Below are 287,467 nucleotides of genomic sequence, written 5' to 3' on the forward strand. Positions count from 1 at the left end.
CAAAGTGACCACAAGTAAAAGCTGAGAGTTCCTTTAATGAGCACTTATGAGGTTCCAGACACAGGCTGGGCTGCCTGAGGCCCAGGTGGAAAGGTGGCATAGAATGTGGGCTCCATTTCTTCCTGACACGTGACCCACTTTGATTCAGGAAGGGTGAGGCATATGCAGCACTGTGCAGCCCTATCTGAAGAGCACTCAGAGACAAAGGCCAGGGAGGAGAGGCCGTGGTGAGGGGCTTCACTCAAGCGACAGCAGGAAAGGACCCAGCAAGGAGACCAGAGCAGAAGAAAATGAGAGGACAGGTTGTAATCCCATCTGACATTCCCCCAGGGACCCCAAGATCTCTAAGCACAATTGGGAGGCTGAGATCCTGCCTTTGCCGTGGAAGTAATCAGCCACCAGCATTCAGACTAGTAATACTGCCGCTATCTTTTTGTACTTACATGCTGACGGTCCCAGGGCACTCAAATCACACACACATGTGGCCTGAACACCTGTGCAGGGAGATTCAAAGAAAGGGGGCCTTGTCTCAGGCACTTAGGACACAGCTCCCTGCAGGAAGGACAGGGTTTATATTTGACCAGGAAAACCAGCTCTAACCATACACAATAGCCCACGATCTAAGGTACAATGAATACCAAAGAAAGCAAGAAATTTGAAATTCAGAAAAGCTGAACGTCAGTGTGTGCTGAGAGCTCTGAGAAGGCATCTCAAAAAAACTGTGTTTGTTCTTCCCCTGAATATTTATTTGTGGAGCAGCTCCCAGGAGCGAGCCAGGCATTGCTCCCGTCTCTGGGAACCAGAGAGGAGTCGGGGTTGCCCTCAAGAGGCTCAGAGCCTTGCAGGGTAGCGGGCTGAGGCGCTGTGACAATCTCTCTGCAGGTCCATAAGGGAGGGAGCTGTGGGAGCACAGAAGGGGACTACTCATGCCACCCAGGCGGGAGGGAGGCACGAAGCCTTCTGGAGGCGACGACTGCTCCAAGCTTAAAGCAAAGGAGCAGCGCTAGTCCAGGCAGGGCGACAGAAGCAGCAAAGCCCCTGAGCTGTGATGGTTTGTCCATGGAAGGTCTGTGGAGTAGGAAGTAAAGGGGGGAGCCAGACCCCAAGGGTCTTTGGGCCCTGATAAGGCAGAAAGTATCAGAAATGCCAGTGGGACTCGTGGCTCTGGGGAAAAGAGAGAATGAATGAGGTTCTTCAGTCAGAGGAAGGAACCAAAGCATCAGGAGTGAGAAGGCTCATCCTGGCAGCCTCCGCCCGGCTGTCGCCTTCTCCTGGGCTCCTTCTCCTCCTCTGCTAAGCAGGAGCCACCCTGACCCTCCCCCTCCTCATCCCAGACACAAGGACCCAGTGAACTGCGGTCTGTAGAGTCCTGAGACTAGTTCCAAGCGCCGTACAAGCACTGGAGCAGCTCTGCTGTGAGCTCCCAGAGCCAACCCGGTACATCCCAGACAGCGGCCCACAGACAAACAACGAACCCGCTTAATAACCATGCACTCAGAATTGTATCCAAGGGTGCCCGGCTCCTCTTTTCTAGGTAGAAACCAAGTCTAGCGGATTTATTTTAAGTGAGAGTTACACAAGTCATCACCAAGTATGGATTTAAGCTTTAAGAATTAATGAAAGGGAAAAATTGTGAATGTGCCCAAACCACGATCCAAATGAAGCTTTGTCCTTGAACAATCATAATTTAGGACTGTCACCTGTGGGCCTGGTAATGAAAAGGAGACTTTATCCAATCCCTTCTCCAAATACTAAAAATTGATTTTTGACCAAGGTCAATCTAGTGTTCTGGATCATTAACTCCAGAGAATAAATCATTTTTCGATGCAGTAAAACTGGTTTCTGGGGGTTTGCTGTTTCAGGCGGCTGGTAATGCAGAACTGAGAGACTCTTTCAGCCTGAAGCAGCTCTGTGGAGGACAAAGGGGCCCCCCTTTTCTGATTCTATGGGTTTCCTTTCAGGCATCTGAATTCCAACTAGACCTGCGTGCTTTCAAAACAATCCCATTTTAGCCTTCTCCTCCGGAGGCCTGAATTCCAGCTTTTCCTTCAGGAATGCCCTCTGCCCATCCGCACTCTGGGTCACATCAGCAGCTGCTGACCCATGGGGCCCTGGTTGGACCAACCTGACTTGGACAGCGGGGCAGGAGAAAGTGGGTGTCCCCCAAGGCCGAGATCCGTGGCGCTCATTCAGAATCCGAATGAGCCATAAGCAAACTTCATTATTATCAGTAAGAAGTAGGAACTGTAAGACATTCAGGAAAAAATACATTCTTCTCCCTCAGGAGTGAGCACACGACGATATTCGCCTGATTCTTATTCTGGGTGACAAAGGTGTCTCTTCCCAGCACGGGGACAGGAAGCTAGCACTTTTCAAAGGATCAGCAAGTGACAGATGTAGTTCCAGGGCCAGCAGCACTTCTGGCTTCCCCTCAGCAGCCCGAGCTCCTCCTCTGTTCTCAGCCCACTATCCTGCCCCCTGCCTGTCAGGACAAGGAGTGGGGTGGGGGCGGGGGGTACTGTGTTCAGGCCTCAGGCAGGACTTTCCCCAAACCCTGCATCCTCGCCACCACAGGGGAGCGGAACGCCCTTGCATCTTACCCTCCTCTTCCCACCCAAAGGGCGGAACAACCCACATTTCCTACTCCTTAGAACTCTGAGTCTCCTGGTCCAGCCTTACAGTCAGATTCGACGCACAGAGAAAAACTGCTTTATCCTAAGGTAAGTCACGGGAGGAGGCATTTAAAAAACACTACCCTCTTTTCATTTAAATTGTCTTCAGTCATGTTCTTTTACTTGTAATGATCCTTAATGAGTATAGGACTGGACAAGACATTCCTGTTTGGACCTTTCCAAGGACAGCTTTTGGGGCCTCTGCCTTCTGAAAACACAAGGATTATGGGGGTGGGGGAGGATTAAGGGGAGTGGAGGGAGGGGTTCAACCTTTGATTCCATCTGTCCAGTGACCTCCAGGGCAGAGGGGTCCCTAAGCACAGAAAGGAGGGCCTCTGGGCTGGCCTGCTGCTCGATCCCTTCTCAGGTGAGTAGAAAAGTCAGGGGACCTGGCCCTCTGGGGTTGGCTGCACTTTGACACGTGAGCCTCTTTCCACTTCCTGCACCCTGATCCCTGGAGGGCAGGGTCTGTCCTAGATGTCAGGTGCCGGACCGAGACTGACACCTTTCCCACCTGCCCAGTCCTCCCTGTCTAGCTTTCACCCTGTTCCTCATGAGCCAAGCCACTCATTGTCATGGACTCTGCAGAGATCACAGCACTGGGCACCGCGTCCCTCCATGGCTGGGAGGAGAGCACCATCTGGCCAAGCAAGGCCTGAACCGCCCACAGTGAGAACTGGCTCTTTAGATACTGTCATTAGAAAGCTCACCCCTCCCACCACCTGAAGCCCCAGTTCACTGCCCAGGCCTGCTCACTCCACCCCCGGCTCTAGGGCCTCCCCTGGCCATGCCATCCCTGGTCACCGAGGCCTCAGCAAGCGCACACTGTCAGGATGCAGTGCTCCTGATTACCCTTAGATCCACGTAAATATCACTCCCCAACAGATCTAAAAGGACACCACCAAAAGCTTCTTGCCTTCATTCTGGCCTCAGCTATTTGTGGCTTGAGAACCCAGGAAGCAGCGTCCTCAGGTCCATCGGCACCACTGCCCACCCCCAGCCGTCAGTCACCCCCTGCAGGGGCTCTGCACTTCCTCTTGGTGGAATCACTGTGGCTGAGTAGGTAGAATCCACTTCTGCAAATCCCAGAGGCTTGCGCTGGGGGAGGGGAGAGGAGGGACACTGAATGAGCAGGGGTGCCCATCTAGGACAGCAGGGAGGGAGCTGCCGTTGTGGGAACACTGGGGTCCTGCACATTTGCTCCCTCGAGGCAAGCAAGGTCTGAGGCTGACTTCCCTGCAGACGCATCTCGCATCTCCATCTGGGATTGGAGTCTTTGATTGAGTTTAATATCTGGATTCAAAAATGCGTTACCATTTATAAAATCATCTTTAATAATTTCATACCACAATCTTCAAAATTTAATAAGCCCTCCAGAGATAATTAATAAAAACGTGACCTAACTTAAAAGTAAAAGGTAGTGGTAGAATATCTTCAGATATTAAAAGGCTGTTCCCAGGCATCCAGTCCTGTGATCCTTTTCCCACCTTTCTGGGAACCTTGGCTTTTTCCCAGCACTGCCCTCAGCAGGAGGAGGAGGGAGAGATTCAGACCAGAACAAAGAGTTAAATTCTCACCTTTGAGCTCAATTCCAAGAGCTGGGTGCTTAAAAGGGAACTGATTCTCCTTTGAATTTCAAAGGATGGATTTGAGCTGGATAATGTGGAACCACAGCTCTGAGAATGCAGCCTGGAGTTAAAGTCCCAGAGTGGAGGAGGTGAATGTGGGGAAGGAAACAGGAAAAGACAAAGAAGCCTCTCCCTGCTGAGATGGGGCTGGGGGTCAGCAACAGGATTTGGAAGTGGTGACACCAAGAATGGGACATTGCCTGCGTCCCTTTGAAGGGACTGAGAGAGCTGAGTTTTGTGGAGGGGAACCTGAAAGCAGAGGGTGGGAGACTGCCCCACTTCCTGCTGAAATTCTGGAATATTATCACCTAGATGCTTTACAGCAATGTGGGACCCCTAGAGAATAGAGCTGGTGGCACGGCATGTTTAGCTAACATATTTGTCAAGATTCTTGGTTTAAAACAAAGAAATCAATTCTGGCTAAATAATCAGAAAAGACATTTATCAGCTGGGTATCAGAGCGTCCCCAGAATGGACATAAGGGACATGGAACATGCAGCCTTGGTTGGGCAGTGGAGACCTCTGGCCTTTGGCCTCTGCCCTTGCAGATGCCACGGCTGAGTGTCTGAAGCTGGTGCAGCTCATGCTCTCTGCTGGCTGCATGAAGCTGGCCCATGTCCTTCTGTAGGTGATGCCATCATTCTTGCACTGCTGACCCTCTGAGACTCAGCCATGCCCACCCTTGTCCCCAGCCCACTCCTCACTCACTGGGAGGACCATGCCTCACCCCACAGTGACCTCTGGCAGGCACACTGTCTCAGAATCCCTGGATAATGTCTGCATCCCTCTCCAAGAGGTACAGAAATTGTTGTGGATTTTCTCTAGGCTCTGCGAGAGATGAGACAGGCTGGGGTAGGTGGGCAGAGGCTGACTCAGGCCCTCTCTGGTTCCAGAAAATATTTATCACTTTGGCTTTTCAAAATCCAAACATCTTTCCTATGTGGGGGAATCCCAAGACAGAAAGGAAGCAGCTCTACCTCTGAAGCCATGGAGTGGGAGAACAGGTGGCAGATACTCCCTCTCCCCACCTGCCAGCCCATGGGGTAGACATGTGACCTGAGTATGGCCAATCAGGCGCTACCACCAGGTCTTGGCTCCTGAGTGATGCAAGAGCTCAGGGTCAGGTAGCTGGTCTCCATGGCGGCAGAGATGGGATGAAGTCCAGCACTCTGGGGGCAGCAATGCCCCTGGTCAGGTGAACAGGGCTCAGCTGTCAGCCGTCCATGTCTATGAAGAGACAGCCCCGTGATGGTGTCTTGCTGCACCCTGCTGTACCCTTCTCAGTATTTGCCTGAGCCCTGTCCTGCAGCCTTGCTCCAAAGCCAGGACAACACAGAAACAGACACTAAGAACTTATTCCTCCCCAGAGGTGAGGACAGGAGGAGGGCAAAGGGTCAGTTCTGAATTTGGCTGAGTATTTAACCAAATCTACAATGTCTTAAACCAGAAGAAACTGCATTACTAAGATTAAAGTTAGTTGGTTGGTATGTGGTGAGAGGGGTGGTCCTGCCTTCATTGAAAATGAGGTCTCCTGAGTATGTTCGGTTCAGTGATATAAAAAATGAGATTGTTTTATGTCTGGTGTAGATAGTGAGATTAAGTGTAAAGAGCCTCCAAGCAGTGATCTAGAAAGAAATCACTGCATATCTGATCACAGTGGGTGGCCATGAGTGGGTCCAGGGGGAACAGGAACTCAGCCATGGGAGGGGACTGGCCCACAGGCCTGGAGCCCTGACACGGGAGCAGAAGGCATCACTTGCTGCTGATGGGAAACTGTCTCCCTTGGAAGACTTGGGGCATGGAGCCAGACCAACCCCTCTCTATTTTCTTGAGCGTTCCTGTCTTTTCCAACACCCTTGGAGTTTTCCCTTTTACCCAGAATTGCACTCTCTTCCCTGCCCTTGGATGATGCTGCCTTTGGCACTGTGCCCTGGACCACTGTCCTTAGTGCCCTGTATCACACCACTGCTGTACCCACCACCAACCCAGGGGCCAGGCATCTGCCCTGAAATGTGGGTCTCGCCTGCCTGGAGACTTGGTCAGACATGGGACACCATCTCAGGAGTGATAAAGGCAAGGAATGGAACTGATGAAGGAAAGACCACAGGACAATGACAGGAACCCCCATAGAGCCCAATGGGTGTCTCTGACTCAGGAAAGAGTGGGGGAACCTGGAAGTAGAAGAAAAGAGGGCCAAATGGCCTCCATGGACCCCTCACTAGACTCCCCACTCACCAGCAGACAGGAAAAGGGGAGGTGGGGCTGTGAACCAGATACCCTTCTACTTGAGAGATACATTTCCTGATGGTTCAGCAGAAGATGTGGCTCAGAAAGAAAGACAACTGGACCATCTAGCTAGAATTCAGGGGTGGAGATGATTTCAGTAGCTCTTAACTGATGTTCCCAAATCCCCAGGTGAACAGCACATGTCTGAGGACGAGGAGAGAGGGCAGGACAACAGTGTTCTCCCCACTCACAACCATACCCAACAGCCTGCTCCTCAATCCTGGGCAGACACCAGCAGCTGAAGGTGACAAGTGCAGTCCCTCTAACCACCCCATTGGAGCCCATGCCTGCCCTTCCATCATAAAGGAGCAAAACCTACTGTTGAGTGACAGTCTCCCCATTGCCTGAGAATTAGTGGTTAGGGCCCCCACTAAAAACACATCCTAGGGCTTCCCTGGTGGCGCAGTGGTTGAGAATCTGCCTGCCAATGCAGGGGAGACGGGTTCGAGCCCTTGTCTGGGAGGATCCCACATGCCGCAGAGCAACTAGGCCTGTGAGCCACAACTACTGAGCCTGCGCGTCTGGAGCCTGTGCTCCACAACAAGAGAGGCCGCGATAGGGAGAGGCCCGTACACTGCGATGAAGAGTGGCCCCCGCTCACCGCAACTAGAGAAAGCCCTCGCACAGAAACGAAGACCCAACACAGCAAAAATTAATTAATTAATTAATTAACTCCTACCCTCAACATATTCTTTAAAAAAAAACACACATCTTAGCTTCCAAGAAGGTGAGATGTAAATCAAGGCTGAGATTGAAGGTGTAAATTTGGATTAAATTTTAATAGCCAAAAGAGACCTGAAAGTTACAGAATCTTACCAAGATACTGTGAAGGATGGGAAAGAGATTCAACAGGGTGTGGATAAAAAAAATGACTGGGGAAAAATAAAACTGCTCATGTTTACACCCCTCTGGGTTGAGCATCCTCAACCAGCCAGTTACAGGGAGACTTCAGCTCAGTCACCCACCCCTTGAAGCTCCAGACAAGCTGGTGGAGAGAATTTGCTCCCATGTCATCATTTTCTTAGGGAACTGAAACCATATACACCTGGCCTTTCTTTTCCCATCTTCTGTGAAGGAGCAGGAGATGGAAAGAGGTGAGAAGAGAAAGAGAAGTCACATGATGTTGGGTTTAGTGCTTCCCATACATTATTTTCCTTATCCAGGCAACCCATTCAACAGGTAGCAAAACTGAGCCTCCAGGAAGTGAAGCAACGAGCCCAGGTGATCTTAAATTTACACGCAGTTGTGTCTGATGCAAGTCACACTCCTTCCTCTATGTGACAAATAGTATGAGATGACACCGTCCCTGCCTAAAAACAAACCACTTTCGTCTTTCTCCTATTTTCCCCAATTCATACCACTCTGCACAGGCCTCTTCCCCCTGTTCCCTCCCCCAGGGCCTGGCTTTATCATCATCAACGATGCATTTCCTGATATTTTCCTGGATATTGGGAATGACGCCAAACATCTGAGCCCCCCGCCCCCCTCCATGAGAAGGTGGCTGTGAAGACATGTTTTTCATGAATCACAATCCTGAACTCACTGGACGTTGCCTTTAGCACTTGAAAATATGCCAACTAAGAAGAAGGTGACGTTTCTTCCCTATAAAATGCCACTCTATTTTTACAGGTTCAGCTCCCCATGCTTGGTCAACCAGCCTGGATGCTGTGGGTCCCAGAGGGAATTTCTGCTAGGATTACTAGGTCAGACTAAAAACAGCTCATTTCTCTCCCCAGACTGCCTCCTGCCCAGTCTGCCAGGGCTCAGCTGATGGAGGAGCTGGGTTTTGTTCACTCATTCATCCCCTCAGTCATCCACTGGACCAGTCTTTGCTGAGCACGAGGTGGGGGGTAGGTAGTGAGCCCTGGAGCTCAGGCAGGGGAGATGCTGGAGAGAGTTGGCCAGCAGCCCACGGGGGCCACGGGGAGCTCTGAAGGCACAGCAGGAGGAGGCCAGACTCAAATCCAGGAGGCCAGGAAGGGCCTGAGGAGGTGGCACATCGACTGGGATTGGCTGGACTGATGTTTGCTGGCTAAGAAAGAGTCTGCGTGTGCCTGGTGCTTGAGGGGTGGTGGGAGTGAGACATGCACCGGGGTGGACTGGGTTCAAGGTCAAACGTGGTTTCTCCTGCTTCTGGAAAAGATGCAGTAACAGGGACTGGATTTAGCCTCCTGCCTTGAAACAACAACAAAAACATTAAATGTATGAAATAATGGTTTTCAAGATACTGGATCTCTGGCCATGAAGAACGGTGATCCTTGAGAGATGGGAAACCGACACGGTCAGCTTCCTGCCTTGAGAGAGCGTCAGGGGAGGCAGGGAGGGCCCACACAGGGTCCCGGGCTCCGTGAGTTGAGGAGACAGCAGTGAGAGTCCAGTGAGACCAAGGCGGCCGGAGTTCACAGGACACAGTGGGGATGAGGACAGAAAGACACACGGAGGGGAAACCCGGATATGTGTAGCCCATCCCCTCGGGTACCTAGCAGAGAGAGAGAGTGTGTGTGTGTGTGTGTGTGTGTGTGTGTGTGCGCGCGTGCACATGCGTGTAAACCACCTGAACCTTGCGTGGGAGACACCTTCAAGTATTAGAGTGATCAGCACCCAACAGGGCCAGAAATAGCATCCATTCCCACAGGCCAGACTGGAAAACCAAAATCATGAAATGTGGGTCCCACTGACAAGGGTCTCTGACTTCAACCCCAGGTGTGAAATCTTCATAAGCCCATCAGACACGAACCTGCCTCTCAGTGTCCTGTGGTGCTTCTGGGTGGGCGGGCGTCACACTCCTGTCTTCACTGTCCCCACCCAGTGGCGCTCCTCCTGGGCGGCCCTGGGCTCATGGCCCTGAAGTGGACCTCACCTGTCTTGGCTGAAGCTGCAGCTCCTGTGGCCACCCCACTGCAGACCTGTGATGCTTTCATTTCATTTCTAATCACTGCACTCACTGCAGTGTCCTGACATGTCAGCTTTGGATGTTCTCTTTCCCGGCCAGGGAGGACTAGTGTGTCTTTTCTTACAGCTCTTTCATTTGGCTCAGTTTTAGGTGATTTGACACCTCCTCTCCTTAGCAACTTGGAGGACCTTCTGGGGACTGGCCAGGAAGCAACAGATGTGATACTGATTGAAACACTGTCACTCCACACTGCCCCTGTACAGCGTTCACCCTCTTCCCCACAGTGCACACTGCCCAAAAGGCCATCAGGAGGAGAAAAGGGTGAGAAGAAGGGAGACAAGGACGAGGCGGAGGAGGAGAAGCATCAGATGCTTTGCCAGGCTCTGCCCCCTCCAGAAGGGGACTGCTGCCGCACTGCCACCCATGTGGCTGGCCTGGAAGACAGTGGAAAAGGGCAGTCCTTGCAGCTGCCAGAGCTTTAAGAGGTACAGCTATTGTGAGTCTGCCTGAAAGGTAACATGAAAGTGCACAAAAGTCCAGTTCACAGAGTCTTCAGAAACCACCAGCCATTTCTACTCACACTGCAGCATTGCCCTCAGATTTCCATTAATTTTTTTCCCCAACTGAAGCCAAGGAGAGTGTTCTGGTCATTGTCACTGGAGAACAAGCCCATAGACAATAGCTTAAAGTGTCTTCTGTTGCATGGAACACTTCAAGGACACAAAACATTAACTGTAGGAAATGAAATGAGGAAAGTGTACACAGAGGGAAGGAAGAGAAATAACTAACCGTTACTGAATACCTTCTCTCCAGACCTTTCATTATCTGACTAGACGCACCGAGTGTAACTTCAACAGTTCCAGCAGATCTCAGTAGTTATTAATAAGACAGTTCTCCAGGTACTGGGTGTGTTTGGCTCTTGTCTCCGGCACCTTGCATTGTCGATCTCCAGGTTAAACACATATTCCCCTGGTTGCCCTTCTCTGCTCCTTCCAGCTTGCTGACAACTGTAGCCCCAGTACTTTCACTGGATGGGTGCTAAGGGACTCCTCACGCTTCTCTTCACAAGTACACTTCTCTTTATTCAATGTGCTCTGCTCATCCTCATGGCTCCAGCACTTCACTCAAGTGTATTGGTTTATTTTATCTCATTTCTAACATTTCATTTTCATTTCTTCCATAGTTTCTCAGAATTCTTCCTTGTGGGAAAAGGAGTTTTTCACCACTTGAACTACTTAAGCCCTTGGGTAAGGAAACATTCTCAAAATACATGATATTATTTGATTAAACTCTCAGAAACATAGCATTGATATAAATGCTTATACATCCTCAATTTTTTTTAAGTAGAAGAAATTTATTAGTAACTAATAAATTAGTTTCAATTATTTTTGACATACTCAAACACAGGCTACCTCCACCTCATATCTTCAACTGTGTGTGTGTGTACACATATATATGATATTATGATATATATCAGTTTAATTGAGATATAATTCACATTGCATAAAATTCATCCCTTTAAAGAGTACTATTCAGTGGAGTTTAGTATATTCACAGTTGTGCAGACCCCTTATCAACAATATCTGCGTTAGAATATTCTCATCACCCCAAAAAAGAAACCCCATTCCCGTTAGCAGTCACTCCCCCTCAACCTCTAGTAAACACTAACCTATGCTCTGTTTCAATGGATTTGCCTGTTCTGAATACGCCATGCAAATGGAATCATATAATATATGGTCTTTTGTGACTGTATTCTGTTGCTTAGAATAACGTTTTCAAGGTTCATCTATGTTGCAGCATGTATCCATACTTCATTCTTTTCTATTGCTGAATAATATTCCATTTTAATAGATATACTACATTTTGTTTACCCATTCATCAACTGATGGACATTGGGTTGTTTCTGCTTTGGGGATGTTATGAATAATGCTGCTACAAACATTCACGTACAAGGTTTTGTGTGGACATGTTTTTATTTCTTTTGAGTATCTACAGTTGGCTCTCCATATCCATGGGATCCATACCTGTGGATTCAACCAACCACGGCTCAAAAATGTTTTTTTTAATTCCAGAAAGTTCCAAAAAGCAAAACTTGAATTTGCAGCACCCCAGGAACTATTTATGTAACACACTGTATTAGGTATTATAAGTAATCTAGAGATGACTTAAAGTATACAGGAGGATATGCATAGGTTATAAGCAAATACTACACCTTTTTATAAAAGCAACTTGAACATCTGAGGATTTTGGTATCTGCAGGAGTCCTGGAACCAATCCCCCGTGAATCTAGAGGGATGATTGTACATAGGAGTGGAACTCATGGGTCATATGGTAGCTCCATGTTTAACTTTTTGAGAAACTTCCGAAGTGTTTTCTAAAGTGGCTGCACCATTTTACATTCTCACGAGCAATATATGAGAGTTCCAATTCTTCCACATCCTCATGAACACTTGTTATTATTGGTCCTTTTGATTACAGCCATCCTAGTGGGTGAGAAGTAGCATTTCATTTCAGTTTTGATTTGCATTTCCTTAACTACTAATGGTATTGAGCATCTCTTCACGTGCTTATTGGCCATCTGCATATCTTCTTTGGAGAAATACCTATTAAAATATTTTACCCATTTTTTAATTGGGTTATCTTTTAACTATTAAGCTGTAAAAGTCCTTTTTATGTTCTGAATGCAAGTCCCTTATCAGAGATATGATTTGCATGTATTTTCTCCCATGCTGTGGGTTGTCTTTTCACTTTCTGGATAATGTGATTTGAAGCATAAAAGTTTTTAATTTCGATGAACTCTAATTTATCTATTTTCCTTTGTTGCTTGCGTACTATATCTAATAAACCATTGCCTGACCCAAGTTCATGAAGATTTACTCCTATGTTTTAATCTAAGAGTTTTGCAATTTCTCTTACATTTAGGTCTATAGTCTAATTTAATATGTATGTGGTGTGAAGTAGGGGGTTCAATTTTCATTTTTTGCATGTGGATATCCAGTTCTCTCAGAAATATTTGTTGAAAAGACTTTCCCCCATTGAATTGTTTTTTGTTTTGTTTTGTTTTTGTTTTTAGAAAATATCTTTTTTTTTTTGGCTGCATTGGGTCTTCGTTGTTGCATGGCTTTCTCTAGCTGCAGTGAGCAGGGGCTACTCTTCATTGCAGTGCATGGGCTTCTCATTGAGGTGGCTTCCCTTGTTGCAGAGCACGGGATCTAGGCGTGCAGGCTTCAGTAGTTGTGGCACACAGGCTCAGTAGTTGTGGCTCGCGGGCTGTAGAGCACAGGCTCAGTAGTTGTGGTGCACGGGTTTAGTTGCTCTGCAGCATGTGGGATCTTCCCGGACCAGGGCTCGAACCCATGTCCCCTGCAATGGCAGGTGGATTCTCAACCACTGAGCCACCAGGGAAGCCCTCCCCCATTGAATTGTTAAAAACACCTCCCTTATAGAGTTCTTAGTTGGAATCACTGAGCTAATTTGTTTTGTCTGGTAAAAAGTAGGCACTTGAAAAATATTAGCTGATATTATTAATTGCCAGGCTCTGTGATGAAAATACATAAATAAACAAGATGGCCTGCTTTTAAAGAGCTCTCCCTCTACTAGAAAAGACAGAAATGGACACAGATAAATTGCAAATATAATATGATCCATGACACAGAGGTTTACAGGTGAAAGCTGCTGTAGGAACACAGAGACTAGATCTTGGGAAAGTCAGGGAAGATTTCACAGAAAGAAAGAGGTGGAAGGACATTCCAGCTGGAGAGGACACCCTATGCAAAGTCAAAGAGTCATGGAATAGCAGCAGTGTTTTAGGAAAAGGAAAAATGTACAGTGTGGCTCCAGTTTTAGATCTAAAGAGAAGGATGGTGAGAGATGAGGAAGAAGGGGGAAGTAAAGGTCAGTAGATGGAGGGTCTTGTGAAAAGTTAGAAAATAATTCTGTTTGCAGTGAATAGCCCTCAAGGGAGAATCATGATCAGTGTTGTGCTTGAGGAAGATAGCTTGGACCTCTGGCAGCCCTGTGAAAGGTCTATGGGGGAGAAGTTAGTAGAAGGAAGGGGAAGAACAGAAGGGAATTGTTTCCATGTTAGGGTGGGTCCTCTACCAAGGTGGAAGAGAAATTCTGGGAAGTAGCACTTAAGGCCCCAAGCCCTCTTCTTCCAGAATCCTCAGCCACAAGGGCCCCAAATGGGATGCTACTCTTCTGCATAGATCCCTGACAGCCTTGGAGAGAAAGGCAAAAGAGAATAATCATTTATTAAGCACCTTCTGTATCCTAGGTACTCACTCTTGGAGGCATCATTTGCTTGTAAGGAAAAGAATCCAGTTGAGCTAACCCTAGCAAAATGGAGAATCTATTCGAAAATTCAGGTGAAGCTCACAGAATTAAAAGGGAGAAGATGCACCTTGGACAGCGTACCAATATTATAAACCTTGACAATTAAATTAATAAAAGGATAGAAAATCACCACTAGAACACCACAGTAATAAATGCTTATAAGCAAGACCCAATGATGCATGCTAAAAATTAGTGGGCAAATTTTCAGGAGAAACAAGGATATTTGCATAGCCTCAAAGTATCTCCACCAAACCATTGCTATGGTGGTTTTAACATATGTCCAGAAATTCTTTGGTACTCCTCCCTCTTGAATGTGGGCTGGACTTAGTGACTCAATTCCAAAGAGCAGACTATGAAAAGGCAGAAATAGCGACTTTACACTGGAGAAAACTGACAGACATCAACCTAACTGAGCAGTCAAGGTTAAATCACCAGTAATAAGTCATTTTGATGTCATGTACCCACCCCGATATGATATGACAGGAAGGGCACTGCTTCCTTCACTCTCTTGTATTCGTAGCAAGAAAACATAGGGAAAGGAACATAGAACTGCTGAAACCAATAGAAAAAGCCATTAGGATGACAGATTTAAACCCATATCAACAATTATATTAAAAATAAATAAGTTAAATATTCCTTAACTTATTAAAAGGTAAAGGTAATAAATAAAAGGTAAAGGTTATCATGGGGGAAAGGTTCTCATGGGGAAAGGTTATCATGGGGATTAAAAATCAATTACTAGGGGGCTTCCCTGGTGGTGCAGTGGTTGAGAGTCCGCCTGCCGATGCAGGGGACGCGGGTTCGTGCCCCGGTCCGGGAAGATCCCACATGCCGCGGAGTGGCTGGGCCTGTGAGCCATGACCGCTGAGCCTGCGTGTCCGGAGCCTGTGCTCTACAACGGGAGAGGCCACAACGGTGAGAGGCCCGCGTACAGCAAAAAAAAATCAGTTACTATATGCTTCTTGTAAGAGGCATACCCCCAATATATGGATACAGAAGGGATGAAAGTAAAAGATAGAAAAGAAAATGCACCATACAAACACTATCAGAAAGCTGATAGCTATAGTAATACCAGATAAAATAAACTTTAGGGACAACACATTATAAGTGGTAATGTGGGATATTTAATAATGATAAAAGAGTGAACAATCAGTAAAATTGGAAAAAGTCTAAAATTGTATGCACCTAATGGCATAGATTCAAAATACATAATTCAGGAATTGACAAACCTAAAGGCAAAAAAATTAAATGAATCCACAATTATAGTGGGAAAGGTTTTAATATACATCTCTTTATAACTGAAAGAGTAAGTAGACAAAAATCCAGAAAAAGAGAGTATTTAAACTTATGTAGCACAATTTAGCTAACTGACATATATAAAACACTATATCCCAAACTACATACACCATTATTTTCAAGGGCACATAGAAAATTTGCCAACATCAACCATATACTACTGTTCATAAAGCAAATATCAACAAATTTTAAGAGATTAAAATTTCATGGAGTATAACCTTTGACTATAATGGAAGTAAACTAGAAATGAGTAACAAAAATAACTAGAAATCTCTCAAATGTTTAGAAATTAAGCAGGGCACTTCTAAATAGTACCTAGTGAAAGAAAAAGTTACAATGGAAATTAGAAAATATTTGGAGCTGAATGGCAGTGAAACATGGCATGTCAAAATGTATGAAATTCAGTTAAAACTGTAAATAGAAGAAAATGTTTACTATTAAATGTACTCATGAGAAAGGATGAAGTGCCAAAAGACAAGGATCTAAACATCCATCTTAAGTTAGGAAAAGAATAGTAAATCAAGCTCAAAGTGAAAGAAAATAATAAAGAACAGAAATTAATAAAAAAGAAAATGTAGAACAGAGAAAATTCAAGGGAACCAAAGTTCAAAAACAAAGCTTGCTTCTTGAAAGTTTTAATAAAATTTATAAATCCCTAAGAAAACTAATCATGGGGGGCAAAGGGAAGGTACAAGAAATCAATATCAAGCATGAAAAAGGGAAATGACTACATATCTGCCAGGCATTAAAAAGAAAATAAGTAGAAATAATGAACAACCTTTGGACAATAAATTTAAATATTTAGGTGAAAAGGATAAATATCTAAGAAAACACCCCCAAAACAGGAAATATGAATTGTACTATGCATTTTAAAGAAATTAAATCCATAACTAAAAATATTCCCTCAAAGAAAACTTCAGGCCCAGACAGCTGCACTGGTGACCTCTTCCAAATATTTAAAGGGAAATAATGCCAGTCACACCCAAACTCTTCCAGAAAACAGCAAATAGGAAACACTTCCCTACATGTTGTTGTATGTAGCAAGTACAACCTTTCATTACAAAATCTGACAGCCTTTATAAGAAAGGAAATCACAAGTTAATCTCTCTTATAAACACAGAATCAAAATTCATACAAATCGCAGAGCAGCTGGGCCCGTGAGCCATGGTCGCTGAGCCTGCGTGTCCAGAGCCTGTGCTCTGCAACGGGAGAGGCCACAACGGTGAGAGGCCCGCGTACCGCAAAAATAAATAAATAAATAAATAAATACATTTAGCAAAGTCACTGGATACACGATCAACCCGCAAAAAGTAGTTGTAGTTTTACATTCCAATGAGCAAGTAGATAAGGAAATTTTAAAATACTCCAATTATAGTATGGTAAAAAATAAACCTGAAAATAAATTTAACAAAGAAGGTACAAGAACTCTAGTTTTCACAGAAAACTACAAAATACTGTGAGAAATTGAAGATCACCTAAATAAATAGAGGGCTATACCATATTCATGGACTCTACCAAAATTTCAGCAGGATTTTCTAATTCAGCTTGGAAGTTGGCAAGACAATTTTAAAATTTATATAGAAATGCAAAGGGCCAAGAAAAGTGAAGAATCTCTTGAAGAAGAACCAGATGGAATAATAAGAGCTACTCAGCGTAAAGACGTAGAAAGCCAAAATAATTAAGGCAGTAATTAAACTAATGGAACAGAATATGGAGTCCAGAAACAGGCAATCCAATATGACTCCTTGGTTTCTAACACAGGTAACTTTGTATAGCACAGGGAAAAATAATGTTCTTTTAATCAACCTGGTGTTGGGTCAATTCGATAAACATTTGGAAAAGTTGAATCTTGACCTCTATACCATCAACAAAAATTAAACATATGTGGATTGTACACTTAAATAAAAACATAAAACTTCTAGAAGATAATATGGAGAAATTTCTTCATTATCTTGGTGTAAAGATTCATTTCTTAAACAGGACCCAAAAGGCACTAACTTTAAAGGAAACAACTGCTAAGTTGAACCTGATTAAAATTGAGAACTCTTGTTCTCCAAAAGATACTATTAAGAGAATCAAAAACAGGTCAGAGGATGAGAGAATAACTTCTGCAATATACATATGTGAGTAACAACAGACTTGAATCTAGAATATGTAAAGATCTACTACAAGCAAATAAAAATAATACACCACAATAGAAAAATGGGAAAGACTCCTGAATGGGCACACAAAAGTATGGAAAAATGCCCAATAGACATATGGAAATGTATTCAATTTCATTAGTCATCAAGCAATTGTATATTAAAACCACAATGAAATATGATTTCACACCCACCAGAACAGCTAAACTTAAAGAGATGAGTAATACCAAGAACTGTCAAATATAGCAATTGGAACTCTCATATTTGTTTAAATAAATTATGATTCAACAGATCGACACAATGGAATACCACTCAGTTTTTTTAAAAGAATGTGGTATTTATATGTGCTTACATAGAAAGAACTCCAATGCATGTTTTTAAATGAAGAGTAAAAGGAAGAACAGTATATTACATCATATGTATTTTTAAAAGAAAGGATACAAACATGTATATATATTTACATGTATTAATATAATTACATAAACATTTTTGAGTTAAGAGCATATATCTGGGACCAGAGAGAGCTAGATGTGAAGACAACTTCTGACTCTTGTTAGCTCTGTGATCTTGTGCAAACTTCTTAATATCTCTGAGCCTCGGTTCTTTGTTAAATGGAAATAAAAATGGCAACTCCTTTATGGAGTTGCTCACATGATTAATGCACACAAGTGCTTAGCATAGTTCTAGGACACAGTAAATGCTCAATATATTCAGCTAAAATTATTTCATTTTACCATTATGGGCACATAATAGATTTTTTTTTTTTTTTTACTCAATAAATGAGCCTACATTCAGGGAACCTGGGGTTCCTAGCATAGCCTGTTGTGCTGAGGCTGTCCCCAGGCCTCTGCCAATTCTGTTTTGCTCCTCATAGAAGGTCTGGGGCTGTAGAGGGTCCCTCCCCACAGTCCTGCCTACTGCCTTGGGCCCAGGTCAATTCTGAGCTTCTGCCTGTCCCATTCTTAGCAGTGGCTGGGTCTGGCATCCTTCTAAGCATGCCCCCAGAACAGAGGACCACTACTGGCTTAATCACCAATCCTACCACCACCCAGAGGCACAGCCTCTTTGACCCTGATCCCCAGCCCCAGGTTCCCCGGCCCCAGCCCTAGCTGAGATGCAGAGGCAGACCAGAGGCCACCATCAGTCCCTTGTTTTCTATGGATGGATGGATGGCCTCTCCCAATTAGCCACATTCTCACTTCAGTCTCAGGCTAAGGTCATACTGGGGAAGAAAATAGACTGATTCACTGAAAATCAGTTTGCCAAAGCCAATCTGTAAATGACTGAGTAATAAATTTTTGAGAATTAATTTTTGTTTTAGTTTCATCATAGCTTTCTTGCAGCCATTTAACCACAGAGCAACCTGCCCAGGTCAACTGCATATGGAATCCTTGTATGTTTCACTGTTCAAAAGCTGTTATTTAACTGCAAACGGATAGACTTTCCCTTCATCTCATGGTTCCTAGCTTCTTTATTTTTAAGGATCTTTGCCTAACCCTTGCCTTTGCTTATGCGTCTTCTCTACATGTGCTTCTTGCTCTGACAGCAAAACATCTACAGCCACCACTCCTAAATGGGGTTGAGGGTTTGACAGTTTTCAGTGAACTGGTCATTCAGTGATTTAATGATTCAGCAAATTTATTTTCAGCAAATTAACTTTTGGTGAATTGGCTTTTGGCAAATTAGCCATTCAATAAGTTAGTTTTCATCAAATTGACCTAGTTCCATCAGCAATCTAAGTTCCCAAGTGATATTTTAGAGTAAAATGCCAACTGGTAGCGAAGAAAGAGTCACATTTTTCTTACACTGTAAGAGAACTAGGACTCACTAACTGTTAATCAGACTGCATGCCAATATGCGAGTATAAACACACAAACACACACACACAAATATGTTCTTAACAAAGCATGACAGATAGCCTCATCCAGCAGAGGGCAGACAGCAGAAGCAAGAAGAACTACAATTCTGCAGCCTGTGGAACAAAAACCGCATTCACAGAAAGATAAACAAAATGAAAGGCAGAGGACTTTGTACCAGATGAAGGAAAAAGATAAAACCCCAGAAAAGCAACTAAATGACGTGGAGATAGGCAACCTTCCAGAAAAAGAATTCAGAATAATGATAGTGAAGATGATCCAGGACCTCGGAAAAAGAATGGAGGCAAAGATCGAGAAGATGCAAGAAATGTTTAACAAAGATCTAGAAAAATTAAAGAACAAACAAGCAGAGATGAACAATAAATTAACTGAAATGAAAAATACACTAGAAGGAATCAACAGCAGAATAACTGAGGCAGAAGAACGGATAAGTGACCTGGAAGACAGAATGGTGGAATTCACTGCCATGGAACAGAATAAAGAAAAAAGAATGAAAAGAAATGAAGACAGCCTAAGAGACCTCTGGGACAACATTAAACGCAATAACATTTGCATTATAGGGGTCCCAGAAGGAGAAGAGAGAGAGAAAGGACCTGTGAAAATATTTGAAGACATTATAGTTGAAAACTTCCCTAACATGGGAAAGGAAATAGCCACCCAGGTCCAGGAAGCACAGAGAGTCCCATACAGGATAAACCCAAGGAGAAACACGCCAAGACACACAGTAATCAAATTGGCAAAAATTAAAGACAAAGAAAAATTACTGAAAGCAGCAAGGGAAAAACGACAAATAACACACAAGGGAACTCCCATAAGGTTAAGAGCTGATTTCTCAGCAGAAACTCTACAAGTCAGAAGGGAGTGGCATGACATATTTAAAGTGATGAAAGGGAAGAACCTACAGCCAAGATTACTCTACCCGGCAAGGATCTCATTCAGATTTGATGGAGAAATCAAAAGCTTTACTGACAAGCAAAAGCCAGGAGAATTCAGCACCACCAAACCAGCTCTACAACAAATGCTAAAGGAACTTCTCTAAGTGGGAAACACAAGAGAAGAAAAGGACCTACAAAAACAAACCCATAACAATTAAGAAAATGGTAACAGGAATATACATATCGATAATTACCTTAAACATGAATGGATTAAATGCTCCAACCAAAAGACACAGGCTTGTGTAATGGATACAAAAACAAGACCCATATATATGCTGTCTACAAAAGACCCACTTCAGACCCAGGGACACATACCGACTGCAAGTGAGCATATGGAAAAAGATATTCCATGCAAATGGAAATCAAAAGAAAGTGGAGTAGCAATACCCATATCAGATAAAATAGACTTTAAAGTAAAGAATGTTACAAGAGACAAGGAAGGACACTACATAATGATCAAGGGATCAATCCAAGAAAAAGATATAACAATTATAAATATATATGCACCCAACATAGGAGCACCTCAATACATAAGGCAACTGCTAACAGCTATAAAAGAGGAAATTGACAGTAACACAATAATAGTGGGGGACTTTAACACCTCACTTACACCAATGGACAGATCATCCAAACAGAAAATTAATAAGGAAACAAGCTTTAAATGACACAATAGACCAGTTAGATTTAATTGATATTTACAGGACAGCAGATTAAACTTTCTTATCAAGTGCCCGTGGACATTCTCCATGATAGATCACATCTTGGGTCACAAATCAAGCCTCAGTAAGTTTAAGAAAATTGAAATCATATCAAGCATATTTTCTGACCACAACGCTATGAGATTAGAAATCAATTACAGGGAAAATATGTAAAAAACACAAACACATAGAGGCTAAACAGTATGTTACTAAATAACCAAGAGATCACTGAAGAAATCAAAGAGGAAATCAAAAAATACCTAGAGACAATGACAATGAAAACACAATGATCCAAAACCTATGGGATGCAGCAAAAGCAGTTCTAAGAGGGAAGTTTATAGCAATACAAGCCTACCTCAAGAAACAACAAAAATCTCAAATAAACAATCTAACCTTACACCTAAAAGAACCAGAGAAAGAAGAAAAAACAAAACCCAAAGTTAGTAGAAGGAAAGAAATCATAAAGATCAGAGCAGAAATAAATGAAAGAGAAACAAAGAAAACAATAGCAAAGATCAATAAAACTAAAAGCTGGTTCTTTGAGAAGATAAACGAAATTGATAAACCTTTAGCCAGATTCATCAAGAAAAAGAGGGAGAGGACTCAAATCAATAAAGTTAGAAACGAAAAAGGAAAAGTTACAACAGACATTGCAGAAATACAAAGCATCCTAAGAGACTACTACAAGGAACACTATGCCAATAAAATGGACAACCTGGAAGAAATGGACAAATTCTCAGAAAGGTATAACCTTCCAAGACTGAACCAGGAAGAAATAGAAAATATGAACAGACCAATTACAAGTAATGAAATTGAAACTGTGATTAAAAATCTTCCAACAAACGAAAGTCCAGGACCAGATGGCTCCACAGGTGAATTCTATGAAATTCTATCACCTATTATTCTATCACCTATTTAGAGAAGAGCTAACACCCATCCTTCTCAAACTCTTCCAAAAAAATTGCAGAGGAAGGAACATTCCCAAACTCATTATATGAGGCCACCATAACCCTGATACCAAAACCAGACAAAGATACTGCAAAAAACGAAAATTAGAGACCAATTATCACTGATGAATAGAGATGCAAAAATCCTCAACAAAATACTAGCAAACAGAAGCCAACAACACATTAAAATGATCATACACCACAATCAAGTGGGATTTACCCCAGGGATTCAAGGATTCTTCAATATACAAAAATCAATCAATGTGATATACCATATTAACAAATTGAAGGATAAAAACCATATGATCATCTCAATAGATGCAGAAAAAGCTTTGGACAAAATTCAACACCCATTTATGATAAAAACTCTCCAGAAAGTGGGCATGGAGGGAACCTACCTCAACATAATAAAGGCCATATATGACAAACCCACAGCAAACATCATTCTCAATGGTGAAAAACTGAAAGCATTTCCTCTAAGATCAGAAACAAGACAAGATGTCCACTCTCACCACTATTATTCAACATAGTTTTGGAAGTCCTAGCCATGGCAATCACAGAAGAAAAAGAAATAAAAGGAATACAAATTGGAAAAGAAGAAGAAAAACTGTAACTGTTTGCAGATGCCATGATACTATACACAGAGAATCCTAAAGATGCCACCAGAAAACTACTAAAGCTAATCAATGAATCTGGTAAAGTTGCAGGATACAAAATTAATGCACACAAAGCTCTTGCATTCCTATACACTAACAATGAAAGATCGGAAAGAGAAATTAAGGAAACAATCCCATTCACTATTGCAACAAAAAGAATAAAATACCTAGGAATAAACCTACCTATGGAGGTAAAAGATCTGTACTCAGAAAAGTATAAGACACTGATGAAAGAAATCAAAGATGATGCAGACAGATGGAGAGATATACCATGTTCTTGGATTGGAAGAATCAATATTGTGAAAATGACTATACTACCCAATCTACAGATTCAATGCAATCTCTATGAAATTACCAGTGGCATTTTTTACAGAAATAGAACAAAAAAAAAAATCTTAAAATTTGTAAGGAGACACAAAAGACCCAGAATAGCTAAAGCAGTCTTGAGAGAAAGAAACGGAGCTGGAGGAATCAGACACCCTGACTTCAGACTATACTACAAAGCTACAGTAATCAAGACAACATGGTACTGGCCCAGAAACAGAAATACAGATCAATGGAACAGGATAGAAAGACCAGAGATAAACCCTCGCACCTATGGTCAACTAACCTGTAACAAAGGAGGCAAGGATATACAATGGAGAAAAGACAGCCTCTTCAATAAGTGGTGCTGGGAAAACTGGACAGCTACATGTAAAAGAATGAAATTAGAACACTCCCTAACACCATACACAAAAATAAACTCAAAATGGATTAGAGACCTAAATGTAAGACTGGACACTGTAAAACTCTTAGAGGAAAAAATAGGAAGAACACTCTTTGATATAAATCACAGCAAGATCTGTTTTGATCCACCTCCTAGAGTAATGGAAATAAAAACAAAAATAAACAAATAGGACCTAATGAAACTTAAAAGCTTTTGCAAAGCAAAGGAAACTACAAACAAGATGAAAAGACAACCCTCAGAATGGGAGAAAATATTTGCAAACGAATCAACAGACAAAGGATTAATCTCCAAAATATATAAACACCTCATGCAGCTCAATATTAACAAAACAAACAACCCAATCCAAAAATGGGCAGAAGACCTAAATAGACATTTCTCCAAAGAAGACATACAGATGGCCAAGAAGCACATGAAAAGCTGCTCAACACCACTAATTATTAGAGAAATGCAAATCAAAACTACAATGAGGTATCACCTCGCACCAGTTAGAATGGGCATCATCAGAAAACCTACAAACCACAAATGCTGGAGAGGGTGTGGAGAAAAGGGAACCCTCTTGCACTGTTGGTGGGAATGTAAATTGATACAGCCACTATGGAGAACAGTATAGAGGTTCCTTAAAAAACTAAAAATAGAATTACCATATGACCCAGCAATCCCACTACTGGGCATATACCCAGAGAAAACCATAATTCAAAGAGACACATGCACCCCAATGTTCACTGTGGCACTATTTACAATAGCCAGGTCATGGAAGCAACCTAAATGCCCATCGACAGAAGAATGGATAAAGAAGATGTGGTACATATATACAATGGAATATTAGTCAGCCATAAAAAGGAACGAAATTGGGTCATTTGTAGAGACGTGGATGGATCTAGAGATTGTCATACAGAGTAAAGTCAGTCAGAAAGAGGAAACAAATATTGTATATTAACGCATATATGTGGAACCTAGAAAAATGGTGCGTTGAACCAGTTTGCAGGGCAGAAATCGCGACACAGATGTAGAGAACAAACATGGACACCAAGGGGGGAAGTGGCAGGGGGTGGTGGTGATGGTGGGATGAATTGGGAGATTTTGATTGACATATATACACTAATATATGTATAAAATAGATAACTAAGAAGAACCTGATGTATAAGAAATAAATTAAATTAAATTAAAAAAAAAAACATATGCCATGCAGTTGCCACGTACAGCAGCCAGAGTCTATTTGAACTGATCCAGCAGCCCTCAAGAGAAAGGAGGTTAAGAAGATGGAATGAGGCCACTTGGCATGCTGCCATCTGGAAACAAGGGACTGTGGAAGCCTGAATACACTCAAGAGTTGGTTACTGAATAAGAGCAAGTTCAATGGCTTCACCCTAGACGAATGGGTCTGATGATTACAACAGGCAATGTATTATACATTGGGCCCTTAAAAGCACAGGCATCATCCTAAGTCATTCCATTAACTCTAGAAGGTAATTATTGTCAATTATCCCCACAACACAGATGAGAAAACCAAACAACAGAGAAGTGAAGTAACTGGTTCAATGTCACACAGTTCATGAGTGGCAGAACCAGGGTTTAAATCCCGAGCCCAAGCCCCTCTGCTTCTCTGGTAGTTGTCAAAGCTGGGTCTCAGCTAAGATGGAGCATTAGGAAAGACCGTATCCGGGCCACAATGCAACAGAGTGGAACAAAACCATAGCCCAGGAGTAGGAATAGGGGAGCACAAGGAAAAGAGAGGAGAGAGAAAAAGAGGAACTAAAACATGCTGAGCGCCTCCTCTGTGCTAAGAATTTGGCCAGCACTTTTCTCCCAATGGTCTTGACACTGAGGCAATGTCCCTGTTGCACCGAGAAGGAAAATGAGGTCCAGAGAAAACAGCCGAACTGCTCAGGGCTCACAGCTTTGAAGTGGTGGAGCCAGGCTTAGCATTCAAATAGGTCTGACTGTAAAGCCCACAGAAATTGGACTCAAAATTGGGGCTGAGTGGGCTGAGAAGGAAAGACGGAAAATGGGAAGATGGTCTGCATGTGAGCAGGCAAAGTCTGGTTCCAGCAGGAGGGCCATCTCTTTTCCCAGAGGCAATATTTGAAGAAAACTCAAGGCCAGAAAGCAATCACTTGGCTCTCAGAAGTGTTTCTGAATGAGAGGAAGGGTGTTCTGGATACAGCCCCTGCCCCTGGAGGCCACCAGGCACTCACAGCCCTTTTATAAGCCCCCTCCCGGCCGTCAAGCACAGAGTTCACCGTCCACCGAGCCATTTAATTTGGCAGGGCAAACACTGGTGATCAGTCAGAACGCTTATCAAATGTCAATTAGAGCTCTGCCGTAATTGATGTCTACTTAACAGCCTGTTCTCCGATGCCAATTAAATGCCTAAACAATCCATCCCATTTTATTGTACCAGCAAGACAGTGATTGTACATTTCTCAGTCAGTAACTTTGGAGTTAATTTTATCATGAGCCTTTCGGAATATGGAAACCCAGAGAGGACTCTTAGGCAGATATTTAATTGATACGCTGCTTTGATACTGCTAAAGTCTTTCTGATGTTCACTACCTTCCCCGGGAAATCAAATTATTCCTTTCTGTAAAGGTCAGACTCCACTCTTGGTATTGGTGCCATGCTTGGGTAAACACGTGTGACAGCAAGGAGCTGGGCAGGTGAGGAGGGAAGGGAGACAAGCACAGAGGGACTTGGCTTCCCTCCCTCCCTGCCCAGCCTGGATCTCTCTGGGAAGGGACTTGGGAACTGCCCGGGACTCAGCAGAATATGGGCTCTGGAGCAGCCAGGAGTGGGGATGTGTGCAAGGCTGAGTCTCGGGCCCTGCATGTAGAGGACATACTATGCATGTTTCTCAGTTTGGTTTGGAGAGGAACCTTACCACTCGGCTATCTGCATCCCATGGAACAGTACAATGGCTACATGGGAATCTGAGGCCAGATTCTGAATCTGTGGAGCAGCCAGAAGGCTGAGCAGAGCCCACCTGGCCTGTGAGAGGAAGTGGGTAAGGTGCACGTCCAGAGGTATGAGAGACAAGGCCTCAATCTGGGCCATGGGAAGATGTGCCAGTTACTCCAGTGCCTTTCAGCTCTACAGGCAAAGGACGAGCTCTTTCAGACCCATGGAAGGAGTGGGAGGTGAGCAGACATGACCACTGCAGGTAACCCCAGTTCTGGTCAGTGTGACTGTCAGTCAAGGAAAACTCTTGGCAAAGCCTGAGTGACATGGAGAAGGAAACAGGAGGGAGTGGAAGGGTATGGCTTCCTGTCTGTGTCTGTGGGGTGGCTTCCTGTCTGACGTGATGCAAGGACACAGGAGATCATGCAAGCAGTACAATGCCTGGCATGTGCAGTGTGTAAGCAGCCAGTAACTGGACACTCTCACTCCCTGTCTTTGTGGGCACTGTGGCCCTCCCGGTAGACGCCTCACCAGCTCCCCCTCCCCAGGCCCCATGGCGGGGTTCTCAGTCTTGGCTGCATGTCACACTCATCTGAGAGGTGAAGAACTACCTGTGCCCTGATATAGAATTAGAATTTCGGGGAATGGGGTCCAGGTTTTAATATGTGCTGGAAGCTATCACCACTCTCACCTCCACCCAAAGAGTCTAATATGCAGCTAGGTCTGAGGACCACTGACCTATGTCTGTGGTTTCCAGTGCAGCCTAAAACATTAGAATCACCTGGGGAGCTTTAAAAAAAAAAAGAATCCCAGCTTCTGGGCCCTACTCACAGGATCTGCTCATACATAGCTCCTCTGACAAGGGCGGGGTACCCCACCAGTCACCACCACTGAAGTCGCTGATGGGGACCTGTTATATAAATGAGCCAAAGATGGCCTCTGTGTGCTGGCCTCCACATTGTTTTATTTCTTCATTGCAAGCTAAGACCCCTTAGCTCAAAAGTCTGCCAATGCTAAATTCAAATTTTTACACATCCAATTATTGTTAATATAGTCCAAACAAGCACCTTTTAGCCATTTAGAGAATGACTGCTTTGCAGACCACTTCACCCAGCAGCTGTTACCTACTGACAGGATGGGGCTCTGCAGTCACAAGGCCCCAAGCTGCTAAGAGACCTCACCAGATACATAAGCCTCCCTCACTTCCCTTCTCTCCTGGGGAGTTCCCTTGCCCTCCTCCCCCTGAGTAGCAACCCTGAGCTGCCATGCCTTCTGGCCAGGCTCCTGCTACAATGGACTCCTTTCCCCCACACGCAACCCTGTCCGAGCATCACCCAACAAAGCTTACTGTGTGTTACTGCCTCTTGTGGTCATATCTTTTTCTTTAATCAGCCCCCCCAAACCCTCACACCCATACAGGACTGCAACCTCCTGAGAAGAAAGGGCAAGTGTGGACCCAGCGACCCACACCCATCAGGAGCAGTGGCCTTTCACGACAGGCCACGGAAGTGGGGATGGGCCCAAGACCCCTCTATTGAGAGGCGCTAGAGGTAAGGAACAATGCAGGCTGGTCCAGTGGGAACTGGAAATGCACTCTAGAAAACTCCCCCCGGGACCTGGAACTTATTTTCGTGCGTGGAGTGAAGCCAAGGTTTAACTGCTCTGGTTTTCCAAATATTCTGGCAGAGGTTGCAACACCATCAACTAGATAATCATTGTTCCGTTATTTTGATATGCCCTTTTTATTGTGACCAAAATTCTAATATTACTTGAATATATTTCTGCATTTTAATATCATCCATTAATATATCCATTTCTGGACCAGTACCATATTCTTTCAATTACTGTCCCTTTATGATAGGTTTTATTATATGAAGGAAGTTTAATTCGTGGAAATTTTTCATCTCAGGATTTTCTTGGCTGCTCTATGTTCATGACTTTAGATGAACTTTAAGAATAATTTGATTAAGTGTTTAAAAAATAAAATAAGACCCTGATGATATTTTAACTGAACTGCAATTCTATGTATAGACAAACTCAGGGAGAACTGCCATCTCTGGAGTGTTGGGTGTTCTGGTCTTTTCATTCATTTACTGAATAAATCATTAGTGAGGTCTCCTATGTGCCAGGTGTACTGAAGGTGCTGGGACACTGTCAGCTATGATCCCTGCCCTCTCAAAGCTTATTCTGAACTTTATTTACTTAAAGAATCATTCACACATAGATGAGAGTTGAACTGTGGCTGCAAGTGTGTCTTCGCTAATAAAGACATGATTAGGACTCAGGACTCCAGTCCCCACTTCTCCCAGGGTGAGTGCTGGAACACAGGGCCAGCCCTCACTATCTCCGTGGAACACCCAGGCGCTGCCCTCCCTCAAGTGTGTGTCCAAATGTAGAGAGCCTGGGAGCCTGCTGAATGACTCAGCACAGGAGCAAGATGGGAAAAAATTGGAAATAAAATGTCTAGATGTGAGCCTTGAGGATCGTTGCTAATGGGTTCACCTTGGGAAGAGGACTGAGAGCCTAGCTCATTTCTTACTGCCCCGAAGGACCTTAGGGAGGTCTTGGGAGGAACTGTTGTCAACTGTTGTCAGGAAGACCCAGAGACTCTTTGCTTTGTGGAGGGTGGAGTTGAAAAGGGTCACTGGACTGGGCAGCCTCCGTGACCCCTTCTTCTGGCCTTTGGAGGCTGTGATGTCCTCAGTCCTCACCGGGTGGGTCAGCTGCTCCTGCTAAGCCCCTTCCCCAGCTTCTCCTCCCCACCCCACTCCCCAAGAGCCTTTCTTTAAAGCACAGCCTTGGACCCTTGGCTCAAATCCCTTCTCAGCATCTCAACTTCCACCCTCCTGCCCTAACTGGCCATTGCTAACTTTCTGTTCACTCAGATTCTAGTCCAGGGAGACCCATCTCCTCCATCCCAGTCGTACAGTTGGGCTGGCTTCTCTGCTTCCCCTGGTTCACCTCCTCACTTTCCGGCAAACATTCGCCAGAGGCAGCCTGGGTCTGGCCCTGAGGGAGACGCAGGGATGCAGGGACACACTGATGGATAAGACATGGTGTGTACAGCAGACGAAGGAGTCAGCTCCAGGACACAGAGCGACAAACAAGCCACTAGGAAAACCGACAGCTCACAGAAGGGAAAATTTGAATGACCAACAAACATATGAAAAGAGGTTGAGGGCTTCCTTGGTGGCACAATGGTTATGAATCCACCTGGCCAATGCAGGAGACATGGGTTCTAGCCCTGGTCTGGGAAGATCCCACATGCCGTGGAGCAACTAAGCCTACACGCCACAACTACTGAGCCTGTGCTCTAGAGCTCTCGAGCCACAACTACTGAGCCCACACGCCTAGAGCCCATGCTCCACAACAAGAGAAGCCACCGCCATGAGAAGCCCATGCACCACAGTGAAGAGCAGCCCCGGTTCACCGCAACTAGAGAAAGCCTGCGCACAACAACAAAGACCCAGCACAGCCAAAAACAATAAATAAATAATTTTTTTTAAAAAAGAGAGAGAGAAAAGACAAAAGGTTGAGGTCATGGGGCAAGGAGAATGAAACAAAACTTCCTTCTCTTCTACGCAGAGGAACAAACATTGAAAAGTCTCCTAACAGTCAGTGTTGGTGAGGTTTGAGGGTATCTCAGAACTGAAATCCCTTGGGGGCATGTGAGCAGGTACAACACCCTGGTGAGAACTCAGTCAGAGTTTATTAAAGGTGAGGATGCATGGACTCTACATGCTTATGAGCCAACAATTCTACCACTGGGTTATCTTCTGATACTTTCCTGCCTGTGATCTCAGGAGACACACGCAAGAACATTCCCTGTAGCACGTTTATAACATTGAAAAATCAAAAACAGAGCCATTCATTGGGAGGAGAAAAAGGATAAGTAAACTACAGTTTATTCTTAAAATCAAAAGCCCTCCATTATGGTACAAATGAGCAAAACATATTTACATAAATCAACATGGATAATTCTCAAGAGCATAATGTTGAATAGAGATTCCATCCAACTGAGGAGCCTGGGAGCGGAAGGAAAGGGAACGGGGGAATTGGGGCTTTGGTGGTATTTTTTAATATCTATTTCTTCAAAGAGAAAGCTAAAACAAATGTGGCAAGCTGTTGTTATCTATCAAATCTGGGTTTTGAATACATATTTGTTATTTTCTGTAGTTTTCTAATGTTCCGTAATAAAAAATTTTAAAGAATATTTTATAACACAGTCCTTAAGGAACTTCCAGGCTCCTGGGGACATGAGACAAGAAGGCAGCTGTTAAAACCGATAAAGAAAAGAGCCAGCACAGAGAGCCTGAGCACAGACAAATGCCTGGGAAAACCTGGGGGACGCATCACAGAACAGGTGACACTATCTGGGTCCTGAGGGATACACAGGAGTTTTTCTAGCTGGACGGCAGGGGTAGCTGGGCACCTCAGGCACATGCACATGCAAAGCATAAGCATGGGACAATCACGATGCTTGGAGGACCTGGACTGGTCTGAGGAGGCTGTAGAGGGGGGCAGAGGCCTATCCAGGAAAGGTTCTGTCATCACACTCAGTATTCTGGCCTCATCCTGCGGGAGTGAGAACCACTGGAGTAGTGAAAGAGGAGTGGCATGCTGAGGTTTTGTGTTCCACAAAAATGTCTCAGACAGTAACGATTCCGGACGGAGAAAAGAAAAATGGGGACTCAAAATAAGGCATCAGCAATGCAGGCAGAAAAGGGGATGGACCTAAGAGGTATATGGGTGGGAATCCCATATTTGCGGGACCCATGCTGATTTGCCTTCCTAAAACATCCCAGTGGGCTCTGGGCTGGACCCTGCTTCATCCCGCCTGCCTCCCCGTCATCAAGCATTGTCAGTGAGAATGAATCACCAGACTCAGGCAAGGGTGCAGGACCATCATTTGGGGACCATGTGATTCAGGTGGAGTCCACGGCCCAGGCCTGGCCAACCGGAGCACTGCATTTCGACTGGCACGCTGGTTGTTTTAGGGATGGGCACACGGGCCAGAGTCAAAGGTAGGCAATGACACATTCCTGGATGCCCTAGAAAGGAACTGTCCCTCTTTCCCCAGAGCCTGCCAGGATGTGGCTGCACTGCCAGGGGCAAGGGTCTAACCACGACGGGGAGCCTGAGACAAGACCCAACATGGGAGAGAACAGAGTGCAAAGCAGGAAAAACGAGAAATGGCACTCTTATGGCGTCCTTTAAGCCCAAATCAAGCCACATCGAATCTCTTTTGCTTAAGTCAGTTTGGATCTAGTTTTCTGTCATCTACTTGAGTCAATCCCATGGCTTCACCCCTGGCCCAGCATGGAGTCAGCTGCCCTGTCTTCAATGTCAGGTCCCTTCCTTGGCCCCTTAGACTGTGGTCTGTCTCCTCCCAGGCCTGCTGGGGCCCAGGCCGACCACCTGAGGTTTGCATCCCGTAAGATCCCTGGGGTCATCCCCAGGAACACCTGCACTAGACCTAAAGGAGCAAATGCCTGATGTAAGAACAGAGCAATTGCTGGAAGGACTCTGGGGAGGGGGCTCAGAGGGCCACAAACACCCTCTTCTCCAGGAAACACAAAAGTCATACACTGCTTGTTCATCCTCCTTATTGAAGTGGGGCCTTCCACCTTGGCTACATTGCAACAGGCATATTTAACATCACCCCTTTCAATCTGTGACAGCCATTTCTGCATTCTTGTCATCGCCATTAACATAGAAAGAGCTCTATAATGACTCCCAGCCTTACTGAGCATCCTTTCCGTTTATCTCATTATAAATAAAACTATCTTGTTATTTGGGTAAACTAGAAAAAGAAACGTTCTGTGTCAGATGTCACGGGGCAACTGCTTCTTGTTATTTCATCATATCGAAAGGAGTTGGAGCGGCTGCTGAAAATCTGCTTCCATTTTTGAGTTTCAGAGAAGAAGCTTGGACATCAAACCCAGTGGATCCTATGGGGCCCCTGCGTTTTCTGACAACTCCCTGGTATTTTCTGTCTTTGCACAAAGCAATGCCCAGGAAGACATGAGATGGTGGGGAATGGGGAGGGGGTGGAGCTAGGGGAGATCCAGAGCTGGCCAGAAATTCCCCCAGTCACCCACCATGTCCAAGTGGGCAGCAACGGGGGGAAGGGGAGCCCGCAGTGATTGACCAAAGCCAGCTGTCAATGCCCCACTGGAAGCCTCCGGAGGCTTCTACCTACCCCATCAAACCAGAGGGTGGAACCTTGTGAAGCTGCCTCGCCTCCTCTTTCTCTGAGTTCTAATGGTGGACCTGCATGGGCTGTGGCCTGCCCTCCACACCTCGGCCCACTGCTCACATCATGGCTTTTCCTGGCTGGTGGCTGACTGCTGTGGACACCTGTGCTGGGCCCTCAGGTCCCTATTCGCAGTGCTTTATGCCTCTGGGGAAGGAAACCACTTCCTGGCGTGTAAACTCAGGGCAAATCAGGATCTTTACATCACAAAGCTGTACTTAAATTATGGGCGGACCAGAAATTCTGTAATGCTCGGAAACCCTGATTCACCGGATTCACCGGCGACAGTACCTGCTGTGGCATCAGAATGGAGACGGGACAATGGCCTTACCTCTACCCAACAGAGGAAAGACAAAATCAGAATCTACCCATAGGCAGCAACTGTTCCATAAGCAGAAGGCTTACAGGACTGGGAGACGACTACTAATGAGGCTGCAGTGTCAAGCCGTCTCGTCTGTAAAGTCTAGGAGGATCTCCATTCAGGGTGGCGTTGGGTGGGAAACCGGCCCCTCACCTTGTGCAGGCCATTTGCCTGAGCCCTGACCGGAGATCATGTCCTCTCCCCACCAAACATACACACACACACACACACACTCACACTCACACCACACATACACACCGTACATACCTCTCACACACCACACACACACACAATCTCACCACACACACGCACCATATGCACACACCATATATAACTCACTCATATCACATACTCACACCACATATGCACACCGTACACACACACCACACACACTACATGCACACCACTCATATACACACACCCCACATACACACCATACACACACACGCACACAACAAAAACTCCTCCCCCAGGAAAACCAATGGCAGTCTAGCTTGCACAATCTTCAAAATATTAGTGTCTCCATGAAGTCTTTTATATCATGGAATTGGGCTGTAACTCATTCAGACCTGACCCCAGAATGGCACTAATCGTTCAGCTTTGCTGGACAACCGCCACAAACACTCAGTGGCACATGACGGTCAGCACTTATTCTCATGCTTATGAGTGTGGCCCACTGAAGACCACCGGTTGAGGCTGGGCTCAGCAGGGCAGCCCTACTTTGCTGTGATCTCCCCACTATGGGCTGGCACCTGTTCTATATGCACTCATCCTGGGGCCCAGGAGGAAAGGGCAGCAGCCATGGGGGAAGCTGGCCACGTTCGATCCCCAGAGCCCAGGAGGGCAAAGCCAATCTGTCACGGACATCACAAAGCCCCGGGCACCCCTCACAGATGGACAAGGGATGGATCCCAGCTCTGTCACTGCTTCAGACTGAAGGGTTGGTTTCCCTTCAAAATATCATGTCGAAATCCTAATCCTCAACGAGACGGTATTTGGAGCTGGGGCCTCTGGGAAGTAGTTAAACCCTGTGGGTGAACCTCTTGTGAATGGGATTAATGCCCTTCAAACAGAGACCCCTCACCCCTCTGCCAAGTGAGGTTACAGTGTGAAGACAGCATTCAGTTAGGAAGTGGGCTCTCACCAGAACCCGACTAAGCTGGCACCCTGATCTCAAACTTCCAGCCTCCAGAACTGTGAGAAGTAAATTTCTGTTGTTTATAAGCCTATTCCATTGTGGCAGCCCAAATAGACAAAGACAGTCGCCCTGTGTTAACCCCCCTCCTCCAAAAGGAAAAACATGGCTGGACCTCCCCCAAAGCGGGGAAGGATGATGATCACCCTTGGGCTCTTCTACTTCTCCCCCCACTTTTTACTCATTCTCCAATTTTCTCTCTTCTACACCATCCTGTTCTACTGCAGAGTCGGGTGGGCGGGGACTGTGGCCAAGAGGGCAGCGTGCCTGTGGGGCTCCCTCTGGGCTTCGGCTCGGCCTCCTTGGAACACTGGCAGTTTCTTGCCGGACTTGCCTCTGCCCTACCGTCCTCCATGGAGCCCTGTGGGGTCACGTGGAAAACCTGGGCTTGGAGTTAGGAGGGTCTGGGTTTGACCATACCCGCTCACCCTGCCTGGCAGCTGACACGGGCAACAACACTCATAGTCGCTGAGCTGCTGAGGATTAGGGGCGATGGTGCATGTGGATGGGGTACCGGGGAGGCATAATGTCATGCTGGGTAAGAGATGATGTCTAGCAGTTCGGGTTTTTACTAGTTGAAACGTCAAACAGTGGAGAAGACCTTTGTTTTTTTTGTTGTTGTTGGTTTTGTTTTGTTGCGTTTTTTTGCGGTACGCGGGCCTCTCACTGTTGTGGCCTCTCCCGTTGCGGAGCACAGGCTCCGGACGCGCAGGCTCAGCGGCCATGGCTCACGGGCCCAGCCGCTCCGCGGCATGTGGAATCCTCCCGGACCGGGGCACGAACCCGTTTCCCCTGCATCAGCAGGCGGACTCTCAACCACTGCGCCACCAGAGAAGCCCCGAGAAGGCCTTTGTTTAAGACCCAGCCCAACTAACGCCTCAGGACACACCCCTCCAGAGCACCTGTGTACCCCTCCTCAGGACCCAGGCAGTGGAAGAGGCCTGGTGGTTGGGATGAAGGGGAGGAGAAGCTGAGATGGTGGTGGGGCCGGTGAGAGCGGTGGGCACAGGGCCGCCTGATCCTGGCTGGGCCTGGGACCCCTCAGGTGAGGCCGAGGAGGACAGAAGGTGCCCTGAGGCCGGACGCCACTCTCCTCCAGCTTCCCCCAGCAAAGTCACACGCGACCCGCGGCGAGAGAAGGGGGGAGGGGAAGAGCTTCCCCAGGCACCCCACGGAAGCATTCACCCAAAGCGAACTGCATTTTAGTGAAAAGTCACAGACTTACCTCAGGTTGTCACAGTGTCGCTCTCTAGTGGAAACGGGGGCTGTGAGCCATGCAGAACTGTGTCGTAGAGAAATAACACGACTATTTTGATACACCCAAGTCCGTGACGGTCAAATTCACGTCTGCCACGTGCTGGGAAGGAACTCAAGCAGCAGAGTCGACGGGTGTGCCCGGGCTGACCACTGACTGCACAGAGGGTGGTCGGGGCACCGCTCGGAAGGGCTCTACGGGCAGAGACCGGAACGTCCAGGGCTCCTCCGGCCCATGTGGGCAGGCGCTGCGGGGTCGGAAAATGAGAGCTGAACGGTCTGCAAGGGAAAGACCCACAGCACCAGAATAATGAAAAGTGGGGATAAGCTTATCAGTGGAGCCTGGGCATTGGAGCTGCTCCATCACGGACTGGCTCGTGTGCCGCAGGGACCTACCTGAGCCAGGCGGGAAGGGAAAAGGCCTATGGGTACGTGGGTGGCGGACTTCCGGCGCGGAGGAGGGGCTTGGGGGGGGAGACACGCGGTGACCACGGCCCCGCCCACTCCTCCCATCCTCCCCGCCGCCCAGCTGCGCAGCCTCCCAGGTGCTGACAGCGTTTGGGGCCTCAGGGGCCTGTGAGAGGGAGGCCCAGCCCCTCCACCTGAGGGGGAGTCGAGCATAGAGTTTGTGAGCTCTGCCGGCCAATCCTGGGAACGGCACGGCTCAGCCTAGAATGGACGTTGGAGGCGGGCGACATCTAGAGGCCCAGACAGGAACTGACACCTGGAAAGCCAGACCTGGAAGCCAAGGGCACAGAACAGAGGGCCCAGCCTCCCTTGCCCTAGGAGGTCGATCAGGAGCCCACGGGCTCTCCACGTGGCTCCCCACAAAACAGGCCTGGAGTACAGAGGGAGAAGCACTTTGGAGTCACTTGGACCTGAGTTCGAATCTCAGCTCACCACTTCCAGCCATGTGATGTGGATCAAGTATTTTTTCCTCCCTGAGCCTTAGTTTCCTCCTCTGTAAAATGGGGATAATAACACCAGTCTATAGATATGGTCTCTGCCATACAAGTCACTCTGTGACAGCCCCTTGCACCCCTTCTCCCAGAAGCAGCCCTCTCCTGGCTAGTCACAGTCAGCAGTTCCCGGATGGCCCAATCAGAGCCCTCCCTTGGGATTCCCACACTGAGGCTGGAAATGCCCAAGGGGCAGGGAAGAAGCCCAGAAGTAGCTGTGTGACATTGAGATGCCCCAGGGCCTAGTGCACAGCCCTGCAGGAACGTAGCATCAATCTGCAGGTCGTCAGAGGTCATCTGCAGATTGGCTATAGGCTACAGATGGGGAGGCAGGCAGAGACCTAGGGAGGGTGTCTGGTCCCCCAACGGATGACCAGCCTTCCAGGTTTTCCCAGGACTTAAGGGACCTCTCAGGTGGTGAGACTTTCAGTCCTAGAGCCAGGCCAAATCAGGACAAGATTTTCAACCTCTGGCAGTCAGCAGAGGACTCTGCCAGGACCTGGGCTCTGGAATCTAATCACACAGAGGTAGGCACTTGTGCACATACGGCTGGGGCATCTGCCTGCCAAGCAGACAATGAGAACCATGTTGGCTGGGAGACCTGACTTCCAGGGCCACCGTGGGCTGACCCCTCGCAGACCCATCCACAGGAGACCTTATGAGTTCCCGAAGCAGGACGCTGGGGACACACATGCGTCGGGAGCCTTGCAGCTGCCTCCTCAGCACATTAACTGGCAGAATTTCTAATGATTTTAAGTAAAACACTTAATGAAGGTCAAATTCCACATTTTTGCCCGCTGCTATCTAAAGTTTTAAATTCCACGTTATCATACAGTCAAATATATTACAACTGTAACCAGCTACTCGTCTAGAGGACGTTCACCCTTTTGTCGATTTTCTTGTTTCCATGTCCCTGGCCTTGTATTTACAGGAAATGCTGTCTCTGGAGCCTTTGAAAATATGACCCATCATTTTTCCTACAGATGCCAATGCTGAGGACTCTGGAGGGCCCAAAATATGCACCCCATCTGCACCAGGGCTTGAAAACTTGCTTCTCCAGCCCCTGCAGCCTCGGGTCAGAGGGTGGGGTCACTTGGTTAACTGCACGTCCCTCAGGGATTAAGTGAAAAGGCATCTTCTCAGTGAGGCCTGCTCTAGCCTCCCAATCAAAAACAGAATCACACACACACCCTCACACAAGCTCCTCCTCTCCTGTCCTTTTTTTCTCTAACACACATCACCATTTAAAGGTCCATGTATCTTCTTTTCTGTCTTTCCCACCAGAATGTAAGTTTCATGAAGGTAGGGATTTGTGTCTTTTTTCTCCATACTGGTGCATCCCTAACACCTTGAACTGGGGCAGACATAGAGCAAACACCTTAAAAATATTTGTTGAATAAAGAACTCCAGACTTTCACATAAAACATGGAAGAATCCCCCGGGAGTTATAAGACACCCCCCCTGGTCCTTCACAAGTGGAATTCTGCACCATGGGTCAGCCGTTACTCTGGGCGTAGACCTGCCCTAGGTGTCTTACAAGAAACTCATTTCACCCCAGCAGTGGTGGAAGGTGTAGGTGGTGTTAGACAAGGATGCTGAGCTCAGATAGCAAACCTGAGAAGCTGCCAGCTACTAGGAGAGCAGGGATTCAACCCTTGGGTGAGTCTAGGTCCTGGAACCTGCAGTGGTTAAGGTCAGACCCCACAGCTCTGTAACCCCTACAGTTGGATAGCTGTGGGCAAGTTCCTTAAGCTGACCATGCTTCCTTTTTCTCACCTGTAAAACCAGGACCATGAGCACCTATGTCCCTGAGCGAGGGTGGGATTAAATGAGGTACCACGTGAGGCTTGGAGTGCTGGGCCTGTAGTGAGTGCCGGGCGCTGGAGCCGCTACTGCGCAGGCCCCAGCCCCTCTGTCACCGGGTCTGTACCTGGGCAGGGCCCCGTCATCCCAAGCTCTCCTTTGAGAGTCTGGAGGCTGATTCCCTCTATCACTCAGGACAGGACTGAAGGTCAGGAACCCCTGCTTCAGCTGTCAACTTTATGGCCAGCCCAATTCTCTCATCGTGCAGGCTCCCCAGCTGGGGGCAAAGGCTGGGGCCCTGTGAAACACAGACAGAGAAACAGACCCATGCCCGGAGGCGGGGAGGAGGAGAGAAGCGGGGACCGCAGAGGGTTCCTGATGGAGACCCCAGCCTGCCTGTTGTTCCTAGGCCTCCGCGGCGCCCTGTCTCCGGCTCTGCTGCCCACTCTACCGCCAGGACGAACCCCCAGCACAGACCCCCGTCAATCTCCCCTGCACTTGAGAAGTACTAATTGAGCCCTGTTAACATTTTCCATCTCTCAACAACCCTGCAGGGAAAAGCTACTGTTACCGTTCCCGGACGATGGGCGGGAACCCAGGCTGCACCAGCGGTCCCCGCCCGGGCGTCCTTGGAAACGAAGTCAGAGAAGACCTCCAGGCGCAGCGGCGTCCCCCTTAGATACTCAAGGGATATCCCGCCCTGAAACAGGCGTACAAGGAGGGGGCCCAGGGGCCCTGCGACCCTAACAGGAGTCGTCCTCGGTCCCCGGCCTGGCTGCCTTTCTCCGTACTCTCCCGACCCAGACCCAGCCGCTGCTCCGGAACGGGAGCCGCGCGCCCCCGTGTGGCCATTTCTGGGAACGCAGGTCATGGAACCTGGCCACCCCAGTTCAGAACCGGCTGGGAAAATGCCCTGGGGAGGAAGCACCACCGGGGGGGGGGGCGGGGCCGGGGGGCAGGAGGAGAAAGAGGGGAGGAGGTCCCTGCAGCACTTCCACAGGCCTTACTCAAATCGGAAGACACTTGATAGAACAGGACCTCCTAAGATAGCCACCCCCTGAGGAGCATCCTCTTCTCTTCCTCTTGGGGGCTTAAGAAGCACCTACTGGCCCAGGGTCTTGGCCCTCCCATGAGAACTTTAGCCTGAGCTGGGTGCAAGGCCCCTCCAGGGCTGCCCTAAAGATGTGGGACAGAACAAAAGAAGTGGCCCAGAGTAACAGGCAGCAAGACTAGCACTGCTCACTCAGCTTCATCCCTGCAGTCATTCAGCAGGACTGATGGAGTGCCCTGCAAGAGCCAGCCACCTTCCTGGCACCAAAGCTGTGTCCTCTACAGGCTACTAGAGTCTTTAGATCTATCCCCCAAATTCAGACTTACCAGAGAGCCAAGGCCCCACAGTGAATCCTGTGCACCTCAGCAGGAGGCTTCTCATCATTCCCCGCCCTCCTTCCAGCCCCAGGTGGAGACCTCCTGCACATCTGGCTCCCCTAATGTGGAAACTCATACTTAAGGAGGAGTTACTGTGTGGGAGGCACACACAGCCCTCCGATAACTCCGGTGGGCACTGGTCCTACCTAACCTTATCTAAGATGGAGTATGCCCTTAAATGCATTAGGAGTAGACCGGAAAGTTTGAAGAAGGCCATCCAGGCAAGTTGCCATCACATTTTGGCCAGTCTGCCCAGGGTACATGGAAGAGGTTGATGCCATCTTTTGGATTTTGCCAGAGATTCCTGTTGTCCTCCAACAGCACTCTAAGGAAATTTTGCTTCATTTAGTCATTATGCAGAGCATGGCACACTGGGATCTGTTGACATTCACTTGATGTGACTGTGAGGGTTTGTTACTGATTGGGTAGTCAGAGAAAAGCCACTGAAACTTCTGGGAAATTGACTCAATATTGTAACACATTATGTTGAAAAAAATGGAATCACAGTAATGATGAGCTCAGTTATGTGATTGGAGACTTGTGGTACCTTCATTGTTGAAAGTGTGTGTACTTGTATGCACTTGGGATATTTTATAGTTTACAAAAACGTTATGCTCTCATCTCCCTGACTCTAGCCTTTTCAAAACCCAGAGGAAATCTGCAGAGATTGGCCTCTTAAATCCATAACCAATGCAAAAGCAAATCAGAGTGTGCCTTAGAGGGTGGAGTCTAAACCCTGGCCCCTGGACCTAGACCCTGAAGAGGACTCACCAATATACACCTGGAAACTGAAGAATATTTTACAAAGGAGAGACCTACTTCAGGTACATGGGGTTGTTCATTTTGGACTTCAGAAAAACAGACCTGCTTTCTGCTTCTTCCTCTCCCGCTGTTGGCAGAACACCCACCCCACCCCCATCCCAGGACTATTTACACACATATAGAGAACCAGATGTCCCAACTGACAGAGCAAAGTTGTTTGAGACTACTGAATATTTTAGTCAAATTCTCCAACTCGAACCCAGCTTTGGCATGGTTCGTATCAGGGTCTTGCAAATCCCCTCTGGAGCCAGCCTGTATTTGGAAGACAAAGACAAGTATTCTTCTCTTGATAGCACAGAAGATTCTTAAGAGTCCTGGGCATCACAGGGCAACCACACTGCCAAGTCCACCTGCTCTCTGGTAGGAGCCAGGAAGAGGAGGGTAAATGGTCTGGACCAGCACTAACAGAAATGCAATGCTAGCCACACATGTGATTTTAAATTTATTTAAGGACACATTTAAAAATTGTAAAAGAAATAAATGAAATTAATTTTAATGACATTTTATTAAACCCAATATGAAAAAATTTATTCCAAATGTAATAAGCATAAAAATTATTAGTGAGATATTCTATATGAAATCCGGATTTTATACTTACAGGACATCTCAATTCAGACTAGCCACATTTCAAGAGCTCAGTAGCAATGTGTGGCTCACAGCCACTTTACTGGACTGTTCAGGTCTAAAGTTCATTTCTGCGAGTTCACGACACAACTGAGCACCATCATTGTCATTCTCCAAAGTCCAAACCAGGGTGTCAGGTCCTCAGTGCTGCTTCTGAAATATAACTGGGCCAAAAGTACCAAACCTGTGGGCATGGGGGCCTGTAAGATCTAGTGCATAGGAGATTGGTTCAAGATGGCAGAGTAGAAGGACGTGCTCTCACTCCCTCTTGTGGGAGCACCAGAATCACAACTAACTGCTGAACAATCATCAACAGGAAGACACTGGAACTCACCAAAAAAGATACCCCACATCCAAAGACAAAGGAGAAGCCACAATGAGACGGTAGGAGGGGCACAATCACAATAAAATTAAACCCCATAACTGCTGGGTGGGTGACTCACAAACTGGAGAACAATTATACCACAGAAGTCCACCTACTGGAGTGAATGTTCTGAGCCCCACATCAGGCTTCCCAACCTGGGGGTCTGGCAACAGGAGAAGGAATTCCTAGAGAATCAGACTTTGAAGGCTAGTGGGATTTGATTACAGAACTTCGACAGGCTTGGGGGAAACAGAGACTCAACTCTTGGAGGGCACACACAAAGTAGTGTGCACATTGGGACCCAGGGGAAGGAGCAGTGACCCCATAGGAGACTAAACCAGACCTACCTGCTAGTGTTGGAGGGTTTCCTGCAGAGGCAGAGGGTGGCTCTGTCTCACTGTGAGGGCAAGGTCACTGGCAGCAGAAGTTCTGGGAGGTACTCCTTTGCATGAGCCCTCCCAGAGTCTGCCATTAGCCCCACCAAAGAGCCCCAGAAGGCTCCAGGGTTGGGTCGCCTCAGGCCAAACAACCAACAAGGAGGGAACCCAGCCCCACCCATCAGCAGACAAGTGGATTAAAGTTTTACTGAGCTCTGCCAACCAGAGCAATACCCAGCTCTACCCACCACCAGTCCCTCCCATCAGGAAAATTGCACAAGCCTCTTAGATAGCCTCATCCACCAGAAGGCAGACAGCAGAAGCAAGAACTACAACCCTGCAGCCTGTGGAACAAAAACCACATTCACAGAAAGATAGACAACATGAACAGGCAGAGGACTATGTACCAGATGAAGGAACAAGATAAAACCCCAGAAAAACAACTAAATGAAGTGGAGAGAGGCACCCTTCCAGAAAAAGAATTCAGAATAACGACAGTGAAGATGATCCAGGACCTCAGAAAAAGAATGGAGGCAAAGATCAAGAAGATGCAAGAAATGTTTAACAAAGACCTAGAAAAATTAAAGAACAAACAAACAGAGATGAACAATACAATAACTGAAATGAAAAATACTAGAAGGAATCAATAGCAGAATAACTGAGGCAGAAGAACGGGTAAGTAACCTTGAAGACAGAATGGTGGAATTCACTGCTGCAGAACAGAATAAAGAAAAAAGAATGAAAAGAAATGAAGACAGCCTAAGAGACTTCTAGAAAAACATTAAACGCAACAACACTCACATTATAGGGGTCCCAGAAGGAGAAGAGAGAAAGGACCCATGAAAATATTTGAAGACATTATAGTTGAAAACTTCCCTAACACGGGAAAGAAAATAGCCACCCAAGTCCAGGAAGCGCAGAGAGTCCCATACAGGATAAACTCAAGGTGAAACACACTGAGACACATACTAATCAAATTGGCAAAAATTAAAGACAAAGAAAAATTTTTGAAAGCAGCAAGGGAAAAATGACAAATAACATACAAGGGAACGTCCATAAGGATAACAGGTGATTTCTCAGCAGAAACTCTACAAGCCAGAAGGGAGTGGCATTACATATTTAAAGTGATGAAAGGGAAGAACCTACAACCAAGATTACTCTAGCCGGCAAGGATCTCATTCAGATTCGATGGAGAAATCAAAAGCTTTACAGACAAGCAAACGCTAAGAGAATTCAGCACCACCAAACCAGCTCTACAACAAATGCTAAAGCAACTTCTCTAAGGGGAAAACACAAGAGAAGAAAAGGACCTACAAAAACAAACCCAAAAAAATCAAGAAAATGGTCATAGGAACACACATATCGATAATTACCTTAAACATGAATGGATTAAATGCTTCAACCGAAACACATAGGCTCACTGAATGGATACAAAAACATGACCCATATATATGCTGTCTAAAAGAGACCCACTTCAAACCTAGGGACACATACAGACTGAAAGTGAGGGGATGGAAAAAGATATTCCATGCAAATGGAAATCGAAATAAAGCTGGAATAGCAATACTCATATCAGATAAAATAGACTTTAAAATAAAGAATGTTACAAGAGACAAGGAAGGACACTACATAATGATGAAGGGATCAATTCAAGAAAAAGATATAACAATTATAAATATATATGCACCCAACATAGCAGCACCTCAATACATAAGGCAACTGCTAACAGGTATAAAAGAGTAAATCGACAGTAACACAATAATAGTGGGGGACTATAACACCTCACTTACACTAATGGACAGATCATCCAAACAGAAAATTAAAATGGAAACACAAGCTTTAAATGACACAATAGACCAGATAGATTTAATTGATATTTATAGGACATTCCATCCAAAAACAGCAGATTACACTTTCTTCTCAAGTGCCCATGGAACATTCTCCAGGATAGATCACATCTTGGGTCACAAATCAAGCCTCGGAAATTTAAGAAAATTAAAATCATATCAAGCATATTTTCTGACCACAATGCTATGAGATTAGAAATCAATTACAAGGAAAAAAACATAAAAAACACAAATACATGGAGGCTAAACAATACGTTACTAAATAACCAATGGATCACTGAAGAAATCAAAGAGGAAATCAAAGAATACCTAGAGACAAATGATAATGAAAACACGATGATCCAAAACCTATGGGATGCAGCAAAAGCAGTTCTAAGAGGGAAGTTTATAGCAATACAAGCCTACCTCAAGAAACAACAAAAATCTCAAATAAACAATCTAACCTTACACCTAAAAGAAACAGAGAAAGAAGAACAAACAAAACCCAAAGTTAGCAGAAGGAAAGAAATCATAAAGATCAGAGCAGAAATAAATGAAATATAAACAAATCAATAGCCAAGATCAATAAAACTAAAAGCTGGTTCTTTGAGAAGATAAACAAAATTGATAAACCATTAGCCAGACTCAACAAGAAAAAGAGAGAGAGCACTCAAATCAATAAAATTAGAAATGAAAAAGAAGACGTTACAACGAACACCGCAGAAATACAAAGCATCCTAAGAGACTACTACAAGCAACTCTATGCCAATAAAATAGACAACCTGAAAGGAATGGACAAATTCTTAGAAAGGTATAAACTTCCAAGACTGAACCAGGAAGAAATAGAAAATATGAACAGACCAATCACAAGTAATGAAATTGAAACTGTGATTAAAAATCTTCCACAAATAAAAGTCCAGGATTAGATGGTCTCACAGGTGAATTCTATCAAACTTTTAGAGAAGAGTTAATACCCATCCTTCTCAAACTCTTCCAAAAAATTGCAGAGGAAGGAACACTCCCAAACTCATTCCATGGGGCCACCATCATGCTGACACCAAAACCAGACAAAGATACTACAAAAAAAGAAAATTAGAGACCAATTATCACTGATGAATATAGATGCAAAAATCCTCAACAAAATACTAGCAAACAGAAGCCAACAACACATTAAAAGGATCATACACCATGATCAAGTGGGATTTATCCCAGGGAGCAAGGATTCCTCAATATATGCAAATCAATCAATGTGATACACCATATGAACAAATTGAAGAATAAAAACTATATGATCATCTCAATAGATGCAGAAAAAGCTTTTGACAAAATTCGACACCGATTTATGATAAAAACTCTGCAGAAAGTGGGCATAGAGGGAACCTACCTCAACATAATAAAGGCCATATATGACAAAGCCACAGCAAACATCATTCTCAATGGTGAAAAACTGAAAGCATTTCCTCTAAGATCAGGAACAAGACAAGGATGTCCACTCTCGCCACTATTATTCAACATAGTTTTGGAAGTCCTAGCCATGGCAATCAGAGAAGAAAAAGAAATAAAAGGAATACAAATTGGAAAAGGAGAAGTAAAACTGTCACTGTTTTCAGATGACATGATACTATACATAGAGAATCCTAAAGATGCCACTGGAAAACTACTAGAGCTAATCAATGAATTCAGTAAAGTTTCAGGATACAAAATTAATGCACAGAAATCTCTTGCATTCCTATACACTAATGATGACAAATCTGAAAGAGAAATTAAGGAAACACTCCCATTTACCACTGCAACAAAAAGAATAAAATACCTATGATTAAACCTACCTAGGGAGACAAAAGACTTGTATGCAGAAAACTGTAAGACACTGATGAAAAAATTAAAGATGACACAAATAGATGGAGAGATATACCATGTTCTTGGATTGGAAGAATCAATATTGTGAAAATGACTATACTACCCAAAGCAATCTACAGATTCAATGCAATCCCTGTCAAATTACCAATGGCATTTTTTACAGAACTAGAACAAAAAATCTTAAAATTTGTATGGAGACACTAAAGATCCCGAATAGCCAAAGCAGTCTTGAGAGAAAGAAACGGAGCTGGAGGAATCAAACTCCCTGACTTCAGACTATATTACAAAGCTACAGTAATCAAGACAATATTTTACTGGCACAAAAACAGAAATATAGATCAAGGGAACAGGATAGAAAGCCCAGAGATAAGCCCACACACCTATGGTCAACTAATCTATGACAAAGTAGGCAAGGATATACAATGGAGAAAAGACAGTCTCTTCAATAAGTGGTGCTGGGAAAACTGGACAGCTACATGTAAAAGAATGAAATTAGAACACTCCCTAACACCATACACAAAAATAAACTCAAAATGGATTAGAGACCTAAATGTAAGACTGGACACTGTAAAACTCTTAGAGGAAAAAATAGGAAGAACACTCTTTGATATAAATCACAGCAAGATCTGTTTTGATCCACCTCCTAGAGTAATGGAAATAAAAACAAAAATAAACAAATGGGACCTAATGAAACTTAAAAGCTTTTGCAAAGCAAAGGAAACTACAAACAAGACGAAAAGACAACCCTCAGAATGGGAGAAAATATTTGCAAATGAATCAATGGACAAAAGGTTAATCTCCAAAATATATAAACACCTCATGCAGCTCAATATTAAAAAAACAAACAACCCAATCCAAAAATGGGCAGAAGGCCTAAATAGACATTTCTCCAAAGAAGACATACAGATGGCCAAGAAACATATGAAAAGCTACTCAACATCACTAATTATTAGAGAAATGCAAATCAAAACTACAATGAGATATCACCTCACACCAGTTAGAATGGGCATCATCAGAAAATCTACAAACCACAAATGCTGGAGAGGGTATGGAGAAAAGGGAACCCTCTTGCACTGTTGGTGGGAACATAAATTGATACAGCCACTATGGAGAAGAGTATGGAGGTCCCTTAAAAAACTAAAGACAGAATTACCATATGACCCAGCAATCCCACTACGGGGCATATACCCTGAGAAAACTATAATTCAAAAGGACACATGCACCCCAGTGTTCATTGCAGCACTATTTACAATAGCCAGGTCATGGAAGCAACCTAAATGCCCATCGACAGACGAATGGATAAGATGATGTGGTACATACATACAATGGAATATTACTCAGCCATAAAAAGGAACGAAATTGGGTCATTTGTAGAGATGTGGATGGATCTAGAGACTGTCATACAGAGTGAAGTAAGTCAGAAAGAGAAAAACAAATATCGTATATTAACGCATATATGTGTAACCTAAAAAAATGGTACAGATGAACCAGTTTGCAGGGCAGAATTTGAGACACAGATGTAGAGAACAAATGTATGTACACCAAGGGGGGAAAGCGGCGGGGGTGGGGGTAGGGGTGGGGGTGTGTGATGAATTGGGAGATTGGGATTGACAAGTATACACTAATGTGTATAAAATTGATGACTAATAAGAACCTGCTGTATAAAAAAATAAATAAAATTAAATTAAAAAAAAATTTAGTGGATAGTTTGCTAAAGCCTTCACAGGGCATTCCCATCCCAGGAGTGACTGCCTGCGGAGAGTAGGAGGTTGAGTCAGGGCTCCTATATAAACAGGCACACCTGTTCTATTGAGACTCTATGCTGGATTTTCCAGGTAAATGAATGTCCACACTGAGGGAACCTCCAGCATTTTTAGTGCTGTTGTTGTTGAATTGCTAATGAAGTCCAAGACCAGTAAATCTCTTGTGATGTACTGATCTACTTTTTTTCTGGCAGTGATAAAAATGGAACACATATAAGTTCCCCTCTTTGCCTTGGCTGCCAGGAAACTCAGAACCAAGTCTGCTCTCAGTTAAAAGATATTGCCTCCACCATTACCATGTAGTTGTTGTCCCTTCACTCTTATTTTAATGCTTTGGGGATTTTGCAGGGTTTCTGTCTTCTGAAATATTAAGCAGCTTTGAAGTCTTTTGGAAACGGGTAAGGCAATGTACGTGTAAGGATGTTTCCAAATTTTACCACTAGATGGCAGCATAATTCAATAAAAATGTATTGGCTTCAGTCCCCACCCCACCCCCCACCCCACCCCCCCCGAACCAATTCTGCTAGTTAAATAAGTGTGTGACTTTGGGCAAGTGACTTTTAACACCCTGTGTCTCAGTTTTATCACATTAGAAAGGAAGGGCTGTTGTGAAAATGAACTGAGATGAAATATACCTTGGGAAGCGGTAATGGCCTTGTGATTGAATTGCATGGACCCTGAACCAGATGGCCTCGTTTCCAATTCTATTGTGACACTTAATAGCTGTGAAATTTTAGGCAGCTTATTTAACTTCTCTGAGCCTTACCTTCCTCTCTGTAAAACGGAGATACTGCTGCCTGCTTCATAGGATTGTTACTACAATTAAAAGAGTAGCACAGGGCTTCCCTGGTGGCGCAGTGGTTGAGAGTCCGCCTGCCGATGCAGGGCACACGGGTTCGTGCCCCGGTCCGGTAGGATTCCACGTGCCGCGGAGCGGCTGGGGCCCGTTAGCCATGGCCGCTGAGCCTGCGCGTCCGGAGCCTGTACTCCGCAGTGGGAGAGGACAACAGTGAGAGGCCCGCGTTCCGCAGAAAGAAAAAAAAAAAAGGGTAGCACAGAGTGCTTAGAATGATGACTGGCACGCATAGGACTCCAAGGGTTATTAGCTATCATGACTGTAATGGACACATACAATACGTATCAGAGTACTTGTCACAGCGCTTTTTTATAAACTAAGGTTTGTGTTACTATGCCTGTTAGTATCTAAGATGTTTGAAATGGGACCTCCATTTGGCCCACAGGCTCTTCTGTGTGTGAGGCTGTAAGATTGACTGCTGGCCCTGCTTCTGTAACACGACACTGCTATAACCCTATTAACAGGACACTGTGAATTAAAACTGCTACCTCAGTGGCTGGGCCCCTGGAAGCAGGACATCTATGGGCTGAAGTCAGCAAGGGAAGGCGGCTTAAGATAGCTGAGAAACCTCAAAACTAAATCTTGACCAAATCACCTATGGAAGAGAATGCAGAATACTTAAGACTATCCAGTACAGCTAAGAAAGGCGTTCTTGAATAAAATCAGATTATAAAAGGCCAGGTTTTCAAAGGGAAATAAAGAACTGTAACCAAGAAAGGTAACACAGAAGCAAAGATGAGAATAGTGCAAGGGAATTAAAGCCCAGAATGAAATGAAAGGAGTGGAGTTTTACTGTTATCCCAACAAGATGATGAACTGGATGAGAGGGTATTAAAAACCACCTGTGGGTTCTTCAGCTCCAGGAGGCAGAGATCACGCAACCTTCCTCTCTGCCCACCCAGCAGCCAGTACAGTGATGGCATACGTAAGATACCCAGCAAAATTACTTAAACCCGATCATCACAAGAAGTTAGAACTTCTACTTGTTTTCTCTGTTGGGGAAGAAAAAGATTTTCAGAATGGAAAATGTGGGGGAAAAACATAATGGGAAACAAATGACTGCACCTGATGAAAGACTAAAAAGGAAAAATTTTGAGTTAATTTAAGAGAATACTTGCTAACAACTCAGAGGGCCTTAAAACTGATATAGGTGTCTTAAGACATGGTAAATGCCATTATCACATTTATTACTAATAAAATTTCATTCACTCTTTTCCTGGCATTTATGGAACCATTTTCGGTAATAATGTGATATATCACTGAAGCAACTTCAAATATCCTATTATATAAAGTCTATCACATATAGCTAAACTGGAAAATAAAATAAATTATAAATTCCCTATTCCTTTTACTCAGTCAGGGCTGGAAGTGTGGTGTGTATGCTGAAGGGAGTGTGTGAAATGATACAGTTTGAAAAAAAATCAACGAAATGAATATTTTAGATCTTTGTGGAAAAAAAGTTATGAGAGAAAGTACACTGTGGACGTCAGTGTTGAGAAGGACAAGGAAACTTTTATAATTATGAACTTTATTTTTATTTACTATGCCAACATTTTCAGGAAAGAGACTTTACATCCAGTTTTTATAATTCATTTTACAAGCAAATTCTAATATACAGTATTTACTCTGAACTGTTTTTTTAAATCGGTGGGAAAAACAATACTGCAGACATTAAAGATCGTGGTGTTTCTGATTTTAGTCAGCAGTGACTTAAGAGATTTTAAATTCTTAGGGTCAGTATTATTTTGTTACGGCAATGCTTTACCAAGGAGAAAGTGGGTAGCTTTCCCCCAACAAAGTTAAAACATATGATGTATCTTTAACAGCATAGTTGTAGATTGGTGCTCACCATCATAATCATTTACCCAAACATACTCTTTCAAATTGCTGCAGCAGAAAAATTGAAGGGAGGTGTGGAAAGAAAATTTTAAAATATAATTCAGGCATCAGAATTAAGAAAAACAGCAAGGCCATCATCCCCAAGGAAAAACATCAGGTATCTGTATTACAGCTATAATTAATGTTCAAATGTGTGCATAAGCATGCAAACATAACCACCCCAACTAATTCATAAACACGAAAACTATTATGTAAGATTGACAGTAAACTGAAACTATGCTGCAGTCTTACTGCTCTTCACTGCAAGCCTATTTGATGATTCCAAATTGCATCCTCAGTGCCCTAGAGGCCAGGAAACCATCATGACAACTCTGCTCAGAAATGAAGAGTGCATCTCTGTGTCTGTTACACCATCCATGCTACAGGAAGATTTAGACGTGACAGCTCTAGGGGGACCATGTTCTCTCTGATGCATCTGAGTAAAATACTTAAGGGGACAATGAAACATTCAAAGAACTTAGTGCTTTAATGGAAAAAGTGACATGCTTAGAATACAACTGTGAAAGGCTGTACTTCGAACAGCAACAATTATAGAGAAATTCATTTCAACAAAGAAAGCCACACCCAATAGGAGGCATTTCGATATTTCAGGCACAACTCCAAGCAATTAAGCTCATTTAAAGTGCAAATCTGATATTTTCTTTCATATTCAGATTTTTACTTGTTAAAATACTTAGTAAAGTTCCCTAACATCTATATAAATACGATGAACAGTAGTCTATAGGCCTGAAAATATTGCACAAATTAAAATGAGACTCCAAAAGAAAAATGCTAGAGGGTCTCAGTTATTAGAAACATTCTAAATGATATTACTATACAATCCTTTAATGCCTTAAAATCATCTGCACCTGTACTGATTAACTCCTTAGCCAAGCTGTCTTTAAGGAATTTTATATGCACCCCATTAACAGCCAAATGTATAATTCTACATACTCTATTTCCTCTTTCACCAATGTGAAACTTAACCAATGCCCATAAGACTTCTTCCTCGGGATTTAGAATTCATACACTGCCACCATCTTCACCGAAATCACAAGAACCAAGGAAAAGAGTGATCTGAGTTCCTGTGCAGGGGGATTTGGCACAGAGTTGACTTACAGAAGCACTAAAGAGAGATCGAGCCAAATGTGAGTGAGCTCTGATTATTCAGGTGAGCTACAGCCTCACCTCATTTCTGACTTAACATTTACTAAGGAGCAGACTAGCATAATATTCTTGCAGTTTTTAAAGAAAACTGCAGGCAAATACTTTGTTGTTTCATGCAAGCATCCTAGATTTTTTCTTTTAAATGTAATAGTATGCTTCATAATTATATTAATGAGCCTTCTGCCAAGACTCAGGCTCAACAAAGGTACAGAGAAATTGAACTGATGGATTAATATTTCTGCAAATTCATCAGGGATAAAAAACAGAGCAGGAAAAGGATTAGAATAAACATATTGCAGGAGTCAACATTTTTAATAAAGACATTTCCCTCAGACTAGGGGGTTAAAAATAAAGTAAAAATTTAAAAATTTTCCCCTAAAGATAAAGGCCTACTTGTTAATAATGTTTCACAAGAGTTTATATAATTTCTAAATAAACCAAGACCTACTAATCAGTATGTTTTACTTTAGGGAAACACCCCATTTGCAATATCTGAGATCAGTTTTCTTTCTCCTTCAAAATAAAAACCACATGTACCCACTTACTGCTTCAGCTATTACTGCTTGTCCCTATGAAGAAAAAAGAGCCTTCCTGATATGTCTGATCGCTTAGCATAGTAACAGTATCTAGACTATGGGAAAAACTTTCTCAACTTTAGTGCTTCTCTGGCAGAAGTGCTGTCAGATGAGAGTATGATACTAGATTTGTGTTGCTCACCTCTTACCAAATCCAAGAATCGCTGATATCTGGTGAATGGCAAATTCATTCGAATGGTTCCTTATAGGTAAGGGAAGACTGCATCAAATGGTAGTAAACACCTCTTTTCAAATTTCCGCTAGAGTACTTGCTGTGTTGTTCCTCTAAAATGGGGCGATGTACATTTTTTTAAAGGGATCCCTAGGAATTTGAGTGACTGATTTTTTGGCCATAAACCCTTTTGATAAATTTTTGGTCAGCTGATCACAACAAAGATTGACGTTGTAAATACTATCTGTGTGAAAGACATTAATTCTAACAAAAGCAGCAACAGTTGAACAGCCTAGAGATGCCATGATTTGGGAGAACAGGAGGGCAAATTTACTGAACCACCTGACAAGCGGCCTGCAGCATAATTAGGTTAATGCATATGGTCCCTTGGCAGTTCCACAGCTACCTTCTTAGCACATTAAAATAAATAAACATATTGCCATTGAAATATCTTTTAATACCTTTTAATAAAACATAATTTCCCCTTTCTAATTTTATTTTTCTTCCCAAATCTACTTTCAAGAAATTGTCATTCAAACATACACCAACATAAAAGGGAAACCTGGAAAACTCAAAAAAACACAGCTATGAATTCCGGTTTTCTCAAGATAGTCTTACTTAAATTTATAATTATACTCAAAATACTTTAACTTGCTTTGCTATAGAAAATAGTTTTAAATTCCTATATACGGGATATTTATATCCCATCAAAGTTCTGTGCAAACATTTCAAGTCCATTATTCCAGTCTTCGGATATTAGCAGAAAGTCAATAAATATAAACATTGCAATAAAGACTTAATTTAAAATATATACTGTGGAACCTCAAAACAGCTATCATGGATCCATAAGTCGATAGGGTTCAAAATGGAATTACCAGCAAAACTCTAGCACCAACATATGTTACAAATGAATACATCTTTACGTCAGGTTTCAAGATGTATCCTCACTCGAGCTTTCCAAAATTTATTCAGTAATAAAAACAAACACAAATGGTGTGTGTGTGTGTGTGTGTAAAACAAGATGTTAAAGCAACATATAATTGGTTTATATACATAATATGAAACATTTTTAGCCAGGGGAATTTGTCTGGTAAATAAATATTGAGACTATAGCAAAGAAAAATAAAACTTACGTAAACTTCCCAATAAAAGCCTGATCTCCTGTATTCATCACAGAGCTTTTGCATAGACCTTTTAAATATACAAATCACTGGCCAGAACTCTACGTACAGACTACCATCTTCCATTATCACCAAATCTTTAGTTATAATAGTAACCATATTCACAGGAGGGATGAGTGAAAAAGGGTGAGGCTGTGACAACCACAATTAATACAGACCTTAAAAGGACTAAATCAGCAAAGCACATTTGTTGCTTGCTAAGTGGAATATTATGAATTTTCTGATGTGCAGAGGGATGGATAACATGATTAGAGCCTTCTGTAGACCTCTGAATGGGTAAGCAAACTTTTGTGTTTACCTGAGACAAATATGCTCAAATACTATGTACTTCAACCAGGATATAAAATGGAAGAGCCAAACTAGTAGAAGCTTCCACATTTTAATTTTTAGATTTGCAAGCTTTCAATGGAACCTCCATCACAGTAGCAAACTGCACATAAAGCTATTACAGACTGTTTTTTAAAAAAACAAATTGGCAGGTGATGGCTATGCTTAATGTATCTTTGGTTTAGGAAGACGAGAATATTGATTAGAGGCCAAACAATCCCCAGAATTCAAATTGTCATTAGGATTCTGCATGATTTCTTTTCTTCTTGTTAGTGGCCTTGGGATGCTTGTCTTGGCCTGGAAGTTTTGAGGCTCTAGTCGGGGGCTGCTTATTTGTTTTTGTTTGAAAGAGCCAGCAGGGGGGCGGAGCTTAGATGCTTTTGGATTTGGATTATTTGCAAGATTTGTTTGACTAGATGTTGGCTGGAGTTTTGCAGAATTACATGGTGTGATTATTGGTGACTTCTTACAAGTGGGATTCCCACTTGGACACGTTTCAGGAACTGGAGGAGGTACCACAGAATTCAAGATGGATGGCTTAAAAAGCTTTGAGGACTTGGGCTGAGATGTGTAGCCCTCTGGTGAAGCCTGATTTCTTCCAGCTCTCTTAACCTGGTCTACTATACTTGACTGGGGAAGTGTCTGAAGAGAAGTGGTTACAAATTGCATGTCACTAATTTGATTATTTGCCAAATGATAAGGCTCTTGAGCATTTATGGTCATGTTCAAGTCTGCTTCAGAAGGTGTACTCTTCACCACATCCTTAGTGAATTGTGGGCTTGATGAAAAAGGCCGGTCTCCCAGACCACTGCTGCTTTCTTGTTGCAAGCCGTGTGTAAAGCTTTCATCCAGAGGTGCAACAGCCTGATGTATGCCCTGGATTATGCACTCACTGTGGGCCTCGGTATGTTGTGGCTTTGCTAGTTTTCCCTGGGCGTGGTCTGTGGGTCTGGGAAGGCTGCTGGAAGGCTGTAGTACTTGAGGCTATTAGAATTAAAAACAACATTAGCAACAATTCATTTTAGAAATAACACCCAGAATTAATATAAGTTCCAATTAGGCTGTGTTGGTACTTATTATGTTTTAATATGAGAAGCATGTGGGGGTTTTTCAATTAAAACATAAATTGCAATATTCAAGTAATTCATGAGACACATACAAGAGTGATGATGCAAACAAAAAATGGTACAGGCAGTAAACACTAAACAAGATCCAAAATCAAACAGGAGAAAAGAAAAATATTAAAGTACTGATTTACTGTAAAAAATGATTCCTACCTTAATTGATTCATTAATTATTTAAAACTTTATCTATAAGACAGCTTGACAGAATGATAGCAACTATGACCTTCAGATCTTATTACCCATTTTAAAGGCTTATTTTTTAAGGGAAGATCTATACCACTTCATTACACTTCATCAGAGGAAGCATTAACTTCAAAGTGTCAGGTGCTGTACCTCTATCGAGAATTAAAATTACCAGCAGATAAACAATTTAGAATGAAGATTATGTTCTCAGTTGATGTGAAATTCTAATTACTTAAAAAAAAATAGGTCAACATCTTTAGCTAATGTTAACCTACCTTTAATATTCTTACTGAAAAGTTTCAGAATAAAATGTTTTCACAGATTATTTGTTCTGTCTCACTGCCATTTGAGGGATCAACCAAGGTTCTCTTATGGCTGATATATGAAAAACAGATTTACCTTCCCCAAGAGCAAATGTCCATTAATAAAACTAAAAATAACCAGCCTTTTGAATGATGTCTGAGATTAAAACGGATTTCAAGTTGCCTGTAACTTGAACTAAAGCTCAGAAGCCTACAAAAGTAAAGTTCTTACGGCTCACATGCCTTGCACACACTTCTCTGGAGCTTACTGTGTGATTATATTCTATACAAATCAGAGGAAACATACAACTTCCATTACTTTGGGGCATTCAGTAAAGAAATATGAATCTTAAAGTTATCTTTCAATGGCCCAAACAGTTAAAAGTTTATGGGGCAGAGCCTATTGGTCATATCATGATACAGGAATAGTTGCTCTAAATGTTTAAACACACACACACACACACACACACACACACACACTCATATATACGTTCTATTAAATAATGTGGGCTGAAAATGCCAAAAAATTTGGCAAAGGGCTTTGAAACATGAATGTTTTTAAAAGACCATATTTTACTAATAATTTTTTTACTATGCTAATCCACAAACAAATCTACACAGTATCTCTAATTTCCCCAAAAGAAAGGGTGAATCTATTTATGTTGCATCACTTGTATTTTGCTCCTTTTTTCACCTCCTTGACCAGCACTGGACGATGGCTACCAGAGTCAGAAATCAGGGATTAGATTATGGAGGGGTTACAAGTTACTGAGAACAAAGGTCACCAATTCATGGAGGGACGGTTGGTCGTGATGGCATGGGGTCGACTTGCTACTTATAATAATAATAAACATCAGGAAAATGACTACTCAAAGTTAATCCATGCGGAATATGTTACATTAAACTTTTATCTTAGAATATTTAAAATAAATAAGTCACTTCAGTTTTTGCTTCAAGATAAATGTCCTAGTTAAAGTCACTGGGCATTTTCACAATATATCACCATAGAGATGATTTAGAGGTACTAAAATCATCAAGGAATTTATTCAAGACTCTCCTTGGGATTCCCTAGAAAAAACTGGCCATGCCAAAGTGATATATTCTTTAGAAAGATCAGTAAAAATATAAAGCAGGGCCCTATTAAGCAAACCAAAATCTACCTAAGGGGAAAAAAAAAAGCAACCAAGGAGGAGAAAAGTGCAACATTAAACGGTTAATTGAATGGGGATCTGTTTTCCCTTTTTACCTCTTTTCACCTTTAAAAACAATAAGATAGTCTACTCTCGAATTAAAAATCTTAAAACAATTTAAGACCTTTGAAAATATCAGTGACAATCTAAATAAATGATTTTATTGTAATATGTCTATTGCCCATAAGGAAAAAAATGGTATAAATATGCACTACCAGCTCAAAGCATACAGGTATAATTTTCTAAGTAAGATTAAACTGATTATTAAGACAATCAAGCCTCCAGAAAAGGGGCACTATGAACTGTAGATAAATTATCCATGCGCATTGTTCTGATTACTTATATTACCCAAATGACCACTGCTTACCAGAGAACTAAATGGAAATACAGCAGAGTGTCATGTCAGAAAGATGTTCTGCTTGTATTAAAGGCAATAAAGCTCAATAACAAATACTAAAGAACTAGAAAATAATCAGGTTTTTAAAAAATAATAAAATTTTGAGTCTTTTAACTGAGAGGAGTTAGACTAACCAATTATACAAAAAGTGTCCATACTATCATTTAATTACATTAAATAAATCAGTGGTTTCTAAATGCTGAATAATATAGATTTTATATTTTTATTAAAAGTTTATTTTAAATAAAAATTTAATTTCCCTATCCCAAAATAAACGTCTTATTTTATTACTTATTTGAAAACTAGTTTGTAAATAAATTCTGCTACTTGATCTTCTGTCTCTAGAAGAAGATCAAGAAATGACTATAGTGAGGACCAAGGAAAGGCTTACTCCTGATTTGTGGAAGACTGTAAAACTGGTTACCCACTAAAGACTGGGTTGTCATTAATTACCTGTTGACAAGTAGAACAACAAGTTGCCTCTTAACATCTAGCAAGCAAAAGCAAAGATGTGTTTGGACAGCTTGCTGCTTGCAGTACAATCCCCCAAATTCTAAACTCTCAGCTGTATATTAACAATTCATCTTGCCCACGTTTACTACTGCACTACCACAGGTGTTTTCAGAATGCATTTTAAATATAAAAAGAAAAATCCCATGTAATCAGGGATAATAAGATCAATAGGAAGGAATATCAAAACCATTCATTCATTTAAAAAATGTCTGATATATCATGCACTGTAGTAGGTGTAGGAAAATATGAACCTGAACACAATGCTGTTCCTGTGGTTGAGAGGCCTCATAAGAAAGAGTCAGGTAGACAAATGATGAGACCATGTCTCAAGCATAACAAAATGTAGAAGCAAGAAGAAAATATATGCCTGATTAGAGAGGTCACAGAAGGCATCCAAGAATTGCAAACATCTGAACTGAGTTTTAAGATGAGTAGGAGTTTGCCAAGAAGACAAGAAGGGAAGAACATTCAGGGTAAAGGGCCAGTACATGCAAAACACAAAGGCAAAAAAAAAGAACATGATTATGTTCTAGTAACTTCAAATTGTTTGAATTGGCAAGCACAATGTTGGTAGGAAAGTGTAGGCAAGGGCCAACTCATAAAGGAACTCGCATCAGGCCAAATAGTTCTGACTCTGTACAGTAGATGATGGGAGACATTGATGAATTTTAAGCAGAGGAATTGTAAGACCCAATGTGTATTTTAGAATGTCACTCTGGTGGGATCGGCGAGGAATGTAACAGTAGGGGATGAGACTGTTAAGCATAACACCCAGGTAGTACGCCATTGCTAACAGCCCAAGTGATAAATTATAAGGGTTTAAAATTAGGATATAGGAAAAGAAACTGGAAATGATTGAAAGAGTTTTGAAGGAGATAGAGAAATTTAAGATGAGTTCAGGTTTCCAGCTTCGAAGATGAAAGACGAGGTATTGCCCTGTATCAAAAAAAGACCTCTGGGGAAGTTGCCCACCAGCCCATTCATTACATAGCTTCAGCTGCCCACAAGACTCAGAGGGCAAAACGAATTCTCCCACTACTGCAGGGACCTCTGGAAACTCTCTGTAGTCACAAATTCGTAGAGCTTTAGTACTCCATCCTTGCAACTTGTAGAAAGGTTGGTTACTAAAGCTTAAAAATGTGGATCCATTCCTAGACTGAAAGAACTCAGGGCTTCTAACTGGACTCAGCAACTTCAAGTCTTACTTTAGTAGTTAAATACATACACTTCAGCACACTATTCTGAGACTTCTCAGATGCAATGGCTACAGATGTTAAGGTCAAGAGTGCCAGCAATAGGCACTACTGGGTAATTATGCAAGGGATTGATAGGCATCTTCAATGATAACCTTAAATGTCTTTCTGTGCTGCTTACAAAGATAAGCAGAGACTATGCGCTTCTTAAGGCACGTACCACGCTTTATTCATTTTTTGTTGTTGTAGTTGGTATCCTCAGTATTTGGCACACAGCAGGGATTAAATATGTATTTACTAGATAATAAATAAATAAATATTGGTAAGTGGTATATTCCAGCACGGCTTCTTTGGTAACAGACTAGCAACATGATACTCCCCTATTAGGTCAATGATGCAGCACTAATTTAAACGAGTCTTAATAACTGATGGAAAAGAAATCTTATAATTAAAAAAATGTTTTCTCTAAATAAGTTTGGGGTCAGTTTAATGATTCATGTTTAGAAGCATAGCATGAAGGATTCATTACATGTTAGCTTGAACACAGCACCTCCCATTATGACCTGCACCTCCCATAATGATCCACCAGTTACGCCAGAGATGTTTTTTAGTTGGGAGACTCGACATTTCTGGATGAAATATGTTAGGGAAACTGTCTTAACAAGCATTCAACTATTTTCCATTTCTAATTCTAATAATTAAAAATGATTATAACTGTAAAACACTTAGGATAGAACCTCCCAGAGCACATCAAAATTGCTCAGTAAATGTCACTCACGACTATGAAAAGGTGTGAAAATGATTAATTCAAGCCATTGTCCTTTTGTAACTACATCTTGGGGGGGGCAGGGAAGCAACTTCTATAATAGTATTATAATAAACTAGTTGCTACAGATTGCAAGGTTTCTAGGCTCCAAATACATATCTCAATAATGTCAGTCATATCTAAATGTTTTAAATCCACAGGAGGCATATCTGATATGACACAGAAGTCAAGATTCCTCAAGTGTCCTCCTGGAGATAAACTAGAGCTAGGACATGCAAGGCACTTTAACGTTTAGAGAAAATTTACATGTGGCTACATGAAGGAGCTAGTACAACACAGTATTGAATCACTGAGCTTTGGAAGTCAGACTGATCTGGGTTTGAGTTCTGGCTCTATCTCTATCAGTGAGATATTGGGTAAATTATCTTACTACTCTGAGATGGAATTTTGTAACTTGTAAAATGAGGATAATAGTGCCTATACCTCATTGAATTGTTGTAAATCACAAATGATTACATGCATATAAAGTGCTTAGTATTATGCCTGACACATTACATATACTTGAGAAATATTATACTCTAGACTGTAAAAGAAGGGTTTCCCTTCTTTCCAATGGTAGACAACCAAACTCTATGCTCACATGCATAATCTCTAATTATCACAAGACCTTAGGTGGAAGGTACTATCTTCTTTTTTTAAATGAGTAAACTGAGGTTAAATGAAATTAAGTAGAATCTCCAAATTCACAGACTTTAGTAAATGGCAAAGCCAGAATTTGAACTGACAGAGAATTTAAAATGCAGCACTAAAATTTTATTATTCTTTGGTATTTGGGTTAAGTCCAATGAGTTCACAGACTTTCAGAATATGCAATATAGCCAGATGATTGTTTTAAAAACTCAAAAAGACAGATTCAATACCAACATTCAGGTATTAACTTTCCTAGATAATGTCCTATTTCCTTCTTAGCTGATCTGTCCTACAGAGGATAACTCTCAGACACCAAATTCAAGCCACATGGTGAAGCAGTATTTCCAGGGAAAAATGGTTCCAAGAGACCCACTGGAGGAAATATACTGAACACAAGGAAATGCAAATTAGCACTCATCACAAAAACTCTTCACCTTCACCATTTCATAGCACTTCAAAGATTTCTAGTATTAACATAAGAAAAAATAGTCATATCTGTAAACATACAAAGGAAGTTTCTGTAAACATTCTTGTTCTAAAGTCACCAATAGTAAGACAGCAGCTAGAAATATCAAGTCCTGATGGAGTAAAAATATGTCAAAGTGTGTAAGGTAGAAAACAGAAAATGTTCATAAAAATGCTATTGCATAACAGACACAGGAATGACCTAATATTATTTTCTTGATATATACAAGTTTATTATCATTATTAAATACATTTCAAAGGTTAAAAGGAAGATGGTAATGGAGCCATTTATAACATGCCTGTAACTTCATGCAGGCTCTGACATGCATCATGCAAACTGGGGGGGAAAAGTTACAATGAAGAAGGTGGTAGGAAAAAATCTGAAATTGTACTGTACCACGCTTTGTCAGAGAAGTAATGGACTAACTTCTCAACTCCTTGCCAATGGCATAATGGGAGAGCAGAGACAAGAAAAAGACAGGACAGTGGTGTCAGAGACCACATACAACACCAAGGAATTGCCATGACTGGGTAGCAGCCAACGGTATTTGCTTTTCTTTTGTTGTATTTTTCTAGGACTTATTATTTTAATATATTTCTATAAAATGAAAACATATTCTTAATAGATTTATACTTTCTTGCTGAAGTGGTTTGCAAGTTAATACAAATATTCATATCCACAGAACAGTGTATATAATCTTCTTACCCTTAAAAGGAATCACTTGAAGAATCTTACCAAATAAAATACTGAAAAGAATTTTGACACAATTAATATTCATACTCCAAAGATCTAAAAAGGTTTAGCTGCATGTAATCCCTTATAAAGGAAGTAGAAATTATTTTTAATAATTTCAGTCTTGCATATTATAAATACAACTGAATGTTTACTTTTAACTGCTGCTGCATTAAAGACCAATAAAAGAATAATCTGATTTTCATGTATGTCTTAAATATAATGTTCTACATTATAAGCAAGGCTCCCCACATCACTATAGAGATGGAAGACAGGACTGGATCCCTAGTATAACCAGATTCAAAGAATTCTGGTCTATAATTCACATGACCCCAATCAAAGCTTCCAAGGATTCCTGAGGACCAGGAATGCTCTCATTCCCTAGATCTCAGAATAGTGCCTCTAGATCTCAGAGAACTTAGGGAAGATATATGACTGATAAATATAAATTATAAATAAGCAATTTCTGAAATAAGGAGTTCAATGACTTTTCTAAGTTGATCAGTTAACTGCTTTTAAAAACTATCAACACAACACTGTAAAGCAACTATACTCCAATACAAATTAATTAAAAATATAAAAACTATGGACGTGAATAATAGTGACTTAAGTAAGTATTTACTGCACAGGCATAATTAGTGTGAGATGCTTAATTTTCATGAGTCTGTATCTCTAAGACAAAGAACCCATCAGCATCTACCCCTGGGATGGAGAACAGTTCAGGGAAAAAGAAAAAACTAAACTAAATAACATCATAATAGTACAATTCCACTGCTGTGACCAATACGCATGGTATATTTATCCAGAGTAGGATACTGCAGGCACTATGATATGGCAACAAATACAGCTAACAAGACAATCCCACAATCTGCAGAGCAGGCTATAAAAGGCTTATACAGATAACAGCAATTGCTTTGTTTCTCATAATTGCAAGGTGTTGAGAAAGAAACTAACCCATGCCTACGTTTATGGGACGGCCTCCTGGACCATGAGTTTGATGCACATTTCTAGTCAATTAACCAATGACTAATCTGCACTTGAATTAACTGCAAATATGGACACAGTGCCATATTCTATATCAACCACACTTCTAAAAAAATAGCTTACTGTAAAATCAAATTGTTCAGTTTTTACTGAGTTACTCTTTTCGACTTCATCAAAAATATTTTATTTTTATGAAAAGTCACTCTCAGAGCTAAATTCTGATTAAAGCACTGACTGATGCTATCTTTACATGTACAATTGATTACAGTCACATGGTGAAGCCAATCGGATTGAGCCACGTTAATGTATACCTTATGAACATGTTTGACAGTTCAACAATACACATCAAGCATCTCTAAAAAGCACACATCCTTTAAGAACCACCCTTCTAGTGCTGACACTGATCTAAACACAAGAATAAACTGCACTATAATAGTATCTCTGTTTAATAGGGGAAAATGGAAACAACATCAATGTCAAACAACAGGAAAACATTAAATAAATGATATCATAGTCACATGATAATGTATTATCATGTAGCCATTAAAATGTTTTCAAGAAATATTTACTATATAAAAAATGCTCATATAATACTATGTGAAAAAAAGCAAAACAAAAAATTGGGAAAAAAATATGAGAGTATCATATGTCCTAACAGAAAGTACTGTTTCATGAATCTTTAATCTGAATATTAAATATACACACGTGTGTCTTGGGTTGTAAATATATAGTTTCATTCAGTAAATATATACTGGGTTATGATGTAAAATGAATTTGTCAAAAAAGGTTTGTGAAACAACCCCTGAAGGTTGTAAGAGGAGGAGGAAAATATAAGGCAATATAATTGCCATTCTTAATACAATTCTGGTGAATACAATTAGTGATTATTATAATATAAATTTAGAAATCAGGCAGCACTGCATCAAGAAACTGCTGGGCTGGACTGGGAGTTTGGGATTACCAATGCAAACTATTATATATAGGATGGATAAACAACGAGGTCCTACTGTATAGCACAGGGAACTATATTCAATATCCTGTGATAAACCATAATAAAAGAGAATATGAAAAAGAATATATGTATGTATAACTGAGTCACTTTGCTGTACAGCAGAAACTAAATACAACATTGTAAATCAACTATACTTCAATAAAATGTTTTAAAAAAGAGACTGCTGGGCTTAATATGGCTATTAAGACATAAACATGTATTTGTTACTTTTGTTGCTTAAAAACAACTTTTTTCTTCCAATTTAAGTTACTGTATGTGGAAGCTAAAGGAAGTTAAGATTTCTAAATTCTTTCAAGAAAGGTGTTAAACAGCGAATTTTAAGTCTCTTTAGGCATGATAAGAAATAGGTATTATTCCAAGATACACTTTTTGAAAAGTCAGGTATTCCTGAAAGCACATGCTCTGGCAAGAAATGTTATTTGAGATTACCATTAAGGCTGTTACTTGCCGAAAGTAATTATTTTTATTAAATTTTCATACTGTGAGGTAGGTTATATATATATCATTCCTAATTTTACACAGTTGGAAATTAGAAAGACTAAACCAATGCCAGTTAAGTCAGTTGGACAAAAGCTGAAGTGCCTACTGACAGCAGGAAGACCTTTGAATGTTTAAATGTAGATATTTTCTGCTAACCTAGGGAAAATTTAATTTGAAACTGGGAGATAAGCATCATCAAGTTGAGACTAGTAATATACCTGAGAAAAGGAATGTAAGTCAAAATTTCCTGAGAAAGTAAAAAAAAAAAAAAAAAAAGACCAGGATTTTCCTTTTATCTCCATTTTTTTAGAGTTATTCTTAAATTCACCAAGAACATCCTTGGCCACTGCAGCTTTCTGGAGTTACCAGAGCTAAATAGTCCCTGTAAACATTAGTTATTTCACTCTCTGCAATATCTGCAACAGGCTATCTCTTTATGCCTGTTTTATTAGGTCCACTACTCTTACACATTTTAAAAAACAAAAACAGACTACCTTACTGAAGACTAATAGACAAGCTTACCTGGCTTCTGCATTTACAAAAAAAGGCAGTTCGCTTAAGTTGATGTTCAAGAGGGCATCAGAAAGAACTTATTATTGAAACACGATAATGTAGGAGAACTCTCTCAACTACATACCATCACTTACAGAATTAACCTCTCAAAAATTAAAATCAGCACTAGAAATCACAAACTGACTAAATGTGGAGACAAATATTGTTTCACTGAATACATAGCAGTTTAGTGCAGGAAATGGGGACACCTATTCCAAAACTCTCTGGAAAACTACTGGATTTACTCCCATAATTTCATATCCTTCTCCTTCTCTATATTTTATCGTTATAAAATAATAATCATTATTATTTTACACTCTTTTATATTATTTTTTTATACTCCTTTAGGCGTTCTCAGGGTAAATTTAAAAGTGTAGTAGTTTAAACATATTTCCTTTAAAGGAACCTTCAAAGCTCAATAAGAGCTGTCAAAAAGCTGTGAACAGGGCTTCCCTGGTGGCGCAGTGGTTGAGAGTCAGCCTGCCAATGCAGGGATGCGGGTTCGTGCCCCGGTCCGGGAAGATCCCACATGCCGCGGAGCGGCTAGGCCCGTGAGCCATGCTGCTGAGCCTGCACGTCCGGAGCCTGTGCTCTGCAACGGGAGAGGCCACAACAGTGAGAGGCCCACGTACCGCAAAAAAAAAAAAAAAAAAAAGCTGTGAATAAGTCCTCTAGTTAGCACTTTCCACAAACAGAGTTCTACAAGTCTCAATGATCAAGTCTCAGGGCCAGTTCTCTTAGCTGCATAAGCCATGAGAACTTACCCAGGAAAAGACTCCAATGTATATACCTTCTCCTAGGTGGCCAACACATCCAAACTCTGGCGAACCAAACTTTCTTTTTGCTAACTTGGAGATGCAGAGAAAGCAGGTTTGACCTAGAAAAGCTAGAAAGACAGTTCTTGATAGTAGTGCTGAAGGACAGACGGTGCTGCTTCATAGTTGGAAATGAAAAAAATACCTCTGAACCCAAAGGAGAAAGAAGCATTTGGAAATGGAGAGCCAACGATTCAGGTGAGGGATAAGTAATTTCTAAAGCTATACTAATGAGAAACTAGTGAAATGGGTGCTTCTGGGAAACATGTTTTAAAAATAAATCTAAACTATTTGTAATACTGAATAATTAACCGTAAACTCCAATTCCATATTACATGTAGCTGAGAAGGAGAATGGGGAGAAGAACAGTGGAGAAAAAGAACAGGGACTATAAGGGGGCTTCAGAAAAGTTAAGGTAGGTGCGTAATTTACCTCAATCTGAGGTAAATCTGTCAACCATGCAGTATACTGGCTACAGTTTAAGAATACATTATCATTTGTTGTAATTGCCCTTTGAAATTCAGATTAGTTCACTAGCAATTTAGTATAATTCTTTATGTGCTAGCCATCTTCAAATGGAGAAGAAAGCAACCTAATTGAAGCAAAGGAAGTAAAAAGGAGGATTTACAAAGGTGGTAGGAGATGGGAAAGGAGGAAAAGGGAGGAACGCTTTCACCCAACAAATTAACTTGCTAGTAAATAAACTTGATATAAAAGCCTATGCAAACTCTATTCCATTGTTCTTTAAAAAGTGCAAAAGGGAAGGAAAGGCATAATGGTCAAAAAATAAATTTCAAACCTTGTCTCAAATTCATGTTGATACTTTATAATTGACTAATTCAAGAAATAAAGTTTTATTTGAATAAATCACATTTTAAAATTTTAACTGCTTAAAATTTCCCCCTTTTGGACCTTTGATACTTCACATGACTTTGATAAGAATAATTTATGAAAAATTGATATGAATCACAAATCAGGGCAAATCTATGGAGAAGGCATAAAAGTGACTCTGACAACATTTATATCTTTTTCATTAACATTAGCTTTTTTTGGGTGACTTTTCAAAAAAGATAAAATATAACCAACTTACCAGTTATATACTTAAGTACATAATACAAAATAATAAACGCTGTTTTGGAAAGCAGATTTAATGTAAACAAAGATTTTTTTTAAGTCAAACAATTACTAAATCATTAGAAATGTTAGTAAACCATGCATATTCAAAAGCCATTTCTTCTGTACTGTAAAGCAGCTGATAAATTACAAAGACATATTAGTTATTAAAAACACTCTTAAAAATGATTTAAAAGATTTTTGTATTAGATGACAGTGAAACACAATCAACACCTTTTGATTAGAAAATATTTAAAGAAATGTGCAATGGTCTAGTAAGCCTGCTCCCTAAACAATATGCATCTGTCCATTATACTACTGCAGATAGTGTATACATTTTTAACATGACTAGATTTAAAAAATTTTTATTCATATATCTCAAGGTCATGAAAATAGAAAATATATTAAAGACAGATGCATGTCAGTAGGTATAGGGTCACTGGCAATAGGTTTAAATGGCATTAGAATGACATTAACTTCAGACAGCTTTCCTAAGGCTCTAAGGAGAAAAGTCTATTTACATGCAGTCAAAGGAAGTATTAATTAAGAGAGGAGAGCCCAGGGAGTGCTGGTTTAGCGTGTGCCTGCAGGTCACTCTGGAGGGAGAGGAGGTGCTGGGGAGGGATAGTCATGCAGAAGGGGAATACCATGAATGGGAAGCCAGAGCAGGATAGGAGTGAGAGACACAGACTCACTCTGTCTGCGGTGCGGTGGAACAGTCCGTGGGATGCCTTGGAAGGAGCCCTGCCAAGGAGAGAAGGAGGGGGCAGAATACCCACCCTGTGCAGAGAGAGACGGGGGTAGGGAGGTATAATAAAAAAGGGAACCAAAAAATAGAGAAACCACAGTCATACTTTAAAAAAAAATAACAGTGTTAATGAGAAGACAGATTTCATTTTTTTAAATACAGGCAGCCCAAATTACTAAAAATACATCATAATCCAAAACTAGTTATTTTTTATATGTTAAGAAAAAAATTATTTTCCTCTAATATTTGTAGTTAATTCATATGAAATAATATATTTTTTCTGGCATACAATTACATTTATCATCATGTATCTCTTTTTAAAGTAGCAGATTCCAGTTTTTTTGCAAAAAATGAAAGCATTTAAAAGGGGAGATAGACTTTTAAGAGTTAAACACACAGAAACTGCATCAATAATAAATTAGGCATTAAAAAATTATCATACAAAATTTTTTTCTTTTTTAACTCATAGGTTTTCAAAGGATTAGCAGCTAAAATAAAGAACATTAGCTGAAGATAGCAGAACCAACACAGCATTCAAAAGACTTAGGATGTTGTAAGAGTGAGTACTATATCAAGAATGTGACATACAGGCCACAGGTTACACATGCAAACTTTTTAATTTTATTAACTTGTGGCTTCTTAGCTTTACTTATTTTGATCAGATTATCAGAACTGGAAAACAACAGAAATGTCATTTACTTCTATTTCCTCACATTCCAGGTAAAACTGGGTCTTCAAGAGAGAATTTGTTCACACAAATAGAACCAGATTGGGTCTCATGTCTCTCTGTTCCTAGCCTCCTCACTGATGAGACATATCCACACATAAAACTATAGAAACACTCATGATAGCATCAAGAAAAATGAGCTTGTAAATCATCATCACACCCAGCTCAATTTGCAAAATAAAGTATGCATAATTTTTCACAGCAATTAATCTGATATAGAAATGATGTACTAGAAGATTACTAATGTATTTTACTGATGTTTAGATATTTCGGGAACACTGATCCAAATAAAAAACTTATGTCCACTCCTGTATCAACATTCCTTGTCTCAGGTTCAGTATAATCAGACACATTTAAATTTAAGAATAATCCTACATTGCTCACTACAAAACAAAAACCAAAAAAAGATCCATTTTCTATGTTGATTAAGGAAACAAATAGCTACAAGAAATTAAATAAAATTAATGATCTTTAGAGTATCCTAGTAAATAAAGATCTTGTCTTTTGAAATTATTGTAACTTCTCCACTAATTTAGCCATGGGTGTTTGTGAAAACAGATTAGGAAATATTTAATAGGGTGATGACTCCAGGTGCTCTCCATAGATATTACCTGATACAACTCGATTTTGCTGTTTCAGAGATGTTTTGGTCCAAAACCTTTACACAAAGCAAGTCCTCAGCCAAGAAGGGGCATGTACTTTTCTCCCTATGGGTTTCACCAGGCAGGACCAGCTTCTACTCATTGCACTGGGTAAAGAAACTTTCAGATAGGGATTTTGTAAATAAACTAAACCAGCAGTCAGAGATTCCTTCTCAAAGAAATAACGTCTCCCTGAGGGTTTATGGAAATAGTACCCACTGGGAATCAGGGAACTGTGTTTTTCCTTGGATCTTCTAAGAGCCTATAACCTTGAGAAAGCCACTGATCTTCTCTGAGTCTCAGTCTCTTCATTTGTAAGATGCAGGATTGGAATGTGCTACAGACTAAGTCATTTGTGCTCCCGCCCCCAAGTTTCATATGTTGAAACCTACTGCCCCAGTGTGATGGTTTGGAGGTGGGCCTTTGGGTAGTGATTAGCTCATGAGGGTGGAGCCCTCACGAATAGGATTAGTGCCTTGTGAAAGAAATCCCAGAAAGCCCCCTCACCCCTTCCACCATGTTGAGGACACAGGGAAAAGACGGCTGTTTATAAACCAGGAAGCAGGCTGGTGCCTTGATCTTGGAATTTGCAGCCTCCAGAACTGTAAGAAATAAATTTCTATTGTTTATAAGCCAGTCTGTGGTATTGTTATAGGTGCCTGAACGAACTAAGATAGAATGGTTCATCTCTAAGAAACGTCTCACTTTTAGTTGTAATTCAGTTGGCTCACACACCCCCAACTCCAGAGTCACTGTTATCCTTTAATTTTATAACTCTATTTATACGGCACTTAAAACAATCAACTGTATTAAATTGTCTCTCATGATAAATCATTAGTTCTTTAAAATAATTTAAGTGAAAGTATCTGTAAAAATACCTAGAACCTGTCAGGAGTTTAAAAGATGTTAAATGTCCCACATTCCCTGCCTAACCGTCCCCAGCAAACGGGAGACTCTGTTTACTGATTCAAACTGAATTAAATTAAGTTATTGTGTTTACCTAGAGATTAAGATATAACATTTGACAGGCCTGGACACACACTGCAAGCACCTAAAAATCTTAAAAAACAAATACAATGATACCCATTCTTTACTCCCCCAAGACAAACAAATCAATGAGATATCAACTACACACCTACCAGAATGGCTAAAATTTAAAAAATAATAATGACAACACTAAGCGCTAGTGAGGATGCAGAGAAACTGCATCACTCATACAATGCTGATGAGAATCTAAAATAGCACAGCCACTCTGACAGTTTGCCAGTTTCTCTGAAAACTAAACGTACAGTTACAATATTACCCAGAAATCACACTACTGGGCATTTATCCTAGAGAAATGAAAATTTACATCTACACAAATATTTATAACAGCTTTATCTTTAATAGCCAAAAACTGGAAACTACCAACATGTCTATCTATTATAGACACAAGTGGTTAAAAAAACCGTGGAACATCCAATATTATGGTCTACTACTCGGCAGTAAAGAGGAACAAATTACTGATAGACACAACTACTTGGATGGATCTCCAGGGTATTATGCTGGGTGAAAAAAAGCCAATCTCAAAAGCTCACACACTGTATAACACCATTTATATAAAATTCTTGAAATGACAATATTTAGATATGGAAGACATTAGTGGTTGTCAGGGGTTAGGAATGGTAAGGGAAGAAGTGGTTGTGACTATTAAAAGGCAGCGCAGAAGAGAGAACTTTGTAGTGGTGCAATAATTCTGTGTTTTAAATATGGTAGTTGTTGCAGGAATCTACACAAGTGATAAAATGGCACAGAACTATGCATTCTCTAAAGTCAATTTCGGTTTTGACACTGTACTACAGCTATATAAAATGTAACTGTTGTGGGATATTGGGTGAAATAAGGGATCTATTTTTGCAACTTCCTATGAATCTACAAGAATTTAAAATAAAAAGTAACAACACAAACAGAGGAGTAAAAACAATGCACATTAGAGTGATACTGAGGAAAATTATTTGAAATGCTAATTATATTGGTAGGATCATATTTTCTTGGGGAGAGAAGGAAAACATGTTTAATGACCTTCTCATCTCTATAAACTAAAGGTAATTTCCCTGATAATAAAAAGATGATTATATATTCCTTTCAATAGTAAAAAAAAAAAACTGAAACAACTATAAAACATGACTAACTAAACCTTGAGACCAGGCAAGTTCAGAGACAGCAGACATGTGAGCAACACCAAGCAGCAGCACTAAGAAACAGCATGTGCTGGCTCCCCATGATTCCATGTCTACTGGAAGTGTTTCTACAAAGAAGGGAACTTGTATGGAAGACCCTAACTTCGAAACTTAGAAGATGTATGATTTATAAGATCTAAGGAAAGGATGGGAAACATGATTTTGAGCAAAAAGACAGTATTAACGAAGAAAGAAAAATTTCCCAGACGGATAGATCTCTTCCAGCAGTGAGTGCTGGAATACACTACACTCCTGAACTGAAGATTGCTGGAAGTCACGGCCATGTGAAGATAGATTTGAGAGCCAGATGGTCTAGTCCCCGTAACTGGAAGACATGTCCACCATCCTCTGGTCCAGAAACAAGGCCTCACTGTCCTATCATCTGATTTACACTTTGCTGTCTGTCCATGAGTACCATAAACTAAGAATCAAGCAATGTCTTTTATTTAGTATCCAAAGCCCTTAGTACTGGGATTGAAATACAGAAAAAACTAGTCAAAGTTCAATGAATGAATGAATAAATGGACCCATGGTTTAAAACCTGAAGGAATTTTCTATTTTGTGTTATTTTTTGGTTAATTCCTGCTACATAGTTCAGGTTTAAAGCCAAACCCAGTGACCTCCATTCAGAGCTGCACTATCCAATATGGTTGCTAGCAGCTACATGGGGTTAAGCAGATAGTCTCAATCGAAATGTGGTATAAATGTAAAATACACACAAGATGTCAAAGACTTCATACGAAAACAAAAACTAGAATGTAACGTATCTCAATATCTTCTTTATATTGATTACATGTTCAAATGGTACTACTGGGTTAAATAGAGTATTTTATTAAAATTAATTTTGCATGTTTCTTCTTGCTTTAATTTGGATACTAAAGCATTTATATTATATATGTAGCTCACATTACATTTATATTGGAGCACTAATTAGAGGGCAGGAAAGTGCATAATTCTTTCCTAGTTGATGCTGTGAAGATCCCTAAGCTCTGCCCAGGAAAGGGCCTTTTGCTCAACTGAGTCTACTTTAAATCTTCTGCTGACTTTTAAGATGAAGATATGAGACGCTTTCTGCTGGAGAAATCACAATGGTTGTATATAAAAACAAAAAGCAGTAGGAATGCATATGAATATATCACATCCAAGGGGAAAAAAAATCTACTTGTAGGAAAACATAGGATATCTGACATATAGTTTAACCATATGCATAACATTCTAGTTACACTTTAAATCGGTGGGACAAAATACATACATATGCACACAAACAAGAACAAAATAAAAGAATACGAAAACATTAAAAAACAAGAGTATCTGGATTCAGGGTTTTAGAGGAAATTTCATTTCTCTCAAGATAAAGCCTAGGGAGACCAAGTAAAAACATCTTTCTGTGAACTCAAACCTTGTGGGATAAGATAAAGAACAGTGAACCGAGTTCTTCAGAACACATGCAGCTCTTCCCTCAGCAGCTGCTTTTTCTTAAAGCAAGGGATGAGAACAGATGAGAGTTACCACCTGAGCTTAGAGGATGGAGAATTTTTAATCTTAGCACTGAAGAGATAAAACTTTTCCTGATTCAGGAAGATTAGTTTGCTTGTGTCTCCCTCTTCTGGGAGAGCTTAGGAAGCCTCCTGGAATGGTCTTATTTGCTCCGAAAGGGGTCTGTGGCAGTTGGCACTGTAGCACTGAGCTTCCTTAGTGGATGAAACTCTTTACTAGAGATTTCTGTCTTCCATAAACTCATTCCCACCTCCCACCACCCCACTTTGAATCTACATCTATATCTAACTTCTCTGGCACTTTTCAAGTTCCAATCCTACATATTCAAACTCCTCTACCCTTCTGTCCTGCCAGAATCTCAATCTCAAGTGATTAAAATATATATCTAAAACCTTTAGCAGTTTTCTTACCAAATAAAATCCCTTCTCTTGGTTCTCCTGTTTTCTTAACTGACATGTCATCTTCCCAGTCATCCACATTTGATAACTTACATCCATCTTCTTCCCATTCATCACACCTTTTCATCTAATCACTTTTCAAGACAACAGATTCTGCCTCAGGGATTTTCTCTCCGTCTCCATGAGAGATCAAAAATCATAGGTTAGCCTCATCTCCTGGGCTATTATAATAATCTTCTAAGTAGTTTTCCCTGCCTTCACTGTGTTCTCACTGGAACTGATTCAATCCTACTGGGCCCTGTGCTAAGCCAGTAAGCACAGATGAAGGAATGAGACACAACCCCTGCCTCATGACAATCACAGTTTCTCCTCTCACATTACTCTCCCTGTAACAAAATACAGTTAAGTCTGGCCCCTGCTAGAACCTTCTGGCTACAGAATTAAGTTGAAAGTTCTCAGTCTAACATCTAAGTCTCTCCATAATGTGATCCAACTCTAACTCTCCAAACTTCTCTTTCCTCATAATAATTCTTATGTAATCATTACTACTACCACCAACAATAACTACACTAAAACATGGCAAAGTATAGTAAATGATTTAAAAAAACAGAGAGGTAACAATCCAAATGTTACAGTTACAATCGTAAAAGAAATTTCATCTGGTTGGTAAATTTTTATTTAATCCATGCCCAGGTATTCCTTCTGTGAAAGATGACAAGCAGCCCCTAGTGCCCAGTGATCTCATAAACAATCTCACAGAATACCATGGTTACTCTGAGACCATGGTAACATGAAACAAAATAAGGTCACTTCATAATTTTGCCTAAGTACAGATAAAGGCAAGGTCACACTGTGCCATCCAGAAAGTACTCTAGACTTTTCTATCTTCTGATAGTATCCAATCTGAGCAAACCCGATTCCTTAGACCCTCCCTCAAATCATCCAAGAAAAGCTCAAATCCTATAAAAGGTTCTTTCTGATACAATCTTGATATCATTTTTCACAATGTGTGTTCTCCCTGGCTGCAACAAGTAATCCACCCAACTTGTTTTACAGATATATTCCTGGTGGGCTTTGGCTGAAGGTACATTGACACTTCACTGCTCTGAATGATCAGGATAGCTATATTTGCTTAGAAATTTTAGGACTAGGTAAGAGAAATGGTATTATTTTCTGCTATATCAGGAATATCAATGTAACTTTTTGAAAGAACCCTCTGAGCATAATACTAAAGAGACATTCTCTAGGAAAAAATTTTAGTTACATCTGACATTTAAAAAATAGTAATTTTCTAAAACATCTGTAAAAATGTTTTTGTAATTACCTAAGAACAAGAGAAGTTAGAATGCTCCAACAAATAAAGGCCTGATAAGTTAGCACTCTGCTAGCATAAACTAAAAGAGGAGCAACTTTTATTACCTCTTATGGAAGCTGATTAATTTCTTCTAAAAGACTAATTTGATCATGCTGCTTCTTGGAAACCTAACAGGATCATCCATTTCTCACTGATTGCTATCTAACATTAAATTCTAAGAGTAAAATCTCTCTATGTCCTGCCTACACTCTCACTGTGTTAAGTCAGTAAGTTAAACCCTACATTACACACATGAAATGGATACCAGCAGTGGAAAACTTTGGTGCTGTCCTTTGTTTTCTAACTACTGTGCACACAAACTTTGTTTCTTTCAGTGGACATTTTATTTATTTTATTATTTTTAAAAAACTTATTTATTATTTATTTATTTTTGGCTGCGTTGGGTCTTTGTTGCTGCATGAGGGCTTTCTCTAGTTGCGGCGAGCGGGGACTACTCTTCATTGTGGTGCATGGGCTTCTCATTGCGGTGGCTTCTCTTGTTGCAGAGCCCGGGCTCTAGGCGCGTGGGCTTCAGTAGTTGTGGCATGCAGGCTCAGTAATTGTGGCACACGGGCTTAGTTGCTCCGCGGCATGCGGGATCTTCCCTGACCAGGGCTCGAACCCATGTCCCCTGCATTGGCAGCCGGATTCTTAACCATGGTGCCACCAGGGAAGTCCCTTTCAGTGGATATTTTAAACAAAGTTCCAAAAATGCCTACTTCAGTTCTGGTATTTGGTATTAGAGGATACGAATTTACATACCCTTAAATTTATGACCAGATAAATCACTCAGCTGCTCTAATATCTATATTTCATTTGTCCCTAGCCTTGTAAAACAATTCCATTTTTCAGTTATTGGTTTCAGGTGCTATTGCTCATAAACTACAGTGTAAAAGACACATATAATAGAATTCTTGGTGTGTTGTCATACTCACATGCCTACTAAAATGTGATGTCTCAGTACAAAGACGGTTCCTATCAGCATTTAGCTCACTGAAACATAGGTCATATTTAACGTTCAATGTCTAATATTGATTAAACATTATTGCATGACCATTAAATATTACATGTTTATACACCAAAGGATATAGATATTTCACTTAAAATACTTCTAGTGGCATATTTTAAATATAAGTAATAGTGAATATAAATAAAAAGCTTAGCAAAGAAATAAATCCCTTAATTCCCTTTGGAAATATATATAAATAGTAATGTAACGACTCTCTAATTGGGAGAAAATGGCACATCTAAGTTTAAAATCAGGTTATTAATCTTACATAAAAATTAACCAATAATACTGCCCACTTCCAAATCAGAAAGGCATGTGGTCTAAAAGAAAAAGGACTTAGGAAAGAGTACTTGAGACAAATCTTTGGGTTATATTGTTCCTTATATTTAACATTTCATCTTATCTCCCAGGCAAGGGGAAAAAAAGGAGCAAAGTTCTTTGCTAGCACATATATCATGACTGGTAGGACTAAGTAAATTCCTTCTCCTTTGGGAATTATAAACAATTGATTTTTTTGTGTGTGATATGTCTGTGATATATTTTTCTGATTCAATATTTTCTATTTTATAAATAGTTACAATAGGAACATAGTTGACTGTAACATTTTGCAATATATGTATGATCCAATAAATCTGAGTCATGCGAACCTAATTCTAAGCACAAAGGATTGCAAATAATGCTGATGATATTCCAATTCTTGAATTTATATAAATTTTATTCATATCTATTAAATATGCTATAAAGTGGATTAATCTGTGATTCTGTACTAGAAACTAATTCCAACAGAGCATTTAAATTTTATATAAAAGCATCTTTCTTAACTCCTTTGCTATATATAATAAGAGTTAGTTCTTAAAATATGAGAGGAAACTAGTATCAGGTCAAATTGTGCACAATCTGAGTTTTAACTGATTGGCAGCTTTCCCAATGATACCAATAAAACTGTTTATTCCTACACTCAATTTTCAGAGTAATCCAGGTTGGGTCATTATGTGAATCCTTTGGGTCCATCTTGCAATCCCTTCTTTGAGATTCAAGGGCATAAATAATAAGCTTTGATGGTGTGAGTCTAGAAATGTATTCTGGTATTTTGTCTTCTCTAGTTAATTTAAGATGTTCAAACAAATGTTCTATAAAAGTACCTATCATGAAAATTTACAATTTACTTAATGTGCAAAATAACTATTCAAATCTTCAAATACTGATGTTAAATCCTTTAAAAATGATATTGGAAATACATTTTAAAAACTTAAAATTCAGTCCAAGATAGTATTATTTATAAGAACATGCTTGTACATGGATCAACAATGTCATACTATGTTTAAAATATAGTCTTATAAGTTTATAAAGTGAATCCTTATTTCTCACATAATCACCATTTTCCTGCATATGCCTAGTCTCTTCAAGTATTCTTGTATGAATGATTAGGCACCTTCCATGTTTTTATTCTTCTTTCCATGTTATCCATTTCACTATTTTATCTGGGCATTCTGTCCCTCAGATGAGAACATTTGGTCAGAATTTGACTTATCCATTCTTCTTCTGAAGGTACCATCTTCTCCTACAACTCATTTTTACCTTCTTTCTCTCTTTTTTTCCACTACCTAAATATGAACTCTGTCTTTTTTATTTTTCTTCATTTCTTCCAAAAATTGCCTTCACTGACTTCCCTTTATTGTTCCAGGTGGCTTTCCTATAATCCATCTAAGTCTACTTCATCATTAACTCTAGAGATGCTTTGTCCAATATGGTATCCACTAGCCATATGTGGCTATTTACATTTAATTACAATTAAATATTATTTACAGTTATCTTCTGCAGTCACACTAGCCACATTTTCAAGTATTCAACAGTCACATGTAGCTAGTGGCTACTGCACTGGACCTCAAGGAAACTCTATGGAAGAGTGCTGATGTAGAATAGTCTCTCATTCTCAATTCTGGAACTCGTCTCTGTCTACTGACATCTTTTGCTTTCTATGATTCAACCACTACCTTCACCCTTTTCACCAAGCTTGATTCCTCCACCTAGACTTTCCCAATCCTTTGAACCTTACAGCACTTTCTACACTTTATCACACCGTCAGTTCCTTTAATAAGCACTTGTTAATGGAAGAATCCTTGTTTGTCTGTATATTTTCTTTCCCAATTCCCCACTTCTACTTCAAGAGGCTAACAACTGAGATGGGAGGGGCTCACCAAACTTTTGTTGAACAAATTAATTATTAGCTTTGTACTTTATACAGAGCATACAAAAAATAACTACTTATTAGATGAAAAGAAATAAGTATCGTATAAACTTTAAAGGCCTATAGTTAAGTTTAAAAAAAGCAGATTGTTGATTACACTAACCATTATAATTCCCTGTTCATTTGTGTTAACGAGGATTCCACTGCTTAAAATAAGGCAAAAGAAGAGCAAGGCTGGCTTATCAGGCGTTCTTTTACCATGAAATACCTATTACTTGGCACCATACAATAGGATAACAATGACTGATAGCCATGATGACTCTCTGGCTCAGGCATATCCTGAGCGAGTTCAGAAAGTGTATTTTTAACACTAAACATGTTTTGAGATGTAGTATTTTTGAAAAACAATGAAGAAGCACAGAATGCATGGTTATTTTCTACTGTTTAGAAGAAGCCATTCCCTACCCTAACTATGCCCAAAACATAACCTTTACTGTCTGTATCTTAATGCATTTATACTTCCTAATAGCCTCAATATTTGTTTGAGTAATTATAATAACAATATATTTGAAAAGTCTCAACAAATAAAAAGAACAGGCTACATAATATATTTTCAGAGTCATATGCTGCTAAAGAGGGAAGACTGCATTTTGGACTTCTTTTTCTTGTAGGGCATGGAGAACTACTACTCTCATAAATACATGCAATAAGAGAGAGACTAGACACTCAAATAAAATGACCTACGGTATGCAGAATGGAAAAGCTATTAAATGCACATTCATTCATATAAGACACAGAAGAGAAGCTTTAGAAAGCACAGAAACACCTAAGAACAAGAAAAATCCACTTACCTTAAAAAAAAACTGACAGCCACAGCAGATTCAAAATTATTAGAGTAAAAGGAGTAGAACAAAACATTGAAATAGTAAATGACAAGAAAAGAGGATAAGAGTATGCGTTACTTACAGGAATTCTTCTCCAGGGTGTTTGGGTATATTTATCAGCATATGTGCGTTTTTCCTCTTTAGATTTTTGATGGCAGTTACACCGAGTTGCCTGAACAAAAACATAAATTTTTACATTGGTATAATTCTATATATACACATATACATACAAACAAAGTAATTAGGGTCTTTCTTAGGGGGTTAAAATAAAAATGCAAACATCAAAATCTATTCAGTAGTCTCCCATCTTTTTCACAGACTGGATTTTAGATTCACCCAGCAAGGCAAAATTTTGAGTAGTCAAAATTACCGTTGGCAATCTCTTATACTGCCTATACAACACACTACCTATGATTTTATTTATATAAATATATGTGTATATAGATGTAGAACATATACAGCAATATACAGTATATATAGAATATAATAGCAAAACTTTAAATACGTCCCTAAAGTATTATGGTACTACAATCACTGCAGCACAGTTTCTTTCTTAAATTCATTTTTGATGGGACTCGGCTATTAAATACCACCAGTCCACAATTAAGGTTGTCTCTTCACCCGTGCAACGCATTTAAAAGCCCTTTTAATGATGTGCTGACTTTACTGGACTGGAATATTTTAAAGGATCTCTGCCCTTTGACAAGATCCATCTGACCATCTCAGTTCATAAATAAATTCTCTTCACATGACTTCACTCAGATCATACTCATTCAGTAATTTATACAACACAAAATAATGTGCCTATTGTGTAAACTACGGTTTCTCAAATAAATATCAAATTTTTAAAAAAGGAAAAGATTGATAATGATAATTTCTCCTTGGTGTGAAGTTGGAATACAGCCATATTATTTATTAAACAACCCCCCTGGAGGTAAATATGCTTTCTTGTAGGAAAACCTACATACCAAATTCTTGATTATTGCATCAAGTTAAAATGGTAAGTTTTTACTTTTAAAATATTTACCAATATTCAAATTTTTTCTTAATTGCAATCGGATCATCCCAATTTCCATAATCAAAATAAAATCTAATCAAAACAAAAATCTCTGTAATACAGACGTGTTTCACATTCTTTGTATTCTTAGTATAGACATATTTCCCATTCTGAAACATGGGACAGTCACTGAAACAAAATTCAATATATATGCAGGTCAATCAAGACCTCCTGGAATTCAATATAATAGGAATTTGTAAAGAAGAAAACAGATAATATAAGACATTTATCTTTTTTTTTAAACATCTTTATTGGATATAATTGCTTTACACTGTTGTGTTAGTTTCTGCTATATAACAAAGTGAATCAGCTATATGTATACATATATCCCCATATCCCCTCCCTCTTGCAACTCCCTCCCACCTGCCCTACCCCACCCCTCTAGGTGGTCACAAAGCACCAAGCTGGTCTCCCTGTGCTATGTGGCTGCTTCCCACTAGCTATCTATTTTACATTTGGTAGTGTATATATGTCAATGTCACTCTCTCACTTCATCCCAGCTTACCCTTCCCCATCCCTGTGTCCTAAAGTCCATTCTCTATGTCTGTGTCTTCATTCCTGTGTGCCCCTAGGTTCTTCAGAACCTTTTTTTTTCTTTTCACATTCCATATATACGTGTTAGCATACGGTATTTCTTCTTCTCTTTCTGACTTACTTCACTCTGTATGACAGACTCTAGGTCCATCCACCTCACTACAAATAACACAATTTCGTTTCTTTTTATCGCTGAGTAATATTCCATTATATATACGTGCCACATCTTCTTTATCCATTCCTCTGCCGATGGACACTTAGGTTGCTTCCATGTCCTGGTTATTGTAAATAGTGCTGCAATGAACATTGTGGTACATGACTCATTTTGAATTATGGTTTTCTCAGAGTATATGCCCAGTAATGGGATTGCTGGGTCATATGGCAGTTCCATTTTTAGTTTTTTAAGGAACCTCCATACTGTTCTCCATAGTGGCTGTTCAATTTACATTCCCACCAACAGTGCAAGAGGGTTCCCTTTTCTCCACACCCTCTCCAGCATTTATTGTCTGTAGATTTTTTGATGATGGCCATTCTGACTGGTGTGAGGTGATACCTCATTGTAGTTTTGATTTGCATTTCTCTAATGATCAGTGATGTTGAGCATCCTTTCATGTGTTTGTTGGCAAATCTGTATATCTTCTTTGGAGAAATGTCTGTTTAGGTCTTCTGCCCATTTTTGAATTCGGTTGTTTGTTTTTTTGATATTGGGCTGCATGAGCTACTTGTATATTTTGGAGAGTAATCCTTTGTCAGCTGCTTTGTTTGCAAATATTTTCTCCCATTCTGAGGGTTGTCTTTTCATCTTGTTTATGGTTTCCTTTGCTGTGCAAAAGCTTTTAAGTTTCATTAGGTCCCATTTGTTTATTTTTGCTTTTATTTCCATTTCTCTAGGAGGTGGGTCAAAAGGATCCTGCTGTGATTTATGTCATAGAGTGTTCTGCCTATATCTTCCTCTAAGAGTTGTATACTGTCTGGCCTTACATTTGGGTCTTTAATACATTTTGACTTTACTTTTGTGTATGGTGTTATGGAGTGTTCTAATTTCATTCTCTACATGTAGCTGTCCAGTTTTCCCATCACCATTTATTGAAAAGGCTGTCTTTTCTCCATTTCTCTTGCCTCCTTTAACAAAGATAAGGTGACCATATCTGCGTGGGTTTATCTCTGGGCTTTCTATCCTGTTCCACTGATCTATATTTCTGTTTTTGTGCCAGTACCATACTGTCCTGTTTACTGTAGCTTTGCAGTATAATCTGAAGTCTGGGAGCCTGATTCCTCTAGCTCTGTTTTTCGTTCTCAAGACTGATTTGGCTATTCGGGGTCTTTTGTGTTTCCATACAAATTATGAAATTTTTTGTTCTAGTTCTGTGAAAAATACCATTGGTAGTTTGATAGGGATTGCACTGAATCTGTAGATTGCTTGGGTAGTATAGTCATTTTCACAATGTCGATTCTTCCAATCCAAGAACATGGTATATCTCTCCATCTGTTTGTATCATTTTTAATTTCTTTTATAAGATAGACATTAATGTCTTTTGTAAGACATTTATCTTAATGCAAGCACATTACTTGTTCTATCCTGACTGCTGCAATTCCAGAAATAATGTCCTGTCTGTGGCCTATGTGGTAACATATGAAGAACAATAACCGCCAAATATTTGAATTTTCCACAATTTGGAAAACCTAGTTTTTAGTGATTTCAATAGATAGAAAACAGCTACTCAAATCACTCCCTCTCCATCTGCATTCTTTATTGCTGACAGATTCTGTTCAGATGCTCACCTTTTATGCAGTCCCATATTCAGGGATTCAGTATCCTCTCTTGACCCAGTGATAGAGTTTGATTAGTCTGAACCAGTCTGATTAATCCCATTCCTCAGTGCTTAAGGGACAAAGAACCCAAATCTAGCCAATAAAACATGAGGCAAGCCTGGGTTATTTCTAAGAAAGTGCTCTTAATTTTTAAAATTGGTATGCTACAGAAAATAAGTGCTTTTCATATCTTTGGGGACTACTGAGTATATGACACATATAGCTATGGCAGACATCCTGTGACCATGAAGGGGTAGCCAAGAGGATTCCAAAAAAGCTACCCTAGAACTTTGCCATTACCCAAATGACCAATTAGGAAACCATGGAAGCAGATGGGACCAATGTTCTTATTTTCAAGTCACTTTTAGTTAGACTTTTACTTAAAACTTAAAACATCATTAGATATGCACTGATTACTAGCTGGGTGATTTGGGACAAATCATCAAATAAGAGTTATTATTTATCATGCACCCATGGGCCAACTGTAGCATTAGAGAGTTTACATATGTAGTTCAATTAGCTATCACAACCCTATATGGTCAGTATTATTTTTATTATCCTCACATATAGAAGAGGCTTAAGAGAAATTAAGTAACTTCCTTAAGAGAAGACGGCTACTAAGTTTCAGAGCCAGGATTTGAACCCAGGTCTATGCAGCTTCAGGCTGGTTATGGCTTCTCAAATATATTACAGTGCTAACCTACTTAAGCTGAATTCCACTTTCTAATGTCTCCACAAAGAAAATTCTACACAATAATTTCATAACATTATTCTGAGGATTCAATAAACAAATGCATCTAAATTAACTATCATTTAACTAGTACACTAAGATGAAAATAAATGGGCATTCTCAGCACTTTGGAATAAGGTTCAAATAGTCATGCCTCTATACCTTTCAGTTTCATTTCTGGAGCACTGCAATCTGATTTTATATCTGTATATTTCACACAAAATATGAATTTAACACATCATATTGTCGCTATATTTTTCTTGAAGTTTGCATGTAAACATAGGTTAGAGCTGAGTGCCTATTTTTGAAAAAAGATAAAAAGTATAGAAAGCTAGAAATGGAAAAAGACTTTGAAATCATCTAGAAAAAACACATTTTTGATAAAGAAAGCACTAGAGACTGATGGAAACTGCCAATGTCATTCAGCTAATTAATACTGAAGACAAGAGATTCAGCTAATTAATACTGAAGAAAAGTTATCTAATTCCTATTCCATGGCTCCTCTGATGCCATTTTGCTATTTTTAAGAAGAGCAAATTAGGGATACAAGGAAAGAAAAAAACTGTAAAGAGAAAGGCAATTTTAATTTTGGTAATCTGAAAAATGCTCTTACCTATCTCTACTTTCAGTGGTTTATATCTCTTTAAATTCTCTTGATTTGAACAAGTGACTTCCCAGTTCCACAACTAAACTAAAGGTAGGTGATGGGATCTTCCAAGATAAATACGATTTCTAAGTTTAATGTATCAAATACAGAGAATTTTGAAGCACATATCGCTAAAGAGTAATGTTTTCACTTTTCTTTGCTTTTCTTCCTTTCTTTAGGATTCTCTTAGATATTTCTAAAACCTTTCTAAAAGTTATTTGTAAGGTGAGATATTGTTAAGGATAACTGGCCCAGTCTCTTCAGTAAGTCAGTACAATGAAAAAAGAATAATTCTAAAGTAAAAGAGACTTAAGGAATAACTAGGTGTAATGTACAAATGTACAGGATATTTTTAGAACTGCAGAAATCTGAATATGGAATGGATATTAGAAAATATTTTAAAAATTACTATTAACTGGTTAAAGATAATATTTCAGCTAGGAAGAGAACATTTCTTATTTTTTAAGAGGCACACTGCAGTTAAAAAGGACACTATTAAAAGTTCTCAGCATAAAAAGCTATATCTTTCATTATTTATTAATCATATATCAATATAAAGTGACCTCTTTTCATAATTTTTTTCAGTCTTAGATTTCTTCTTCTAATTTTAATACTGCAACTTCAGTTTTTTAGATGAGAATAACTTTATTGTCTCACCCAACCTTTTATATTCAGCATTATTGTGCTGTTTTACTTTATCTAAATTTCCTTTATACAAAGCAATTAATGGATTTTGCTTTAAATCCTCAACAAAGCTCTCTCCATGAGATAAGGCCATTTGCATTTACTATTATATTTATTACATTTGGTCTAATTTCTGTCACTTTACTTCTGCTGTTTTTAGACATCCTTGGTATTTCTCTACTTTAGATGTCTTCTTACTTTCATCTTTTGCAAGATACATTATTCTAATCTACTATTAGTTATCTTAAAGCATTTCACAAACATTTATCTAAGTATATAAAAAGAATAATTTTAGATACCCATTTGTAGATACACAATTCAGTGCTACTGACTTCTTCAGCATATCCCTTAACTCTTTTCTCAAACCTATTTTATTTAATCTAAATATTTACAAAAATTAATAGCAATTTAAAATTTTAATTAAAATTTTTTATTTCAAAACATGTTTTAATTAATAAATTAATATTTTTTACCATTAAATTATATATAATTACATAAGATTAAATAATGAGCATTAAGTTTTCTCCCGTTAGTAGTTGGGAAGTTTATCCCACCTAATCTCTCTAAAGATGGTTTTCATTTCACCACTCATTCATTTTAATCTTTATTTCCTTATTCTTGAGTTTTTTTTTTTTTTTTTTTGCAGTACACGGGCCTCTCACTGCCATGGCCTCTCCTGCTGCAGAGCACAGGCTCTGGACGCGCAGGCTCAGCAGCCATGGCTCACAGGCCTAGCCGCTCCGCGGCACGCGGGATCCTCCCAGACCGGGGCACGAACCTGCATCCCCTGCATCGGCAGGCGGACTCCCAACCACTGCGCCACCAGGGAAGCCCTTGAGTTATTTTTAAATTTCTCTCTCAAGCATTTAGGATGCATTATTAAATAATTTTACAAAGATAACTGGGTGGCATATTTTTCAATATGCTAAAGGTCTGAGAATGTATCTTTGTATATAAATAAAAATGCATTTAGTTATAAAATGTGAGGGTCATAACCTTTTTTTCTAAAGTGCACTAGATACAACTTCTTGTGCTCTGTAACAGATTTTTGCAAAATTTGAAGCTTAATTTCCTAAAAGTACCTTTTCTTCTCCCTAATAATTGGTTGGGTTGGGTTTTGTCTTTAGTTCTTAAATACGAACACTGGTCTTACTCTTTTCCTTTTTAATCTTATATGTGGTAGGCCCTCAATTTGCAATATTCAGTTATTCTTTTTTCAGATTCATAAGTTTTCTGATACCCTTAATCATAACATCTGATCCATCTGTTCTTACTATTTATTCATAAGGTGGATTCTGATCTGACCCCAATGGCTCAGAGCTCAATATATTATATCCTTTATATTCTGAGTGAGATTACTCCTTCATATTGCTGCATTGCTTTGCTATGTCAAAATAAGTTTTGACTTCCAACAAAGATTTTCTTTGGCCTCTTGTGATTGTTATGCCATTATATTCTTGTTATCCTGGCCTTTTATTATTACAAACCAAATTATAATTAAATTCAAGATACAGCACATACAGTTTTCATATGGAACTAACATTTGATATCATAACAATTATAAAATTATAAAGATTCAGACATATCTCTGAGAGATCACTCAGTATCATCCATGGGCAAGAAACATTTTTTTTTAGAACAGCCATTCTAACAGACTGCCATTCAGATTCCTAAGACTAAACACCAGTTTCGTTCCTCAACAACATGAATGTAAATTGGTGAATTTCAAATACCCAAAACAGAGGCAACTGAAAATGGATTGAGTTTTTCACCTTGAAAATTTATTATTTAGACTGAAAGTTAAACCACATACTTTAAGAGAGCATGTAACTTAAAAATAATACAATATTGCAATCTTAAAAGCTAAAAATAAAATCCAGTTTCAATTCTGGCTAGTTTTATAAAAAAATATACATATTGCCCAGTTTGAAAAGCCTGCACTTTACATACTACACTATAATACTTACAAGCTGATGTTCTAATAGTTGGATTTTTTCATCTTTTTTCTTTATTTCATCTTTAAGTTGTTTTATTTCATTTAATAAATCTTCATTCTGAAATATTTTAAAAAATTTAACATGAAGTATTTAATTGTATTTAAAAACACTAATGAGAAGCATTAAATCAATGATGAAGACTGAGTAATGAATTGGTTGTTTATTTAAGGGGGAAATTCTTCTTAAATATGTCAGCTATTAATCCATTAAAAAAAAAAAACCCATTTTGGTCTTCTAAGAATTCATAGTCTAAGGAGTCTGACACGTAAACAATGAACAGTAATAGCAGCAACAGCTAACATTCATTGAGTATTAATCAGGTGCCAAGAACTAAGTACCTTTTAGGTATCTAAGTAGTTGATTCCGACTGCAACCCTGAGGTAGGTACTATTATCCCCATTTTACAGACAAGAAAATCGGGAACTAGGCCACGTAGTAAAATAAATTACACACAAAACAGTAACTTCAGCTAGATTTCAAGGAATGTATAAGAGTTGCCTGTCAGAAGAAATGAAGGCCACAAGTAGAGAAAACTGTGTAATTAAAGGCACAGTCATTTCATGGCTGGTTCAGAAATCAGCAGAAAGATAAACGTGCCTGAAGGATAACAAGGAAGATTCTTTTTCCATGAGCTACTTTCATGAGAACTGCCTAAATCAAAGAGTAAATACCCTGTTAACTTAGTCTAAGTTCCTAATAGTATTAAGAGAAACCTATTGTCAAGGTTAGCAGGAATCCAGTTACATTTCCAAGTATAAGGTATCATTACCCTATAGTTAGCCCATTTTGTTTACTGCTATTCAATTATCCAGAAATATATACTGAAATATATACTGCAATATATACTGATGATGTAATATATATATACTGATGAAGTAATGCAAGCAAGGAAATCGCAGTTGACTCTTGAACAACACAGGGATTAGGGGCACCAAAGCAGGGGTTAGGGGCACCGAACCTCTGCAAAGTCAAAAATCTGGGTATAACTTTTAGTCGGCCCTTGACATCCACAGTTCCTCCACAACCACAAGGCTCACATCCTTGGATTCAACCAACTGCAGATCGGTGTAGTACCACAGTATATATTATTGAAAAAAATCCGCATGTAACTGGACTCATGCAGTTCAAAACTGTGTTGTTCAGGGATAAACTGTAGAATATATATGTGAATGATACATCTTTCCAGAGAGAAAAGTGAGCAAATAATTATAATGTGTTGGTCATGAGCAAAGTATACACCCGTCTTCAGATATATTGGGAACAAAAAATAATATTGCAGTCTCATTAACAAGAGATTGTAAACAGACATTTTATGAAGGCTTTCACATATCAAATAAGCATCGCAATGGGGAAGAAACAACAGGGAAGAAAATATTTTTTAAAATGCTGTTATGTATACCACAATTGGGAAAGACTAATTATTATATATAAAAAATGACTTCCAGTTGAATTTAAAGAGTTTAGGGCCTTTAAAAAATAATATATCAAGACTAAAAAAAAAAGATGGACTGCAAATCATGAAGGACATATTTTTAAACTAAGTGGCAAACTAAGCTATTAAGAAATGATAAGTATATTTGATTATATAAAAATTTAAAGCATCTATACAATTAACATTAAAGTTAAAAGCTGGTGAAAACCTATGCTAATATGACAAAGAATTTATAACTCAAGTGTATTAGGAGACTGTTCAAACATATAAGATCATTTCTAGGCCCCAACAGACAAATAGTCAGTTCTCACAAATATACATATAACTGGAAAAATGTTCTATTTGACTTATTGAAGAAATACAAATTAAAGTATTAAAGGTATTGTTTTACAGGTATTAAATTGGGGGAGAAATACTCAATGTGATTAACAAGACTGCAGAAAAAATGGTACATTATCAGACATAACAACTGACGTTTCTGGACAAACGTATGCCTGTATATACAAAAGTCATAAAAATTACTTGCACTCTCTGATTCAGTTATCCAACTCCTATGCCAAAGAAATGATCCTAAGTACGAGAAAACCTATAATAAGATATTCTCTTAAAGTTACAAATTTAGAATTGTCCTGTAAGAGGACAACTGAAATACAATACAGTAAGCGACTTGATGGAATACTACACAGCCATCATTCAGTCATGGCTAGGTTCTGCTGGTGCTGGAGGAAATGGACTCAAAGCTGAAATCAAAACACAGTATGGTAATAACATTTATAGCCGACATGCATATAGCACTTACTTTAGAATAGGCACTGCTCTAAGGATTTTACACATAAAGACAGGCAAAGGAGAACACATCAGGAAATGGGTAATTCCAGTGTAGTCTTAAAGGATAAGTAAAAGGTTCTAAGGACACAAAGTGTGTCAGGCTTTGTATTTTAGGGTAAGGGATTCTATAAGACAATACAGAGATGGGGACAAGCATAGCATATTTGGAGAATTACAGGCAGTGATGCTGTCACATGAAGGCTGTGGTATACAGTGGGGAGCAATGTGGTTAGTAAATTAGGCAAGGGCCAGATCATAGAGGGCCTGAACATCAAGCGTGGCTTTAGTCAGGGAGTAACAGATAGATCTGCATTTGAGATGGCTTTGACAGCTGTTTGGAAGATATACTTGACAAGGACAACGACAAAACTAGGCTAGGAAACTGGTTATCAAGATGTTGTAATATGCCAGGTAAGAGCAGGGGCCTGACCCAAGAGAGTGATAATAGGGAGGAGAAGAAACAGGAGAAAAGGAGATGTTGGCAATTCACTGCATGAGAGAGAAGAGCACAGAGAAGTAGTCAAGACTGACATCTCCATTTCTAGCTTAGATGATATAGTAAATAGAAACAGAGAATGAAGGAGGAGAAATATGTCCAAAGAGAAATACATATATGTATATTGGCAGCGTCGTGCAGCTCATGGGATCCCTGACTAGGGATCGAACCTGGGCTCCTGGCAGTGAAAGCGCTGAGTCCTAACCACTGGTCCGCCAGGGAATTCCCCAATGAGGAATATTTTTGAGTTTTAAATACATTGCTAGAGGTACACACACCTCTTGAGAGGTGTGTTAGAGGTATTCCATCTGTGAGTGGGACACACAGTGGAAATGTCCAGTGGGACAACTGGATTACCAAGTATGAGAGAGACTGATCTTATGTGTTATCAATATATATATGTGAAATCATGACAGTAGAAAGTTTGATGAGGACTGGACTAAAGATATAAATCTACATTCTAAAGAAGAAAAGGAACCTACAAAGAAAATGGAGGGGGGCGATGTTAAGGGGTATATAGGGAATTCAGACAGAAGTGACACAAAAACCAAGGGATAAAGCTTGTAGGACGACAAAGGCCAGGCCAAATGTCTATTTTCCCAGGTTTCCACATTAACTGGAAAGGTAGTTTAAGGAGAGTCAAGAAAAGGTTTATTCGATTTACTGAATTTAGGATAGGTAAGATACAGAAATTTATAAGGTGAGGATGAAGGGGAAGTTGAGAAAGCACACTGCACAGAGATGAGAGAGGAGGTCTTTAACTGCAGCAGAAGATAAGAGTCCAGAACACGAGAAGAAAGGTTGGTTTTCCACAGCACAGCGGTCACTTTTCCCTACAACTGGAATAAAGTGATTGAGAGTGACATAGACACAGACTAAGTCAGAAGGCAGGCAGCAGAAGATCTTGCTTGAAAAACACAAGGCCACCTGCAGAAGTTGAGAAGAGTAGCTGAGAAAGAGGCTGAGGAGAGTGGCCAATGTCTGGAACAGCTCATCAAGGGAATGGGAGAGACAGCTGTCCTGAGATAAAGGAAAGACTGTAGACATGGCAGGTCCAGTGTAGATTTTAGACCCTAAAATTGTAATGGTATAAGTCACCATATTTGTATCATTTGAAACTGAACTGCGAAACCATCTTGGATAAGAAGATGACATACTTGGGGATTTGCTGATGAAAGTGAAGGACAGTCTAGTGTACTGGGCTGAGACAGTGTGAGCTATTGCATCTCACCTTGGAAAGAAGGAAGAAAGACTAGGAATGATCTGCCTGAAAGGAAGGCACTGGGGACAAGAAATAAATACATGATATGTCTATCATGTAGTATTAAATTAACAGACAAACTGTAAAGGAAGATGGACAAAATGAAGACATTAATTCTATAAAAAAGTTGGAATTAAACTTTTTTTCTTTAAAAAGAATTTCTTTACATGTAAAAAACTTTTCACAAAAAAGAATTCAGGAAAAAAGTCAACTTTACTCTTAAAATATCAGTCACAAAACTTAAAAAAACTGAGATAATCAGAAATCATCTAAATCAATGGTTCTCAATTGAGTATGCAAGTAAAAGTTTTTTAAAAAGAGATGTCCTACTGCAAACCTATTATTATACTCACAATAGGATGGAAGCCCAGAGACGGGAAGAAATTTATATGACAACAGGTAGGTAACATGTTGAAAAGCCAAGATTAGATAACCAGATGTGACTACTATCCTATATTCTTTTGATTTTGTGTTTTATACATAAATTTGTTCCCAATAGGTCACTCCACATCCTATGAGAAAATTACGTTTCTCTGACCCCTAATACCAAGCGTGGCCACTTGACCTGTTTTGGAAACGACATATGTTACATCCAAGCAGAATCCACATGTTATTATGCCAATGCTACTTTCCCTCAGGTACAAAAAACATGTCCCAGGATAAGTGCTGATCCTTCAGCCTGGATCTCAGAATGAAGAGGACACGTGAAGTCCCATTGATCTACAACCAAAATGCAACATATCGAGAAATAACAAGAAATAAACTTTTGTTATTGTAAGCCACCAATATTTTGAGGTTGTTACTACAGATAAGCAGTACACACTGACTATTATACCTTGAAAACAGAATGTGAAAGGAAACAATAATTTTACTTGGAAACATGAAAGACATCAAGAATACCTGTATGTGCTTAAGAAGTAAATATGTGATTCAGGTAGATGCAAAAAACAAAAAGAGCTTTCTTCAACTAAAAATAGACCTTAAGATGAGAACTATAAAGAAATACACCTTCAAACACTAACCTGCATCTGCATTCTATAATTTTATCATTAAACATGAAAAAAATAAATTAATGTCATTTTCATTAATATTTCTTCAATGTTGTGATTATATATGAGAAGTACCTATTAACTGTTTTAATTTTTGTTGGTAGTCATATTTTAAAAACTGTTATTCATAATTATAAAAAAGAATTTAATGATTTTTATTTTTTTAAAAAGAATCCTGTACCAATATTAATACAGGGACAGATGATTATCCAACTGATAAGACAAACTCAAATTAAAGCACCACAGTGATATCATTTTAACTTAATAAGGTAGTAAAAGAAATCTGATTAAAATCCAAGACAGCAAAGCTGCAGGTTTTAATATATTTATTATTAAATGTTTTAATTATTATTGCTTTATAATTTTAGTAATAAAAAATTTTTTTGAAAAATTCAGCATGACTACCTAGTCATCATACCTTGTATATTTGATCACCATCTTCTGGTTCTGGACTAGATGACAAGGAGAGTTGAACATCATGCAATGAACCACTTTCATCATGCTGTCAGAAAGAAGAAAAAGAAAACGTAAGATTAATACAATTAACTGCAGACACTGAATTCAACCTGAATTCACCCCAGGCCAAATATAAGCATGGCAAACAGGAAATAAGATTTTAGAAATCTCCTTTTCATCTCTATGCACTGGTAGAAAGAAATGTGGAACAGGAAACAACAGAGCTCAGGAAAGAATATTTTGTGGGAATAAATAACATACGCTATACAAGTCGATGATGCAGAAAGCCACTGAAAGTTTTAAAGTGGGAAAAGGAATATGGGAAATTTCCTTAAAAATTTTAAGACTACCTCACCTATGAAAAATGTAAAATAAAAGTCAAATTAAGTCTGATTTGAATCAGCTGTGGTGTTCTGAGTATAAAGGAGTCAGAAACAATAATATTAAATGGCTCAAAAAGGTTTGACCATGGGCTTCCCTGGTGGCGCAGTGGTTGAGAGTCCGCCTGCCGATGCAGGGAACGTGGGTTCGTGCCCCGGTCCGGGAAGATCCCACATGCCACAGAGCAGCTGGGCCTGTGAGCCATAGCCGCTGGGCCTGTGCGTCCGGAGCCTGTGCTCCACAACGGGAGAGGCCACAACAGTGAGAGGCCCGCATACCACAAAAAAAAAAAAAAAGGTTTGACCACAAAAATCATTTGATTAAAAATACTAGATACATATTGCATGACTCTATTTATATGAAGTTTGAGAAAAGGCAAAACTAATTTATGGTGCTACAAATCAGAAGAACAGTGGCTGACTCAGGGGAAAGGGGTTATTGACAGTAAAGTGCATTATACTCCATAAGGATGCTGGAAATGTTCTATGTCTTGTCTGTATGCGTACATACAAATGAAAAGTACAAGCTTTACACTTAAGACGGGTACACCTTAAGCACTTTACTGAATGTATGCTATACCTCAATTTAAAAAATTGAAAAAATTAAATTTTTGTCCTTAAACTCAATTTTTTAAAAATGACAGAATAGTATTATGTCCTACCCCTTGCTGAAGTGGTTTAGGAATAACCAGCTGAAAAATGGCATGTTCAATGATTCACGGACAACCTTAAGAAAGATGAACCAGAAAAGAATATGCCTGGGATGATGGTGAGGGACTGAGTCCCTGACCAAGGCAGTACAACTGCGGCTCAATACCTTATTTGTTCAGATGGTACCTAGCTGCCTTGGGACACCCACTGAGTCAACAACCTTCAAGGAGTACTGCCATAGCAACCTTCCTCAGACCTATCTGTCCTGAAGGAAATCTCCCAGACCATGGAAATGTCCTGTATTGAAACAGGAGTGCTAAAATAGGAGACATAAGTATGTAGATAATTTTCTTCTTTACTTATTGTACTGTATACCTATTGAATCAGAATCTCTAGCGATGGGGCCTAGGAATGAGTATTTAGAAAAATTGAACAGGTTAACAGTGATTGACAGTGAAGTATTAGCAGTTGCCAAATTTCCAGCAGAGATAAATTACATTTTTATTGGTGATACCATACAGACATTAAGAATCTGACCTGAGAGAGAATGTAACATCCTAATGAAGAACAAATGTTCTCAGAAAACATTAAAAAATGTTTAAAAAAAAGAAAAAGAAATTTTACAAGATTCATCTCAGTAAAAAGTTTATCTCTGCCTTGACATATAAAAACAGGGCCAGTCCTACAAACAAGTATATATTTGAGAAAAAAGGACTGTAAAATTTGACTTATTTCCCAACATCCACAATAACTTCCTGCCCAGTGCAGAGCAGGAACCTCAAAGAAGAGGAGGACAACATAAACTCAACTGCCTTGGACATGGGGGTAGTCGTGGGAAGAAGCAGAACAGGAAAAATAATACATCAGTTTTCACTGTACAGGAATAAAAAGGTGAGCCCAGGGAAATGGAAAATAAGGAAGTCATAAAGAAAATGACTCCAGGAAGTTGTATGTAAATTACTAGATTCACCATTCCTGAACACCACAGTTGCTCGTAACTGATCCTAAATAGCATTTCAAAGACTTTGAGAAATAAACTAAAACTATGCCCAGGTCCCAAACTAGCCTTTGGAAGGTGTACACTCAAAACAGATGTGGCAAGCATGGCCGAGGCTTTGGAAACAACTGATATTACAACCACAATCCAAAGGTGGCTAATTAGAACTTGCAGTCTGACCCTAATCAGATCATTTGTCTGCTTTTAAAAAAAACAAAAAACAGGGCTTCCCTGGTGGCGCAGTTGTTGAGAGTCCGCCTGCCGATGCAGGGGACATGGGTTCGCGCCCCGGTCCAGGAAGATCCCACATGCCACAGAGCGGCTGGGCCCGTGAGCCATGGCCACTGAGCCTGCGCGTCTGGAGCCTGTGCTCCGCAACGGGAGAGGCCACAACAGTGAGAGGCCTGTGTACCACAAAAAGAAAAACAAAAAAACCCAAAAAACAGTATTCTCCATAAGATTTAAACAAGATCCAGAGTCTCACAACACAACATTTGAACATCTAAAATGTAATCCAAAATTACTCAATGTAAAAACAACAAAGAAAATCTCAAGTCACACAGAAAAAGATAATCAACAAACATCAATGACAAAATAAAAGAGAAGTTGAAATTAATTAGAAGATTTTAACAGAGCTATTATAAAAATTCTCCAAAAGTAAGGATGAAATCTTAAAGGGAATGGAAAGAGAAAGTCTCAGCAAAGACAGAATATACAAAGTGGAAACAAATGAAAATTTTAAAACTGCAAAGATTCAATAATCAAAAATTTTAAATGCACTGGATGGACTAAATTCCAGCATTTGAGGTAACAGAGGGAACTTGAAGATATATCAACATAAATCATCCACTCTGAACAATGAAGAGAAAAAAAACAGAGCCTGCTGCAGGAGCTGTGGGGCAATAACAAAAGATCTAATATTCATATCATTGAAGTCACAGAAGGAAGGGTGTGAGGCAGAAAAATATTTGAAGAAATAATGGATAAATACACCTCATATCTGGTGAAAGACATGAACCTACACATTTGAGAAGCTCAATTTAAAAGTAGAGAAAATAGAATGTGCTCCCTGAACATAAGGGAATTTAACTGGAAATTAATAACAGAAAAATTATCTTCAAACACTTAGAAAGTAAATAACAAATTTCTTTGATCTGTGGGTCAAAAGAAGAAGTCCCAAAGTAAATGAGAAAATATTTTGAATGGAAGGAAAATGAAGTCACCACATATCAAAATTTGTGGAATGCAACTAAAGCAGTGCTTAGAAGGAAAAATTATTGTATGAGATACTTATATTAAAGCAAAGGTGTCAAATCCGTAACTGGAGCAAATTAAAGCCAAAACAAACACACAAAAATAATAGAGAATAGAAATTAATGAAACTGAAAATCAAGAAACGGAAATCAATAAAACCAAAGCAGGTTTTTTGACAATTGCAAAATCATTAGCAAAACTGCAAAAAAGGCAAAAGGCATTTATAAAGTGGCTATTTTTTAACAATAGCAACAACAAAAATAATGATAATGTGAAAGTCTGGGGGTTTTTTTGTGTGTGTGTGGTAAGCGGGCCTCTCACTGTTGTGGCCTCTCCCGTTGCGGAGCACAGGCTCCGGACGCGCAGGCTCAGCGGCCATGGCTCACGGGCCCAGCCGCTCCGCGGCATGTGGAATCTTCCCGGACCAGTGCACGAACTTGTGTCCCCTGCATCGGCAGGCAGACTCGCAACCACTGCGCCACCAGGGAAGCCCAAGTCTAGGATTTTTAACTGACTCCATTAACTCACAATTGTAAATACTTTCCCAAAAAGCGCATTCCATTTTTTCAATATTCATTTGTCTCATAATTTTTATACCTGATAAAGGACTTATATATAAAGAACTATCAAAAATCAATAATAAAACAGACAAAATTTTTGTTAATAGGCAAAATAGACACTTCACCAAAGATACACAATTGGAAAATAAGCATACAAAAGATGCTCAATATCATTAGTTATTATGCAAATGCAAATTAAACAGTGAGATACCAACGTATACCTATGGGAACGGCTTTTGAAAAATATTGGCAATACCAAGTGTGGACAAGGATGTAAAACAATTGGAACTTTCATTAATTGCTGGTGGGAATACAAAATCATATAATCACTTTGGAAAACAGTTCGGCAATTTCTTAAAAAGTTAAATATATACTTACCACACAACCTAGCAATCCCCACCCCCAGGCAAGAAATGAAAACAACCTCACATGAAAATTTGTGCATGAATGTTTACAGTGGCTTTATTCATAATTGCCAAAACCTGGAAAGAGACACAAATATCCTTCAACTGGTAAACAGATAAACAGACTATGATATATGCATACAGTGTAATACTACTCAGTAATAAATAGGAAGAAACTACTGGTACATGTTACAGCATGACTGGATTTGAAATGCATTACAGTAAGTGAAAAAGCCAGACTCCAAAGACTAAAAAATATACAAGTCCACGTATGTGACAGTCTTGAAAAGGCAAAACTGCAGAGACATAAAACAGATCAGTGGTTGCCAGGAGCTAGCAGTGGATATAGGGATTGACTTAAAAGGAAAAAAGAAAAGAAATTTTAAAGTGTGATTATAATAGCTGCACAACTGCATGCGTTTGTCAAAGCTCACAGAACTGTACAACAAAAAAGACTGAATTTTACTGCATGTATATTATACCTCAATAGAACTGTAACAGGTTGAATAGTGTCCCCCTAGAAATTCATCTAACCCAGAACTTGTGACTATGACTTCATCTGGAAATAGGATCTTTGCAGATATATTCAAGTTGAGGTCATAATGGGTTAGGGTGGGGCCTAAATCTAATATGACTGGTGTCCCTGTAAGAACACAGATATTTGGAAGCATGGGTCATGTGAAGATGGAAGCAGACTGGAGTGATGCATCTACAAGCCAAGGAATGGCCAGGATTGCCAGCAACCTCCAGAAGCTAGAAAGGCAGGAAGGTTCCTCTCCTAGAGCCTCAAAGAACACATGGCCCTGATGACATCTTGATTTCAGATGTCTAGCCTCTAGAACTTTGAGAGAATAAATTTCTGTCGTTTATGCTGCCCAGCTTGTGGTACCTTGTTATGGCAGCCCTAGAAAACTAATGTAAGGCCTAATAAAACAAAAGAAAACAAAAAGAGAGAAACACCAGATAAATCTCAACAATCCCAAGGAAAATAAAGCTGACACAGCAATATTATTAAAACACACGGGTTATAATTAAGGTATAATTAAAGATGAAAAGTATTAATGAGGATAAAGAAAGGCTTTAATTAATGACCACAGGAACAATCCACCAAGAAGATGTGCCAATCATAAAGATTTATATACCTAATAAAATATCCTAAAGATACTAAAAGATTAATATAATAGATATACCACTACATAAAACATAGAGAATATATATCCTAGTCAAACAAACGTAGAACAGTCACAAAAACTGACCAGGCTCCAAGCCAGGGGTTAGTTAACAAACTATTGTCCACAGGAGAACTCCAGTCAACTGCCATTTTTATTACAGTCCATGAGCTAAAAATGGTTTCTACATTTTTAAATGGTTACATTTTAAATGATTTTATTAATATCTATATAACATCAATTTTGCCTCTCAGCTGAAAAGGCTAAAATATTTACTATTTGGCCAAGGAAAAGTTTTCCACCACAAAGGAAATATCAACACATTCCAAAGAATTTATATCATATAGATATTATTCTTTACTATTAATGTACTAAAATTAGAAATTAATTAAAAAGCGAGTCTCATATTTCAAACCAATGTTTTTGAATACTGAAAAAATTCTTCTAAATAAAATAAATTTATAGTACAGCCCAAGACAATTGGGAGTCATTAATGTTTAAGTTATTTCTATGTCTCAAAGGAAAAAAAAATCCTTCCAATTTTTTTTAACAGACTAGTAGTCTAGATTCAACAGATCAAAGAAGGAAAAAGCTATTATTTCCATCAAAGCACAAGAGCTTAAAGATCATGAATATAATCTCCAATCAATAATAAAACCACCTACCCTCCAAATAACTTTGACCCTAAATAATGGTAGTACTCGCTATAAAACCTTGACTAGGATGAGAAGTGTTCAGGTCAAACATATTGAGACATTAGGAAACATTTTGAGACAAGTTTTTTTAAGCATTAGATGGGGGAAAAGCATAAAATGTACAGAAAACATTCTCTTTTAAAAACACTGAATAACAACCATGCATGCAATTTTCATGCTTCATACTACACATACTAAGGAGCTAACAGTTATTGACCAGTGCTGGGAACTGTTCTAAGCATTTTGCATAAACATATTTAATAAATACATAGATACAAAAATAATACATAAAAACTATAAAACACCACTGCACAAAAGTAAGCAATTCATAGTTAACTGATTATCGAAGTATTCTGGCTGCTTTACTAAGTGAAGTGTCTTAGTGGGTTCTAGTTAGGATTTTTGAATTCTGGATGCAATTAACCTTAAGTTAATTGCATTCAATTAACCGTAAGTTGATTAACTCTTATGTCATTAACTCTTATAGCATTTTACTAAAGATTCCAAAAGATAGGTAAACCTTCCTCTGTCCTAAGAGGAAGATGTCCATGATCTTCCACTTTTCTTTTTGACAAAGCAGAAAGGTAAACTTTTATTCTAATATTAAACTCTTCACATATTAACTTGTTGGAAAACCGTATAACAAACTCCATCTTACCCAAGTGGTTCTTCCATGAGTTTGCAAAAACTGGGATCTTCCTATGAGTTCCAGAGCAGCTGCAATGGACATGGACACTTGAAATGACTAACCAAAAGGTTTGGCAGCACTGACCAATCTCTGCTGACAAGCAGCATCAGTGATGTCAACAAAACTGCCTTGTGTTTCAGATATGCTACAACACAATCACAAGAGGCATCCTAGGAAAGGGAGTAGAGGAAGAGGAGAGATTTTTTTTCATTTTCTTTTCAAAAGTCACTTTTTAAAAAAACAAAAGTATATATGGATGAACATCACATCACAGAATGTGTGCACTGAGAATAGTTTTTTGAGTAATACTGTAATTCACCTATGGGACTTAAAATCTAATGATTCAAGCTACATTTGGAAAGATTTTAAAGATATGGAGTCACAAAGCCTGATTTTCAGTAAGTGTTTCAAAGATGAGTTGATCCTCACAGATGGTTTGGGGCAAAGACATTTTCAAAACAGAAAACTCTCCCCGGCATTCAAATTGACTAGAACATTGTTATATATGGGTAAAGTCTGTAATATTCTAAGCAAACCTTACTTACAAATATCTTCTGTTTAAACTTTTTTTTTTATTAAACCTAATTGTTTAATTTGTACATATCTGACTCAGGATATCCTTTTCTGTAGGTTTCTTTTGTCGCTTAAAAATATTAGTTGTAGATTTCTTCTAATTTTTCTACATTAAAAAAAAAATATTTAGGGCTTCCCTGGTGGCGCAGTGGTTGAGAGTCCACCTGCCGATGCAGGGGACACGGGTTCGTGCCCCGGTCCAGGAAGATCCCACATGCAGCGGAGCGGCTGGGCCCGTGAGCCATGGCCGCTGAGCCTGTGCGTCCGGAGCCTGCCACAACGGGAGAGGCCACAACAGCGAGAGGCCCGCGTACCGCAAAAAAAAAAAAAAATTTAACTCTTCAAACCACCTGAGTTTACTATAATATAAAACAAGAAATTAAATAATTCCTTCTATACTACTGAGTTTTTCTCAACATTTATTTCAAAACCCTTCTGTGTCCAACTGATTTTAGTACATACTTCAGCACATATTTCTGGGTTTTCTATTCTCTTCCACTGCTCTAAGTTTCCATTTGTGTCAATATTATAACCTGCTCTAAAGGGTTTTTCCCTCCTTCTCTTTTTGTCTTTCTTAATGTACACAAATCTTACACTTTGGTGTTAACAATTTTGGAGTCATTTTGATTAATCCCCAGAATAAAACTGTTGTGATTTTGGCTGAAATTGTATTACATCTACCAATAGTACCAGGAAGAACTACAAGCTCCAATCACACACTCAGATTGTATCTTATCTTTGCTCTTTCAAACACATCGTTCTTCCCAGCCACCCAACACCCACTCCTCACACCCCCACCGTGGGAGATAGAGGTCTCCCATGTGCCTCTCATGGACTAGACTCCCTGGCAATGCCTCGGAGAGAAAGGGTAAGGAGTTCCCATGAAATCCGGCTTCAGGGGAATTAGCAACTCTGTTTAGGAGCTGGATGGACCCTAACAGTACAGTGTGTCCCCCAGAAGTTCTTGCATATGGCCCAGTCTATTCCTACGTGGGTTGGACCTGGAGACTGATCCCAGGGAGCCTGGATGTCAAGTCAGTGTGACACGCCAACACATCATTCTTACAGTTATTTAATACTCGTATGTTCTCCTAGACTATAATGTAGCCTTGATTACTACATTAATATCCATGGATTAAGATAATTTTTATAATATTTAGCCTCCCTATAGAATATAAGTATCGGTATTTTATCTAAATCTTTTATACAAAGTTTTGCAGGGTTCTTTATAAAACATCACAAACATCTCTCAGATTTATTGATGATTTAATGTTTTATTGATGCAGTGGTTATTTCATTATTTCCAATTTAAATCTTTGATTTATTATCCTTGAAGTCTTGAGTATAGTACTGTTTACCTGCTGGAGCAGGTTTTTTTTTTTGGACCATGTCCCACAATAAGGAATACATTTTACATCATAACCATGTACATATATACTTGAATATGTGTGCATGCATGTGTGTGTATGTTTGCACGCATGTGTCTAAAAAAAGATGGTGGATGGATAGATGGATGGTAGACAGAGAGATACAAATATCACACTAAAAACAAGTTTCACAAAACAATATCTGTCCTTATCATGCATACGTGATGCCCCCTAATAGTTTCTATACCATTCTACTTTATTAGGAAAAAAGTCTAGTTATGATGGACAAAATTTATTTCAAAACCCACTAACCATTTGTAACGTGTAGTTTTAAGAACAATGCACTAGATATAGGAAAGGATTATGTCTTCTTTCTTTTTATCTTCATTACTACCACAATCCTTGATACTCAACAAGTGCTTAATAAAGTATACTGAATGATGAAATAACAATACATGGATACTAAAGTAAATGGAATTAGCTTTTTGGGCAGCTACATAAAACTGTAAGCAATGCAAGCAATTAAAAAACTTTCACATTTTTACCTTTGTTGATGTTTCTATTGTCAGTAAAATAACAGCTAACACTTACTTATTAACTGCTTTCTATGCATCAGACACTATGCTTAGCACTTTATCTGAATTTCCTCATGCTTTCTTTATAACAGTCCTGAGATAGGAGCTAGTATAATCTCTATTTCTTTTATGAGGAAGTCTAGGCATAGGAAATTTAAGTAATTTAATTTATCCAAGATAATTTATCCACAACAAACAAGTGGGGAAAATGGCCTAAATTCAAATTCTGATTTTTTGAATACATCTATTATTATTAACTTTCATCATTATTCTAGAGATTCGACATTACCCCAATTAACCCACAACAAAAACAACTCAAATGTCTATCAATGGGTAAATGGATAAAAATAAAATTGTGGTGCATACATGTATAATGGAATGCTATTTAACAATAAAAAGGAATGTATTGAAACTCACAAAACACAGATGAGTATCAAAGCCATTATGGTGAGTAAAAAAATCCAGCAACCAAAAAAAGCACACATTGGATGGTCTAGAAGAAGACAAAGCTTTTAGATGAAATTCTAGAAAGGACAAAGCTTTAGTAACAGAAAGCAGAGCAATGGCTGTCTGGGCCAGGTTTGAGAGAAGACTAACTCCAAAGGGACATGACAGAACATCAGCAGCAACAGCAGCGTTCTATACCTTGATGGTGGGGCTGGGGGTTTCACAACTGTGTCTATTCATCAAAACTCCAGCTGCATACTAAAAATGGGTACACTTTACTTGAATGCAAATTCTACCTTGATAAAGTCAATAAATTTTTTAAAATTTGCTTCCTCTTCCTCCTCACTTTCCTTTATCTTCCTGAATAAGCCATCAGGTGAGACAACAAAAGATAAGTCTCCACCCAAAACGACAGCCCAGCATAGGGTTTCAGAGTCTAAGTGGGTTGAGAAACATGTCCCTGCAGGGGGTCAGCTTACCAAGGCAAGTCAGAGCTCAGAGGAGTAAAAAGGGCATCCACAGAAAGGATGGGGGAAGAAAGATTCCAGTGTCAAACCTGAATAGAATGAGGAGGGTGCATGCACACAGGGGCAGCCTGGTCTGGGCTGTCAGAGTCTAAGCTGAGTGGGGTGGGTGTACTCCCACAGTAGGGCCTGGAGAGGGCTACCAGAACTCAAGCAGCATGAATAGGGCACTTATGCAGGAAAAGGCCCAGTGCCAGGTGTCAGACCCAAGGAGGGCTAAGAGGGCATCCACGTGCAGGCATCAACTGACACGTGGCATCAAGCCCAAGCAGAGTGAAGAGGCATCCACAGGAGGAGGAGACTGGTGTGGGGTGTCAGAACCCATGGGGCTGACAAGGAGTCAGAGCCCAAGTAGGGTGAAGAAGGTGTACACAGGTGAGCAGCCAGGCATGGGGATTCAGAATCTTAGAGGGATGAGGAGAGCAACTGCACAGGACAGGTGGTGAGAAGATGGTTATAATCAAGAGAATTGGTCAAAAGAGTAAGTTTATTAAGGTCATCAAAGTCAAGAGAAAACTGAGGAAGTACTACAGTTCGAAGACATCTACAGAAACATGACAGCTAAAAGCAATGTGTGATTCTAAACTGGATCTTTCTGCTTCTGCTATAAAGGACACTACCAGGACAAATGGTGAACAGGCTCTAAGGATTAAATGGTGGTAATGTGTCAATGTTGATTTCCTGATTTTGAAATGCAGAATAAAGCCACAACTAAATATCACTAGATTCCCATCACATGACAAAAATTAAGAAGTGTGATAATACGAAGTGTTGCTCAGATGTAGAACAATGGAAGAAAAAGCATCTATTACTTGAAGGAGTGAAACAGATTGAACAATTTTGGAAAATAGTTTGGTATTTGTAGGGTGGAATATTTCTATGCCCCATGATTCAGAAATTCCACTCCTAGTTAGTTACTCCAGAAGAATTTTCACACAAGTATACCAGGAAAAGTTCATATCAACATTATTTGTCATGGCAAAAAAAAAAAAAAAAAAAACTGGAAAGAAACAAAATGGACATCAGGAATAAAATGGAGAAAGAAATTGTTCACAGAATTGGACAGTGCAAAAATGAAAATTAATGAAGCAGAACTAAACGTAAATATGAAAGAACCTTAAAGAAAATGCTGAATGGAAGAAGCAATTCACAGAGAAATACTTACAGTATAATTTCATTTATATAAAGTTCTAAAAGAGGCAAAAATAATATTCATGAGGACACAAAGAGAGACAGTTAAAAATTAACAGAAAAAGCAAGGGAAATACTAGATTCTGGAAAGGGAAGGCACTACAATCAGGAAGGATCACATAGGGAGCTTCCTAATGTCTCGTTTCTTAACCTGGGTGGTGAGTACAAACCTGTTTCACATTATTCATTAAGGTGTACCCTTATGTTGTATATGCTCTTCTTATGTATATTTCATAAACTTATTTCTCCTGGAATGAAGAGAAAAGTCTGGGGATAGAGAAGCATAAGTTCCCTGACTTTTCTATAGTTCTCTGCCACCAAGTGGCAATCATTCAGCAGCTCCTCAACTCCTAGTGCACCCTCCCAGGATGCTGCTGCTGTAAATATTTCATCCACCTGCCACTGCACCCATGCATCCACTCGCCCCCATACAGAGACAGAGAGATAGAGACACAGGAACAGAGAGAAAGAGTCAGAGGCAGAGACAGGCAGACAGACAAAAGAATTATGTGAGGGACAAGTTACTGGTTTTATTCTCAACACTGGAGCTGAGAGGAAATAATAAAACAAAACATTTGTATATCATACTTGACAGTTCATAAAACACTACTATATACCCCTTTATTTTTATCCCCCAAAAAAGGTAGACAGGGTATGAATCATCAGGATCAAATATTTTGCAATCCCAAAGAAAAATGTCAGAAAAAGATACCATCATATTCTTCCCATTACTCCACCTTAGATATTTCATTTCTCACTCCAAGGTCAGAAGAGATGCTCAATGTGATAATACGATAAAAGCATACAGGAAAAATAAATGAGAGTGAAGAAAATGGATGAGTATAACCACTCTGGAAAACCGTTTTACAGTATCTACTAAAGCTGATTCCACTCACAGGTATATACCAAACAAAAATGCACACGTATGTTCACCAAAAGACATATACCAGAATAATGTAGCAGCTCTATTCATAATAGCCAAAAACTGCCTAAGTGCCTATCAACTGTAGAACAAATGAAATAAATTGTGGTATATTCACATCATGTAATACTCTATAGCAATAAGAACAAATGAAAAAAATGAAATAATTCACAAATATAATATTGAGCAAAAGGAGCCACACACAAAAAGGAAATATAATGCATTCCCTTCATTTATGTAAAGTTCAAACACAGGCAAACTCATCTATGTTTTCAGAAATCAGATAGTCACCACTAGAAATGCAGGTTAATGACTGAAAGAGGCTTCTGTTCTGGGGTCCTGGTAATGTTCTTTTTCTTGCTGGGTGCTGAGTCCATGGGTATTTTCAGTTTGTGAAAACTGACTGAGATAGACATTTATGAATTGTACCCTTCTCTATGTGCATATTATGCTTCAAGTGGTTGAAACAGGAAGTACACAATTAAAGTAAGGAAATAAGACACCACTAAAAATGTTTTTATTCTGTATGTGCCCTTGTCTTCAGATCAGGATCAAAAGTTCTTATTTAAAATTCTCTAAATTAGGTAATACAATATGAGAAGTATTATGCTAAAATATTTCAAAAGCCTTGGGTTTAAAATACATTCTGCATTAGTATGCAACCAGGTGACCTTGAGAAACACAATAAATCTGGGAGTCTCAGTTTTCTGACCATTAAAATAGGATCACTGCCATCCTCCCTATCCCACAGTTACTGAGAAAGAAAATAAAGTTCACAAAGGCGCTGTTTAAATTGTGAAGTACCCTTGAGTTGCATTAACAAAAACAAAAAATAGATCAAGACTAAACACAATTGTTTACAATTTTTAAATTTTATTTGTGTGCACTGAGAACTTTGTTCAAGTGAACTCTTAAACACAGAGGCCTATTTAATAAACCATTGTTCTGGGTTTGGCTGAAGGGATGCAAGGCGATGGTGAGGAGAGTGCTAGAGGCTGCCTTCACACTCTCCTCTTCCTGTTGTACCCCAGGGTATCTCCTAGAATGCCACTGTGTGCAGCAGGCCTTGGAGTCCATATAGACTGGGGTAAAAACTCCGGTTTTATCAATAATTAGCTCTCTGAGTCTCAACTTCTTCAACTGTGAGATGAAACCAATATCACCCACTTTTCAAGAACTAGAGATAATATACATTACAGAACCTAGAAGAATGCCCAGTATGAAATGTATGACCACTACATAAAATTTTTACATACAACTCTGTAAGACATACAGGAAAGAGAAGACTTTTTAAAAACTTTAAGCTAAAACCTGGATGTCCTCAACAGCCGCCTAAATATTATGAGTTAAGTCACTCTCTCTGCTATTCATTTTCCACAGATCCCTTCAAGTAATATTTTTAAAATACCAATTTGGCCATGTCACTAATCCCAGCTTATTACTGCCTACAGAATAATGCCCAAGCTCCTTCTGTGGTACACAGACCCTTTACAATCTGCCCTGAGCCTATTTATCATTCCTGCCTCTTCCCTAATACTCTACATTTTAACCATATCCAATTTATAACTAATCTTTAAGTAGGACACATACTTTTTCAATAGCCTTTTATTTTTTCCAAAACAGTAAATATATATTGCAGAAAATCAGGAATTAGAAAATGTAAATTAAAAAAAAGAGATCACATTCTCACCACCCAGGTATCATCACTTACCGCCTTAGTGCATATCCTTCTGGAGATATAAGTATACAGATATACAGAGATAAAGATACATGATCTTAATGCACATACTGTTTTATAACCTGCTTTTCTTCAGTCAACAATCTTTCCATTTCAGTAAAATTCCACCTCATCTAATACATAGGCCATAGTCAAATTTCTCCAACTGACCCAAAATGTCCTCTATAGTTATCTGTCCAACCAGTATCCAATTCATAATTTCACATTGCATCTAGCTGTCTCTTAAATTCCTTTTAAGGTAGCACTGTCACCTCCCTGTACTAAATTTTTAGGACACTAATAAGCTGAAGTGACGTCACTAGCTTTCCTACAGAATTTCCAACCATTTGAATTTCTTTGGTTCCTTCCTTCTTTAATCTTCTATCATTTGTTTCTCCTATAAAAAGGAAGCTGTAAATAATGACTTGAGGAATTAAAATTAAATATTTTTGCCTAGAATATATTAAACATAATGCTGTGTATCACATGAGAAGATACACACTATCTGGTTAACGCAACTCAGTAGTGATGGGAAAACTAATCACTGGATTGGGGTGATGGCAATTTGATCTCTCCAATGAACACTTATGTGTTTTTCTCTTGCAACCATAAAGTAAGTTATACAACGTTACTTTGGCACTATATGAATTGTCTGGGAAAGCATCACTCTTTCACCTAATGCTTGTAACAATAATAATCTCCGCATAAATTTCATTTATGGAATTTCATTAGGGTTTGTAAAATGATGTTTCTCTAATTGTATCACACGTTCTACATTCATTTGCTGGCACTCTTCAGCAGAGATGAATTATCTTTCATGAAGGATCTCTTTAGTTACTGAAATATATATCCTACTATAAATGTAGCGTAAGTGCTTAATGATTTCCCATTAATAAACTTTTTTAGAGTAAGAAGTTGTATTAATAGTCACCTCAAAGTGTACCAAGTGAGCCCTGATTTTTCTGGTTTTCTCCTTGTTGAGTATCTTAGTACTTGTGGGTTTTCCCTCAGTCAATGCAGCTCCTAAGAACTTATGCCTTTGCACGTGCCAACTCCACTGATCTCCCCAGAATTCTTCACCTGATACACTCAATTTTCAGGAAGCAAAATATCAATGTCTCTAAAATGGCATACGGTGAATCTCTTCATCTCCATTCCCAGGGCATTTTCTCTATTGCATACTACATAAATATACCTCTGATATAACATTTGGTTGCACATCTTTTTCATTCCCTTCATGTCTCTTTTACAGGTAAGGACAGTATCTTACACCAGTGTTATTCACAGTTTGATTTCCAGAACAGTTCTGGTCCACAAACTGTTTCCTGTCTATGACACAGTAAAAAGCTTGGACCAGAATATAAATCAAGTAGTCAGTAAACATACTGTTTAATTTGGCTCAATTTTTTTCCCTGGTAGCAAGAATTTGTGGAAGAAGGATGAAATGTGTTGATGTCTATTCTGGCAAGAGCTACTTTAACTCTAGTGGACCAGGAACAGAAACTTCATGTACAAGTTACTTTGAATAGCACTGCTAATCATCAATTTACCGTTACTACCAGAAACACAAAAGGAATATAAACAACTGCTGGTAGAGAAAGAAGGCAGTGTAGCAGGAGTGGGGACCATGGGCATGTCAAGATATCCCTTCTAAGGTAAAGTATAAACTGTTGAATCTGGATCTTCTTACAACCAAAAAAAAGATGTACAATGTCTAGTGGACCTCTTTGGATTTTGAATACAATATATTCTTCATTTGGATGTGTTATTTCAGCTCATTTACCAAGTGACTGGAATAGCTGCTAGTTTTGAGTAGGGCCCAGAAGACTCTGCAACAGGTCCAGGCTGCTGTGCAAGCTGCTCTGCCACTTGGGTCACATGATCCAGCCGATCCCCTGGTATTGAAGTGACAGTGGCAGATATGGATGCTGTTTGGAGACTTTAGCAGGCCTCCACTGGTGACTCTCACTGTAGGCCCTTAGGATTGTGGAGCAAAATCCATCCATCCTCTGCAAATAACTACTCTCCTTTTGAGAAACAGCTCTTGTTCTGCTACTGGATCTCAACAGTGACTAAATGTTTAACCTTGAGCCACCAAGTTACCATGCTACCTGAGCTGCCCATCATGAACTAGTATCATCTGACACACAAAGCCATGAAGTTGCGTGTGTACAGCAATATTCCATCATCAAATGGAAGTGGTATATATGTGGATCAGTCCCAAGCAGACCCGGATGATACAAGTAAGTTACATGAAAAAGTGGCCCAAACGCCCATGATCCCTACTCCTGCTACAGCCTTTCTCTCTCAGCCTGTACTATGGCCTCATGGGGAATTCCCTATAACCAGTTGATAGAGGAAGAGAAGACTCAGGTCTGGTTTACAGACAGTTCTGTACAACATGCAGACAACAGCTGAAAGTGGACAGCTAAAACACTACAGTCCCTTTCTGGGACATCCCAGAAAGACAGTGGTAAAGGAAAATCCTCCCAGTGGGCAACTTCAAGCAGTAAATCTAGTTGTTCACTTTGCTTAGAAGGAAAAATGGTACAGTTATATACCAATTCATGGGCTGTGACCAATGGTTTGACAGGTCAGGAGTTGGAAGTAATATAAGTGAAAAATTGGTGACAAGGAAATCTGGGGAAGATATATATGTGGATAGACATCTCTGAATAGGTAAAAAATATGAAGGTATTTGTGTCTCATGTAAATGCTCACCAAAGGGTGACCTCAGTAGAGGAGGATTTTAATAATCAAGTGGATAGGATGACCCACTCTGTGGATACCAGTCAGCCTCTTTCCCAGCCACCCCTATTATCATCCAATAGGCTCATGAACAAAACAGCCACAGTGGCAGGGATGGAGATTATGCATGGACTCAGCAACATGGCTCACCTGGCTACAGTCACTGCTTAGTGCCTTACCTGCCAGCAGCAGATCAACACTGAGCCCCTGATATGGCACCATCCCCTGGATGATCGGCCAGCTATCTGGTAGCAGGTTGATTACACTGGACCACTTCCATTACGGAAGCAGTGTTTTGTCCTTATTGTCCTTACTTTGGATATGATTCACTTCCCACACTCGCAATGCTTCTGCCAAAACTACCATCAATGTGGACTTATAGAATGCCTCCCGAATGTGGGTGGGCCTTATCCAATCTGCTGAGGGACTGAGTAGAAGAAAAGGTGGAGTGAGGGAGAATTCACATTCTCTCCATCTGACTGTCTTTGAGCTGGGACACTGGCTTTTGGATTCTGAACTTACACCATTGACTCTCCTGGTTCTTAGGTCTTCAGAATCAGTCTAGAACTTTATCATCAGTCTCCTGGGTTTCCAGCCTAACAACTACAGATCTTGGGATTTCTCAACCTCTATAATTATGTGGGCCAAATCCTTATAATAAACCTCTTCATATATTACATGTGTGTGTGCATGTAGATAGATGAATACACACACACACACACACACACACACACACACACACACACACACACACACTATTGGTTCTTTTTTCTCTGGAGAACCCAGACTAACACAAAAGCAATTCCTTCAGACTGGTAATAGATACTAAAGGGAACTACAAAATGCAAAGGTGACTTCTACCTTTACTCCAAGCAAAAAAAAAAAAAAATCAGAGGTTTCTTCTCTGTAGAAACTGTAGCAAAACCTAAGAAGGAAAAATCCTCCACTTAGGAAGTACTGAGGGTCCACTGACATCCATCCATCACTGTAAAATGAAGCCAGCCAGTTGACAAGCCCAGCCCATGTATAAAGAGTCCTGAACCAACTTTTTCCCCCCTCACTGTTAAATATTAATAAACAAAGAATCATTAGACATCTAAAGAAATATTCCAAAAGAGAAACTAAAATAAACACAAAGAACAAAATGACCATTTAGAAAGAGATAATAATGTAGGGAACCTGAGAAATCTTAACAAAAAAGAACAGAAACAAGCTACTTAATATAGTTTACTGACAAAATAAGAACTGAGATATGAATAAGGAAAGATATACAATAAAGAGTTCTTGGAAACTGGAAATACAATTGCCAAGATAATTCAACAGAAACAGGGAGCTGGAATATGAAGTTGAGGAAATATACCAGAAACATAATCAAACTCAAAGAAAAGGAAAATATGCAAGAAAAAAGACTGAAAATTCGTAAGTTCTAGTTTTGAGTACCAAGAATTCCAGAAAGAAACAGAAAACAGGGTAAAGAAAATAATCATAGAAATGACTTAAGAAAATTTCACACTACATGAATCTTCAAAAGCTCACTAATTACCCATACATTAAGTGGAAAACAAACAAAAAAATCCCAGGATATCACTGTGAAACTGCAGAATGCCATAAATAAAAGACTAAAAATCTCCCAGAGAGATTAAAAACAGACAAAACAAAATGTAAAATGGATTAGAATGTAGTAGACTTTTCTCAGTGGCTAAACTGGATCTTAGAAAAGCAATGCCTTCAAATTTCTAAGGAAAAACTCACTTCTATCCCAGCCACACTACTCCATCCCTGCCAAACTATCAGTATCAATTAAATGTGAGAGTAGATAAAAAGAGATTTTCAGTGACACATTAATTTAAAAAAATTTCCCACCCATTTGCCCTCTCTTAGGAAGTAAATTAAGGATATACGCCAGCTAAATAAGGGAGTAAACTAAGAAAAAAGAAGATATGTTATCCAGGAAATAACGGTTGAAATCCCAGAATATGACAAAAGAAGTCCCTGTATGATAGTTCTAAAGAAGCTTCAGATAGTAACCTGTTCAGATTAGAAAAGGCTGACTGAAGTGGGGAGAGGGACAGAAATACTGTTTTTTCATTAAGCCTCTCTATACTATGTGATTTTTTTAAGCCACGTATATGTATTACACTGAAGTTTTTAAAATTTAGTAACATTAAATTTTAATGTTACTAAATTAAAATTTAGTAACATTAAGAGGCAATTGGACTTTCCTGGTGGCGCAGTGGTTGAGAATCCGCCTGCCAATGCAGGGGACACGGGTTCAAGTCCTGGCCCAGGAAGATCCCACATGCCGCGGAGCAACTAAGCCCATGTGCAACAGCTGCTGAGCCTGCGCTATGGAGCCCGTGAGCCACAACTACTGAAGCCCATGCGCCTAGAGCCTGTGCCCCACACCAAAGAGAAGCCACCGCAATGAGAAGCCCACACACCGCCATGAGGAGTAGCCCCCGCTCGCCACAACTAGAGGAAGCCTGTGCACAGCAACAAAGACCCAATGCAGCCAAAAAATAAAAGAGGCAATTATACAAAATATTGGACTAATTCAGCTTTTAACTTCTATTAGCATTTTGGGAAACTTTAAAGATGTCTTAAAAAGACAGTTTTCTTCTCATAATTTGTTTTCACTGCGTGAACAAAGGATAAAGTCAATCTGATCAATGTGTACGATCTAAAATTTCAGAGGCCATAATGACAGAAAAGAGCCATTAAGATATTCACAGTTTTTCATGAAGTGTCTCAAAGAACAGTCTTCTATTTTTATGGTACCTATGGTTGGTTACCAATTCACCTATTCTTTCCTGAATTATGCTACTTTACTCATTATTAGAGGTGGCCTGGTCTTAATTAGATGATATTCAATCATGCTTCATGTTTCAGGGCAATACACCCAGACACAAAAGAGGCTATGTGGTAAAGCTAGTACAATGACTAACTCCAAGTAGATATTTAACATATTTTAGCTATTTACCACCTTTTCTACCTTCTCTTTCCTTTGTCTCTGAAGCTCCTGACAGAAAATCGTCTCCCGGAACCAGCAAGAAGAGAAATACTACGAAGAGAATCTATATCCTAGTTACAGTTAAACTAAGTTGTAAGCTTTATGTATGGGTGTTTCAATCACTGAATCTCTTTCTGCCTCAAGAGGAGTACAAGAACCTCAGATCCGGAAAGGATCCTCCACTTTCTTGCTCCCGGCCTTAGCACAGAAAAGTGTCTTTTCAAAAGGTAGTTAAATATCTACCTTTTTGAATGGAGAAGAATAGGGACTTCCCTGGTAGCACAGTGGTTAAAAATCCGCCTGTTGGCGCAGGGGACACGGTTTGATCCCTGATCCAGGAGGATCCCACATACTGTGGAGCAAGTAAGCCCATGCACCACAACTACTGAGCCTGCACTCTAGAGCCTGTAAGCCACAACTGCTGAAGCCCGCACGCCTATAGTCCATGCTGCGCAACAAGAGAAGCCACCGCAATGAGGCCCGCACACCGCAACAAAGAGTAACCCCCACTCACTGCAACTAAAGAAAGCCCGCACGCAGCAACAAAGACCCAACACAGCCAAAAATATAAATAAATAACTTTTTTTTAAAAAAAGAATGGAGCAAAAAATAAATAAAGAAATAAAGAATGGAGAATAGTCCAGAGAATCCACAATCAAGTAATATAAAACAATTTACATGACTAACAGGATATTCACACTAATTGTAGTTATTAACAGAGGAGCCACAGTTCACTTCAAATAGCCTTTACTGAGTATCTATCTTGATGGCCGCCAGATGGTTTTGATGGCCGCCAGATGGTTTTGATGGCCACCGGAAATTCTAAGACTTGGTCCCTGATCATAAGAAGTTAGAATATACAATCCTGAGGAAGGTAACTCAGAATGTAAACTGAGAAGAAAATCCAGACTGTTCTTTCTCAACGATAATTTTAAGTTAAACTTGCCCAGTCTACAAAATACAAATATAGATTTAAAACTAAACAAAATATATTCCCAATTTAAAATTAGTATTTTATTCCTTAGCTTTCTGCTTTGCATTGGACTTTGTATGTGCTCTGTTCAAACAAAGAAAGTGCTATTGAATCAGAAGCCAGGTTCTACCATCAGCTCACCATGTGTCTTCGGACAACCATATCATCTAGCTTTTCTCCAAAAAAAAATGAAAAGACTGGGGATGATTAAACTTGAAGGTTTCAAATAAAAGTGAAATTATATGATTATGTACATTGCTATTCCTTATTTCTCACTTAGCTGAAATTATAGTAGCAGCCACTGAGGACTGAACACCTACTATGTTTCATGTATTAAATCACTCAATTTACAACTACTAACTCTAACTCTCTCAACAAACTTACAATGTAGGTACTATAAAAACGAGGAAACAAGCAGAGAGTTTACCAAATATCACATAGCTCATAAATGCTGGGGACTGTATTGAGACCACCATGCAAAATCACACATTTTTTTCCTCTCAGAGAAGTTCCTATTATGTACTATTTAAACCATTATTTCTCCACAAATCTAAGTAGACATTAGAAATTCAACTATACTTTAAAAAAAAGTAAAGTCAATCCATTTTGCAATTCAAAATATCAGAGCTGAAAATGTTCACTACATACTAACCTGATGCAGCAGCCGTTTCAGTTTGAGTAACTGAGTTTTTACAGCGGTGCAATCCTGAACCATGTGCCGGAGGGTCATCTCATCCAGTATCACTGTATTTTCTGGTACATCTACAAACATCTTCTGAGCCTGGAAAAAGGGGGTCCCTCCATAGCTTTCAAAATGGCCCAAAGGAGATTCTCTATAGGGAGAGCCTCTGGAAGGGCAGGGGAAGAAGTTGGAGGGAAAAGATATACAATATAATTTCAGAAAGAAATAAAGGTTATAAAATTATTACAGTGATTATTATAAATCATTTATCATTATCACAAAACCTTTGACTTTTACTCACTTCAGATACTGAATTTGTTTCCACTGAAAAGTTCAATCAATCCTAGTTGTCATTAACACAATTATCATCTGCACTCCCTCCTCTTGTGTATTTTACACATTGGTTAAGTAAATCTTATTCCTTAGGAACTAGAGTAGAAACAAAAACCTCTGAGGAAAGGCCTTGCCTGGAAAAAATTATACTTATTTTACTTTTCTGCACTGATAGTCTGATCTTTAGCTTCTAATTTTAATTACCCTCTTAAACTTCACATCTTTTTTAGCTGCATCACTATTCTACCCTCATTAATTCCCAGTTTGGACACACCCCTGGACTCCTATGTCCTCAAAGTGCCAGAAGACAGTTAAGACAGATACACTGTTATTCTTTTGTTTTTACATTGTTGATAAACCATCTTTTCCAATAAAGATTAAACAAGGTTTTATAAAAGTCTTTTACATACCACATATTTCCTAATTTTAAACTGCCTTAAAAAAAATTCTACTCTAAAAGAATTTAAGCTTCCCTTTAGTTTCATGCAATAACATACATGCTGAATAAGAGGGGAAAAAAACAACACAACTAGGGATAATGTGTTTCACGGACGTGAAAAACACAATGTTTTAACCGGAAGTCATAGCTATAGCAATTTAAAAATTACTGCATTCACATTACACATAATTCCAGGTGGTTTTTAAGACAATAACTTGTTATATGTGTGAAATCTCAACATTTAAAGTAATACATTGAAAAAGTATTCTCTCCAATATAACGGCTACATTAATATATTAGGATTAAAGTTAAATTCATGGATGCATTAAATTTCAAAAGTAGAAATACAGTTTCTATTAAATTTTCTAGCTTTTAACAAATATTCCCAAATCTCTAAATTCTCAAATATTCAATATGAGCTTGGTTTTCATAAGATTATTTTTCTCTGAAGCTACTTCTCATACTTGATTTCAGGCCTGATTTTTCTTTTAACCAAAGAAGAGATTTTTAAGAACCTTTAAATTGCTGATCCATAGATAAGAATTAATTGTTTTATTTTTACAGATTCAAAATATAGTTGAATTATTGAATTTCAAGTACTGATCAATTATTAGTAAGAATTTATCATCCATAACTGAATAGAGAAGCTATACACAAAGTGATGAAAAAATTTTTAAATAGTAAGACAAAAAGATAGAACCACCTGGCAAATGAATAGTAGAGACAAGAGTTATGGTTCTGGAGAAAAAGCTGACATAGACATACTTTGGGAAATTTTCTTGGGTAGGAAAGAAGCTGGGATGAACTATAAAGTGTGAGGTTTGAGTTGGACTGAAATGAAAGGTAAAGTTTTCTAGAAAAAGAAAATGAAAATAAATGGCACAAAAGTGCATGTTTTTCAGGGACAAGGAGACTCTTATACATGGCTTATGAGACTACAGACAGCCTAAATACAATTTATTCTTCAACTTCATCCCTCAATATACCTGCCTCCCTCAGACTGACTTCTTAATCCATAGCCAATTTCCTGAGACTGCCAAAGCACACGACAATCGCCCTCATCTCCAAACCCATGTCCTCAACCTCTCTGTACTCTTGGCCAATCTACCCATTCTGCCCTCCACTGCACACTTGATCTGGAGAATGAAAACTCCTCTTCAATTTAAATTAGTTAGCTCTTCCTCAGGGAAAGCTTCCTTAATCCCCTAAAACAGCACTTGGTACTTCCACAGGTGTCCTTATAGAGCCCTCTGCTGGACTCCATCACAGTACTTGCCACAATACATTGCATTCATTTGCAATCCATGCCGAATGACAAACTCCATGAAGACACAGACTGTGTCTTCTTTTTTCTGTCAGAAACGACTTTTTGTTTGTTTATTTTTGTTGTTGTTTTTATTGAATGAGTAACAAGTATGAATTTTAACCACTAGGTTGGTTTTTCTTTTTAAGCTTCCGTCTCTGAGATTCTAAAATTCTTTAGCTGTGACATGAAAAAGCACTACTTTAAAATTATAATCTGTAAGCAGTCATGTTAAAAAAGTTCCAGATAATAATCAAATTAAGATTACTTTTTATTTTACCAGGTAAGTAAGAGAAAAAGCAGAGAGGAAAGAGACTGAAGAAAACTGGTCTGTAGTCTACAGCATGAGAATCAGGAATACAATAATGGCTTATATTAGGTTTAGGCATAAATATGAACCACATGCAAGAGACTAACGAATTAAAAACATTTCAAAGGAAGTGTCAACAGGCCTTGATCACTAACTGAATATGGGGACAAAGAACTGGCATCTAGAAAAGCCACAATAGTATAAAAGAGACAGCTCTGGCCTAGGATTGAAGTTTATATCTTGGCTGACAGTAACTAGCTATTAAAAATACTTAATATCGGGCTTCCCTGGTGGCGCAGTGGTTGAGAGTCCGCCTGCCGATGCAGGGGACGCGGGTTCGTGCCCTGGTCCGGGAGGATCCCACATGCCGCGGAGAGGCTGGGCCCGTGAGCCATGGCCGCTGAGCCTGCGCGTCTGGAGCCTGTGCTCCGCAACGGGAGAGGCCGCAGCGGTGAGAGGCCCGCGTACCGCAAAAACAAAAACAAAAACAACAACAACAAAAAAAACTTAATATCTTCGGGCCATAGGTTCTTTAGTTCTCAGTGTTGTCCACTGCCTACCAAATAAAGTTCATATGCCTTAGGCTGCATTTCAAATACCTCCACCATGAGACCCAAAACTAAACTTACATCTTCTCCTAGTCCTGATGCCCCTTAACTAGATAAAACTGTTTTATGACGCTTAACTTCTTTCACAGCATAAGTGAAAGAAATCTGCATAAATATCACCTCTAACTTGATGATAACTTGAAAACAGGGACTTATTCATTTTTATATTATTCAATTAATGCACAGATTATCTGAGCTCAAATCTCAGCTCTGTCACTCACTAGCTATGTAACACACAGGGCAAGTCACTTTATCTATGCTTCATTTTCCTGAGCTGTAAAATGGGGATAACAGTATTTATCTCATTAGGTTGGTATAAGGATTAAATGAGGTAATAATATATGTTAGAATGCTTGGAATGGTGCTTGACTTACAAATAATTGTTAAATAAAAACCAATTACTATGTATTATTATTATCAATAATTTCTAACTTCTCTATATTGAAATTTTTTTCTAACATAAATGTCAAAAGAATACTATAATGCCATATACCCCTCGCCTAGATTCAACAATTGATAAATATTGACACAATGCTTTATATCTATGTGTATATTTGTTGCTAAACCATATGACAATAAGCTGGAAATAACATAATATCTCAATGAGGGCCATTTTAAGGTTGCTGGAAAAAATGAATATAATTGAGAAGGCTCAGAGGCAGAAGAAGACAAAAATGAAACAGAAAGCAAATACATAACGGAAGTTATTTTCAGAAAGTAAAAGGACACTGTTAAAACAGGAGAAGAAACAAAATAAGATAATGAAAGATAATGAAGATTTTGAAATTTCACATTCTGAGATGATGCAGTTCACATAGGAAAACCTGAACCTGTGAAACAGAATGAGAGGTAAAAACATGAGACAAAAGAGGAATTACTGGATGGAGGTTCCTTAAAAAATTAAAATAGAACTACCATATGACCCAGAAATCCCACTACTGGGCATATACCCTGAGAAAACCATAATTCAAAAAGAGTCATGTACCACAATGTTCACTGCAGCACTATTTACAATAGCCAGGACAGGGAAGCAACCTAAGTGTCCATCAACAGATGAATAGATAAAGATGTGGCACATATATACAATGGAATATTACTCAGCCATAAAAAGAAATGAAATTTGAGTTATTTGTAGTGAGGTGGATGGACCTAGAGTCTGTCATACAGAGTGAAGTAAGTAAGAAAGAGAAAAACAAATAGCGTATGCTAACACATATATATGGAATCTTAAAAAAAAAAAAAAAAAGGTTCTGAAGAACCTGGGGGCAGGACAGGAATAAAGATGCAGCCATAGAGAATGGACTTGAGGACACGGGGAGGGGGAAGGGTAAGCTGGGACAAAGTGAGAGAGTGGCATGGACTTACATATTCTACCAAATATAAAACAGTTAGCTAGTGGGAAGCAGCCGCATAGCACAGGGAGATCAGCTCAGTGCTTTGTGACCACCTAGAGGGGTGGGACAGGGAGGGTGGGAGGGAGACACAAGAGGGAGGGGATATGGGGATATATGTATATGTATAGCTGATTCACTCTGTTATAAAGCAGAAACAAACACACCACTGTAAAGCAATTATACTCCAATAAAGATGTTAAAAAAAAAAAGGAATTACTGGAAAAATACCTCATGTTAGGTTAAGTCATAAATTTATAGTTTTGTACAAATTTTAACAATGATGGACTTCTAGTAGGGAAATTAGATCATGAAAGCAACAAAAGACTCCAAGCTGCTTTGGGCAAAACACTGGAAGGCTGGCAGTGTGTTTGCAAAGGCAGAACCTATGTGGCCAATCATAGGCCAAGACGGCTAGTGGATATGAAGAATTGAACCAATACAGGTATGGATGAAGGCAAAAATTATTTCAGTGGTTACAGAAGCATAAGAATGAAATGCCCACTATCATTAACATTATTTAACATTGTTCTATTAAGTACAGCCAATAAGGTCAACAAGAAAAACAACACGATCAGAATACTATAAAAAGGAATTTTTAAGAAATAAGCTTTTTTAAAACCAATTCAAACTTAATCCATATACAGTAGCAGCACCTGATATTCAACCCACACACCTAATAATCACATTGCTACATAATCACTTATTGCAGTTTTAAAGTAATCTCCCCAAATTATATGGCTCTATCCATATATTTATATTCTTCACCACTACTATCAGAGCTTCTTGATTACTAAGATGTGTGATTTTTGTGCAAATCTTAAGATTTGTGATTCATAGGTTAGACTGGTGAATGGAGATTGTGTGTGTGTGTGTGTGTGTAATGAGAGAGAGAGAGACAGAGAGAGATTGAGATTTTTCTTCCTTATTTATTTCCTAATCTGAGTCACAGTTTGACTTCACAAAACCTTTGTTTCTTTTCTCATCATTAATAAAAATTGTATATTAAAAGTTAAACATATGTATTTTTACCTTCTTGGTTACATTTTTTAATGCTAGATTCAACATAATCTCAATTAAAATCCCAGCAAGTTATTTTGTGGGTAGCAACAAAATGATTCTAAAGTTTATATGAAAAGGCAAAAGACCCAGAATAACCAATACAACACTGAAGAAGAAAGTCAGAATACTGACACTATCTGACTTACAGATTTACTCCATCAAGTGACAGTAATCAAGACTGTGGTACAAAAAAACAGATCAGTGGAACAGAATAGAGGGTCCAAAATACACCCATACATATGTATGGTAAAGGAGCAATGGCAATTCAAAGGAGAGAGGACAGACTTTTCCATAAATAGTACTAGAACAATTAGACATTCACACCTTCCACAAAAATTAACTAAACATGGATCAAAGACCTAAATGTAAAACGTAAAACTACAAAATAACAACGAATAAAATCCAGGTGACCTTGGCAATAAGTTTTTAGACATGACACAAAAAGTACAATACATGAAAGTAAAGATTGACTAGCTGTACTGCATAAAATTAAAAACGTCTGCTCTGTGAAAAACATCATTAGGAGAATGAAAAGGCAAACCACAGGCTGGAGAAAATATTTGTAAAATATGTATCTGATAAAGGACTGGTATCTAAAATATATAAAGAACTCTTAAAATTCAATAAGAAAACAGATAATCCAATTTAAAAATAAGCAAAAGATCTAAACAGACATGTCACTAAGAAGATACACAGATGGCAAATAAGTATAAGAAAAAATGCTCAACATCATATGATTAGAGAATTGCAAATTAAAACAACAATGAGATGTCACTACACACCTATTAGAACAGTTAAAATCCACAACACAACACCAAATGCTGACAAGGATGTGTATCAACAGGAGCTCTCACTCATTGCTGGAGGAAATGCAAAATGTACAGCCACGGCAGTTTCTTACCAAACTAAACATACCCTTACTATATGACCCTGCAATCGTGCTTCTTGGTATTTACCAAAATGAGTTGAAAACTTACCCACATAAATGTTTAGAGAAGTTTTATTCATAATTGCTATATCTGGAAGTAATCAAGAAGTCCTTCAGTAGGTGAATGGATAAACAAACTATAGTTCATCCATACAATGGACTTTTATTTAGTAAAAAGAAATCACTGTTCTTTAGTGATATAAAGCCATGGAAAGACACAGAGGAACCTTAAACACGTATGGCTACAGCCAATCTGAAAAGGCTACATTCTGTTTCCAACTATATGGCATTCTGTTTAAAAGGCAAAGCTATGGAGACAGTAAAAAGATCAGTGTTTGTCAGGAGTGTTGCCAGGGGGTAGCGATAGGGAGGAGAAGAAAGGGATGAATAGATGGAGGATGTGGGGTTTCAAGGGCAGTAGAATTATTCTGTATGATACAGTAATGGTAGATATACATCATCATGCATTTGTCAAAGTCCATAGAATGTACACACAACTTATTGGTTCAAGGCATTTAAAATGAAACCTAATATAAACTATGAATTTTAGTTAATAATAATGTATCAACATTGACTCATTAATTGTAACAAATATTCTACACTAATGCAAGATGTTAGTAATAGAGAAACTGTGCATAAGTGGTGAAGGAATATATGAGAACTCCCTGTACTTTCTGCTCAAAATTTCTGTAAACCTAAAACTGCTCTAAAAAATAAGGCAATTTAAAAAAAAATCCATGACAAAAGGAAAAGAAGGAAGTACTTACAGAATGGCAGAATAAAAGATCTCAAAAATCCACTCCTCCATAAAAGCTCTGAGAATACTGGCAAATTTGTCAAAACTTTTTCAGAGCTCTGGAATCGCTTGCAACAACTGAAGAGCACTTACTGAAAAAAACTACCTGAATCTCATGAGAAGAACAAACTCTGTGACATTTTAATTTATTCTATTTCCCTGCCTATCTTCCTAGCTCTGTGTTGGCTTGCAAAACAAAAGCTTTACAAGTACAATGGCTGTGAAATTCAGCAATCTCTAGGGGCTGGGATAGGAGGTAAACTGGGATTGGAACTCTCCAAAAAGCACCATTTCTAGAGAATTGTTACTATTTGACCTAAATGGCACCTCCCTAGAAAAGGCCCATTCTCAGCAGTTGTTTTATTTGGCCTCATTCAGGGCTCCCTCAGGGGGAACAGCCTTATCTCTAGTACATTTGTTTTAAAAAAACAAACAAAAAAAAATCAGTGGCAATTGTTTTAAACCTCAGCTGCCTAAGATGGCAATACCACTTGGAACAAACAAGAAGGTGACCAAAAAACTTAAAAGGAAAACCTGAGGAATGAGATGTACACAGGAGTCTTTGGAAAGCTCCAACATATTCCTGGGCATAGAGAAAGCCATGGAAATACCTGAGTTCTTAATCCTTCACCTTTTGCTAACCTTGAGCCTCTGAGCAAGCAGGAAATGAAGGCTAAGAAAGTGCTGCAATCTGCTTATCAGGTTGCTGAAGGCACCCCTGAACACACACACACACACAGAGCCCCTTGGCAAAAGGCTGCGAAACTTACTGGTGTAAGGCATTTAAGGAAATCGCTTTCTAATCATTAGCTCAACAAACTCCAAAATATGATATATCATAACCAAAAGAGACACATCATAGTTAAACTGTCAAAAGCCAAAGAAAAAGTGAATCCTGACACAGCAAGAAAAAAGTGATTTATGGAATTCCCTGGTGGCACAGTGGTTGATAATCTGCCTGCCAATGCAGGGGACACGGGTTCAAGCCCTGGTCTGGGGGGATCCCACATACCCCGGAGTAACTGGCCCCATGAGCCACAATTGCTGAGCCTGCGCATCTGGAGCCTGTGCTCCGCAACAAGAGAGGCCGCGATAGTGAGAGGCCCGCGAACCGTGATGAGGAGTGGCCCCTACTTGCTGCAACTAGAAAAAGCCCTCGCAGAGAAACGAAGAGCCAACACATAAATAAATAAATAAATAAATAAATAAATAAATATTTTTTTTTTAAAAAAAGGCAAAATTCCTTAAAAAAAAAAAAGAAAAAAATGATTTATTATGTAGAAGACATGCTCAATAAGATTACAAGCTGATTTTTCATCAGAAAGCATAGGGATCAAAAACGTTAAAAGAGGGGGGAATCGGGAAGATGGTGGAAGAGTAAGACGCGGGAGATCACCTTCCCCCCACAGATACACCAGAAATACATCTACACGTGGAACAATTCCTACAGAACACCTACTGAACGCTGGCAGAAGACCACAGACCTCCCAAAAGGCAAGAAACTCCCCACGTAACTAGGTAGCGCAAAAGAAAAAAGAATAAACAGAGACAAAAGAATAGGGACGGGAACTGCACCAGTGGGAGGGAGCTGTGAAGGAGAAAAAGTTTCCACACACTAGGAAGCCCCTTCGCGGGCGGAGACTGCGGGTGGCAGAGGGGGGAAGCTTCGGAGCCGGAGCCGCGGAGGAGAGCACAACAACAAGCGTGCGGAGGGCAAAGCGGAGAGATTCCCGCACAGAGGATCTGTGCCGACCCGCACTCGCCAGCCCGGGCGGGCGGGGCTGGGAGCTGAGGCTCGGGCTTCGGTCGGAGCGCAGGGAGAGGACTGGGGTTGGCAGCGTGAACACAGCCTGCAGGGGGTTAGTGCACCACGGCTAGCCAGGAGGGAGTCCCGGGAAAAGTCTGGACCTGCCGAAGAGGCAAGAGACTTTTTCTTCCTTCTTTGTTCCCTGGTGCGCGAGGACAGGGGATTAAGAGCGCTGCTTAAAGGAGCTCCAGAGACACGCGTGAGCCGCGGCTAACAGCGCGGACCCCAGAGACGGGCATGAGACGCTAAGGCTGCTGCTGCCGCCACCAAGAATCCTGTGTGCGAGCACAGGTCACTATCCACACTGCCCCTCCCAGGAGTCTGTGCAGCCCGCCACTGCCAGGGTCCCGGGATCCAGGGACAACTTCCCTGGGAGAACGTACGGCACGCCTCAGGCTGGTGAAACGTCCCGACGGCCTCTGCCGCCGCAGGCTCGCCCCGTATCCATGCCCCTCCCTCCCCACGGCCTGAGTGAGCCAGAGTCCCCGCAGCAGCTGCTCCTTTGACCCCGTCCTGTCTGAGTGAAGAACAGACGCCCTCAGATGACCTACACGCAGAGGCAGGGCCAAATCCAAAGCTGAGCCCCGGGAGCTGTGCAAACAAAGAAGAGAAAGGGAAATCTCTCCCAGCAGCCTCAGAAGCAGCGGATTAAAGCTCCACAATCAACTTGATGTACCCTGCATCTGTGGAATACCTGAATAGACAACGAATCATCCCAAACTGAGGAGGTGGACTTTGAGAGCAAGATTTATTATTTTTTCTCCTTTTCCTCTTTTTGTGAGTGTGTATGTGTATGCTTCTGTGTGAGATTTTGTCTGTAAAGATTTGCTTTCACCACTTGTCCTAGGGTTCTATCCGTCCGTTTTTTGTTTTAATTTTTTCTTAGTAATTATTTTTTATTTTAATTATTTTATTTTATTTTATCTTACTTTTATCCTCTTTCTTTTCTTCCTCCCTCCCTCCCTCCGTCTCTCTCTCCCTCCCTCCCTCTCTCTCTCTCTCTCTCTTTCTTTCTTTCTACTTTTTCTCCCTTTTATTCTGAGCCATGTGGATGAAAGGCCCTTGGTGCTGCAGCCAGGAGTCAGTGCTGTGCCTCTGAGGTGGGAGAGCCAACTTCAGGACACTGGTCCACAAGAGACCTCTCAGCTCCACATAATATCAAATAGCGAAAATCTCCCAGAGATCTCCATCTCAACACCAGCACCCAGCTTCACTCAACGACCAGCAAGCTACAGTGCTGGACACCCTATGCCAAAAAACTAGCAAGACAGGAACATAACCCCACCCATTAGCAGAGAGGCTGCCTAAAATCATAATAAGTCCACAGACACCCCAAAGCACACCACCAGACATGGACCTGCCCACCAGAAAGACAAGATCCAGCCACATCCACTAGAACACAGGCACTAGTCCCCTCCATAAGGAAGCCTACACAACCCACTGAACCAACTTTAGCCACTGGGGACAGACACCAAACACAATGGGAACTATGAACCTGCAGCCTGCAAAAAGGAGACCCCAAACACAGTAAGATAAGCAAAATGAGAAGACAGAAAAACACACAGCAGATGAAGGAGCAACATAAAAACCCACCAGACCTAACAAATGAAGAGGAAATAGGCAGTCTACCTGAAAAACAGTTCGGAATAATGATAGTAAAGATGATCCAAAATCCTGGAAATAGAATAGACAAAATGCAAGAAACATTTAACAAGGACCTAGAAGCACTAAAGATGAAACAAGCAACGATGAACAACACAATAAGTGAAATTAGAAATACTCTAGATGGCATCAATAGCAGAATAACTGAGGCAAAAGAATGGATAAGTGACCTGGAAGATAAAATAGTGGAAATAACTACTGGAGAGCAGAATAAAGAAAAAAGAATGAAAAGAACTAAGGACAGTCTCAGAGATCTCTGGGACAACATTAAATGCACCAACATTCAAATTATAGGGGTTCCAGAAGAAGAAGAGAAAAAAAAAGGGACTCAGAAAATATTTGAAGAGATTATAGTTGAAAACTTCCCTAATATGGGAAAGGAAATACTTAGTCAAGTCCAGGAAGCACAGAGAGTCCCATACAGGATAAATCCAAGGAGAAACACGCCAAGACACATATTGATCAAACTGTCAAAAATTAAATACAAAGAAAACATATTAAAAGCAGCATGGGAAAAACAACAAATAACACACAAGGGAATCCCCATAAGGTTAACAGCTGATATTTTAGCAGAAACTCTGCAAGCCAGAAGGGACTGGCAGGACATATTTAAAGTGATGAAGGAGAAAAACCTTCAACCAAGATTACTCAATCCAGCAAGGATCTCATTAAGACATGATGGAGAAATTAAAACCTTTACAGACAAGCAAAAGCTGAGAGAGTTCAGCACCACCAAACCAGCTTTACAACAAATGCTAAAGGAACTTCTCTAGGCAAGAGAAGGAAAAGACCTATAATAATGAACCCAAAACAATTAAGAAAATGGGAATAGGAACATACATATCGATAATTACCTTAAATGTAAATGGATTAAATGCTCCAACCAAAAGACACAGACTGGCTGAATGGATACAAAAACAAGACCCATATATTTGCTGTCTACAAGAGACCCACTTCAGACCTAGAGACACATACAGACTGAAAGTAAGGGGATGGAAAAAGATATTCCATGCAAATGGAAACCAAAAGAACTCTGGAGTAGCAATTCTCATATCAGACAAAATACACTTTAAAATAAAGACTATTAGAAGAGACAAAGAAGGACACTACATAATGATCAAGGGATCAATCCAAGAAGAAGACATAACAATTGTAAATATTTACACACCCAACATAGGAGCACCTCAATACATAAGGCAAATACTAACAGCCATAAAAGGGGAAATCGACAGTAAAACATTCATAGTAGGGGACTTTAACACCCCACTTTCACCAATAGACCATCCAAAATGAAAATAAATAAGGAGGGCTTCCCTGGTGGCGCAGTGGTTGAGAGTCCGCCTGCCAATGCAGGGGACACGGGTTCGTGCCCCGGTCCGGGAAGTTCCCACATGTCATGGAGCGGCTGGGCCTGTGAGCCATGGCCACTGAGCCTGCGCGTCAAGAGCCTGTGCTCCACAACGGGAGAGGCCACAACAGTGAGAGGCCCGCGTACCGCAAAAAAAAAAAAAAAAAAAAAGACAAGAAATAAGGAAACACAAGCTTTAAATGATACATTAAACAAGATGGACTTAATTGACATTTATAGGACATTCAATCCAAAAACAACAGAATACACATTTTTCTCAAGTGCTCATGGAACATTCTCCAGGATAGACCATATCTTGGGTCACAAATCAAGCCTTGGTAAATTTAAGAAAATTGAAATTGTATCAAGTATCTTTTCCGACCACAAGGCTATGAGACTAGATATCAATTACAGGAAAAGATCTGTAAAAAATAAAAGCACATGGAGGCTAAACAATACGCTACTTAATAACGAACTGATCACTGAGGAAATCAAAGAGGAAATCAAAAAATACCTAGAAACACCTTCCTCGCGCAGCCATGGCCTCAGGTGCCACTCCCGCGGCCGTGAAGATTGGAATAATTGGTGGGACAGGCCTGGATGATCCAGAAATCTTAGAAGGAAGAACCGAAAAATATGTGGACACTCCATTTGGCAAGCCTTCTGATGCCTTAATTTTGGGGAAGATAAAGAATGTTGATTGCGTCCTCCTTGCAAGGCATGGGAGGCAGCATACCATCATGCCTTCGAAAGTCAACTATCAGGCGAACATCTGGGCTCTGAAGGAGGAGGGCTGTACACATGTCATAGTGACCACAGCTTGCGGTTCCTTGAAGGAAGAGATTCAGCCTGGCGATATCATCATTATTGATCAGTTCATTGACAGGACTACCAGAAGGCTTCAGACCTTCTACGACGGAAATCATTCCTGTGCCAGAGGAGTGTGTCATATTCCAATGGCTGAGCCGTTCTGCCCTAAAACAAGAGAGGTCCTCATAGACACCGCTAAGAAGCTAGGACTCCGGTGCCACTCAAAAGGGACAATGATCACAATTGAGGGACCTCGTTTTAGCTCCCGGGCAGAAAGTGTCATGTTCCAAACCTGGGGTGCGGATGTTATCAACATGACCACAGTTCCAGAGGTGATTCTTGCTAAGGAGGCTGGAATTTGCTACGCAAGTATCGCCATGGCAACAGATTATGATTGCTGGAAGGAGCATGAGGAAGTAGTTTCTGTGGACCGGGTCTTAAAGACCCTGAAAGAAAATGCCAATAAAGCCAAAAGTTTACTTCTCACTACCATACCTCAGATAGGATCCACGGAATGGTCAGAAACCCTCCATAACATTAGGAAAATGGCCCAGTTTTCTGTTATGTTACCAAGACATTAAAATAGCATGGCTGCCCAGAAGACAAGGTAACCTTCTAACTCCAATCATTTGGGGAATTCCTGCTTGAGAAAACACAGAAGAGATATGCAGCTTCTGTGCCCTTGCCCCCTAAGGAAGAACAAGTGATAAGACAAGACATTGCTCACATCAGAGATGCCTTCTAAAAGACTTGGACTGCTTCAAATAACAGAAGGAAAGCAAATAACCAGAAAACGTGGGGAAATATTTACACATTAGAAAAAAAGAAGACACCTTTCACCATTCCCCCAAATTTGTAACAGTAAAGGTAAGCAGTAACATTCCTATGTTTCCAAGGAATGTGAAGAAATAGCTCTTAGACTATTTATTGATGTGACTGTGAATTGGTATAATCTTTTTGGAGGGCATTTTGGTAAAATGTATCACAAGGCTTAAAAAATACCCTTTGTGCTGGTTACTTTACTCCTAGGAATTTATCTTTAAGAAATTATCAGAGATACATACAAATAATTATGTATAAAGAAGGATGTAGAACATAGTTTTAATAGCAGATATTCAAAACAATCTGAATATCCAACAACTGGAGGTAATCATGGTTAAGCTCTAATTAGATTGTGAAGCAGCCAACTGAACATCATGGTTTCACATAATATTTAACGTACTAAGGAAATTGTTGCTGTATAATATGAAATGGGGATATAGAAGCATTTTACAGTACTAATTTTGTTTTAAATATGTACAAAGAATAGAAAGATATATACTCTTTTGTTATTATATTTGGGGGGAGGGATATTGGATAAATTTTTAATTTTCTTTATATTTTTCCATATTTTCACATTTTTCTACAATGAATATAATCAAATAGTGAAGTTTTAAAAATAAAAATGGGGGCTTCCCTGGTGGCGCAGTGGTTGAGAGTCTGCCTGCCGATGCAGGGGACACAGGTTCGTGCCCCGGTCCGGGAGGATCCCACATGCCGCGGAGCGGCTGGGCCCGTGAGCCATGGCCGCTGGGCCTGCGCGTCCGGAGCCTGTGCTCCGCAGTGGGAGAGGCCACAACAGTGAGAGGCCCACGTACCGCAAAAAAAATAAATAAATAAATAAAATAAAAACTAAAAAAAATAAAATAAAAATGGGCTTAGAAAAATCCAGTTCTTGAAAACACACTGTTTCTGGTAATGCAGCAAAAGTTAAAATGGCAATACTAAGAGGAGTTCTGTTTGAGTTCAATCTTTATTTTTGTTAAAAAAGATAATTAATGACTGTATAGTCAGAACAATACTTGGGTTTGCAACAATGTGAGAAAAGCTGGGTGTTTAATATGGAGCTAATCTTAAATTATTTAAGAGACTGTATACACACATTATAGTGTGTCAGATATTCTTTAAATTGACATTTGATTTTTTGTTTCTACTCCTTTTTATGATTTGATGAATTATTTTCCATGAGTTGGTGATTTTTGTTTTTTAATAAAGAAAATGGAAACTTAAAAAAAAAAAAATACCTAGAAACAAATGACAATGGAGACACGACGACCCAAAACCTATGGGATGCAGCAAAAGCAGTTCTAAGAGGGAAGTTTATAGCAATACAATCCTACCTTAAGAAACACAAAACATCTTGAATAAACAACCTAATCTTGCACCTAAAGCAATTAGAGAAAGAAGAATAAAAAATGCCAAAGTTAGGAGAAGGAAAGAAATCATAAATATAAGATCAGAAATAAATGAAAAAGAAATGAAGGAAACGATAGCAAAGATCAACAAAACTAAAAGCTGGTTCTTTTAGAAGATAAACCAAATTGATAAACCATTAGCCGGACTCATCAAGAAAAAAAGGGAGAAGACTCAAATCAATAGAATTAGAAATGAAAAAGGAGAAGTAACAACTGACACTGCTGAAATACAAAGGATCATGAGAGAATACTACAAGCAACTCTGCCAATAAAATGGACAACCTGGAAGAAATGGACAAATTCTCAGGAAAGCACAACCTGCCGAGACTGAATCAGGAAGAAACAGAAAATATGAACACACCAATCAAAAGCACTGAAATTGAAACTGTGATTTAAAATCCTTCAACAAACAAAAGCTCAGGACCAGATGGCTTCACAGGCAAATTCTATCAAACATTTAGAGAAGACCTAACACCTATCCTTCTCAAATTCTTCCAAAATATAGCAGAGGGAGGAACACTCCCAAACTCATTCTACGAGGGCAACATCACCCTGATACCAAAAGCGGACAGAGATGTCACAAAGAAAGAAAACTACAGGCCAATATCACTGATGAACATAGATGCAAAAATCCTCAACAAAATACTAACAAACAGAATCCAACAGCACATTAAAAGGATGATACACCATGATCAAGTGGGGTTTATCCCAGGAATGCAAGGATTCTTCAATATACGCAAATCAATCAACATGATACACCATATAAACAAATTGAAGGAGAAAAACCATACGATCATCTCAATAGATGCAGAGAAAGCTTTCAACAAAATTCAACACCCATTTATGATAAAAACCCTCCAGAAAGTAGGCATAGAGGGAACTTTCCTCAACATAATAAAGGCCACATATGACAAACCCACAGCCAACATCGTCCTCAATGGTGAAAAACTGAAAGCATTTCCACTAAGATCAGGAACAAGACAAGGTTGCCCACTCTCACCACTCTTATTCAACATAGTTTTGGAAGTTTTAGCCACAGCAATCAGAGAAGAAAAGGAAATAAAAGGAATCCAAATCGGAAAAGAAGAAGTAAAGCTGTCACTGTTTGCAGATGACATGATACTATACATAGAGAATCCTAAAGATGCTACCAGAAAACTACTAGAACTAATCAATGAATTTGGTAAAGTAGCAGGATAAAAAATTAATGCACAGAAATCTGTTGCATTCCTATACACTAATGATGAAAAATCTGAAAGTGAAATCAAGAAAACACTTCCATTTACCATTGCAACAAAAAGAATAAAATATCTAGGAATAAACCTACCTAAGGAGACAAAAGACCTGTATGCAGAAAATTATAAGACACTGATGAAAGAAATTAAAGATGATACAAGTAGATGGAGAGATATACCATGTTCTTGGATTGGAAGAATCAACATTGTGAAAATGACTCTACTACCCAAAGCAATCTACAGATTCAATGCAATCCCTATCAAACTACCACTGGCATTTTTCACAGAACTAGAACAAAAAATTTCACAAAATGTATGGAAACACAAGAGACCCCGAATAGCCAAAGCAATCTTGAGAACGAAAAATGGAGCTGGAGGAATGAGGCTCCCTGACTTCAGACTATACTACAAAGCTACAGTAATCAAGATAGTATGGTACTGGCACAAAAACAGAAAGATAGATCAATGGAACAGGATAGAAAGCCCAGAGATAAACCCACACACATATGGTCATCTTATCTTTGATAAAGGAGGCAGGAATGTACAGTGGAGAAAGGACAGCCTCTTCAATAAGTGGTGCTGGGAAAACTGGACAGGTACATGTAAAAGTATGAGATTAGATCACTCCCTAACACCGTACACAAAAATAAGCTCAAAATGGATTAAAGACCTAAATGGAAGGCCAGAAACTATCAAACTCTTAGAGGAAAACATAGGCAGAACACTCTATGACATAAATCACAGCAAGATCCTTTTTGACCCACCTCCCAGAGAAATGGAAATAAAAACAAAAATGGGACCTAATGAACAAATGGGACCTAATGAAACTTCAAAGCTTTTGCACAGCAAAGGAAACCATAAACAAGACCAAAAGACAACCCTCAGAATGGGAGAAAATATTTGCAAATGAAGCAACTGACAAAGGATTAATCTCTAAAATTTACAAGCAGCTCATGCAGCTGAATAACAAAAAAGCAAACAACCCAATCCAAAAATGGGCAGAAGACCTAAATAGACATTTCTCCAAAGAAGGTATACAGACTGCCAACAAACACATGAAAGAATGTTCAACATCATTAATCATTAGAGAAATGCAAATCGAAACTACAAGGAGATATCATCTCACACCAGTCAGAATGGCCATCATCAAAAAATCTACAAACAATAAATTCTGGAAAGGGTGTGGAGAAAAGGGAACACTCTTGCACTGCTGGTGGGAATATGAATTGGTACAGCCACTATGGAGAACAGTATGGAGGTCCTTTAAAAAACTACAAATAGATCTACCATATGACCCAGCAATCCCACTACTAGGCATATACCCTGAGAAAACCATAATTCAAAAAGAATCATGTACCAAAATGTTCATTGCAGCTCTATTTATAATAGCCAGGAGATGGAAACAACCTAAGTGTCCATCATCGGATGAATGGATAAAGAAGATGTGGCATATATATATACAATGGAATATTACTCAGCCATAAAAAGAAACGAAATTTAGCTATTTGTAATGAGGTGGATGGACCTAGAGTCTGTCATACAGAGTGAAGTAAGTCAGTAAGAGAAAGACAAATACCGTATGCTGACACGTATATATGGAATTTAAGAAAAAAAAATGTCATGAAGAACCTAGGGGTAAGACAGGAATAAAGACACAGACCTAGTAGAGAATGGACTTGAGGATATGGGGAGGAGGAAGGGTAAGCTGTGACAGAGCGAGAGAGTGGCATGGACATACATACACTACCAAATGTAAAATAGACAGCTATGGGAAGCAGCTGCATAGCACAGGGAGTTCAGCTCGGTGCTTTGTGACCACCTAGAGGGGTGGGATAGGGAGGGTGGGAGGGAGGGAGATGCAAGAGGGAAGAAATATGGCAACATATGTATATGTATAACTGATTCACTTTGTTATAAAGCAGAAACTAGCACACCATTGTAAAGCAATTATACTCCAATAAAGATGTAAAAAATAATAATAATAAAATAAAAAAATAAATAAAATGAGCAAAGGATATGAATAGATATTTCTCCAAAGAAGATATATAAATGAGCAATAAGCATATAAAAAATGTTCAACATCATTAACCATCATGGAAGTGTGCATCAAAATCACAAGATTCCACTTCACATCCTCTAGGATGCCTAGAATCAATAAGTCAAATAACAAGTGTTGTCGAGGATGTGGAGAGATTGGGACCCTAATAAACTGTAAATGTGAATGTAAAATGGTTCTGTCTCTTTAGGAAACAGTCTAGAAGTTTCTCAAAAGTTTAAACAAAGAGTTTCCATATGACCCAGCAATTCTACTCTTAGGTGGCATACCCAAGAGAAATGAAAACATACATCCACACAAAAACTTGTACACGAATGTTCATAGCAGCATTATTTATAATAGACCAAAACTAAAAAAGAATGAAATGACCATCAGCTGGTGAATGAATAAATAAAATGTGGCATATCCATACAATGGATTAGTATTTGTTGATAAACAGAAGTGAAGCAATGATACATGCTACAACATGGATGGACCTTGAAAAATCATGTTAAGTGCAAGAAGCCAGACACAAAGGACAACATATTGTATCATTCAATTTATATGAAATATCCTAACAGGCAAATCTATAGAGACAGAAAGCAGATTAGTGGTTGCCTAAGGCTGGAAGGTATGGGCGAGTAGGGTAGGGGGGTGACTAAGGAATGTAGGGTTTCCTTTCAGGGGTGATGAAAATGTTGTAAAATTGATTGTGGTGATTATTGCACAATTCAGTAGATATTGAATATAAAAAGCCATTGAACTGTACACTTTGAATGGGTGAACTGTATTAGATGTGAATTGTGTATCAATAAAGCTGTTAAAATTTAAAAAAAATAAAATAAAAAGGACAGAAAAAAAAAAACGTTAAAAGAAAGCCTATCAACCAAGAATCCTATATCCAGCGAAACTATCCTTTAAAATTAAAGAGAAACTAAAACATTCCCAGATAAACACAAACTGCGTGAATTTGTTGCTATCAAACCTTCCCTACAAGATATACTTAAGTTGGAGTCTTTAATACCTCCTTCTCATTAATGGATAAAACAACTAGGAAGAAGGTCAGCAAGGAAACAGAAGACTTGAGCAACACTACAAACTAAGGAAACCAAACAGACATGCACAGAATATATGAGATTAAATTAGTAATCAAAAAGCTCACTGCAGGGCTTCCCTGGTGGTGCAGTGGTTGAAAGTCCGCCTGCCGATGCAGGGGACACGGGTTCGTGCCCCGGTCCAGGAAGATCCCACATGCTGCGGAGCGGCTGGGCCCGTGAGCCATGGCCGCTAAGCCTGCGCGTCCGGAGCCTGTGCTCCGCAACGGGAGAGGCCACAACAGTGAGAGGCCCGCGTACCGCAAAAAAAAACCCAAAAACAAACAAACAAAAAACTCACTGCAAAGAAAAGCCAAAACCCAAATAACCTCAATGGTGAATTCTATAAAACATTTAATGAAGAATTAACAAAATTCCTTCATGAACTCTCTCAAAAATAGAAATGAAACACTTCCCAATTCAATTTATGTGATAATATCAAAACGACAAAGACATCTCAAGAAAACTACAGACCAGTATTTGTTATGAATGTATACAGAAAAATCTTCAACAAAACACTAGCAATTTGAATCTAGCAACATCTAAAAGGATACCATGACCAAGAGGGATTTATTCGAGAAATGCAGGGTTGATTCAACATCTGAAAATCAAAGTCATACACCACATGAACAGAATGAAAGGAAAAATGATTATCTCAATAGACACAGCAATAGCATTTGAAAAAATCTAATACCTGTTTGTGATTAAAAAAAAAACACTCAACAAAATAGGAATAGAAGGGAACTTCCTCAACCTGATAAAGAGTATCTATGAAACCCACAGTTAACATCATACTTAACAGTGAAAGACCAAATGCTTTGCTCCTACTATCAGAAAGAAGACAAAGATGTCTGCTCTCATCACTCCTTAACTTGTACTGGAGATTCTAGCCAATTATGCAGGGGGGAAAAAAGGGAAAGCATCCAGATTGAATAGAAAAAGGTAAAACTATCTCTATTCTCAGATGACAGATCTTATATATAAGAGACTCCCAAGGAACTAGGTAGTCGGAAGGTTAAATGAATCATGCACATGAACATTGGAGGCTACACTCAGAGTTGTAGCAAAGCTTACAATGAAGAGGGAAAGTGAGCCAAGGGCCAAGATTTTTGTGAGCTAGGGATTGGGACCGTTAAGGAGGAGTTGATAAAGCCAAATGCCCTAAGTGTCAAATGAAAGAGGCTTAAGAACACTTCATTTAGAAGTAACAATGAGGAGCGAAGACAAAGACCTCACCCCTAAACAGCACAGTACTAGAGTGCCTGGAAAATAAGAATCTTTCATGTAAGAATGCTACTGAGGAATTAGTACATTTAGGAAAAAGTTACAATCAGGAGAATATAGGTGAAGAAGTCAAGGATATGGGTTTGTTAAGATGTGAGAGAATTCCATATGGTTAATGGAGGGTGCAGGGAAAAGGGGAGGTCTGGGGAGAAAAGAGGAATAAAAGGATAGGCCAGGTGAAAAGAGAAACAGTACTGACAAAAATACAGAGAAAGTAGATAAGTGGTTCTGAACCACCAGTCCCCTGAATTACAGATTAAGACATAATCCTGTAATTAATTATGACAACGATGGGAACTGAAGGACAGACAGGAAAGGGAACCAGCAACATTCAAGAAGTCATAGAATGGGAAGAGGAATTTTTACACATGTAATATTAAAAGACCCTGGGGTTAGTACATCCAATTCTTTTAAAATCAAGGTATAGAAAGAAAATAATAGTTTTAAGGTTTGCTGGAGTAAGGCTTATCTTGGATGAGATTTCTCTCTCTACCACCCATCCCCATAACTGGCTCTGAGAAATCTAGAAGTCCCAAACCTCGCACAGCTACCCAAAAGCCTGAGGGGATCCATAAACTGGTTAACCTATAACCAGTCATAACAAACCAGTATGTGTCAGTTCACTTGTTGGGAAGTTCTGCGCTGAGTCAGATTAGCAACCACCAAGAGTTCTGTGCATTTCTCTCTCCTCATCGAGACTCACAAGTGTGGATGATCCACAAACCACTAGTCCCTCAAAATACACTGTGTAGAAGGGATTTGTCCTCATGTTTTGGAAAATGGCTACATATTTTCCTGTACCACCTTTTGTAACATCACAGTACTATAATTATATATTAAAGGCACTGCAGAGTCTACTATTTAAAAAAAAAAATTAACTTCGATTAACTTGTTCTTCCTATACTCATCTGATCAGTCTCCCTTTTCTATACCTACTGAAATCCAGGAATACAGTTTTTGAAAAATGTTGCTTAACTTTTCTGGCAGATAAATAATCAGTCTCATTGATCTCTTGATCAATGAGATCTCATTGATCTCTTGATCTCTTGATCATTCCCAGGGACAGAGACTGCTATCTCCAGGTAATTCATTCCATTTTGGATATTCTGATTAATAGTCTCACAAAGCTGAAATTTGCCACCCTTTATCTTAAAATGCATAGATAATTTTGCTATCTACAGTTAGAGATCACATTTATTCATTCCTCCAATTGGTAGTTCCTCCTGAACTACCAATTCAGCTAGGAACCTAAGAGCAGTTCTCTGAAAATGTCACTGTTTCATACATGGTTTTGCACATGCTATTTTTTCCATCTGAATACTCACCCTTCTACAGAAACTGATCCTCTGCAATTGCTACAGTCATGGTTATCAGTTCAACAGGAACTTTCTTTATGCATCACTATCCTAGACAAAAACCTGTATGCTCCTGGAGTCCTGTATACAACACTCTGAGGCACCTCTCATCATTACACTGTACTAATACTGCATTATAACTATCTACATACCTGTCTCTCCCATACACTAAACACCCTGGCAGCAGGAAGTATTTACTACTCATATTTGTATGGGATGGAAAAGGCACAAGAGTCTGCTACCTACCTGATAATTGCAATGATTCCAACTGACCTCACACACTGCATAATTCTTTTTAACCTCCTCAAAACAATGCTCCCAGAAGCCACTACCAATCTACAGCTTTCACCTCTCACACCATCTCCAACTTCATTCCAGCTTGAGAATTCAGCACAGAGCTCAACATACAGGTTCTCAAAAAATACTTCTCAAATGGTTGAATAAATCTTGTCTTATAAGCAAAGGTTCATATTTTAGGTAGGCTTCTAAATTTTCATAAGTTGGCCTTAAATTTACCTTCTTATAAACCAACCATCAAAGATGAAGGAAGCATCATCTTCATTATTAGCAATGAAGACTATCTTTACATCAGATTCCTGCCTGATAATACCAACTCTCTGATGTCCATTCCTTATCAAAAGCCCAGATAACAGAAACAGAACAGCCAAAATAATGCCTGGAAGGGTATGTACTCCATACATTCTTCCAGATCTTCTAAATTTTATCCTGGCATCAAATTTTACCAACAGAAGGATCTTTAGTTGGACCTCACTGTTTCATGATCCACTGTACAACTGCCTTTTGTCACTTAAGAGTTTTTTGTAGCATGGATTGAAGAACATAAAGAAAATACAGACTTAAGGAATTTATCATTATTTCTACTTTGGGAAGCTTTCTGAGACCTGTCCACTATATCACAAGGTAGTCTCCTTATAAGAAATCATGCAAAGCAACTGCTTTCAGGTTTCTATCTCATGAAAGCAAATTAACTGAGAAACATACCCTTTATCTTATATATATTATAAATCTTGTAATGGATCAAGTTTTGTTCTTTGCTTTTGCTGCAAGGAATCTTAATTTTTTTTCTTACTTCAAGAACTATACAGTGCCTTAAGTTTCCCCCCTTCCATTGTGTCTTTATCCCAATTTTATTATTTGTATTGTAAATGTGCTCCAAAAGGACCTCAAATCCCTAGGAGAATGAGATGACAGAGTAAAAAGGGAAAAAATTAATAACTGCCATCGGGTGCCTATAGTAAGTCAGACACTGTTCCAGGCACTTTTATCCCTGATCCTTGAACACTGAGAGAAAGGTATTATTAAGTATGTTTTACAGATGGTAAACTGAAGTAGAGAGGGGTTAAAAAATTATCTAAGCTCACAAAACTAAGTTGTACCAGGCCAGGGTTTGATCCCAGGTTTGAATGACTATACAGCCACACTATACATAAGGTCTGACCAAATTAAAGACTATGGTACACTTCAAAAAGAAAAAGAATTCTAGTACAGTACTTGAGGAATTTTAAAATTTCAATTTATTATATAAGCAAAAGAAGACAAATCACTTGAAACTAATTTTACACATTAATATCTTAAACATAATAAACTTCAACAAAGTCAACATCTCTGATCATTCCCAAATAAGAACCAGAAAATCACACGAAAATTTAAAGTTCAAACAGCAAAAATTTAAAGTTCAAACAGCTAATGAAAAAAGATTTGAGTCAAAAGAAAAGAATTAGACAGATTATTCCAATTAGTATCACATATAACTTGAAATGTTTTTTGGTGCCTCTAAAAACAAAGACGAAAAACAGTTTTAAGGGGTGGGCGGAAATATGATTCTAAACTAATAAGATGGAAAATATAATTGAAATTAGACTCACCTGCTCAAGTCACTTTTTCCATAGTGATGATAGTGGTCAGGATGGCTAAGGTGGTAATGCTCCTGTCCACTCCACCTCTGGGGTGGCCTTTTCCAAAATCCTTCTTGAGACTGCCGAACATTTCTGTCTGATCGGTCAAAGCGGTTCATATTGTCACACTCCACTAGACAAATTCAAAAGCGAAACACTAGAAACATGTACACAAACTCTATAAAAGCTAACTACTTACAGCTCAATAATTAAATGCTGCTGAAAATATAAAAGTAATGTTCTAAAACTACCAGCCATTTATGTTAGCTAACCACAAAATCAAGATTTCCAGAAGAAAAATGACTAGTTCTTTCAGTGAAAACCAAACTTTATATTATTCAAACTGAAGTAAATTATAGAACTTTCATTATCACAGTCACTTAAGTAACAACAGTCCCACTGTTTTAAAACAAGCAAATTATCCTTGAAATCAACATTATACATTTTAAACACCAGTAGTCAGTTTTAAGTGGTTTTCATCATTATCAGTAGTTGGTTCTGACTTCAGAATGAAAATGACAAGAAAAAGTAGAAGATTTTAAGTCTGGTAGAGAACTCATTCCAAAAAATGAATGCCACAATTAATTTTTACTGATTTCAAGAAGCACAAATTAACTCTTCATCATAAACAAATCATATTTTTTAAATTAAGCTCACAGTTTTAGAAAGTAAAATGCTCCAATCTGCCGACAGTGGAGCTTGTTCAAAAATGCCACTGAAAACAAAGCCAGTACTTTGCAGCAACAAACAGTACACTCCCTGAAATCTAAATGCCACAAAAACATGAAAAGAATTTCTTTGAGACACCCCAAGCTTCTCCTTCACTTACCCAAACACTTTTTCCTCACATATCTGAGCACTCACTAAGAGAGTTACTTTGTACGAGGGAGACATTGTGTCGCTTGTTGCCTACTCAGACATAGTTGCATACAAGGCACTGACAAACAGGCCTTCCTTCCTGCTCAACTCCCAGCCCTCCCTGTGGGAAGCAAGCCCAGTTTACCCTGTGACTCCATCTTCACTCAGTGCTTACATAGCCTCTGAGTTAAGACTGTTACTAAAAATACAACTAAACACTAACCCAAGGCAGGAACAGGAAAGGTTTCTCTAGTCTGAGAATTATTACATGAGAAAGTTCAAATTCTGCATGTTCAGAATCCCTTGTGATAAGAAAGCTTTAGAAATCAACGTAATCCTCCCCAATTAAAATTTTTAAAAAAACCTTATTATTTAAATGATTTTTTTAACTTAACCTAAACCTGAATTTGATACATGGCAAGTGTCTGATTACAGTATACCAGATAAAAACAAACTTCCCCACTCCAAAAAAAGGTTGATATAATTAAAGTGTATATGTTCAATTCTCATATACACTGAACTCACTGTGAACACATTACTTGTATATGAGTAACAATTTAAATAAGGTTCTAAAAGACATTGAAATTTTGTTTATTAGAAAATTTCCATTAGAGAAATCAATTTGGGGAAAAAAAACGATAGGTTTTATAGTTTAAACAAATTTTTTTTAAGAAAAATTTTTTAAAGAAGACTTACATTTGAAATTATTTCTAACAATTTCTCATCATCTTATTGGGATAAATTAAGATATACATATTTTTTTAAAGTTCAATAAAGAAAACAGGACTGTTACGTAAATAAAGGCATGGTGATCATTATGCCGCAAAAGTAAGGAGGAGAATATAAGACGGCAAAAGAAAAATAAATTGAAAAATAATCCTAAGAAGGCTTAAAAATGCTTTTAGTTGACATTCACATTATACTCATAGACTCAGTTAACTTCCTTAAGTATTTTTAAATGGCATTAAAATGTTACTTTAGGTTAAGAAATTCTGTATAGCTGAGGGATAATCTATATCTACTTTTAAATCTGAATTCATATTTCCTCTTAATTCACACAGGTAAAATTCCACTCACTCCCCAAAAAAGAAATTCTGCAATAAGAATCTGATATATAATTAGTATATCATCCACACAGTGCACTCAGAGTAATAAGAAGCACACTAATCAGGAAAACAAGTCAGGAGATGGGGTTAAATGCTGTGGGAAATTATAATGCAGAAAATGATGTGCTGCTTTTGTATTTACTAAAGATTGTTGGTACTACACACAGGCTCCAAATAAAGCACTTTCATTGAAACATGAACTCAACCATCACCATAACGACAAATAGGCACCGGAAACAAATATTTTCCGTGACTACAAAACACTATTGTTAGAATTGGGACAGAGGGGGGCTTAAACTCTCAGAAAAATGTCTCCTCCAAGACTCTGAAGGAAGGAAGGGTCCCGCTTATACTACTACCTGCAGTACCCATCAATCATGTTTTGATACACTTTAAAATGTTACTAAGAAGAGAATGCGAAATAACATTAGTGGTGGTTTCTTAGAAAAGACTAAGGGCAGAGAGAAAGAAATAACATAGAAAATAAAATGGAAAGCCAATAAAATTACAAGATGGAGTTAATTTAAAGCCAGTTTCCAGCGCCAATGAAGGAACAGGACAAACAAGACTAAGAAAGGAAATAAATCCTTCTGAATGTGTAATATCATAGGGAAGGATGAGGCAAACCTAAAGGCTTTCCAAAAAAAATTTTAACCAATATGCTGATCAAAACTATCTACACACCAGATTTGACCCTAATTATGAGTTTAGGAATAGAGAATAAATAAACGCCTTCTAAAGGGGCTTTCTAGCTCCCAAAGTAAAAGGCAGATTTTAGTAGGTTTTTTACTATGAGTAGGAGACAGAATTTTCAGTACTTCTACCCTGTGATGAGGGAAAGAGAATCTAACATAGCTAACTGAAAGGTATGGGATATGGAGATGCCTATGTCTAACACTCATCATACCCATTTCTTCTGATTTGATAAAGAACGAAATATGATGCCAAAAGTACCCTAGATTCTTTCTAATAACTTAAAGTCCTAAGAAGATAATGGCTGACACAGGTAGTATTCCTATCTATGACTAACAACTGGCTATGAAGATAGCAGGAAGAAATTACATATCAGAAAGTCTGGAAAGGATGTGTCATGCAGAAGGTTTTACAATATGAACAAGAAAGTTTTTTAAATGAAATTTGGTTTGAAAGGAGAAAAGCTCATGCTAAAAAAAAAAATCATGAAGTTGATATTACTAAATGCCATTAGTACTGAAAAGATAAATTTCCAGAAGAAAATACAGTAATTGGAAAGTGGTAAAGGACAATACTATTGACCTCATATGACTATATCTCAATAAAATGTTTAGCAAAAAAGTGGCCTTAGGAAATATATTAATAGCATGAAGTAAGTGCAATTTAATAGGCACCATAATTTGATGGGATAGGATTCAGGAAGTAATTAGAAAGATATCTTTTTCAACAGAGAAAAGTTTAAAACAGAACGAGTGGAAGAAAGATCACACCTAAGAAAATGTATACTATGGAAATTTCATAAACCTAAGGATGATGCTATGAATGTGCCAAATGCTAGGCTTTAATCTGTAGGCAATGAGTGGCCATTAGAAGTTTCTGAGCAAGAGAATAAAACAATACAACTATGCCTTTGGTATAACCAAACTGTTTATATGAGAGACACTTTAGAACAAAAAGCAAGAAAAGCTCAAATACCCACTGGTCCGCTAAAAGAAATTCAGATTCCAAAATTTCCTTAAGAGATTCCCTCACCAAGGTAAAAGAAAAATATAAAAGAAAATGGTCTCTCTTTTTAGATCCTCCCAAATTGCTACTCAAATCTAAAGTCCTTTTTCCTTTTATTCCTCTTCCCTCATTCTATATTCAATTTCCCTCCACCCCATCTCTCCCTTTAACCTCTTTCCCTACCCCTCAAGCTGACCAGAAACCTAAAAAACTCTATACCTCTTAACCCTCCTTCAGAAGACAGAAAATTCCCTTAAGGTTGACTTGGATCTGGTCTCATCCTGAGCTGAGAGCCATAGCTACAGACTTTCTAAGGTCTAAACAAGACTGGGAGAAATTTCCAGAAGAATTTAGAATACTTTTAGCAATTGATAATCCAGGGCCTCCAGATTTATATCAATTAGTTCATACATTAGAAGGAAATCTAGGTGCATAAAAACAGAATAGAAAAAGCACAGTGTGAAAAACCTAAAGTTGACTGAAGAACCCACGACTGTGTAGTAGAGGAGGAAAGATTTTCTCAACTCTCTTAGGGCCTGAAAATAAAACTGATAAGATAGATTAATGGGAGAAAAGCATACAAATTTATTTAATATGTGACATGGGAGCCTTCATGAGAAAATGAAGACCCAAAGAAACAGTTAGACCTGTATATTTTTATGCTAGGCTTGATGAAGAGTAGACAGTCAAGAAGGAATGTGACAGGTTAAGGAGTCTAAGTGTGGTAAACTGGGGGAAACTTTAGCAAGGCCTGTTTGTTAGGATCTTCTTAGTCTAACTTTGTCTTCAGAGATAAGGATGCTCCTTTCCTCTAGGTATGGGGAAGGTGCCCCTCACATGACGGTTTTATGACCTGTTTCAGGGAAGATGGGCAAGAGGGGGAGGAAATCAGAGTGATTTTTCTGCTTCTGCCATTTTCTCAAACTCCTTCAGCTTAAAATATTCAATATGCCAAGGTGCCATATTTTGGGGTCGTGTGTCCTGAACTCCATCAATTGCAGAGGAAATCAGAAGTTAGAAAAGGACTTTCAGAGGCTGTCAACAAAGTATTTCCTGTGAATGTAGACTGGGCTCTGATTCAGTTCTGTAAGCAAAGGAAGAATAAATCCACTAGAGATTTCACAGATAGACTAACACCATCAGATAGCATTCAGGAATAGATTCTGAAAGAGATGTGACCTCGTCTCCCTCCTCCCTTGCCAGACTTCCAGTGCTTGGAAAGAGACTTAGAAAAAAGCAGAATAAGACTCAGAATAAAATGATGTCCTTCACATATAACGAGATATAACACTGGAGAAAGGAGTCTCTTGATACACTTATAGATAAATAGCAGGGCACTGAAAAACTGTCTTGCATTGCCTAAGAAATAAAAGAGAAAAAATAAGTGGGCGATTAGTCAAAGTGTTCTGAAGGAAAAATCAAGCACCCAATTTCAGGTTTTACCCTTAAACTCAAAGATAAAATTTTCTAAACAGTAAAGGACAACCCTGAAAATATATTATTGATATAGGCACTATAATATCAACTTTAAACCCTGTGACTATTATATAACCTCCCCCTCAGTGTCACTAAACCACCCAGTGTAGCTATCTCCAATAACTCAGACAGTTCCCAAGTCCTAGCCCATAACTGTCCAAGAAACATTTGACCAACAAACATTCTTTCCTTGTCTGTGCTACCACATATGCTACCTTAATAGGCTCACAAATGCAATTGCCAGATAAATATTCTCTTCATGGCCTCTTCCTTGAAATCCCAGATGACTTCCCTATTCATAATAAAGTCACAGCAAACTTGTGTCCAAATCAAACCCAAACTAAAGATCTCAACAAGGTGCCAGTCTTCTTGTTGACAAAAATTCCACTGATACTGGCAGAATTAGTGGGGCTGAACCCATAAAATCCAGAGTGATCCATCCAAAACTCTACCCAAATTTGCACAGTAGCTTCAAAAACCAGAAGCTAAATGCAACTAAAACCAATAGTCTAAGTATATTAGAAGACCCCTTAAACCTTGTACCAATCCTTGTAACATTCCTATCCTGCCAATAAAAAAACTCAGCAGCAGTGGGTATAGTCATTCAGGACCTCAGACCTATAAAGAGAATAGTCATTCCCTCCTTCCCAGTAGTACCAAATCTAAATACTGTTTTATCTTTGGTGCCTCTGAAGGCTACATATTTTAGATCCAGGTTCTGCTTTCTTCCGTGTTCAATTAGCTCAAAATAATCAATACTTGTTTGCCTTCTCCAAGGAAAATCTATAATATATGTGAGATGTTATACCTCAGGAGTTCCCTCCTACTTTTCACAAGTCCCCAGCCAAGACCTCAGAAAGTTTAAATTGCCTTGTGATTCTACTTTTACCTACTATATGGATAACTTTTTGTTGTGCTCTAAAGATGAGGCAGGCTCTAAGACCAATGCCATCTCTCTACTTCCTGGTTTAGCTAAGGTTTCCAAAGAGAAGTTGTTATAGTTCTGTCAAAGTAAAATGCATTAGATAATTTATTCCATGAAGGTAAATCCTTCATTCCTCACTACCAGCCCTTAAAACTTCACATTAAATCTCCTGAATCATAAAGTCTCATTATTTTTTCCCTTATAATCATTAATGGTTTATGTTTTTCTTCTGTGTTCTAAAATACTTTTCCACTTGATCTTCCAGGCCACTAATTCAGATTTCAACTATGCTTTCTGTCATCGATTGAACTGTTTTGTTGGGAAATCTTCTTTTATAATAAGCTCCAGAAAGTATTGTGCTGCAATTGAATCTAAGTGCTCTCATTATCATCTCTTTCGGCCACTCTAATCCCGGGAGTTCTGCTGTTTTCCCTGTTCCTCTTCCTGGGTACTGGCTGTGGTTTTTCTTTCTCAGTTGACTAGAACTCAGCACTGATTGCTAGAGTATCCCAAGTGACAGCAGAACCACAAGAAGATGCAACAGTCTCTACCCCTGTGGTAGAGTAGATACTGTTCTCAGCTCTACACTCTGTCCTTCAATAGACTTATACATCCAATGTCCTCTGCTGCAGAGATTCGCACTGTGAATAGAGTATACTTCCAAGTCGCACTGCTCTTAGGGTTGGCCATGTAACTTGCGTTGGCCAACAGAATGTGGGTAGAATACCAGTGTGCTGGTTCTAAGTGAAGACTTTAAGAGATATTATATGCAAGCTTCTCCGCACCCTATTGTCCTTCTGCCATCTGCCATGAGCACAACCTGCTCCAAGGAGTCCTGGTTTCAAAATGAAGAAGCAAGGAGTAGACCTGAACTCAGTCCCACAGTCTGAGCTATCCCAGCTAATACAAAGATCCATGAATGAGAAAAATAAATGTTTATTTTGAAAGCCACTGAGATTCTAAGAGTGATTATTATACAGCATCCTGGCAGCAGGGGAAAAGAAAAAACAAGCAAAAAACCCTGACCATAAGACAAAAGTGAACAGCAAGCAGGCTCCTTGTACCTCGATGAAGCACTAGAACAACGAACCACGCTCTCTGAAATATCCTTGCATTTTTCTAGCAACATGTATAAAAAGGACTTCACTACCCTTTTTAGTTCATCCCTGGCCCCTGGAAGGCCTAAGAAACCTGGCAAATGTTGACTAACAGGGAATCCACAGCTCTCTAAGATTCTTCTTCCAGGAGGATCCTCATTTCAACCCTTGCCCCAGAGGATTCCTAGGCTGGTCTCTGGTTCCTGACAAGTCTTTAAGACAGAAAATCCTTCAAATGCTATGGCAACGGGGGCAAGAGCACCCAGGCCCCTCTTGCACATGGATTATCTAAAGCCCCACTCCAGCAGTTACTGGGATCCAGAGACGAAGACAGACCAGATTTGAGAGTAAAAAGGATAGAATGATTCATTCAGGTCACCATTTTCCCAGAATTGATTTTTTAAAAGTATTTATTAACTTAATGGTTTTTGCTGCTGTTTTACAAGTCAAATGATATCTCTTTTTCTCTAAATTTATGTTTTCTTAAAATCAAAATGAGATAAAGGAATAAAAAATTGGATAAGACAAAGGGAAAAAAGGACAAATCCTATCTACCAGATACTTTAGGATATAGGTATACAATCTTATTGGATCATACAGTTATACGTAAGACCTACAAAGTCAGGTTTTAAACATTTAAATAATTTTGCAAAAGAACCTGTTTAACATCACTTATGATAAATTCTCAGCCTGAAAAGGCTACCACCATAGAGATAAGGAAGTCTGTAAATAACAAATACCAAATTGGATGTAGTCAAGTAGCTCAACTATATACTTCTGAAGGTTCAATATTGTCCCCCCTACCATTCTCAAGAGGTGCATCCTCAGGCAGATCCACATCAAGCATAAGGTCATCATCCTCAAGGTCACATGATTCAAGATTATTCAGAATATCCTGTAAACAAAAGCAGAAAAAATGCTATAACCTAGCTCAGTGTAATCATTATTTTCAAACATCACTATATGAGAATCTTATTTTACTCAATGTTTGTGTGGTTAAGAATAGATTTTAAAGATAAAATTAAAAAAAAAAATAGATTCAACTGGTTTACTTGGTTAAGCTATTTGTAACATCCTTTTCCTAGTCTTCTTCCCCACCAGTAATTTTTATTTGTATTTTTAAAAACTTACACAGTGCTCACTATCTGCAAGATATTGTTCTAAGCACTTCACAGATATTGATTTCTTCAGTCTTCACTATGATTTAGTGACTAGTATAATCTCCATATTATACATGATGAAACTAATGCACAGAAAATCTAAATCCCTGGCCAAAATAGAATGTGAACAACAGGAGGTCAATCTCCCGAGTCCACGCTTTTAACAACTTCCCTAATAACATGAATAATCAAAAATGGTAAACAATCTCACAGGATGTATTCATATTTGGTGTGGGAGGTGGTATTTTATTATCTCTAGGAATCTGACTACTTACATAAATTAATGAAGTGAGTCTTTAATGATGTCATTATTACATTTCCTTTCCTGAGCCAAACACAGATGCTACTACTACTTTCAGCACCACTACTGCTTCCTTGGTTTATCTTAATTTGTTCTTTCTCTACAGTAGGACTGGACTACTCAAATTGGTTATAAGCAGTCCCTCCTGGGTTCTATTTGCAATCTTGTTAGCTATTATCTATCCTTAGAAAAGTACTGTTTTGCTTTAGAAGACTCTTATTCTGAAGTCTAAATAACTAAATAAACAAAAACTAAGTTTAAGGTAATGAACTCAGTTTGACCTATAGCCCACTAGTGAATCCCTCCAGTCCAAAAACTGATCTAATACTGCAAAATCTTGCCTTAGTATATACAAGTAAAAAGATCACAAATTCACAAATCTTTAAATGGGACTGAGAGATTATGACCTTGAAAAACACTCACAGAAGGGGAATATCTACTTTATTACAGATAATATGAATAAAATTAGAAGTGTTTCCTGTATTGGATATTCCACACAAATCTTTTCAATTTTGTGTTGGGCCTTCCTTCCAGGATCCACTGAGAACTAAGAGTAATTGGAATAATTGTTATTATTTAAAATGAACAAAAAAGCTGCATAATTATTTAACCTTGGCATAAGAAAAAGTTATTTCACAGAACCTCTTTCCATTATGAAATATTTGCTGTTCTTAAAACAGTCTTCCTAAAAAAATCAAGCAAAAAAATGAATATGGAAAAAAAAAACTGCCAAAGGCCATAATGGACAATTCACAAAATAAATAGAAAATAAACGGCCAATAAATACAATGTAGGAAAGAATGCTACCACACCAATGTGGATCTATCATGATTTAGAGGAATCTAGTATCCATACAAACCATCTGGAGGCCAATTTGTTAAAATTTAGCTAAAACCTTTTTGAAAAAGGCAAAGTCGTCCCTCCTAATAATTTATCCCTTAGAAACAGACATGCAAAAAATATATGTATAAGTGTGGCTATTGTAGCATTGGACAGAATGGCAAAACAAGTAGAAATGAGCTAAATGTCCAACAACAGAAAAATGGTTAAACAGGAAGTACGATATAGTCATACAACAGAATATGATGTTGTTCTTAAAAAAAGGTAATAAAAATATATTTACAGACATAGAAAGATGTTAATTGGGGAAAAATACGGACTAGTTTGTTTCCAATCTTTTGCTCTTACAAATAATGTTTCAACAAATCCCTATATGTCAACATTAAATTGAAATAAATGAATCTGTATATCAGGTTGATGGTATAACACTCAGAGAGAAACTATTTCAAGTGGGGGAAAAAAATCCTCAAACTATTTTCAGTAATCACATTACAGATGGTAATAATGGTGGTGTTATTCTGAGACTTGTGTATATTGGCATTTGCTGAAAAATGGATTCTCATCTCAGGAAAAAGAAAATAAAGATGTAAAAAACAATGAAATTAAGTAAAAATTCTATGCTATGTTCCTGAGTATAAGTGGGAAGTATCAGTATGAACACAAGATGTTTTTCATCTTAAAATAAAAGATACATTTCTTCCACTGAAAAGGCCTACATGTTAACTGGAAAAAAAAAATCACGTCTCTAAAACAGCATATACAGAATTATCCATTTTATTAAAAAAAATTGTATAATATGCATTGGAAAAAACTTAGAAGAAAACCAAAACACAGGTTAACTATTTTAGGATTCTGAGATTTTTCTTTTTCTTCTTTTTTTTTTTTTTGATTAGAGTACCTGTATTTTCTCATTTTCTGCAGTAAGTATTATAACTTATATAATTTTACTCCTAAAATCATATCTTCAATTAAAAACGTTTGGCTATTTGTATGAATATGTGTGAAACAAGATGATGTTGGGCACCCCAGGCCAAATCTGACAACTAAAGACACAGCAAAGAATCAAAGGCAATAGAACCTCATTTTCTAAGTCCAAAGTAGGGCTTGCTGAGAAGCACCAGTCAGTAAAAGGAGCACTGTCACCACTGCCAAAAAGGTGTTCAACTTTTAATAACTAATTAAACTCTACATATGTTTTGTAGGGTTTTCTGTAGGTTTCATTTTATAACAAAGATTTAAAAACATAGTCTTAGGGAATGGGAATGAGCCTGTTCTAATGAATTCAAAAGTGGTCAAAAAATTGTATCACTTTGAGAAGTTACTAAGGCTCAATGGAAAAGTAAGGGGGACACAGTTAGCAATAGTTACAGAAAGGGAAAACCATCCACATTTATGCTTCAAGTTAACACTCATCAATAAATCATTATATATGGTATTTCAGAAATTTATCTAGACACATGGAAAGATGCTCTGTAAAATGGTGGGTGGGGAAGCAATTATATATGTACAATATGACTTCATCTTTAATGCTGTAAAATACATTTAAATGTCTGAATGGTGATAAACCAAAGAATTGTTATTATTTTCCACTATGTGAGACAACATGCGCTTATGTTCTTTGTATTCCTTTTGATTTTGACTTGCTACACTTTTTTTGATTTTGTAATAAGAACATACTGCTTTTATAATAAGCAAAACTTCACACTTAAAACAGTGAACCTCCCTTAGCAACAGCAGGGAAGTTCAAACCACACAAGTCTAGCCTGCATGTGGGAATCCTCAACCCAGCCCATCCCCTAACCACAATAATAACCAGAGCCACCTGCCTCTCCCCTCTTCACTCGAGCCATTCTGGACTAGTTTGGGTGTCTGTCCTGGTGTTCCCAGAAAGTCTCACTATGTGAATAATAAATGTTTTCACATTCTCTTGCTACATGTGTGGCACCATCTTTCTCGACACTGAACAAATCTGGGGGGAGGGCAGTTGATCCTGCCTCCATGTGGCAACCACAAGACACACCATCAAAAATTCAACACATATGAAAACCAATATATGCAAGGCATAATTCTGGGTACATGATATATTCATGTAAAAAGACAATCCCTATCTTGGGAGTTTGCTAAACTACTCAATGATATTGCTGCCCTGGCATCCATTTTGTGTGACCAAGAAGTCTGCAGGGGCCTGCCCTAGATAACAGTTCCAGAGTCATAAGCAAATGTAAATTCCTAACAGGACTTCTCCAGCAGCCCTTGTGAGCAACAGTTTCCCCTGCCCCCCAGGGACTGCCCCTTGTGAAACCTTAGATAAGACCGCTGCTGAGCTTACCAAAACCCTGCACTTCTTGGTTTGAACTGCCCAATCAAGCCTTAGCCCAAGAACCTAAAAGCACTCCAGCCATGGATCCTAATAATAAAAGCATGTGCCCCAGGTTCCTGCCACTCTGTTTGCCCTTGTATGGCTCCTCGAGGCATGCCACGTTTTCCCATATGGCCCCTGCAGGCATGCCATGTACTTCCTCCAGGACCTGAGAGTAATAAACTTCTCTATTTCTATTTCCCTTGTGGTCTTTTGTTGAATTGGGGCTCACCAAACAACACCTTGGGGCTCTACTTAACAAATGTTAATTTAACAAAGTCACAACAACCCTCCAAATTTACTTGTCTCCCCTCAAACAGAAAATTCCTTCACAGTATGGTATTCCCAGGTGTCATGAGGGTATATCACATGGATATATATCTTGGCAAATCAGAGCCAATCTAAAACAAATTCAATTGCAACAAAAAAAATAAAATACCTAAGAATAAACCTACCTAAAGGGACAAAAGACCTGTATGCAAAAAACTGTAAGATACTGATAAAAGAAATTAAAGATGATACAAATAGATAGAGAGATATACCATGTTCTTGAATTGGAAGAATCAACATTGTGAAAATGACTATACTACCCAAAGCAATCTACAGATTCAGTGCAATCCCTATCACACTACCAATGGCATTTTTCATAGAACTAGAACAAAAAATTTCACAATTTGTATGGAAACACAAAAGACCCCGAATAGCCAAAGCAATCTTGAGAAAGAAAAATGGAGCTGGAGGAATCAGGCTCCCAGTCTTCAGACTATATTACAAAGCTAAAGTAAGCAAGACAGTATGGTACTGGCACAAAAACAGAAATATAGATCAATGGAACAGGACAGAAAGACCAGAGATAAACCCACACACATATGGTCACCTTATTTTTGACAAAGGAGGCAAGAATATACAATGGAGAAAAGACAGCCTCTTCAATAAGTGGTGCTGGGAAAACCGGACAGCTACATGTAAAAGAATGAAATTAGAACACTCCCTAACACCATACACAAAAATAAATTCAAAATGGATTAAAGACCTAAATGTAATGCCAGACACTATAAAACTCTTAGAGGAAAACATTGGCAGAACACTCCATGACATAAATCACAACAAGATCCTTTTTAACCCACCTCCTAGAGAAATGGAAATAAAAACAAAAATAAACAAATGGGACCTAATGAAACTTAAAAGCTTTTGCACAGCAAAGGAAAACATAAACAAGACCAAAAGACAACACTCAGAATGGGAAAAAATATTTGCAAATGAAGCAACTGACAAAGGATTAATCTCCAAAATTTACAAGCAGCTCATGCGGCTCAATACCAAAAAAACAAACAACCCAATCCAAAAATGGGCAGAAGATCTAAATAAACATTTCTCCAAAGAAGATATACAGATTGCCAACAAACACATGAAAGGATGCTCAACATCACTGATCATTAGAGAAATGCAAATCAAAACTACAATGAGGTATCACCTCACACCAGTCAGAATGGCCATCATCAAAAAATCTGCAAACAATAAATGCTAGAGAGGGTGTAGAGAAAAGGGAACCCTCTTGCACTATTGGTGGGAATGTAAATTGATACAGCCACTACGGAGAACAGTATAGAGGTTCCTTAAAAAACTACAAATAGAACTACCATATGACCCAGCAATCCCACTACTGGGCATATACCCTGAGAAAACCATAATTCAAAAAGAGTCATGCACCACAATGTTCACTGCAGCTCTATTTACAATAGTCAGGACAGGGAAGCAAACTAAGTGTCCATCGACAGATGAATGGATAAAGGTGTGGCACATATATACAATAAAATATTACTCAGCCATAAAAAGAAATTAAATTGAGTTATTTGTAGTGAGGTGGATGGACCTAGAGTCTGTCATAGAGAGGGAAGTCAGAGAAAAACAAATACCGTATGCTAACACATATATATGGAATCTAAAAAAAAAAAAAAAAGGTTCTGATGAACCTAGGGACATGACAGGAATAAAGACACAGATGCAGATAATGGACTTGAGGACATGGGGAGGGGGAAGGGTAAGCTGGGACGAAGTGAGAGAGTGGCATGGACATATATACACTATCAAATGTAAAACAGATAGCTAGTGGGAAGCAGCCACATTGCACAGGGAGATAAGCTCCTTGCTTTGTGACCACCTAGAGGGGTGGGATAGGGAGGGTGGGAGGGAGACGCAAGAGGGAGGAGATATGGGGATATATGTATAGGTATAGCTGATTCACTTTGTTATAAAGCAGAAAACCAACACACCATTGTAAAGCAATTATACTCCAATAAAGATGTTCAAAAAATTTAACAATTTAAAAATTTTTTAAATAAAATAAAATAAAATTGTTTTAAATGAAACAAAGTCAAGTCAAGACAACCTAAGAAACAACAAATTCAGCCTCTAGAACGTGGAAGAGGAGACTATATTCTGCATAAACAGTATGGTAAGGGCAAGGAAGCAAAAAGCATAATCTATTCCAAGCGTTGGCAGAAACTTTTTTAAAAGGTGAAAAGTATTTTAGATTTTGCAAGTCTACAGAGAAAATCAAGTATATTATGTAGGTACTTATATAACCATTTAAAGTGTAACCTCTGGAAGTGTAAAAAACATTCTTAGTTTTCAGGCTGTGAAAAAAACAGGTGGTTGGCCAAATTTCGCTTATAGGACATAGTATGCTGATCTGCTCTATTCAAATAACTTCAAGTAGCTCATTAACACTTGTTATGGACTGAATGTTTGTGTGTGCATCCCCCCAAAATTCATATGTTGAAGCTCTAACCCTCAATATGAGGATATTTGGAAATATGGCCTTTGGGAGATAATTAGGTTTAGACAAGGTCATGATGGTGGGGACCCGATCATGGGATTAGTGTCCTTAGAGGAAGCAAGAGACCAGAGCACACAATCTCTCTCCCCACCATGTGAGGATTCTGTTAAAAGGTGAAGAGGGCCTTCACTAGGAACTGAATCTGCCAACACCTTGATCTAGGACTTCTAGACTCCAAAACCGTAAAAAATAAATGTCTCTGTTCAAGCCACACAGCCTACAGTATTTTGTTACAGTAGCTAGAACTAAGACAACACTCAAACAGAGTGTAAGGGGAAGGGACAGAAATATATCTACATCATGAAAAACTATTTCAGCCATGTTAAGGAGTTTGGACTGTATCTCAATGACAGGGATATGACTGTTGAGTTTTAAGAAGTGACAAATTGAGATCTACATTAAAGAAACATTATTCTGGTTACAGTGTAGACAATGGATTTAAATGGGGGGAAAAAAGCAGTTTTGTAGCTACTGCAGAATCCATGTGGCATATGACAGCAGCCTGATATTAATTAGTGTCAGTGACAATGAAAGAATAGCAATTATAAGACACACTGAGGAGTTCGGATCTAAAGAACCAAAGTTAACTAAGAAGTAAAGAAAGAGCCATGAATGACTCCTTGGTTCCTGGATTTAGAAACAGGTGGGTGATTCCCATTCACTGAAATAAAGTACTAAAAAAGGATGACCAGATGTGATAGGAGATTAAAAAATTAATAAATAATATTAGAACCTGACAGTTTTGACATGCCTGCTGCATCTTCAAGAAGACATGTCCACCAGACAATTAAATATACAGGGGAGTGGAGTTGAGGTGTGGGAGTCACTACCACATAGATGACAACTGAAAGTTGTTGAATAATGAGTTTGACAAGAGACACAATGCTGACTGAGAAGACTGGATTCTAATATCTGTCTTAGACAGTTTTTCCCACATTCCCATAGAAGGTCTCTGTTTCTCCAATATCAGATTTTGAGAAGAGTAGTATCAGAGATATTATTAGACCTTTCAGAAAGGATTCAGGCAAAGAGATAAGAAAAAAATTATTATAATTTTTCTTCACTAGTGTAGAAATCTGTCATTTGTACAGTCTAGGAAATGCATTATTATAGGAAGAAAGGAAGCCATATAAGCATGGAGACTGCTTAACATGGCAAAGTGTTTCTCTTCCATGTTTGTGATGGTGGCAGGCTCTTCCTCTCACTGGCAAGCCTGCATTTGTTGGGAGCCAACATCCACATATACCTGGGAGACGATCTAGCACAGCCATTAACTGGGAGTATGACAATGAAAACATAAATCTGTATACTGTCTGGCTTCCAGAGGCTTCCCACAAATCTCACTGGAATTAAAACCCTGACTAAATACATATGAGCAGAAGTGCCACAGAACTTCCTTGGTCTCTGAGAATGCTTTTCCATTCAAAAAGAGTGAACTGTGAGATGGTGGGCCAGTGCTTCCTTAACGAGTTTCTCCTTCAGTAATACACTGAAGAAAGCCTAAATGTTTCTGGCAAATAAAGGACTTCATCACAAGTTTGTATTTATCACCATGCAGTAAAATTAATTTTTTCTTTTGGCATACAGTTTATGAATTTTAAAACACATATAAGTTTGTGTAATCACCAATATAATCAGGACACATAATTTCTTCACCCAAAGAAACTTCCTTGTACTATCCAGTTTTAATTACACCCTCTCCCACCCATCACCCCTAGCAGACAATGATCTGTTCTCCATCACTACAGCTGTTTTTTTTAAGAATGTCATAACTGCAATCATACACTACGTAACCTTTTGGGACTGGCTTATTTCACTCGGCAGAATGCCTTTATGATTAATCTAAATCATTGAATATATCAGTAACTCATTACTTTTCACTAGTGAATAGCATTCCACTAAATGGATGTAACAGTTTGTGCGTCCATTTACTCACTGAAGTAAACTGGTTTTTCCAGTTTTTAGTTATTATAAATAAAGCTACTACGAACATTCATGTACAGGTTTTTGTGTGAATATAGGATTTCATTTCTCTAGAGTAAATACCCAAGTGAGTAGGACTGTTCGGTGATATAGTGAGTTTATGTTTAACTTGATAAGAAACTGCTAAACCATTTCCCAGAATTGCTGTAACAATTTGCATTCCAATTATCATTGAGACCAGCCCTTCCCATATGCCCCTCCCCAGCTTGACTGCAGACTTTAAAGTAGACCTTGTTCCCAGTGTGGGACTCTGCTACCTGGTTCCAAAGGGCACAGTGGCAAACTTATTCATGAAATACTGTGTTTGTCCGCTCTAACCTGTCTGGGGTTACATGAATAACTAACACAAAGTGCTTTTCTTTGTTTTGCCCAACTTGGAATTCACTCAGGCAGAAAAGCTGTGGGCACTGCTCAAAAACTACTGTAAGTCAAACAATCCACAATCACCCTGGGGCAAAAGATTATAGTTGATATAATAGAATACTAAAAGACTGAGAAAAAAGGCTGGGGAGAGAATTTCTTTGGGAAATTAGGTAATTCAAAAGTGCCATGTATGTTGGAAATTTAGAAAGCCACAAAAATGCCCAGGGCAGAATGTATTCTCAGTAAAGACCTAAGAAAGCCCAAAGCTTTCACCTCTGGCTGATCTCTAGGCCCAGAAAAAGTAGCAAGTGAAGGCTAAGGTAGAACTGTAAATGGTCAGGCTAAAGATTGAAGGAGTGGCCCAACACAGAGCCAATATGCAGACAGAGACACTGAATGGGTTTTTTTTTTTAATTTTGACTGTAAGATCTTTTAATTCTCCTTCCTTTTAATTCTTTGTTGTTTCTCTGCCTCCTTCTCTTCTTCTTTCCCTTATTCCCTTCCTCTTCCTCTCTCCCTCTTTTTTGCTTTTCTTTCTTTCTTTCTTTCTTTTTTTTTTTTTTGCTGTACGCAGGCCTCTCACTGTTGTGACCTCTCCCGTTGCGGAGCACAGGTTCTGGACGCGCAAGCTCAGCGGCCACGGCTCACAGGCCCAGCTGCTCCGCGGCATGTGGGATCTTCCCTGACCAGGGCACGAACCTGCATCGGCAGGCGGACTCTCAACCACTGCGCCACCAGGGAAGCCCTCTTTTCTTTCTTTTTATTTGCCATCTGGCACTCAAGGAAATCTCTGCATAAAACACTAAATAAACACAAGCTAAAATAACACACACTTCATAGACCACACATGAAAAGAGAGGCTTTGGAAAAATAGTTTAGAAAATTCACTAAAAAAAAAAAAAGGGGGCACTTCCCTGGTAGTCCAGTGGGTAAGACTCCATGCTCCCAACGCAGGGGGCCTGCATTCAATCCCTGGTTGGAGAACTAAATCCCATATGCATGCTGCAACTAAGAGTTCACATTCCGCAACTAAGAAGCCCACATGCCACAACTAAGAGTCCGCATACCACAACAAAGATCCTGCATGCTGCAACTAAGACCCAGCACAACTAAAAATAAATAAATAAATAAATAATAAATTTTTTTAAAAAAAACAGCTATAGCCTAAAAAAGTAACAAAAACAAACCCTAAGAAAGATGAAGGATATGATTTCCAGTGTTGCTATATTAAAATATTTAAAATGACTAGTTTTCAACAAAACCTTAGGGACCTGCAAAGAAAGTATCATCCAGTCACAGAAAAAAAAACAAAAATTAACAGAAATGATCCCTGAGGAAGCCCAAGCACTGAACTTAATAGACAAAGGCTTTAAATCAACTATCTTAAATATGCTCAAACCTCAGGCAAAGTATATTTAACCAAGTACAGAATATCAGTGAAGATATAAAACATAAAGGAATGAAAAGTAAAAATTCTGGAGGTGAAAGTATAACAATTTAAGAGAAAAACTCCTAAATACATAAAACAAGTATTAACAAACACAAAAGGAGAAATTGACAGTAACACAATAATAGGAGAAGACTTTAAAACCCCAGTTGCATCAACAGACAGATCATCCAGACAGAAAATCAATAAGGAAACACTGGCCTTAAAGAACGTGTTAGACTCATTAAACTTAATAGCTATCTACTGGACATTCCATCCAAAAGAGCAAAATACACATTTTTTTCAAGTGCACATAACACATTCTCCAGGATAGATCACATACTAGGCCACAAAACTAGTCTCAAATTTAAGAAAACTGAAATCACATCAAGCATTTTTCCCACCACAACACTATGACAACTAAAAATCAACTACAAGAAAAAAAACTGAAAAAGACACAAACACGTGGAAGCTAAAGAATATGCTACTAAACAAACACTGGATCACAGAAGAAATCAAAGAAGAAAGAAAGAAAAAAAAAAAACTGGAGACAAATGAAAATGGAAACACAATGCTCCAAAATCTATGGAATGCAGCAAAAGCAGTTCTAGGAAGGAAATTTATAGCAATACAAGAAAACATCCTCAACAAAATACTAGCAAACCAAATTCAACAATACATTACAGGGATCATACATCTTGATCAAGTGGGATTTATCCCAGGGATGCAAAGATGGTTCAATATCTGCAAATCAATCAGTGTGATACAACACATTAACAAATTGAAGAATAAAAACCATATGGTCATCTCAATAGATACAGCAAAAGCTTTTGAGAAAATTCAACATCCATTTATGATAAAAACTCTCCAGAAAGTGGGTATAGAAAGAATATAATAAAGGCCATATAGGATAAGCCTAAAGCTTATATCATACTCAGTAGTGAAAAGTTGATAGCATTTCTTCTAAGATCAGGAACAAGACAAAGATGCCCACTCTTGCCACTTTTATTCAACATAGTATTAGAAGTCCTAGACACAGCAATCAGACAAGAAAAAGAAATAATAAATGGAAAGTAAGAACTAAAACTGTCACTGTTTGGAGATGACATGATACTATATATAGAAAATTCTAAGGACACCACCAAAAAACAGAATAAGTGAATTCACTGAAGTGTCAGGAAATAAAATTAATATACAGAAATCTGCTGCATTTCTATACACTAACAACAAACTATCAGAAAGAGAAATTAAGAAAATCCCATTTACAACTGCATCAAAAAGAATAAAATACATAGGAATAAGACTTTTACTCCGAAAACCGTAAGACAATGATGAAAGAAATTGAAGATGACACAAACGAATGGAAAGATCTATGTCCTCACGGACTGGAAGAATATTGTTAAAAAAAATCATACTACCCAAGGCAATCTACAGATTGAATGCAACTTCTATCAAAATACCAATGGCGTTTTTCATAGAACTAGAAGAAATAATTCTACTAATCTTTTGTGGAAACACAAAAGACCCTGAATCTTCATGACTTTGCATTTGGCAATAAATTCTTTGGTATGACATCAAAAGCAGAAGTAATAAAAGAAAAAATTAAATTGGATTCATCAAAATTAAAAACTTTTGTGCATCAAAGGACATTATCAACAAAGTGAAAAGACAACCTACAGAATGAAAGAAAATATTTGCAAATCATATCTAATAAGACTCTAGTATCCAAGATACATAAAACCACAAAAAATCCAATTTTTTAAGTGGGCAAAGGACTTACATAGACTTTATCTGAAGAAGATATACAAATATCCAACAAGCACATGAAAAGATGCTCAACATTATTATTCATTTGGGAAATGTAAATCAAAACCACAATGGAATATCACTTAATATCCAGTAGGTTGACTATTAAAAAAAAAAAAAGACAGTAAATAAGTGTCATCAAGTATGTAGAAAAACTGGAAGACTTATACATTGCTGTATAAGACTTACACATTTTACATTGGGAATGTAAAATGATTCAGCTGCAATTAAAAACAAAACAAAAACGGTTCAGCAGCTCTTCAAAAAGTTAAACACAGAATTACTACATAATCCAGCAATTTCACTCCAAGGTATATACACCTCAAAAATTTAAAGCAGGTACTCAAACAAACACATGTACATGCATGTTCATAGCAGCACTATCCACAACAGCAAAAAGGTAGAAACTGCCCATATGTCCTATGTCCATTAATGGATGAATGGAATGTACATATGATGGACTATTATTCAGCTTTAAAAAGGAATGGACTCCTGATACATGCTACAAAAATGTGGAAGAACCACAAAAACACTATGCTAAGTAAAAGATCTGGGCACAAAAGGTCACATGTTGTATAATTCCACATATGAAATATCCAAAATAGGTAAATTCATACAGACAGAGAGCAGATTGATGGTTTCCAGAGGCTGAGGAGGGGTGAATGGGGAGTAACTACTTAAGTGAGTACAATCTTTACTTATGGGTGATGAAATGTTTTGGAACTAGACAGAGGTAGTGGTTGCACAGTATTGCAAATATACAAAATGCCACTGAAATGTTCCCTTTAAAATGGTTAATTTTATGTTGAATGAAATTTCACTCAAGAATAAAAAAGAGCTTTTGAAAATTAAAAAATATTGCTCAAATTTCTAAGAAAATTACTTGTACATTTAACCTTTGATCCAATATCACCATTCTATATATCTATCCCCAAAATGCAAAAAGACAAGGCTATTTATTAAAGAACTAGTTGTAATAGCAAAAGCATAATATATATGTTTAGAAGCTGAGGGGTGGTAAATATATTCATATTTGCTTACTTTTTCTAAAAAAAATGAAGTAATAAAAAATTAATTTAAAACTTTTAAACAAATATCTGTATTTTCATACTCCTTCTCCTACCTTAGCCTCTATAATATGCTATTCTTATGTAATATGAATGTTATTTGGGTGTTTGTGTTGTTTCCAATATTCTACTATTGCAAATAATGCTTAAACGAATCCCTAAAAGTCAAAAGTAAAATAATATACACAAACCTGTGTATCAAGTTCATGGAATAACCATTCAGAGAGAAACTATTACAAATAGAAAAAAAGAAAGAAAGAAAAAAAATCCTCAAGCTGTTTTCAATAATTATATTGTTGGTGGTGGAATTATTGGGTTGGCCAAAAAGTTTGTTCGGGTTTTTCCATAACATCTTACAGAAAATTACAATATTATTCTCAGACCTTCATAGGACAATAATCCCATCAACTTTGCATTCCTAACAGTAGCCTCTATTAAAATTTCACCAAACAGTTTTGCTTCACAATACTAGATAGGGCATAATATCCTTTTCCGTAAAACATTCAGCTAAGAAGACCAACTACTTCACATAAAGCCTGTTTAAACTTTCACTTGAACTTTCATCTTAATCCCATCAACCAATGCATTACTATTTTCTCTCAGTCTAAAGTGGCCCCAGTTAAGACATGTTCGTCAACATGTTTTGATACCAAAGTACATGGGGGTCTGTGTCAAGGAGTCCCAGAAAGGTCTCTTCTACACCTGGTGACCATTTTACCCACTCACATACATAAGGCCTTAGGTCCCCAGAGGGGAAGAATTAAGAGCCAAGGGACCCTATCCCTTCTGTCAATCTTCACTTTCACTAATCTACCAGAACACTGTCCCAGGTGATTCCAAGTCAGGTTTCTCAATTTTACCTTTGCCTTTAAGCTTTTAAAATTCCTCCAACCTGGGATAAATACAGTGGTATTGTTCAGGCCCCTTTAAAGTTGTAGAACCAGCATTAGCTCCCATTGGTACACTCAATCTTCAACACTGCTGCATTAACACCTTTGTCTTAACCTCATCAATGTCCAATATATTCACTATATTTCTCATAAACATCGACCCCTGATGGGACGAATCCCTTAGCTCTCCCCTTCTGTTTTCCTCCCTTTTCTTTTTAATGACTTTTTTTTTCATCTTTAACATCGATAAGGGAAACTGAGACAACAAATCTAATAACGTTTCTCAGCTGCTTGGTTTTACAACAGTATTGTTTCATGAGGTGCCCATGTAAAAGGGGCCCTCTTAATCACAAGAGTTACCATGACCTGGTTATAGGGCATATTCAGTAGATAAATAACCTTCATATGAAAAGTATCAAGTCAATCCAGCATGGCTTGCTATGAAGTGCACAGACTCATCTGTGGTGTTCCACTTGGCATTTATAGAAGAAATACAGTCTCTCTTCTCAGATAAACAGACTTTACAGCAAGTTTTATCCAGTCCACCAGGCTACCCACTCCCTCAGGTAACCTACTATGGACAGCCATCTGTGATTGTTCTACAGTGAGCTGTGGGTCCTATGTCAACCCAACATTCTCTTCCACTCTGTAGCATTCAAAACCAAAGATACTACCCCTAAATTAGTCACTCTCGCAATCCATTTTACTAAAAGTTCTTCAGGAAGTTGACACAGATCCACAAAATAAGACTACTCCTTGGCACTATAACCCTTGGTTTCAGTAGTTTCTTGGGTTTTCCTTCTCCCTAACTGGACCACCTTCCTGGTAACCAGAGTTCATAACAGTACTGCCTTTTGTCCTAGAATAATCTCTCTCATTAGGGGTGGCTTTAAAGTTATTGGTGGTAGATCAGACTGACTGAAATCTAAGCTTGGCCCAGCATCAGGATCAGCCCCAGCACTCTATATTACTTTCACTTTAGCTATTATAAGTAACAATAGCCAACACATTATATATTTAGTTTGCTTATTATTCTGCATTTCCTTCTGTAACCAGTGAGCCACCTCATTGGGGATTGTGTCTCCCACCGTTTCTAAATTCTATTCCACAACTTTTGCCTTTAGTAATGGATCATAGCACAGCTGCAGTTTCATATCATGAGTAACTAGATAGCCATCCAAGAATCAAAATTTCTTCATCCCCAGTCCTTTCATCCTTTCTCTTCCCACAAGCTACAGTGAGGCAGGGTTATCTAGCATATTCCACTTTTTCTGACACCAACTACAAGGACTTTTGACACTAATGATCCAGAGTTAGGACAAACTTCACAGGTTAAGGGCACAGTCTTCCACAAGACTGACATTAATTCAGACATCACTGGCCAAAAAAGCTCAGGGGTTCCCAGGCCCTGTATGTCCTACTAACTGCCTACAAATGCAGAGGTTCCCGTGACTCCCTCAGGTTATTCACTAGAACAACTCACAGAACTCAGGAAAGCAATATACTTCATGATAAGTTGTATTATAGGCAAAATGGTATAAATCAGGACAAACCAAAAGAAGAGACACACAGGGCAAAGCTTAGGATGGTCACAAACGCAAAGCTTCTGTGTTCTCTCCCCATGGAGTCAGAACAGGTCACCTCCTTGGCACACGGATCAGCAACGTATGCAGAGAGTATGGTTAATTAGGGATGTTCACCTGAGATTCAGTGTCCAGAGTTTTTATTGTAGTTTCATTACAAAAGCATGCATGGTTGAATCATTGGCCACATGACTGAACTCAATGTCCAGCCCACTCCCCCTGCTCCCCAGAGATCAGACTAATAGCAGAGGGCTCAACACCCCAACCCTCTAATCACATGTTTGGTTTTTCTTGCATGGCCTACCCTGACCTTGAGCCGCCCTGTTAGCATAAATTATTAGGGCCCACAGTGAACAAAAACACTTCTATCACTTGGGAAATTCCAAAGATGTAGAGGCTCCCACGCAGAAACTAGGAACAAAAGCCAGCTGAATTCTTCATTATACAACACAAGACTTACTATAAGACATAACAAGACAGTAATCAAGACAGAATGTGACTGGCAAAAGGACATGTAGATCAACAAAAAAGAACAGAGAGCTCAAAAGTAGACCCACACAAATACACTCAACTCATTCTGACAAAAGAGCAACAGCAATTTAATGCAGAAAGGATAGTCTTCTCAACAAATAGTGCTGGAATTCTTAGACAAAAGTTTATGCAAAAAAATTAACTCAAACATAGGTGTTACACAAAAATTAACTCAATATGGATCACAGACCAAAATGTAAAATACAATACTATAAAACTTCTTGAAGTAGAAAAACAAAGTAGAAAAACTACATGACCTTGATCTGTGAAAGAAAAAATTAAGTTGGAATTTATTAAAATGTTTGGTCTGTAAAGGATACTATTTTTTTTAACATGTTTATTGGAGTATAATTGCTTTACAATGGTGTGTTAGTTTCTGCTTTATAACAAAGTGAATCAGCTATACATATACATATATCCCCATATCTCCTCCCTCTTTCGTCTCCCTCCCACCCTCCCTATCCCACCCCTCTAGGTGGACACAAAGCACCAAGCTGCTCTCCCTATGCTATGTGGCTGCTTCCCACCAGCTATCTATTTTACATTTGATAGTGTATATATGTGAAGGACACTTTTAAGAGAATGAAAAGACAAGGCACAGGCTGGGAAACACATGCAAAACACATATCTGATAAAAGACATATCCAAAATATACAAAGAACTCTTAAAACTCAACAGTAAGAAATGAATTTTAAAATGGGCAAAAGATCCAAACTGACACTTAAAGATATACAGATGACAAGCATATGAAAAGATGCTCAACATCATTTGTCATTAGGGAATGCAAATTTAAAACAATAACAGGATACCACTATACACCTATTAGAATGCCTAAAACACAAAGCACTGACAATACCAATTGCTGGTGAGGACACAGAGGACCTAGAACTCTCACTCACTGCCAGTGGAAATGCAAGATGGTACAGCTACTTTGCAAAACAGTTTGGCAGTTTCTTATAAGGCTAAACAGTCTCACCACGTGATTGAGCATTTGCACTCTTTGGTATTTTCCCAAATGAATTGAAAACACCTGTCCACATAAATACCTGCATGTGAATATTTATAGCAGCTTTATTCATAATGGCCAAAAATGAAGCAACCAACATGTCCTTTGATAGCTGAATGGATAAACGAACTGCGGTACAATGCAATATTATTCATCAATAAAAAGAAATGAGGTAGCAAGCCACAGAAAGACCCGGAAGTATCTTAAATTCATATTGCTAAATGAAAGAAACCAATATGAAAAAGCTATGTGCTGTATGATTTCAATTATACGACATTCTTAAAAAGACAAAATTATAGAGATGGTCTATACATTAGTGTTTGCAAGGGGTTCACTGCAGGGAGGGATAAACACATAAAATATAGGGGACATTTTTTGGATGGTGAAACTATTCTTTATACAAGACATTAAGCATTTGTCAAAATTCAATGATCTTTATAGCACAAAGAGTAAATCTTAATGCATGCATTTTTTTTTTTAAGTTTATGAAACAACCTCACTGAAGGAGGTGAAGGGAATAAAGCACTGTCCAAAGTAACTGTGGAAATGAATGGAGTCTGCAAGACTAAAGGTAAAGGAATTCTATATAAACACCTTACTTTAATTGATAAAGGTGTTTCCTATGGGGGTACAAATTAACAGTTCTTAAGTGACTAATCATTTAGGTTAGAACGGCAACTTCAACAACTCCTAAAATTCATAAAAGGTATTTAACTCCTCAGCCTCAGTGTCCTCACTAACCATAACTAGTTTATAACATCTATCTGATTCAACTCACAGAATTCAGTATTTTCTTCATAAATATTACTAACTATGCATCTACTCTATGCCAGGTCCTATGCTAGGTAAAAGGGACCTGGTAGTGAACTAATTACTCTTTTTTTTTTTCTTTAACAAACTACTTTTATTTTTTTAATTCATTTTTATCCAAGTATAGTTGATTTATAATGTTGTGTTAGTTTCTGCTGTACAGCAAAGTGAACCAGTTATACATATACATATATCCACTCTTTTTTAGATTCGTTTCCCATATAGGTTATTACAGAGTACTGAGTAGAGTTCCCTGTGCTGTACAGTAGGTTTTTATTAGTTATTTTACATATAGTAGTGTACATATGTCAATCCCAATCTCCCAATTTACCCCTCCCCTGCCTTTTCTCCCTTGGTAACCATAAGACAAACTACTTTTAAATTCACTAACTTTTTCTCTGAAACACAGGCTTTGACCCAGAAGGAGTTTAGACAGTCCAATAATTCCATTTTTATGAAAAAAGAAAAAATGCTCAGAAAAAAATAGTCATGGTCCCAGTACATAGACAGGAAGTGTGTATAAAGATCTGAAATAGAGATATTGATATAATATTTAAATTATATCTGTCTTATTCTAAAATCTGATTTGTAAACATCACTTGTCTTTCTGATTTGAGATACAAGATTTTTCTTCCTTTCCACTTTATTAATTCCACAGCTTCATCTCTAATTTCTCTCTACTTCACACTTTATACTATTAGTGTGCAGATATTCCTCTCACACATCACGATTTTGTGATCCCTCCAGGTCACTGTACATGCTATTCTTTATGCCTAAAATGCTCACCCTCCCTTTTCCTTGACCAGTTGGTCAACTTTGTATCCATTTTTCAAAACTCAACTCAGATGTCACTTCCTCTTAGTATATCATGCACATGCTAACACAGCATGCATGATATCATTTAAAAATTATACTATTTTGAATTCATAAAGGACAAAGACAGCCTTACACATATTCAGTAATTTCAGCACTTAACAGTGTGCCTGAGACATAGCAGAAGCTCAATAAATAATTACTGAATTGAACTTCATATTAAACAGATTTAATCTACAAGAAACAATATAGAGTGAAGAAAAACATTATGTTTAAAGGGTCACAACAACCATGTGTGATAAATTTAAACTTTGTTTTTAAACCTAAAAGTTACATTAACAGGCCAAAAAAGAAGCTATGCTAGTAATTAAATAGACATGGGAAATTCACTAGTCTAGCTAAAAAAAAGGAAATTAAGAAAAATTTAGTTTTCCCACCTCATTCCGTCCCCTTATCTGTAAAATAGTTAAATGAGTTGGATTACATCCCTTCTATGCATTCAAGTTCTGTATTCTGTATCAGAGCATACTGTAAATATTAATGTCAGTTTGAGATTTTCATTTACCTATATCAGGACGGTCTCAACTTTCTGTAAGCTGTCCCTCCACTATTACACCTATGCTAATGTCACATTTTTAGTTACTTGCAACTTGCCATTATGACACGTGGTACCTTAGAAACTTACTTTGTAAATAGATTATGTCACAATGTGTATGGAAAAATACTGAATAATATTAAGCATTATATTTAGTTTAAGGGTTTCCATTTATTTTGAATTAAATGGCATGTCATCATGGCATCCATTTCAAAAAGTATGTATTGAGTCTTTATTTAGTGCCAGAAACCTAAAAGAATGATGAGAGAGAGAAATATCAACTATATTCAAGACATGTAGTAGGAACTGGAGATTAAAAGCAACTAGACAGACCTATATAAAGTGAGCACAGACCATGGAGAGCCAGTCAAGGAGTTTACATTTGACATTATAAGGAATGGGAAAATCATCAGGAAAATAAGAAGTCAAACTGATAATTTAGGATGATTCTGGCAAAATGAATGAGAGCAACAGTACTAATCATAACGTCTAAACGGGAGGAGGTGACACTTTTCTCCCCTACCGTCAATGAGTAACTGAATTTCATCAGCTGTACCCTCTAAACCCGTTTTCAAAATTGCTGACCCCACTACATCTTCACTCTGCCGTCACTTTAGCCCAAGCCACTACCACCCCTCACTTGAATGACAGCTTCCAGCATACTTTCTCTCTCTCTTCTAACTCTATCTTTTTTTTTTTTTTTAATTTATTTATTTACATTTTTGGCTGTGCGCAGGCTCTCTCTAGTTGTGGCTACTCTTGTTGCGGTGCACGGGCCTCCCATTGCAGTGGTCTCTCCTGTTGTGGGGCACGGGCTCCAGGCGCACAGGCCTCAGCAGTTGTGACCTGCGGACTCCAGAGCATAGGCCCAGCAGCTGTGGTGCACGGGCCCAGGTGCTCCACGGCATGTGGGACCTTCCCGGACCAGGGCTTGAACCCGTGTCCCCTGCATTGGCAGACAGATTCTTAACTACTGCGCCACCAGGGAAGCCCCCTAATTCAATCTTTATACAGAGCGTTTTTAAAATGTGAATCAAATTATGTTCCTTTCCAGCTTAAAATCCTCCAACAACTCCCCTTCAGTTTTTAGGATAAAGATTCAAACCCTTTGTGCTCCATAAAAGCGCTATACTAATAGCCTCCTCTCTCCTGCCACTCCTCCCCTCTGTGTCAGTGCTCAGGCCATACTGGCCTTCTCATATTTCCCCAAACACTCCATGATCCCTTCCTACTTCAAGGCATTTCCATATGCCGTTTACTAAAACACCTGACATTCTTCCAATTACATATACCCTTTTTACCTACTGTATCCCTGGGCCAACTAAGCCTAAACATCATTTCCTGAAACAGCCTTACCTTACACTCACACCAGACCAGGTTTTCCAATAATACACTTTCACACTTTGTAATTCTCCTTTGTAGCACCTTCTCCACATATCGATTGAAGATAATGAGTTAGCTAAATATTTCAACTACATGTGCCTTAATAGAATATAAGCACGAAAACAGATCCTACAGCTGTCTTGATCACTGTATCCTCAGTGCTCTGCACATGATGGTCACTCAAATATGTTAAATGAATTGATGGATACCTTCCACTGGGGGTCAGAGGAAGAACGGCGTAGCAATGACAACAAAGAGAAAATTAAATGCCTAAAAATATTCCATAGACTTTTCATTGGTTTAAAAAGTTAACTCCTGAATCTTTAAAATTATCTGCAGTGTTCTAATGTAGGGGTCAGCAAACGTCTTCTCAAAGCCCAGATAGTAAATATTTAGGTTTGTGTACAATAGTCTCTGTTGTAACTACTTAATAGTGCCACAGTAGCATGAAAGTAGCCACAGACTACATGTAAATTAAACTTTACATATACGTAAATTTACTTACAAAAATGGGTGGGGCTTCCCTGGTGGCACAGTGGTTGAGAGTCCGCCTGCCGATGCTGGGGACACGGGTTCATGCCCCTGTCCGGGAGGATCTCACATGCCACGGAGCGGCTAGGCCCGTGAGCCATGGCCGCTGAGCCTGAGCCTGCGTGTCCGGAGCCTGTGCTCCGCAACGGGAGAGGCCACAACAGTAAGAGGCCCGTGTACCACAAAAAAAAAAAAAAGTGTGGGCAGCCTCAAGGCTGTAGCTTGCTGGTTCCTGTTAATATACCCCAAAGAAACAGGAAACAGAAATTAAAGCCAATAAAACTAAATACGAAAAATAAAAACCAAATTTGATATTCTAGTATTCCTCTGCTACATTTCTAGACCACAGGAAATTCCAAAATTCAGTGCAAAAAAACCTATGGGAGTCCTATACCCACATAAATTACTGCTAAGAATATTATGATATTCGGCATACATTTAAGTCTCAATAAAGTCTAGCAACATCAGCCACGAAGGTAGAAACCCAAATCTAGCCAGCTCTTCCCTTAGTAAAACACAGGAAAAAAATGTGTAATAAAACGTGTTAGCATCATGAGGCATAACTACTTACTGATGTGTCAAAAGCATTCAAGCAAGAATTTGAATCTACATTTCAAAGTAAAAAAGGTTCTATTTAAATGATAAGGTTAAACCTGCCTACTATGTGAACATAAGTCAAGGCTGATAAAATAGAAAAATAAAGCTAGACACTTTCAGGGAAAATCTGGTTCAACCACTTCTTTAGCCTTCCATAAAAATCCTTCCAAAAATAAAAGCACTCCATGTGATGATTTAAAATTATCAATCCCTAAATATATCAGTGTTAGGAAATCAGTCATTGTGACATTGTAATTCAATTCCTCTGCAATGAAAGCTCTTATATTGGTCACAGCACCACAGCAAAGAGGGGTGCGATTCGCTGTACAACAGTGAAAATGTTTTTGCCTCTAATTGTTCACATACACTATGATTCGGACAATATTTACTAACAAAAAAAATGCTGTATTTCATGTTCAAAAAAGTTAAATGTCGACTAAAAGTTTCCTGAGTTTTAAAATGCTCAGTTATCCTGAGTAGATAGAAGGCTGAAAAACAAGAATACCGGACCGAGAGTACAACAGTCAGCAAGCTAGTTCCCAACCTATCAATATCAGTTTATTCAACGCATCTAAACCCATCCAAATCTGAAGCAAGAGTTAGTAACTGGTCGATGGCTACTTCAAAGGATTATTATAAAAATACAAAAGATGATAAATTAAAAATATACTTACTGCAGCAAACAAAGATAACTTCAAATCAGTACCTATGTCAGAGTCCTCAAGACCACCCCCAGGTTAGATGGTTCACAAGAAGGACTCACAGGACTCAGCAGTCATAGATATTCACAGCTAAGATTTGTTCCAGCACAAGGACACGAAACAAAATAAAAAAAGGAAAAGGTTGGGGCTTCCCTGGTGGCGCAGTGGTTGAGAGTCTGCCTGCTGATGCTGGGAACACGGGTTCATGCCCGTGGAAGGGTCCGGGAAGATCCCACGTGCCACGGAGCGGCTGGGACCGTGAGCTATGGCTGCTGAGCCTGCGCGTCCAGAGCCTGTGCTCCACAACAGGAGAGGCCACAACAGTGAGAGGCCCACGTACCGCAAAAAAAAAAAAAAAAAAAAAAAGGAAAAGGCACATGGGACGAAGTTGAAGAAACAATGTATAAGCTTCCAAGAGTCCTCTCCCAGTGGAATCGCAGCGTGTGTTTAATTCCTCAAGCAACAAGTTGTAACAACACATGAAAAGTGTTGTCTATTACAGATGTTCCTAAGAAATTCGGTTGTTTTTATTGAGGGCTGGTGACATGGGCACCCTCTGCCTAGGACATACCAAAACTCCAGAACCCCAGAAGGAAAGCAGGTACACAGCATAAACCACATGCACAGTTGAGGCACAGTGAACCACTCTTTATCACTTAGGGAAAGTTTTGTATCACAGTAAGGGAACTGTTTACCAGCAAAGGGCCAGCTAAGGAATAGGCAATCTCAGGCCTGCTGTGTTAAGTCTTTTTTGCACAGCAAGTATATTATGAAAGAATATTACTGAGGGTAAATTATTATGCCTCATACCAACTTCAGATGGATTAAAGTCTTAAATGTAAAAAAATGAAGACAACAGGAAAATAATAAATGGCTAACATTTGTTGAGCTCTTGCTATTTCCCTGGCATTAAGTATTTTATATGTATGACCTTACTTAAGGTTCACAGCAATTCCAGGGGGTGGTCCGAGATGACACTCAAAATACTCAACAACCATTATCACATAGCTGTTAAAACATTCACGCATGTACTTCCTAATATCAGCCCTGTAGATATATACTGTTATTATCTCCATTTTATTAAAAAAAAAAAAAAGGAACAGAGAATCCAAAGATATACAACTAGTACATGACAGTGACGGGATTTTTAATCTAACCTGTCTCAGAGCCCTGGCTCTTGTCTTTATTACACACACACACACACACACACACACACACACACACACACACACACACACAGTAAAAACCATAAAGAAAAACATCACTAAATTTAATTACATGAAAATTTAAAACTATACATGGTAAAGGCAACAAAAAAAGTCAGAAGCCAATGGCTGAGAGAAGATATTTGTGACACATTTAACAAGAATTAAATTCAGACCACACAAGAAACTTTTTCTTATCAATAAGAAAAAGACAAACAACTCAGTAGAAAAATCAGTAAATAAGTAATACACAGAAAAGGAAACCAACCAGTAAATATATGAAAAAATTATAAAATTAATAGTGATATAGATGCAAATTAAAATGAGTATCATTTCACACTCAACAGACTGGCTAAAATTTTAAAGTTAGATAATAGCAAGTGGGCTAAGATGAGGAGCAAGAGAAATTTTCATTCACTGCTGCAAAGTATAAATTAGTAGAACCATTTTAGGAAGATATTTGGCAGCATCTGGTAAAGCTGAATATCCACAGATCCTCTGATCCAGTGATGCTATCCCTAGGTTTATATCCTAGAGAAATTCTGACGTATAAGATCAAAGAAACATGAGTAAGAATGTTCACTGCTGCACTATCTTGATATTATCTGTGAGGAATAACTTGAATGTCCATTAGCAGAGGAACGGAGAGCAAAAGAATGGTATATTTAAATGATATTATACAGTAGTAAAAATAAATGAAATAGACCTATAATATAAATACACATGTACCGCAAAGACATAAAACTGAGTAAAAAAAAAAATCACAGAACATCATGTATCACTTATATAAGTTGTAAAACAGACATACAAAACAATATCATGTATTATCCACAGATACATAAATGCATTAAAGGTTAAAAAAAAAGATGGCCTATATAACATGGTTTAGAATTCATTGTTTTAAAGTAAGACACATTAGAAGAAACTCATTTTTATATTTGCTACTAGGGTGCTAATGAATGAATTAGCAGGAATCAGTAATCAGGAAAGAAAAAGTGAACATCACTACAAGACCATAAGGATGTTTAAAAAGAAATAAGATAATCCTGAACAACCTTCACCAACAAATGACATCTTAGATGAAATAGACAAGTTCTCAAAACCAACACAAGAAGAAATATATATATAAACCTTAACGGGCCAACATCTATTTTAAAAATTAAATCTGTTCTTAAAATTCTTTTCCCAAAGAAAACTCCAGGTCCAAAAGGTTTCATTGGTGAATTCTTTTAAACATTTAAGGAAGAAGCCACATGAATTGTACATAAACTCTTCAAAGGAAAAAAAAAAAAAGTAACACTTTTCAACCCATTTATAAAGCCAACATAACCCTTATACCAGAACACCACAAGAATACCCCTCCCCCGCAAAAAAAGAGGAAAATTACAAAGCAATCCTGCTCATGAACATAAATGCAGAAAAAAGAACATAAATATATATTCAATATTAGGAAATCAAGTTTATAATAAATGTTAAACAACATTTATTATTATAAGAGGATAGTACATCACACTCAAGTGCCAAGTAAATCTATTTCAGGGATGGAAAGGTGGTTTAATATTTGCAAATCAATAAATACAATCTAGGGAATTCCCTGGCAGTACAGTGGTTAAGACTCCACACTTCCACTGCAGGGGGCATGGGTTCAGTCCCTGGTCGGGGAACTAAGATCCTGCAAGCGGCACAGCACGGCCCAAAAAAAAAAAAAAAAGAAATGCAATCTACCACACTAACAGAAATAATAATAATAATTTAATCATTTCAATAAATGTAGAGAAAGTGTTTGATAACAAAATTAACATTCACTCACAACAAAAATTCAGCAAATAAAGTAAAAGGGAACTTCTTTAATCTGATGAAAAATATCTACAACCCCCCCACACACACAAATATCCACACACACAAATATTAATGGTGAGCTATTAAAATTTTCCTAAAATTCTATCACCATTTCAATTCAACATTATGTTGGAGGTTCTAACCAGTGCAATAAAGGGTGGGGTGGGAGGGGGGGTTAGGAGGGATGTTGAGCCTTTGCAAATGGTATCACTGTATAGTATATGTAGAAATTCCAAAAACATTCACAGGCAAATTATCAAAACTAGTAAGTGGATTTACCAAGGTCACTGAAAAAACAGGTCAAAATATAAAAATCAGGAAATAAAATTTTTAAAGTGGTACCATTTATAGCAACCAAATCAAATACCTAAAAATAATGCAAATATGTATAAAATTTTACAGAAAAGTACAAAATGTTAGCAATAAATATTTCTTAAAGTCCCAAATAAATGGAGGAGCAGACCATACCCATAAAGTAGAAGACTCACTATAGTAAATATGTCATTTCTCCCCAAATTGGTCTATAAATTCAATGCAATCCCATTCAAAATTCCTATAGGTTCTTTGTAGAAACTGACAAACTCATTCTAACATTTAAATAGATTACAAAAAGCCAACTAGGGAAACCTTGGAAAAGAACAAAACTAGAAGACTTACACTACCAGATGTCAATACTTATTTTAAAGCTACAACAATTAAAGCAGTGTAGCACTGACACAAGGATAAACAAAGAAACCAATGAACTAAAAGAGAGGCAAGAAATACATAGATACAATTACTAACTTAGGACAAAGAAAACCCTGCAGTAGAGTAGGAAAAATATGACTTTTCCAAAAAAAAGAAAAAAAAATTAATCTTGACCTCCACCTCATATCATGCACATAAATAATTCCCAGATGGCTTGTAGACCTTACTATGAAAGGTTAAAAAACAAAGCTTTTAAAAATAAACATTGGGGGCTTCCCTGGTGGCGCAGTGGTTGAGAGTCCACCTGCCGATGCAGGGGACACGGGTTCATGCCCCAGTCCAGGAAGATCCCACATGCCGCGGAGCGGCTGGTCCCATGAGCCATGGCCGCTGAGCCTGCGCATCTGGAGCCTGTGCTCCACAGCGGGAGAGGCCTCCATACCGCAAAAAAAAAAAAAAAAACATTGGAATATACCTTCATAACTTTAGAGTAGACAAAAAATTCTCACAGTGCAAAAAGTGCTAATAATAAAGGAAAAATGTTAAATTGTTAAATTCTACTCATCAAAAGACACTATTAAAAGGTTTTAAAAGCAATCCATATATATAAAAATGTATACACATATGTGTATATGTGTGTATATATATAAAATTTATATCCAAAATATATAAAGGATTTTTACAAAACAATTAAGAAAAAATACATAAAGCCCAACAGAAGGCACTTCACAGAAGAGTATATACTAATGGCAAACAAGTAGTTACCACAAACCACAGGACAAAAATCTCAATGCAATACTACTATACCCCCACCAGAATAGCAAAAATGCAAAAAAAAAACAGACAACATAAAGTATAAACTAGAAAGTGGAATTTCGGGAATGCTTATTTACTGCTAGTGAGAGTTTAAACGGATACAACCACTTTGGAAAACTGAAAGCATCTAAAGCTATAGACATAAGTATACACTATAATCCAGCAATTCCTCTCCTACATATTTTGTGAACAGAAATGCATAAATGTTCACCAAAAAACATGTTGCAAAATCTTCACAGCAGAAGCAGTAGCCCAAAACCAGATACAATCTAAATGTCCATCAATAGCAGAATAAAATAACTTATAATATATTCACACAATGGATTGTTATGTAACAAGAAGAATGAGCAAACAACTAACAAATATGCATATAACATTTACTGGAAGAAGCCAGATATAAATAACACATGTCTATAATTCTACTCATATTGAATTCAGGGAATAGGCAAAACTAAGCTACAGCAATAGAAATCAGAACAGTGGTTGCTCCTGGGGTGGGGTAACAGAATGACTGAAGAGCACAAGAAATATTCTGGTGTGCTGGAAATATTCTATATCATAAATGTGGATGATTGTTAAACAAGTATACACATTTTCAAAATTCCCTATGCTATATGCAAAAGATTTGTACATTTTATTGTATTTAAATTATACCTCAACAAACCACTGTCAATATTTAAGCAAAAAAAAAAAAGCCTAGATTCTAGACAAGTGCTATGCAAAGTAGTCCGTCTACAAACTGTGAGGACCTATGACAAGATAAGGAGCTTGCACCAGACTGCATCAACACACTGCTTTCTTCAAAGAGAAAGTCAGCTGAACTAAACAATGGATTTCAACTAAACTGTTAGTTGTGGACACAGCTGACTCACATTCTAGTGAAGGCTCCTAACCTCAACCTGGACCGGAATGAGCACTGTTGTAAAGAACAACCATAGTGGTGCTTGTGGAGAAGATTAGGAAATGTCTTTGGTGAGACAAAGGAGGCAATGGAGAGACAAAGGAAAATGAGAACAGGCTAAAGTTCTTTTGGGGTAAGTTAGATATACTATTTTAGAAAAAGGAGAAAGAAGAAACAGAAAAAGTGAGATAATTTAAATAAAAATATAAGATAACAGAGTTAATTCCAAGTATATCAATAAATGCAAACATAAAGGACCAAACTCACCAGTTAAAAACAAAAGACAGACTGTATTATTTATTTATTTATTTATTTTAAATTTTTTTGCGGTACGCGGGCCTCTCACTGCTGTGGCCTCTCCCGTTGCAGAGTACAGGCTCCGGACGCGCAGGCTCAGTGGCCACGGCTCACGGGCTCAGCCGCTCCGCGGCACATGGGATCTTCCCGGACCGGGGCACGAACCCGTCTCCCCTGCATTGGCAGGCGGATTCTCAACCACTGCGCCACCAGGGAAGCCCAGATAGTATTTTTTAAAAAATAATAACCTATTATATATCAAAAGAGCTGATAGTGAAAGGATAGAAAATATATAAATAAAACTGGTAAAGTATACTAATTCTGAAAAAAAAGAGGCCTTAAGACAAAAAGCATAATGAGGCTTAGAGAGGTTCACTAAACAATGACTGAAAGTCCAATTCACCAAGGAAACAATTCTAAACAGGTACACATGTAACAAAATTAATTTAAAATAGAAAAAAGCAAACAGTTGATAGAATTTTAGAGCATAAATGGTAAATCTACTATCACAGTAGATCTTAACACACTCTTTTCAACTTTTACCATCAATTCGCCATCCTTTCTCAGACTATCTTCTTAGATCCAAAGAGAATGACACACAGACACCATTCCGTTCCAAAGCACAGAATGAACACTTTTGTAGTCTCCCATCCCATATACACAAGCCAAATAATCAAGGAGGAAATTCATGGATCTTAGAGACTAATGGTCAATTCAGACATGTACTGAAGTCTTCCAGAGGCTATTTCATCATTTATGTTACAAGAACAGTGAACTGTCTGAAAAATGTCAGGTACTAGGCAGCTGACTGCTGCCATCTACTGGACACAATGGTCATTTCAACTTCAATCATACTCGCTTAAAAAGTTCTAGTAAGAGAGCACATAAGGCCCTAAACCGTAATCTTTTCTGAACTTCCTTTATCTAACGAAATAAGAGATGCTGCCTCTAAATTAAGTACGTGTCCTCTCCATGTCTGTGCAATTTAACAAGCCTCTGGTAACATTTATTTTTTTCCAAGTCACAGGTTTATATGAATAAACCTGTGAAAATTACATCACCTGAAGTCTACCTGGAATTTAATATACCACAAAGACTACCAATTTTCCCATACAACTACTGGAAAATTGATTTTATATACTCAGTAACTACAGGGAATAACTTTAATCACACCAACTATACTTTACTCACATGGCATATAATCCACATTACTTGCAATTTTTCTTAAAATATGCATGTATAAATATATGGTAGGTCCTCTAGTGCTCATTCATATCTGGTGCCCTCGCCTACCAGGCACACAGGAAAATTACACTTCCTGCCCACTCAGTACATAAGATTAGTTCCAGTCAGTATGTTGTGAGTAAAAGTGCCATATGCCACCTGCAGGCCACAGCAGTAACTGCATGTGTGAGGCCCTCTGCCAGTAACTGCATGTGTGAGAACCTCGTTACCAGAGTGACAAAGGGTCTCAAAAGAGCCCCAAGATCAAAGCAGCTTGGAACACTGAAGACAGTTGCCCTAGAGAGTTGTCCAGACCTACAATAGACATTTTAAGGGTAAAAAATAAACTTTTATTGTGTTAAGTCACTGAGAGTTGGCACTGAGAATGTTACCTCAGCACAGCCTAGCCCAGGATTTCTCATCAGCAGCACTATTTACATCTTGGGCTGGATAAATCTTTGTTGTGGGTGCTATCCTGTGCATTACAGGATGTTAAGCAGTATCCCGGTGTGTACCCATTAGTTGCCAGCAGCATCCCTCAATGTGACAACCAAAAATGTCTCCAGACATTGCCTTCCCCTACTGAGAACCACTAACCTAGCTTAACCTGAACAGTACAGGGTGTCCATATGAATATGTGTGTGTATTTATTTACATACAGCTGACCTTTGAAAAACATGAGGTTAGAGGTGCTGACCCTCTGCACTGTTGAAAATCCACATTTAACTTACAATCGGCCCTCTATATATACACTGTTCCTCCATACCCGCATTTCCGCATCCGCAAATTCAACCAACCACAGACTGTGTAGTACTGTAGTATTTTTACTATTGAAAAAGATTCATATATAAGTGGACCCTCGTAGTTCGAACCCATGTTATTCAAGGGTCAACTATATTATGAATGTGTATGAGAACATATTTAACTCGTGCTATATTATACAAATATATGCTTTATTATGTATTAAGACCAGATGTTTTGTAGGCCTTTAAGAGATATGAATTCCCATTTCTCAAACTAGGAAAGTTAGTTCATAAACTTAAAAAATCCAATCAATATCCCAAGTCTCTCTATAGCAAAGTAAACAAAATGTTCCAAAATGGTATATAAATCCATACATACTATGCTGTTCATCTCAGAGGACTCATAGCTCCCAACTGGGTGGACATTTCCAATGGGCTCCAAGCCCTCTTCATCCCACATGTACGTTCCATCAGAGCTATCAGATGGAGAGAGTTCAAATGAAGAACCAGCTCTGTAATCTGTATCTGGTGAAATCAAGTTGTTTCCAGAAGCATGTTTTGAACATTCACTCCTGTCTTCAGTTGATTTTTTAAAAGAGAGGAAAAATAAGTTATTAATTCATAAAAATATAATTATTTCTCAGGTTCAAAAAATATAAGATTTAATAATTTGATATATTATAGCAAAAAAGTTGGCAAAAAATATTCATAACTAGAATCTTCTAAATCTAAACAATAAAAAAATCAAGATGCAAAATCTTAAAAATAAACTACTAAAATATTTCCCAATAAAGAAAATTCATTGAGCCATCTTTCACTTCTGCAACATTTCTAGAAATGTACATAAAGCCTCATATTCTTTGAATATTTCCTAAGATATTTATTTTTAAGCACTGCCCAGGAAAGTCTTTACTCTGTGTATATCATTTAACCTTGCAGTTGACTCCTTATAAGGAAATAACTTGCTCCAGCAGTCACTCCTAACTAGAAGACCCTCAGGCAGTCAAGGGTGTATGCATATCTCCAGGGATGGCCTAGTCCTTCAACCAGATTACATGCCTATACCCAAACCGTCAGTTTGTTCCTTTTTCAGGCCAGATGGGCACAGAGATAAATTTTCTCCAGTATTTAGCACCAGGATTACCAAGTATAAGAAGAAATGTTTAACAGGTGCTATCTCACTCTCAATTAAAAAAATTAAGCTCCTCTGAAAGTTTAACTATTAAGTCTACTAAGCAAGAAATCTAACTCTTCCTTTAAAAAAATGAAAATTGCCTAGGATAAAAAAATTCATTAGATTGGACATAACCTATATTAGTCCATTTACCCTTTGGTACAGCTTTACTCTTAACAAATAGTAGTGATCTACTACCCTAAAGGAAGAGATGGTTTAAAACAGGCTGCCACTGATTGGAGGAAGCAGGGAAAAAAAATAATTTTGAAGCAAGCAGGAATAAGCCTGCGTGTGACAAAGAAGAGCAAAGGTAAAATACCATAAGGGAATGAATATTTTTATGGATGTTGTTTTAGCATGAAAAATAGAACAAGGGACAAAAGTCACAAGGAAGGTAAATGTTGCCCCATTCCAATTTTGTCTAGATCCATCCTTCCATGAAATTGTTAGTATCCTGGTATTAATCAGAAGATAATCCTAAGTGGAAATTCAGTTCTATTATCTAGGAGAAAGCAAAAAAAATTAAGGACATTAATATTTACCAGAGACACTTATATCTATCCACTCATCAGTTTTACTGAAGGATTTTTCATTTTCCTTGGGGGAATCAAATATATCCTTTGGTGGTTCATTTTCACACTTTTCTTCTTTGAGAGAAATTTCCTCTGGAGTTACTCTAGTTCTGTTGGAATCTTCTATATCTATAAAATCATCACTGAAGTCTTCACTTAAATCATTCTTATCAGAAGATGACAGAGAAGACAATGAAATGTCATCCACATCATCACCCAGGTATCTAATTTTAGTATCATGTTTCATGGTCTGGTCATTTTCTGTTATATAACTATCATTTTCAATTAGTTCTTGGTCCTTATCCTTAGCTCTGTCCTTAGCCACAAGTGCAGCATCTTCCTCTATACATGTGTCAGCCGGTGAATTTTTATTACCATCAACTGTGATAGTCCCAGAAAATGGAGATCGGCCAGATTTCAGTAGAGAGGGATGAACCATCCTATAACCCAAAGTGGAAGTTACACCCGGGCCATTTGGTAAAGCCAACTTCTTTCCACCAGCAGCATAAGGCCTATTAAATCCATACCTTAAATGTTCATTCCCATTGAGTACTTCCGACTGCCGAGAATTTCTTGCTAGCATACTTGACCTCAGAGGCACTCTAATGGGTAGCTGTTGATTCTGATAAGGCTTTGTAAGATCTGCAGCTCTATTGAAGGAATGTGATCTGGTTATAGATGAAGGTGGAAGGAATGAATTCTGAATGGAATGTGAAAAACTCTGTGACCTAACCATTTTTTCACAAGCAAGAGATTTAATATTATCTAGGGATTGTGCTAAGCTTTCTCCAGAACTGCTTCTGGTGGCACAGGAGTTTGCTCTAGGCCTTTGGATGCTACCAGCTGATCGGTTTCCATAAAATCCATTCAACTGCGACTTTGGAGCACTGACTGAAGCATATGAAGTCCTTCCTAATAATGTGCCTTTGGTGAATTTACCCAAATTAGACGGTCCAGACAAAGACTTTTGGTTTAACTCTTCTGCAGATGACACAAACATAGTAGATGTCTTTGCTAACTTTGATGTGAGTAAAGAAATACTTTTCAAACCTCCCTTCATCCCATTTTTATCAAACATTCCTTGAGCAGGTGCATGTTTTTCAGGATCAATTTCTTTATCATGTGAACTCTGAGTACCGTTAGGCTCTTCAGGACTTTGTGCACTAAACTGGTATTTATTTGCCGTTCTCCAGTTAAATGAATGGGACAATGAACAATCAGAGCCATTATTTTTGATGTAACTTTTGGCATTGCTACTCTTGGAAGTTCCCAATAAATTAACAGGTTTTCCATTTGGCATTGGTTGCAGTGTACTTCTTACAGGTTTTGTTCCATACTTTGGCAACTTGGAACCCAAAAAAGTCTTGATTTGTGTTTTTTCTTCCATGAGCTATATGGTGCATTTGTTCTTAAAATTTGACAAAATCTGAGGAGACAAAAAAGCAGATTAAACATTTCTAAATAAGGATAATTACATGAATTATTACATAATATGAATGCATATTGTTAAATAAATGCAGCAAAAACCAAGTTACTCATAATTCCTACAGAACTCTTAATAAATACTGATTACACTAATTAATAACTTCATGTTAGAAGAAAATAAACATTTTTGTAAACCCTTTTATTAACTTGGGCTATGGATGATGATAGCAAAATCCAGAAATAATAAAATTAGACTATCAAATTTGTATTAAAAAATAACACTTCTACAGCACATCTTCCAATTTCCAATCCAAATTATTTTTTCCATTTTGGGTAATATTATTTCCTTCAAAAATAAAAACGTGACTTTGTTTTTTTTGGGGGGGGGGTTCGCGGGCCTCTCACTGTTGTGGCCTCTCCCGTTGTGGAGCACAGGCTCCAGACGCGCAGGCTCAGCGGCCATGGCTCACGGGCCTAGCCGCTCCGCGGCATGTGGGATCTTCCCGGACCGCGGCACGAACCCGTGTCTCCTGCATCGGCAGGCGGACTCTCAACCACTGCGCCACCAGGGAAGCCCTGGTTTTTTTTTTTAAGTGCACTTGATCTTATAAAAACTGGAATGCAATTTAAAACTTTCATTATTAAAGTTACGAGAAGGATGTAGATAAAGAATCCAACAGCACCAAAAAAATTCTTCTGGCATCAAGGGCTGAAATGTCAGCTGTCATGTTAAGCAAATATCTCAAAAGAATTTCTATCCAGTAATATAAACATACATTACAGTTAGTGTCAGGGTGAGAAGTATAATGAGTTAATAACATTGATTAGTCCATTAATCTCAACCTCTCAAATTTTTTTTCTTTAATATTTATTTATTTGGTTGCACCAGGTCTTAAGTTGCAGCAGGCAGGCTCCTTAGTTGTGGCATGCGAACTCTTAGCTGCAGCATGCATGCGGGATCTAGTTCCCTGACCAGGGATCGAACCCAGGACCCCTGCATAGGGAGCGTGAAGTCTTATCCATTGTACCACCAGGGAAGTCCCTCAAATTATTTTAAAGGTAATAAACAACAACAAAAAGGTTCAATGAACACAAAAGAGCATAAAAATAAAGTGTCCTCTATGTGAGTAACTTTAATAAATTATGTCATCTGATGAGATTACAAAAATGAGATAAAAATATTAAAATGCCCTAACATTAACAAAAATATAATATGGTCACTATATGTTCACTGTGGTTATATAAAAATGTTGTAACACGGGCTTCCCTGGTGGTGCAGTGGTTGAGAGTCCACCTGCCGATGCAGGGGACATGGGTTCGTGCCCCGGTCCGGGAAGATCCCACATGCCACGGAGCGGCTGGGCCCGTGAGCCATGGCTGCTGAGCCTGCGCGTCCAGAGCCTATGCTCCGCAACGGGAGAGGCCACAACAGTGAGAGGCCCACGTATCGCACACACACAAAAAAAGAGACAGACTAGGGCTACCCTGGTGGCACAGTGGTTGGGAATCTGCCTGCCAACGCAGGGAACAAGGGTTCAAGCCTTGGTCCGGGAAGTTCCCACGAGCCACGGAGCGGTGAAGCCCATGCACCATAACTGCTGAGCCTGCGCTCTAGAGCCCGCGAGCCACAACTACAGAAGCCCCGTGCCTAGAGCCCCGTGCTCCTCAACAAGAGAAGCCACCACAATGAGAAGCCCGCGCACCGAAACAAAGAGTAGCCCCCGCTCGCCACAACTAGTGAAAGGCCGCGTGCAGACCCCAAAGCAGCCAAAAATAAATAAATAAAATTAATTAATTTTTAAAAAAGACACAGACTATACATACGTGTGTGTTTCATTTTTCAGCCAAAAATCCACCAGCTACAGTCGAACAAGAAAATGCTTAAACTAAACATCTCTAAACTTTAAAAAGTAGTGGCCAGAAAAAGATTCTGCACAGTGTGATCTGGCTCCTAGCCTGATTACACTGCCTAGAAGCAATAATGAGAAAAATTGGTGAGTTCATAAAACTTGAAAATTTTAATATATAAATATTTTAATAAATATCCTCCGGTTTGGATATAAAGACCTGCTTTGGCATGCCCTAGAAAAGTCCAGGAGAACATCTTCAGCACAGAAGCTTTAAAACCTAAGCTGAGACAGGCAGAGTGGCCACCAGAACCTGTTGACTTCCAAGGCATTCTTCTGAGTTAAAGAAAGGGTCTGAAGCCCCTAGAAATGTACTACAACCTCGGCAGGATGGAATAAGGCCAGTACAGGACACTTAACAAAATCTAAGGAGACAGGAGAGCCTGGAGCCCCAGAAGAACTCTCCCCCCACCACCACTTTATATCCTTCAACTACAGAGAAGCAGACAGAGAATAAAACACACTGCTCAAAAGATGTATTGAGGGGGTACAGTAAAAGGAGGAGACAAAGTCACAGCTAAGATGAGGATGGCATCAAGAAGAACTCACCCATGTTATATCAGGGCAGATACAAAGTCTTGACTTCACTATCCAAGTATTTACCTAGCAAGATATAAAGAAAAGGCCATGCAACTGTATAAACAAGAGGGTGGAAAGACGAGGAAAGAAAAAAAGAACCTAGTCTGAAAGCAAACATAACACAGGAAAATAAGGAAATCCCCAATGAGTTCTTTGTAACAGAAAACAACCTAATAAGCACATACATTTAATAAATCAAAAGCTCAAAGATGAAAAGACAAAACAAGTAAGTTGAAAAGAAAAGCTATGGAGCTAAGAAAATCAATTAAGAAAAATGAATTTGAAAAAAAAGCAAGAAAAAGAACCAAACACTGAAAATCAAACTAATGGCAAGAAGAAAAATCATAAGAAAAATCTCCTAAGTACTGAGGAGAAAAACAGACAGAGATACCAAGGCAATCAGATAGAATAAGTAGGACAGAGACTAAACAGAAAGATACTTAGTATCCCTGAAGTAGAATAACTAAACAAATAGAAGAGAAAAAGCAGGTAGACATGATAGAAAATAGTCCTAAAATAAAGGTAAAGAAAATCTACAAAAGGAAAGGAAAAATACAATAAACCATAGATCCAAATACATATCTAAATTAAATTAATAAAACGTCAAGGATAAAGAAATAATTCTCTGGGAATGCAGATCGAAAAAAATCATTTTGTAAAGAAAATTTTAAGACTTTTGAATAAGCAAAAAAGATCCTTCTGATGAAATGCTGCAGCTTCTAGGGATAATTTAATCCTACAGGAATTGTCATTGGACTATTTTACCACTCTGTAAAGATAGAGGTTAACATATAGAAAACTAATGGTAAAGCACAGAATTCTTGTCTACAGACATGCAAATAAATTCTGCCCATTTCAGTTGACTTCTCTCCACCATGATGGAAGAAGCCAGCTTTGCAAATTCACTTCAATATTCCCGATCTATAAATGTACGTGTCCTTTGCATTCTCCCTTGGGCCAGCTATAACATATCTCTGACTCCCTCATTAATGATTAGATAAATAAAACCTTTAACATGTCCATTTGATATCTGAATAAGAGTCATGATTTAATTCTTTTCTAAAATTTATCCTTAGTAGTTTTGGAAATTCCACCAAGATACCCAGTGGATTCACCTGACAGAGCTAGGTAACTTCTTTGCCAAAATAGTACATACACCTCACAGGCAGCTCAAGCCCAGACATTTCTTGTCTCCCAGAGGTGAACTAAGAACAGCAATAGAACTTTGTTAACTGTGCTTTCTATTTTAACTTTCCTCTCTTCTAATTTTGTTTTTGGTTTATTTATGGTCAATAAGTTATTCTCTGTTGGTGATAACAATGATTCAGAATTTGATTTTATGGACTGTCATTCAGTGATCTCTGTAAACAATTTAATGGTTTATACAGATCTGTGTTGGGTGAGAGAAAAAGAAGAATCTGATTCATTAGTCACCTGTTCACTTATCTCTTTTGTTTACCTATCTTTTTTTTTTTTTTTTTTTTTTTGCGGTATGCGGGCCTCTCACTGTTGTGGCCTCTCCCATTACGGAGGGATGTGCAGGCTCAGCGGCCATGGCTCACAGGTCCAGCCACTCCACGGCATGTGGGATCTTCCTGGACCGGGGCACGAACCCGTGTCCCCTGCATCGGCAGGCGGACTCTCAACCACTGCGCCACCAGGGGGGAAGCCCTATAAAGTCTCTTAAAGCAGCTCTGTTCCGACTGGCTTATAGAGATAAATATGCACTATTTTTATAAATTGAATATTACCAAAATTCCCAGAAAATAAGCAAATTGATCTTCTAATATTTTAAATGTGTTATATATTTTTAAATTATTCTTACAGAAATTAATTCAGAAAGGTTTTAAGAACCAAGTTCATATAATTAAGGTAAATGGCAAATAAAAATAGTTTAATAAAATAGGTTTATCTTCTGCTTTTTAAAATCAATGTTAAGTATAATACAAGCATACATCTTTATTCCATTAGAGTAACTTTCTAAAACATATATAGGCTTACGGATCAAATAAGCCAGTATTACTCACACACAGTGTTTAAGACTATGAAAATGTAAAACTGTATTTAAATTGAATGACTATTCTGACAAACTTTTCATTTCAACAGTAATTATGTTTTATAGTATGTCAGCTTACAAATAATTTCCAAGAACTTTAAGGTAACAAAAGCTTAGACTAATATTAAACTGAATTAATTAGTGGATAATCACTGGCTTGCTAGATCATTTCTAAGTAAGAATATTAAAACTTTGGTTACTAAGCATAATTTCAAGTTTATATGCTTTTGCTTCTTGTTATTGTGTGCTACAGAAAGACCCTCTTTGGGACATGTAAATGAACATGTTCGTTTTTGCTACTTTGAGAAATTGTACACTAGATCCCATTTTTATAAAAGTAACATGCCAGATAGGTAGATAAATAGACAGACAGAGGATATAACATAGAGATGTGCGTGCACCTATATATTTAAACACACAAACTGTTAATAGTGATTACCATTAGGGAAGTGAGAATTAGGTGAAAAGAAGTCTTCTTTTCACCTTTACATCGTTATTGCTTAAATACTTTAAATATGCCCATATTTTTACCATTTAAAACATGTTAACTAAAAAACTGCATTTAAAAAATTAAAACTATTTATTCAGTATCAAACAAGACTCTTAAACAGTTTAATCTTACCAAAAAAATTATTTAAAATTAAGTTTAATATTACAGAAAATATACTTAAAAGACATAAAAATAGAAGTTTGGATAAAACACAAAAGAGGATTTTTTTAGTCAACAGACATTATTTTTTCATAAATTACTATTTCAATTTCTCCAGACTTCAACCTCAATTTATTGTTTCACTTATCAATTTTATCTTTAACATTTTATTCTAAATTCACCATATCCATTCCACAATTCTAGTTCTTACCCTCATCTCTTTCTGCATTACTAAAAAGCCTTCCTATTCCTACGTTATCAAGATTCCGACTCCATTTCTATTCAAACTGTCAAAACAGTTATTCTCTCAAAGCACAGATCTGATCATGTCATTCTATAGATTAAAAACCACGTGTGGCCCAGGAACAACAAAATAAAATCCAAAACCCACTGTACAGAGATCAAGCTTCTCTATTTGCTTCTACCCTATCACTGCAGTACTATACATTCTAGCCAAGATACATTGTCTATCATTCTCCCAAATCCATCCTATATTTTGTACCTTCTATGCCTTTGCTAAAGTTGTAAAGACCATCTTGAAGATCCTACCCTCCAAGTCCAAAATCATTACACTCACAAACCTTTCCAGTTAAAATTAATTTTGCATCCTTCTCTATTCCCTTCACACCAATAATAGAGCTGAGTCTGTCTTATAATTGTGTGCATGTTTATTTGACCCATAAGAAAGTATGAGAACATAAACTGTGCCTGCTATAGGATCACAAATATGACAGATCGTCAACTTTTAAGTAAACTCATAATCTTAGTGCAAATTAATTTAATAAATAGTAATCCAAGACTGAAAAGTAATTTCATTTTGTGGGCCTGTGACTGATTGGTAGTAGCGGCCTTGAGCAATACGTTGAGGACTCTGAGGTGAAATCTAGACTCTGCAGTAAAGAATCTTGATCAAACAGCAATATCTGCCATGAGCAGGAAAAGGGACAGCATATCCATGCTGGATGACTGCCATCCTCATTTTCTGATAATGACCTTTACCACAAAACATACTCCACACCTACAAATACTTTCAGGGTGACCATAAGAAAACTAGTAATGATATTAGATATAAGGGTCATTCTGCAAATCATTAAATAACACACATTAAAGATTCTGTCCTCTGGTGAGTCATCTGTAAGTCAGAAAGGCCTTAACATTTCCCTGCCAGTCACACGTAGACTGAGAACAGAACACTCTATTCTTTCACTTCTCTATGCTTCTACTTGACTGTCTGAAATGAGGGTAATATACGTTATCCCCCAAGAACATCTTAAGTATTAATAACTTAGAGGCACAAGATAAGCCCACAAGAAAGACACACTGTTACTACAAAATGTTTAGGGTACTATCACATGGCAGGGGAGAAAAAAGATTAGAACCTGAATGTACTATTTCCTATCAAGATTATTTACTGATTTCTAAATGCACAAATAACTGCAACATAATTGTTATCAATCATCTTGGACTGTGGTCTTAAAACTAAGCTAATCTGAGAGCTCAACTCTATAAAGTTTCCATATTTGCTTATGTTATGAATATTGTCACTTCATTTGTTGATGAGCTACCTTCTGTCTTTAAATATTCATGAAACTTTCTCCTATACTTACTTGTAACTCTGAAGTGAAATAAAACAGACATTGTGAATCTGCTTCATTTTAGTAGTTGTGCTGTCTTTGCTACACTTTACCTGATATGCAGTCGGTTAAGCAATTAAAAAATGCAGTCATGGGCTTCCCTGGTGGCGCAGTGGTTCAGAGTCTGCCTGCCGACGCAGGGGACACGGGTTCGTGCCCTGGTCGGGGAGGATCCCACATGCCGCGGAGCAGCTGGGCCCGTGAGCCATGGCCGCTGAGCCTGTGCGTCCGGAGCCTGTGCTCCACAACGGGAGAGGCCACTACAGTGAGAAGCCCGCGTACCGCAAAAAGAAAAAAAAAAAAAATGCAGTCATAAGTCTGAAAAAGTACATGTTGACTACATCATCTAATGATATAATCTTCTCTGAAATACTTTAACATTGTCTGTGAGCTTTAGTTTAATGCTGAACTAAGAATAATACCTGGTACAGGGCCTGGAAATATCTGAGATTTTGAGTTACTTCCTGTAAGAATAATTTTTTTAAGTATAGCACATTTAAAGTATGGTAGTTCACATATGAAAGAATTTTCAGAACTACTTATAAATTCTTTTTTTTTTAAACTACAAATCAAAGTTTTTTGCTTTTAAAAGGAATCCACAATTGGATAAGAAGGGAAAAGAAGGAGCAAATATTACTGAGTACTTATATAACAGGTAACATCCTTACCACATTGTCCCTGTTAATTGTTTAATCTTCCTAATATTATAAGGTGGTAGATTTCATTCTATTTTAAACAGATAAACCAAGATTCAGAAAGGCTAAAACACTTGCCCAAAGTCACAAGTTCATAAATTACTTAAGAGAATTCAGGTTCAACTCTACCTGATTCCAGGATCCAGGCAGACTGCCTTCCTGACAAAGGAATGAAATATTCTGAGAAGTTTACTGATAGCTAAGGACAACAGTGAAGGAAGGAACTGGATAGCTAAGGTTAGAGGAGAAGCATGAAGACTGCAAAGAACCTAGGTATTGATTAAAGAAGTTTTTGCAAAAGAACAAGTAAGAGCTTTCTCTTTTTCAAATTTCTTTCATATCAATTACCTTATCATCTGAGGAACCACCCACTCATATTCTTTTTTTTTAGTTTTTCAAATAGCTTTTTAGAAGGTATGAAATGCATACATTTTAGGGATTTTACATAGGCATAAATTCACTACTGAGTCCAAGAGCAGTTAACTGAACAACAATGCTGATGACTACATGCCCCTACCAGTCACTTCTTGAAACTTGCTTTCTCATTCAGATAACTACAGTTAATTTAAAAAAAAAAATTTTTTTTTTTTACCTTGTGTTACCCAACCATTTCCCTCATATCTTCTTCTCCCATGTTTTTTCTGGCTGTCATCTATGTCAAGTTGATTCAAAGCCTTGAATATAGCAATTAAATAAGTAAAAATAACACCTTCAAAAGTAAAGGTTTAAAACAATACAACTTCATTCCAGATTCTTCACAGTTTTAAAGAGTGCACACCGAGCTCAACCCAAAACCCCATTTTTTTTTTTTTTTTTAAATCAAGCTGACCTTTTTGTCCTCTAGCTACAATTTTTTACTCAGGCAGATGGGGATCAAAGCAACTTGTGGAAGTCTCAAAATGAATTTGTGGTTTGGGAACATTAAATGATGTTATTAAATGCAGATTCAAAGTATATTACTTCCTGAAACTTTAATTTAAGGAACAAAGAGAATACTAGCAGCTAAAGAAGAACTGGAAGCTCCCCTGGCCAACCACAAAAGCTCTCTCTCCAAATTTATTTAGTTCAGGTAAAACTCAATAACTGCGTAGGACATTCAAATGAATGTGTACTCCTATTTCTTGTCAACAAGCCAAGAAGGGTTCCTCAGACCACTCCAGGTTTATGTTCCCTTCACTGGAAACCAAGTTCTTTGAGAATACAAACTATGCCTTTCACTCTTCTGTTTCCTCACTGTGGCCCTAGGACATAGGCTCGCACATAATTGGCATTTTATAAATGCAGGTTGAAAGCAAGAAAAGCATATCCCTTAACAGTGATTTTCTGAGAATTTTGTTAGTTTTACCTCTAATCAACAATATAAGCATTTAGGGCTTCCCCGATGGCGCAGTGGTTGAGAATCCGCCTGCCAATGCAGGGGACACAGGTTCGAGCCCTGGTCCGGGAAGATCCCACATGCCACAGAGCAACTAGGCCCATACCCCACAACTACTGAGCCTGCACTCTAGAGCCCGTGAGCTACAACTACTGAGCCCGCGTGCCTAGAGCCCGTGCTCTGCAACAAGAGAAGCCACCGCAATGAGAAGCCCACGCACCACAACGAAGAGTAGCCCCCGCTCGAAGAGAAAACCCACGTGCAGCAACGAAGACCCAATGCAGCCAAAAATAAATAAATAATTTTTTAAAAAAAGCAATAAAAGCATTTATATGTATAAAGCATAACACAGCCTGACACAAGTACAAGCTTCTGTTTATAAACTCCTATTTTCCTAGGTAAAACAGGTACCCAAATTCATGATACTGATTTTTTTCCCACCCCTCCACAAACCACACTGGGTTATTAAACCCAATGAAAAAGCCAGTCTCCTCCCTGGTAGCTTTCTTGCTTAAGAATTTATTCTAATTTGGAATCTCATTCCCTATTCATACCCATGGCACCTAACTCTTTAAGTTTTTTCCAAGAAACCTACAACATTTGGCATAAAACATTATTTTAAAAAAATAAATTACAGGGGCTTCCCTGGTGGCGCAGTGGTTGAGAATCTTCCTGCTAATGCAGGGGACACGGGTTCGAGCCCTGGTCTGGGAAGATCCCACATGCCGCAGAGCAACTGGGCCCGTGAGCCACAACTACTGAGCCTGCGCGTCTGGAGCCTATGCTCCGCAACAGGAGAGGCCGCGACAGTGAGAGGCCTGCGCATCGTGATGAAGAGTGGCCCCCGCTTGCCACAATTAGAGAAAGCCCTCCCACAGAAACGAAGACCCAACACAGCAAAAATAAGTTAATTAATTAATTTTTTAAAAAGTCTCCATTCTTAAAAAAGAAAATTACAAAAGAAATGGGACATGACACAATCTCAGTCTGATTGTGCTCTTTATATGTTCTTTGTGTGATTTAATTACAAAGTATTTTAGATAATTACTCTGCAACTTTTAATTGAACTAGGATACTCATATTTTAACATTTTTAAAAAGTAAACATCCTTAAACTAGTTAACAGCATTTAATCAGTCCCCAGAGGTATTGGCACTGAGAATCTTATTGATTTTGTAAAAATCAGAGTGATTAAAGTTAGGTACAATATTTGCATCTATAAGTTGATCATGATGTAAGGCATAAGGACCACTGAATATAGGAGCAATCTTATTGTGCTTAGGCCTATCACAATTCAACTTCTTCCTCTGCAGGGAAGCCCCACTTAATTCACTGCATACCTCCACCTCAGATTACTATAACACTTTTTTGTTAAGCATCTATGAGACAAGATCCTAAAAAATAAACAAGGTAGGATATAATGCCTGCCAGGAGAAGCTTATGATCTGGCAAAGGAAGGAATGTTTTCATCATGGTCATGACTTAGAATACATTAATTCAGTCATCAAACATGTATTGAAAGCCTTTTTGAAGACATTTATTAAAAGATTTATTACAAATCAGGCTCTATGCTAGAGGATGTGGATACAACAGACACTCCAATACAGAGAAAAAGACATATAGACAAGAAAAGGGCAATGAAGTGCTATAATTGCTATAGGAGAGTATATGGGATAGTACATGAGGGTACAAAAAAGAAAGTACTTAATGGGAGAAGGGGATTTCATAAATGGCTTCATAGAGGAAGCCAATGCTTGAGTTGGGTCCGAATGATAAATAGTAAATAATAATATAATAATAAAGAAAATGTGAGAAGCAATACAGCCTAAGTAAAGAGTATAAACAAAAGCACAGAACAAGCGTGGCACATTCAGGAAACTGTTATTAATTAAATAAGGGTAGTGAACAGGGTTCAAAGAAATGCTGCAGGAAACGAGAGAAGTTCAATGGAAAAAATACAGCCTGCGAAAGGCCTTAAATGCCATACTAAGAAATTTGAACTTTACTACAGGCAGTAAGGAAGCCAAAGGGTTTTAAGTCAGAAAACAATGACCTGACCTGAATTTTGAAAACTGGCTCTGATTTCAGTATGAAGGATGGACCAAAGGAAGAAAGGTAGATAGGTTAAGAGGTTTTAACATGAAAATGATGGCAAGGGTTGTAGCAAAAAGGTTAGAGAAAAGATACAAATACAAAAGATATTAGCAATACTGAATCTTGAGAATTTGATCATAACAGTGGACACAAAATGAGAGCACAATATTTAATGAATAAATGGATGAATAATTGACTGCCTGATTAGGTGTAGGAGATGGAAATGGATAACTGATTGACTAATTTGATGTAGAGAGGAGAAAGGGTTCATGATTCCAGGCCTGACTGGACAGAGGGTGGTGCCTTTAATTGAGGGCAAACATTATGTCTAGGGAAAGAGATCGTAAACTTAGCATGTTAAGCTGACTTTGAGGTAACTTTGAGGTACCTACAGAGGGTGCAGGTGGGGATGTTTACAAGCCATGTAAAGAAGTCTGAAATGCAAGGGCAAGATCTGAATGGGAGATGATTTGGGAACTGTCAATACAAAGAAAACAGTCAAATGTTCCACCAGAAACAGGTGAGGTCATCTGGGGAAGATGTAGAAAAAGGAAAGAAAGGCTAAGGAGATCCAGGGGATCACGAACATTTAAGGAATGGACAGAAGGGGAAAAAAGCAACAAAGGCGGCTGAGAATGCACAATCCAAAAGGAAAGAAAAGAACTGGAAGAGAATTTGAAAATAATAGGCAGTAGTGTCAAATTCCACAGATAAGCAAAGAAAAACTAAAGACTGAAAGGAATGATCACCCTTGGTAGTTTGCAAATTTGCTCACCTTTGCCAGGGGAGTTTCAGGAGACAAGATGAGGCACAGAAAACTACAGAGTTCAAGAGTAAAAATAAGGTAAAGAAATAGAGTCAGGAAACGTTAATCCATTCTTTCAAAGACTAGAAAGAAAAAGGCAGTAACCTGAGAGGAAATAAAGGCAGTAGTTTTGGTTTTTTCTAATTTTGTGCTCTCTTTTCTAAGATGCAGAGAAAGAGCTAAAACAGCAGATTAAAAATAAGAAAATGGTGGGAAGAATAGCTACAGCAAGATACCACAGGATATAAGATGAGGATGGGCTTCCAGTCCCATGATGAGGCCTGGAATGCTAGACAGGAAAACAAGGCAGACATTCTGATTTACAGCTGAGTCACGAAGAAGGTGGTAGCTTGACAGGCACATTGCTCAGGGCTCTAGCCCTGGGAACACTGGACACTACTGCAGGCTCCACTCACCCACCTTAGTCGGGACTGGCTAAACCTGCAGGATGTGGGAATTGTGCTTGCAGCTGAACGGGGCTGTAGAAAGCAGGGACTAGGTCTTATTAGATGTTATGAGCAAACTCAACCAGCAAGATTATTGAGACAGTGGGCAATACAAATAATTTCAAAAATATAAATGTAATGAAAATGTCTGTAATATTTACTCAATAGCTTAATTTAAAAACTCATTTTTAAAATTCTCATCATCTAGCACAGAGCCTGGCACATAACAGACATCAGCGCACACAAGTGAATGATGTTGTGGGACCGACTCAGGGCAATATCCCAAGAGACAGAACACCTGTGGAAGGCAGGCTCTGCAGTGTTTCCAATGACCTGGATAGAAAAATCTCCTTCCTATGGGACCAGGAGGGTGGAAAAACCTAATTGTCCCTACAGAAAACAAAAGAGGACAACATGACTGTGAGGGGTCTTAATGATAACATTTTAAAAAAAACATTAATTTTTATTAAAAACATTAAAAAAACATTAATTTTTATCAAGAACAGTATATGTATGGCACTGTGCTGATCAGTTTATAAGAATTACCATATCTTAACCTCATTACAACACACAACAGGTACATTTATTCCCATTTCAGAGATGAAGAAACTCAGTTTTCTTCAGAGGTTAAGTAACTTGTCCCAGTTCACATAGATAATAAAGAACCAAGACTACTGAACCCAAGTCAGTAGCACTCAATATGATGAGTAGTGATAGTAGTGGTAGTAGTAGTAACAGCAGGAACAATAGCAGCTAACAAACACTCTTATAGCTCTTACTATGTGATAGGCAATGTTCTAAGGGTTTCATATTTATTAACCTTCACAACTACTTTATGAAGTAAATGTAATCATTTTACAAAGCAAGAAAGTAAACACAGAGGGGTTAGGTAGTTTTCCCAAGACCACACAGCTACTAAGTGGTGGGGCCAGGATTCAAATTTAACCATTACCCTATACAGCCTCTCTCCTATTCATTTTCTCTAAGCTAAGATGCAATATACTGTGTTTTTCAAACTGTTGTTCATGACATCAATGTATTGGTTTATGACAAGCAAGTTTTGTTGTAAATGAAAAGACTAGAATAGAATGGACTACTCCACTCTTTTCCCAATACCTTCTGTAGTGCTGGACGAGATGGCCAACATCCTGGGTGAACTACAAGAAAAGCATATGTAACGGATGTGTTTGTTTAGTTTTGTAATGGATGGGGAAGGAATCAATCAAATTTAACAGTGAAAAATATTCAAAAACTTATTCATGGAGCACAAATCAGAAAATCTGTTTCTTCTTCTTTAAATGTAAAAGTTGTATAGAATAGATAAGAGAAAATGTTTAAGAATTATTCAAAGTAACAGTAAAGTCAATTTCAATGAAAAAAAACCCAAAGAATAATCTATTTTTTTGAAGAAATCAACACTTCAGGGAAACAAGAATATGATGAAAAGGGTCAGGGATTGAAAATAGAAAGCTGAAAAAGATGCTCAATTTAACTCCAATAAGAGAAAAAAATGTAGCCACAAGGGGGAGACAACAGTTACTAGAGCCTTCTGAAGAACTGAAAATAAATAATATACAAATTGCAGTTTTTTTCAAGAATATCACAGTAAGAGGGCTTCCCTGGTGGCACAGTGGTTGAGAGTCCGCCTGCCGATGCAGGGGACACGGGTTCGTGCCCCGGTCCGGGAAGATCCCACATGCCGCGGAGCGGCTGGGCCCATGAGTCATGGCCACTGAGCCTGCATGTCCGGAGCCTGTGCTCCCCAACGGGAGAGGCCACAACGGTGAGAGGCCCGCGTACCGCAAAAAAAAAAAAAAAAAAAAAAAAAAAGAATATCACAGTAAGAAAAAAATTCACTTTTTAACAATGAATTATAACGTGGGTAGGAACTGTATCTTAAAATAATTCTTTATGCAAACATAGCTAAAGCCAAGAAAATGGAACAAGGAATGCAAATCAGACAACTATTGCAACCAAAAAAACGGAAGTCTCTTGTACGCTGAGTCAAAGATACTTCTTACCACCTAAAGGAATTAGAGGTAGCTAAGAAATCAACAAAAGGAAAATGAAAAGCAATTCTCTAAACAGGAAGATGACATAAGAACACTGGAAGTAGAACTGTCTGATTCAGATGATGCAGACAGAAGTTCTAAAAGCAGTTTGGGAAAGAAATCCTAAGTAAAAGGAGAGATACTGTCAGCTTCATCATTAAAAGTAAGTTATGGAACAAATAAGGAAAAACGAAGCTATAAAATGACAACTGGGAAATTTTTAGTGAGACAAGACGACAGACGAAGGAAGACATTTTTGCAAAGACGTAGCAGGTGAAGTTCAGGGAAATCTAAAACTTATTAGAGAACAAATAGAAGGCAAAGAGATGTTGGAAGAGTACACAAATAAATGTAGGCATTGATTGTCTGAAGAAGAAAAACAGCAAGGAGGGCTTCCCTGGTGGCGCAGTTGTTGAGAGTCCGCCTGCCGATGCAGGGGACATGGGTTCGTGCCCCGGTCCGGGAAGATCCCACATGCCGCGGAGTGGCTGGACCTGTGAGCCATGGCTGCTGAGCCTGCACATCCCTCCGTAATGGGAGAGGCCACAACAGTGAGAGGCCCGCGTACCGCAAAAAAAAAAAAACAAACAGCAAGGAGAAATTCTGATTGATGTAATTGAAAAATCAAAATCAAAACTGTCTGAAGGTGAAAAATAATTATATTATTTGGGGTGAATTACAAAATAATACTGGAATGGACCACTGTGAGGGAAAATGCCAGCAAAGGAGGACAGAAGTTGCAGATAACCTCAAAAGGCTTTATCGGAATTCTATTATCAAACCACCGATGAAAGATTAAGGTAGATTAAAGACAGTAAAATGTTGACAGACTCAGTCTTTTCATGTGAAGTAAGTGATTCCATTTGTGTGTAGTAATGGTCTTACTTGTCAGACCAAAGAAACGAGGCATGTCACATTCAGTGGACTTAGAGTAATAAACTTGCCTGCAATGTTTTTTCAAACCTGAAACAGTACTATAAAATGTAATTATTTTATGTAAACATTTTTGCCTTTGTGTTTCATATAAGGAAAACCAGTGTAGAACCTAAGACAGTTACAGCTTCAGCAGTTGTTATAATGTTCAGTTGGATTTTTAAAATTAATTTTGCAACATTTCACTGAGTCATTTTTATATATTTTGGAAACTAGATTTATTTTTAAAAAAGCAGTTTACTTATTTAAAAAAGCAGTTTTTCCCTACTTAATAATGAATCAATACCTTTGCTACATATACAGCAATAAGAATACAACAGAAAATATCAGAAGGCATCATGCATAGTGAAAGTACTTCATGACACTTTAGTTTCAGTTATGTGTATATATGTACGTGCAGCATGTAAAATGTTCTGATTATAAGTTTTAAAATACACAAGGATAAAACATTTTATTGCAACATCTAAGAAACTTGTAAAATGTAAAGACCCTACTGACAAACTTTTCCATATATAAAAAAAAAAACCTTGCACACTGGCTGCCACTCATCCATAGGACTGCTCCCCTCATTCTTCCCCTTTCCCCAGACCTGAGTAGACACTGTCACCTGATGGCCAGTGTAAACAATTGTATGTCTTTGGGGCCCTGTTCACACATCTCCTCTCCCTCACCCCACCTTCAAGATTTAGTCTCTTTAGCCTTAAAAGGAATGTGTGCACACAAGTCACCATTTTGTCTGTCTCCACTCTCATGAGTAATCCCATTCCATACAATCTCTTATTCTAGCACTATCCATAAAATTTTCTACAATAACGGAAATGTTCTATATCTGCCCTGTCCTATACAGTAGTCACTAACCACAAGTGGCTCTTGAGCCTTAGAATATGACTACAGTAGCTAAGGAAATAAATTTTTATTTACTTTTAACTCATTTAAATTTAAAAGCTACACGTGGCTAGAGGCTACCATAATGGACAGCACAGTCTTATACACAAACTTAAAAACCAAATATTTATCCATCTCTCCTTCTGTCTTTTCAAATTCTTGCCCAGTTACTACTTCAGAGAAAAAAAAAACAAAAAATCCTCTTGTTGGGACTTCCCTGGTGGCGCAGTGGTTAAGAATCCACCTGCCAATGCAGGGGACATGGGTTCGAGCCCTGGTCCAGGAAGATCCCACATGCCGCGGAGCAACTAAGCCTGTGCGCCACAACTACTGAGCCTGTTCTCTAGAGCCCACGAGCCACAAGTACTGAAGCCCGCACCGCCTAGAGCCCGTGCTCCGCAACGAGAAGCCACCGCAGTGAGAAGCCTGTGCACCGCAATGAAGAGTAGCCCCCACTTGACACAACTAGAGAAAGCCCGCGTGCAGCAACGAAGACCCAACACAACCAAAAATAAATTAAAAAAAAAAAAATCCTGTTTATTTTCACTCCACTTATAAATCACAAAACGTGCCTGAGGAAGACAGATAAACCTTGAAAATTAGATAAACAGTTAAAAATGGCTTATCATGAAAAATATTTTAAAGTAAAATTAGATATAATAAATAAAAGTGCTATAAACAATCTCTATATCCTTAAAAATGCCACTCTGTCATACAGTGTACTTTAAATTTAATAAACCAGAACTTTGGAATTGGGAAATTACAGATCATATAAGAAATTGAGTCCAGAGAAGTTAAAAGAATTTCCATTCAGATTCTGTTGACCACAGAGCCAGCTTTTCTAACACAGAAAAGAAACCTAGAAATTCTAGAAATTTCTAGAAATTCTTACCTAGAAATTCTTTCAGAATTCACTCAACAACCATTTACAACAAATTACTAGATACAAAGAACAGTAACACAGAAATCCTGCTCTCAAGCCCCTCATTCTTTATAAATGTCCACCTATCTCCTTAATACTCATCTAATAAAACTTGATTTTCTTCACATATCAATTAAAAAGCATAATTTCAATCAATTTTATTTTCTGGATTTAATTACTAACATCCAATGGTGTTACTGTCTATTATTTTGGGTTGACAAACATAAAATAATGGTTTTATGAGAAAATAGCTTTCCAAATATTAAATAAAACATCTTTAAGTTTGGAAATTACTATAATTCAATTCTAAAGACATTTCTCTGTAAAAACAAAGTATGGAGTTATTTTTAAGTTTGCTTTTAAATATGCTAGTTATAGTATATAAGTAAGCTTCTCAGAAAAAACTTTCTAAACTTTAGTTATAATTACCACTTAATTATTAGTTTTAATTGAAAATATTAAAATAGTAACCTATTTCAGGATAGTAGGAATTGTAGTCTTGGTAGAAAACATTCAAATAATATACCAGCAGTCTAAGGTTTTGGTACCTTCAAGAAATAATTTAGACAGGAAAGAATACCCTAAACAATCCCTCAAGTCATTCAGTCTATTTCAGGTCTCTAAGCCAATCTGATACATTACTGCAGAAAAATTAAAATGTTTTTAAATCTCAAGAAAATAAATTTGGGGCCTTAGTTTAACTTTAGCAATTTTAGTTGATGAGCTCAAAAGGGTTAACAGTGTGATAAGGCCACACACAGGCAATCTTAGACTACACTAAAAGAAATGCACCATGGGGTTTCCCTGGTGGTGCAGTGGTTGAGAGTCCGCCTGCCGATGCAGGGGACGCGGGTTCGTGCCCCGGTCCAGGAAGATCCCACATGCTGCGGAGCGGCTGGGCACGTGAGCCATGGCCGCTGAGCCTGCGCGTCCGGAGCCTGTGCTCTGCAACAGGTGAGGCCACGACAGTGAGAGGCCTGCGTACCAAAAAAAAAAAAACAAGGACCACAACATATTTGGGTTTTTTTAATTCTTAAAGATGTAGGAAAAAACACTCAGTAAAAGCTGAGGGAAGAAATAAAAGTTACTAAAGAACCTAAATATGTTATGACTACAATTCTAGTAAAAAGGTGTTTTGGTTTTTTTCTTTACCTTGGACATAGCAGTATGTAGAAAGAGTCTTCCTCTAATTACATAGCAAATGAGACACAGCAACTAGGGGTTGCTGATAAAGAACTGAAATATTAAAAACACTATGCACAATCCCCAAATCGTGTTTACTTCAGTAACACAAATAATAATTTCATAACTACTTCAATAACAAATAATTTCATAAACTATGACTGAAAAAAAGTTAAAGGCTGAGGCCTGAGTATCAACCACACCTTAAAATCAAAGTACATTTATATTTAACCTATGCTGGCAACTGGTCAATACAACGCAAGGAACGCTTCAGTGACAAGAAAATACATATGATAATATTCTAGACACAACTTTGTTCTCTATTATGAAAGTAACTTTAAGTAAAATTATGTTAGGTAAGAATAAGCAACTTAGTAAACAAATTAAAAACTAATCATTTTACTGTGAAAGGTAGTTTTCAAATACTACAATTAAACTTGCCAGTCACAATATGATTAAACGAGAATACACATAAAGTACTTCAAAAACAAAACTATAAAGCAGAAATACATCTTTACCCCAAATGACTATATGGTAATACTGCAAAATGTCTCACTATCAAACGTTGAAATACCAAATGCTTGAAGGATACTTCTGGGCTTATAAAATTAACAAAACTTAGGTTAGTCCTTAGTGGGGCTTGATCCTCTTTTAGTACTTAGAAAATCCAAATATATCACAACACTGCCAGTTTGTCCTCCCAACCCCTTAGGAACTAGCTCTTTCTCTATTTCATGCCTGGTACTGCTTAAGGTCTACTTGTGGTCTACGTCACTTCTCTCCTCCACTCATGAAAGCTTCCTGACACTTGGCATATAATCCCCATGTGCTGCCCAAAGTTACTGCTCTGGACTCATCCAGAGTTGCCCAAACCCTCCAGCCCCATCTGGGGAACAGTAGGCAACCCAGCTCAGTCATTAGTTCCTTGGCAATGGCAAGTACTTGCTTCTAACCATCCTCTTCTGCACTCTCTTATTATGAGTAGGAGAATACAATGTTTCCTACTCATCTAGGTACTCTGTCTATATGATGGCTGTCTATTCTCCTAGTTTCCTTTAGATCTCTCCAACTCGTGGAATACAATGCACATGTCAATTTGTAATAATTCTCAACTCTGTCCTGTGTTCTCCAACACTACCTCATTTCTTAATCTAGAATCTTATCATCTAGAGCCAGTATTCTAGCATAAATTTCCTTAATTCCCTACCTTCAGTTTCTTCCCCTTCAATTCATCCCTATAGTTTTCCCAGAGTTGATATTTAAAATCATAAATCTGGGGTTTCCCTGGTGGCGCAGTGGTTGAGAGTCTGCCTGCTGATGCGGGGGACGCGGGTTCATGCCCCGGTCCGGGGGGATCCCACGTCCCACGGAGCGGCTGGGCCCGTGAGCCATGGACGCTGGGCCTGTGCGTCAGGAGCCTGTGTTCCGCGGTGGGAGAGGCCGTGGCGGTGAGAGGCCGGTGTACCGCAGAAAAAGAAAAAGAAAAATCATATATCTGATGTCACTCTTCAATTTAAAATCCTTCAGTGGTCCTCGAAAGAACAAACACCTTAAAACAGTACTAACAACAGCAGGTGACAGCTGCTGAGAAGTTGTATGCCAGGTACCTGCATTACCTCATTTAAATCTCACAACAATCCTACAGTGTAGATATATTCATTATTCTTATTTTCCAGATTTAAGCAAAACGAAACTTGGAAAAATCACATGATCTGTCCATAGCCACACAGTAAGAAAATGCAGCTAAGATTACAAAAGCCTTCAAAATCTGGCTTTTACTCCTTTGCAGCAGCTCTCTCCCACAACTACCCAATAAACCCTGCCTTCCACTTATATTAAACCACCCAAAGATATGTGACCATACTATGATCTTTCAGGACTCCTTACCAGTCTTGGTACCATACTACCCCCCTTGGCTCAAAATGCCCACTCACCCACCTTGGTCCACCTTGGGAACTCTCTCTGAAGACTTTTTCCTTTCTTTCTTACCTCCTCCACAAGGGAGGTTCCCAGGCAAAACAATATAAGCCAAAATGATACACACACCCCACTCTAAACTTCAAAATGCTACAATACAGAATGCTCAAATGGATTTTCCAAGGTAATTTCCAGGTGAGAATATAGTGCCAGCCTCATAAACTCTACATTTATCAGAAAAGTAAATAAAGATCAACAATGTAGCAAGAGCAAAGGCTAATAAAAATACATTTAATACTTTTGCAAAACATTCACAACATGTAAAATTCAATTATTTTGAAATATGTGGTAAATCATCCCGAATATAAAGGATCAAATTTAAAAATACTTTCTTCTGCAAGTTTGGACTTCTTTAAATGTAACAAGCAAGATAAATTCTACAAAATTTTACAAAATCTGTTAGCAAACCAAGACAAAATTCAAGAAACTAAAGAGCTCTTCTATGACTATATCTGGGATCAGAAAATGACGATTCAATACTAAACAATTTGTGCTTATGAATCATATTAGATGATGTAGAGGTACAGGGATTATGTTACCACATCTGCAGCATCAGCATATTAGGCCTGCATCTTCCAGGAACATGCAACAATAATATCAGGAGTCTCTTTTGGGTATTAACTGAGTTTAAACAGCATTTCTTCAAGGTACTACTCAAATATATTAGCTTACAATTCCCCACGCTAAAGCTCCTATTTTCATCTATTCACAGCCTCAAGATCTTCCTGCTTAAGCGTTAAGCTAAGAAAGGAAGAAGTCTTCAGAGTTTCCATGATGGACCAAGGTGGGTGAGTGGGTATTTTGAGCCAAGGAGGTAGTATGGTACCAAGACTGGTAAGGAGTCCTGAAAGATAGTAGTATGGTCACAGATCCTTGGGTGGTTTGGTATAAGTGGAAAGCAGGGTTTATACTTAATTGCTCTTTAACTGGCATTTGGACACAAAGCACCAAGTGTTACTTTCAAAGTTTTAATCTCTTTTCTAGCTCATTAAGAAAATGTCCTATAAGATCACTTCTAGAACTTATCCATATATCTTTTCTTGCTTTTCCCCACTAATCCTTACAAATCATATTCTTAACTCTTAAGCAAATTTCTTGTAAAAAGCATAAACTACTTCTTAACAATATCACCTAACAGAGATATTTAGGAAATTGACCTTTAATGGTTCAAGCACTATTCTAGGGTGGCATATCCAAAATTATTTTGCCTTTGACATTCCTACTGGATACAACCAACATGCATTTCCTGTAGACTATCCAGGACCAAGCAGAAGAATTACTTTCAAAGGGTTTTTTTTACAATGGTCTACTCAGGATATTAGAGCCTGGCCGAAGGAAACAGTAAGGAGAACGGAGAAGGAAAAGCTCCATCAGCAGAACTTGACAGGCAAAGGAAAATGAACAGAAGTCAAGATGATTCTCAGGTTTATAATTTGGGTAACTGAGTGACTGGCAGCATCACTAACCATGGCAGGAAATGAAGTGAATACATAAGTCTGGAGAAGACCACGTACTAATTTTTGATGTTTTAAATTTCAGGTTTTCTGCTGAACTATCAGGTAGGCATTCTAAATAGCAAACTTAAGGACTGTAATGCTCGAGAGAGAAACTAGGGTGGATAAAAGAACACAGATATGAGATAACAAAAAATAATATGTTCAAGAAAGCATAACAATGAAGAAAAAAAAAGTCAGGCTGAAACCTTGGAAAACATGAACATTAAGGGACAGGAGTTAGTAATGATAGCTGAGAAAGAAGAGGTAAAAAAGAGAAACAGGAGAGAGTGATATCATGGAAGCCAAGAAAAAGAGGGTGTCAAGAACATGGGCACGATCAGCTAAATGGTTCACTCAGGATTTAACAATTAGGAACTATGTCCAAGGTTAATACAATTTCAACAAGTAGAGGAAGCAAAAGTAATAAAAACACTGTTGGGAGAAGGAAACAAAAAAGGAAGAGTGCAAAGTGTATTTGGCAAAGTGTATTTGGAACAGAATGTAGAAGAGTTTTGCTGGAATGGAAAGTTCATGTAGCAGAAGACAAGACAGGAAGTCTGGGCCAAAGACTTTGCATTCAAGATTTTATTCTATTTTAGATTTTATTCTGTGAGGAAGAAGAAAGACAAGTAGCTTTTCTTTTTTCTTTTTGAAACAACTACCCTGGTGACAACATTCATGATGAACTGGAATGACGAGAGTTACAAGCTATTAAGCAGTCTTAAAATTATCTAAACATAGTAATGAGGGCCTGAAAGAGGTTGGCAGTAGACAAAGTAAGAATTAAGAGATACATGAAGGAGAGATATTCTCTAAGCCCAGTGTGCCCTAGATATTCCACTATTACTATATTATTATACTCATCACATTGCACCATAATCATCTGTGGACTGGAGTATAATAATAATCATAGGGCTTCCCTGGTGGCAGAGTGGTTGGGAGTCCATCTGCCAATGCAGGGGACACGGGTTCAAGCCCTGGTCCGGGAAGATCCCACATGCTGCAGAGCAGCTGAGCCTGTGTGCCACAGCTACTGAGGCTGCACTCTAGAGCCCGCGAGCCACAACTACTGAGCCCGCTGGCCGCAACTACTGAAGCCCGCACGCCTAGAGCCCGTGCTCTGCAATAAGAGAAGCCACCACAATGAGAAGCCCGTGCACTGCAACGAAGAGTAGCCCCCGCTCGCCGCAACTAGAGAAGGCCCGCACACAGCAACGAAGACCCAACGCAGCCAGAAACAAAATAAATAAAATAAATTTTTAAAAATAATCATATTATTATACTCATCACATTGCATCATAATCATTCGTGGACTGGGACCCTCTCTTATTCGGCCTCTCATTACTAGAACTAACAAAACAGGACACAGGAAGAGGCCAAAAAAATTTTGTTGAATTACAATAGAACTCAGTAATGATAAAATATAGAAGTGGGACTTAAAGTTACTGCAGAGAAAGCTAAGTGACTACAAGACGGTAATATAGAAAACACTAATGGAGAAGTTAAGATCAAGTTTAGGGAATGAGTTTAAAATATGTTTAGGATGAGACGTGTCTAAGGACAACATTCAAATAGAAATATCAAACAGCAAAAAATGAAACCACAGAAGGAAAAAAAAACCCATAGGGATTAGGGGTGCCAACCCTCCATTCAGCCAAAAATCCAAGTACAACTTACAGTAAGCCCTCCCTATACTTGGTCCCTCTGCATCACAGATTTCACCAGCTAAGATCCTGTAGTACTATAGTATCTACTCTTGAAAAAATTCCACACATAAGTGGACCCATGCAGTTCAAACTTGTGTTGTTCAAGGGTAAACTGCATTCAGATATTCAAACAAAAAAGAGAATTTTGAGATACATCATGAAGTCATCAACAAATCTTATTATTTGCTCATAAGAACAAATATTTAACAAAATACCAATTTCCTAAGACACTTTGGGGGTATGACTCTATCTTTAAGAATGCTATCTGAATTGCTTACTTGCATATTCTGTAAAAATTAAATTGATGTAAAAGCCCAACCAAATAGGTCAATCAAAACTGGGTCAATAGGGCTTCCCTGGTGGCAGAGTGGTTAAAAATCCGCCTGCCAATGCAGGGGACATGGGTTCGAGCCCTGGTCCGGGAAGATTCCACATGCCGCAGAGCAACTAAGCCCATGCGCCACAACTACTGAGCCCGTGCTCTAGAGCCCGAGAGCCACAACTACTGAGCCCACAAACCTAGAGCCCATGCTTCGTAACAAGAGAAGCCACTGCAATAAGAAGCCCATGCACCGCAACGAAGAGTAGCCCCCACTCGCCGCAACTACAGAAAGCCCACACGCAGCATAGAGAAAGCCCGCCTGCAGCAACGAAGACCCAACGCAGCCAAAAATAAATAAATAAAATAAATTTGTTTAAAAAAAACTGGGTCAATACTAAATAATTACTTGCTTTATTTATTCATTCATTCAAAAATATTTATTGAGTGACTATCAGTTTGCATTGGGACAAGGGGAACCAGATACAAAGCAAATAAAGTAACATATAGCAAATACTACAACAAAGTCACTGCAAAATGTAAAGAAACACAGGTAACACAGAACAAAGAATATAATGGAGGATGGGTAGAGAAGGCATGATGAAAATAGACCTAGAAGCTGTCCTGGAAGAGGAGACACCTATGTTGGGCTTTTTAAAAGATGAAGTGATTTAACAAGATAGCTAAGAAGCTGAATGGTATTCTGGAACAAAAGGAATAGTATGTGCAAAAGCATGGAGATGTCAAAAAGAGTTTCTCATCTTCATGGAAACATGACAGATATGTCATGGCACAGCTCATGGAAGACTTTCTGTACACTGATAAGGAATCTGACCCTTATCCTATAGTCCTGTGGTAAGAAACATCAGATGTGCATTAAAATGCCCTACGGAGTACTCTAAATCCCCTAAAGCAGAGTGCAAGTGCAGGCAGGAGATGGAGAAGCAAAAAACAGGGCAGAGCCACAGAAGATTTTTAAGCAATAACAAAACTTGTTTCAGAAATCCAAAAGTCAGTAGCAGTGGCTAAGGGAAGAAAACCTCGAGGAAAACTGAAGAAGATTAAGAAGCGATTGCAATAATGCTCCAGCACTAAATACTGACAACTACCTACTCAAACATAAATGAACCACAGAAAGAGGCACATAAATGCTGTAACTGTAATATGCGCTTTGAACCATGAGTTTCAGAATTCATCTCTGATAACAACTCAATAATCAGAAGCAATTACAGTAAAAGTACAATCAGGGACATTAAAAAAAAAGGGAAAAAGAGTGGCCACCAAATTTTCCCCTTAAACGTACTTCATCTATACTTTAATTTAAAAGGTTTTTTTAATTAAAAAATTTTTTTTTTCTTTTTAAAAAAGATACTTCATAATAAAACTACCATAGCAGGCAGAGATTACTAAATCCAAATTTAGAACCTACCAAATGGCTACTAGCACTGTGCAAAACTACTGAGAATGATAATCAGTAAAAAGTTACCAGAGGGCTTCCCTGGTGGCGCAGTGGTTGAGAGTCCGCCTGCCGATGCAGGGGACACGGGTTCGTGCCCCGGTCTGGGAAGATTCCACATGCCGCGGAGCAGCTAGGCCCGTGAGCCATGGCCGCTGAGCCTGCGCGTCTGGAGCCTGTGCTCCACAATGGGAGAGGCCACAACAGTGAGAGGCCCGCGTACCGCAAAAAAAAAAAAAGTTACCAGAGAAAAACTGGTCAATAACAACAACAACAAAGATTATTTAACGGATTCCTAATAATTCATTAAAAATTTTGTTACCCACATATAAAAACAACAGTTTTGAACTGATGAAAATTCACCAAACTGGGGGGAAGGGATGTTCTTTAATACCTATCTCCACTAGCCACTGTCTTCATTTGAAAAAATATAGGTCAGTACATAAGGACACATATATGATAATGACAGACCTTAGGGTCACAGATAAGGATAAAATTAATTTCATTTATTTTTCAAAGAAATAGTTCCTGTAATTTTTTTTCTCTCTACTGGGTCATTCCATCAGCTACAAATATACTAGAAAAGCACCCATCTTTTAAAAAAATTAAAATTCCTTGACTCCACATCCCCTCCAGCCAGCACCCTGTTTTTCCTCAGTTTCAGTTGAGACTCCTTGAAAACACTGGCTGTCTCCAATTTCTCTCCTACAGGTCCCTCTTAAACCCTCTCCAATCAAGTTTTCATCTCCATTAATCCACCATGAACAACTTAAGGTCACCAATGATTTTCCTTTTTTGTTTGTTTGGTTTTTTTTTGGTTGTACCACGAGGAATGAGGAATCCTCATTCCCTGACCAGGGATCAAACCCATGCCCCCTGCAATGAGTAGAAGTGCGGAGTCCTAACCACTGGACCTCCAAGGAATTCCCACCAATGATTTTCATATTGTTAAATCTAAGTCACATCTTAGTCCCCGATCTAACTGCAGCCAACAAAACTGATCACTCACTTCCCCCTTCTTAAAACATTTTACTTGGCTTCAGAGATAACCACTCACTCTTCATTTTCCTTCTTTGGAGGGTGCTTCTTACTCTCATTTTTTAGCTCTAGCACTAACTCTCTCTCCAGGTCCCTCTCTCTCATTAGAGGACCCCAAGGCAAAGTCTCTGACTTCTCCAGTCACACTCACTTCCTAGATTATCTTAATCAGTTCTAATGGTATTAAATACTATCTCTATGCCAATGACTGGAAATTTATATCCCCAGCCCCTCCTCTGAACTGAAATGCAGACTCATGTATACCCAGCTGTCTAGACAGTATCTCCACTTGGACTGCTAACATATCCAAAACTGAACGCATTACTCCCCCTAAAACCTGCTTCTCCTGCAGTCTTCCCCATCTCGGTAAACTCCATTCTTTCAGTGGTTCAGGTCAAAACCTACAACCCACATCTAATCCACCATCAAATTCTGTTGGCTCTGCCTTCAAAATATACTGTGAGCACTTCTCCTAACCCTGCCTAAAATCACCATCATCTCCCACATGGCATTATTGCTGAAGCCTGCTGAATTATCTCATTATGCCCGCCTATGACATTCTCTACACACCAGTGGAAAGGTCTATTTAAAACAAGTCAAAATCAATGGATGGCTTCCCACTTTCAGGGTAAAAGCCAAAAAGTTCTATTGGCCTGTAAGGCCATATATGATCTATTTTGCACTCCCACTACCATCCCTTTGGCCCCTTCACCCACCTCTCTGGCCTCATCTTCCACCAATCATTCCTCACAAGGCCTCCAATGATCTGTTTATCACTCCTCAAACAGGACAAGCATGCTTCAGACAAAAGACATCTGCACTCTTATTCCATCTTCCTCAAATGCTCTCCCCTAATATCTGTACAAATTAGATCACAACCTCACTTCTTCCACATCTCTGCTCACCACTGATCACTGCAGCATCCCCTGTGTTCTTTTCACCTTATTCTGCTTTGTTTTTTTCCACAGCAGTATAATAGCTGACATATTGCATACATACTTGTTTATTTTCTGTATCTTATTATTAGAATATAAGTTCCACAAGGTCAGAAAATGTGTTTTCTTCACTGCACCATTACTACCAAGTGCCCAGCTGGTATTTGTTGAATGGAAAGATGGCATGAATGAGGAAAATCCAGATTCAGGATCTGGTCTCAAAGTCTGGGTTGAGGAAACTTACAGTGTAGAAATCCTCAAGTAGTGAAAAAAACATCAACTGCAAAAGTGGCCACAACAATGGCCAAGTCTACATGTCTAGCTGATGCCAATAATAAATAAGGGCTGACAAGTCCAGACTATCTTAAAATAAAGGAAATAAGCTTGAGATAAAATGTTTAAATAAAAATAAAAGAAAGAAGAAGAAATGGCCATCCCTGCCTCGCTATTCCCTGTAAAGAAATACCACCTGGATATGTTTCCTGTAAGCTGGCCTACCAAGTTAGACCAAAATATTACCAGACCCATTCTACACACTTAAATAGCTGTTAGGAATAGTCCCTGCTTTTCTAAGGTATGGGCTTCTGAGAAAATTGTAACTCCCAACCCTAACGCTGGCTGCCAAGACATAATGGTCAGAGAAAGCTCTCAAATTTCCCCAAAGCACTCAGGCTGCAACCAAATATCATTAATGTAATGACAACAACAATTCAAAGTACCTTCTGGTTTCTGCCTATCTTCATTTTCTCTAGTGTATGCACTAGGGTATCTGTCATCAAGAGACTGTGGTATCTTGATATGGGGGGAGGGAGGTGTGTGGAGGGGGGAGAAGGGGAGAGAGAGAAAGAGAGGGAGGGAAAGAAAGAGAGAGCAAATTCAAAGAAACAGGACCTGGATTTATTTTTTTCCATTTTAAAGAGAGGTAGATTGCCAGGGAATAGAAAGCATCTGTTAAGATACAAGATGTCACCTGGGCTCTTCAATATGACACCAAAACAGAGATCACAGAGGAACCAAAACCCTGAGAAATCCAGCATTCCTCAGCTAAAGAGCTGTCTTGCATCTCCCATTACCATACATAGAATTGAAGAGATGGTGCAGGAGACCATGCCAAAATGGACAGCTGAGAGCAGTAATGGGGGAGGGAAGAGTGGTAACAACCATGGAAAAGCAGGGGAGAGGAATAATTACCCATGTTTTTTCTCTTTTCCCCCTTCCTATTCTACTTACCAAGTATAGAAGAAACTGGGCAGATGAATACAAGGAAGGACAACACAGACAGTGAAGGATAACGATGCTCTGAAGCAAAAGGTAGCAGAAGAAATCATGCACAAATTCCTTTTCTAAGTCACTCTTCGAAAAACAAACATGAAGTTATGAACTGACCGAGGAAATTTAAAATTTAAAACAAATTCCCACACTTTAGATAATAACAGAACTATACAAAGAGAAGAGAGATTCTTAATTATTTGGAATGATGGTCCTGGGGCATTTTTAAGATCAACAATCCTCAAAGATGATCTAAATATTTTCGAACTAACTTACTGATCAACATGGGAAAGGTGAAAATCTTTCACTTTCATGGACGCAGGCTTTAAGAATTCTCTGGCTTCCCAATGGCTCCAAATCTCAAAATAACCCATTTGAGGTCAGAGAGGTAACTCTGGGGGCATTCAAAGGCAATCAACTCAGCAGAGAAGAGCTAAAAACTCAGAGATTACACCTATCATACTCTTGATTGGTCAATTCACTTAAAAAGAAAGGAGCGTTCTGACTGGTTGCTCTTTATAGGCTGAGTCACGCCCCAGCATCAGCACCTGTAGCAAGAAGATGGTAGAAGCTAAAAGAGGGCACAGGATACTCTGAGAAAGGGGGAGGGGCGGGGGTCCGGGGCGGGGGGCGGGGAGGTCAGCAACAAAGGAAAGACGATTTAATGCCATGCAGCCACTGGCCATCAGCAAATCACAGTAGTGCACGCGAACCAAAACTGTTTGTAGCGTGAGGTGGCATTCCGTGTTTACTTCTGTGCGAATACTTCCCTCTCCTTAAGGCTCCTCTTCTAATCCTGCACTGATGGCTCTTCCCCCTCCTCCCTGACAACTGTCATTCTCTAGAGCTTCTCTTCCTCCAGCCACTTTTTGATTTTGGTGATTTGGTGTTTCCTACCCCCAGTTCAGTCTCTTGCCATCTTCCTGAATTAGCTCATCCTGTATTAGCTCATGCTTTCTACTCAGTCCCTGTCCTTGACAAGTACATAACCCAGTGGGGGAGTTAGTTGTGTCACTAAGTTAGGTACAATAAATCCCAGTCAATGCTATGAAAGAAATATAACAAAGCGCTGTGAGCGCATATTCATCTGTCATTACCCCACTTGATAACGTCCAAATCAACACTCCAGCTTCCCACTCTCTTATCAGTTACTAAGCCCCACAGCTTTCCATAATACCCCTGATCTCCACTTCCAACTTGCAGTTTAGGCTTCATTTCTCATTAGACCTATTTCAACCACTTCCTATCAGAAACACAATTCAATATATTTCCACTTTGCCACATCAGCCATCTCCCTAAAAGATATAACATACTATATCATCCCTTTGCTTTGAAACATCTAATATTTTTCCAGTACCTAAGAGATAAAGTTCAAATCCTTAGCAGAGAAAATAAAGTAATATAATATACTTTTCAAGTAGAGCCCTTTAAAAGCAGGCTGTTTGAGTTCTGGTTCCGATGCTTCCTAGCTGTGTTACCTTTGGCGGGTCACCTTACCTCTCTTTCTCATGTGCAAAATGAGGATATGAAAAGAACCTACATCTTAGGGTTGTTATGAGGATTAAGTAAGAAATTCTATCCAAGTACCAGCAAAGTAACCAGCACTCAATCAATGTTAATTACTACACCAGGGTTGTCTCATCTATCTAGAATGTCTTACTCCCAAAGGAAGAAGATAACCAAGGTTTTATTTTCGTACATTTTAGAATGATTAATAAAAGTTAAATCAGAAATGATCTTCTAGTTAATCCGGAAACAACAAAAACTTCAATAACCAAAAACTGCTTTCATGAAATTTTTGCCTAAGTTTACTATAACTTATTAAAAAACAAATACCCATTTATAAAAAAAACTAGGTTAGTTTCGTTTTGTTTCCTATTCAAGTTCAAGAAGAAAAAAGGCAGCAGTTTACCAATGGAAACTCACTTAGATATTTATAAGAATGTGATTCTCTATAGTATAAAATCCACAAAAATTAAATGCAATCTCAATTGCATATATTATTATTAAAGATATATACATATAACAAAAAGAACCATAGAAGCTTAAGAAAATAAAAATATGCATCAGATGGTAGAGTGACATTTGTTCGTAGAGCTCACAATCAAAAGATGAAATCACACACAAAAATTGTCAATGATTTTTTTTTGGTTTTTGTTGTTGTGGTCAATGACTTTAATAATTTTAAAACTGCAAAGTCTACAACAATAAAAATAACAAAAATAAAACAGATCACAAACATATTTCAAGAGAATAATATATTTATGATGCTAGGTACTAATGAAAATTGGTAAGAAGAGTCCAGTAAATTTATGGGCAAAGGACAAACAATTCATACAAAGGAGGAAATAAAATGAGAGAAATACTGCACTTCCTTTTCTATTGTGAATAGTGATCTTAGACAGCAGGTACCCTTATACCCATTTGAAAAAAAAAAAAGTTAAAAACAAAAGCCTGTAAAAGATAAAACTGGTCAACCAAACTGCTGGAAGCAGTAAAAAAAAAAATACTACCTTTCAGAAACAAACCTAGCAATATTTTTCAAAAGTGACAAAACCCTTCATACCTTTTGACCTTATAATCCCCCGCCTGGGGCTTTAGTCTAAAGGAAAGAAGCAAAACAAAGGACATCTCCATGTTAACTGCATCCCGTGAAAAACGGGAAGCAGCTGAGATGTCCAATAATTATAAATAAGTAAATAAATCAACTCACTGTAACACTGTATGATAATTTAAATATATAAAAACTATAGCAGTAAGAAAACATAAATATGAAGGCAAAAATTGAACTGTAATGCTGTGATTACAGTACAAAATCATGTATATATGATGAGAAATGAATAAGAGAATATTTTAAGTTTATTTTTTTTCCTTATTTCTTTGACCATTAAGTTGTCTGTTAGAATTGATCAGGCCTCCCATAGGAAGTACACATTTCAAAACTAACTTTTCAAAGGCATAAAACCACAATTTTTCTTTTCCAAAAAACCTATCACATAGAAGTAATCAGATAGGCTCTTTTCACGTACAGACTAGCGATACATGTAATTTTAGCCATGCTATTAGCCAGCTGTAACCTTATTTTATTAAATCTCATTTTACCATCAAAATGTAACTGTATGTGGGGGTCTCCATATGGTGAGCAGAAGCCACTTACTAAGGAGCACTCTATCCAACAATGAGGTCAAAAACCCCAGACGAATGGAATAGTGGAGGTTAGGTTTCTCCTATATCCTAAAATGAATCATCATGTTTCTTAGCCTCAAGGGCTCTAAGACCCTAGAAGCAGCAGGCAATTAAGCAGCCAAAGAGATTGAAAGTGGAAGCTGATTTGCTCTCCCTCTGAAAATTGACAACTTCCTCATTTTCCCCCAAAGCACCATGGAATAATGAAAAATACACAAGTGTGACATCAGGAGATGTGGGATACAAGTGACTCTTAGTAACTTCAAGTAAGTTTCTTGCCCTTTGGGGTGTCAGTCGTTTAACGGGTAAAATTTTTAAAGTTGAAACAAATAATCTATGAATTCTTTCAAGTTCAATATCCTACTAATAGACCCCTTTAACCAATATACGTCCAACTCTCTCAAAATCTCCCACTCTGATTATAAAACAAGACTTAGAAGTAGGCAACTGGGGGCAAGGACACAGATGGTCAAAAGACCTGGATTGTATCCCATCTCTGTCCCCTTCTACCTGCATGACCTCGGGCAAATTTCTTTGTCTTAAAGTCCTAAATTAAAGAAACAGCAAGGGCTTCCCTGATGGTGCAGTGGTTGAGGGTCCGCCTGCCGATGCAGGGGACATGGGTTCGTGCCCCGGTCCGGGAAGATCCCGCATGCGGCGGAGCGGCTGGGCCTGTGGGCCATGGCTGCTGAGCCTGCGCGTCCAGAGCCTGTGCTCCTTAACGGGAGAGGCCACAACAGTGAGAGGCCCATGTACCGCAAAAAAAAAAAAAAAAAAAAATTAAAGAAACAGCAATACTTACTGGCCATATTCTTTTTATTCTTGTGTCATAAAACATATTGGTTTTTTTCTGTCTTAAGTGGGGTTTCATTCCTAACCAGCAACAACAATTTTGACTTTATTCCTGGAAATTTTAAAGTACCTTGTGCAGTCACCGCTTCTAAGTTTTCTAACACAGAAAGAGGTAGTTAATATACTTTACCTATAAACTATATTCAGGATTAGGAGCATTCCTCAAAAGTTCATTCAGTAAACAGTTTGTGAGCACCTGTGCCATAAAACAGCATGTGTTAGAGTTGCAAAGGTCCCTTCCCTTAAGAAGCCCAAAAGTCTGGTGAACACAGCCATATTAACAATTCATTAACTACCAACTGACAAGTCCTAACTGCAGAATGTACAATGTACTAGTGGATCAGTGAAGACAAGTGAGATAAGATGTCTGGACAAGATTCAGAGGTGATAATTTGGTCAGGTCTTGAAGGGTAAGTTGTTTACTAGATGGAGAAGAATTCTCAATAGAGGTAACAGTGTAAAACCACAAAGAAAGATGACATCTTCAGAGAACTCTAAGTAGTCTTTATTCAGAGGGCAGGCAAAATGGTAGAAGATGAAATGAGAAACAAAGACAAGTACGAGAAATCGTGAAGGGCTCTGACTTTTATCAAATACAGATTATGAAGAGTCACTGCCAGACTTTTAAACATGAAATCAAAGTCCCCTCTTCTTCCCCAATCAAAGTTGAGTCAAGACAACAAACAGAAAATGAAGGTCTGGATGTGAAAAGGTACAATAAATTGCCTTGTTGTGTTTTTTTAAATGGAGAGTTCCTGCTGTTCAGGATGGCTTCTAGCAGTTTCTTACTATGGCGTATTAATACAACACTGAAGTAAAACAGTATGAATTACAGCTAAAGGTTCAAGAAAGTGTGTGTTTACCCAAAGATTATTTGACATCAGTGTTGTTGAGAACGCTAAAGAAAACAAGCAAATAAGAAAATACTAAAGATACTAAGTAATAAATTAAGAGAGGCAAACAGTAATAACATCTAAGACTGACTTCAGGCAAAACATTCAGGAATGTTTAAATCCTTATAATACATATATTGATTACAGATAAGACATGTTTTTTGTGACTATCTTTTGCAGAAGGCAAGTATCTTAAATGCCTTTTGGTTAAAGAAGAGGTGCCACAACCAAACTCTCTTTAAAACTAGTCTAGAAGATGATGCTTAAGAAGAAGAAAAAGAAAAAACTGGCAAAATTAATAGGTTCCATTAATATTTTAATGCTCAGGAAAAAAAGGGAGAAAAGAAATGCCTTTCAAAAGGTTATTTTGGAAAGCCTAAGCTCCATTTATCTCACCAATGGGAGTGAAACACAGACATTCCAATCTGGGACTACGAAGAGTCCCTGCATCACTAATTTCCCACTGTTCAGGCCTAGTCTAGGAACAGCAAGCCTAACTGGCTGGGTAGCCCACAAAGATGAATTTGCAATTACTGAAATTCAAACTCAAGCTTAGCCGTCAAATGCTCCCTCAAAGGAGTCATTCTCCCTTTGCCTGACAAAAAAGAGTAGGTACATTAAAAAATATATATATATGTATAAAAACAGCAGATGTCTAAAAAGGAGAGAGAAGCAGCATCTGAACCTATGGCAACGATGTGGTCCACCAAAGTTTTGTCTCAGGATGTGTTTAGGGTGTGTCTTTGTTTGGGCCCAGTAATTAAAAAAAAAAAAACCACAGTCATTCGGGGCACCCCGGTACTTGGTACTTTCCCTATCATCCCTCACTAGCATCCTGGCTCTGAAATCACTGGGTATCTCAGCCTCGCCCTGATTTCTCCTTGAGAGAGGGCCGCAGCCGCAGCGGCCCACGGGCCCTGATATGCCTGTCACAGCCCCAGGGGCGAGGGGCGTCCGACCTCCCCGCTCCACGCCTGCCTGCCCTCAGGCGGCTCGCGGAGACTCCAGAGGGTCGCTCCGGAGGGCAGGAGGCCGGAGGACGCCACGGCCCTATCCCGGGCGCCCGGACCTGGGCCCCGGACCGCGCCCCCTGCCCAGGGCTGCCGCGGGCGCTCGCCCCGCCCCGACTCCGGCCCCTGCTCCCGCCCCGACCCCGACTCTCACCGTGCGGAGGTCGCGCTGCCTCCTCAGCCGCGGCCCGGCTGCGGGTCGCCCAGCGACCTACAAGCCAAAGGACGGCAGGTGAGGCGAGGGGCCGCCCGTCACATCCCCGCTGGCCCAGCCGCCCGACCCACAGCAGCCAGCATCACGTCCACGGCCTGAGGGAGCGCTGGACTCCAGAGCCACCGCGCCCCCTCCCTCGGCCGGCGCCCGCCTGGACTCCGCCCTCCGGGGCCCCCGAACCGCGCGCGCGCAGCCCCGCCCCCCGGGACGCCCTGCGCAGGCGCGAGCCTCACGAGGTTAGGCCCCGCCTTTGGGCCCGCCCCTGCCGCCTGACTCCGGCTTCTGCCCATTTCTGGCACCGCCCCCGCCCTCTCGCCAGCCTTTCCCAGGCTACGCCCCCACTTCAGGACCCGCCCCCTTCCACTGACCTTGCCTCTCTGCCCCCTGACTCAGGCCTTTCCTGCGCCCAACTTGTGACGCCAGCCTGGTGGCTGACGCACCTATAGCCGGCCTCCTGGAGCAACATTTGCCTCTTTACCTCGGTCAAACCTGTCAACTAAACCTCCTGACCCCGAAAAGTTAGGAGTAGTCTGAGCTTTGGGACTGACATGGGCTCCTCTCCCACGTTTCGGTGAAGTGGACAGATCTAACATTTTGTGTTTTCAGGTCCATCCCTGTTTTCTGCCCTCCGGTGCTTGCTCTGGATAATGCCGGATCTTACTGAGAACCAACACTCTGCCGGATCTTACTGAGATTGAGTGGAAGAAATAGGCACACCGGAGTGCTGAGAGTGGAAACAGCTTCATGACATAATCAATCTGGGTTTCTTTTGCCGGAAGCCAGGTCCTCCTGCCCTCTGGGACTTCCATCGCCTTCTCTTCCCCTCCTTTCTTCCTTGATGGCTTGGCTTGTTGAGTGCCCTTGCCCCTGGAAGCCTCCCTGGTCTAGCTGGATGTAAAAGCCCTGGAGGTTCTCCTGTCTGGCAATAGACTTACCTGAAATCCCTGTAGGCCACGCTTATCAGCAGCTCCACTGCAGTAAATAACTTTGAGGATTTCTTGAGAAATACTGATTTCTTTCATGCCTCCAGATCAGTGATACTCCAAGGGGAAAGGGAGTGGAAATTACCAGACTGATATGAGGGGGCATGCCTGATTTGTAGAACCAGACTTCTCTTAATAATATACTATTATATTTGGAAAATAGTGTCATGTTTAAAATCAACCCATAAAGTTAAAGATTGAATTTCTTGGAAGATAAGATGTATGCTTAAAATGTAGAGAAAGACTAGAACTAAACACTCTACGATTTATCTCTGGATTAAGTAGACTAGAACTAAACACTCTACGATTTATCTTTGGATTAAGTCAGGTCATTAGGCAAACACCAGACTGAACACTTGAACACACCCCTCAAGAACATCCCTCAAGAAATGCAGTTACTGGGCTTCCCTGGTGGCGCAGCAGTTGGGAGTCCGCCTGCCGATGCAGGGGGCACGGGTTCGTGCCCCGGTCCGGGAGGATCCCGCGTGCCGCGGAGCGGTTGGACCCGTGAGCCGTGGCCGCTGGGCCTGTGAATCCAGGGCCTGTGCTCCACGGTGGGAGAGGCCGCAACGGTGAGAGACCCGCGTACCAAAAAAAAAAAAAAAAAAGAAATGCAGTTACCAGCATGTGCTTTGGGGTTTATGCCATTAGCTAAATTGAGAGGTGGTACAAGAAATGTCTCCTCGAGCTTCCCTGGGTGCAGTGGTTAAGAATCTGCCTGCCAATGCAGGGGACACGGGTTCAAGCCCTGGTCCAGGAAGATCCCACATGCTGCAAAGCAACTAAGCCCGTGCGCCACAACGACTGAGCCTGTGGTGTAGAGCCCGCGAGCCACAACTACTGAGCCTGCCTGCTGCAACTACTGAAGCCGGCGCACCTAGAGCCCATGCTCTGCAACAAGAGAAGCCACCGCAATGAGAAGCTCGTGCACCGCAACAAAGAGTAGCCCCCACTCGACGCAACCAGAGAAAACCCACACGCAGTAGCGAAGACCCAATGCAGCCAAAAATAAAAATAAATAAATTATTTAATTAATTTAAAAAAAGAAAGAAATGTCTCCTAACAGCTTGTATGCGGGAATTGGAGAAGATGCTACATACTAGACAGTCTGCATATGAGGATCTAGGAAAGGAACATCTCTGTTCCAAAAACCAGAAAGAGCTATGCTATAGCTCTTATATAGATTGCTATCTTGTGATTCTCTAAAGACTTGAAGCGATTATGTTTTCTCTTTTCTTTAGCAGCTCTTAAATACTGTCACCTTTCCCTTCTTCCTCTACAAAGGTTACTGGGGGCTTGCTGTGTATGAATATTTCCCAACTTCATCTAATTTTCCTTATTGCTGTTTAGTCTTTATCCCAATTTCCTCATTTACTTGGTTGTTATCATGTCTCATTAGTTCTGTCAGGCACATCAAGCTATATATAGAAAAGCTTTTAATATTAAATATAAATATATTGTATATACATATTATATATATCCTTAGAAGTCTGACCTCTGAGAGTCTGAAGCCTGCTTATGACTGAGGTTAAATGTGAGAGGGCAGATCAAGATAAGCAGTGGTTCACAAATTTTAGTTAGAATTACCTGGGGAGCTTAGCAAACTGTAGCTTGCTGGGCACCACCCCCAGAATTTCTGATTCAGAAGGCCTGGGTGGTACCCAAAAATCTGTAGTTCTAATAAGTTCCTGGGAGGAATAATGCCCAGGGACCACACCGTAAGAAACATTGCACTAAACTACCTCTTCAACAATCTATTCTACAATCGTCCTAATCAGATAGGAGATGACCATCTCCCAGAAACCCATGAATGACTGATGGGAGACAAAGGTTTAAGTGTCATGTGTTATGTGGATAAGTAACCCAACTGTGGCAGCCTTCAACACAGGCTAGGCAGCAGAGAAGGCCTGAGAAGGCCAGGGTATAACCCCAGCCCCACGATCAGGGGAAGTAGAACAGAAGATGAAGAGTCAGGGACAGATGTATAAAATGCTGTGGTGGGAACGTTGGTAGTTTGACAAACCTTCCCAGTGTTTTTTGGGATGGGCCCAGTGGTGTCAAGGAAAACAGGGAATCAGATGATCTTTTGGATCACAGTCTGGACTTGCTTATTAAGAAAAACGGTATGATAACACAGAATGTTTGGAGGAAGGGGTGTCTGCCTTACAGATGTCTGTATGGGAATGAGTCTAGAGAAGAGTCAGCAAGCATATTTATACATTTTTACTATGCATGTTTATTAGATTTAAAAAGTATCTACAATAGGATCATAATAGGTAAAACAAGGAAAAGACTTCTCACAATTCTCAAACACACTTAATACAATCATAATAATATTTCAGTGTATTTTCTTAAGTTTATAGACATCTTAACATGTTTTACTAGTTTGGAGTTAATATTCCTAGGGAATTCTGTATTTATTTATTTATAGCTTAAATACTGTAATACACATTTATTATCTTTAAAAAGATGCTCAACATCACTAATCATCAGTGAAATGCACATCAAAACCAAAATGAGATATCACTTCACACTTGTTAGAATGGTTATCATCGAAAAGACTAGAAATACATGTTGGTGAGGATGTGGTGAAAAGGGAACCCTTGTGCACTGTTGGTGGGAATGTAAATTGATGCAGTCACTATGAAAACAGTATGAAGTTTCCTCAAAAAATTAAAAATAGAACTACCAAATGATCCCACGATTCTACTTCTGGATTTTCATCTGAAGAAAATCAAGACACTAACTTGCAAAGATACATGAACTCCTGTGTTCAGTGCAGCATTATTTACAATACCCAAGATATGGAAACAGCTGTGTTGTTGACAGATGAATGGATAAACAAGATTTGCTATATATACAACGGAATATTATTCAGAGAAGAAAAAAAAAGAAATCTTGCCATTTGTGACAATGTGGATGGACCTCGAAGACATTACATGAAGTGAAATAAGTAAGACAGAGAAAGACAAATACTGTATTATTTCTCTTATACATGGAATATAAAAAAACAAACAAACAAAAAAAAACAAGCTCAAGCTCATAGATACAGAGAACAGACAGATTAGTGGGTGCCAGAGGTGGGGGTGTGAAAGGGTGGGAGAAATGGGTGAATTGTTTTTGGTTTTTTGGTTAAATAAATTTCTTTTTTTTAAATGTTAAAAAAAAAAGGGAGAGAGAGAGATCACCTCATACCTCTTAGAATGGCTATAATTAAAAAAAGAACAAAAAAACAAGAGATAAAAAAATGCTGGCAAGGATGTGGAGAAAAGAGGACACTTGTGCAGTATTGTTGGGAGTGTAAATTGGTACAGCCAGTATGGAAAACACTACAGAGGTTCCTCAAAAAATTAAAAATAGCACTACCATATGACACAGCAATCCCACTTCTGGGTATATATTTGAAGGAAAGTAAAGCACTATCTTGAAGCTATATCTCTTTCTCAATGTTAATCACAGCATAATTCACAAGAGCCAAGACATGGATGAATAGATAAGGAAATTCTTAATTGAGAATGGTCTGTGGTCTCCTTTTATTGGGATAAAAATCTTTGGGACTTCCCTGGCGGTCCAGTGGTTAAGATTCTGTGCTTCCAGTACGGGGTGGGGTGGGGGGGTCGGGCACAGGTTCGATCCCTGGTCAGGGAACTAAGATCCACATGCCACATGGCACGCCCAAAATAAAATGAAAAAAAAAAATTTACAAATGGAATAAAAATCTTTGGAATTTATCCTAAATGAGTTGAAATGTATTGGAATAAAAACCTGATAATCTTCATCAGGTTTAGAGATTAATATTATATATAGTTTAAGTAACAATGAAATTATCTGACCTTTAAAGATTATGTGGAATTTCGTTTGGCTTGGTGATTCTTTGTGTATTATTTTGTGCAATAACTCTTTAGCCTTTTCATTTCTTTTATAGCAATTAGTTTGTTTAGACTTTCTGTCTTTGTTAGGATCAATTTTGGCAACTTCTGTTTGCCTGAAAACATGCCCATTTCTTCTAAGTTTTCATGTTTATTTGCAGAGTTGCACAAAGTACTTTATTCTTAAAAATTGTTTTCTCTCTTTTTATGCTATTTCCCTTTTATTTTTGTGATTTCTTTCTTTTTAAAGCATAAGTTAGCTAGTGGTTTACCCCCTTTTATGCGATTTCCCTCTTACATTTGTGATTTCTCCCTTTTTAAAGCTTAAGTTAGCTAATTGTTTGTGTATTTTGTTGTGTTTTTCAAATAACCAACTTTTGGATTTATTAGTTCTACTCTTTTCTGTTTTCCAAGTCATTATTTATAATTTGATCTTTATTAGTTTCCTTCTCCTTTCTTTTAGTTACTTTTTTCCTAGCTTTCCATTTTGGTTGCTAAATTCATTTATATTGATGTTTTTATTTCTATTGCACCAGGTGTTCAAAGCTATAAGTTTTCCTGTGATAACAGCCTTAGTGGTATCACAGAGATTCTATGTCATGTTTTCATTATTATTATTTTCAAGAAATTCTGAAATCTTGTTTTTTTATTTTCCTTTTAATCCAATAGGTGTTTAATAGTTTTTTTAAATTACCAGGAAAAAGGAAATTTTACATTTTTAAGAAATTCTGTCACTAATTTCTAAAAGTTTTATTGCATTATGATCAGAGAATGTTATTTGTATGTTTCTATTCTTTGGGATTTCTTGAGATTTTCTTGGCAACCTAATATTTGGTTAATTTTCATGAATTTTCCACATGCACTTCAAAAAATGGTATATTTTCTTTTTTATAGGTACAGAATCCAATATAGTTTTATAGGATTCCTTAGTTCCCCCTTCCTGCTTAACAATGAACAAGAAACCAAAATTGCAGCACACTAGAAGACAACCTCTAACACAGAAGACAGAGACCCAAACAAATAGACCTGAAAGGAACCAGAAACTCTGCAGGAAGACGAAAACTACCCCCCAGTCACTTGCCTCACAAAAAAAGTATAAATAATGTTTTTAAGGAAATATGAAAGAAATAAGAAATATCCTTGCATCCATGAAACAAGAATAGATGTCATAAAAAAAGAAATGTTCTGAAAACACTGTTCAAGAGCCTTTGGAAATGAAAAAGATGAAGCAGCAATGAAAAAACTCAATAGAAGGGATAGAAAATAAAGTTGAGGAACTCTCCCAGAAATTGATGAAAACAGAAAAAGAGATTGAGAACAGGAGATTAAATAATTTAATAAGATCTCCTGAAGGTGTGCCAAATTCCTGGGGTAAAAAGAGGAAGCTCCTCACTAGCAGATGATTCACTAGGGGACATGGATTTCATAGGCTTTCCCAGGAGGCTGGGCAGGCAGCATCTATGGCAAGTGCCCACTCCCACAGTGCAGCCTCTCCCCACTGTGCAGCCTGCCCTGGCTGGATGCCTCTGGTGTAGGACAGCCCTTCTCTAGTCTGACGTCCACCCTGCCCACTCCAACAGAACTCCCTATAGTCCTCTGCCCCCACTGGCATTAGACCTGACCCTTTCCCAACTATATACCACAGATGGGACCACACAAGTATGGGCCAGTTACTGGACCCCAGGACCTTTCAAAGGACTTCTTCCTGTCCCCTGCTCCCAGGCATTTCTTAGGGTGCTAGCTCCAAATCCATCTAGTACCTCTCCTACAAACTCTCATTTTACTTCTTTTCTGTCATAATATGACTTAAATTCCTTTCAGGCAAAGCTTCTCAAAAAGGAGCTCTACTAAATGAAGGAGGGCCCACCAATCCTAAGAAACACAATGGCCACTCTGCTCTTTGGGGATGAGAGGAAATGCCTTAATTCTTTCTGGATGAGTCACTGTTCCTGAGGATGGTCAGAAGGCTACTTGCTAAAGCAGCAAAGGCATCAATGCAGGTTTAATTTTCATACCCTGGAATAAAACTATAATTCCATGTGACTCTTTAAACAAACATGTACTGACATGGAAAACTGCCAGGAAGTATTATATTTCAGTGAAAAACCAAGTTTCCCTGTGCTGGTGGAGCATGTAGCTCTGGTGTCTGTCTAGCTCTGAATCCTGGCTCTGCCACTTGCCACTGATGCTTTGTGAGGCTTTAGAAGTTACTTTCTCTGTCCCTCAGTGTTCATATCTGTAAATGGAGAATAAATGAGGTTCTTATAAGAATAAGATGAATTAATATATGTAAGCCCTTAGAGTAATGCCTGGCACAGAGGAGGTGCTAAATAATTAGATATTAGTACAACACACTTCAATTCATGTAAAAATTAAAGTAGTAACAGGGATGTAAATTTATTTACACTATTATTCAGATATGCAGATATATTAGTTTGCTAGGGCTGCCATAACAAAGTACCAAAGACTGCGTGGCTTAAACAACAGAAATTTTTTTCTCAACTTCTGGAGGCTGGAAGTCCAAGATCAAGGTGTCGGCAGTGTTGGTTTCTTCTGAAGCCTCTCAACTTGGCCTGTAGATGGCCATCTGATCCCTGTGTCCCTCTGTGTCTATGCCCTAATCTCTTCTTACAAGGATACCAGCATGTCGAATTAGGGCCCACACTAATGACTTCATTTTACCTTAATTACCACTTTAAAGACTCTATCTCCAAATACACTCAGTACAGGGGTTTAGGACTTCAGCATATGAATTTTAGGGGGACACAATGTAGCCCATAACAGCAGAGAAATTTAAATTCCTTTATTTGACTATAACTAATCTGACTTTTCCCCTGACTCCTTATCTGCTGGGTTTTGGAAAAAAATATATCAATCTGCTTAAAACTTGGACACAGCTGATCTTTTAAACAATACCTTTTAAGAAGTCTTTGAGTATTTCCTGGTAAAAAGACCCGATATCTCTATGGCTTCATCTGTTCCCTGCTTCTCTCTCTAAGAAGATGTCTGAATTTATGGGGGATGGGAAGGGCTATAGCTTTTAAGACCTTATGGTGCTGGGGAAGAGTTGGGGTCCTCAAAGATGCTGTCTCCTGCCTTCTGTAGTCACTGGAGCAATGTCCCTTGTTTAACCTTCCAAGTGGAAGACTCCAAGTAAGGTAGCGGGAGATATAGTCCTCTTGACTTGTTCAGGGCTAACTCTCTCTGGATGACTTGGCCTCACCTTGGCCCCTGCAAACACCACAGCGCCTCTGAAATCTGTCTGTGATCCTGGGCAATTGGCTCAACAATGGGCCAGGAAGGAAAGGGATGATGGGTGATCCCAAGGCTCAGGTCACTGAGGACATTGTAGAGAGGACTTCCAATATAGGGGGTGGGGATTCCAAATCAGCATGCAGGGTACATAGCAAATATGAGTTACATTATGAGCTAGTATCCATCCCAGTCTGGTGTAGTGATGGAGCCCAGAATCAACTTCTCCAAGCAATATGGACACTGTTGGCAGCACCTGAGCACTTCCAACTGACCCATCTCGTTCAGAGCTGGGCAGAGTGCAGGGGCCAGGCACCAGCAACCTAGAGAGGCTTCTGTCAGAAACTACACAGATTACCCTGGACCTTTAAGCTGGGTAAATGTGCCCATGCACCATCGGCCAGTAGTGGTGCCAGTGATAGGAAACCATCTGCTTAATGACCCATGGGCTGCCTTTTTCACTTCTTCCCAACTGGCTCCTATGCCAATTCTGCCGTCAGTTTCCCTGGTACTTGGGACTAATCAGGGACAAGATTCCCATCGTAGGCCACCGACCAGTAGCCAGCTCTTCTAACAGACATAAAAGAGGATGTGCACCCTTGAGGAGTGAATGACCTGCTCATGATGGAGAAGCAAGACATTAAGGGTCAGGCGGATGTTGGGCTGATCACACAGGTGTGTAGAGTACCATCTGGGTAGCCTGGGCATATTGCAATCCAACCTCCTGAAAGAACAATTCCAAACTCCTCTATACCCCCTGCCCTGCTCCACATGCATACTCCATACCCCCTCCTCAGGCTCACGCACTGAGTAGGACTGAGGTTTCAAGCTGAAAAATTAACTGTGTAGGTTGGAAAGGCAGGGGGCTGAGAATGGCTGATAGCTTTTAAATCAACAATTATAAATTAACCCTTGCCGTTACTAATAGCAGAGATTTTAAAATAAACATGAAAATATATTTCTTCAGAATTCTGAGTGGATGGTAGTTTATGACTTAGGTAGGGATGGGGAAAAAATTCAGCAAATTCAACCTGACAGAGGTTACAACCACACCAGAATTTCTTTTTTCCTTCAAGGAAAAGTCAAGAGGTACATGTCCAGTATCGTTATGGGGCTTGGCGCCATCAGTTTCTCTTGAAGTTCCTCTACCATCCCTAGGATGTGGCTCTCGCCTTCAAGGTCTAAGTCAACAACTGTGTTCTAAGCACTAGGCTGGAGAAAGGAATGAAGAAAGGGCAAAAGGCATGCTCCAGCAGTCTCTTAAGGTAGGTTCCCGAAAGTGGCCACAGGACGCTTCCTCTTATATTTCCTCAGCCAAACTTTAGTTCATGGCCACACCTAGTTGTAGGGAGGCTGGCAAACGTGTTCTTTCCTCTCTACAGTTCTGTGCCCAGATATAAAATCTACGCCTATGAAGAAAAGGAGAATGTGTATTAGAGGCAGTTTCTACCACGGACGACTTCAGTGCAGTATCTGATTCCTTCTCCCTTCCATTCCCTCCTTTGCATTATCCTGAGCACCAGGGCATTAAGCCATGGAAGCCAGGAGACTCTGCTTGACACACCTGATCTGTGGACATGTCTGGAGAAAGGAATAGGAACCAAAAGCAAGCAGGAAATTGAGCAAAGGTTTTTATCCTTCCCGTGAAATTACAATGAACATATCAATATTATACAAGAAACAGCCATCAGGTTTTAGAGCATGTGAGAGGGAAGATTGGAGAATTAAAATAACAAAACAAACCAAAAAAAACCACTGGACTGAGAATAGGGACCTTCGAGTACGGTTATATTCTTGGTACCTAGAATACAACCTGTAACGTAGTGAGTATTCAAAAATATTTGTTGAATTGGGGAGAAAAAGGCTAACTTTTTAAGAAGTGATAATACAATAACCTGCATGATCAAGGAGTAAAGAAATTGAGATATCCTGCCGCCCTGGGCCGTGAGAAGGATGCTGACTGTTCCTCGTGGAAAGTGACCCCTTGTTTATTTTACAGGATAAACATGCAGATAAAGAAGAAAGGATTGCTGATTTGATATTGCTGAGCCTTGCCCTCCTGTATGAATGCCATTTGCCCACTATGGCTGGGGAGGTTTTGTGACTCTGCGCTCCTCGCCAGGCGTCAGCATGTCATTGTTGAAGGTCCACAGACTCCCTTCCAGAAAGCGCCATTTCCCTTTTCAGCTCAGCTGTTCTGTGGGAGAAATAAAGTGCTGTGGCTAGAACTGGCTCATTCCTCTCCATAATTGGCAGGAAAGCCTGGGAGAGTGGCAGGGATGGTGCCAGTCCCTGAGGGTGAGGTGGACTGAACGGAGTACCTCTTACTGGAAGCTGCAGTGTGGGGAGTAGAAGGCAGCTTTGAGGGTTCTCAGAATGACCCAAGACATTTTTCCAAAAGTCAAGGCCCAAGAAATATAATGACATTAACAACAATGCGCAGGTCTCCACATGCTGGAATGGAGCTCCCTTTAAGTCACGATGTCAAGGGGAAAATGCCAGGTGTGAAGTATATGTATAACGTGCCACAACTTGTTTAGGGAAAAGGAAATAGGTGTATATACACAAATATTTGTAGTTTCAAAGGACATCTCTCAGAAGATACTCAAGAAACTTCTAACAGTGGTTGCTATCACAAAGGGGGATTCTGTTACTAAGAGATGTGGAATGAAAGGAGACTTTATTCCCACTGTATACTCGTGTAGCTTTTCAATGCTGTACCATATGAAGAAAATACCTATGCAGTATAGGAATAAATTCAAATAATAACAATAATAATAATTTTAAAACGCAACCAAAAAGGAGAGTACCAGAATCATTGGTTGGAGTAAGAAGGCTTGAGGGAGGAAATGGCAGACAGGATTAGGAGCCAAGGGTGCGAAATGCAGAAAAGCCCGGTGCCAGGACCACAGGATGATGTGAACTGGAAGGAGGGCAGTGGGTGAGTGAACATCAGGGGCAGGGAGCCATTCTCTGGCGCTGGGTGTTCATGGTCTAGGGGGTAAGAACAGACTCAAGTATATTTCATGTGTTGACTTAAAGAAAAACACAACATAAGAGTTGTGAGTTTAAGTTTTATTCAGGGTCTTACTGAGGACTATAGCCCTGGAGAGAGCCACTCATTCAGCTATGAGGTAGGAGAGGAACCAGTTTGTATATGATTTTTTTTTGGCTAGGAAATACATATAGTCAAGGATACATCATGGTAAAAGATTACTGCTAATCACAAAGAACAGACATCTCAAGTTAATGATTTTAGTGTTTTTTTTTTAATATATGTGGGAAGATGCAAGAATCTAGGGTCATTGAAATTCTTCCTGAGATAGACTTCTCACTCTCTAGGAATATAGGGGTCCATTTATTCAAAGCACAGAGTGCCTCATCCTGTTTTTCATCCTGAATCCCTCTCAGGGTGTCCTGTTAGTGGGCAACCACATGGGTTTCAATTTAACCCTTGTATAACTGGGTGATGAGCGACGCACTCTGTTCTTTGTTCACACATCCCATAGTAAAACCCCACCATAATCCACTTAGAAGAGTCCAAAAAATTCAATTTTGTAAAATGTACAGGTTTATGTTACTGCAAGTTTAATGAGATGAAAAGATGGGGGTCACGTCTTTGTAGCTGGGATTTCCCCAAATCCATCCAGGATCTGGCTGCATTTGGTGTTACCTGCTAGCTGATGGCTGTCCCAACATAAATATTCACAGGAGTGCATTTGAGTTCTGTGGCTGATTACATCCAGGACATGAGCAACAGTCCCAGGATCTCTTACCTGGTGTTTTCCAACTGACCTGGGGCCAATGGGCCAGGGGAATCCCAGGAAATTGGAGGCCATATTCTCTTCACTGCATTGCCCAATCTCACATCTTCTAAGATCCCCCTTCCTGTGAGGAAGATAAGAATTTTATCTGACCCCATTTGAAAAGGAAGAAGAGGACTTCCCTGGTGGCGCCGTGATTAAGAATCCGGCTGCCAAAGCAGGGGACACGGGTTCGATCCCTGGCCTGGGAAGATCCCACATGCTGCGGAGCAATTAAGCCTGTGTGCCACAACTACTGAGCCCGCTCCCCTAAAGCCTGTGCTCCACAACAAGAGAAGCCACCATAGTGAGAAGCCCGCTCACCGCAACGAAGAGTAGCCCCTGCTCGCTGCAACTAGAGAAAGCCCACGCGCAGCAACAAAGACCCAACGCAGACAAAAATAAATAAATAAATTTTAAAAAAAGAAAAGGAAGAAGAAGGCTCAGAGGAGGGGAGGAACAAAGCACTGATCTCAGTAAATTTAGATCTAGTATGTCTAAATTCACATTATCTATGAGGCAACCTATAGCAGGATTTTAATGTCTATAGAAATTTAAAGACAGTGAGAATCCTATATGTCGAACTAATAGGATACAGCCAAAGCATTTAAAGAAATAAATTTCTAGCCTCAAATGTTCTATTATATAAGAAGAAAAAGGCAAGGGGCAGTGCTGATGCAAAGGGATGATGTAACTGAGGGTGGCAGAGAAGGTATCCACATGTGACATGATCCCATTTATGTAAAATTACCTATTTACAGTATGTGATTGTGAAATATATTGATATTTTTAAAGTTCAAGATGATGAAAATTAATAAACTAAGCTTTCTGTTCAAGATGTTAGAAAAAATCTAAAACTGAAGAATGTCATAAAGGTAACAATATTATTGAATGTGAAAATAGGAAAAAAGTAGAATTAATAAATCAAACCAAATAAAAAAGCATAAACAAATAGAAAAATGTCTGGCAAATGTAACAAAGAAAAAAGATAACACAATTACTGAATGTATCAGAGACAATCTTTTGAAAACATTAAGCCATGTATTTTTTTTTTTTTGCGGTACGCGGGCCTCTCACTGTTGTGGCCTCTCCCGTTGCGGAGCACAGGCTCCAGACGCGCAGGCTCAGCAGCCATGGCTCATGGACCCAGCCGCTCCACGGCATGTGGGATCTTCCTGGACCGGGGCACGAACCCGTGTCCCCTGCATCAGCAGGTGGATTCTCAACCACTGCACCACCAGGGAAGCCCAGCCATGTATTTTTTAATGTTCTCTCAATCATGTTCCCCAGAAGCCACTCTGCCATTATGGCCCCAGGGAAGGCAGCCAAATGTCCACCACAGGAAGAAGGAGGCATTAACAATGGAAAAGTGATTTTCAGACAAAGCGAGCAATGAAAGAAAGCCTTTTTGGTTCTGGGAGGAAAGGAGAGGAGAGAAAGAGATACAAATGATGTCAGGTGCCAGTGTCCTCGTGTTTACCCTTCCCCACATTTCGTCCTAGTTGTTTTTTTTTTTTTTTTAAGATGTTGAGGGTAGGAGTTTATTAATTAATTAATTTATTTTTGCTGTGTTGGGTCTTCGTTTCTGCGCGAGAGCTTTCTCTAGTCGTGGCAAGCGGGGGCCACTCTTCATCGTGGTGCGCGGGCCTCTCACTATCGCGGCCTCTCTTGTTGCGGAGCACAGGCTCCAGACGCGCAGGCTCAGTAGTTGTGGCTCATGGGCCTAGTTGCTCCGCGGCATGTGGGATCCTCCCAGACCAGGGCTCAAACCCGTGTCCCCTGCATTAGCAGGCAGATTCTCAACCACTGCGCCACCAGGAAAGCCCCGGTCCTAGTTTTAAAATGGAAGAACAGCCTCTTCAGATCGAAGCCTAAAGCAAAGGGAGCTTGTGTTTCTCTTCCCATTTGGTACTTTGGAAGGATGCCTCTCACAGGGAACTCCCATCTCATTTTAGGGGAGAGGAGGCAGCATGGAATATTCATCCAAGGGAGAGCTAGAGGAAGCACTTCCGCAGCACCCACCCCTGTTTCTTTTGTGGAATACAAGAATCCAGAAATTCTCCTAAGTTCCTAGTAACATGTGGGGTAGGCAGCTTAGTTGAGAACCAATGAGCCAGCCATAGGACCACCTTGGTGAGAGCAAAGTGACCCCAAAACAGAGGCTGTGGTGGAGACGTGGACCAGGGCTGCACAAAGTATGGTCTTTGGACCTGCCTTACCTGGGAGCTCGGTAGAAATACAAACTCTCACAGCCCTATCTCAGACCTGTAATCAGAATCTCTGGGTGTGGTGCCCAGGAATCTCTTTTGACAGGCTCTCCAGGTGATTGCTTTGTGTGCCAAAGATTGAAAAGCACTGGTGAAGACAGACTGGCCAGGGGACTGATGGAGAAAGTGTCTAGACTCAGAGGGCTTGCAGGAGTCAGGGGTCAAGAGCTCAGGTGGTAGAAAGGGGTCCCCAGAGACTTCATGCTAGACCCCATGACCAGAGTACACAGCTCCAAGCTCTGCCCTAGGACCTGCCCCCTCATTCCTACACACACTGTGCTCCCGTCAACCCAGATACCAATTTCAGAAGAAGGAGACTAAATATTGACAGGCAATTTATCTCTAATAAGAGAAGAGATAGCAAACTTTTAAATGGCAAGTCTAAATTTCTGTCATTACACCACCTGATAGAGAATACCTTGTGATAATTACGGAGAAAATTTAAAGCTGTACGCTTTTGCACCAGAGGAGACTGTGCATAACTTTTTACCTCACCACATACGTACAATTTGAATAATAAAATGCTGTTTGTAATTGGCAATGGGTGCTAATAAAGAATGATACAAACATGCAAAGGAATACTAGGCAGCCACTAAAAATTATGTTATTGCCTTTTTTTCCTGACAAGTGTACATGATTATTCTTAACTGGTAGAAAGAAAATTATAAAACAGTATACAAGATTCGTTTTGTAAAGTGTGTGTGTGTATGTGTGTGTATGTGTACATACACACATATAGGAAATAAAAACTTGAAATATATACACCAAATATATTGTGGTTGTCTTTGAGGAGTAATATACTGCAAGCAGCTTTTCTTTTCTTTCTTTCTTTTTTCTTTTCTCATCTGCATTGTCTATTTTTTCTATAATAAATATAAATTATTTGTATTATTGTTTCACAAAAATAATTGTACAAGGATGTTTATCAAAGTGAGCTTTAGGAAAAAGAAACCTTAAATTTAAAAATGAGGATAGCTAAATTTAAAAAAAAGTAATAGCTACAATTTATTGAGTGCTTACTATGTAACAGATGCTGTTTTAAGCACTTTGCATGTATCCACTTATTTAAATCTCACAACTGCTCTCGGGAAGTAGGTCATTTTACAGAGGTAGAAACTGAAGCTGTGTCAGGTGGCAGAGTCAGGGTTCCAGCCCAGAGGATGGGACTGGTACACCTGCATTCTTAACCAGCAGTGTGGTTTTTGGCTTTGCCACTAACATGGGATTGTCACGACATGAGACTAGATATCATTTTGACCAAATTTCCAAAGGATGTATATATTGCACACACACACACAAAATGCCCATAAGTGTAAAAAGCAAGACACAGAGATATGTGAAACATCAGTGTCAACCTCGACTTCCCCATTCAAAGCCAGCTTCCTCTTACTTGCACAAGTAGAGAGAAGGTCTAACGTGTGTCTCTCAGGAGGGGTCCTTGCAGGGCATCCTCAGCATTAGAGCTGCTCCCCGGACTCCACCTGTTAAATGGCTGGCTGCTGTTCATCCTCCAACACAGCACAGACATGGGGGAGCGGGGGTCATGCGGGAGGCCCCTCTCCTCCACCACTCTCCTGTAGTCCCCAAGACCCCCTTTCCGTATACCAGCCATGTAAACAGGCATACTTCCATTTCCCAAATAATTTCATAGATTTAATTTTTTGGGTAAAAGTTATACACAAACATGGCTAAGACAACTAAGAGGAAGAGTAGAGGAGGATGATAAAGCAATACCTTGCACCACCTCTGACCACACCCCAGCTCCCCGGATGAGCACTTTGAATCATAATTTATTAATTTTAGACATTCTCTCTTTACTTCCTTTAGATCATGATTTAGCTTTCTTACATCATCTTCTTCTTCCATTCTCCCAATATAGCTCCATTACTGTTTTGGTTAAATCAATAAACAAAGGCTACCTTATTATGTCCACGTTGACAATGCTCTCTGTGGATCTGGGGAGAGTATTACATTTCCTTTCTTTGTGTCTTTCTTTCCCCGAAGTCCTCACATTCTTTCTTTTCTTCCGTTAAACAATAACCACAAAAACAAGGCTTCCTTGGAGATATGGAGTTATCTCCTTTGTCTCCAGAAGACAGAGCCCCTCCCAGTGGCATCTATCTGTCTACTTTGACCTGGGCCTGCTGCCCTGATGTCATTCAGGGGCTTTGATTAGGGTAGTGGAGTAAAAGGATTTGTCACATTGAAGGTGATAATTAGCATTTCTCCCCAGAACCCAAAGAAACAGTAGGAAAGAGATGAGCTCCTCGTGGAGGAGACCCTCAGGGTATGACCCAGGTCCTAATTTGGCACTAGGCCCCTGCTCACACCTGCCCCACTGTGGTGATGCCTCTTTCTTTAAACCTCCACCCAACTTTTGAGCAACACAGACCTCATCCCCACGCCCACCGCTTTATAAGGCGCCAGTGCCTTTCCCCAAGCCTGAGTCTGTGATCCACTGGGCTTTGGAAGGATGATGGGGAACTCCCACCCAATAGTCTAGTCTCCTGCACATCCTGGGCCCGGGAGGGGCTTTGGCCCTCAGATATCAATGGTCGAGGTGGATGCTGGCATCAGATCGGCTTTCCTTTGCCACATTTCTCCCAGGGAATGCACCTGTTACATCCAGCTTCTTCAAATGATGCACCTGCTAAAGCCAGCATCAACATCCATGTGTCCCAAGGACAAACAGCAATGCTAGTGGTCAGAGTCAGTGTCCAAACTTGCAATGAGAAGGGAGTTCTTCCCTGAGCAGCTCCATAATTTGAGTGCACCTCCCTATTTCCTGGGAGTCATCATGCTGCATTGTTAAGCTATGTCGTGTTTGGTTTATTTCCTGCCTCTCCTTAAGGCTGGCCTGAAAAACAAAGGAGTCACATTATGCCTCAAAGAGGCTCCCTTGGTTACCCTGAGAGATGATGCTTCTAACAATGCCTTCACTTCATTCTCAGCCAAGGGCCTTTGATCTCCCAAGTCCTTCTGGAGGAAACGGAGATAATGGCCAATTCTTCCCATTACCGGGATGTGTGGTATGTTTCCAATTTCACATATATTGGGGAAAAAAACTGGAAGGAAATATACCAATATATTAACAATTGTTATCAATGGATCTGGATGTAAAAATGGTTACTTTTCTTTTTTAAACTTTTCTGCGTTTTCCTATTTTAAAGAAATATCTACCACTAAGTGCTATTTAACAAATGTTTAAAAATATTTTTAAAAAATATACGTTAACATAGCAGGCGTAAGAGAGCCCATCATGAGTCTGAACTGGAAGCAGGCCTATTTGGACACATCTGACCACTGGGACACATCTGACCACTCGTGTGATGGGAGCAGAGGTCCCTTTGCAAGAAGGGGCTCTTCAGGATGGCGGAGGCTGTGTGGGCACTGCTGAATCCCCAGCGCCCAGAGCAGTGCCTGGTGCGCAGGCACTCAAAGTACATTTCTAAAATGCACTCGTGAGTGAATGAGAGGGGAGGAATTCCCTCAGGTTGAGCCTGATCCAATCAGGAGCTTGGTTATCAGGAAGGAGCCAGACCTGGCATCTCTCAGCTTTGTCTCTCAGCCCAGCCGTTAATGTCCAAGTTCTGGCAGAACGGGATGTATTACATAAAATCAAGGGAGCTGTCCTTTTAAAGGCAAGCACCTTACTTTATAATCACACCAAGAAAATCCATCACAGAAAGTAGGAAAACTCTATTCACTCCCTTGCTTGTTTGAAGACCACCCACGGTCTTGGACCAGAGGGACTCCCTGTGAAAGGAGGCCCAGCCAGTCCCAGTGGAGCCGAGGTGCTTGGTGAAGCAGTGGCATCAGCTGGCAGTGGGAACTCGGTTCTGAGCAGCTTAGCTCTCACTCTGTGGAGGACAGTTATGAAGATTCAGCAAAGCAGTGAGATGCTCTGTGACAAGTTCCTATTTGGGGAGAGGATGGTGGCCATTTCTATCTGTGTGGTTTTTCCTGCCTTGCCAAATCTAAAAGCTCATTTTTTAAAAATTAATTAATTAATGTATTTATTTTGGCTGTGTTGGGTCTTCGTTTCTGTGCGAGGGCTTTCTCTAGTTGCGGCAAGCGGGGGTCACTCTTCATCACGGTGCGTGGGCCTCTCCCTATCGCGGCCTCTCTTGTTGCGGAGCACAGGCTCCAGACGTGCAGGCTCAGTAGTTGTGGCTCACGGCCCCAGCTGCTCCGCGGCATGTGGGATCCTCCCAGACCAGGGCTCGAACCCGTGTCCCCTGCATCGGCAGGCAGACTCTCAACCACTGCGCCACCAGGGAAGCCCCTAGAAGCTCATTTTTGGGAGTCCGAAGACAACAGCATATATGGGAAGTGAGATTTTCCACTTCAATCATCTCTGATTATTAGGTTTGTGGCTTGATCCTTCCTTGCTCTTACCTCCAAATAACATTCTGGGGCCTATATCAGTGCTTTTAGCATTTTTGCCAAGCCTCAGCGTCTCCGGGACTGAGAGCCTACTTTCAGGTTCAGGCGACTGTTTTTTCCCTCTCCTTGGCAATGCATCTTGTATGAAGTGCCTCAAAATACCCTTGCTCAACAGCCAGAGTCTGAAGGAGGCAGATGTTCCCAGAACAGTGGGTTTCTGGATAAAGAATGTCCACTTGAGGTAAAGGCACAAATATTTTCTACCTCATTTTAATCTCTAGGCTATTAAGAGGAGCATTGTACAGGGGAGGGGTCTTCTGTATCATCTTCTCTGAAAATAGGATCAGGAGGCTGGTGAGTGCCCCTCAGAAGTCAAAGGGGACTGGACATGCCCAGCTGGCCTTCCACATACTTTCTTTGAACCTGGTGATGGTTAATTTTATGTCGGGGTGGTTCAACTATGGTGCCAGTCTTCTGGTCAAATGCTAGTCTAGATGTTGCTGTGACGGACGGTATTTTGTAGATGTGATTAACATTTACAGTCGGTTGACTTTTAAAAAAGCAGAGTACCCTCCATAATGTGGGTGGTTCTCATTCTATCCATTAAAAGGCTTAAGAGCAAAAAAGAGAAAACTGAGGTTTCCCAGAAAAGACATTCTGCCTCAAGACTGTATCATAGAAATTCAGCCTGGGTTTCCTGCCGGCTGGCCTACTTTATGGATTTCAAACTGGCCAGCCTCCATCATTACATGAGTCAACTCCTTAAAATAAATCTCTTTCTCTCTCCTTTCTTCCTTCCTTCCCTCTCTCCCTCCCTCCTCCCCCAACCCCTTCTCCATATCCATATATCTTGATGGTTCCGATTCTGATACTGACAAAGGATTCTGACTGATACTGACCAAGACTCCCCCCTTGATCCGCTTGACTAGGTCTCATCCTTGACCTGCTGAGCCTAATTTTACCAAATAATCCTGCTAAGCCAGTTTATGAATAATCTCTCCCAACCACCCTTTGATTTCCAATCAAACTCTTCTTCCTCCACCTTTTATCAAGGGCTAATGCAGTTCTTCTTCCTCCCAACTCTTGATACCTAACCAAGTTCCTCCTATCCTCTCCTTCTCTGTGTGTATTCAGAGTTGAGTTTGGTCTCTCTTCTGTTGCAATAGTCTTGAATAAACTCTGTCTTGCCATTTTTAACAAGCATCCACTGAATCATCTCTTTTTAACAATATGGACCCTAAGCCTAAAACCAGTTATTATAAGAATTTTATAATATTACAGGGTCAAACTCAGTTTCTCATGTGGCTGCTATTTCCCCTGTTCCTATAGCAATCAGAAATACTGAAATCAAGAACAACCCATGGGCTTCCCTGGGTTACAGCAAGCAGGTGGAGGGGAGAGACTGTGTTTTAGTGCATCCACTAAGGGGTGTGGCTCAGAATGGAAGGTGGTAGCTTTAATGGATGGGAAAACTTCTGAATCACTTTGCCTAAGTGGGTAAACCAGACAGCTGGCTGCCATCTGTTGTGAAGTAGGGCCCAGGAACCGAAGAGCAAGACTGTTTAATTATAAGCAGCTTGTCTTGTGTATAGAATGTCCTTTGTGAGTTTCTCTACAACATCCACAGGGACCTCAGCGATATGATATTTTGGGGAAGATTGGGAAGCTGGTTAGGTCATCACAGGATGGGAGAACCTCTCTACAAAGCAGCTGGTGATCCACAGGTGCATGGCATGTGCTCATCTGGGTGATGGGGTCACAGTGACAGCTGCCACATTAAACACAGGGCCATTATTCTTCTGACAGGCGGCACTCACAGAGGACTGAGCTCAGCTGTTGTCTTAGGGCGTGGCAGCCTCTTCCCCCCAACCTCTGGGCAGGGGACCACAAGATCCATGTGGACATACAGCCCCAGACCAGTGTCCAGCAGAGAAAACCAGTCAGAAGTCAGGTCAGATGGACAAGGACAGAAGGGGTGGCCTGGGATTCAGTGGGCACCTGACAAGAGGCTCAACTGTGGTGCAGCTGGTGGGTTGAGGCCATGACATCCTCCTGTCCTGTTGGGAATGATTCAGGATATGGGTGGGGCTGCTTCTGTAGAGGAATGTGTGCAGAGGAATGACAGTCCAACAGGGAGGGCCTGGGAGGGAAGTGAGGCCAAGCCCATCTTGTCTTTCCAGCTCTGTTTCAAGGAATATGGAGACACTCTAAGGACCTTCTTCCTTTTATTGTTGAAACTCTGCCTTTTCCTTCAGTGACCTGCATCACTGCAGAGTAATGATGTTAATAAAAATAGGTAAAGTTGATTGAATACTTTCCAGAGGTCAAGCATATGACATACATAATTGCATAAGATCAACTCTATTATCCCCATTTAACAGATGGGAAAACTGAGGCTTATGGGGTTAAATAAATGCACCCCAAATTACACAGCTAGTGGAAACAATGTGAATGCAGACAGCCTGAGGTGACATTAACCACCATGCTATTACCTTACCATAAAAGGTTTACCCCATAGTGTGGTGTTTGTTGAACTGACCACATCTCAGGCATGGCTTCAAGATGGGGTCCTGGTCTTAGTGTGTGAAGCCTCTTCTGTTCCCTGGGACCTAACCACACACCAGCAAATCCCTTGGTTGCTGTCAAGCATTGGCCTTCTATGGCTTAAGTCACTGTCCCAGGGCATTGCCAGCCCATGTTTTCAGGAATGACCTCACTTTCTCCCATTGAGTAGGAGTGAAGCTATTTGCAGGATCTTTCCAGCACCTAGAGGAGCTCCCCTGAAAGCTGAAGAAGGGGTGTAGAGGGATCAGTATCCCCTGACTTCAAGCAGAGCACTTCGATAATAAATAATCCATATTATTTATTACCTAATACAAATGCTATTTAGTTCTTCTTAGGTCAAGAGTCCACTGTGTTGTTGACTTTTTGGAAATAGCAGTATCCAGAGTGTAAGGAGCTGGAGCTTTGGACGGAGAGAGACCTGGAATGAAATTCTTTCCCCACTGCTGATTAGCTAGGTGACCTTCCGCCAGTTACTCCAGTTCTCAGTGTCCTGGGTCGTTCATCATTAGGGAAACGCCGACACATTTGCTGACATATAGTGTTGTGAGAACCAAATAAAATAATTTTTATAAAGTACCTAGACCAGTGATAAACACAGAGTACACATTCTACCAGTATCCACTCTTTTCTTCCTCCCCTTTAAAAAGGTTATGTGGGTCCAAAGGCAGCTTACATCAGGCCAGAAGCCCTCAGCTGATTCAGATTTTGTTTCATTTTCTTTTAAGAGACTTTTTATTCCTAGGGGTCCTCAGCTCTGCTAGCCTGTGTTCCCTGCCATTTCCACAATATCCTGTTGTTCACACATCAGCCCTATTCACTGTAGGAGACAACTACAAAAGGGCTTGAAGGCCAGGAGGTGAGCATCATTTGAGGATCTCAAAGCTGCCTCCCAACATTTGCATAGAGAAACTGTAATTTGTTCATCTGTCAGGGCTGATAGCAAATCATTGCTTCCTAAATCCCATGGCCACCTGCCTGATATCTGTAGCAGACAGTTTTTTTCTAAGTAATAAAGAAGGCGGGTGGGAGGTGGCTATTGGGTGAGCAAACAAATAACAGTGTCTGCCACAACATTATACACTGGTCAGACAAGAAACCCTTCTTGTGCCCACCGTACAATTGGCCTCTACATGTTTTCTCCCAGCTTATTAACCAGAATAAATTGCTCTTGTGTCTTTCAGGCCTGGTTTGCACAAGCCAACTTTGTGTCTCTCTGATTGCATAGACAGCCTTTTCATGGGGTGGGGCTGGATTTCTGGGCAGAGAGTAAGGGGAAAAAAATGAGGCTGATGTGCAATGCAGAGTTTTTTCATCCCTGAGGAGACAGGGGTAAATAATGTTCTTACCACATTTGGCCTGATCACAGGTGCATAATCCCGAAGCTGTTGCTTGCTGGGTTAATAAGCAGGTTGAACAAGAATGTTCCGTGACTACTCCCAAGGCAGTTATCTTTGGAAGAATTTGAAATATTTTCATAGCAGTGTGCAATAAATCCAAGAGGGGTGAAAGTAGTTTCTATAACAAAGTATTTATGATTATTAACATTTGATTCCTTGATAATATAAAGGGCACACATGAATTCTGAGGTAGGAAGATGCTGTCATCACAGACTGCTTTTACTGAGAACTTTAAAATGAAGAGTTCCAAACAACAAATAGTTAATAAACCTTCACCTTGTACAAAGATGTGAATGAAGTAGATGCCACAGATTGCCTTCTTTATTCTCCCCAACCTCCAAATGGAAGACTTAAATCCAAGCATTCTCAAATAGAAAGTGTATTTTCCTTCTAATGGAGATTACTGGGTCTGGGACAAAATGCTTTGAATGTAGCTTTCTTTATTAATCAGATCATTTGTCCCGTTCACCTACAATGAGGGTACTGTGTAGAAAATCACACCACGCACGAGGCTTGCCAGACTGAATAGAACCGTTTGTGGTGGGATCAGTAGACAGGCAGATTAAAGAACTGCTTTAGACAGTAGTATCTGGACTTCAGCAAGGCACAGGATGAATGAATACCTTCTAAATACCATGAAGACAGTAGTGAGGGATGGGGGCTGGATGGCAATATCATAGAGAGAGTAATAATTGGTTGTTTTAAAAGGGTCCCAAATAACAATCTCTATTGAACTGAAGTGAGGTTTCCTTTCTTCCTCATAGAAACTATTAAATGTGTTCTTGTCAAAGTACCTCTTAGAGGCATTTTGACAAGAGGGTCTTTTGCACAGCTAAAGTTTTTAATTTTTTAAATTAATTTTTATTGGAGTACAGTTGCTTTCAAAAGTTTTTAATTTTGATGAAGTCTAATTTACCAGATTTACCTGTTATGAATCGTCCTTTTGGTGTCAGGTCTAAAAACACTTTGGCTGGCTCTATATCCTGTGAAGTTTTTCCCTAAATTATTTTCCTAAATGTTTTATAGTTTTGCATTTTATATTTATGCCCATGATCCATGTTGAGTTAATTTTTGCCTAAAGTGTGAGACTTAGGTCAAGTTAATTTTTGTTCATTTATTTGTTTGTTTGTTTATGCCTATGGACTTGCATTGCACAATTTGTTGAAAAGCTTACCCTTCCTCCATTGAGTTGCTTTTGCACCTTCCTCAAAAATTAGTTGGGCTTATTAGGGTGGGTCTTTTTCTGGGTTATCCACTCTCTTCCACTGATCTATGTGACTATATTCCTGCCAATACTACATAGTCTTGGTTACGTAGCTTTATAATAAGTATTGGAATCGAGTAGATGGATTCCTCCCAGTTTATTCTTCCTTTTCATACATTTCAGGATATTTAAGTTTCTTTGCCTTTCTACACAAAATTTTTTAAAATTTATATCTACAAAAATTGTTGCTAGGATTTTAATAGGAGTTGCGTTATACTTTTGCATCAATTTGGAGAGAATTACCATCTTTGCTGTGTCGAGTCTTCCAATTCACAAATACGTTACATCAATTTGGAGAGAATTACCATCTTTGCTGTGTTGAGTCTTCCAATTCACAAACACGATGTGTCTCTCCATTTATTTAGGCCTTTGATTTCTTTCATCAGCATTGCATAGTTTTCAGCGCACAAGTCCTATATATGTCTTCCTAGATTTACACCTAAGTATTTCATTGTCTTTGAGCAATTGTGAATGGTATTGTATTTTTTCTTTCTTTCTTTCTTTTTTTTTTTTTTTGTGGTATGCGGGCCTCTCACTGTTGTGGCCTCTCCTGTTGCGGAGCACAGGCTCCGGACGCACAGGCTCAGCGGCCATGGCTCACAGACCCAGCTGCTCCGCAGCATGTGGGATCTTCGAGGACCGGGGCATGAACCCATGTCCCCTGCATCGGCAGGCGGACTCTCAACCACTGAGCCACCAGGGAAGCCTGATGGTATTGTATTTTAATTTCAGTTTCCACATGTTAGTTGTTAGCATATAGAACTACAGTTGATTTTTTATGTTTTTCTTTTATTCTGTGACCTTGCTGAACTCACTTATTAGTTCTAGGAGTTTATTTGTATATTTGCTGGGATTTTCTACATAGACAATCTTGTCATCTGCAAATAGAGGCAGTTTTATTTCTTCCTTTCCAAACTCTATGCTGTTTATTTCCTTTTCTTGCCTTGATTATATTGGCTAGAACTTCTAGGACTATATTGAATAGGATGTATGAAAGTGGACGTCCTTGTTTTGCTCCTGATCTTAGGGAGAAACATTCAGTTTTTCACCTTTAAATATAATGTTAGCTGTAAGTTTTTGTAGATGCTCTTTATCAAGTTAAGGAACAGTGTTTGTCTTTCTTTGTCTGACTTAAATAACTTTATCCTATTTTTCTGAGAATTTTTATTATGAATAATATGGTGTTGAACTTTATCAAATGTTTTTTCTACATCTATTGGTATGATCATGTGATTTTTATTCTTTAGTCTTTATTCTTTAGTTAATATGGTGGATTATATCGACTGAAGAAAAATGCAAAACAAAAATTCTGAGTTCTGTTTTATTCAGGGACCTTCCTGTGGACCACAGCCTGAGAGACAGCCTCTCAGATAGCTCTCAAGAACTGCTCCAAAGAGGTAAGGGAGGAGCAAGGATATAGAGGAGTTTTTGATGAAAAACAAAACAACAACAACATGTAGTTGAACATCTAAAGACTGCTAATCACAAAAACCAGACAACCCAAGTTAATGATTTTAGTGCTTTTCTACGTATGGGAATATGCAAGAATCTGGGCATACTGAAATTATTCCTTAGATATGCATCTTAACTATTTAGGGCCAGTATCCTGTTTTTCTCTATCTTGAATTCCCCTCAGGGTGCACCGTGGGCAGGTGGCAGCTGCAGTGGCTGACGGCTTGATGGCAGGCATCATTTGTGGTTTATTGGAAGAACAGGCAACATTCTTTGTTTTTCCACAATTACATTGATAGATTTTCCCATATTGAACCAGCCTTGTATCCCTGGGAATAGATTCTCCTGATCTTGTTTTTACATATAATTGTTTGTAAGTATTTTTGATTTCTATGTGCTGATATTCTGTTAAGGGCTTTTGCGTCTATATTCATGAGGTATATTGGTCTGTAGTTTTCTTGTCTTTGTCTGGTTTTGGTATCAGGGTAATGATAGCTTCATAAAATAAATTGAGAAGCCTTTCCTCCTCTTCTACTGTATGGAAGGGATTGCATAGAATTTGTGTTAGTTCTTCTTTAAACATATGGTAGAATTCTCTGGATCTGGAGATTTTTCTGAGAATTTTTAAACTATAAATTCAATTTCCCTCATAGGGCTATTCAAAAGATCTGTTTCATATTGGATGTGTTGTGGTAGTTTGTGCTTTTAAGGAATCGGTAAAATGTAAGTTGTCAAATTTACGCGTTGAAATAACATTTTCCTGTGGTATTTAATTAAATTGGGGTGGTTATTGCCTAAATGTTTTCTGTCTTGCCAGGCTGCACCTTTCCTGTTGACTTGGCTAGAGAGAGCAGGTTTTTATTGGGGTTCTATTTTTTTCTCCACTGATTGTCGTGACTGGAGGCTGGCTTCCTCAGCTTCAAATCTGTGGTATTGGATGCAAAAAGAAAACCCAGGGAGCAAACCTCTGTGTCATTTCTCCATCCTGAGGTCTCTAGGCAGGCTTCCTTCTCTCCATCTCTCAGCCATTTTCTTATGTTTGCTTTATATATCATGTCCAGGGTTTTTAGTTATACTTGGCAAGAAGAATAAGGAATCGCAAGTCTATTCCAATTTCCTGAAAACAGGAGTTCTCTCCTGGTTTTAATTTGCATTTCCCTAATGCCTATAATGATGTTGAACATCTTTTCATGTGTTTATTTGTAATCCTCTTCAGAGAAATTCAACTTTTATTTTAAACCTTCTTCATTCTTATCATTCTTCCCAATCTTCTGACCTTCTCACTTTTTCCCTTGCTAATAGCGGACTTCCTCTTTCACAAAGAAAATTGAAGTCATCAAATGGGAATTTCCTTAAAATTCTGCCAGTATACCCACAAACATCCCAATCTCCCTCCCTCCGCCCCTTCTCTTCTCTTGTGTTAGGTCCTATCTACTTCCTCTTCTCAGAACCCTACACTATGTGGATGTAGAGAAAGATAACATTTATACAGAAAAGAAAATGTGAAATGCTCCTCCAAATTAGGAAGTTGTGATAGCTTCATTTTCAACATGAAGACACTGTATACCTAAAAGTTGAGAAAAACATGTTTAGAAGTGAAGATGCTTAAAATCACATCTCATATGTTGCCATAAAAAAGAATGATATTTTTATGGACTTAATAAAATCTCATGGGGCTTCCCTGGTGGCGCAGTGGTTGCGAGTCTGCCTGCCGATGCAGGGGACACGGGTTCGTGCCCCGATCCGGGAAGATCCCACATGCCGCGGAGCGGCTGGGCCCGTAAGTCATGGCCGCTGAGCCTGCGCGTCCGGAGCCTGTGCTCCGCAACGGGAGAGGCCACAACAGTGAGAGGCCCGTGTACCGCAAAAAAAAAAAAAAAAAAAAAAAAAAAAAAAAAATCTCATGGACTTAATAAAACCTCAGCTTTCAAAAGACTTGTAAAATTTATTCTTTTTTTTTTTTGTAAAATTTATTCTTAAGCAGGTTCTGTCCTGCAGTTAAATCAAGTATTTAAAAGGATTTTGATAACTTTTCCCTTTGGCTTACACTGTAATCAGCTCAACTAAATCATGGTCTTTGTGCCATAGAAAAATGAGAAACTTTGATTCTGTACATACCAGAACAAACATAAATAATTAAAGTAATAGGCTCTTTTTTAAAAAAATTAAAAATAAAAAGAACCTTACACTACGAATTACTGCTTCTCTCTCCCATATGTACAGTTGTTCCTTCTCAATAGAGCTTTCCCATTAACATTTAAGCTTACTCACATCTCATCCTTCTTAGAGTTCACAGAGTTCCCTTTCTCCCCCACATTACCTTATTTCTATTTTTCACCCCACAGTTAAAATTCTTAGAATAACCTCCTGTTTCTCCACTCTGGCTTCCATTCTCTTCCCTTCACTGAGACAGTTCTTACTCAGGTCAATAATGGCCACCAAGTCACCAAACCCAATGCACATTTTCCCATTCTTACTTGACCTTGCTTTCCTTCTCGACACACTCACTTCCCTCTACTTCTGGACACCCCCCACTCCAGGTTTTTTCCCCCCCATTACTCTGGATATTCATTCTCCATCTCCTTTCAAGACTTTTCCTCCTGCATCAGACCATTAAATATCTTGGGGTTCCTCAAGGCTCGGTAGAGGCTCTTTTTCCCTCTCCATGTATAATCTTTCCCTGGGCAATCTCATCTCGGAGTACAGCTTCAGTTATCAACTCTGTAGCAAAGACTCGCATATCTACATCCCATTCAGACTTCTCTTATATGCAATCACCCTCTCTTCAACTCCACTTGGCATCACACGGGTATTCCAACCACAACAATCCCAGGCTGAACTCATAATCTTCCCCGTAAACCCAGCCACCTTCCAGTCCTTTCCTCCACTTCCACTGCCATCATCACAGCCCAAGTTACCACCATATTTTCCCTGGATGTCCATAAATAGACTTTAACTGGTCCCCTGCCTCCGCTCTTCCTAACAAAGACCCTTCTTTGTGCCAGAATGTCAAAATATAAATTGGATTATATTGACCTATGCTTAACCCCCTTCTGTGCCTTCCAATTACACTTAGTGTAAAGTCTAAAATCTTTAAACTGACCTGTGTGGTCTGGCCAGTGTCTCCTGCCCCAGCTTATATCATTCCTTGCCTTACATTTATTATTTCAACTCCAATGGCCTTAGAGCAACATCTCCTTTCTCATCTCATCAAAAGCACCCCAACTAAAAGGGTATGACTTTCTCAAACCTCAGTGATGTTAAGGTCCATAGAGTGGTGGGGTGGGGGAGTGGAGAGCAGGCAATTTCTGTGCTAAAGATGAACGCTCCTTCCTCCAGGACCTAGAGTTAGGACTCTGTTCCTCCCAGCCCATCTCCAAATCTATCCTCCATCAACGGTGCCCCTTGGATGCTTCCACCACTGTTTGTTGCTCTGTACTCTGTCCCCTTTCTGATCAATACACAACCTAATGGATCCTGGCATTGGGCCGTGGTTTCCTTATCAGCATTGCTTTTATGGCATGCAACCGTGGTGCAAGCATAGTGCGTGGCAAAACCATGCTACAAGTCACTAGATAATGCCCCTTACACACCCGGACATTCAGCCCCTAGCACGCCCCTTCCCTTCCATTCCCATGGGCTGTCTCTTTCCCACCTTGCTCCAGCCTTAAACATGTGGAAGATGTGAAAATTCTCATGCTAGATGTCTATTAGACATTGATTTTAAAATGACTATGAAAAAATATATTCAGATGTAGAAGAAACTTCCACTGAAGAAAGGATGGACAAAGAGAGCTAGGAAGATTTTGTCAATGTAATGTAAAGCCTGTATAGAGGAAAGGAAGGCACTAGGAAGAAACATCAGCATGTGAAGTGGGACCTTAGTGCTGTGGTGAGACATTGCTTTGGAAGGTGATTGTGAGCCAACTATATTTCAGAGACTTGAGAACTAGGAAGAGAAGAACTTATATCACCTCCTCAGGGAAGCCTCCTTGGATGCCCCTGTAGCTTTTAACTTTCCTCTGAGCTCCTGTAGCACTTTCAATTTACACACCCTAAAACTGAGCTATATGGTTGAGATATATATTGTTCCATCATTCCTGCTGACACCCCATGGTATTTTGAATCAACTTCCATTATAGCACTTGTAACAAATAATAATGTATGACTTTATTTTCCTGCTAGGCTGTGAACTCCTAGAGTGAAAGGATTATGTCTTATTCACCGCCTATCTTCACCTCCAGAGCCAAGTCAGGTGCTTGGTAAATAGCAGGCTGCTACTGAAGGAATGAGTGACTGAACTCCGAAGAAGTAACCACCGAGGACAAGTTATTGTGCTATCTTGTGATGCTGTGGCTTTATTTCTAAATCCTAGAGAATCTTAGAAAAACTATTCTTCCATTGGTATCTACATAATTGTGAGGGTTTCTATCCCAGTTGTGTCACTTATTAATAGTGTCCTAAGGCAGTTTTTATAATCATTTAGAACCTCGGTTTTCACATATATGCAATGTGGGAAATAGTACTTAGTATCATAATACTGTGATCCTAGTATGGTTCAGAGGATTAGATGGGTTGACACAAAGCAAGGTGTCAGGCATTGTTGCTCATAATTACGAGCGTTTATTCTTCCTGCCTTTCCTAGCTCCAGGGAGCCCTTTAATCACTTCCTGTTTAAATTAAGCAAAGGTTTGGCAAATGCACCTGCCAATAGCAACAGATGGATAATAGTGTCTTCAGCTCTCTGATGCCTGAGCTTCCACAAAGGTCTTCTTTGAAACCCAGGCAGGCAGAACAACCAAGATGCTGCATCCATGGGGCTCATGCCCTGACAGAGCTATGAACAGAGGGCACCTGCTGCCTTGTGGAGCTGCCAGGTGTGAAGACAGGGACTCTGAGGCAGCTTTCCTGGGGCACTGGAGGCTTTAAAGCTGGGGGCAGGTAGGAAACCCCAGGACTTACCTAGAAAGGCAAGCAACCCACAGACTCCTAGAAAGCAAAGCAGAGAGGTCATCAGACCTTCCAGGATGACGGTTCTTGGAGAAGAGGACTGGGGACAAGTTATGCTGGGATCCCTCTAATTTACTTACATCCTGGTGTGGCTTTTCTGAAACAAACAAACAAAAACTTCCATTTTTTTTAAACGTTGAAAACAACTGATATAATCCAAACCCCTTATTAGATGAAAATACAGACCAGAAAAATTTAGTGACCCACCCAGAGTCAGACAGGAAGGGAGCAGCAAAGCTGGAACTCCAAGGTGGGTGTTGTTCTGACTGGGAGCCCAGGGTTTCTTTCCACCTTACCTGCTGCCACCCTATTAAGTCACCTCCCAAAGCACCTGAAAAAACATTCGAGCACGTGCTGTCTCGAATCATGTACGTATTTTCCAAGAATAGTTTATCTGGCCATAGGTATTTGGACCTGCAGGGTTTGGAGGCTTAATTTAGAATCAAGGGAAAGGGGTTCAAATGCAGGCTCTGGTGTCATCAGTTAACCTGTGTGAATCTCAGTTTTTCATAAAAAAATGGGACTCCAAAGCCCCTTCCTGCTTTCCTCTTTCGTTTGTTCTAAGGATCACAGAAATAAAAGACTTGAAAAATGTTTTTAATTCTAATTTTTCCCAATCCACATGTTCACTAAGGTCCTCCATTTATTCCCGTAGTAGCAGAATACTGATGCTCATGGCTTTATTTATTTCGGAGAATCACAGGCCCTAAACTTCTCAACAGAATCCTAGAGCACTCCTTTCCTCATGCTAATTCCTGGGCTGTCAAGAGAGACTGTGCTAAGGCTGGGAGTTTGTGACTCTGTCCCACACCTAGAGGATGCCATGTGATGTTGCCCCGCCCAGGGCAACTCCCTTTAGCTCCTGCCCATGTTTCCAAGTGCTCACTGGGCACCACCTCAGAGCCGTCTTCCCTGACCACCGCTCCCAGTCACTTCCCATCTTAGCCCTTATTTATCTCCTTGCACAGCACAGTTCATAATGATCTATTTTATACACTTATTTATTGTCTTAGACTGTAAACTGCAAGTGAGGACCTTGACTGTCTTGTTTAAACGGTGTCCTGATGAAATTAGGCTAAATAAATATTTGTTTCACGAACACCCAAGAGCAGCTGAGCAATATGAAATCCTGTAGGGAGGTGTTCCCAGAGCGCCACCCAGTGGTAGGCTGAGTCATGGCATGGAGGTCAGCCGATCTCCACAACCTGATGACACACCTTGAATCTTTGGTCTGAAACATCTGGCAGGTGAGGGAGACTGAACGAACACCCCGGTCAGCTGCTGGGAAGGGAGAGCCATGCAACGGGGACCAGGGATCATAGTGTGATGCCCTGGCCAAACACACTACAGCTTCGGCCGCCTTGGCTTCACTTGGGAGCTTGTTAGAAATGCAGAATCTCAGCCCCACCTGAGACTTACTGAATCAGAACGTGCACTTAACAATGATTCGTGTGCACTTGATGGCTTGAGAAGCCCGGCTCTCTACCTCCTGCATCTGAATGGCCAGCACTGATACCCAAAAATCTGGGCTGAGAGTCAGGAGTCATGTTTCCCCACGTACTGTATGGCCTTAAGGAGTATGTTTAACCTCTTTATGCCTTTGTCTCTCCATCAGTTACAAGACCTGACCCTGTTCTCTTGTAAATGATATCATGGTGATAAAACAAAAAGCCTTAGGCTGAAACTCTACTGCTGGGTCCATGATCTTTGGGATTTGGGGAATTAGTAAGAGAAAGATGAGAGCAAGCCATAGGACTAGATGGGGGTGAGTAACTAAGAAATAGACTTCTAGGGCTTCCCTGGTGGTGCAGTGGTTAAGAATCCTCCTGCCAATGCAGGGAACACGGGTTCGAGCCCTGGTCCGGGAGGATCCCACATGCCGCGGAGCAACTAAGCCTGTGAGCCACAACTACTGAGCCCACATGCCACAACTACTGAAGCCCACACACGTAGAGCCCATGCTCCACAACAAGAGAAGCCACTGCAGTGAGAAGCCCACGCACACTGCAACAAAGAATAGCCCCTGCTCGCCCCAACTAGAGAAAGCCTGTGCATAGCAATGAAGACCCAATGCAGCCAAAAATAAATAAATAAATAAAATTTAAAAAAAAAAGAAATAGACTTCTAGAGAGAAATGTGTATGCATATGTGTGTGTGGATATAGATATATAATATATTCATATAAAACAGCAAATAATAGCCTCAGAGATGACTCAGAGTAAATCTCAGCTAAATCACTCTTCACAGAATGAGCGTCCATAACCCCCACCCCTAGTCAATGGTTCTTAATCCTGGCTGCGCAATAGAATCATCTGGGAGCTTTTAAAAGCCTCAAGTCCCGCCAGCCCTTCAGACCAATTACATCAGAGTCTCTGTGGGAGGGACCGAGACTTTACAGTCTGTAAATCTCCGCTGTGCTTTTCAAGCTTTAAGATGCATACAGATGACCTGGGGGTCATTTAAAAAGCACATTTGGATTCGGGAGGTCTGGGGTTGGGGCCTGGGAATCTACCTATCTAACAAGCACTCAGATGCTTCTGGTCCAGGGACCACTTCGAATGGCCAGGCCCCAAGATGCTTCAAAGGTGCAGACAAGTTTGAGAATATGTTTTTGAGGATGTTGTGGGGAATTAAACGAGGTTGTAGATGTGACACATGTTGCATATAATTGTCACTCAATCATCATAATTTTCCTGTACACCCCTTTCTTGAGTAATAGTAAAAATCAGGGGATAGCAAGGAATAGTCGATAAGGTGGGACTCTAATATTTATTGAACACCCACTACGCACTATGTGCTTTAAAATATGCCACCCCAATGAGGCCATTTTGGTGGGAGCAGAACAAAATCAGAGATAAGAAACTTGCTCAAACTTGGTCACACATTGAATAAAAGGCCAATCCTGGATTCATGCCAGGTCTTTCCAATAACAACACCTAAGTGCTTTCCAAGCTGCCACGCTGCCTCTCACCTAGATGGCAAAGGACTTGCATGTGTTTTGACAGCTGGGCAGAGCAGGCCTTGCAGGGAGACAGTGGAGGCCATTGTAGCAGCAGCTGCAGGGATGTGTGGAGTCAGGGCCAGGGAGCAGCTTAAGAGTGGAGAAGCAAGTTACCTCAACCAAGAGGACAGGAAGATTTAGGGATTGTGATTTTGGCCTTCACCCAGGGCTTTTCCAGGACTTGTTACCTTAGAAATGTTACCATAACCAAAAGCCATTTACTGCACCTCTGCTGAGGCTCGGGCTGCTTCTCTGGGTACGGTCCTTGCAATGCCCTTATGTCCCACATCCCATAGTTTACTGTGTGTTCCCACATGTAATATCAGCATAAGGTGCTCTCACCTCCACTTTCCAGATGAATAATCCAAGTCAGAAAAATTCAGGGACTGCCCCAACTTCTCATGATTAGACAGAGGCAGAAGCCAGACCAGACGTCCTAACCAGATCCTATGCATGGGAAGACTTTGGAGGTTTACATCTGGCAGAACTTTCAATGACTGTTCTGTAGGCAGGAAAAAGGGAGCTGTATAGGGCCCTCTGGGAGTCCTCCAGACAGTGGGTGTGCAATTCTGTGTGCCCTTCAAGGAGAGATGTGGAATCACATCATTATTTGGAGTGGAAAACAACTAGACATCAGGTTTCTGTAGCAAGAGCAGAAAAGAATGCTTGTCCAGGATCCTGCAGGAATCTATAATTCACCCCAGTAGCCTTGTGAGGAACCTCCAGGCTCTTCAAAAGACACCTCCGGGACTGGAGACCCAGGTTGAATTAATTTATCATTGAGTTAGCACTGCCACCCTGTGGTAGAAACTAGGCACTGCGTCATCCTTATCTTCCAGGTAAGGACTTCGGCCTAGCACGCTGTTGCATTTCCCCCCTTTCTTCTCTCTTCATTTAGCTTATATGACAGGACAAATAGTAATGATATTACTGAGATGGGAAAAATAATCCAGGAGACAGTTTTGTTGGAGGGAGAATGAGCCTGTATTTCAACAAATTGAATTAAGTGTGTCTGTAACAGGGAAAACAGCAGAATTCCTTTCAATTTCATGGCAAGGGGAAAGATATAAATAAATTAGGTCTACTACTTTGCTATTGAATGTAGAAAATTTGTAAAATCCTTTTACTTTTAATAGAAAATATAGATGTGGTTTAGGCCATAATTAATTTATGTTTCCTTTTTTTCTAATCAATCAGGCACACAGTCCCTCCTCTTCCCAGGAAAATTGTCCCAGTGGGGATCTTGGGGAGGAGACCAGGGATTGTACATTCCTTTACCTCAGAGACAACTTGCTACTTTATTTGTAACCTTAATTCAAGTCCATTTGTCAATAGGCAGAGTCATCCTTCCCAGCGAGAAGATGGGGGGGGAGGGATGGGGGATAGTATTCTACTGTACTTATATTTCTTTTTAATAAGAGCTTAAATAAACTCTGAAATCAATGGATCTTAGAATGTAGGCACTCTTAGGAAGCAAATTTTGTGCCTTTTAAATTGAGCTTTATACAATGCCGTGGTTCTGCAGAAGTGGCACCTTGATGAGTCTCCCTAAACCCATTCCCTGAGTGAGATGCAGCGGTATGAGTGGGTGGACTTGGGGCTTCTGAACAAACAGCTTCAGGTGGGGCTCTGGTCGTTCCCCACCGGGTGCTGTCAGCCCCTCCCATCTCCTGCCGACCCAGCCCAGGGTGGAGATGCCCCAAGCCCACCTTCCCCTCTCCAGACAGACTTGGGGATACAGGGCTCAAGCTGACGCTGTCCTTGGCCACATCCGGCCAACCTGTCTTCCTCCCTTCCTCTCTGAGCACCAGCGGGGGCTCGATCTGTTTGGGGACATGGGCCACTCTTGCTGGGTGTCTTCAGCCTCGTCTAACCTTCCAGCCCTTCCCTATTGGAGTCTTGGGCTCATCTCCCCTCTTCTCAATGTGTTTCCTCATCCCTCCTTAAGGATTTAGTGTTTCTAATGGGGACATAAAGGGCGGGTCCCCAATAAAGATCATTTAAAGGTCCACGGGCTGTGGAGGCAGAGTCAGTATCTCTGGGCCGCAGAATCCATCGCTTTCCTGGTGACCCACTCCGTCGGTGTGTGAGCCCGGCTCAGGTCCCAGGTTTCCCCACCCCATCCCCACTCCAGGGCTGAAGACAAGGACCCTGTGTGGACGCTGGAGTGAGCCCGAGTGGCATCTCGACCTCCACAGTGCCTGGCACAGGGCGTGGTCTAGGAAACAGTGCTGTGTGAAGGCTGCGTTCCCCTCCCCACCCCACAAGGTTTTGCAAACTGACTGAAACGGCCTCTGCTTTGAGCAGACTTCTTGGGAGTTAGATGTTTCTGTGGCCTGATTTTCTGCATCTGCAAAACCAAGAGGCAGGTCCTGGTCTGCAGGGACCCCAGATGCTGTTCTCCTGGCCACCCGCGCCCACCCCCGATGTGGCCCCTCCTCCCCTCAGCTCCACGGGATTGGCTTTCAGTCTGCTGCCTCCGCGGTGCCTGGGGCAGCTGTCCCTCCAACATCAGACCTTCTGAAGAGCCCTCAGTCACCCTCCACCCATCTCCATTTCCCTCTAGGGCCATGGGTCTCGCCCAGGCCCGTGCACCTGCTGTGCCTCGTCCCTGAAGCGCTGGCTCTGTGGGAGGAGCAGAGGGACATCCAGGGATGGGGACCCCAGCGTTAATGTTTCAAACTCAGATGCCCGCGGGCTCCGCAGGGAAACACACAAGCTGTAACTGCTGGCAGAGCACGTGCCCTGGGCAAAGGGCAGAGCCACCCCGCGTCTCAGACTGTCACCATGGAGCCTCCCCTGGGGCTGGTGGGGCCTCATCTTCAGATGTCTGGAGTTCTAAATAAATTGTCCTGAGTTTTTAAATGTCGGCAACTAAGCAACGTACAGCTAGCTGTCTTGACTGGTGGGTGCTGGCGGCTACTCTCAGTGAGCAATTCGCATGTGCCTGGTAACATTCTGGGCCTTTCTGCACAGTTAAGTCACCATTACTGTCGTCACACCTCACAAGTTGGGAAACAAATGCCCAGAAAGAGTAAGTCATTTGCAAAGATCACGATTTAATAAGTGGTATTTGAACGCTGGCAGCCTGGGTTGAGCTCCCACAAACAAACCTGGGGCTTTCACCCCTTTCTATGCAAGTTTCTGAGTCCTAACAGCTGTTCTAATGAGCAGCAGTTTCTGCGTGCGTGGTGAGGACACACTATCATGTTCAAGTCTCACGACAGACCTGAGGTGCATATTAACATCCTTATGTTATGGGTCAGGAAGCTGAGTTCAGAGAGCATGACTTTCCCAAGATCTCTCAGCCTCCGTGGGGACCGCTATGACCAACACTCAGGTCTGTCTGGCTCCAAAGTCCCGGCTCCTTCCACGCAGCTTGGTTTCTCTCTGAATCCCCGGTGTCCAGCCTCGGGCCAGGCTCAACAGGCCCATCGGGGCTCCTGAGGGTGCTGGACAGGACTCCCGGGCAGCCTCCTGCGAGGGGCTCAGTCCAGGGTGGCCAGGGTGGGCCTGGGTCTGAGCAGCGCCCTGGAGAGGCTCACTGCTCTCGGTCCCGCTCTCTTTTCTGTGGCGAGAGGCACTGCCAGATTCCCCTGTGCACCATCTCACTGCCCAGAGCATAGTTGATGGCGTTGACCGTGGGCACAGCCTTGGCAATGAGAGCGGGCACCTGTTGTGACAGAAAAGTCCAGGAGAGAAGTTTCAGAGCCTCTGCTCCTCTCTCTGGTCCCAACTGGTGACCGCAGTCCCCCATGCTCGCCCCGACATCCCCCCAGCCGCCAAGCATCTGTCCTTATCTTGATTCTGCAACCTCTAAGCCTTCTCTGACTATGACATACGTCGGTGGTTGATGCATGGAATCACAATCCTCTGGGCACCAATCTCAGCCCCTGGTCCCAGAGGGTACGTGTCACCATCTGGCTGGCTGTCCCTGTCATCTCACATAAGCCTAGGCCATGTCGAGCAGCGGCCCTGCGTCACCAGGGGACAAGCTAATACCCAGTGAGTTATGAATGTTCAAAGGAAAAGAGAAAGAGAGAGCTTATCTTGGAGGCCATAAAGCCAGAAAGAGAGATGGGGTGAAACAGAAGCACAAAAATGGGGAGAGCTTTGGGTACTGGCGGTGTCTGTACCATTTGCAGCTTGGGGGAGATGGAGGTCACATCCGCAACGGCTGCGTACAGATATAGGAGAGCGTAGGGGCCCCAGCCGAACAGCAGCGTCCTGGCTGGCAGAACGGTGTTCACCTGGGGAGACATGGGTAAAGGAGGGAGGCATCGACTTGCTCTAGGCGGTCGGCAGCCCCGTGAGGTCCAGGAACCAGGTCGGCACTCGGCAGGGCTGTGGGAAGATGCTGAGCCTGTGGGGGAACCTGGGACCAGATGAATCTCTCTTCTGTTTAAGATGCCTGACCCTAGGCCTCTCGTTCAAGCTTACTTGACCTCAACTGCCTTGTCTGTAAAGTGGCCTGATAATGCCTGACTTGCCGGGGACTGGCGTGGATAATGAGCTTCCTTCTTGGTCTGTGTTCTGAGAAACCAGGGGCTCTGTGAGTGTGAATGTGTGCGTAAGGGTCCTCAAGCTGCGCTACCCTCACAACTCAGCCCCAGAACCAGCTGGCCATCAGTAGCTGCAGCCAACTTGCAGGTCAACCAGTCCTGGGTTCAAAGGGGCCACTTTCCGCCGTGTGAGATAGAATCAAGCCGCAGGCGATGTGGTACCACCTGTGGCCACAGAGGGCGCAAGACTTGCGCTCTAATTTCAGGGTGGAACTTGCTAAATTCCAGCTCCCCACATACATTCAGAGGTTAAAATCCTGACGCTAAAAATCAGTGCCTATTTTCTTATTGACCATGTCGCCTTTTAACAAAGAAGGTGACTTAAGCTCGCAGGCGTGGTCCCTGGGACAACGCGTGGCGACCTCTGCTGATGTTACTGAAACGGATGGTTTAAAGTCAACACGGAAAAATCCGTGTGGCAGCCTTGTCTCCTGGTCGATTGAACCTCCAATAAAATGTGGCGACTTTGAGCACCCAGGCAGGGCTAGGGGAGGGCAGAGCGAGGAGGACAACCGTGGAGGCGGTGATGAGCGGGAAAGCACCGGCACAGCCCTCGCCCTCCTTCTGTGACCAGGGGAACCTGGGTCCACAGCTAAAATCGATTTGTACAGTGCTTTTCCAATTCAAAGAAAAAAAAATGTGGCAGATTGTGGCAGAGTGTTTCTTTTATGCACTACGATTGCCCACTTGAGTGGTGGAGTCCCAGACCTGGGTTTGATCCAACTCTGCTATTACTAATTGCATGGCTTTTGAGTTGTTTAGCTAATAACCCCTTTCAGCCTCAAATTTCTAATCTGTGACCTAGGGACAGTAAAACCTTCCTTCCTCGGGGAGTGGGTGCAAAAATGAAATGATATAATGCACATAAAGTAACATTAGTACCTGGGTTTTTTGGTTTGTTTTGTTTCTGAGTTTTTGGTACTTCTTATGACTCATCTGCTAGAGACTGTTCAGTTGATAAAGTTAAAGGAAAATCGTGGCAAGAGAATATTAATGCAGAAATTGAGAAATGACCAGGAGGGCTTATTTTGATGTATTGTTTTTCTTGGACAAATGTGCTTTCAGGTGTGGTTTTATGTTGTGGGTAACAGCCTGTGCCTGTGATTCAATGAAACATCTTGAAGCAATTTATAAGTAGCATTTAAAATGCATGTAATTTTGTGCCAACCCTCACATTCTTGGGAAGGAGCAAGTGTAACAGCAAGGATGGTGTCTGGTAGGGTACCCTGGCTCTCAGAGTTATGGGGTCTGGGTAAGTCTGAGCAGTTCTGATACTTCCTCCCAGGTCTTGGTGATCCCCAGCAATGGGGAAGGTGTGTTTCTGCCCTAACACCCCATATGTTCAATGTACGAAAGCTGGATTTCTTTCCTGATCGTTGAAAACACAGAGAACCCCTGGTTGTTGTCACATCATTCATGTTCCCTGGTGTCCCTGAGAGGGACAGAGAGATTTCTCCTGCTCTAGGTGTTGATCCTTACCGGAGGACGGCCAGTCTTCCCGAGTTTCTGCTCCATGAGCCGATAGGATATGACTGTGATGAAGAGGGGCAGGAGGAAGTTGAAAAAGGCCATGGTGAAGAGGAAGCTGGTGAAGTTTCTGCAGACAGAGGGGATGGAGGAGTCAGGATTGCCTCTCAGAGACGATCAGCTACCCTAGAAAGCCCACCAGACTTTGCTCTAGACAGTCAGGTGCACGGAACTGCTCCCATCAGATGCGTTTTCAGAGTGTGGGTGCTCCCAAGTCCCAGCTGAACTCCCCTCGGAACCAGAGAGCTACTAGGTTCTCCTGGAACCTGCCTTTAGGAGCCAGGGAGCTGGAATGAAGGATAGTCCTCCTTTAACTTGCTGTTGGGCGGTTCATGTGCTCAGCCCTGCTCTCTGTATGTGCCCCAAGCATAGAGAATGGGACACTTTAGTTTGGGAAACGTGTTTCCCAAATGGAGATGTCAGTGGACCAGGAGGAAGGCTCATCCAAGGAGTGTTCCTGGCATAGGGATTTGGAAGGACCCTGTGGATGAGACTGGACGTTGTATCACTGAAGAAATCATTGAAGGGACCAGAGAAGAGCCTGGGGTCCAAGGTAGTGGTCACGGGGAGGCAAGAGAGCTGCCCAGAAGCAGGTGGGAATTACAGGGAGGTAGGCTGCCATTCCATGAAGGGGAGACCATGTCACCTGGGTGCTGTCCACTAAGGAGGAGTGGGAAGGAGGGCTGCCAGAAGGACTGGACACCAGCTGGGGAAATACCTGCAGGGAATGCCCTGAAGGGCATTAGACAAGACCCAGTGTTCTCCAGTGGGCTTGACCAGGGAAGAGGGTCATCAATGCAGGTGCTTTATGAGTAAACATGAATAAACATGTAAAGCAGTTTAATGCAATGTGGCTCTAGTGGAAGCAAGAGGTGGACTGAAGCCCATGTGGTCCCTCCCCAAGGCAGCCCCTAGAGGGAGCTCCGGACTCCCCAGAGCCAGGTCAACCTGGCAGTATACTAGATGTGTGGCCCACAATGGTAGGCTCCATCATGCATTTATTCTTGTCTCTCCAGGGCTTGGCTCACAGCAGACGCTCAAGGAATTCCGAGAACTGAACTCTATGCGAAGAAGGTCCCTTCCAATGCAAAGACCTTAACATTCTTTGACACTATCGAACCAAGGATATGACTCCCTGTAGAAGTTGGTAAGTCAGAGCTGGGACATCTGACTGTACTGAAGGTGGAAAAGGGGTCATGGAGCTCAGTGAATGGTATAACCAACACAGGCCAATAGCTCCCTGGATAGGACCCCTTCTGGGGCCCAACTCTGCACCCCAGTTTGCATAACATTCCCATCACTTGGCCAGTCTTTGGAATGGGCTTTCCTTAGTGGGTATCATGACTAGGGAGTTGAGATTGTCTGGCAAAAGCTGACATGTCCCCATTTGGATTTTCAGCTGACACTGCTGTCCTACAGACTCAAAGCCAAGACTCCCATGGAAAGGAGCCTCGAAGCTGCTCCCCTCACCTCACCTGTCCCTCCTGGAATAGTCCAGGGTGCAGCATGTCCCCAGCGGCTCTCGGTCATAGTGTCCCCAGCCCAGGAGGGGCAGTGTTGCCCAGAAGGCAGAAGACAGCCACACAAAGAAAACCAAGGAGACGGCCGTGTTCCAATCCAGTCGGCTGCCTGCATGGGACACAGGAGGAGGGTGGTTGAGAGGAGGAGATAGCTTGGCAGAGTGAAAAATAATGGACTCTATGGTCATGCAGAATGTCCCTAACTGCTGGCTCCGATGCTTAATAGCGTAGTGCCTCGGGCAATTAAGAGTTTCTCTGAGCCTCAGTTTTCTCCTTCACAAAGTGGAATGATACTCCCTGCTTCAGAAGATTGTTATGAAGAATAAAAGAGATAATTTTTATTATAACACCCCCCCCCCTTCCCTCTTCCCTGTTTTCGTGCTGCTCGCCTGTGCCCTCCAGCACGGGAAGGGCTTTGATCCAGAGGCCCATGGGACAGGGATTAACTGCTCTATATTAAGGCCGAGAGAAGGTGTGCATTCACGTGTGCACATGTGAGAGCGCATGTGTGTGTGTGTGCACGCATGCATGATGGTCTGAGGGAGCTTTGGGGACAGGGATGGGGTAGAAGTGGTGGGAGAGGCGCTCCAAGGTCAGATGGGGTGGGAGGGGCTCAGATAGGAGTTAGGATAAGAACAAAGGCTTTTTTTTTTTTTTTTGGCCTGGACAGAGGCATGTGAATTTGTGGAGGGCAGGGGGCCATGTGTGTCTGTGGCCAGGGCAGATCTGCGATTCCAAAGGGGAAGTGCTCAGGTCTTGAGGTCATGCTAGCTATGGACCCCAGAGTAGCCTCTGTGCCAGGCAAATCCGCAGCTCCAGGACTCAGAGCCCAGGAGACAAAGGGAGAGACTCCCTCTGGAGGCATCCAGGCCATGCCCAATCCCAGCTCTGCCCCTATAGCTGTGTGACTCGGGGCAAGCTACTCAACTTCTCTGAGCCTCTGCTTCCCAGTCTGCAAGCTGGGGGTTTGCTGTGAGTGGTAACTGAGCCACGGCCCCCCCAGATACATGTTTATGTATCTCTGTGGTGAGTGTTATTCTAAATGGTCTATGGGTGAACATGTTTTTCTACTTTAATGTGTATTATAATTATAAGGACACTAAAGTTGTGATTTCACAGATATTTTTTGGAATGAGACTAAAGCAGGTGTTTAAATTTTTTAAAACGGGTCACTTTTAAGAAAAAAAATAACACAGCAGGTGGTACACTGATATGGATAATTATGAAGATAGAATTTGACAATACAGCTTGAAAAATCTGGAGCTAGACTCATTTTCATGAAGCCTTCGCATGACAGAGGCTCCATGGAAGTGTGGGGTGCGAAGGCACATGCCCAGTTTTACACACACACACACACACACACACACACACACACGCCTCCTCTCTGCCTCCCAACAGTGCCTGTTTTCAAGGGTATTTTCTGTATCCAGGATCTCATTTGATTTTCAAAATAAAACTGTGAGGTAGGTTATAAAAATCATCCTGCAGAGGAGGAGACTAAGTTCACAGAGGACCTCTGACTGGCCTGAGGCTGTAGTGGGGGCACAGGCAGCCTTCCCAGCATGTGCCTCAACACCTCTCCTGCACTCTCCCCACCCCTCCTTTCCTGAGTGCCCACACCCCACGCTCATGGTCACCTACACCCACCCACAGTTCCCTGAGCTGGGAAACACTGAGCAGACCTTCTCCCTGATCACCCTCAGTAGGTGGATGTCCCTCCACTGTGGGAACCCGAAGACATACGGGTGCAGTAGTGGTGATAGCGCCCCCAGGCGATGGCTGCACTGCTGCAGATGCTGGCCAACACGGTTGCAAAGCCCTGGAAGCCGTGAACCTGGCATCCTTCTGAGCCATAGGGCCAGCGCCTGTGGGAGACATGGGGCACCAGTGATCCCTCCCCCCGTCCCTGTCTTCCTCCCTCACCTGCTCAGCAGCAGCTTGGAAGGCACTTTTAGCTCCTTAGGAAAGGGCTTTAGTATCTGTTTTTCCTATGAGGAAACTGGGGCCTTAGAGATGGAGCCGCTGCGGTGAAGGGGTGGAGCCTGATGCCGACTCTCCAGGCTCAGGGTCCTTCACGGCACCTCTGTTGGACCGAAGGGTCTCCCTGGTGATCAGATGCCTGCATCACAGGAAATGGAACAACCTGGTTGGGAGAAGAGCTTGTGCCTGAGCCTCAGAGGGGAAAAGGTACTGAGCCAATGTCACACAGCAGATGAAGACGAAGACAGAGGGTAGATCCCAGGCCTCCCAACTCCCAGCCTCATGGGCCAAGCAAGGTGGAAGCTTCAGTTGTCCCTCCCCAGCCCTGGGAAGGGGTAGGAGGAGAACAAGGCAAGGAATCTTCACTGATTCAGACCCTACAGACTGATCAGCTCTGAGTGTTTATAGGGCAGCGGTGGGGTGGGGGTGGGGCTCTAGCTTTCACAGGAATGTTCCGTCTGCTTAAGAAAACAATCCGGTAAACACCTTCTGAGGCCAATTTGGAAGACCCTGGTTTGCACATAAGGTCTTAGACACGTGTCAAAATCCTGTTTGCTTTCACAAACACTTATTTATGGCTTCCTAGGTGCCAAGCATTGTTTTACGTTATTTACAAATAATAAGTCAATACTTCCAACAACCATATGGGTTAGGTAATAATATGCAATTTACGGGAGAAGCCGAGAGATAGAAATAATGAAGTCAGGATTCCAACCTAGGCAGCCTGGTTGCAGAGCCCATGCTCTTAATCCCCGCAGTCAGCCAGCTCTGATGGTCAGGTCCGAGCAACTCCTGCGTTCCAGAAATCGGCTGGGGTTCTACAGGGATAGTCTGGAATTCGGATTTAACCTAGTTCAGTCTGCCCACCCTCTCCCCTATCATCTTCTACAGGCAGGTAGAATGTCTCTGGCTTGCTGCCCAGTGCCCAGAGGCCAGGCCCCAGAGCCCAGGGACTGCGGAGGGGGCAGGTACCGGAGGAGGCTGGACGTGGCTGCCATGAGGGCATTCAGGCTAATCCCACTGTCCGACAGCGCCAAGCTCAGCACCAGCAGGTGGCTGGGAGTCCGCAGCTCCGGGTTCTTGCAGAAACAGAGGATGGTCAGGCTATTGAGGCTGAGGCCGGAGAGAGCTGAAAGGAAGGGGAGAGCTGGCACCGGGGCTGCAGAGGCCCTCCTGGGCTCAGAATGAGGGGCCATGGGGTGGCTGGGGCCTTAGCAGCCTCCCCGAAACCCTCAGCATCCATCTCAGTGCAGCTCACCAAGCCCCTACACAGTGGGCTGGCCCTCAGGTACCGAAAGCCATGAGATGTACACCCTGCCCTCTACCAACGCACGGTCTGATGGGAAGACAGACAAGGACGAAGTCCGCTAAAGTGCAGCACGGTGTGTGCCGGAACAATTACAGTCATGGGCAGCCACTGAGCCCTTATCACGTGCCCGGCAGGGTGTTGCGCACTTTATGTGGGTCCTCCCAGTCAGTCTTCACCTGGACACCGTCCTCCCCACTTACTGCAGAGAGGCCGAGGCTCAGAGATGCTGGCCAGCTTGCCCTAAGTATGCAGCTAGGAAGTGGCGGAGCTAGGACTGGAAATCAGGTTTTTCCAATTCCAGAATGCCTTCTCCAAGGGCTCTGGAACAACGTCAGGGAGAGCGCTGGCAACGTAGAACTGGGAGCTTCTCAGGACACCAGGCAGTGAGGTGAGCTTGAAGGGAGTGGTCTCCAGTGGTAGACAGACCTGACCTTGAACTTCGGCTTTATCACTCATTTGCCGCCCCTTATGCTCCCTGCACCTGGGCTTCTCCCGTCTAAAGAGGAATGGGGAAGGATCCTGCATTCAAACTGTGAGCGTCCACTAGGAGGACAAGGTGTGGAAGAGCATTCTAAAAAGAGGGAACAGCACGTGCAAAACCATCAAGCTGTAAACTTTCAAGGCATGTTTGAAGACCTAGAGAGATGCTAGACTGTAGGGTTCCCAGTGGAGAGGAAAAGGGGCTTCGGCCACCGGACGATGACATCCAGGGTCTCTGGGACCAGCCTGGTGGCTGTGGCTCCCTCTCCACTGTCAGTTCTTGTTGGGTGAGAAAATGTGTTGATTATTTCTCTGGACCTGCTTTGAACAAGGGCTGCAGCCCCCATCAACCTAGTCTTGGGCTGTGGCCCAACTCCAGCGCCTGCCGGCCCAGCTCTGGCCTCAGTGAGCATCTTAGGGGCTCTGAATTGAACCTGGTACCTCATGGACCCAGGTCACCCCTAGAGCAGGAGACCTTAGGGCCAAGGGAATGGAGGTGGTGCAAGTAATGTGGGGCTGGAGAGGAAGGGAATGAACTGAAAACCCGGGGTGTCTATCTAGGCCAGCACTTTATGCCCTGATCCCATCTAACCTTTACCGCCACCCACTTGGCACGTCAGGGCACCAAGGGCCAGAGAGCTCAAGTGTCTTGGTTTCAGTGACACAGACAGCAAGTGGCGGAGCTGTCTGCCTCCAGAGCCTACCAGGGGCCTGATCTTATATGAGATTCTTAGCAGGACTTCCAGGGAGCGGATTCAACTTTCTCTTGGCTGCAGAGACATGAAAAGCCCTGGTTCTTGGTCATGCCCTGCGCAGACGTCCCCTTCTCAAAGTTCCTCCCTCCCTGAGCCTGACCAGCTTCTCTCTCTTGGCTTCCCAGCCTGCGTGCTGCATCCCGCAGGTGCAGCCATCGGAAGACCCCATGGGTCTGGGCACAGAGGAGTAGGGTTTGGGGACCTCTCCTTGCCAGCTTTGCAGCTGCGGTCTGGGTTCTGGGACCCAGCCGAGTTCCTGCTCCACCCCGGCTCCTGCCTGGCTCACCTTCCACCAGCAGCACCGTTCCCACTGCCAGGACCTCCAGCTCGCCGAAGCCGGTGGGCAGGGTCCCGGACTCTGCCATTCTCTCTGCCTTTCTCCCCGCTGACCCAGCTCTTCTCTGGCTCCCCCAGCCCAGGTGCCTCTGTTATAAAGGGCCATTCCACGTGCTGGCACATGCAGGTTATTATGCTAGACATTGAGCTCCTTTTTGCTGCCTTCCCTGGCCCCTCCAAATCGTCCTCTTGGCTCGGGCAGAAGGAACCCATTCACCAGTTAGACAGTGCCGCCTTTGTGAAGCCAGCACAGAGTCCTGCCTCATTCATTTCGGCTCCATCGGATTAAGGACCTGGAATCCAGATGGTGTATGGCTGAAAGCTAAATTAGAAGAGAGTTGCATAACGCAGGGAGGGATGGGGGCAGAAGTGGGGATATGAGCTGCAGCTGAGCCTGAGAGCGGGTCAGGAGCCAGGCCCTTCCATGTTTTCAGGTGCTGACAAGCCTAGCACCTGTGTGCATGTGTGTGCACGTATGTGTGTGTGTCCACCTGCTCATGTGTGTGTTCTCACAAGCGATGGGGAAAGAATGCTGGTTGGGAAGTCATTTGCTGTCATAGAAAGAGCTCCAACTGGGACTAGAGACTGGTTCTGGTTCTGCATTAACCATTAACTAGCTATGTCCCTGGGGCGGGACCACTCGGGTCATCTCAGTTGTCTCTTTTGCAAAGTAAGCATCTTTGCCCCTGGCCTGTGTGAGTCTTGGTCAGAAGAATACATGTTGGATATAGCCTTTGGGGCTGCATTTCCTGTCTCCCATAGAGCACTTAAGTTATGCAAGCACAAGCATCTCCCAAGGCACTGGATTGGGACAGAGGGGCTTCTGTCTTCTTGTAAGTGGCCCATGACCCACTAAGAGTGGTGCCTTCTATAAATGAGGGACTGCTACAAGTTACATACTGGCTTATAGTGACAGTTACATCAAGAAACACTATTCCTGGGAATTCTCTGGGGGTCCAGTGGTTAGGATTCTTCGCTTTCACTGCCAAGACCTAGGTTCAATCCCTGTTCGGGAAACTAAGATCCGACCAGCTGCACAGCGCAGCTAAAAAAAAAAAGAAAGAAAAAAAGATAAGAAAAAAAAAAGAAACACTAATTCAGAACAACTTAATTCATTTTCAGGTAAAGAGACCAAGGCTCAGAGTGCTACCATTACTGAACACAAGCTCATGTGCCCGATGCAGTGAGGCTAAACAAACGTAAACATCAGTTTGAAGCAGAGAAAGGTTTATTGCAGGCCATGCAAGGAGAAGGAGTGGCTCGTGCCCCCAAAAACGCAAACTCCCCGAAGGGTTTCAGCAAAGCATTTTTAAAGGCAAGGTGAGGGAGGGGCATGGCTGGTGGTTGCAGACTTCTTGGTATCAGATCCTTTGTTCTTGCAGCTGTCCACCTATGTCAGGCCACGATGTTCTTGTAAACCTTCAACAAGACAAATGTTATTCTCTTTCTGCAACTCTTTATCTCTTTATGAATGGCAAAGTGTTATACTCTTAAAGGTCAGAGCTTTGAGAATGGGCTATTCTGTATCTTTCAGGCTATAGGCAACGTTCTTAACTCTAAGCCAAAGCAATAGAATAACAAAGTTAAAGAAACAGATCTAATATGGAGTCAGGTTTGTTCTTCCTTATTACACTACCAGTAATATAGCTAATATTTATTGAGAGCTCGCTAAGTAAGGGCTAGGCACTGTGCTAAATGATCTTATGATGATTCCTACCACAAATGAACAAATTAGATACCATCATCCTTTTTGTTCCACACAAAGAAACTGAGGCTCAAAGCAGTAAAGAATTGGCCTGAGGTCATGCAGTGATTCAAGGATGGAGCTGGAACAGAAGCCCAGTCTCCTACTGCCTGGGCTCCTGGTCAAGCAGCTCATTTTATCCTGTAAATGTTCCTTTCCCATGCCTTTCCTCTTGTTGGCCCTTTTATCCAAGCCTAACCACCCCTCAGGGCTGAGCTGACTTTCCACGTGTTCCTGGAAGCCTTCCTTGATTACCCAGTTACCAGAGAGTGTTCCCTGCCTTTCCTGATTTCCATCTTGCATTACTGTAACCAGCAACATATGTCAGGTTTTTTTTGTTCATGCCTGCAAGATTGCAAAAGACTTCAAGGGAGAAGAGAAAGCAGGACAGGACCAGGAACCAAGGTTAGAATTTAGGCTGGCAAAAGAGAGCAGGGTTGTTGCATCCCCAACAGAAGGAGGAAAAGCCAGCAGGAAGTCCCTGGTGTTCCAGTGGTTAGGACTACGCGCTTCCACTGCAGGCGGGCACGGGTTCAATCCCTGGTCGGGGAGCTAAGATCCCACATGCCATGCGGCATGGCCAAAAGAAGGAGAAAAAGCCAGAGAGGTGGAAATGGGCAGGGCTGGCTTTCTGGTTTGGGGAGGAGGAGGTACAGGTGGGAAGCACTGAGAAAATCACATTGGCTGAATCGGAAGAGAGGAAGGAATGGGAACCAATGTTTCCTGGAAGCCAATATTGTCCAAACAGGCCTGGCACAGGTATTTTGTGCGTATACCGGGGCCCCAGGTATCTGCCTTGGTCACACCTCACTGGTGTAGGTTTGTCTAGGCGCATGGGCTGAGGAACCTTCTGGAAAAGCCATAGGAACCAGGTAGGGTTTTCTGGGCCAAAGAGCAAGGCCTTGGAGTCAAACGTGAAGAATCAATGAGTGACAGGTGGTGTCTATGGTGGGATGAGGTTGGGGGTAGGGGACAATCAGTAAAAACTGACAGAAGCTTTTAGCTTCTCTCAAAGCTCTGGGAGATCCTGCTCTGAGACCCTCCTTGGAGTGAGATAACTTGAGGGGAGGGGCACTCTCTGCCCTCAGGCCGAGACACCTCATGCCTTTGGCATTGGTGGTAATGCCCTGAAGGCTCAGATGGCAGTGATCTGAGACTCGGTGCCGCAGGGTACCCCAGGAGGCAGCTGTTTGACCAGCGGGCTGGGAGAGCTCCTGAGTCCATGGGAGACACCTCTGCGGTTGTCCCCAAATAGCTGATTCTTCCCAGCTCCTCCGTGAGCAGGTACTTGGAAGTGCCCGTGGAACTGGGTACTTACTACTCCCAAGAAAGCTTCTGTTCCCACAGGCTGTCAAGGTCTGAGAAACTTGGGTTGTTTAATTTTCATAAACACCCCGAGTAGAGTAACATTACTTCCCTCTGGCAGATAAGGACACAGAGGCCACAAGAGACCGTGTGGCTTTCCCGACATCACAGCCTGCAAATGGAAGAGCTGGGATTTGAACCCAGCTGGCCTGGCCCAGCACTTGGGCTCTTTCTAATGCCTTCACCACCTTCATCTCAATGCCTTTTCACTATAAGACAGGGTCACTGGAGAGGATTTCCAGTGGCCCTTATTAGAGGCCAGCGTCCATCTCTTTTGAGCCCAGGCACCCTGTGGGGGCTGTGCATCCTCAGCCTGGCTGGCATAGGCAGTCCAGCAGCCGCTTGCCTCTGGGGGGCTGCCCACTTCCTGCCGGACCCTACGTGCTCTGGGCCTGAGGCTGTGGCTCTGGAAGGGGATGCCCCACCCCCATCTTCAGGACTGGGCGATTCCAGGAAGCAATAAGCCGCTGAGCCGCTGTGGCCAGGGCTCCCCCTCCCTAATCCCCAGCCTGTCTATGATTATCCGATGGCTTCAGTTGGGGGTGTGGGCAGCTGCTGGGTTTGCTGGGCCAGCAGGACAGAGCAGTAAGGGACAGGCCCCTGCCCGGCCTACAGAGGAGCCAGGAGCCATGAGGGTGGCGGTGGGCATTCTGTGGCTCCTGGCCCTCGGAGGACCCCCGCAGGCCCGGGGCGCCTGCCCTTCTCAGTGCAGCTGCAGCCTCCATGTCCTGGGCGATGGCAGCAAAGCCAGGTACGGCGCCAGGTGTGCGGGGGGGGGGGGGGGGGTTGCCCAGCCTCCCAGGCTCCACCAGCTAGGCTGGGCTGGGAGGGGTTGGATGCATGGCCCTAGGATCGTGGGGGGGTGAAACCTCCATCTCCCTGGCCCTCAAGACCCAAGAGTCTCGTGGGGCTTGTCTGGGCTGCATTTTCTTCCAGTCAGCAGGGTGTGGCTCTGCCTTGGGGGTGGACCTGAAGTACCAGGTACCTTTACACATGGGGCAGGGGTGGGGCACAGGTGTGCCAGCTCCAGAAATCCTTCCTGAGTCTTCCTCCAGGATCCTGTGAGTGGAACCCTCTTTAAGGGCACAGGAAGTCTCCCCCTTACCTCTTTCTCTTCCTCTCCTTCTCTCCTGCCCCCTACTATCTTCTATCTCCCCAGCCCCTTCTTTCCCAGGACTCTTCCATTCTCTTGCCCCACCTCCTGGGGGTACCCAATCATATCCCAGGTATTTCTTACTGCCCCACCCATGATGGGACCACCCGATTCCTCATACTCTTCCCACTTTGGGTCTCCTCTGGCCCAGCCCCCAGGAGCCTCAGCCTTGACCCCTTTCGATGGGCTCTCAGAAAGGCCAGGAGTGCCCATTCCATTGCAAACAAGGGTCCCTCCATCCTCAGCCTCTTCTTTGACTTTCCTCATTCCCCATCTGAGCCCTGAGAGCACCTCCATCCTCTTCTCCTCCTCTCCCTGGGACGTCCCCAAGGCTCCTGTGGTTTGTGGACCCTTGCTCTTCCCCCATGACTCTTTCCCTATCTCTCTTTGGCAGTCTTTAAACTATCTTTTCTCTGACCTCTTCAGCCCATCTGTTAATGACCACTGCATTTCCCAACTTACTCAGAGATTTCAGTCTCTGGTTTAGGGTCTTTCCTACCATCTTTCCAACCTTCTGGAATTTCATCCTCCCTTTCTCCCTTGTCTTAGATGGGTGTTGGGGAGCCACTGATGGCTTCGGATCAGGACAGCAATGTTATCAGTGCAACTTAGTGCAACTCTTTTTTTTTTTTGCGGTACGCGGGCCTCTCACTGTTGTGGCCTCTCCCATTGCGGAGCACAGGCTCCGGACGCGCAGGCTCAGCGGCCATGGCTCACAGGCCCAGCCGCTCCATGGCATGTGGGATCTTCCCGGACTGGGGCACGAACCCGTGTCCCCTGCATCGGCAGGCGGACTCTCAACCACTGCGCCACCAGGGAAGCCCTCAGTGTAACTCTTTCAATGATCTTAGCAATAGGTCAGGTTGATTGGGTGTGAGGGGAGGCAGAGAAAGTGAGGCACCCCCAAGAAAGGATACCCCACGTGGTCTGAAGAACAGGAAGAGCTCCATTTTTGGCCCAAAGCTGTGATGCTCCAACTCATATGGCTCATCAGAGGTAAGGATCTTCTCCCCAAGGGAAGCCAGGGCTAAGCCCTGAATAGGCCAGGAATAGCCCATGGCCAAGGACAGTGTGACCAGGGTGACAAAGAGCCTCCCTTTCAGCCTACAGAGAGCACAGGGCTCAAAGTCATACAGCATCAGTGGCAGAGCTGGTCCTGGAACCCAGAACTTCAGTTCCATTTCAAGAACTCTTCTTACCTAGTGATGCTGCCATGGGCAGGGACCAGGAAGGGCTTCTGATAGCAGGTTGACTTTAGGATGGAAAATGAAATTCCAAGGGCAGTTTCCAGGGCCCCTAACATCAGCTATTGGTTATGCCTCCTCTGAAGCCAGAGCTCTAACCGTCATTTCTACCTGCCCAGAAGTCCCACAGCTGATAGGCACCGGCCCATCTGCATGGAGTGTGAGGAATGAGGGGAATGAGGCCATGAAAGGCTGTTGGGAAACCTGAGATCTCCAGTGGCCAAGGGCACAGGTTGTGCAGTCAGACAGAGTCTCCTTTTGTGTCTCAGACACCTTCCTCACCCCATCTTTAACCGGGGTCTCTCGGAGGGCCCAGCCCTTACACCTGAGCACCTGATGGACCTGCCTGTGCTCCACGCTCCCCTATCATGAACAGAGTGTCTGTACTTGTGGGTCCTGGGGTTTCATGGGGCTGCGAGGGGGGGAGGAGTCTGGGCACCTGGAGAGATGTGCCCCCTTGTCCTTCATGCCTGATTTGCCCCACCAGGAGCCGTGCGGTTGGCCTGTGCTGGCTCTTATCGGTTTCTTTGATCCCTCCATTGACCGTTTTCTCCCCCTTCCAGCACATGTTTTCCCATCAACTCCCTTCCTCCCACCTACATCCAGACCTTCCTCCCTGCAACACCCAAGCTTCCATTATCACTGAAGGTATCATTGCCTCCAATGCTTTTTCTTCCTTTGCTGGATTATAAGCTGTATGGGGACGGGGGCCGTGAGCCTGATATTCTTCTGTCACTCAGCAGGGGTTCCATGTATATCTAAAGAATGAATACGAGTGGGCGGAAGTAACTGGGCCTTTTGTGGGCACCATTGACAAAAGCAAGCCAAGCCCAGCTGACTTTGAGTACTGTATGAAAGTTAAGCTGAGGGATGCTGGTGGAGCGTGTGTGTGTGTGTGTGTGTGTGTGCACGCGTGTGCGTGTGTGTGTGTTTGTGTGTGTGTGTTTGTGTGTGTGTGCGTGTGTGTGTGTGGTGTCAGGAAGAATGATACGAGCAACGCGTTATGACCTTACAAGAGAACAACCTCTCTTAGCAGACGCGTTATGACCTTACAAGAGAACAACCTCTCTTAGCAGAGCTAAACAATATCCCCACCTCACTCCCACCCCACCTCCTTCAGTGTGAGCAGAAACATCCTCCAGACGAAACTGGGGCTGCCCAAGGGCTGGGTCCCTCACGGCCAGACTCAAAGTTTCGTTCTCTTGAGAATCTTTCCCTTTTTACCGTCTGTGTGTGTGTTGCTCTCAGTGATAGCATTTAACACAGTCCTGCATTGTCAGCTCCTCGAGGGCGGGGACTGCCTCCTGTTATCTCTCTATCTGCTTTAGTGTCAAACTTAATAGAATGAGGTTTAAGAAGTCACTGTTTGGGCAGAAGGAGCATTGGAAGGAGCTGGTAAGACTGACCTGATGTACTTGCAGTGCTGGGATGCAGAAACTTACAACAGTGGTCAATAGCAATCGGGCTTCTACAGGTGACAGGTATGCAGAGCTGGTACACACCTGAACTCATTCAAACACCCAAACCACCCTGTGCGGTGGAGTCTATTATTCTGGGGAAAATGACGAAAATAGAGGTTACATAATAGACTCAAGGATACACAGCCAACAAGCAAAGAGCCCAGAGGTGAATCCAGCTGTGGGGCTGCAAAATTCCAGCTTTTAAACACCTTGATCATCTCATGGTCCCTCAGTGTCAGGAGAGGCTCGAGGCATCCCGTGTGTGGCTTCCAGTTCTGATGCCGTTGCTATATATATATATTTTTTTAAATAAAGAAAAGCCAAAGCAGTCACAAAAACTGAGCTATAATTTAACAAAGGAACCCTTTTAACTCATAGATGCAATGCTGCAATGCACAAAATGATCTCAGGATTTATAAATACTGTTCATTCTTAGTGCACTGCAGGTGGTGTAGGCTGTAAGGGGACATAGTAGTTCAAGCTTGAGGTCCTTCAGGCCAGTGACCGAGACCAAACGGCCCTCCTGGGACACTTAGGAGAGGCTCTGCAAGCTCCCAAAGAGAAAACAGAAGGAACCTTGTTACTAGCCCACCTCCAGGGCACACCGCAGTCTGGGTTTGGTGTCCTATGAGGCCATGCGCACCAGGGGGTCTCTTGAAAGGAGGTTAAGTAAGGGGGAATCTCCGACCCCACAGGACTTTTGCTCAAATACTCCCATTTCTGTAACCAGGACAGTGGTGTGCAACGACCCTGACATGACCCTGCCCCCAGCATCTGTCCCTCTGGACACCTCCAGCCTGCGCCTGGAGCGGACGGCCATTCGCAGGGTGCCCGGGGAGGCCTTCAAGGCGCTGGGCCGCCTGGAGCAGCTGTGGCTGCCCTACAACGCGCTCTATGAGCTCAACGCTCTGATGCTGAGGGGTCTGCGTCGCCTGCGTGAGCTGCGCATGCCCGGGAACCACCTGGTCACCTTCCCTTGGGCCGCGCTCAGGGACGCTCCCAAGCTGCGGCTGCTGGACCTGCAGGCCAACCGCCTCTCGGCTGTGCCCCCGGAGGCCGCGCGCTTCTTGGGGAACCTCACCTTCCTTGACCTCTCCAGCAACCAGCTGCTGAGGCTCCCCGAGGAGCTGCTCACCACCTGGACTCACCTGCAGAAGGGACCCTTCCTTCCCGGCCACCACGTCAAGCTGGTCCTAGGTAAGAGATGGCATCCTTCACTTGGAACCACTTTAGTGAGACTTGGGGGTCTTAGGCAAGTTTATTAAAGCCTCTCTGAGTCTCAGTTCTTTACCTGGAAAATCACACTTGCCTTCTGGGTTTGAGTAAAGATTGAATGAGAGGCACACATTGGTAGGTAGGTTTAGGAGCTCAAGCTCCCAGCCAGACTGCTGCAGTTCAGACCCCAGCTCTGCTCCTTTTCCTTGTCCCATGAGGGGTTTGGAATCATGGTGAGGCCCTGCCAGAAAGTGGGTGGTAGGGAATGGGTGGGCAGTGTCAGAAGAGAGGCCTCCTCGCAGGTGTCCCTGGAGCATGCCTCGGCTCATGTGAGGTCCAGCACCGAGGGCTGGAGCAATCTTAGAGCAGTTTGGGGCAGCTCCTGCCCTGAGGCCTGGGAGAGTCTCTCAAGGAGGGAATATTTATTTATTTATTGTTTATTTTTGCTGTGTTGGGTCTTCGTTTCTGTGAGAGGGCTTTCTCTAGTTGCGGCGAGTGGGGGCCACTCTTCATCGCACTGCGCGGGCCTCTCACTGTCGTGGCCTCTCTTGTTGCGGACAAGCTCCAGACGCGCAGGCTCAGTAGTTGTGGCTCACGGGCCTAGTTGCTCCACGGCATGTGGGATCCTCCCAGACCAGGGCTCGAACCCGTGTCCCCTGCATTGGCAGGCAGATTCTCAACCACTGCGCCACCAGGGAAGCCCAAGGAGGGAATATTTAGACCCCTCACTTCCTGGATGTGGAGCAGGGAATAGCAAAGCCCATTCCAGCTCCATCCACCCTACAGACTATGTCACCTGATAAAGGACATTGTATAGGGTAGTACTTACATGGAAAGACGTTGTTTCTTTGAAAATCAACTTTGAATGTCCTATATATATATATTTATATTTTATGCCCTCTTCTTATAATTCCTTCTCCCCTCCTAAAAAGTAGCCACTGTTATGTTTATTTGCATGTTCCCTATCGTTTACATTTAGATACACATGCATATACAAACATACATGCACATAGAAATTTTAGCAAACATACATGCATATAGAAATTTTAGCTGTGTGTTTTGCATAAAATTTCATCATATCATATGTATCAACCAGCACTTTTTTTGCCCTGCAATATATCTTGGAGATCTTTGTAAGTTACTACAAATGGATCAACTTCATTTTTTAAAACTCTGGCATAATATTCCATCATACAGTTATACTACAGTTTATTTAGCCATTCCTCCTTTCATGGGCCTTTAAATTGTTTCCATTATTTTGTTAACACCTGTGATGCCGCAGAGAACATTCTTGGCAATGCATCCTCGTGCACCAAGACAAATGTTTCTCTAGACTAGGAACTGAGAAGTGGAATTGCTGGGTCACGGAGTATGCACGTTAGATGTTTTAATATTAATCATAGTCTCTAAAGTGCCAGTTCCTACCCCCCACCAGTAGTGTGCACGACCATCCATGCTTGTGTCCACTCTGCAAGCTTATTTGAATGCCAGCCAATGTGTGGGCTCCATTCTAGATGCTGCAGATACAGCAGTGAACAAGACGGATGAACATCTATTCCCTCATGAAGCTAACAGTTAAAGTGGTCAGAATGTTTAACTTTTGCCAGTCTGACTGGTGAAAGTTTCATTGTCCTTTAACTTTGCCATTTGCATCAATTCTTTGGGGATTCTGTGTGAAGTCAGATAGCTCACCACCAGAGCTGGGCAGTGATGACTCTTGGGGTGCAGATGCATCAGGAAATGCATTTAACCAGTGACACAAGGTAGCCGTCACCTGGCTGGGATGGGGGTGGGGAATAGCAGAGGAGCCGGCGCCTTCCCAGCTAGTGCTCTAAAGGACCCGGGAGTCATGGATATACAAGGAGGTCTGAATCCACCTTCCCCAACCCTTGACATTTCCATTCCCAAATGTATCAAATACAGGTATGCAAACATATAATATGCTATTGATTAGATGCTATCAAATTTAATAACAATCCGTGGAGGGTAGAAAGGACATCACATTAAATGCATTCATTTTGTATTTAGAAATGCAAACATATGAAAAGGAACTGTGTCTTAGAACTGAGGACCCACAATACCTCTCTATATGTTGAAGGTTATTTGACAGGGTAGGTGCAGTGACCTGCTTTCAGCTCTATAAAAGTGTTCAATTTTAAAGTAAAGATGGCTGGGAATATAACATAAGATTGGGTTCCCTGTCATCCTCACTCTTGTCTTTTTGAGCCTGTGTCAAAGGGACCGTGGCTCAGAACAGCCATACTCTTTGCTGGGGTGATGCTGAAAGTGCCACTTATACTGGGAGAACAGGGGTCAGGGATTCCCTGGAGGTCCAGTGGTTAGGACTCCAGGCTTCCACTGCAGGGGGCCTGGGTTCGATCCCTGGTCAGGGAACTAAGATCCTGCAAGATGCAAGGCAAGGCCAAAAAAAAAAGCGGGGGGTGGGGTCGGGTTCATGAAGCATTTCTAGAAATGGATGGATTCTGGTGTATTGCAGTTATTGCAGAAATACCCACTGCCTGGCCGGTAGCCTGAGAGGATCAGTCTGAGAGTGGCAGCAGTAACTGCCAATTTTGTCGGCACGCTGTATGGCTTACCCGGCGCTTAATATCATTTATCTTTATTTATGCTTATAGCCACCCAGAAACGGGAGTAATGCTGTCATTCCAGATGAAGAACCGGGCTTAAGGTTGTAGTGAAGCAAGGAGCTGGGTCTGGAGGCCAGTTCTGCTGACCCTGAGCTCACAACGTGCCTTGTCCTCCCTGGGGGAGAAGGGGGGCTGGGACTGGGGATCTGAATATCTAGGTCTCACCTCCTGCCCTGCCTTTCACCCCTGCAGGGCTGCAGGACAACCCCTGGGTGTGTGACTGCCGACTCTATGACCTGGTCCATCTCCTGGAAGGCTGGGCCCCAAACCTGGCCTTCATAGAGGCCAGGCTGAGGTGTGCCAGCCCGCGCAGCCTGGCCGGACTGACCTTCAGCCAGCTGGAACTGAGGAGGTGCCAGAGTCCGGAGCTCCGTCCGGGGGCGGCCAGCGTCAGGTCCCCCTTGGGCAGTGCAGTATTGCTACGCTGTGGGGCCTCCGGGGTCCCTGGGCCGGAAATGAGCTGGAGTAGGGCCAACGGGCACCCACTCAACGGCACAGGTGTGTGAGCTCTGGGGACGGCTGTGCTGAGATCCAGCCTGGGGTGGGTGGGTCATCATCCCACATGCGGGGGAACGGGGCTTCAGGTTTGCCAGGGAGAGGGAGGTAGGCTGAGCAAGGCTCTTTACTCCCACCCTGTCTGAGTGGAGTTGGGGGACTCCGTCCAGAGGCTGGACATGGGGACAGTGGCTTCAGTAATAACAATGGATCTCAACCTGTCCTGTCATATTCCACCAGCCACTCTATCAGAGACGTGGGGCCCACCCTGAGAGGAGCAAAACACTGGTTTTTTGGTAGAAGATGCTCTCTTAGTGTATTTAATATTGATAGTAAGGTTCCAAGTTGTAAATATGAAGCCAGTATCACTAGGAGTAACTAATGCTAGGAGTTACCATCTATTGAACGCTTCATGTGTTAAATGTATTATGTACAAGGTGTCACTGAACTTTAAAGAACAAACTGATTATCCTTCTATTTGGGGTGTAAGTAAACCGAGGCTAAATGGTTGGTCTGCAGCACACAGCTCGTACAGGGAGGAACTGCCTGTGACGTTTTTGCTGTGCAGATAGAGGTGCTCCATCCCTGGCACTTGGTGGGGGAGGTTTGCAGGAGTCACAGCCCACCTACATGCAGAAAGAGGGTGAAGGAGGAATAATTTCTTGGCACCTGACCAGAACACCTCCCATCCCTCCCAGCTTTCTTCTGTGTTTCCCCCAACTAGGTTGGCAAGCGTTGCTCTAGGACTGTGGGCTTGAAATCAATGTACAAACAAAACTGTGTAAGGAGCTCCACTAATGTAATACAGAAAGTTGGAGATGCTGTGATTGAAGTGGCAGTGGGGCCAGGCAGGGGTGTGCAGAGCACTTCTAGCTGGGCCTCTGCCTCAGGTTCACCCAACCCACCATACTCCCAAAGCATCAGCCTGCCACCCCTGACGGGTTAGCTCTGCAGAACTCAGGCCCTTGAAAGACACAGTGGGAGCATCTCAGATTTAGAAGGCTGATCGTTCTTAGACTATGTCTCAGCCTGTGTCTCCCCAAATTGGAGCCCAGGTGATCTCCATCCCCATGGCTAATCTAAGAAAAGTTCAGTGATGCCCAGTCTGTTCTTGGGATAACAGGGTGTTTGGCAGAATGTACACAGTCCAGGGGCTGTGAATTCAGCCCTGGAAGGAAGCTTGGGGCAGATGGGCCCGTTCATTCTCCCACACGTGCCTCTTCCCCACAGTGCACCAGGAAGTCTCCAGTGACGGCACGATCTGGACTCTGCTGGGCCTGCCTGCTGTGTCCCACCTTGACTCTGGAGACTACATCTGCCAGGCCAAGAACTTCCTGGGAGCCTCTGAGACTCTTATCTCCCTGGTCGTCTCTGAGCCCCAGACATCCACGGAACACAGTGGGGGCCCAGCGGCACCGTGGGCAAGGACAGGTGAGGGGGCAGAAGCAGCTGCATACAACAAGATGGTAGCCAGGCATGTCCCCCACATCCCCGAGCCTGCTGTCCCAGCCACTCGGCCCCCTGTGCCCAACACGAAGGAGCAACTAATCCTCCAGCCCTTCCAGATGGGGGCCCCAGGAGAGCACCTGGATGTGCAGGCAGGACCCCAGGAGGCCCAAAGTGTGAGCTCTCTCAAGGTGGTGGGGGACACTTACCAGAGCGTGACATTGGTGTGGAAGGCCCCCCAGGCTGGGAACACAACTTCCTTCAGCGTCCTCTACGCAGTCTTTGGGCAGCGCGACATGCGGCGGATGGTGGTGCAGCCTGGGAAGACCAGTGTCACCATCCATGGGCTGGTGCCCAAGATCAAGTACGTGGCGTGTGTCTGCGTGCAGGGCCTGGTGCCCCGGAAGGAGCAGTGTGTCATCTTCTCCACGGACGAAGTGGTGGATGCTGAAGCCACTCAGTGGCTCATCAACGTGGTGGTGATCAGTGTGGCTGCCATCATCGCCCTGCCCCTCACGCTGCTCGTCTGCTGCAGCGCTCTCCAGAGCCGCTGGCGCAAGTGCCACACCAGGGGCTCTGCTGAGGCCACAGGTGCCTACGTCAACCTGGAGAGACTGGGCCACAGTGAGGATGGCTCAGAGGAGCTGTCCCAGCACAGCCTCAGTGAGGCCGACAGGCTCCTCTCTGCCCACTCCAGCCTGGACTCTCAGGCCTTGGGCGTCAAGGTGGGCAGACGGATCAACGAGTACTTCTGCTGAGGGCCGTGCACACAGGTGCCTACACGCCTGCTCCCAACCACTCTCCCTCTTCGCCTCCCACACGCTCACTCTGACACCTGAATCCATGCTCACCCACTCTTACCTACTTGGGTATCTGCTTACTCATACATTTACACACCACCACCGCAACAACAGCTAACACTTATATAAGCACTTACTATGTGCCAGAAAGTGTTCTAAGTGCTTTATATACATTAACTCATTGAATTCTTATGACAACACTTTGCAGCAGGCACCACTCTTCTCCCCACTTACCTGGAGAAGGAACAGGGTGAGTAAGTAACTTGCCTGTATCAGTCAGTTTTTGCTGTGTAACAAATAAAGGCAAAATTTCAGTGGTATACAGCAAAAAGCACTTATTTTCACACAATCCATAGGTCGGTGGGTTGACTGTGGTGGCTCTGCTCCGTGTGTCCTACTTGGGGCTCAGGATGGAGAGTCAGTGGCTACCTGGGGCAGGCTTCTTTCATGGAGATGTCAGATGATATCAGAGAAATGAGCAAAAACATGTGATGCCAATTAAGCTCCTTAACACTGCCATTTCTTCCCATATTCTACCTGCCAAAGCAAGTCTCATGGCCAAAACTAAACTTTAAACAAGGCAGGAAAGGATAGTTCTCCCATGGAGGTAATGGTAGGGCAGGACATATTTTGCTGAGCAGTGATCTAATCTATGTTGCCCACAAGTACACAGCTAGGAAATGGCAGCTCTAGAAATTGGACCATGCACTTGTTTCCAGAGTTGATAGTCCTTGCTACTTTCCTATACTGCATCTTGATTCCATTTATGCTAACTCGTAGGCAGTCACACATAGTCTCTTTATGCATTTGCCACATTTGTACAGCCACATACACACACATGCAGAGACCCTCACTGTGGACACATGGATTCTAACATTTTTTTCTCCGGGTGCCATTCTGCCTAGAGATAATCATCTGATTTTCAGTAAATTCTAGAAGTTTAGATGATGCCCAGGAGACTACTGCTCGTTTACTCTCAGAATGTCCGGCTGGAGGGATCTGAGAGACCCTCCGTGGCAGGTGACACAGTACACTCAATGCTGTCTGGCACACAGCTCACCTCTGTCCCTGTGTAGCAGCATTTGTGATTCTAACTGAAACTTACCTGGGTTCCTGAGGGTGTCTCAGAGCCTTCTGGGTCACTCAGTAAGCCACTTCAAAGGAGGATTCCTGTTCAGTTTGCTTAAAGCTGGGAAACCTCTGAGATGTCATCTCTGTACATAGGAGAAGACAAACGTTCCCAGCAGAAGGGCCAATGTTCTGTCTTGTCTGAAGGAGTGGCTTCTAACGAAGGGAGCATCCAGGCTGTTTGGTGCCAAGGCCTTTGGGTAATGACTGAGAAAATTTGGGGACAGCAAGTGATGCAGGAAAGCTATCTTTCCAGTATCACCTAAGAGACACCATATTGTCTTGACTCTTTGCTAAATATAAAGACCAGCGTGATGCAGTGATGTCTAAAGTTACTGTACTTCCTCTCACATTTACGAAAGACCTTACAACAGATAACCTTACAACTTTTTTTCTTGGTTTCTCTCATTTTGATCTTCACAATGACCTGTTTTGAAGGCTGGGCTATTTGATTTTACAGACAAGAAAACTGAAACCCAAAGAGCTGAATAATTTATAGAGCACAGTGATGGATTTTCTTGGAGAATCCGTGGCTTTGATAATGTTCTGGCCAGGCTGAGGGTCTTTGTTCAGAATTGATCTCTGCAGTGTGACCCACAGCAGTTTTACTATGGAAATGGATTTTTTTGAGCTACTGAAACCTGGGATCAGAATCCTGAGAGCACCAGTGCATGTGAATGTGGGATTTCCATACATGGCTATTCCCTGCCCATCACCTGTAGGGTGCACCTGACTTTAACTTGGGGGCTGTTGCTATTGGTTAGAGAAAGTATTTGGTTGGAAAATGACAAAGCCACTGTCTACATCATAGGTCAACAAACTTTTGTTTTTCTATAAAGAAAGCCAGATAGGAGATACTTAAGGCTCCATTACTACTCCTCAACTCTGCTGATGTAGTGTGAAAGCAACCCCAGACCATATGTAAGTTAATGAGCATGGATGAGTTCAAATAAAATGTTATTTACAAGAACAGGTGGCAGGCTGGATTTGGCTCCCAGGCTGTAATTTGCCAACCCCTGATCTAGATTTGTAAAGGCATTTCTGCTATGCCTTGTGAGACTTAAGACTCAACTCTGATGGTTTGGTATATGAGACTGACAGACACTCCCCAAATCGGAACAAATATAAGTGCAGTGGATGACAGCAGCCATCTGTTGAAATGATAAAGATGTTTTCTCTAAAAGATTGGCTGAGCCAATCGAGACTGAACAATTATTGACCCAACTAACATGCAGTTTTATTGAACTCTGTTTGAAGAAAAATCAGGAACTTGAAAGCAAGAATGTGTTAGTATTTATCCAGTAATGTGTGTGTGTGTGTGTGTGTGTGTGTGAAAGAGAGAGAGAAAGAAAGTTTCAACTTTCCAATGATTCATGAAGACCTACCTTGGTGGTCTGAATGGAATGGCCCCCAAGATGGTCAGCCTCCAAATACCCATATGTCAGCCTTTCTTTGTGTGTTCTGTCTTCCCTGGTTTGCTCTTGTAGAGAAGAATCATCCTGGATTGTGCTCATGAATATTCAAGTCACTGGAAAAAACAAATTCACGCTGTAAAAAATAAAATGATGTCCTGTTTATATATTAGTCTTTTGGTATATGAATCTGGTTAGTATGAGTCAGTCCCTGGAAACCTAATGTCTTCTTAAAATCCTGGAAGAAGAATTTCTAGGACTTCCCTGGTGCCACAGTGGTTAAGAATCTGCCTGCCGGTGCAGGGGACATGGGTTCGAGCCCTGGTCCGGGAAGATCCCACGTGCCATGGAGCAACTAAGTCCGTGCGCCACAACTACTGAGCCTGAGCTCTAGAGCCTGCGAGCCATAACTACTGAGCCCTCATGCCACAACTACTGAAGCCCGCACACCTAGACCCTGTGCTCCACAACAAGAGAAGCCACTGCAATGAGAAGCACGCACACCACAAGGAAGAGTAGCCCCCACTCACCACAACTAGAGAAAGCCCACACGCAGCAACGAAGACCCAACACAGCCATAAATAAATAAACTAATTAATTAAAAAAAAAAGAATTTCTAGTCTCTCAAATGCTGAAGACCAGCCTGCACTAGGGTGATCCCACAGCATGTGGCCCTTGGAAGCCTTGTTTGGAGGTTGGTTGGAATCATGACATCTCCAACATGTCTTTTTTATTTTTTTTTGGCTGCAACATGGTTATATTCCTCCTGACCTAGGCAGAGGGTATGTCTGCTGTCACTTGATGTAGACATGGAAACTTACAGGGAACCAAAAGGCAGACAACAGAAATTTTATCCTGGAAAGTGGATGTGGCTATTAAAACTAGGCTGTTAGTCAAGGGGCTCAGTGAGCAGTGTGTTTAAAGGGCTAGAGCTGGAAACTTTTGTTTTAACTATCATATAATCCAGGAGAGACAAAAATCAGTTTACAAGCACTTGAGCATATTTTATTGTATGGGCATTGTAGTCAGGATTGGTTAGGCTTATGCTGTGCCAACAATTCTCAGATTTCAGTGGCTTAACAAAGAAACATTTATTCCTGCTCTCGCAGAGTCTACTTGAGTGAGTGGGAAATGAGGATGGAGGGAGGGGTCTGCTCTCTTCTTCACTCAGCGACCCAGGCTGATGAAGACTTCACCACCTGGAATGTCAACAGTTGCTGCAACAAGGGAAAAGAGAACGTGGAGAATCACATAGGGGCTTTTAAAACATTATTTCGTCCAACATTTCATTAGCCTGAATATTGGTCACGTAGCCCACCTGTTTCAAGGGGGCGTGGGGATGTAGTCCTCTGTGTGTCTATCACAGGCGCAGGGAGCCAAGAAGACCGTCTGAGACATGGTTGGAGCAGGTGGAGGAATGAAGGAAAAACACCAGCTTGAGAAAGAGGAAGGACAGCCTATCTGCTTCCTGGTAGGTTGCCTAGTTCTCTGTCTGAACTCTCCCAAAGTTCCGATCATATTGGGGGATGGGGGGAAGGGGGCGTTTTCCAGTTGAACAGATAGGAAATCTAAGACAAGCCAGGGAGCTGCTGCTCAGAAGCCATTTTTATCTAATTAATTTCACAAAAACAGAGTAACTCCTCCCCCAAGATTCTGTCTCTACTAAAAATCCTAAGAGCCAAGCTCCTAAAAGCATCCTTCCAGAAGGGTGATAGGGCTATAATATCCTCAGATTCTTTCCTTCCTTCCCTTTGTTGTTAAGTCTCTTGAGTTTATTGACACCACTTAACCACTAGTTGTTTAAGAGAAACGACACGAGCCAAGCTAACTTTAATTGTTCTAGTCTCCTGTTTTAACTGACAGCACAGCTATTCCTTATGCCTATATACAAAATAAGGAAACTAGAGGATGAGGGAGTCAGGAGAGAAGAAGGAGCAGTGATTCCAGAGATGACATACCAGTGGGCATCCTTCTCAATTTTCCGGCAGACCACTGAAAGGTTGAGTTGAGCTGGATTCATTTAAAGAGGCTGGATGGGATGAACAGAGAAGAAATTGTGGGGATGTAGGGCTCTTTAGGCCTTTCTATTTTGGGGTGAGAAAAGAACTCACTAGTCATTTGTGATACCCATGGATTGAATCACATTTTCCCACAAAGCAAGGCTGGCAAAATTTTGGCCAACCTGGTAGAGAACTCTGGAATGAGAATCACCCATCAGAGTTGCCCCCATCAGGCCAGACTGGCCAGGGCCCTGTGCCCTCACCTCCCTCAGTCTCTGCCTGGGGCTGCCTGGGGAAGGGCATGACCTCATGCAAGCACTCCTTGGAGTTGAGCATCGACTCATTCCTTGAAGGGTGTCTAGGCAGCACCTCTCCACATCTGCCACAGCTTTGTGCTCATTGTACTCTCCTTGCTTTTTAAATTTTCACTTTGAGAGGAAGTCCAGAGATCTAGCCAGATTGTAGAGTTAGACTGTCTGGAAATTCCAGCAAAAATATCTGGCTTGGATGGAAAGCCTGGGGTGTAATCAGCTTACTTGGTGACCCATTTCCCCTCTCACTGGTTAGCTACTAAGCGGATTTTCTTCCCTGAGGTCTTTTATAGGATATAATGTATATCATGAATCTTAGAGGAACCCATGGAATTTCAATAATCATCAGAAAGTACCCCAGGTAATGGAAAGCAGACTCTCTTCCAGAGTCTGTTGGTGTGGGAGGCGAATTAAACTTTATTGGGCACCTACTTTATGTTAGGTACTTTATTTTGCATAATATTAATATTTCCTAGAAACACTATAAAGAATTCATTAATTTTCTCACTTTGCACAGGAGAAACCGACTTTCCAAAGATCTCAAGACTAGGAAGTATAAGCTAGATAGAAGACCCCATGGGACCGGATCTATAACAGTATTGCTCACCATGGCCTTCCTTGCACCTAGCAAAGGTGTGGCTTAGAGCAGATGACCAATATATATTTGTTGAATGAATGAAGAATGGCAGATCAAATATACAAAACCACATATTATCTCACTTAAAAAATTTTAACTGGGCTTCCCTGGTGGCGCAGTGATTGAGAGTCTGCCTGCCGATGCAGGGGACACGGGTTTGTGTCCCGGTCCGGGAAGATCCCACGTGCCGCGGAGCGGCTGGGCCCGTGAGCCATGGCCGCTGAGCCTGTGCATCCGGAGCTTGTGCTCTGCAACGGGAGAGGCCACAAAAGTGAGAGGCCCACGTACTGCAAAAAAAAAAAATTAACATAAGAAATACACAGCGTTCAGGGAAGATTTATAACATGTGAAATACACAGCATTCAGGATAAATTATGTGATCTAGGATAAGAAACATGCTTTGATTTAATCAGAAAACACAATCTCGTGGTTTAACCTCTGTACCGTGATGCTTCTCTGATTCTGGTCATCCAAGCAGCAGGTGCAGCTGTCTTAACGCAGAAGAAAAATGAATCCACCACGCGAGGTGCTGGGGAGATTACCACTGATAGGAGTGGTTGCAGAATTACTTTGTTAACCATTATCTGCATTCACTTTTAGAGACTGGTTGAAAATTCTAGGTTACAGAAGCCAATTGTGATTGATGAAGTATTAGATGTATTCTGGCCAAATCTCCTGAACCATAGTGCTCAGGATAGCATTACCTGTTTGTTTCTCAGATCTTTTTTGTTTGTTTGTTTGTTTTTTGCGTTACGCAGGCCTCTCACTGTTGTGGCCTCTCCCATTGCGGAGCACAGGCTCCGGACGCGCAGGCTCAGCGGCCATGGCTCATGGGCCCAGCCGCTCCGCGGCATGTGGGATCTTCCCGGATCGAGGCACGAACCCGTGTCCCCTGCACCAGCAGGCGAACTCTCAACCACTGCGCCACCAGGGAAGTCCTCTCAGATCTTTTTTATGAGACTGAGGGGAGGCAGTATCAGGACTGAATTGGACATCTGGCTTATAGTTTGCTCTCTGGACTCAAAAACCAGAAAAACGGTAAATCTTCTGACCTTAGTTAAGAGACATAGCTCCCTCTTCTGGGTTCTTACTGAGCTTGTGATCTGGGCCATAACAGACCTCAGAGCATCCAGGGGCTTTGCTGCTGCTGTGCTGACCTACATCATTATGGATTACCAATAATAGGATTTGCCACTCGGAAGCTTGGACTATACTTATTCAAAAACTCATAAGGTAGTTTCTCACAGAAGAATATGGCTTCAGTTTCTCACTATTTCTTGCTAGTTCTGGTCTTTCTGGATTCACATGCAGCTCAGCTATCCTGTCTGCCAGGATGTACCTGCTCAGAGGAGAGTTTTGGCAGGTGCGCTGGGCTAACAGGATCCCAGTAGGGGACGGGCTTTCTTTGGGGATGGTGTGAAGTGGGAGCAGGCCAAGATTTGGCAGGAAATCAGCAAAATCTCTGTGAGACTCCCTCTAACCGGTGCTGAGCTTTGATAAACTGCGCGCTTTTACCAAAATGGGTCTAACTCTTGTATTTCAAGAGAATCGTATTATTTCCTTCTAATGCATATGTCTAATGCCAGGATAAGCCTGATCCCACCTCCCAGTTTCCTGATGTACATCTCAAAGCTGTTGTGGTTTTTTGTACAGGACTCTGCAGTGCGTGTCTATCACTTTGGGAAAGATCCCAAGGAAATTTCCTGAAGAGTTCAAGCAAGTGAGAATTGAAAATTCACCCTTATTTGAACTGCCCCGAGGGTCTTTCATCAACATGAGCACCTTGGAGTACCTTTGGCTCAATTTTAACAATGTCACTGTGATCCATCTAGGAGCCCTGGAGCACCTGTCAGAACTGAAAGAGCTGAGACTGGAGGGCAACAAACTCCGCTCAGTACCATGGACGGAGTTCCGTGCCACCCCGCTCCTGCGGGTCTTGGACCTCAAACACAACAGGATTGATGCACTCCCTGAACTGGCTCTTCAGTTCTTGGTCAACCTGACCTACCTTGACCTATCCTCCAATAGGCTTACAGTTGTAGCCAAGAGTGTCTTCTTGAACTGGCCAGCCTACCAGAAACACCGGCAGCCTGGCTGTGAGACCGAGATTCTCTCCAGCATGATGCTGGCGCTGCACGACAACCCCTGGTTATGTGACTGTCGCCTAAGGGGACTTGTCCAGTTTGTAAAGTCCATCAGTCTTCCAGTAGTCCTGGTGAATCCCTACCTCACGTGTCGAGGTCCTCTCTCCAAGGCAGGGCAGCTTTTTCACGAAACAGAGCTCAGTGCTTGCATGAAGCCGCAGATCTCAACCCCCAGTGCCAATGTCAGCATCCGGGTGGGACAGAATGTGACCCTGCGATGCTTGGTACAGGCTAGCCCCTCACCAACTATTGCCTGGACTTATCCCCTGAGCAAGTGGAGGGAATTTGATGGTAAGTGCATGCACCCTCTCCACGTATCTTGGCGGGGGGCGGTTGGGGAGGTCTGTAGCAACCCTGCCCTCAATAGAGAAGTTCTAAACTGGGTCAATCATGAAGGAGGGGTGCAGGTAAGACTGGGACAGACCTGAATTATACTCACCACGACAGAAAAAATTCCGAGACAGTGTTCCACTATTGGCATTATTTTATTATTATTATTATTTGGTCATGCGACTCGGTGAAAGCCCGGAATCCTAACCACGAGGCCGCCAGGGAACTCCCTATTGGCATTATTTTACATGGTTGCGTACAGATCTCTATAGGATATAAGATGTAAATATATGTACTCCATATAATATATATTTATATATTTGTTGCATACAGATCTATCAATATAATATATATTTGTTACACACATATATGTATAATATATATCTATATATTTTTGCATACAGGTCTCTATAGGAAGTAAGATGTAAATATATATATTACATACATATTTGTTGCATATATATATATTTGTTGCTTATAGATCTTGATAGGATGTAAGATGTTAATATATATGAATTGACTTAACAATATTGTATTGATATAAATACTATAGAATTGTATATGAACACATATATTCTTTGAAAGCCTTCTAGATGCAAAAAAACCATACCGTTTATTTTTAAATCAGAGAATTTCTGACTAGAACTGATTCTAGAGATTATCTATTACTTATTTCTTAAACTTCTCTGAGCAGAATCACCTGGGGTGCTTGTTTCAAATAAAATTTTCAGGCTCTCTCCCTGGAGATTTGATTCCGTTAGTCCAGGGGAGGGCCTGAGAGAATGTATTTTAACAAGTGTTTCCTCCCTCTGCCATTGCCTACCCCCCAGCTAACTCTTACTAGGCAAAGTTGGGAAGTCCTAGATATTGACTGAATTTTACTTTTCCTACCGCTGTGTTGATCAGACCTTATTGGCTTGAAGTTGCCATGCTGGGACCCAGGGAGAGGGAGTGACCTTCGTGGGCCCCACCGCTGGGATTCTAAACTGCCTCTCATTTCCTGAAGTTCATGCTCTGTTATCACACCTCAGCTGAAATCACCTTTAATGCCACCCTTCAGCGCTGGGGTACATCACAAAGCCAGGGATGGCCTCTTTAGAAGTATCTCGACGCTATCTAGAAGACAACTAGAAATATCTAAGTGAAACTTGAGAAGTACAATCAGTCACCCAGATATTTGTTATATATGGTGACAAACCTCTGGATGATTAAAAAATGCTTAATTAGCTGAAATTTTGACGTTTTCCTATCATTTGATTACGTCTTATAGGCTTGAGGTTAAATACCAATGAAGGAGAAACATAGAATCTGTTGTCGTAGCCTCTTTGAGAATGATGAGATGCATCCAGATGTTACCTTTTGTGATGTTCTATTATCATTCTCTTCGGTACCATGTTAGATCCATTCTCTCAGTAATAATAACAGCTAACACTTACTGAGCACTTACTATCAAACTTACGGAGTAAATACTGTTATCATCCCATTTTACTGATGAGGAAATTGAGGCCAAGAGAATCTAAGCGACTCATCCAAGACCATATATTTAGTAATGGATAGAATCCAGGCACTTGGCTCCAGGCTCTGAGCCACTCTACATCCGGAAAGTAAAAAGGCACTTCCTGAAGCTCACAGTATTGTACAATCGCACTGTTGTTAGCGATCTCCTGGAAACCACGTGTTAGCTCAGCGAGGCTAAGGTCGTTTGGTGGGAGGAGCTAGTGAAGTTAAAAGAGTGTGGTCTGGGGCTTCCCTGGTGGCGAAGTGGTTGAGAGTCCGCCTGCCGATGCAGGGGACGCGGGTTCGTGCCCAGGTCCGGGAAGATCCCACATGCCGTCGAGCGGCTGGGCCCGTGAGCCATGGCCGCTGAGCCTGCGCGTCCGGAGCCTGTGCTCCGCAACGGGAGAGGCCACCACAGTGAGAGGCCCGCGTACCGCATTAAAAAAAAAAAAAAAAAAAAGAGTGTGGTCTTCATAGACAGAAGAACTAGGTTCCAGATCGACACCCCTGAACGATTCTCACTATAGGCAAGTTGCTTAATCACTCTAGTCCCCAACTTCCCATGTGTAAAATTTGGGTGCTCACCTTACAGGATTGCTGAGAGGCAACACCTGGCGCCTAGTACCTGCGTCATAAATGGTCGCCACCACCTTTTAACAAAAAACTGGCATTGCTGGACACTCTCCAGCTGACTGTCTATCAGAGAAATGTCCACCTGAGCTGTTTTGCTGTCTCTCTACCCAGTGTTGACCTCGTCCACTGCAGAAGATGCTGCTCTGTCGGAGCTGGTCATACCTGCTGCCCACCTGGTAGACAGGGGCAGTTACACCTGTGTAGCCTCCAACTCCATCGGCAGGAGCAGCTGTGTCATCTCCCTCCACGTCCAGCCTGCCCAGGCCGCGCCCACACTCCATTCTCTTTTCTCCACTTCGGAGGGCAATGCCTACGTTGACCTGCGGGTGGTTAAGCAGACAGTGCATGGGATCGTGCTGGAATGGTTTGTGGCGGCCGACACCCCTGAGAAGTGGTTCACCCTCTACATTGGGTCGGAAGAAGCCCGCAGGAAGGAGGTCGTTCATGTTGGCCCAGGAATCAGCACATACTTGGTGGATGATCTCCTCCCCGGCACAAAATACGAGGTCTGCCTTAGCCTGGGGCGCCAGCCCCCACGCCAGGGCCGGTGTGTGGTCTTTGTGACGGGCCGAGACCACGGCGGGCTGGAGGGACGGGAGCGCCTCCTGCACACCACGGTGATCCTGTGTGCTGTGCTGCTCTCGGTGCCTGTGGGCGCCTATGTCTGGGCAGTCCAGGCTCCCTGCAGCTGCAGGGAGTGGGGCCTGCGCTGCTGTCCTCATCGCAGGAAAGCCCCCAGATGCCCCCCGGCAGTCCCAGAGCACAGGGATGTCTCCTACAGAGACCACACAGCTGTCTGTGAAGATGGCCTGGGGCACAGAGGTGCTGAGGGGGAGGGGGACGAGGAGAGAGATGAAGAGGGAGATAGTGGCCCGGGAGGAATGGTGTGGGCCTCCAGCCCCTAAATTAAATCTCTGTGGCAGCTCAACTTGGCTCGACCCATTTAGTCAACAAGTATTTATTGAGCAGCTACTCAGTTCCAGGCTCTGAACTTGACACAATGATCCAGGAGACACAATTCTTATCTTCACAGAACTGGTGCCAATGGACCCTTGTCCAGTTATCCATGGCGACTCGAAATTAATAAATGTTATTTTCTAAATATCTAACCCTATAACATTTACATGGAACATTTACATATAACACATTTCACACGTGTTATCCTCCTGCAGAAAGGTAGGATTCTAGCCTTTGTTACAGGTGAAGAAACAGAAGCCGAGAAAGTTACAATGACTTGACCAATGTCACCCAACTAGTAGGCAGGAGGCACCACCCAAAGAGGTTCTAGTTCCACTGTTTCCTTTAAATGTTTGCTTTGAAGTCTCTTGTGTCTCCGGTTGTTCAGAAAGTATTATTCTTCCTTTTAACAGCAAACTCCCAACTGAGATCACATAAGTTTGATGTTCTAAAAAGCTGCCTTTTGGGGTGATGAGAGCCTGGCGGGTGATGTGAGTCTCTATTTGTGGGTGTCTGTGTCCCTGTGAGCAGTCCTTGGTGCTCTGAGAGCCTGGTGCTATTAGCAGTGAGGAGCAGGGGACTGGCTGCATCCCGGGGCTCATGGTCCAGTGATTGATGGAAAGCAGGGTCACAGGAGCCCTATTTGGAAAGAAAAGAATTTATATAAAATCATATAACTATAATTATTATTATTGCTCTTATACTTATTACAAAGAGGAGGCTACACAGTCCTGATTCCCACCTAGTTTCATGCGATTGTGAGATTAAGGCTTATTTTTTCAGCCCTGTGTCCCTAGTATTGCAGTGCTGAGTGTGACAAATGTTTTTATATGAATAAGGATATAATCCACACTCCCTTCCCCAGTTAATGTTCCAAGCTCTCTTATTAAACCCCTGAGAGGTGGTTGTTTCCTCTTACGGGGCTCACGTGGAGTGTGGGGACAGCTCACTGTCCCTGCACGCACCCCTGCTAGTGAAGGTCTTTCCCAGGATTTAAACCGACATCTGTGTCCTCACAGCTTCTCCCGCTGGCCACAGGGAGACGCTCTGAAGACTCAAGTGTGAGCTGACCCCCTTGTGACATCCCCAGAAATATTTTCTCCCTCCTTCCCACCTTCCTTACCAATTCCTACTCATCCTTCCAGACCCATCTCATGTATCACGTCCTCCAAGTAGCCCTCCTTGACTTTACATGTCTAGGAAAAAGAAATAATGAGTGGAACAGGATATGCAATGTTTTTGTTACTTGCAAGCCCTTTGGGGCAGAGAGTGACCTTTCTTGCTGTAGCTGCTGGGCTCATCCAATACCTGGACTGTGTTGATAATCAGTGTTGGTTATGATGAATTTTAAAAAAATTGAAGACAGCTCTCGTATTCAGACCAATTGTTACCTCACTTCTTCAAGTTCTCCTCATTTATCTTTTTCTGAGCACCAGAAGCTTTTTCATGGAAAATTTCTGTCACACCAAAAGTGGAGGAAATCTTGTTCTTCTCTTCAGTCAGCTTCTGTAATTTTTTTTTTTTAACATTTTCCACTCTTACTTCATCTAGTCCTTGCTCTCAACAGGTTTTTTAAACTGGAGTATTTACGGTAAATACAAAACTCACCTGTGAATATTTTAGTTCTATCTCCAAACAGATAATGAAGTTTCAAAAAGACACGACCACAATTCCACTGTCACACCAAAGAACATGAATTTTTGAACTGCATGTACATATATATAGTTATATATACATATGTGTACAAATAACACACACATATAAGTAATGTAGCGGAGAATTTTTTTATGAGAGATTTCCCATGATAAATTTAGAAAAAAAGTGGTGGGAGCAGGGTAAGAACGTACTTCCATTGGCCTCTGCGTACTCCTTTCATAGGATCAAAGGCTGTCCGTAGGTCATGAGGGGGCGCAGTCATCGTGAAGTGGCCTGGGGCTACCTTGAAGGCAGGAGTGGAGGCTTTGGCCTCCACTTTGGGCAAAGAAAGCTTCGTGGTGGGTGTGGGCAGAGGGATAGGAGGAGGGAAGGGGCTGTGGAAGAGGAGTGTGGGTAGCAGGGAGAGTCAGGAGCATATCCTGAGCAGGGGCAGTGTTCAGCTGCGTCTGTGACAGGGAAATTTAGGGAGAGGGAACATAATCTAGAGAGGATTTCTGAGAATCTGATATCTTAAGACCCTTGGACTGCCCCTTAAAAAATCCTGAAGATGGGGCTTCGCTGGTGGCGCACTGGTTGAGAGTCCGCCTGCCGATGCAGGGGACACGGGTTCGTGTCCCGGTCTGGGAAGATCCCACATGCCGCGGAGCGGCTGGGCCCATGGGCCATGGTCGCTGGGCCTGCGCGTCCAGAGCCTATGCTCCGCAACGGGAGAGGCCACGACAGTGAGAGGCCCGCGTACTGCAAAAAAAAAAAAGTCCTAAAGATGCACGTTAGATCGATTAGGCAATATGATGGTAGGGGTAATAGCACCTACCGCATAAGGTTGTCCTGATGCTTGTACGAATTTTTACATGTAAAGATCTCAGAACAATGCCTGGCACATAGTAAGCCCTCAATAAGTATCACCATTTAAGGCATCCATGTCCATTTGTGTTTTCTCTGAATGTGACTCAGAAGACAGACTGGTCATTTGGAACAGCAGATCTTATTAGGATTACATATGTGTGTCTATGTAGAAATACATACATATATGTATAAATACATATAAAGACAGGGTATCTATGCTAATGTCCTTCACATTCTGTTTAATTAATGCTTAATTAATGTTCTGTTCTGTATAAATAGTGTTTCAAATATGCTATAGTTTTAGATTCAGTTGTCATGCTCTTGGGAATCTGTTTAGAGCTTAGACCATGTCTTTTTAAGGTAAGTGCCTTTGATACAGGAGACATTTGTAAGCAGGGCTACTTGCTTTTAGAATGAAGCCATTGCTAGTCCTAGGCATCTGTTATTAGCAACTTGAGAGAGGTGTTTTGTCCTTTTTTCTTTTTGCTTGTTAGAGCCTGTGTCCCTCACACCTACAAGAGGGCCTGACACAGATGATATACTCAGAAATTGTGTTATTGAAAGAATGATTGAGTAAATTATTGATTAATAAATAAATGACTGGACCTCACTCAGCCAAAGAGGTGCATTTGTACAATTTTATAATGTCACCAATATCACCAGCCCATTGCTACAAAATAAGGTCACTTACTTTATTGATCAAATTATGGTTGCTTAAGCCTTACCCACTTCATTCTAGAAACTAAGACTTTCTATTTTTTAAAAAAATTATTTATTTTATTTTTGGCTGAGTTGGGTTTTAGTTGTGGCACGCGGGCTCAGTAGCTGTGGCGCGCGGGCTTAGTTACCCCGAGGCATGTGTCACCTTAGTTCCCCGACAAGGGATCGAACCTACATCCCCTGAATTGGAAGGCGGATTCTTAACCACTGGACCACCAGGGAAGTCCCAGAAACTAAGACCTTCTGAGCACTGCCCCTCACCCAGTTATTTCTGTGAATCTCCTAAGGGGTCCTCCCTGTGTCCACATGCCAGTCAGCAGTCTTAGTCCTCACCTGGCATCCTCCCCATTCTCTCTGCCCATCCTCCCACGCTCGGGGCCCTTGAAGACTGTCGGGGAAGTATTCCTGCTTGCCAACAGATGCCAACATCCATGCTGGGTGAGCTGACCCAGGATTTTCTCAAAACTTCCAGTCCTCATGGTGGGGAGGGATAAATTGGGAGATTGGAATTGACATGTACACACTACTATATATAAAATAGATAACTAATAAGAACCTACTGTATAGCCCAGGGAACTCTACTCAATACTGTGTAATGACCTATGGGAAAAGAATCTAAAAAAGAGTGGATATATGTATACGTATAACTGATTCACTTTGCTGTACAGCAGAAACTAACATGATTTTGTAAATCAACTATACTTCAATAAAAATTAACTTAAAAAAAAGTGTCCGGTCGTCAGAGAACCAGGAGACTCCGGCTCCTGCCCAGCTCTTGCCAAACTTCGCCAGCTGGACTCTGGGGGACAGCTGTTCAGTACAGAGTCCCATGGGTCCTCTTAGGGGCAGTCTCATTGGTTCCTAACTCCCTGGGAGCATAGATGCTCAAATGCAATCTGTAGGGCTGCAAAGGTCACAGATGTTGTGGTGTCTGCCCCGCCCTCCCCCACTTGCCTCCTGGTCCACTCTCCTCTCTTCTCCTATCAGAGGGTGGAAACATCCTGGAGGTAAGGATGAGCAGAAGAAATCCTTTCCTCAGGGTATGATGCTGTAGCGTGGGGACCGTCAGCCGTCCTCAAATGCCCTCGTGTACAACTAAGAATAGCGCCTGTCTCCTGAGCTTGTATCAGCAGAAACAAAGCTGGTGGCAGGTGCTTTGCATAGATTAGCTCTTGTCATCCTCATAGCAGTGATTTTTGCATCCTGTACTGATGAGGAAAGTGAGCCCCAGGGATGCTTGGTATCTTGTCCCAAGTCACACTTAGGTGGCAGAACCAGGATTCAGACCCAGGGCTGTCAGATTGTAAAGAGCAATGTTTGTTTGTTTTTGTTTTCTCGGCCACACCACGCAGCTTGTGGGATCTTAGTTCCTCAACCAGGGATCGAACCCGTGCCCCCTGCAGTGGGAGCACGGAGTCCTAACTACTGGACCGCCAGGGAATTCCCGAGCACGATGTTATTTCATATAATTAGAAAGTCTGAGCTCAACCACAGGAAAAAAGCACACACTGTTCTACAGACTTCTTGGAGTCACATCTGTTAGTTGTCCATCTATCCTTGGGGCCCAGGAGTGGTAGAGCCCACCCAATCTGTTACCCCTGCCTCCCAGCTCTTTACCTTGAGGTCTAACATTGTGCCTGTCCTAGTGTGACTGCGCAGGCAGTCCCTTGGCCCACACTATTCCCTAGTGCAGTGGCACTTGGCCTGGCCTCACTCCCACTGTCCAGAGGGTCCCCTCCAGTGCCACCACATTTGCTAGTCCCTTGGTGTTAGCCACATCTTCCTCCTCTTTCTCAATATGGCTTGTGCTGGCAGCTAGGCACTTTCCCCATGCTTCCCAGTACAAGAGTTGCTCACATGCCCAGTTTCCACAATTGCCTCTCCTTTGGTTCAAGCTCCTGGGCTTGTCCTGGAGCCCCCATTCCCCACCCCTGGGCCTTGATACTGGCCTGAGCTTCCAGCCCAGGGGCCTTCATGTCCCAGAGACAGCACTGCTTCCTGGGCTTTCATTGCCTATACCAGGCCTCCCAATTCCTGCCCTCGCTGGGCTG

At 40.9% G+C, this 287,467-nt stretch overlaps 5 protein-coding genes across 14 annotated transcripts; 3 read left to right on the forward strand and 2 right to left on the reverse strand.

Moving 5' to 3' along the window:
• Window positions 1-49,242: 49,242 nt before the first annotated feature.
• Window positions 49,243-212,028, reverse strand: CCSER2 (coiled-coil serine rich protein 2). Of its 8 annotated transcripts, XM_060286122.1 has the most exons (12): window positions 211,798-212,028; window positions 175,840-177,295; window positions 174,503-174,699; window positions 143,632-143,722; window positions 135,638-135,800; window positions 111,688-111,883; window positions 90,153-90,236; window positions 84,639-84,725; window positions 77,291-77,380; window positions 66,239-66,323; window positions 60,252-60,291; window positions 53,814-54,015 (listed from the first exon to the last, which is right to left on the reverse strand). In XM_060286122.1, exons 2-12 carry the CDS (start codon window positions 177,254-177,256, stop codon window positions 53,952-53,954), a joined length of 2,514 nt encoding a protein of 837 aa, XP_060142105.1. In that variant the 5' UTR covers window positions 177,257-177,295; window positions 211,798-212,028; the 3' UTR covers window positions 53,814-53,951. The 8 variants fall into 8 exon arrangements, with proteins under 8 accessions (XP_060142102.1, XP_030718646.2, XP_060142103.1 ...); XM_060286119.1 differs by lacking the exons at window positions 60,252-60,291; window positions 66,239-66,323 and adding an exon at window positions 184,173-184,379 and having other exon boundaries at window positions 49,243-54,015; XM_030862788.2 differs by lacking the exon at window positions 60,252-60,291 and having other exon boundaries at window positions 53,777-54,015.
• LOC115856456 (S-methyl-5'-thioadenosine phosphorylase-like) lies at window positions 124,234-125,383 on the forward strand. Its single transcript, XM_030862794.2, has one exon. It carries the CDS (start codon window positions 124,244-124,246, stop codon window positions 125,093-125,095), a length of 852 nt encoding a protein of 283 aa, XP_030718654.2. The 5' UTR covers window positions 124,234-124,243; the 3' UTR covers window positions 125,096-125,383.
• Window positions 212,029-248,522: 36,494 nt separating the features above from the next.
• Window positions 248,523-257,631, reverse strand: RGR (retinal G protein coupled receptor). 3 transcript variants are annotated; one of them, XM_030862840.2, is made up of 7 exons: window positions 257,526-257,631; window positions 255,668-255,824; window positions 254,459-254,580; window positions 252,671-252,824; window positions 251,148-251,265; window positions 249,243-249,356; window positions 248,523-248,779 (listed from the first exon to the last, which is right to left on the reverse strand). In XM_030862840.2, exons 1-7 carry the CDS (start codon window positions 257,602-257,604, stop codon window positions 248,648-248,650), a joined length of 876 nt encoding a protein of 291 aa, XP_030718700.1. In that variant the 5' UTR covers window positions 257,605-257,631; the 3' UTR covers window positions 248,523-248,647. The 3 variants fall into 3 exon arrangements, with proteins under 3 accessions (XP_030718700.1, XP_030718699.1, XP_030718702.1); XM_030862839.2 differs by having other exon boundaries at window positions 254,459-254,592; XM_030862842.2 differs by lacking the exon at window positions 249,243-249,356.
• A 3,682-nt stretch (window positions 257,632-261,313) lies between these two features.
• Window positions 261,314-271,103, forward strand: LRIT1 (leucine rich repeat, Ig-like and transmembrane domains 1). The gene is made up of 4 exons (XM_030862785.3): window positions 261,314-261,435; window positions 265,272-265,738; window positions 268,597-268,902; window positions 270,130-271,103. Exons 1-4 carry the CDS (start codon window positions 261,314-261,316, stop codon window positions 271,101-271,103), a joined length of 1,869 nt encoding a protein of 622 aa, XP_030718645.2.
• Window positions 271,104-277,886: 6,783 nt separating this feature from the next.
• Window positions 277,887-282,142, forward strand: LRIT2 (leucine rich repeat, Ig-like and transmembrane domains 2). The gene is made up of 3 exons (XM_030862838.2): window positions 277,887-277,996; window positions 278,287-279,068; window positions 281,349-282,142. The coding sequence occupies exons 1-3, from the start codon at window positions 277,887-277,889 to the stop codon at window positions 282,140-282,142; spliced, it is 1,686 nt and encodes a 561-aa protein (XP_030718698.2).
• Window positions 282,143-287,467: the final 5,325 nt, after the last annotated feature.

Source organism: Globicephala melas, chromosome 16 (assembly GCF_963455315.2).
Source record: "Globicephala melas chromosome 16, mGloMel1.2, whole genome shotgun sequence".
Classification (NCBI taxonomy): domain Eukaryota; kingdom Metazoa; phylum Chordata; class Mammalia; order Artiodactyla; family Delphinidae; genus Globicephala; species Globicephala melas.

Excerpts from the sequence above, each read along its gene's own strand:
- RGR (XM_030862839.2), bottom strand. The coding sequence starts at position 257,604 with ATGGCAGAGTCCGGGACCCTGCCCACCGGCTTCGGCGAGCTGGAGGTC. Across the intron at positions 254,593-255,667 it reads GCCACGTCCAGCCTCCTCCG|TGTCTCCCACAGGCGCTGGC; the intron begins GTACCTGCCCCC and ends ACTGGTGCCCCA. Across the intron at positions 252,825-254,458 it reads CTATCACCACTACTGCACCC|GCAGCCGACTGGATTGGAAC; the intron begins GTATGTCTTCGG and ends TGTCCCATGCAG.
- LRIT1 (XM_030862785.3), top strand. The coding sequence starts at position 261,314 with ATGAGGGTGGCGGTGGGCATTCTGTGGCTCCTGGCCCTCGGAGGACCC. Across the intron at positions 261,436-265,271 it reads GGCGATGGCAGCAAAGCCAG|GACAGTGGTGTGCAACGACC; the intron begins GTACGGCGCCAG and ends TTCTGTAACCAG. Across the intron at positions 268,903-270,129 it reads GCACCCACTCAACGGCACAG|TGCACCAGGAAGTCTCCAGT; the intron begins GTGTGTGAGCTC and ends TCTTCCCCACAG.
- CCSER2 (XM_030862786.2), bottom strand. The coding sequence starts at position 177,256 with ATGGAAGAAAAAACACAAATCAAGACTTTTTTGGGTTCCAAGTTGCCA. Across the intron at positions 111,884-135,637 it reads GGAAAAAGTGACTTGAGCAG|AGGCTCTCCCTATAGAGAAT; the intron begins GTGAGTCTAATT and ends CTGCCCTTCCAG. Across the intron at positions 54,016-77,290 it reads CACCCTGGAGAAGAATTCCT|CCTCAAGTACTACAGCCTTC; the intron begins GTAAGTAACGCA and ends TAATTCTAATAG.
- LRIT2 (XM_030862838.2), top strand. The coding sequence starts at position 277,887 with ATGGCTTCAGTTTCTCACTATTTCTTGCTAGTTCTGGTCTTTCTGGAT. Across the intron at positions 277,997-278,286 it reads TCAGAGGAGAGTTTTGGCAG|GACTCTGCAGTGCGTGTCTA; the intron begins GTGCGCTGGGCT and ends TTTTTTGTACAG. Across the intron at positions 279,069-281,348 it reads CAAGTGGAGGGAATTTGATG|TGTTGACCTCGTCCACTGCA; the intron begins GTAAGTGCATGC and ends CTCTCTACCCAG.
- LOC115856456 (XM_030862794.2), top strand. The coding sequence starts at position 124,244 with ATGGCCTCAGGTGCCACTCCCGCGGCCGTGAAGATTGGAATAATTGGT.